The sequence below is a fragment of the Dermacentor variabilis genome, chromosome 1, assembly GCF_050947875.1.
Source record: "Dermacentor variabilis isolate Ectoservices chromosome 1, ASM5094787v1, whole genome shotgun sequence".
NCBI lineage: Eukaryota > Metazoa > Arthropoda > Arachnida > Ixodida > Ixodidae > Dermacentor > Dermacentor variabilis.
In genome coordinates, this window is record NC_134568.1 from 253814292 (window position 1) to 254102649 (window position 288358).

Below are 288358 nucleotides of genomic sequence, written 5' to 3' on the forward strand. Positions count from 1 at the left end.
CTGCGACGACGCTATCATGAAAAGCGCCAGCAGCTGGGAGCGAATGCTTCGTCTGCTTCTCGTTCCAACGGGTCATCAAAACTCGAGATTGCGCCATTCCTTCAATACTAAACGTGCTGGAAAACAGCTTACATGATGCCACGCCGTCTTGGCATGCCCGCTCTTTCCACATGCAGCAGATATACCTCTAGAGCAGGGTGCGCGGGTGCATATGCGCTCAGCCACGTGCAGTCATGGCCGAGACGCGCGCCAACTTACCCCCCCACTCCGCCCCCTCGCGCGCGCTTGATCGCGTTTCCGCGAGCTCGCTTTCCTTCCCCACTTTTTGCCATTGCTCGCGTGGGAAGGCCGCACTTACGAAGCCACCATCTTTCTTGTCTCACCCTCGCACTCTTTCACTCCCACCTAAAGCACCAGTGCGCGGGGCGCGATAGGATCTGATCGCACTTGGACTTAATTTATACGGAACATGATGCGACTCCAAGATGTTGTTCTTGTCGCGCTGCACGCAGTTTGAGAGGTGCGTTTGCAAGCAGCCGCTTGTAATTCAATCATTTGACTATCTGCGTCCGCGGAAGTTACCATTGATTGTCTTGGCACTCCTCTGCGGCAGAAGCGAAATTTCGTTATATTGAAATTGCACACAATTAAGCACACTTCTTTATATTGAGGCTCTAAATGCATGGTGTGCTATGGAGAAGAGGTTATGAAAAGTTAAATACTTCGAGAAATATCGAGAATTTCGTTATACTGAGGCTTAACTGTATAGAGATTTGAATTTATGTACCTTGTTGTTCAGCTCCTTGGGTCATGGTTTCTATGACTATGACTCATATAACTCTGTATCTGTTGCGTAGAAAATCTCTCTCGCCCCGTTTCCCTACCGTTCTCCTTTTGGAGGAGGCCCCCTCTTGATGCTATCCTTGTTCCACTCTTGGCCCACATCATTTCATAATCGAGGCATGTGAGGCCACAGTTCCTTATGCGATGCAGCTCTGACATCATGCGTACCATACAGAATTGTACATGAGCCTGAGCCCATGCATAACCATTCTTCTGATCAAATGTTAATTTTTAGACTGACGTCCTTTCCTCTTGCATGACAGTTATCTCTGCTGTATTGTTGCTGCTCTCTCATGTATGTATACCAATCAATTATCTTAGTCAATTTCTTCTTGAACATTGAGTCCAATCTTTGCCAACTTAAGTGTGTGTTGAATGTTGAATGTGTGTGTTGTATGTTGAATGTCACAATATGCCTCCACCTTATCCATTTTAGCATCCTCAATTCAGTCACTTCTCCATCCTGACTTCTAGATGACATTATTAAAATTGTTTAGGTTCCATACAGTATTGATGGTCATGTATTGTCTTATAAGTTTATTAGACAGTGAAAATCTTCAACTTGACTGGAACCTGTGTAACAAATATCATAATGCATCTTTTCAGTTTTTCCAAACTATGTCAATTCTGCTGATTCTGTGGGCTGTCCAAATTTTCCATGTTGGTGTTTTCAGTTATATCCGTCTTCTCTATGGTTTACCCTCAAGGCTTCCCTTTCATCTACTCTGAGAAATTGGCATGCGGCTACCAGATGTGGGCAGCTTGCCTCACAACATATGCACATGCTCAGCTACTTTTGCCAACCTTTGTCCTAGATGTCAATCAGCATGAGCGAAGCAGCGAGAATGGGGAATTATGAAATTAAGGCAGAGGTTCGAGCATTAAGGGAAGTCATACTTATGAGGTGAGTACATGTGAAGAAAAGTATTCAGAAATGTTGGGAATTTGCAGTTTCCTGTTTATTGGTCTATTAAACTCTCCCTAGCTATTTCAGTTATTTCATCATGTGTTGCAATATTTAGTTGCAATATGTTCTTCTTAAGTGCTGCCACACTTACTACTAGAAGTTTGAGAACTTATATTTCTTATTCACTTGGTTCATTCATACCTACAAGCAGCAGTCTTTTCACTTTACATCAGCTATTGAATGTAATGCCCAGATATGTTCTCAGCCTATACTTCAGTGGGAGTCACTAACACAGTGAATGATCATGAAGCATGTGTGTTCTTAGAAAGTGCCTTCATGTGATGCAGCTGTAAGTTAAGGTAGGGGATGCTTTGGAAAGCATGTTATGTGACTTACATGAGAATTATTTTATGCCAGAAAGCACACAAATATTTGTGTTTATTTCTGGTGTTCTTCTTCCTTAATTACTTTCTTGATTCAGCGCATATATATGAAGCAAGAGATCTTGGCTTGTTCTTTCTTTACATTAGCAAATTACATTAATCATATAATAGCACACTTTACATAATTGAGCACATTATAAGTCACTTGGCGAGCAAAACATGTACTTGTCTTTTTGAATATACCAGCTTAATGTTTTAGTGTTTGCAGTTTGGACGTGATTCTTGAGAAGCACTACATCTGCTTCAAGTATATGACGTATCATTGCTTTCGCTTAAAAATAATCCTAATCTTCCTTGATAGCTGTCCTTTTTTTACTAGACAGTATAAGCATGGTGCTTAATTCCAAGATAAATATGCCTGCTGTAACTGTATGCATCAGTGTTTGACTATTCATTACCTACTATTCCTATTAGAAAAATGTGTTTGCCAACCTCCAACTATTTGCATTGAAGCAGTGAAGAGTTTGACGGCAGCCTGTCTGGTTTGGTCAAAAGAGGCACGGTAAGTAGTTTAAAATTAGATGCTAACCATAAAAATGAAGAATAAGAACTGGTTCAACTGGAGCTTTGTTCACAATCTTTGCGAACAAGGCTTTCAAGTGGGAGCCGAAGCATCTATCTTGTATGCCCGATCTTCATTTGCTTATTATTATTATTATTATTTGAATTCATCTAGCCCTAAAGAGGTGGCAATTTATTTCGAATACTACTCTTTGCATTTTGTTTCCATTGCTGAGTTTTTTTTTTAAAGTAACTTCATGCACCACACAAGTACAACTCAAACATTTTCATTCTTTCAAGGACGTCACAACTAGTGGAAGGTGTTCTGCACTAACATAATTATTTTGAGATTTCCACTAAATACGTAGTCCTCATAAAAGGTATCTAAATAATTTTGGCCTAAGCGGTTATACATTAACCATGTAGGCTTCATCAACTTCTGACATCACTCGGTCTTGGCAAACTTGTGAGCTGACAAGTTTGAGCATGCAGTCACTTCCCTCCATATTTGTTTCGATGAAGGCTTGCCCTTTGGTGCTACTCTGGATCCACCCCTGTTTCCTGTGATTACCACTACGGGCTTCAAGGCACACACCCTCAGGAAGACTTTTCATGCACAAACCTGGTTCTTTCACACTTTTACTAAGACAGACATTGAAAGCAAGGATGGCATAGCAGGCATGTTGGTTACAGAAGTACTTTATTAAATAGCTTTGTAAGTATTCATCTTGTGGACATTTCCATATCCTCTTCTTCTGAATTAGCTGGGGGAGCATGTCTCCTTCTCATGCATACCCCAGCCCAGCCAATCAGAACTTCAGCAGCGGATGAAATGGACATTTCCACTAGGTGGACACGGAATACATCCCCTGTGCTCTGTCCTATCTTTCCACCCTTCTCCATGTATTTTACTCAGTAAACTACTGGTTCAGCATGTTGGCCACCTTAATCAATCTTCCAATAGCTCAGCACTTAAAAGGTATACAATACAAATAAGGCACTGTAAACCCAAGCAGTTAGGCTGGCGATTGCTGCTGTTATGCACCATACAGGCAGACGCAATGGCTTCACTGTAGCTTTCTAAGTGAACATTACTGAACTTTGAATTTAGAGAAGGCAGAATATAAAAACAGACTAGCATCTTATGTGCTTCACGCCTCTGCTTTTTTGTGTTACTAAAATAAGTATGTTGAACCTAAATGAAGTAAAAGGAAATTGTCACACTAATTTCATTTCACTGTCTTTTTAAAGGTATAGCAAGATTTTTTAATTGCATTACGAGTTGTTACTTGTTTCGATCTTAATGTTCATTTCTCATACTCCAATTGGACTACAACTGTTCCCTCATCCACAGCTATCAAGGCCTTATGGCAACTTTGGAAACTCTCTGAACTGAGTAAACTATGCATTGCATTATTTCTTAATACATTTTCATGGCTGCCTTTAACCTCTATAGTTCCTCATTAAAGCCAGCATCTCTCTTGTGACCACATTTAAAGAGCTTGTGGTAATGTATGCCTAACAAGAAAGATGGGTACATTGTAGTGCTAGTATGCTCTAAGTAAATTGTTTTATGCAAGAATTGCTGACATAATTGTCTGACAAATACTGCATCATGTTTGCTATTTTGCCTTCTGTTTCAATTTCACTGCATCTATACATTTTACCAGTGCATGAGTAGAGTTCAAGGCTGTTCTTCAAAATGCTCATGAGCACTTATCATGATCAGTTCCCCATATAAGTGGTTTTGCTGATGAGAATACAGGAATACGAGCAAAATTGACATGGAACCAACATATAGATAACGTCTGCATGACTGCCTATCAAAAGTTATATTTTCTGAGAAAAAAAACTGGAACATGCATCGCGTAATGTAAAACTTATTGCATGCGCCGCCTTCATTAGGATGATACTAGAATATTCAGCCGTTGTTTGGAGTCCCCATCAAGTGACGCTTAAGAGGAAGTTAGAAAGGATACAGAGTCTGGCGGCACGTTTTATTTGTTCGACATACCGAAGGAAGGAATCGGTCACGCTTATGTTACAGCGTTGCAACTTCTATCTTCTTGAGGTACGTAGGAAAAAATATAGGCTGAAGGTGCTTTATCAAATAATGCAGGATCAACTTTAGATTGATAAGCTCAAATATCTACATTCTCCAGGCAAAAGATACCTGCGAACTAACCACGACTACGTCATAAAGCCGGACTGTACCAACAGTGATACATATCGATACTCATTTTTCCTGGATGCGATAGAAATGTGGAACCAATTGCCAAACGCTATTGTTAGCCTAAAAGATGTCACCGACTTTGAAAATGCTGCTGAAGCATATTTATGGGAGTTTTCGATTTAGTTTTGAAGTGCCAAGTGATATGTGCGACTTGATATTCATTGTACGTATTTTGATAAATGTCAGAAGTGTGCTGAACAGCATTCAAGTGAACATCTTATTCACTGTGAATTGACAAGTGTTAAGCAACTTTACGTACATTGACATTGTCCATATTTGATTTATGTAATTGTATTGTCCTCGCTGTTATGACCCTCTATGAGGGTTGACAGTATTAATAAATAAATAGACAACGAGGAATGTGGGTAAGAACACTTTATTTTCAGCACACATGTTTTTTTAATGAACGGCTGTTATACTGCTAAAATCTGCACATTTAATAAAAGTACACTGCTCTGCTTCATCATTCCATGCTAAGTGCAAGTATCCTGTACCAGGAAGTCAAACCAAGACGTGGGATGTTCAGTCTGTGAAAATAAAAACGAGTTTGAAACATTAACGTGCAAAAACTAAAGCACACTCAAGAAAATAAACACAGCACAGGAACATATTCAATGAATCAGAATTACCTTTGAGAGCAAACATATAGTTTCTATGGCACAGTGAAGAAACCTTATTCCTCCGGCTTTTTTTGTGCGCGAGAAAATATGAAAGTGCATGCATTCTCCCCATATTGTGTATCTGTCACCTTTTCACACACAACAAAGATGTTGTCTCAATGTGCCCAACTGTCTTTGCATATCCATTTCTCTGCTCTCATACTATGGTACCTACAGTTAAAGGCTGTAGCAATGCTTAGCTTGAATGAACGAACACAAGCTACATGCACTGTGCTGTTGAACATGGCATTGTAAGTTAAGATTCATGCACAGCACATTCATGTGCTATAAGCATTTGATTGTTATTGTAGGCGAGATAAATAAAAAGAAGGTATGTAATTAAGAATGTTCCCTAATAAGCTGTGCAGAAGTGCTCTCCCGTTTGGACAGAAGCCGAGCACAGCTGCAGTGAACAAGAAGCCAACTTGTACAGCATTTAAAATCTAGGTTCTAAATGTGCTACAGATTTTTCTGAATTCATGGTCGAAAATCTAAGTGTTAAAGGTGACAAACATTTAAACAGGTCTCTATTCGGACTGGTAATGCTATGTGTCACCTAGTTTGATAAAATATGCCATATCACTGGTCTCCCAAGCTAAGGCTGCTGTCCAGTTGCAAGTGCAAATTACTCAATTATGTCTAGGGCACGTTTGAGCAAAAGGCAGCCAAGATTACTGTGCCATTGAGGTCTATTTCCTGACATCTGATTTCTTCTCAGAAAGCTACCTCACTAAAAAAAAAACCTTCACAACAACATAACCCAAACCTTTCTTGAGAAAAGCCATCACACTGGTCTTTGAACACTAATTACACAGTGGCTCCTTGTGATGTAATGTTATGCACGTCAGCACCTTACAAAGTACAGGAAAATTTAATAATGGCAGCGTGACAGCTACACAAAAAAGTAAAGGGATAAAACATCACACAGGCTGCCATCAGTGTTCATATCTCTATTTCAATGTGGATGTTTTTTAGCAGTGAATACATGTTCTCATTAAACTGAGTCATAATATTACAAAAGCGAAGGGCAAGGGTCTTTACATTCTAAACTGACAAATGTGCTTTATTACGAATCACCGCAATACAGGAGGTGTTTTGCAGTGAACGGTCACGTAAGGTTTTGGCTAACTACGGCGGGCGTGTCCCGCAGCGAGGCCTCTTGTGTATTGCGGTAAAGCGTATTATTGTGACAAGAGCTAACCTGGCATGTGTGGCTTTAGCCAACAAAAGTTCTCAAGACATCATGCATCCTGCCGCGAAAATCTGCTTTGTTGAGAGTAGAACATTAGGTTCGTCGCTGACAGAAACCGTACATTCCAGATTCACGTAAATATTTCCCAATATCGGCATGCTTCACCGCAACACACAAATATGTTGCGGTGATAACGGTGGTCGAACAGGCTGGTGCTAATGTTTCGACAGGGGAGCGTGCCTTCATCAGGGCAACTGCTTTCCTTGGCAGTTTTCATATACGTGAGCCCCCCCCCCCCCCACCCCCACTCCCAACAGGGGAGATTTAGCTGGACCTTTGCCAAGAAACGTACCGACAAGCGTTTGGTAGTGGCTGGTAGAGATGCAGGAGTCTAAAAAGCGTTGCGAAATTCGGTTCCGTAAGGTTAGCTTCATCGCAATACAAATATGTTAAGCAGATAGACATACATGTTTTGCGGTTAATCATAGCAAGAGTACCTCGCCTTTGATGCAAAGCAGCTTCCCAAGAGGCACGCTAATCCAGTGGCTAGTTATGCAGTTCCCCGCATGCGAGTGAGTTCCCTGCGTTCGGCGGTTTCCCAGTGACATACAATATGACATTGACAATGACAAAGCAGTTGAACAGGAAACTACGAAATTACGTAGCTATTATGGAAGAAATCAACAGTTCAGAAAAAAATGGCCGTGTAAACATTAACTGGCTTACGAGGTCGACAAGCCAACGGTTCAAAGCATCACAGCCACGTCCGAAATAGCGCTGAAGGCCGGCCAGTACACTTAGGCGCCTCGGCGCGCGTAATTTAATAGGAGACGGCAGGTCCACAAGTACATCATTAAGGAACACATATTATATATGTCGGTGAAAGCGGTCACTCTTCAGTTCTGACATGCTTCACCGCGTAACGCTAGTATACTGCGGCGAAGCTGACTTCACGACGCCGATTTCTTCAACTCATCTAGCGAGGCAGGTCCGTTTATCACACTTGGCAACGTTTGACATTTTCTGCATTAATTTCGTTTGTTCTTTTTAATTTTATTATCACAGTGACCCTGTATCACGCAGTAGCAGAGCTAGTGCCGCGTCTTAGCTGCGTTAGGAAAGGTATAAGCGTGTATGCAGCAGGCACGGCGGCATTGGCTCTTGTTTGGAAACTTCAAGAGACGCTCTTCCGCGGAGCGATGCCATTTGTATTATTAAAAGAATGCAGGTGATGATTAAATGAGCCGCAGCAACACTGTAAAAAAGCAGTAGTAATGCTGTTCTAAGATCCTCTCGCTAGAGCGAGATGGTCTTAGAAAAAAAGCGCGATGTAACGCGATCTGACGGAACAGCTCGTCATGCCAGTGCTTTCTTACGTCCTCGTTCTTACGCGCACCCTCCCCTGAATCAGACTACTGAAAGGTTCTGTGCACGCACTGACGATCCTGACGGAGGCAATACCACTCACATGAGCAGCTCCATATAAGATGCCACAGCCCATTCCACATGCCGGCTGCAATTTGATGCGGCCATGAGGCAAAATATGCGCACAAGGTACCTAATGGTAACGCATCAAACAGCTCACAGCCCCAATCCTTTATTACACGCATATAGCGTGGAAAGATGAATTACTCACGCTCTAAGTGGGCACGGAATACGGACCGCTTCGCGGCGCAGCCGGCTCCGTAGACATAGTGTTCCTGTATATGCTCCCGCAGGGAGCAGAGTTGCGCATAGGTCCGCCGTCGTGATCCAGCTCTGCAGCGAAGCCACTCCTCGTGCGCGCAGGAGCCAAATGCCGCGCGGTGTTCCGCCTTTTTCTCTAGTGGTCGCGAGCTACAAGCGCCAATTGCTCGCAGGCGCTTAGCAAAGGGCACTTATTAATACAGGCTACGCTCGAACGAGTCATTCGTGCAGTCGTAGGGGGTGGGCTTCCAACCAACCGAAACTTTGTATGTACCTATGTAAACACGCATATACAGACACACACATGAACGTACAAATAGGGGGTAGGACCGCCTTCCATTCCCCAAAATAAAATACTCCCGTGGCTCGAACAGCTCCAAAGTTCGCTCGCAAACGCGCAGTACGTTGCCACAAAACGCGGTGCAATGATTTTCAGCATGCATATGAAGTTGTCTTATCACTGTCAGAAAGCAAGAAATGTTTTAAAGAGTGTTTAAAACTTCACACACGTAAGGTGAACACTTAGCGCATTTTGGCTGCCGAAACCAGCCGATTAATGACCGTCACCAAGAGAGCTATCGTGCCTGCAGTTATGTCAGTGACCGTTAACAGAGCGTCATTTATCACTAACCATCGTTCACAACAGCTGCACGTTTTCGATACATGCGGTGCAGACACAGATTTAAGCGCATTTCAAATGTTCACATGCGCACATTTTAAGCAAAGCTTGCTTTTACGATTCATTCATACCGCAGACTAATCAGCTATATAGTAGCAGCAAATCTGCAAGTAGAAAAAGATTCAAGATGCAAGAGCTTCTAGATCAAATTTATTTCATACAAGGGAATGCATGAACAGCTGCTGGCAGCAGGCCAAGTGTGCTGGTTCTTGGAACCTTGGGGGCAGAATTCAAAGAAACTGGAAAGGCAACAAACAAGCTATTAAGAGTAGGTTATTTTTATTGCACTAATCACATCAAGATGGCAAACTTGCAGAGTAATTATTCACACAGTGCAGACTGTAATCTGACAACACATTTTTCTTGATCTCTTACCACTCGGAAAAAAGCCAGTAGTTGAAGACACTGTATTCAATCAATGAAATCGCTGAAGCAGCTTTTGGCCAAAAAGCCAGGTTACAAAGCTTTGTGACCTATCGCATCAGAGGCAAGGAAATTTTACGTCATTGAACAGTGCAATCACTCCACTCCCGCCCACAGGAAACAGCATTCACCAAAGCACAACGTAGATTTCTAGCGTGTTTAAATGAACGACAAGTTTTTGTTTCACTGGCCGATACATGATGCTCACAAGCTAGCACACATACAGTTGCGGCTTAGCTTCTATGGCAGCAATTAGTTAACAAAATAAATAAGCCTGTGCACTTCAAGACAATAAATTGACTAGAATCAATTTTACTGTTCTCAAAACTTCACACGGAGAAGGAATATATTACAATTATCACAGCTCGAGAGCTAAATATGCATATGCCAACTTAGCACCCGTTTTATCCTTGTTCCCTTGTGTGCTTTCTGCAACGATGTCCTAGCTCTTCAGAAATTGCGGTTGACGAGAGAGGTACATATTATTCATTTCAATTTTAAACTCTGAAGGGTGCATTCAAACTCAAGAAGCTCAGACTTGTTAGCAACAACACTCTCACTATAGTATCAGTGTGTCTCCAGCTAGTTTGCTTGGCTGAAGCATTTACTCCTATGGCTGACTTCCGTGCGGTTTGTGCAGTGTGGTGCGCCGCACCCCGTCATACTGGAATACAACTGCCAGTACGATGTGTTTCGTATCACTTCACCAAGGTCCTTGACTTCACATCGTCGAATACCGTACCTGAAACCCGCAGCTGCTCCTCTCAACGCACGATCGACGGTCCGCTGATTGCAATGGCGATGGCACTGACGGAAACGAGAAATTCGCATGAGTTGGCGATGCGCCCGTAAAGTTGGCTTCGCAGCGGCGCGGATCATTTGACGTCATTTTTCGCGCTCGGCCAATAGCGGTGCGAGCGGCGCCGGAAAAGGTATGCGCAACTCTGCTCCCTGCGGGAGCATATACAGGAACACTACGTAGACAGACGCCATGGAAATGAGCGGATGTGACATCATGGGTTATAGCGGACGTGACGTCATAGGTGAACGTAGACATTTCGGGCACCTTTCGTCTGCTGTGCCCCGGGCACAGCAGACACGGCCTATTAGTAAAACTTCCTTACGCAGCTTCATGTTGCAGATCAGCGGCTCTATATGACAAAATAACGTGTTACTTTAGAAAACAGTGTTGCAGGCAGCAGTTAACCTGGCTACAGTTCCATTTAGTACCGGCCACAAAGAGCGATGGGCGCACCAAACCAATTAAAGTTATCAAATTGTACTGTACCGACTTTCTGGAACAAAAACTGGGCGTACGCCAGCGTCCGCGCAACGAACTGATGTCCGCTAGCAGACGACGCACTTCATGACAGCAAAACTGAAGACGCCGTTTTGTAGAATCCATGTCTCAAATATATATACGTGGCAAAATGGTATCAATATAAATTTGCACTTGAAATAAAGCACCATTCTAAAAGCGTACATGCGCAATCGGTCTCAGCGCCCGCAGCGAAAGTACGTTGAACATTCCGCGGAGCGTGTCTCCGATGCAATTCGCTCGCGGCGCCCTCGCACAATTTTTCTTCACGCGGTGCCTCAGCGGGACACTCTATCGAACTATATCAGTGATTGAGGAAGATTTTCCTGTTGGTTTTCTCCACCGCAGATTCTGCTCCGTGTCCGAAGAATGCGAGCGATGGGCACATAATGTATTAACTATTAAAGTCTACCTGTCTTTGACAAATGGCACCATAACGTTAGTTAACATTTAAATTAGTTTAGTTTTTTTGTGGAGAGCTGGGAGGACGAACAGTAAACTGCAAGATTGTGCACTATTTTCTGTGCTTTCATTTCACATTTCACTGGGTGTACGTCTTCTCGGTGTTCGCTCGCCGCTTCTTGGTTAGCTTGGTTACTGCGGGGTGGAGCAGTTTTATTAAAATAAAGTTTCTCTCTCTCTCTCTCTCTCCCGTCCGCTCTGCGCGCTCCGCGGAACTTGGTGCCGTGTAGGTGCTTGCGAAGATGTCGGCGACCCTTGCCTTCAAAGAGAACTTTGACTCTGAGAAAGCAAAAGGTAACTGGGCGAAGCCAAGCTTTAGCTTTCTTTTGCTGACACTTTTCGCTACCTTGCACGAACTAAAGTTCTTGTCCTTCAATGCAACGCAGGTGCCCTGGAAGACATTCTAGCTGCGTTTGACCAACCTGAGAACTTTGCCAGACTTCAAGATGCAAAGGATCTTGCCGGAAATGACATGCTCAAGCACATGCAGATTGTTTTCCCACTTTTAACACAAATAGAAATGACCGTCATCGAAAGCTACGGCTTCACACGCGACGGAGAAGGTACTGTAGATATGATGGCACACGTCGCTAGGCCGTAGGTAGCTGTTTGTAGCACAAAAGCGTAAATATCGGTTGCAATGCTTTGAGCATCATTTGATCGTACCTTGAGCATGCTTCGATACAGGCATTTAACCCGGAAGCTGTTATAAAATGTAACGCAATTTGTTCTCTAATGCGAGTGGGACATAACGTCTGTTTACTTTTCTCTGTTAGGTGTGTTGCAGTTCGCCCAAATAATCAAGCAAATGGAAAGGGAGCATCCTGAAATTGCACGGCTGAATGCGGAGCTCCGAGCACATTTCATCCCTCCGATGGTACCGCCGTCGTTGCCTGACAACTGATAACTTTTTTACAAAGCAGGGACCGTATTTTCTAACGAGCCGTTTCATTATTGGCTGACGACGCCGTGCCACGGATCGCTGGCAATGGCCACTCGGTGCGACGCACGATATTGGAAAATGAAATGGAGCGTTCCAAGATACGGGCTGGTTTGCCTACAGTCGCCATTCAAGTTAGTGCAATGAAAGTTCAGTTTTATCATGTAGCCACGCCGCCAGGCAGCCTGTTTATTATCCCTTTTTTTTCTTTTTAGAGCAAACAATGTTCACCAGTCATAAATGAGACTGCCTGCATTGCGTGATCGGGTGTCTCAAAACAGACTGCCTGCTCTTACCTGAATTATTCTGCTTCTGCCGCCAGTTACCGAGACCCGTTAACAATTCTCCCTTAAAACCAACTGCCTATGTCGCGACTCGCAAGGAGCTGTGCACTACGTTGCGTCTGCTAGCGTACGGTTTGTTCAAGAAACATCGGTTCATTCACTAAACGTCGCTTCATTTTTAAAGTACTGTAAATGATACATAATCACCATGTTGTTGATTTAGCTCTTCTAGTTGGTGAAATTTTTGAAAAAAAACAATGTTTTTTAATGTATGGTGTGCCATTCAAGATGCTATAACATATTTGTTAAAATAAAGAGTGACACGTACAGTGACACAAACTGTGTGTTTGAATGGTAAACATGTTTATAAAATATAAAGACTGGTGGGCGTCGCCATGCTCAATGCTGTGCTGTGGCAAGTGCCTGCTGGTTGTGTTAAAGCAAGCTGGAAGGAGCAGCTGGCACGAGCTAGCTGCTCCTTGCAGCTTCCTTTATTACATGTGGCTTATACAGCTTACTTTAATACATCCTCTATGCAGCTATCCCAGTTCAGAGAGCATGCCTCTTCAGTGCTGTAAAACAATGAGGACAGCATTTTTGCAGACAAAACCGGCTCACTTGCATGACCATCATGGTTACATACACCAGAGCCCAGAACATCACTGGGCCTAACAGGGCCCACACATGTACATGTAGACATATACAAAAGAGCAAATTTCAGTAAATTAATTTTTAAACCTCTAATGGAAAAATTGTCTCCACTATTGCACCACTGCCTATGACCGACCAAAACCGACCGACCCGGCTTGGGTCAGCTGACTGGGTGCACTTCTAAGCTGAACTGCTGAACGCAAGACGACTTTTATAATTAAATGTACAGGGGCAGGAATGCGCATATATTTATTCATGCGTTCACCATTGTCATGAGGCCATGTGTCTGACCTGGAAAAACAATTTCAACAATGGCTTGTATAGACTATACAAGACAGTAGCTGCACAATGTACAGGTACAAGCAACTCTGTGCTATTTTATATGGCAGTGTAATGTGCATAAAGGGACCACACAGCTCCTGTCTCAGCACAACTGATTTTACCTCAGATCCCTTCTGTCCAACTAAACAAATTTAGGAGAATATTTGTTTATATTAGACATGACTCCCAAACCTTCACTGATATTCTTTGGAACTAATTGAAATAATTTTCCCTGGCCCATGTCCTCTTAAACCTTTCCTTTGCCTTACCAGTGACATTAGCTGAAGCTTTTGTCACCTTTCACCAAACGTTTGCTGCTCAACATATGCCGACAGATTTAATGTATGAACATTGAGGCAAACACTTCATGTCATGCCATAATCCCGTGAGGGGTTTTTAACAAAGTGAATAGTTTCCTACAGGAATGGCGCATGAGCTTTTCTGCTAAAAACTTTACTGTTCTACCATTCACAATACAATGCCTGAAGGACTTTAAGATCGCTGTAATCGTAACCAAAAAGATAGGTCAGTGAGGCTCCATGCTCGGTATATAACACTGTAGTCTAGGCTGTTCTCTCGATTTGTAAGACTTTATAAACGAACTAAATAAGAGTTTGTTGTATTTTATACCTCTTTCTTTGTATACAGTGGTGCCTTGCTGAGTGAACGCTCCACTCAGTGAAAATTTCTCGGAGCCCCCCCCCCCTCCCGAACCAGGCTCACTCGTTCTCAACTCGCAGAGAGAACCCAGTTTCTCTTAATAGACTAGACGCATTGTGCACAGGCATGTGTGCATGTTTTCTGGGCCTCCGTGTTCCCAGGCCACCATTTTCCCTCACCTAGCCTCACCTTCAGAAATGTGCTACAGAAAGGCAAATGTCTGAGGGTCACTTCCATCCTGGATGTTTAAAGAATGCCAGGACAGAGAAAGTTCTTCACAGCAGTGTCTTCTGCCTCATCTAGCCGACATTGGTGAAAACATTAGTGTAAATAGTTCCCTTTCGTCCACCATCTCTCTCTGGATCTCTCACATCGTCCATCTCTGATAAATACACTGTATATTTTTTTTCCCTCCAATGTGTTGCAATATTTTCTGCCTTTTTGCATGATTAGCAAAAATCCAGGAACAAACTAAATAGGCTTCCCACAGAATGAATGTCTTGCAGAACAAACCTGCTCTTGGTACGAATTAAGTACTTTCTCTGTAGCTCCACTGTACCTCCATTTCATTCTGCTTTGCTCTGTAGATCTTTTGTCCTGTAAGAATATCTTTTTTTGTTGAAATTTCAACTATGAGAATCGTTTCCAAGTCCTCTTAACTGCACTGCCGAAGGTTACTGAAGGACGTCCTTAGCAATCTTGTCTTGATAGTTATGTGCTGGATGTAGTAAAACATAATCACTTTCTTGGTTTTGTTCTTGATCAGTGCAGAGCATGAATCCAACACTTTGAAACATTAGAATGGAAAAATTTGTCCAGATTCTGAGATGTCTGGCTGAAATGTGTAAGCTTCATGGATAGCCTGGTGAAGCGCAATTTCACTTTAAAGGATCGATTTCACTGCTAGTACTTTATAGGCTAGGGCGTTGCGCTGCTAAGCATGAGGTCATGGGGCCAAATCCTGGCCACGGTGGCCGTATTTCGATGGGGGCGAAATGCAAAAATGCCCCCATGCCGTGCATTGGATGGACGTTGAAGAGCACCGGGTTGTCAAAATTAATCCAGAGTTTCCCCACTATGGTATGCCTCATAATAAGATCGTGGTTTTGGCACATAAAACCCCAGAATTAAATTTTTTTTATTACTTTATATAATGTGTCATGCTTAAGAACAGTAGTGCTTCCTCAGTTTGCCTTGATTTGCCTTGAAGTTATGAAGGCAACATCAAGCACACTATTCATTGCAAAAGTGTGAGAGCCTCCTGTGGCCATGCAGAGGGAGAGACATATCAACACTTTTTTCAAATATTTGCTTAGCATAAACACAATCTGCTCTCAGAGGAGCTGCCACTAGAAGTGGCTGTAATCTACATTCATGAGTAGTCATGTACACTCAAGCACTTCTACAACGAAACGAACTGTATAATGAAATATTAATTCTGTCCCGGTTCTATGGTGAAGTGTGCGATGCACAACATTTACAATGAAGTGACCTTATAACATATAATTTCGGGGGTCCCATGCACTTTGTTATAAAGGTGTGTGACTATACAAAGTAACTTCCATTTTCAAACTCTATGTTGACACACTACCAGCACGAATCTATTCAGAACTAAGTGTTTTGTAAACATAGAAAGACAAGAAAAAAATTCAAAGTTTCACCATTCATGGTACAGAGAGCGAGAACTCTTGAATGAAATGCAAAGATTTCTGCTGGCATTTGTATAGTTGCCTACATGCTACTCTACACGGAGCATTTTAATGGCGCACAGTTAATTGTGCAGCCAGCATCCTGGCAAGAAACGATACACATGACTCGTGCACCAAGGAGATTTCAGCACATGCTTTCGTTATTTCCAATTAGCAACACAACACACGTTTAAGCTCTGTCAAGTGACTGCATGTACCACCACAGAACTGTACGCAATTTTGGAAGCTAGCATGTTTACTACCACGAGTCAACGTCCAGAGATGGGTGGTAGGTAGGTTCATAGCTTGCATTTGAACTGTTCTGCAGCATACAAAGTGCATACAGTAAAATCATCCTTAGAATTACATTTCTGTGGGTCCTCAATCACACTGGCATATTTCGAAATAAAAGAGCAGACAAACTGGTTAAGCATGTACACAAGCATGGAGAATAATACACATTCTTGCTTTTTACTCTTGATATTAGGAACATAATACAACAATTTTTTGTGAAAAGATATGCAGCATGATTCAAAGAAGGGGCCAGAGGATCTATCCAGTGTGCCCCAGACCTTGGACTGAAATTCAGTGAATTATGAAAGATTTCATTAGCGTGGACATGTGTTTAAAATTATAAGGGACAATTTTACGTATAGCGACACTGTCATTGTTTTGCCTTTCCTTTCAGTCTCCTTGTCAGTATGTTTAGTACCCCTGACACACAGGCAAAAGTAAAGTCCTTTGCAGTAAGCCCCTTTTGTTATTCTGAAGGACCCTTTGCAGAAAGGAGTTGTGCCGATTACACACGGCACTGCACTAACTTCTTTAGGTGGATCCTCAGATGAACGCTGGGGAAAAAAAGAAAAGTTACCGCTTTTTGTTAGAGCAGCAAGAGAGAAAACATTTTTAAAAAGCTCCGTATGTACACTACATTTAGCGATTGTAGAACCGAAAAACATTTTTTTTTCCATCATCGATGACTTATAATGCACATATTCATTTATTTCCTTCACATTTTTTGCGCTTTTGCTATGCACGCTGTTTATTATGGTGCTGCCATGGTACTGCCCACGTTTCTGCTGTCCTTTCTCACGTTTGTGTTGCGATACGAGCGACGTGATGTGCACGTTTGATAGTATAGCTAAAGTAAATCTTCACTGTTCCACAAATCACATTACCACTAAATATGAAAACATTTTCGCAAGGTAAAAACAAAAATACTTATGGGGCACTGTAGTTTTGTGACAGGTTTCTTTCTGTTGACGAGTTGTGCACGCTGTGTGCAAGAGTAATGCCCTTTCCGCTCTAAAAGTAGATGCGCAATCTCCTTTCCTGAAAAAGAACTTTGCCGTAAGGGAGACACTCCTTTATCGTGTGTCACTGTACTTGAACACCTTTCCGGTAGGTGTCCCCTTACCTAAAGGACTTTATAGAGTGCCCGTGTGTCAGGGGTATTAGTGTTTGCAGATGCTTAAGTGTCCTTTTCATAACTTATGTTTTATTTTTTTCAAAGCAAATTGCACCTCACTAAGTGAAGTAGAGTAGCCAGAAGCATAGTGCTTTGGACCTGTCCTGGTGAATCCCGATTAACCCTGCCTACCTTAGTCAAAGTTTTACCATTAGGCATCTTCACAATAACCAAGTTGACACTACCATAAGCCAGCTAATATGGCCTGCAGAATGGCATTTCTGTGTGCTCTACAACAAAATAAATTCCACAGCAACCTGTTAGATGAAGGAAGATTCACAAAAGGAAAAAGGGCTAACATGAGGCTACAAACAAAGCCCACAAAGGTGCCCCAGGTAGCTTCATGCTACAGTGGATGCCAACCTTCATGACTCAACCTCCAACCTTCATGACGATGCTAACCTGTAACCACTGAATTTTCTATTCACAAGAATTCATGAGTACTGGTGAAAGTAGCACAGTTTTATTTTCTTGTTTACAAGTTTCGAAAGCAACAGCAGGTGCAACATTTTAGCTTAATTCCTTGATGTGCAATTCTTTGTGATGCAAAAAAAAAAACATCAGCCTTTTTATGGGCCAAATGCCTAACCAGTAACCTTTTATAGTGAAGGCTGTTATGGGCTCACTCTCCTAGTTGTTTTGTTATTCACCAGTGTCCATCAAAGGAATCCCAAGGCGCTTTTTGAGAAGATATGAAGGAAAATATCTGCAGTGCTCCAATAGGACTTGTACTTCAGACCCTCAGATCCATCTTCCAGAATCACAGTAGACATAAAACATGAAAAATTATATATTAGAGTACACTATGTCACTCAGGTGGCCAGGCTGTTTCAGCTAAACCACTGGATCATTCACCCGAATTTCACAGACAAGTGGCATTTGGCAGTAAGATTTGTTTGGTACTATTACTAATTATGGGAGCTACACCCTGATGTTCTGTCCAGAATAATTTGAAAATACATTTTTGCAAAAATAATTAATTGATGCATTAGTGGTACCATCTCTCACAGCCATCCAAAGCCGAGAAAAAATTTTGCTCTTGTCTACACATGTGATGCACATTTCCTACTTAAACTCAGCAGTGTACATTATACTGCCTTGTTAAAGTGCCCTCACCAGATTTGGGCATTGCATACAGACAACTACAATGCATAAATCATGTGCTCATGATTGTGTCTGTAAAATTTCAAAGCACTGCACGGCAAAAAAATTGCTGAAATTATTGACGAAAGCATGTGCTTTGCTTCCTGCTGGACAATCAAGGTCACATGCATAAACGCATCTTGATCAAACACACTTTCCGCAATGTTACCGAATATGGCACATGACCAGTATATCAATCCAATGCAGGACGTGCAAAACTGCCATTGGAGATGCACCGTGGAGCAGATTTGAACCTGATGCAGTCCCTTAGTTCCAGTATGGGAGGAAGCAGGGAAGGAATGTTGGAGACACCATAGTATTTCATACATAGCAGGCAATGCCGTGGAAGCTGTGCAAGTGGTGCAGTCATACAGGTCTCACTTTAAGCCTTTTACAGCGCAGTCCTTTTTGATCTGCAAAGTTTTCTGTGGAAGACCCATCTCATATATGTTATACCTACAATTTGTGGGCACAAGTTTACTACAAATCACAAATGCACTTATGCACATTTGTGTTTCCTGTATGGGCAATACACTATATTTTAGTTGCAAGTACAGGTGATGCACTATGGCCACTAGTCAGAGAAGTGTGTCCCCCAACTTGATTGCTGGTAAATAGATTCAGATCTGCGGTGTATTTCATGTAATAAGGCATGCTTTGCTACATAAAATTTATAAGACTTAATTTACAATATTAGCTCTGTGCCACCAGGTGGCTGTGATGTGCAGGCCGCTCATGTTTACGCCTCCGCCCGTCCATCAAAATGCCCAGCTCGCCTGCGTTTACTGGAATACCAAATGCGCTTGGCACTGTGACAGAATGCTCTCAACATAAGCTACTTGCAGGGGCGTAGCCAAGGGGGGGGGGTCGGGCTCATGGGGCTCCCCCCCCCCACCACCACCAAATTTTTGTACTGTGATGTACCGCCGACCAAACAACCCCCGGTGTCGGAAATCATTCTGGATTTTGTCTAGAATGTATTTTTCACGCTTGAAAAGACATTTCGGCGCAAAGATTGTGAACTCTGGCTGGATTTCGTGGCAACGCCCATGCATCTGGAGTCGCATAGCGCAAAGATCCCCATCAGAGCACAAAGTTTTAAGGGCGCTTTGATGGCGAGTGGGCTCGTCGTGGCATCTCGCAGAGGCTGTGGCATCTACGGACTGCATGGATTCCAATTCCAAAACTTTATGGGTATAAAGATCACCTAAATTTTTGATGTGAAAGGTGCACTGACATTTACAAAGTCGTGCTTTACATTTTCAATTCTGGACCTTTGCGAGTTAAATGTTCTTATAAACATTTGATGCCAAAGCTGCGTTGACTTTTCTAAAGTCGTACATTGGACCATACAACGAGACAAGCCAAATCAACATACTATCAGACAAGATGACAAAGCATACAGCAAGGTCTGATGAGACGAAGCGTTGTGATGGTTCATTCGTGCCATCATGTCACAGAAAAGAAATCAACATTTTTTTTCACCTGCACCAAAGCATCCATGTCAAGACACTAAAGCCAGCAAAGGTAACCATGTTCTTATTTTTTCTACTTTGACTTTCATTCGTGAGGACACATTGAGCCTCTTCAATTTTGTTCTCGCTACCCGCGGGCTGCCAGAGCCAGCCAGAGGTCATGCGTTTTTCACGTGTTGCCCTGACAACCATGTGATGCACTTTGGTGCGCGTTTTTCTCTGGCCGAGTGGATTTTGGCCTTGGAGAGTTTTGGACGCTTTCTAGCTAGCAGTTGGCAAAAAGAAGCAATGGTCGCTCGCCACCATCATTGTGGGAACTCGACAGATTACAACGCGTTCGCTTGAGGCCATCACCATCATTTCAATCTTATTGCAACGTCTACGGAAAGTCTTTTATCTCACTAGTGTAGGATAACGAGCAGCATGCATATGGTTAGTTCTCTGTGGGCCAAGCGTCTCAGGTTTTCTTCAGTATTCCTTGGGTAGCTAAACTGGTGCCCCAAGTAGGCATTCAATTGTGGCCAACATGCTTTCCTTTGCGTTTCTTCATTTCGATGCCTCCAACCCACACAGTGACGCAGCGAATTCTCGCTTGGTGAAAGTTAGATTCCTTTACTTCTTTTGCGAAAAGTAATGGGCCACAGGACTCTTCAGTTGCCAGATACTCTTATTATGTTATTGCGATAGCAATTATATGCACACTCAAGGTGCATGCCTGTAGTCGCTGTCATGTCCCGTATGAAGTCCAAGGGCGATAACATTGACAGCGCATGCCGCATGCTGTATGTGTCAGTGAAAGTGCGGGGGGGGGGGGGGGATGAGCCTACGTTGGTGGGTCGGTCTTGTGTGCGCAGCAGAGAAAAGCGGGGAGGAAGCGCGCCACCTTCTGTGATCTGTGATTGCACAACATGTTTATTTGTCTTGTTTGACGCATTATACAGGTTGTTTTAGCTAACTTTAACCAGAGTTTTGACCACCTGACGATTTTTAACGTGCACCTAAATCTAAGTATACGGGTGTTTTTGCATTTCGCCCCCATCAAAATGCGGCTGCCATGGCCAGGATTCGATCCCGCAACCTCGTGCTCAGCAGTCCAACACCAAAAGTCAAGAGGGTTGAGGTCGGGTGACCTCGCAGGCCACAGGACAGACCGTTTTTCCCTATCCATTGCCCTGAGAAGGTAACATCAAGCCATGCTCGTGCTTGACTGCAGCTGTGGGCTGGGGCCCCATCGTGCTGATACCACATTGCGTCAAGCTGGGCTGGTGGCATGTTGCAGCAGAAGTCTTCAACCAGCCCTTTGAGCAACTCACTCTTGCCGGCCAGAGTGTTGTTCAAAAACACTGGGCCAATGACTGTGCTATCGTATATTCTGCACCAAACGTTAAAAGACCACTGATATTGGTGGCGGGATATTCCTAGCCAGTGCGGACTTTGCTCACTGCAGTAGTGTGCGTTGTGGATATTTACTTGGTAATTTCGGGAAAAGTTCACTTGGTCAGTTCAGAAACCTTGGTGAAAAAGTCGGAATCCTGCTCCTCCTGAATCAAAATCCAACTCGCAAAGTCTAGTCTCTTCTGGCGATCCTCCAAAAGAGACTCCCAAAAGGCTCTCCTCCAAGAGACTCCCAACGCCTACGTCGCTGCCCTGTAGCCTTTTAAGCGGCAGTGTGCCTATGGCTGTTTGAGTGCGGAACGTTGGGGAGCAGTGCAATCACAACGCGCAAGCAGGCATGTCACTTGGTGTTTTGTATTTCGCAGGCACCATCAGTAAGCTGAAATACACTAATACTTAAAGATGTGTAGAAAGACAGAAACTGTTTATTCGGACATTTTGCAAACCGCTCTGCAATTTTCTAATTAGAATTTTTTTCCCAGCTTCGTTGCTTCAGAAGTTAATCACTCTTGACTAATTATCATATTAATCGAAGTACAGAAGTACCGTGACACACTGCATACCAAAGTGAGCAATATGCGTTTGGTCGCGTCTTAGAGTGCATCGGCATGTTTTTTAACTCTGGCTAAAGTTAGCTGAAACACCCTGTATACAGCGACTTTTGTTTAGATACGTAGATTTATTGGATACTTATACGTATATTTAAATATCTTGTTGCGAGGTTTTCTGGATACATGCAGTGAACTTTGTTTCCAGAGACAAGTTTCTTGTTTTTTATCAAGCTTTTATCTTCGCATTTGAGTATTCCATTGTACTTCGCATTTCTAATGTATATTTTGCAGAACTGCTGCTTTTTATATGTGATCTCTGTGGCGACTACAATTTTGGTGCAATTACAATACACAACCGGTGACAGCTGCTCCTGTGCAGTACATTGGAACGAAGGACAGAGTCGCTGAGATTTTTCCCTGGCCGTTGCATATGTACAAAAATGTAAACAAGGTTCGTGAATGACAAAGTTTTATTCAAATATTTGTCCTCAACTTGTTCATTTCACGGCCTTTAAATTTATCATATCAGCGGTATGCAGTGCTTTGCTGGTTTTGCACTGATATAATTCTAAAGTTCGTGTGATATTTTCTTTCTTATTAAACAGACAAAAAACATGGAAGCATTGATATCAGTTATTTCTGGCACAATTTTTGGGACATAAGAATATTCTTTTATGAAAACATGCATATTTTACTTGTCTTGACAGTGCGTAGCGTCCAAGAATTCGTTTGCAGCATCTTTGGCAATGGCAATGCAGTCAATGCAGCTAATATTCATGTATTTGATCCCTCAGCAAATTCTGTGAGGAGGTCAAGCTCCAATGTGTCGCCATGTCGCCCGATGCTGTCACTCTATGTGAAAAAAATTAAAGAAGAAACTACTCTATCCAGTTTGAATAATAAGGAGCACTGTTTATTTTATTCAAAAACAGAGTAGAAGGGAGGGGTAGTAAAATGCACAGCAAATAAAATGTCATCGAAAAAAAAAATTGCAAATCGAGTGGGACATTCTCAGATACGAATAAAAAGCAGGTGCATACAAAAGCAAATATTTTCGTATAAGATATTTCTATCAACTGATAGTAAGCTCAGTGTTACGAGTCTCGAACTTTGTCACAACTGACATGCTCTCTCAACAGCTCGTAAGTCAACCTCGACTGTCGTGCCATACTCTCAGCCTGCGTACGACACCTCACTGTTGTTTCACTGCTTTAAAGAGTTTAACTTGGTTTGGATGAGGGACACCTGCATCTCAGCATAAGCCAACAGTTTGTGTTTTGAGCTCAAGCTGCTTCAGAATGGCGGCAGCCCGCTACCTTTCCTGTTCACTCCTCAATGCGTCAGTCTGTTCTGTTCTCATCCTTCCGCCACTCGTTTGCTCCATGGACCATTTGAAGCATCTTCTTGGTCAGTTGCACAGTCAACGTCCAAATTTTCGAACTGCCTAGGGGGCACGAAAACGTCCCAAAATTCGGCCAGTTGGAAACAATGAATGAATGTCTTTTACTGCGCTTAAGGGCTCAAATAGCTTTTGTCGCGATACCAATACCGCCACTCGTTTGCTCCATGGACCATTTGAAGCATCTTCTTGGTCAGTTGCACAATCAGCGTCCAAATTTTCGAACTGCCTAGGGGGCACGAAAACGTCCCAAAATTCGGCCAGCTGGAAACAATGAATGAATGTCTTTTACTGCGCTTAAGGGCTCAAATCGCCACGGGCACATCTGAAAAAGCCTCGAAGGCCTGTCGGTACACGTATTAAGCATATCGGTGCTCGTACTATGACAGGAGATACTGGGTGCACGCGTGTATAATTAAGGAATACATACTGTGTCCCGCGGCAATAGCCTCTTCCCACGCTTATGCTTCGCCACAATACTTTTGCGTATGGTTCACCAAGTAACATTTATGTATAGAGAACCGGCATTTGCAACGCACTGTGCTTACCGAGCTTCAAAGCCAATCGCGAGGACCACAAAGACGGAGTTGGCGCCATTGCTGACAGCGGCGAATTTTTTCAATTAAAAACACGGCACCCAATGGCAAGAAGCTTAATAGAGAACGTCGAAGCAGCTATGTCTAGCGTTGCCGCAGTGGTGGCTACGGCTGCCAGCGGAGCTGTGTGCCAGAGTGCCAGTTCGAGGCGGCAAGGTCATTAATGAGAACGGCAGCGGTGGTGGCCTTGACTAATGCCGTATCAGACCTGTGGTCACGGCAAAAAGTCGGGAAAATCAGACGGCGAAGGGTTCTTGCATCCGAAATTTCAGAAGTTCTGATATTGTCTCTATGGGGTACATGGTGGTGCCACGAAGCCATCTGAATTATTGGGCATCCGGAAAGTCTGTCGTCGACTGCACACTGGCAACTCCTCCAGCCGGCGGCAGGGCATCAAAGACGATTCGTTACGATTCCTGTCTGTTACTCGAGCCAGCATTAACGAGACTTTCATTCCCTTTCAAGAAAATGACAACCAATTTCCTCTGATAGAAGCGAAAATTCCCCCAAGTTTTTCCAGACTGCTCAAAATCCCTGAGAATTCCCGGTTTGTAGACACCCTGAATTTGCACCGTCGGACACAAGACAAAAATTCATGGCAAATGTCTCATGTGCATTCCAAATGACAAATGTGCTTTGATATGCTTTGCCGCACTAGACAAAATGTGTGTTATGCCCAATAACAATGCTAGAAGCTCGACAAGAGACTATGCGTTTTGTGAACGGCGCCAAGATGAAATGCCTCCGTATGGTGCGTCGCAAGGATAGTGATGGCGGTGAAAAACAATGTTTGTACCATCCTGTACACTCGCTTTCGTTGTGAGGCAGTTTGTTTGCTTCCTGTGTGTCGTGTGGCATCTGCAAATAGATAAGAGTCGATTTGGCGTAAAACTGAAGCTTTTGTCGCGATACCTGACCGACCTTTCAAAGCACTACCGATTAGGCCTAACGGCCAAGGCAGTGTGCCATGGCGAAAACTGGCTCAAGGCCGATGTGACCGGCAAGCTTTCCACAAGCCGTCATCGAAAGCCTGCCGCTCTAGTATGTTCGTATGAGTGGATAACATGGCGATAAGCTCAGAGATCATGAATACGTGTTTTTGACAAATATCGAAGCTAACTACTGCATTCGTGCATAGAAGTTCACAGATTGACAGATGTAAAGTTATGAACTGCATGTGCAAATGCGTGAATCTGCGTGCTTGAACACGCGTATCCGATACAATCTCGTGCCTTGCAGTGGCTAATCCTATATCTTTGCAGATAGACACTCCTTTCATCGCCATTTCCTTTGTTGGCGTCAAGTATAGGAATTGTTTCGAGTGACCCTTGTACCAAGACAGACCTGCCTAATAATCAGATTGTGGTTTCGCCACGCAAGAACTCCAGAAATTTTCTTTTGTACCGAAACGATAATTAATAATAATATTTGGGGTTTTACGTGCCAAAACCACTTTCTGATTATGAGGCACGCCGTAGTGGAGGACTCCGGAAATTTTGACCACCTGGGGTTCTTTAACGTGCACCTAAATCTAAGCACACGGGTGTTTTCGCATTTTGCCTCCATCGAAATGTGGCCGCCGTGGCCGGGATTCGATCCCGCGACCTCGTGCTCAGCAGCCCAACACCATAGCCACTGAGCAACCACGGCGGGTGGTACCGAAACAAACTGAGCGCCGTGGTAAGGCAGCATGCAATGCATCAACCTCAGCTGAGTATCACACTAACTATACTAAATACTGAGTAGCTAATCAAACTGAGCGCCGTGGTAAGGCAGCATGCAATGCATCGACCTCAGCTGAGCATCACACTAACTATACTAAATACTGAGTAGCTAATCAAGCTGCGAACTGAATTATTTGAATGTTCACAAATGGATTCACATAGTTGACTACTGTGAATGTCCGATTTTTCGGACTCTCTACACTCTTAAGCAAAATTACGCCCTTTTGCAACACAACAATAATCGTCATCTGACTTGTCCGCATTTCCTTTCTTTAACGCAGCGAGCCTGGTACTTCCAAGTCGCAAACAGCATGCCCGTGATCAGCATGACAAAGCATTCTCGACAGGAAAGTAGCGAGCGCAGCGTTTTCAAGGAAGGAAACGCAAGCAAGACAGATGACGATTATTTTTATGTGGCAAATATACACCCCGAAGGGTGTACCTTTGTTTAAGAGTGTAGGGGCCACGAAAACATCTGAAAGAATGAATGCACGCCTTTTACTGGTCCCAGGGCTCAAATCGCCACAGGCACATCCAAAATAGCTCTGAGGGCCTGCCAGTACACTTATTAGGCGTATAGATGCTCGTATTGTGACAGGAGACGGAGAATGCACACATGTATAATTAAGGAATACATACTGTGTTTCGTGACAATTGCCTCTCCCAATTTTTGGTATGCTTCACTGCAATACTGCGTGTATGCTTTACCGCATACACTGCTGTATTAAGGCGAAGCTGATTTTTGGGAACTGGCATTATGCAACACGCCGTACCTTCCGAGCTTCGAAGCCATTTGTAAGGACTAGAAAGGCGGCACCATTGCTAACAGTGGCTAATTGTTTCAGTGAAAAACACGGCACCAAACTGCGAGAAGCTTGGTAATAAAGGTCGAAGGAGCTAGGCCTAGCGTTGCCACGGTGGTGGCTATGTTGCCAGCGGATCTGTGTGCAAGATAATCAAAATGGTGGAGGCGGTGGCTTCGATCAATGCCATTTTGGACCTGCGGTCATGGCAAGAAGTCTGGAAAATCGAACAGCGAAAGACAGTTGCGTCCGAAATTTCGGACATTCTTGACTCTGTGAGGTACCGGGGCAGTGCCGCGAAAGCGTCCGAAAAATCGGTCGTTGATTGGAAACATTGCATGGCCGTGATAATGCGAAAATACCGCACTTTTGCGCAGTTAGGGCAAATCGCACTTGAATGGGCGTAGCCAGGAGCAGGCAAGTCGAATTGTAGCAAAATGGCGCACTTGGACCACCACTGACTTTGTGTCAGCGCCACTAGATGGTATAGCATGCCTAGAGGGAAGCACGAGAGAAGCCCGGCAGGGCACACACACCTCGTATATGACGTGTCTCAGTGGTGACCTTACGGTGTGTCACTACATTGCTTGAATGCTAATAGCATTAACATCGACATTCACAGTGACATGAGTTCTGCTGAAATTTTCTTTATATTGGAAAACACTGTCAATTGCCAACCATGGATAGAAGTATCGTCCAATATGCATTGCAAGTCAGTCTCCATACTTTCACAGAAAACACCACCACATAAAGGCTTAATTTCACACTTAAAATGTAAAGAAAAATATTTATTCATATAATGACACTGAGATCATGTTTCCTTTTACACATGTAGCAGGATTAATGTATAATGATTTCAAACTGCTTATTACTATCACACAACACAAATGAACACACGAACAAGCTCATGAGACATATGTAATGGACATGCTTTTTGTAAAAACAGCTTTTTCAATTAGAAACACACCTTACAATACAAAAAATAACACGCTTAAATTTAAAAAAGTTTTTCAATGTGACTGAGTAGATTAATATGCTTCAATGTGTACTAGGCACATCAGTAAATGCTTTAAAAGACATGACAAGTTGACTGGAGAATACTTTACAGAGTAAAGTGTACTTTGGAGTTTTTCACATATTGCACTAAAAAAAGGGGGTGGGGGGGGGGGGGAAGAGAAAAGGATTGAAAAAATACTTTTTCAGGCTGCACCTAACAGTGCAATGCACAAAGTGCAATAATTATCACAGTTAGAAACAGTGAAAATGTGTGTGCTGTACGAGGTTACTTTTTGGCCCTCTCTTTTTCAAATTTTACCTTAACAAGGTATGTCATCTTCACCTGGTCAGTATTGTACACAATATACTCATTATACAAAAGGGCGGTATTTAACTGCTGACGTCGTATCAGCTTCCCACAGGCCAGCTTGACTCCATTTGACCTGCAAAGACAAAACAATAGCTTACACTTAATGTTCATGCTCACAGAAAAACAGGAAGGTGTATGCTAACTGCAAGCAGAGTAGAACCCCATTAATATGACACCAGTTGTCACATTTTGCCTGACTGTGAAATGTGCTACATGTTAGTGTAGTCGGAGCACAAGACCTACACATATTTCATGCAATGAACTAAAGAAGGCTAGAAGGGAAACAGAAGAACTGAAGAAATGGTCTAGAAATGGATAATTCCATTCCAGCTGTCACAACCTTGTTGCTCGGCTATCTACGATTTCTGTTGGAAAATTTTAGATCCTTCAGTAAAGCACAGTCATTTCATGAAATATATTTTGTGAAGAAAATTTAAATACATTTTGTGAAGAAAATTTATCACCAGATTGAGCACCATGAAAAGGTTCTCATGAGGCACAAGAGTGTGTCGTAAAAGGCGTTGTCAAAAGTTGCAGTTTCATCCAAATGGCAAAGCATTGATAGCAAATGGCAAAGTATTAGAAGAAGTAAGGTTTGTAGTTTTACTGACCATACAAATTGCAGTAAACATTAGTTTACGAGTTAGGTGAACAAGCATGGTGTTACACACTTGCACACACTTTATTACATGACCCGGAACACTAAGTACTCATCAAGCTACCACCTTTCTTGGCTCACCCCCACATTTTACCTCGCACCCACAGCATACAGTACACGATAGGATATCGCACGTGGACTTTATGTGAAGCTTCACACTATTGGCAGTGGCAAAAATTCACCTAGAGTTCCCATATAATTTTTATCGCAATGAAACCACATTACTTCATTATGAGAGCAAGACATTAGAGAGTTTTAGAATTGGGGGCGCAAGGCACTGGGCCCCCAAGCCGCGTTGCGTCGGTTGCTCTTGGGTTTAGATGAGCAGCAGAGTTTGAGGATTGGGTCGAACGCAGACAGCGTTGGGTTGAGCGCTCGGGGCGCCGCAGTGTGGAAAATAGACAGGTGCTTGAAAGCAAAAAAAAAAGAAAGAAGGAACCTTTTTTCTTACAAGTGAAAACGAACAGAATGCATTTTTGAGCAAAAAGAGCGAACAATGTAAGAAACGTAATCACTGTGTTAGTACCGGTTAGTATTACAAATTAAGTGTGCGATGCTCTTAGTTGGTGTTTTCTTGTGTCGCGCTGCGAAAAAACTGAGTTCACTCGCGTGAAATGGCGAAAATCAGTTGAAGTAAATAAAGTTTGCTCTGCGACCATCTGCTGCTGTACGTCATCACTGTCACCCGCGAGGGCGGCCCAAGACGGCTTGGGGGCCCACGCTAGTTTTCGATTCTTGGGTCTTGGGTTAACGCGAACGCAAGAACGCAAGACTGGCTTGGGTTCTGCGCATGCGCACTTGTGGCGCGCAATTTTCTTGGGTCCCCAAGCCGCTTGGGCCCCCAATTCTAAAACTCTCTATTTTTCTTGAACGTTAAGTGCAGCCATACACCTAAAATGGCTATTGATTATGAACTACAGTCGCACACACTTACAAAAATATTCAAGTGCGACGAAAATTCCATTGTTATAACCGATAATTGTTATAACTGGGTTGCATTAAAAAAAATCAGAATTGCGGATGGCGTAGCTGTTCTGAGAAAACTATAATAGCAAGTAGGCCAGTTATCCCCACCACTTTCCTCCAAACGGTTTCTGTGTTGACTCGTTTAACTGTTTTAACTCTGCTTACCGCACACTCCGATCACATTTTATTAGCAAACCGCGGCTGTCAGTGTTAAAAAATGGCACTGCTATAAAAACTGCAAAGAAGGGTCATGGGCGGCAAGTGGCATACAAGCTCTGCCAAGGCATTGCTCTAGTGGGCCCAAAAGGCGCCTTTTAAAAAATGCGGGAAGGTTGCCGTGGCAGCATCTCGGCTTGAGAAATCCAGAAGAAATGCTGGAGCAAGATCGCCACAAGCACCTCACCACATACTTCTCACTGGCTTGCACGACAAAACTGCATGTCCGTCAGCCTTGCTTGCTTTACGCAAAGCTTGCCGACATCTTTCTCCAAGGCATCCAGGTGCTCCACGTAGTGAAATGGAAGGTACCTCGCGAAAACAAGACCATGAGGGACTGAATCATCTACAGGACCTCCCGCAGGGACAATGTTGAGGCAGCCTGCCCTACCACGTCGTGGCTGTCACTGTCGCTATTCAATGCAAGCATCTTTGCAACCATCGATCATCAGTTAGAAGCACTTCGTTTCCACATCTATAGCGGTGCGCTTTCTTTTCACCGGCAACGACGTGCATCACGAATGACACTGGGACTTGCGCTCCTTTACGACAACGCCCCTATCATGTGTAAGGTGTGGAGCGTCGTGTAATTATGGAGCAAGTTGACGACCTGATTCAGCAGAGAGTCATCACACCTTCTTGCAGCCCTTGGTCCTCTCTTGTTGTACTGGTCAAAAAGAAAGATGGCTCTATTAGCTTTTGTGTTGACAGCTGGCGCCTCAACAAGATTACTCGCAAAGACATCTATACTTTTCCTCGAATAGACGACGCCCTCAATTGCCTTCAAGGTGCCGAATTTTTTTCTTCTCTCGACTTGTGATCGGGATATTGGCAGGTCCTTATGGCGGAGTTTTATCGTCCGAAGACGGCATTCGTTACACCGGATGGTCTATATGAATTTACAGTGATGCCTTTTGGACTTTGCAATGTGCCCGCAACATTCAAGCATATGATGGATGGCATTTTACGCGGTCTGAAATGGAAGATATGTCTTTGCTATCTCGATGACGTGACCTGGACAAACTACGTGCTGTTGCCAAGTTTCTGAAGTCTTTTACCATCAAAGAGCTTAGAAGCTTTGTCGGCTTGGCCTCCTATTTTCGTCTCTTGGTACGAAATTTCGCCTTAATCATAGCTCCGCATACGAAGCTCCTTGCCGACTTCAGCGACCTTTCTCACTGGACACCGGCCTGTGACGACGCCTTTGCAACACTGCGCCGCCTACTTACTTCGCCACCCGTGCTATGCCATTATGACCCTGCTTTGCCAACTAAATACAAACAGACGCCAGTGGTACCGGCCTTGGTGCAGTTTTTTCGCAACGCAAGCCTGGCTTCCCCTGAGTATGTCGTGGCATATGCAAGATGTGCCTTCACCAAGGCGGAAGCAAATTATTCGGTCACCGAAAAAGAGTCCCTTCGCAATTGTATGAGCACTAGGAAAATTTTGCCCCTATTGGTGCGGCAGGCCTTTCAAAGTTGTAACAGACCATCACGCACTCCGAAAAGATACATTTATTTTATTCCTCTCAAAACAAAGCACAGAATGAGAGAGGACTGAAAGGAAAAAGCTCCCAAATACAGCTTGAGGACCCCCTACGCCCCACAGAGCAGCAGTGTGGTATACACAACAGAATTCAAAATCACAATACCCGTAATCTATTGCATAAATGTAATTTAACATGTAATCTATTACATTATTGTGATTTTACACAATTAACACAATTACACAATTTCTCGTCAATTCCCACTACACAATTCTAACACCAACGTAGACAAAAATACAGATAAATAGAATTCATTCAAGTCCCTTACAATGCAAAAGAATAGAAAGTTGGGCAAGTTGGTATGGTAACATGATCTTGGATTGTAGCGCGAAGTTTAATAGAAATTTAGTTGAGAGTTAGCGCTTGTCCTGTCTGCTCCTTTCTGTATCCATGTCACTTTGCGCTACAATCCAAGATCATGTTCCCTTACAATGCATTGTCAAATAGTTACATGCTGTTATATTTATAGCGCTGTCCTGTGTCTCTGTCCTATCCCTGTCTTTTTTCAATTGCGCTAAAGGCCTTGCCATCTTGAGTTATACAGGTGAGCTATTCGGTTGAAGGCTCGAAAAGATTTATCAATTCCATGAAGGTTTGTGTTGAAAGCGACCTAAGAGAAAAACGATTATCTTCGAGAACATTTAGGTACCTCGGCAGATTGTATGATAAAGATTGTGTGCGGTATTTGGTGTGACTTAACGGTAAGGTGCATGACAGAGTGACATACATCATATGTAGGTTCATGACATACTAGCTGAAACATTGTTAGCATAAGGCTATTGTTCGTTGCTACAGCAATTTTGTAAATGCAAAGCAGTTTGAACACATACGAGGTAGTTAGTCTTAAAATATTGAACTGCCTGAAATATTGTCTGGTGCGAGCATTCCACAGTACATTAGCTATCAGTCTTATCGCACGCTTTTGTGCAATAAGAAGGTGCTGTTTATTGTGCTCTGTTGTCGTTGCCCAAACTGTGTGGCAATAAGTAATCACTGGCACTATATATGAATTATAAATAAGGAGTTTTAACCTGTGTGGGAAGGGTTAACCTATGTTTACATAACACGCCATTTAACCTGTTCATTTTAACATGAATATTTTCAATTTGTAGGTCGGTCCAAGAGAGTGTCTCAGAGAATACAACACCAAGAGATTCTATACTGGGTACAATATCAATCTTGCAATGACCTAATAATAGTTCGATATCACCACTTACTACTTTATTTTTTGTCCTATATATCACAGCCTTTGTTTTATTCGTATTAACTATTGGTTGCCACGGAGGGATAACTCAGCTAGTGTTTCCTGTGGCGAGCATTGTAATATCACCAGCGTAAGCTACGAGATGACCCGGAAAGGGGGTATGAAAAATGTTGTTTATATACACTAAAAGCAACAAAGGCCCTGAAATCCTTCCCTGAGGTACACCAGAGAAGATTGGCTCAACATCTGATGAGGTTTCATTTAAACACAAAATGTGTTTATGGTACTTTATTTAAGACTGTATTAAAGCAAGACTTATGCCCCTAATGCCATAGTGACCGAGTTTCTGAAATAATAGAAAGTGGTCAATTAGATCAAATGCTTTGGATAAGTCTATATATATCCCGAGAACAAGAAGCTTTTCTTAAAAGGCGGCAATTATAATTTATTTTTGTTAATGCCATCTCAGTGTATCTCTGTTCTCTAAATCCAAACTGGTAGTCAGAAAGAACAGAATGCTTACTTAGAAAGTTAGTCAACCTGCAACGAATAATTTTTTCTAATGCTTTAGACAGTACTGCAAGAATCGATATTGGTCTGTAATTGGAAAAGTCAGAAACAGAACCACTTTTTTGTATGGCAACAACCTTTGCAATATGCATTTGTTTTGGGAAGATGCCGGTACTTATACAAAGGTTATAAATACATACTAGTGTCGGGGCTAATAAGTCTATTACAAATTTAAATGGTTGGATTTGAAAACCATATTTATCCTTAGATTTACTTGACTGGAGGTTTGAAAACACTAATATTATTTCCGATTCAGTAGTTGGAAACATGAATAAGGTTTCGCACAGGCATAACCGAAAGGAACATCTGGTGCGACACACAGCGATTTTGTAATATTAATGAAAAACCTATTAAACCGATTGGAAAGTTCCTTTCCGCACAGAACTTCGCCTTCTTTTTCAATTGAAGGACGGCGCGACCGGAAGTTAAGCAAGCGATTTAGTTGGCCCCATTGGTCTCGGGCACTGTTTCTCGAGGCGGGGTCAAAAAGATTGCTAATGTATTCCAATTTCGCCCTCTTCAGTTCTCGGTTTAACTGATTACGGTATTTTTTTATATGAGTCTAACTTTGCAGGGTCTCAAGATTTAATGAACTGTGTAACTAACTTGTCTTAATTTAACTAATTAGTTCTACCGTTATCCATGGTTTTCTATTTTTGCATTTTCTCGCGTGCTGCAGAGGAAAAGAAGTGTTGTAAATAGCTTTCATTTATCAATACATAAATAGGTCATTTATTGATAAGACATATTTCCGGTCAGTGGCAGAAATCGTGTTCTGAAAGCTGCTCAAGGTGTTCAGATCAATGCGGTGATACTTGAAATCATGTGGTCTACAAGTGCTATCTGGTCTAACGTTAATGAAAGCGAAGGTTCAGAGGTGATCACTGATGTCACAGGCGACGGTCCCTGCATCTATGTTAGACTTATCTGCATTTGTGATGATAACGCTGATACGCGCTGGTTGGCCGCATGTTGCTGGTTGGCTTCCCTAAAAGATCCCTCTAGTCGCCTCGGTCATTGGGCTCTTCGTATACAAGAATTTGACACTCATGTTGTTTGCCGATCCAGGTGCAAGCATTCTGACGCAGATGCGCTCTCTCGATCACCCGTGAAATCCGACGAAGGCCCACCTTCAGCGGTCGACTTTTTCCTGGATGCTCTCACCATCACAGACATACCTTCAGAACAGTGCAAAGATCTGTGAATAATTGCATCCCTCTTGCAAGTTCTCGGCGCCTCTTCACCCGCTAGCCAACCACATGCCCTTTGTCGACTAGCCATGCATTTTGCAATATGCGATGCACTTTTATAGCGCCACAACTACCAGAACGACGGTTACTTTAGGCGTCTTGAGTTACCGTGCATGTCTTACCCACTCATTCAGAAATGTGCCTTAACTTGAAGCCCATGCTTGATTTGGTCGAGATAAATCCCGATGCGAAGGCGCCCAAGGGGAGACAGTGAGTGTCTTGGGCACGTTCTCACCTGTCGCTATAGTGAATGTCAAGCATGGGCTTCAAGTAAGGGTGCATATCTGATTGCGGGGTAGGTAATAAGCGGTGTGTTTGCATAGTTGTAAAGATTCTGTCCTCTTTTTCAGGTTTAGGATGCTTAAGCCAGCCAGCAAGAGAGTGGTCTTCCAAGTACGATTTGCCCTCCAGCCCTGCATAGCATCATACCCTGTGCCTTTAGGAGTGCTTACAAATTCCTCTTTTGAAGCTGGTAGTGGTCTAACTTCTAATCACGATAATAACTACAAGGCTAAACCTATCTTCAGAGTATAAAAATAACGTTCCCTTTAAAGTGGCAGCCTTAAGATGAGCACTCACTGCAACATGTTTCCTTGGTAGTACTGCTGCGGAGGCCAATGCAATTAACCACTGCTGCTATGTTAAGCGCAGTGTATGAACACTAACCAGATAACGCTACAGAGATGTAGATGTAGCAGCTCGTTTTCAGCATCAGCTGAATCAATGCTTTGGCCTTTGGTGGCACCTGATTGCATATTAAGTAGTGCTGTATGTTTTCAAAAATGTGACAAATATAAAATCCTATATAGAATATAGAAATAGTACCACTGAATGAAATTTCTCCTTGCAAGCAGTAGAGCACAGTGAAGCTTTATATAATGTGCAAAAAGACTGACTGTTCAAGAACACGTGAAAGTTCATGCCTTGTGCCTATAAATGATACAAGCACATAATACTGCATGCTATACACAGGAGCTATGTAAATGTACAGAGGTGCAACAAAGTGCACAAAAGATCACTTAGCTCTACAGACAGCCCTTACTACAAAAGACCTCCACTGGCAGACAGAACAAAAGCAATGCATGAACGGTGACTACCTCACAACATCAAGCACCACTATCGAAAACATGTGCCAGAACTACTGAAATCATTCTGCCGTTGTGCACAAAACCTGCAGAACGCAAGAAGCACAATAGAAGAAAGATCAAGACGAGTATGAGAAGCTGAACTGAAACACTGGACAAAGGGAGACAGACAAGAACATCGCTTGTCTATCACCATTCGTTTCGGGTTGCAGTTCGGCTGTTGCAAACTCGTCTTAGCCATTGGCTCCAGTTTAATACTATTCTGACAAGAAACACCGCCGACACTCCTTGAAGGGTACTGCCGAAACTGTTGTGCATTTGCATTGTTCATCAGCTCTTCAGCCCATGCTAAGCACTCATTACCAGCATAAAAGTGAAGAAAACAAAAACAAACTGCCGATACACCTTGAAAAACATGTGCCTACTGATGACCGGACACCACTGCAGACATGCCAAGAATAAGAAATGAAGTGTCACAGCATCAGCACCGCAACCTAAGAGTGGTTCGTTGTGAGAACAGAAAGGCTGGCGCTAGCTTGCTATCTTCTGCAGCCCTTCAGGGTGCACCAGAGCACGGATCAGCGCCAGCACCAAAACTCTACCGAAACACAAGCTGGCACATGCCCGTATACGCTTGCTTGATGGTTGCGCTTATCGCGACGTATGACAGGCACGCGACTGTGAGAATAATTGATAATTGTACAATAATGCTTCGTAAAATCTCTTTAAATTATGTCACTTTTCTAACGTCCTTAAACATCATTTTTCATTTAGTGCAATATTTATGGCATGCTTCGGGATCCTTGCGTTCGACACACATGGCCTCCGAGACTAAGTGTAAAGTATCGGAGGCCACACAATAACTTGCGCACGTGAGAGTTGTCGCCATTTTAAAACGTTTGGTGGTGCTCAGTAAAAGTAGAGTCCCTTCATATAATTTCTATGTGCTTCTTTTTCTGCTATATATCAGTTAATTGCTTAATGTACTGTACAGTAAAACCTTGTTAATTCGGCCCCCGTTAATTCGGAAGTTCGGCTGCGCTGTCTGGTCCCGTCAAATATGTACATAACCCTATGGCATGAAACTCCCGCTAATTCGGACATATTTCGTCGTACTTCGGTTCATTCGGACTGTTCGCGGAGCTCAGAGGCACGTGAGGCATATAGGATCGGGTGGCACTAGAGGGTGTTCAAATCACACCGCCAGCAATGGCGTCTCCAATTAGCGTGGGGCAATCTCAAAGGCCATGCTTGCATATGCTGGGAGTGCCAAGGCCACCATGTTTAATTTATTGCTACATAATAGACAAACCTACGTCTCAAAAAACATGGCGGCAATGACGTACATCTGGCTTTGCAGTCGCTTTTGGCACTTGACACTACCTCTGCATCGCTATGGTTATCAGCACAGCAGTTATTGGTCTATGCTAGCAACCCTAATCTATACATGCATGTTTTTTTTCTTTGTACACATGTATTGCTGCTGTCCGCCATTTCCGACGTTGTCTTTTAACTCTGCTCAGTGCAGTGCATACGGTGGCGCATGTGTGGAGCAACGCGCCGCCCTCAGTAATTGCGAACTGCTTCCGACACAATGGCTTTGTCCGTGATGGTGATTCTTTGGAAGCCGGGGATGCGGATGTTAACCAAAACGCAGAGGAAGATGACACTCGCTTCGACAGAATTCTGCCTCCGGACGTCCCGCTGGACAAATACATCCACATCAATAGTGACGCTGCTGCTGCCGGTTACCTCAACGACAATGAGATACTGGATGTACTAGGGACGAACAGCCAGACTCTGATAGCGAAAATGCGCCCGTCATGGATGCGTGTGAAGTGCCACGCCGCACTGCTAAAGAGGCCAATGATGCCCTTAAAGTTCTGGAGGATGTCTGTGTTGTTCCTCCCGACAGTCGGCGCAGACTGCACCACCTACAAGAACTCTGAAAAATTGTGCTTTCCATGCAAATTTCTCGCGCGCAACAAGCAACAATAACCAGTTATTTCATGAAGTAAAGTTATAATGATGTTTTAGGCATTTTTTTAGTTATTACTGACGAAACCTCGTTAATTCTACATTTGGTTAATTCGGACATTTTCTCCAGTCTTGTGAAATCCGAATGAACGAGGTTTTACGGTACCTTGTTTTCCGATTACTTTTCCAAAGTTGGAAACAAAGAAGTCTACAAAAATTCAGAATCTGCAACACAAAAGTTTTGGATGCCATGTACATTCTTCTTTCGCTTCGCCCGCTGTTTGTGCATTTTGTTCTACTGAAAAAATTACATTTCATGCGCAAACATTGATTTTATGAAGTAGAACCAATCGATCGACGTCCAGCAAAAGAATGGGACCTCATATGGACATCCATTACATGTGAACTGATGATACAGCGTAATACAATCGCATGAACTATATGCACTAACTGCATAGCATCGTCCACGTCAAAATCATAGAAGGGCGTACACAATGCGAAAGCTTTGGAGGGCCTACAATGCATGCTTAAACTACAAACTTTATGGAGGTGCAATGTAGGCCTGATGTACTGTTTTTAGAGACGTTCTATGGACATCCAACACTTCGTCCGATGTACGTCTGATGAATGAACTAAATGGATGTTCAATGGACATTCAAAACTTTGATGCCATTGTACGTCCCTTAGATTTATGTGCATTTAAAGGATGTCCATAGGACGTACCATTTTTTGCTGGGTGTTTGGAATAATCCGGCACATCTAATGTTTGTGGCTATCTGGGTGGGTGCTACATGTATTTCTTTTTCTAGGTAAAAACAAGAAAAAAAATTCCGCTTATGCTCCCGTCTTTTTTATGAGAAAACATTGCACAATGATCTCATTTATGGCCTGGAACTCCCCAATATTGAGTTTCCACAATCCACCGAATCTAGGAAGAAGCTCACACTTGCGTTCTTATCTGACCACACTGGTCACAAATGAAGCAGGTTGCTGCTTCGCGATGAAAATTGTTTCTATATTGATTCCAATCAGCAGTACAATATCAATAGTTAGTAGGATTATTTCCTCAAATTTTTGTGCATGTGCTATACGCAGCCTAGTTCAGATATTAAACCATGAATCACAGCTAAGCAATACGCTTCATCGGAACACTCGCACAACTTCACGGAACACACTGAAACATTTTAGATTGTCACTCTCGGATGTGGTGCTTGACATGATTATGAAATTCAGTGCTTTACGTTACTGCACAACGAACACAAAGTGAAATAAATTGTTTTTATTCACCTTTAAAATATTCTGCAAGACACTAGAGCAAACTCCTCTACTTCTACCTCGCACTGAAGTGATTTAATGTCCACTAGTAAAAAGTTCAGTAATAAACAAGGTGGAGCATGCATTGAGCAAAGCATTCAATCTGCACATTGCCCAATCATGTTTACGATGCCAGAGAGGTGAGAAGCTATTGCATCTAGACAAACAAGAAGTTCTTGTTTGAATTAGGCAGTAACATGCGCCACCCTACCAAGTTTGCTTCAGTTATTAGTGCTCGTACAGTGCAGGAAAAAAGAGAAAGTGCAGCATCCATCTCTGCAATATACACACATTTTCCATAAATGCTTGTGCGGCCGTTGGTAGCACTTGCATGTCAGAGAAAGGTCTATTTACATTTGCATAGACATCTTGTGGCTACTTTTTAAGTAAGCGATACCAGCTTCGGCTGGATATATTCCTCGATAAGCATACCGAAGAGCATGCAGAAGGCCCCAAGCAACTTTTTTTCGGTTCTAATATGGCAGTCAGTAAAGTTAAACCTTAATATGACAAAGCCAGTAAAATAGGCAATTTACTTCATTATACTGAAATATAATCTTTTATGCAAATAAGTACAGCTGCTGATGAATATTTCTTACATGGAAGAGGCTGCAAAATATTCGGAATTATCAGGCAACTGGAAAAAGCAAACTTGAAGGAGCAAAAAACAGTATTTTCTTGAACTTGAGTCAGTGACAAAAGATATGGTTTCATGCCGTGTCAACAATATTTTTACATCGGTGATACGAGGATATGCCAGCCACGCTTTTGCATCTACTCTGCCACCGCAGCTGATAGTGTCACCCACAGTGGGACGACACCATCATGAAAAGCGCTGGCAGTGTGGAGCGAATGTTATGTCTGCCTGTCACTTCAATGTGTATCCGAAACTCAAGACACAACTATAATCTCTAGCACTAAATGTATGGTAAAACAGCGCACAATGCCATGCTATGTCAGCTCGCCCAGCCCAGACTTCCCACACGTGGAAGACTGAGTCTAAAACAGGATGTGTGGGCTGCGTATACGCTCAGCCACACTGATAGCCATGGGTTTAGCCACAGCCAAGCTAGAAAAGGAGACGTATGCCAACTTGCCTCCCGCTCCCCGTTTGCTACTTTCACTCGCACCCTAAGCATACAGCGCACAAGGTGCAATAGCATTTCATCGCACTTGGAGTGCATACTGAACATGATGCTGCTCCACTTCGGTGGTCGCTCTCGGTTGCGCACACAATTTGAAAGGTTCGTTCACAAGCAGCCACATGCAATTCAACTATTTGACTATCTGCGTCCGTGGAAGTTTCCATTTGTTGTCTCGGTGCTCTTTCGCAGCAGCAGTGAAAAGACGCTTCAGTGCATCTTCGAAACTCGAGATTACGTAACATTCAGCATTAAGCACGCAGCAAGACATTACAGATGATACCACTGCCGTCTCAGTACGCATATTATTTACACGCATGACAGATAACCTCCAAAACGGCACGCAAGCTGCATTGTGCTCAGCTGTGCTTACAGCTATGTGTAGCCATAATCGCGCTAGAAAATAAGATGCCACACCAACCTGCTCCCCCCTTCCCCTTGAGTGTGCTTAATTGCGTTATCGCAAACTTGCTCCCCTACCCCCCTTTCCCCTTGCTCTCGCAGGAAGACAGCTCTCAAGTCACTATCATTAGTGGCTCACCCTCGCGTGCTTTCACTCACATCCGAATCACACAGCACACAAGGCACTAGAGTATCTTATCGCACTTGCAGTTTATATCAACCATGACGCTACTACACTTCGGCAGTCCCTCTCGGTTGTGCAACAAGCGATTTCAGAGGTGCGTTCGCAAGCAGCTGTTAGTAATTCACTATTTGACCATCTGCATATGTGGAAGTTTTCATTTTTGTCTCGGTATTTCTTCGTGGCAGCAGTGAAATTTTGTTACATTAAAATCTTATATAAGCACACTTCATTTTACTGAGGTTTTAAATCTATGGATAAGAAGTTATAAAAAGTTAATTGCTTCATTACCGAGAACTTTGTTACACTGAAGTCATTATATCAAGGTTTAACTGTAACACAAGCTTCCTAAAATGCAGGATAAAATCACCGCGCCCGCTGTTGCTGTGGAGAAGCGATGTCACATGATCCAACTTTCTATGTAAGAACAACTGCAACACCAGCGCTTATTGTGGCTTAGCAGCACAAATTAATATACTGAAGCACATGGAAGGCATCATTCGAAATTAGTGCTGTAAACCGCTGCAAGATCCCATATGACCGCTTGGTGTGTCACATCTACAAGTGCACATAGCATGGCAACGCTTCAGAATTGCAAGCATGGTACAAGCATGCTTAAAATGCATTGTGTACACGGTTGTCCACTCTTAGTCAGAATGCCGCTCCGTGCTGCCGGCGCTCCGCGGGGCGCCTCTGTCGGGCGCCGGAGAAACTATTGCGCAGGTGCAGTGAGAGCCGCAGGCGGGGCTTCGCGCGTCGTCTGCTACAGTGCGCCCTGTACTGCGTTGAAGTGGGCTTCAAATTTGCACTGCCTCCGCAGAACGCCGATCGGAGAAACGTTTCTGAATAAACAAAAGACTGCTGAGAAGCCTATCAGCTGCTTTTATCCCGTTGCAGCAACCGTAGCAAAGTTTCCTGCGTGCCTGGTGAAGTTGAAACACACAAATAAGCATACCGGGGAGAAAATGCGCGCCGCATAATATTCGAAGCTTTATACTACTGCTGCAGCACTACGATCCGCCAATATTTTTAATTTTTGGCGTCTTGCTGAGTAGCTGGTAATAAGTGTTAGCAGACGACTGCTGTTGTCTGCTGAAATCTCGGCGCAACGCAAATTAATCGGAGCGGAATAGTAATAGTGGAGGTGGAGCTACATTTTCAGTCTCCTATTTTACATTCCCACAGATAGAGGTAGACGGCCAGGTAGACTCATCAGCGTTTGAAAACAATCCCTAAGGTTTACTAGGCCCTCAGTATTGTCCACATTCTCCATATACCCAATTCAAGATGTCCTGCTTCAATACGCCAGCCACATACTTTGAACTTAGTGGGAACACAGTACGGCATATTTTCCTGCGGCCATCTGTGAACTGTAAAATTCGTTGGAGGCACATAGATGTTTATTAACTGCGGGAAGGCGAAAGCCGTTTGCGACTCATTCCACTGAGTTGAATTTGCCGTGCTTGAATTCATTTCCTGACAGATGAGAAGCTGGCGCAAGCGTGGCAGAGGGATCATGTGACACCACGACCCGCTGCACCGTGAAATCACGTGATATTAAGGTCACGTGACCTAAAATGTAACGGACGGACGCTAGTAGGAACAATTAAACGCTATTGCCTTAATAAATATCCTCCCAGCAACTACTTAAAGCCATGCAAAGCTGAAGACTGAGGTCCTGGTAAACCTTAGGGATTGTTTTCATACGCTGATGAGTCTACCTGGCCGTCTACCTCTATCTGTGGGAATGTAAAATAGGAGACTGAAAATGTACCTCCACCTCCACTATTACTATTCCGCTCCGATTAATTTGCGTTGCGCCGAGATTTCAGCAGACAACAGCAGTCGTCTGCTAACACTTATTACCAGCTACTCAGCAAGACGCCAAAAATTAAAAATATTGGCGGATCGTAGTGCTGCAGCAGTAGTATAAAGCTTCGAATATTATGCGGCGCGCATTTTCTCCCCGGTATGCTTATTTGTGTGTTTCAACTTCACCAGGCACGCAGGAAACTTTGCTACGGTTGCTGCAACGGGATAAAAGCAGCTGATAGGCTTCTCAGCAGTCTTTTGTTTATTCAGAAACGTTTCTCCGATCGGCGTTCTGCGGAGGCAGTGCAAATTTGAAGCCCACTTCAACGCAGTACAGGGCGCACTGTAGCAGACGACGCGCGAAGCCCCGCCTGCGGCTCTCACTGCACCTGCGCAATAGTTTCTCCGGCGCCCAACAGAGGCGCCCCGCGGAGTGCCGGCAGCACAGAGCGGCATTCTGACTAAGAGTGTACGACCGTGTACGTATTGAGGCACTCTCAAAAAGACATGTGCAGTCACATGTAAAGTGGATTCAGAAGATGCAGGAAAATAGATGTATGGGCACCTGCACTGGCAACACCATTGTTTTAAAATATGAACTTTCTTTTTAGTTGTTTCTGTCAACTTAATCCCTAGACATTGGTGCAGTATATTTGAAATGGTACACTTTGCTTCCACACCTGAAATGCAAATTTTCTCAATCAAGACATAGAGTCATACATTAGTGGACACAACAAAGCTCAGAGAAACATTTGAAATTTTTGCTCTCTTCTGCTGTCTGTTCTCAACAACTATGAGTATACAAGAAATGTGTTACAGGTTTTTCAACAGACAGAATCTAATAGCTTGAACCTAAACTGCTGTATAATGTTGCCTGACATTTACAGCAATAGTTCTTACAACTCAAACTGAGGCGCTTTGCATGCATGGCATAAATAATAGTGGCGCATTATTTCGCAAGAAAGCACACAGCAAGAACTTTTTCACCATAAGATACCTTGTAATCAGTTTCTGTGGAGTCCAGTTCAGTCAATTCACAATTGAGTGATCTGTAAAGACGGTCAATGGGGCTCACATTCCCGGTCAGAAGTTCCTTCTTTAGAAGTTCCAAGGATGTCTGGATAACCTCCAAAGCCTGAAATATGTATCCTAGCATAAGTTCAATCTTTTAATCACAGTAGATAAGTCCTCCATAAAAGCCAAGTTCAGGCACCCCCCATATGCTTCCAGCCAACACTAATTTTCAGTGAAACAACTTTACTGTAAGAATTTTAACTTTTGTTTTTCTGGGTTAAAGCAATGCTAGAACCTGCCCATAGTGAATGTACAGTGACCTGCATTTTTATTTCAAGTTAAAAAAAAAAGACTTGACACATACTTCTGCTTTGTTCCCACTCAAATTTCACAACATGATTGCTTTTTTTCATCTGCATCATTCAATAAAACACTTCCATCATTGTTTGATGATGATAACGATGATGCATGGGGTTTTTTGGCGCAAGGGGCCATCATTGTTTGTCTTGTTCATCTCGATATTTAGTACCCAACAGGCAGTGAAACCAGTTCACATATCTTCAAAAGCTTGCTTTTGTGCTGGCAAAGTGCACACAGGATGTAGGTTCCCCTTTCCCCAACACTTTGGTGAACTAGACAAGCAAAAATGAATTGCTTCATTGAACAATACAGACGAAAAATGTCATCTTGTTGCAAAATTTCAGTGAAAAAAGGAAGCAATAAACAAAATCTTTCGAGTTATTAGACTAAAAAACACAGGTCACTGTACAAACCATTACTAAAGGAATCCACATCAACAGACTCCCAGCTCCCCCCTGCCCCTTGAGGCCACAAAAAGTGCATGCGAGCAGCCGAGCAAGTGCACGAGAGCTGTGACAGAAGAGAAGGGAGAACGATGAGCGGGGAGCATGGCTTGGCATCTGGCTTGGCTAGTGAGCTGCAGCCAGGTAAAAAGCAATTGCAAGTGATACTGCCAATGCTGCTCCGTTGCCTCTATCCTGATAGTATTTCCAAAGTCGAGATAAGAGGTGAAAAACACACAGGTGGAAACCACAGCTGGAAAAAAATTTCGACTTGACCAATATTTTGAGATACTGGATTTAGAGTTGAGGGTTTACTGTTATGCAAAAAAAAAGGTAGAATTTCAATATAACGAAATTTTGATATGACAAAGTGACAATTTTACCGATTTATGCACGAGGACGCTTCACTTACACTGTGCAATAATGTGCGAGTGGTCACTGTGTAATACACCTCTGCATCTGCTCACACCTGGCTGAAGTGGTAATGAAAGAGTAGCCACTCAACAATTAGAACACTAGTAGTGCCATTGCAACTGTCCACTTTGTGAAGGTGTACTATAGCATCCGATTGGAACTGAACATTAGCCACTATTTGTCTTGTGCACCTACCTCCAGCATTATCATTTTCTCTTGTACATGTTCATTTGTACAAATCATCTCTGGCCTTTGCTTTCGCCTGGAAAAAGCAGACTCTTATTATAACATGCATTATTACAACTGTGACTTTTATCACTCCTCTGGGTTCACTTTCAACTGAAATAACCACACTTACGTAAATGAATGAGGAACACAGGTGTAGAATTCGCTACAGGCGTCCATGAGTTGACTTTTAGGGCACTTCTTGTTAATGCAATCTTCAACTTTGTGAAGTGCCTCATAGCCTGCTTGAATCTGCTCCTTCGTGAGCCTGCCTGTAACACAACACATACGAAGCAAACCAATGCACTAGAGGTTGTAAAAACACATACCTCATGTGCCTTTAGCAAACATGGACATAGGACTTACCTAGGGGCATTTTTACCACATCAAACTGCAGGTCAATAAGAGTTTGTTTCATTGTCTTCACATCGCATATGAGATACACGAGTTTCTGAAAAATTTATAACACAGTAAGCCAGCTGTACCTGCTTGTGGTTGGAATAATAAGCATCGATTAAAATGGTCACCTAACCTGCAAGCTGGGTTTGAGCTTGCTTTTTTTTAATATTCTTGGAAATATCCGCAACAAGAGTGTCAATATGGTCTCCATGGGACTCCTTAAAATGAAAGTTTTTTCAGTGTAAATCTCCGACCTTCCAGCTGCGACACAAATGTACTTACAGGATGGCTGTAGTCCATTTTGAGCATGTCGTACTTCCCCTGGCGTTTTGTGAATTTCATTTTAGTGGCCCATACTGGCCACTCGTTGCCAGTTTTCAAGTGGAATCTAAATTTAGAAAGAACATTATGTTGTCATTGCTACAAATTACAAAAATTTCACACAAAGTTCTCATCCAAACAGTGAATTAAATATGAAAAGCCACTAACTTTTCTTCAAACAGCAACTTTGCTTTCAGGATGTCATTCTCACAGCAGACCAATTTTGATGCTCCCTTTTCTCCAACACGGCCCCAGCGAAACCATACGTAGTAATAGTCGTTGTACACATCCTCTACCAGCTGCATATTATAAAATTTGTTCCGATTCGTTTGGAGGCATGACTGGTTCAGAACAGCATTATAGAAGACCCCACAGTCACCATAGATGGTTGGCGCAACCAATTGTTCCGCACAGAGTGGATCCACCGAGGGAAGTTGTTTTCGAACTGGTGCACTGGTTCCTGCGGCTGTTTCCTGGCAAGTGGTCTCTTCCTTTGCAGTTGTTTCCTTGCCTGCTCAGATATAAAATAAAATAGAGAAGAACACACGAGGAAGATTAACCAGCTGGTTTGCAGCACTGCATAAACATAGAAACGTGAAAGGTCAAAAAAGCATACATTGCAAAAAACCATAATTAACAAACTGCATTTTGTTGCAAAAACGCAAGTACACTACACCTCAGAAAAAGCAAAGGAGTGAATTATCAAAGCCAGAAAATGTGCAGAGAACACTTAGACTGATGTCACCTACATATTGCAGTGTACCAATTTGGGTCTTCGCAACAAAAAGGTTGTTTTGTTAGTCAACACCTGTGTTGCCTGACTTCAACTGCATTTTTGTGCAGTTGATATAAAGCATTGTAAAATACTCCAGCATAATGCGTTTATTGTGAAAACTTATTTATTTATACATATACCTAGTAGTTTCCAGGGTTTATAAAATTATGTGAGAAGGGTTGCACAGAACAAAAGCGTGTATACTGTACATAGCACAGAAAATACTGAATTTGAGCAAATGTACACAAATTTAGTACAAGGAAACTGAAAACAATTTCTTGAAGACAGAAGTACTGTTTTTACTTAAATGTGCACTGATACTTTTCTTTAAAAAATAATTTTTTCATGTTGGGGGTCATATAGTAGGTCCGATGCTACAGATCGGGGAAAAAGCTACACCTGCTAAATGCAGTCGTCACGCCTCCATTCGTCACACCTGCCAGCAGCCTAAATTGGCCTGTCCGTGCCGGACTGAAGGTCGGTGCAAGGCTACGACTTTGCACGCCTGTTAATAGCCCAACTTGGCACGAGCCCAAATTGGCACGACCACACCGGGGTCGAAGTCCGTGTGCGTTACTCCTGCTTTCCTTCTTGACGCTCAGGGAGGGGCGTGCATTTCTGACCGGTCGCATCAAAAGGGGCAACCAGCTCACCGACACCGGATTGGTGGAAACCAGGAACAATGACGATGCAGGCATAAAAAGCGGATCCGGATGGCTGAGAGGAGACACTCAGAAACAGTGCGACTCGGACATGCTAAGACACTACCATAGTGTGCTCCAATAGTTGGAGCCGTTTTGTATTCTCAATCATGTAACCTTTTTGAACCATATTGCTTTTTCTTAATTATCTTAAAACGTTGTTCGGAACCTTTTCTCCCGGCACCTGGCACGGCACCACCAATGGAAACTTTGTTGGCCGCACGGATCCCTGACTATGCAATAGTATGTGGCAGTCAACGGTGAGATTGACCTTACGGAACTTGGGATGTTCTGGACAATCGCAATGGTGCATAGAGCATCGCAGCTTAAAAATGAGGAGCAGCTGAAAAGCTCACAGAATTAGAAGCGCAGGAACTGGTAAAATACAAGGGAATGAAAAATGGCAGCATCCAAGAACAACAAAGAAAGAAACGCAAGCGTGACAATGTCCCAACGACCCTGAGAAGTGATTCTCAAAGTCATAATCTTGAATCCGAACCAACCGATTGTCCTGAAGTAACTAGCAAAAAAAAGCACAAGACAATGGGCGATGCCTCAAATGTCATTAACTTGTCGAGTAGCCCATTGTCCAGAGCACAACTAAATCTCCTTTCAAAAAGTCGAACCTTTTGTCCGGCATCCGGAAGGATGAAGAGAGTTTCAAGTGTTCCAAAATTTCAATGATTTCGGGAGAAATTTACACCCAAGGGAGTACTTCTATGATCGTACCACTGCAGACGGGAGTTGTGATCAGCTAGATGGACTCTCCGATAAATCATGGACACCTGGCGAGGCACACAATAAATATCTGGACATGTACATTTGCGCGGTTCAAAAAGACATTAGAAAGAGAGGCATCGTACCATCTGCAGCAACCTCTCAAAAGAGGACGAGGAAGTGCTGCGAGCCTTGCATGACAATCAAACAATTGTCATTAAGCCAGTGGACAAAGGTGGTGCAGGGGTGGTACTTGACCAGAGTGTTTACATAGCCGAAGGTTTTCGTCAACTGGACAACTCTTACCAAAAATTCACAAAATAAACAATCTCGGCCAGCCTATCATTTCCAGCAATGGAACAGTAATTGAGAAAATATCCAGCTTTATTGACATTCTCATTAAGGAAATTCCATCTTCATTCCCCTCGTACATTAAAGACACAAATCACTTCCTTCGGAAGGTATCAAACCTGGTAGTACCGGCGGGAGGCTACTTAATCACTATGGATGTCGCATCTTTGTACACCAGCATACCCCACGCTGAGGGCATAGATTTTATAGTTTCAGCCTACGCTGGTTCCAGCCAATTAGAAAAAGATACAGTTGAGACTCTTCTGAATTTAGTACTGAAATATAGTCACTTAGAGTTCAATAACAAGCATTATCTGCAAATCAGCAGAACTGCCATCGGAACGAAGATGGTGCCAAATTACGCAAATATATTTATGGCATCGTTAGAAATCCCCTTCCTCACAAATTCGGCCATAAAACCAATATTTTACAAGCAATTCCTGGATGACATTTTCCTTGTATAGGCCAACAGTGAACAATGTCTCTTGCACTTCATTTCCAATTTGAATTCTCTGCGCCAGTCAATTTGCTTTACGCACAACTTCTCCCAAGATAGTATTCACTTCCTCGATGTCACTTTGTCACTAAGTGGCAGTCACACTTCCACGTCCCTATACAAAAAGCCAACAGATCATCGGCAATATCTGCATTTCTATAGTAGCCACCCAATCACTGCAAAACACTGCAAAACAAGCATCCCCTACTCCCAAGCCCACAGATACAGGAGAATCTGTTCTGAATCTGCACAATTTGAGAGACACACAGAGGAACTGAAATCCGCTCTTGTAGGCCAAAAATATCCTCCACAAATAGTAGACAATGCCATTGAACAGCTTAGATCGAGCACATATAATGGGAGAAAGGGTGAGCAATACACTACCAGTGTTCCACAGGACAATGCCATTCTCAACCAACATTTTAACATCATGAAACAGAGCATCCGACTTGCTACTATCTTCAAGCGGCCGCCTCATGTGGTATATAGAAGAAACAAAAATTTAAGGGATTTGTTAGTCAGGGCGAGGACACAGATGCCCAATGCACCCAAGGGTTGTCTTCATGTGGGAAGCTTCGTTGCAAGGTATGTCATCACGTGACAACAACAGACACAGCTGAGGCATCGAACTCGTCCTTTGTATATAAAATTAAAAAAACCCTTGACTGTGATTCTAGTAATGTCGTGTACAAAATTCGATGCGAGGTATGTAAGCAGGAATATATTGGACAAACAGAGACCCCTTTTTGCCTGCGGTTCAACAATCACCGCGAGCATGTGAAAAGTTTCCGGAATTTACCCTTCTCCAGGCAGGTTCCGCTGCCAGATCACTCCTTTGAATGTGTGAACGTCGTGCTCTTGGAGTCTGGTTTCCAACACACCCGTGCACGCAATGTATTGGAATCGAGAGAGAATCGTTTTTCATCCATAAATTTGAACGTACGGTAAAGGAATTAATGAGTCCGGGACAGTTGACGTGCCTCCGGGATATACAGTAAGAGTGCATGGGGAGTGCGAATACATGTTGTCTACTCGAAAATTGAGACGCTGGCCATTGCTTGCTGCTCCCTCTGCGAGTGGAAAACTAATAAATCCAGTTTCCTCTGCCCTGCCACACAAAGATATTTTAAATTTTTTTTACAAAAAAAGAATCCCTTTTCATCCCATGCTCTTATTGAGCGATGAACCATTCATGCCATATGAAGATACTTTAACTATTTAAAAGCCACAAGAACCCTACAAGAACTGTAGCACATTTCATGTTCTTATATTTTTACTTGGCCATCTACACCATTTTACCACATTTGAACAAATAAGCTCATTCGAAAGGTAGTGACTACAGTGATGGGGCCCGTCACTATAACGACGTCGGTATTGGAGGCGAGCATAGAGTTTCACACAACTACGGGGGGTGAGGACTTACAGAGTCACCCTCTGTCGGAAGCGCCTCCCTTGCGTAGTCTGAGGGATAACGCGACGCACCCCGCATAGGTTTGGCTATCGGCGCTAAATAAGGATACTATGCGGGAGCCCTCCTAGACATTTTTGCAAGTACTCTCGAAATGGCAGAAGTATTTTACCTTTAAATAATCGTGGACAAACATACAGCACAGAATGGTTTACAGGCACTATCTCTTTACCTACTACGTGCAGTAAGCTGGGACACTGCGCGCGGTCGCCGCAATCGATTCCCCCAAATTGGTTTCTTACATGAAAGGTAGGCAATAGCTGAGAGAAAACTGTGAAATACGTCCTTATAGTGAGCTATCTGTGTAACCAAATGGAGCAAATCAGAATGAAGCTTCCATGCAGCGATCGCACGGGTTTGCCGTGACCGACTGCGCGTCTGCATGCATGTCGGCGCACAATGTTTCGCTTTCGCTGTGAGAGTGTTTTCGCACCGTGCCTTGAGCTTTATGCCGCAGTACATGAGCATCTGACCGTACGCAAGCAACCATTGTTACATGGGTACTATCAGAGCTGTTCAAAAATAATTTCGTTATAGCTAGGCTTCGACGTCTACGGCAACTTGTGATGTGCCGTCGCGACGATTCAGTTTATCGGTCTTCTAAGCGAGCAATTACCAGCTGCTTCTTTCTCTTAATCCAGTACAATATTCATTGTCTGGTGCTACACAAACATGAACATATGCCATGCCTTTTTTTTAATGTGCTTTTTAGTTACCTTTCCATTCTAGTGAACTTTTTTCTCTCTTTATTATTATTATCATAGGTGTTGCAGTACATACGCAAAAGACTGTTGGACCCAATAGCCGCAGGCTAGAGGATGGGTCCGGATATGTGAAATATAATAGACATTCAGTACAAGCATAGGGGGATCAATACAGGAGATGAATGCAACACATTAGCATGTTAAAAACGGAAAATAAATTTACGGCATGCATAGAAATTACCACCAGTTACATAAATTATCAAACCACAAACAACAGAACCCCAAGCAAAAATACAGGCACAAGATCAGTGGTTTATAGCTAATAAATGGCGCTTGGCCGACATTTTGTTTCTTATTATGGAGGGTATGTTGTTCCATGTCTTAACTCCAACACATTCAAGAAGTCTTGCGCCATATACATTATGTTCAGGAGGCAGGTTGAAATTTCCAGTGGCAGTACTTCTGGTAGCACGTGATGATGAAAAAAATATGGACACAGGAAAAAAAGGACGGACACAGGGAAAGGACGATTACGTTTCACAACACTGTTTACGTAGCTAGCTGTTTTATGCTCACGCATAAGATCGATGGCAATATGTTAACATGATTAAACAGTAACCTGCTGGGTGTATCGTTTTTCACGTGAGTCATGATTTTTAATGCCCGCTTTTGTACAACCAAATGGAGCATAACAGAGTGAAGCTTTAATGCAGCCGGGCCCCGTCACTGCAGTGTAGATGTTAAAGTGCCGAGCCCCGTCACTGTAGTCATTATTAATTCGAAAAACATGTGCTTGGCGCATTATAGCCTGCACGGCTGCTGCGCCATTAAAACCCCAGACCATCATCATTAATGCAATGGTGCAACTCATTTGGGGGATCAGCCATGAATCAGCAGTTCTAGCGTTCGAGAAAATAAGATTATCGGCAGGTATGATTACCAGATCTTTTTCGGCGTTCGAGGCGTCCATCGGAATGGAAAATAGGGAACTCGTCGTCGCTGTCACTGATAACGTGCACCGGTGGCAGATCGTCATCGCTGTCACTTTCTGAATCCGAGCTTATTGTAATAACCTCCTGCAACTTGCTGCATGATGGAAAAACAAGGTATTATACGACAGCTCCGTAATTATATGTTGATATTTAAATCACGAAAACTTCGTTTAGACAGAGGAAGCGACACTCAGCATTTACCGAACAGGACAAGATTAGTCAGTGGTACGGCGTATGCACTAAAAGCGTTCCAGGCAAATACCGAGCCAGCGCACATGGAAAACAGCAATCACACTAAGCAAAACTGAGAGCTTACGGTGGAGTGTGGTGTGTCGGTCCAGCCTCTGAACGACGCTTCGGCATTGTGCAACCACGACGATCGAACACGACAACCAGTTGAGCAAACTTGAACAAAGACGGTGCCGACGACACTTCACGCCTCACTATAAAAGACAAACGCCAGAAGGCAGAAAATACAAGTTGGCACACGCGAGGATGGCGATAAAGTAATTTGCTTTGCTTGCTTACACTCTAGTTACGTATTTTAGTTCGCATTCAGACACATTTGGCGTCATGTACTCACATTTTCACGCGCGATCGCCTTACGTTTTGCAAGTTTCGCGCGTTATCAGAGCCTCAGACGCTCAGACTCAGACATTCCGCGTTCGTCTGAACGGTGTGAGCTCTTTTTCTACGGAGGCAAAGCGCGCACAAGTGAGAGCGCTTCTGTAAAGAGTCCCGCGTTTTCATCCACGTTAGTTTAAGCTGGGGACCGAAAAGAAATCATAAACACTTTATTAGCAGCAGTCAAACAAAGCAAAACACACAAGTGAATGTAAAAGTTTACTTATTTTGCGGCTTTTCCCTTCCGCGTCTGGGCAAACGCGTAACCGTCGCACCGGCTGTCAAACGCTGGCGTACTACTTTGCGCGGTAACACATGTGCAGAAGCACGGTACGAGCGGCTGGGTGGCGCATAGAGTTCCTCACTATATGTAGTGAGAAACTCCATTGGGTGGCTATGGAGTGGGGTGGCGCACGGGGTGGCGCATGCTTTGCCGTAACCACGCTTCCATCGTGGCAGTGACGCGCGCGACGACGAAAAAAACTGTGGGGGCGCTGCGATCGAAGTGGATTGGACCGCATCAAGGTCGCGCCGTTGAAAACTGCTGGCGATATTTCTCGGAATAGTCACTCGTACTACTTCGCACGCTATCATATCCGTTCAGATCGCTCAAACGGCGTTTATAATTACATATGACATGCATCTATGCCTTAGGACAGATGCCTTTCTTTCTTTTCTTTATTTCAATTTATTTTTTTATGCCGCTCGGTGATTGCGCGTGCATTGCGGCCGCAGTGTCGGCTTTCATTTTACCATGCTTTGGAGAACAAATATTTTTCTTATTCCACAAGCAGCATGTATCTCTCGTGTGTATCTGAGTCTCTTCTCGAGTCTGATTTCTGAGAAAAACGTTACGCTTACTTATATTTCATAGCTAAATGTAATGCCGTTCCCAATTGTACGTCCGCTCGACTACAGCATGTAAGCGGCTGCTTTCAGTTATCCGGTGCACTATCATATAAGGACAGCAATTAAAGGAACGGCATGCAACACGTAGAGATAGAGACCCAGCTTTTAATGGGTTGCAGACATAGTGACTGTCAAAAGAATTTTTTCCTTGCCTGAATCAAGTTAGCAGATTTACAGGGTGCCCCAAAACAGGTCGTTTATATTGAATATGACAGCTGGGAACTTGCTCAGCAGAACCGATTATAAGCACTCGTGTGTTCAGGAACTGGTGCGCCTCTACGCAACAGCCACGACCCCCCAGCAACACAATCATTCGAAATAAGAGTGTTTTTATTCAACACTGCGAAACTGATGCAAACCGAATGCAAATGATTATAATGGAACGCTGTATACATACTGATGAGACACAAACCATGGTGGAACATGAGCGCACTGCACGAGTGCACTGCACATGAAATGTTCTGCTAAGGCGAGTAGTTTAGTGATCACTTGGCGAATTAAATTTTTCAGCCCGCACATTCGTACAATTATTATACAGGAAGTTGATAAAGCTGCAACCGACAATTCTGCAGCACAACACATCTGGTACATGAGCTTGTGCTGCTGGTTACCGGAGCATTCTTTGCCATTTGCGCCCAGTCAAGCTGGCGGAAATACGTATAAAAGAACCTCGATCCCCTTCTGGCACCCAGCCCCCCCCCCCCCCCTGTTGCTACGCCACTGCCTGCAGCTGAGGCCTCTTTTGTATAATGATGACAGCAAGGAGCAGAAGTTTATGATGCTGTTTCAAAGGAAGCCACAAGGGAGTAAAACAAAATCAGCAGCTCATAGGCATACATATGCAACATTTAATGAAAACTGAACTTTTAAAGTGGTCCAAAATCTGACAGGCGCTGCATTCTATTATGAGTGCAGAAAAATATCACCTTTACACATTAGCTAAATGAAACTTCCAATTTCAAGGTTAAGAAATGAAGTACTGTGTGATTCGTTTCAATGTTCCTATGTAAACTGTAAAAAGCCTATCCACAAATCATGGTGAACTTTAAATTACTTTTGCGTGTATTGTTTTGGTTGAATGTGTATAATTAATTTTTTTTTTTAAATTTGGTTAAGACAACATTACTGTCAGTTGGCCTTTATTCTGTTTATACTGAATAGTTTCTGCACTGCACTATGCCAAGTGACTGTCAACAGAGCTGCGTCGCTTGCAGTGTTGTCACAGAGTAGTGTGTAGTCAATATGGCCTGCATTTTTTTTTTTCATTTTTCTTGTCGCGAGCATTTGATTTTTTTTTTTTTGAGCACCTGTTTTCACTCAGAGGTCACATTTGAAATTTTGTGAAAGCAATCACTGTTCGTATGACATTCTACCTTTCCCACTGCAATAGGAAAAAAATTGGCTGAAGTGATTCATAGGTGTCATGGAATGTGAGCTTGAGGTACCGTATTTACACGATTGTAAGTCGACCCCTTTTTTTAAATTTGAAAGTCTGAAGTTGGGGGGTCGACTTACAATCGAAACCAAAACATGGCCCCGCCAAAAAAAAGCCATACCAACGAGAGCTACAACGTAGTTACAATTTTGTGTTTGCTCTATGGCCCTACCCGTATTTTTTCGCTATCCTGCGTGTTTGTTCGCTTTTCGGAAGGGTTTTTCAACATTTTTTAGAGTCTTACAGTGCATGCAACACTCATGGGGGGGTGTTGATAGTTGATAAAAGCGCCGCTGTTCCCATTTGCGGCGGCACCCTCAGAACGGCGGCGCTTGCGGGGAGTATCGGTAGTTCATGGAAGAGCAGACACCGCTCGCGGGTTTCTCTTTCTCTGTTTAAAGGCATTGGTATTGGCACAGAACACCTATACAAACTTGTATTGGTTTGACGCGTTCCACTTGACTGCCGGCTACGTGCTACTTCTACGTTTCCCCAGTCGTCATGAGTGCTGCAGGCCCACTAATCTTTCGGCACTCGTTCACAGCAGCGTTCAAGAGGGCTGCCATCCTTTACGCCGAAGAAACAAATCACTGCGCAGCGGGCCGCAATTTCGATGTTTCTAAACGGGTGGTGCGAGAGTGGTGACTGCAGCGAAGCGAAATTTTCACCTGTGTGACGGCAAGTGAGAAATTTCCCACGTGCCGAAGTATGGACGCTTTCCGGAGCTGTAGGCTAAGCTTGCGGCGTACGTCGCTGAAATGCATGATCGGTCCCTGCCAGTGAAGTGCGACGTGGTCATGAAATAAGCCCGGACCTCCGCCTTAATTTTAAGGTTCTGCTCCGCCGTGAGTACAACGAGTGGCTGGCGGCAGAAGACTGCGAAATTACGCCAACCGGACCTGCCAAAAGAGCCTCCCTGACGGCTGCGTGTGGTTGGGTGCATTTGGCGTGGGCTGCTGTTCTGCAAGATGTCCTGGTGCGGTCGTTTGCGAAATTTGAAATTTCGCTGGACCACGACGCGCTGTGGGACCGCAGCAACGATGACGATGGCAGCACTAGTGAAGACGAGTAGTCCAATGACCATGTCAGCTACTAATAAATTTTCGTTATCGAATGCGCCCTCGGTTTTTTTTTTTTTTTCGGTCAAGCGATATGGGGTTAATTCGAGTCGACTTACAATCGTGTAAATACGGTAATCTACGGTTATGTTGGCCGCAGAGACAAAGCAATGACAATAAATTTGAGACAAGAAACAAGGCTAAAACAAAGTACATTTTGTTTGTAGAATAGTGAGCTATCACATTTAAACTGTTTCCTTTGAATAAGTCAGTGCAGCTTAAAGGGACACTAAAGGTTACCAGAAACTCAAGTTAAAGTGGTAGAGCAATGTTCTAGAACGTCTAAGGCGTCAATATAATCGCGAACAGAGCTTTAGTAACCGAGAAATTGAGGTAAATGCATGACACGATTTGAGACCCCCCAGCGACATCCCGGTACTAGCCCGATGACGAAAGGACTCCTCATAATTTGTGTTACTAATACTCAACTACTCGTATTAAAAATATCATTTCATTCGATTATAAGACGGAAAAATGCTACTTGTCTACGTCTATTCGATTCTAAGAAAAAATAACATTTTGACGTTACCCTTCAGTAATATGAGCGTTCGAAAGGTTTCGTTTTCGCTCGACTCTGCGCGCTCGACTCTGGGCCGTGCACGCTTTGGAGTTTCAGTAGTTTCGTTATCGCGTCGTGCTGTGAGGGTTCTGCTGGCTCGCGAAACTTTCATTTGGAACAAGCAGCGAAAATGCCACGTCCATGTGATGTCGCGGGAAGCCCTCGTTGCTTTCCCGCTCCGGAGAGCCGGTGTCGAGGCCGCCGTCGTAGTACGCAACGACGCCGGCAGTGCGAGCCCTCAGCAGCAGGTCGCGCTCGTCGGTGCTCAAATCGCTGAAGTTGAGCCCACCTTCGCGAGCCAATCTGTAGGTGTCAGGGTCCATTGCGACGAGCGTCGAAGTTAGCGTCATAGAATGAAGTACCAGCTTATGGGCGTCTTGCGCTGGAGTTTGAGGTATAGTAGCGGCGCCTGGTGGCGGTGCGGGAAACGACATCTGGGTCGTGCCAGCTTGGGTCGAATTGAGCCCTGGCTGTGGCGAAGCACATTTCTAGGCCGAGTTTTGCGTCGATTCGCACATTTTTAGGCCCTGTTGCGAGTGCGAAAAGGCTCGTCGCTTCTCACAGACCACGCCGACCACACTGCGAGCTCGCCGCAGCCTATAGTTTAACGAAAACGGACTCTCCGTGGGACGTAATGTGGGACGTAATTCGTTTCTCCTTCCGCTAGCCACCATACTCCCGCTTTCGCTCTGCTGTCGGCTCTGTCTTGGCTCTGTTTCTGGCCGCGCGTTCGCGTTTTGCGCAGAAAAGCCGTAGCGCCGTCAGCGGACGCCGTTCTACTCACCGATGGCGCAACGTCACTATGAGACCATGATGTCAGTACTCCTCGATCGGAAGGCGGGCGATTTGAACTGCGCTAGAGGTACGCGGACGCTTCAGAACGCATTTTCTCTTAAAATAAGTCTCTCCTTGGCACGAAACAAGCGTTTTGAGGTTTCTGTGATGGTATTTCAACAGTTTACGTTGACTTAATAGTAACCTTTAGTGTCCCTTTAAGGTTGTTAATAGCCAATGTGCTATTATTTTGATATTTTAATTTAAGTGGTCGTTTGTGCTACCTGCATCAGCTGATCAATATTTTCTCAATTTCAGAAGCAGCTAGGAATGACCTAACTTGGGCTAATATCCTGTCACACTATCAAAACAGTGGCAGGCTGGCTGACAACACTGCTGCTTGAGCATAATCTGTGTCTCAAAGGTAAATGTGATGCATTTTATAGCCTTAATTAGATAGAATTCCTAGTGTTTTCTGGCATATAGCATCATCATCATTATCATCATCATCATGTTTTATGTCCACTGCAGGACAAAGGCCTCTCCCTGCGATCTCCAATTACCCCTGTCCTGCGTTAAGAGACAGAAAGAGAGCAGTTTGGATCAGAGAGCAAACGGGTATAGACAATATTCTAATTTACATCAAGAGAAAAAAATGGAGCTGGGCAGCTCATGGAATGCGCTGGTTAGGTAACCGTTGGACCATTAGGGTTACAGAATGGGTACTAAGAGAAGGGAAATGCAGTCGAGGATGGCAGAAGACTACGTGGAGTGATGAAATTAGGAAATTCGCGGGCACTAGTTGAAATCTGGCATATATTAAAGTGAGCTATGCTTGCATTTATTGGTGGGAAACCTCGTCCATTTTCAGTTCAGTTATAAATACAAGTCTAACTTGCCAAATTTCTGTGTTTAAATGCTATAAGCATCAGGAAAGGAAGTTTTATGGTGTGCTATTTGTCAGTAAGAAAAACGGCCTTTCCCTTTTGAAATTTACAATATCTAATTTGAATTTGACAAGAAAACAATGATCATAAGGTTGTTTGTATTGTTTGTGCTGGTGAGAGAGCACTTTGATTTTAGGAGTTAACCACAAAAATTTTGTCGCGTTTTTATGCCAAGAACAGATAGCTGTAAACTCCGTAATTATGCTATGGAGCCTCAGTTACTAGTTTAATAATACAGTTCAAAATATGTATGAAGTGTAGTGCGGCTTTCGATGTGAAACAGAAGTCTATTCATGTCACCAATACTCGATGTGGCGGTATAGTACCAGACACAACTGACGTTATGATCATGCTGCGAAGACAGAGATCATTTAACACTTGACAGGATAACAGGAGAGAGAGAGTCCTTCTACATTGCAAAAAGAAGCGTGCAATTGGAAGGGTCAATTTGATGGCTTTTAGTGACGAGGTCATAATATCGCCGTCAACTACTGCACTGAGCCAACTGTCTCAAGCTTGAGTTGTTTACGACATCGTATGAATTCCAACTATGGTTTCGGTGATGTGAATAATCTCCTGCTTCACTTATTAAATAGTGCTGCACTTCGAGTACATTTTAAACTAGCTGCATAAAACTTGATGTAATAATTCTTTGTGCTTCTCTCCATGTCATAATTGTGGGGTTGGCAGCTACCTAAAAAGCACAAAAGTGGGCACAAAATTTTTGTGTCAGTACTCCCTTAATTAATTTTTCCCCACATGCATTAATTTATTTTGAAAAAGATTAATAATTTTGATGAACAATTTGTTTTACACTGTTGATGTCTTGTTTTAATTTGTTCAGAATACTAGAAACCATTGAGCCAGCCAATCCCAGTGTAAGCAGCTGCATCTTTCCCTGAGGTGGCATGGAGAAGGAAGTCCCGTAGCTGTGATCTCATCGACCAACTTTTTGCATGGGAGTCCCAGTTGTCCATAGCAGATTGCAACAAAGTATTCCAGGGTGAAAATCAAGCCGTGTCGGTTAGCGGAAATGGTGGGCCTCCTATTCAAAACATGACTCCAGGGCCCTCAATGAGCTTTTTGGTCTAAGCCAGCTACAGTTCAGTTGTAATTCCAGTTGATAACTTTTGAAAGTACCACCAATTGGTTTTGTGTGTGCGTGTGTGATGTGGTATAATTTTTGCAGTTATGACTTAGGAAAAATAAGTCTTTTAGAACATTGGTTACTGGAAAGATATATTCAAGAGAGCATTGTGAATGCATCTTTGCTGCATTTTAAGCTTACAATTCAGTTCAAGTCATAGCCTGTTCTTTTTCTGGACTGTTTGAAGAAAGTCCACTACATTTCACGATGCTCTAAAAAAAAAGTTAATTGGTCCTTGTGCCCATTTTATAAACAGTTGAATTACCATTTTAACTCAGACACTTTTATTTTTGTTGCATTGATAATTACAATTTCTAAGTTCTTTGTAAGGAAGTGGCATCTACTAAGGACCTACTCCATTAGTCATATTCATAGCAACCACACTGAATCACATTTGTATTTATCAAATAAAGTGCGCATTTTTTGCTGCTCCCTTAAGCATTGATGAGCCATTGTGCAAGGTTGTGTCTGTATAGAGACAGGAAACAGCCTTTCTAAGTGCTGTTTTATCTTCCTTAAAATGCACTCTCCACACACTTGCACTCACTTCTGCGACCATTGGTACTGCATGCAACCATTTAGAGTGCAGTTTACCTGAGGTGATAGTGGTATTTATTGGATGTATTCTGTCATGGACATTGTATATATGTGGTTCTTGCATTTGGATCCATGCATTTTCATACCAGCGCAAGTCTGCTGGCATGTAATATGCATATGCAGTGGAACCTACTCATGGCCTGTGGAACAAGGTAAATAGAATCGTACATTTCTTGCACTATTTCAGACAGACATGCTTATTGTATGCATGGTATAGTATGCTTATACTGATCCACTAGTATCACAAAACAATAGTGCTTTCTGACTCTGAAAATGTAGAACTATTTACAGGCATGGTACTTGAACATTGAGAATGGCTCAACAAAATGAACGGACTGCAATGCATTATGTGCACTCAGTGTATGCTTAGGCTGGACTGCTAAACTTGTCTAAGTTGTATCTTAAATTCTTAAAAATAAAAGCATGATGAAAAGTCACTTTCTTCTGCTGCACATGTGCAGCGGCAGATGTCATACTTAGTATGAAGACCTCCAATAATGTTTCATTGCCAACTTTGGTACACATTAGAGCTGGTTAGCGCTAATGCCATTTGATCTCTAGAAATGCTTATATTTGCACGAGCTTAGGCGAAAACTGTTGTCTTGCAGTTCAAGGAGCAGTTTACGAGTAGCAGGAAAACAATACATAGAGCACAAATATATTTCTTTATGAACGTTGGAGTAACTATTTTGGTACTGGTGCTATTGACAAAAAAGTATTTGATTTCACTGTAGTTATTATTTTGTTAAGTGATTGTCCATTCGGTATTTTTGCAATATTACAGTGGCATGAAATTAAAGGCTTGACAACAGCTCATTTGGTTGGGAATTGACTTGGCACAAGAGAAACATTGACCACAGTTAAAGTGATAATTTTACTGTGGTTGTTGCCGTTCTTGTGCTTCTGTAGTGACATGTAAAATAAGAATTCAACCTTCCAGGATCGTAAACATTGTAAGTAGAGCTAACTATAGCACCTGTGAAGCTGGAACACGCCTGGACATTGAATGTCTACACCGCAGCTACAGCAGTGGCAGTGCTTCCCAACATGGCTGCTAGCTGTAAGTGGAGGGAGCATTGGCTGACCTACCAGCTGGCTTGTAGAGGTCTAGATCTAGAGCACAGCTTATAAAAGATGGCTACTAGCTGTGGCCTTAGCTAGATCGAGCTGGAAGGTAGACGCCTACTAGCTAGCTGCGTGCTTCCTGGTTATATAAGAAGTCGGAGTAATCAATTGTCATGGCAATGGTTGTGTCAAGGGCTGCATGAATATGAGACTGATCGACACCTCAGCTGCGAGGAGACACCGTTTACTTGCCGGCAAAGCGATCATGTTGTACTCTCGGATGGAAGCGTTTGGAAAAGGTTCACCGGGTAAGAGACAGCCGGGCCGGAAGTGTTTCCGCCCTACTTTAGCACATTCTGTTATACACAGATATGTGCTCTCTGCAAACGTCAAGTCCCCCTTGGTGGTCCAGTTTTCGGGCATTCATCTTCATCTTTTTATGCGTGCTCCTCCACACAATAGGTACGTAAATTCTACCGATGAATTACAACAGTCAGTTGAAACCGCTTCATCGACATGGTATAGTCGTGCACACAGAGCATCGTTCGCCTCAGCGGATGAAAATTGTGAGAACGATGAAATTGCGAGGAAATATTTCAAAAAGAAAAACAAAGAAATAAAAAATCACCACCCAAGCGCTCCGTACAGATGGTTAACCAGCGAAGCTGAAACGTGCGGCCTCGGTGTTTAACACTGGGTTAATCCTGACGGTTCATTAGCGACTGCTTGGTAGGCTGCCCGATCCTCGGTGCGCAGTTGCTGCTTGCGCGCGGCTGCACGAGCTTGTTCTTGTGTCTGGGCTGCATCATTGGTACGGTGTAGATGAGCTATTTCCTGGTTCTGCTCACGACATTGCTGATCGAAAGCTGCCTGCTCCTCAGGAGTAAATATGACACTTGGCCACGGAGCAAGAAACATTTAGGAGTGGAAACTCCGCTGTTTGCGGCGACCAGAAAAAGTCACAAGACCGCGGAGCCGTTATCGTGCTGGCGGCCTGGAAAGAAATTACCGCCGTTGAGAGTGCGCCGGAGCGGCCTGCCCGGGCGCTGCATTTTTTTTTTCGCTGCGGCTTCTCCGACGCGCCGCATGGCGCCGCCACTGTATATGGCCCCGTCGGCGCATACAACAATTGTGACCTTATCTGGTCGCCTGCGCTCGCTCGCGCTGACGGGAGTTTCCCCTCCTATATTTCTTACTCCGTGCACTTGGCCTACCCATTTCGGAGCCGGAGAGAAGCTGCTGCACGTGCACTTGACTGCGACGGAGAAAAATGATGTCATTACTGGCGCGGCCAATCGCGCGCCTTGTTTTTTTCGTGCAAGCGCATGGGGTTGCGCCGGAGGAGTTTTTGGCATACAGGCGACAGACAGACGAATGAACCGGCTAGCCATATACAGCTTCTCTGTAAAACGGGCAATGGATAGGGTACCTGGAGAATGAGGACACCCTCAATTTGAGCGAGAACTTGTGATAATCATCATGTACAATGTGTCGACACATATCAAGGCTGAAAAAAAAAAACGAATACGATTAAGGGCAAGAGTCTAATATTGGTGTCACATGGCGCACTTTCGATTGCGATTGAGCCAGATTAGTCAAGCTAATTGTTCAAAAGCGAAATGACACATTTACACATGGTAATGCTTGTAGAATATACAGGCTACCAGCCTGCCTGTATGACGTCACAGCTCAGTGTGCACAGGCTTTGCTCTATTTCTGTGTTGAATATGCCAATGTCTCTTCGATCATGTCTGTGCACTTTGACGATGCCATGATGCTAGGTATATGGACCGATAGCCATAAAATCAAATGAGGACATTCACAAAAAGTGAGCAGTGAACATGATTGCCTGGAAATTTAACAAGCTAAAACACAATAAATAAAGGCACATAAATGCCTGAAGCCATAAGCACAAAGATCAGACAAATCTCTGTGCTACCCATAATTTCCACAGCAGAACCTCTATAAAGTTTACAGAGGAGCTAGGTCGTATTCCACAGTAGCTGAATGATTACAACACTACATATTCTTCCAGTAATTTTAGCAGGAAACTGTGCCACAGCCTGTGTCAGTCAACTGGAAGTGCAACATTGCAAAGGCACATGTCCATATGTTGATTATTTTTCCGGAGTTGTACACTTGGTTAGCATGCTGGCACATGCGTCACAGCTTCCACTCGAGTGCCACATAATGTGCAACAATCAGGGTTTTTACCAATTGTGTCTGGAAATACTCAGAGGAAACTCAGGGAATTTGTGCTTCTATCAGGGAAAATTTGCTGTAATTTTATTGAAAGGGAAGGAAAGTCGCGCTAATGCTGGCTTGACTAACAGAGAAATCATAACGAATCGTTTTTGATGCCGTGTCATCGGCTGTAGGAGTTGCCAGTGTACAGTCAATGACTGATTTTCTGGAGGCCCGATTTTTGGGACATGCCTGATAATTTGGACGGCTTTGCGGCACCACCACGTACGTGCCTCATAGACTCAATGCATAAGAACATATAAAATTTCGGACGCAAGAACGCGGTGAAGCATACGTAAAGTATTGTGGTGAAGTTTAACAGGTGTGGGAAGGGGCAATAATCACGGGACCCAGTATGTATTCCTTAATAATACACGCGTGCGTCCCTGCATGAGCGCTGATATGCCTAATAAGTGTACTGGCAGGCTTTCAGAGCTTTTTCGGTTGTGCCTGTGGCATTTGAGCCTTTAAGGGCAGTAAAAGAAATGCATTAACTTTTTCAAACTGCCCAATTTTTTGGACGTTTTCGCTGCCCCTAGGCAGCCCAAAAAATAGGATGTTGACTGTACTACTGACCAAGAGGATGCTTGAAATGGTCCATGGGGCGAACGCACGGCGGAACGTAGACGACAGCACAAAGGACTGATGCATTGAAGATTGAACGGGAAAGGAAGTGTGCTGCCGCTTCTTTGAAGGAGCTTAAGCTCAAAAAGCGAAGTTTTGGCTGACGTTTAGATGCAGGTGTCCCTCATCCAAACTAATATAAACTCTTTAAAGCAGTGAAACGCAACACTGAGGCATTGTGCGTGCGCTGAGAGTATGTCAGGACAGTTGAGGTTGACTATCCAGCTGCCGAGAGAGAATCTCACTTGTGACAAAGTTCGGGCCTCATAACAATGAGCTTGCTATCAGTTGATAGAGATAGCTCATATTAGAGAATATTTGCTTCTGTATGCTCTGTATGCATCTCTTTTTATTCGTATTTGAAGATGTTCGGCTCAATTTGCCATGGGCTTTACAATTTTTTTTCGAAGATATTTGATTCGCTTTGCATTTTACTAACCCATCCCTTCTGTTTTCTTTTTGAATAAAATAAACACTACCTCTTACTATTCAAACTGAGTTAAGTCGTTTTTTTTAAATTTCGTTGGGCGACATTGTGTCAGTCTGTCTTGACATAAAACAAAGTTCTGTGTCACTCAGGAAATCTTGCAAAGGCACTCAGGGAAAACCTCGAAAACTCAGGGAGTTTGGAAGCGTCAACTTAGTAGACACCCTGAACAAGTCTAGAATGTGCTGGCTACTCGTGGCAATCAACTGAATCAGCTTTCACGAAAGCGAGCAAGCTTGTGGTGAAGCTGCAAAGTCGTTGCGATCGCATCATTCTAACTTGCTGCAGGAGTGCGACTATGCTGCTAAAATTCACTGGCTGGGATTCCAGCATGTAAACAGCTTATTATTGGCTAGTTACTTGCATGGGAGCATATACAACAACTATAAAACGGCCATTCTTGGCTTCTACTTCTTTAATATTTTGAGCCAGAGCTTTTAGGCTGAAGTCCATAGCAGAACACTGTCTCCAAACATGTCCCCGTCGCGATGTGCCGGGACATGACCCTAGATAAAGTATTGAAAGGAACAGAAAGAAAGCAAGAATGATAGTCTGGATGTATTTTTTAGTGCGAAAGCGCACAAAGAAGCTGGTGTCCCGTTCAGGGTAATAGTATCGGAGAAAGGCACATGGTAGAAGTCCATTGCAATCTACTTATTAGACAAGCTTAACCTATCGAAATTAAAGATCTGTTTATCATGAAAAATTCCGAGGGAGTTTTAGCCTTTGTAGAGGCCAACTGTAACGCGGGACTAAAGGCCTTCTCAGCAGATGTGAAGGACCTGAATTATTTTTTGCCGCAGAATTAATCGTTGTGTTCAATAATGCATAGATGAATTTGGGGCCGTAAGATTTAGTACGAAAGTGGGCAGAACTGTTGAATATTTTTTAGAACTTTTAGACTTGTACATGAAGTCACACACAAATTTGCACAAATAAGTAACATTCCGTGCCCTCAAAAACAAGGGGTCTATATAGAATCTTGCTTAGCACCTGTTTTAAGCAACCTATACTTAGCTAAGCTAGACGGAGACCTATATTCACGCGTCAATGAGACAAAAGTTGTTAAAATATTTAATTTGTTGATGATTTTTTAGTGTTTGTTAATGTTAAGCTAGACAACTTTGACACAGAATGTTCAACTGTTAGTAATCTTATACGCGAGTGCCTTTGTCCACTGAAAGTTACGTTCGAAGTGCCCATAGAACGAAAGATCAAGTTCCTTGACGTTAAATTTACCTTTGGTGATGACCTAATATGGTGGTGCTACAGTCCCAGGACAAATAAACCGTTGTTGTCATATCATTCAGCCCATTCTCAATTGAGAAAAAGAGGAATTGCAAAAATGTGTTCCACTAACGCACTTAATAAATCATGACATCATTGCACTGACGAAGTGTTCACTCAACAGGCCATACGCCTACATGATGCAGGTTATCCCAGTCAGGTTCTGGTATCAGTTGTAGAAGGAATACTAAGGCAAGCGCAGCAATCTGATACCTCTGAATGTGTGGAAGGAAATAGTAGCCATGAGAAAAAAATATCAACAGTTACACCCTATATCCACCGGTTGTCGCACGACCTAAAGAAAATTGCCTGCTGAGGTAACAGTGATGTTGTTTTTTCTGCACTTAACAAACTAATCAGCTTGTGCAGGAAAACAAGACCACAAAAGAAAGAAAGTGCTCTTAGTTGGCAAGTAAAACAGAGGAAAAAGTTTAGAGATTGTAAGGCTTCGATTATATATTGTATACCCTTATCGTGTGGCAAGTATTATATCGGGCAGTAGGACAGATGCATTAATGATAGGTTGTGCGAACCCAAAAACAAGGTCGACAAAGTTGCATCAGATGGGTTTCTCCCTTTTCATTGTAAGCAGCATAAGTGCTCCCCTCTCTCTGAATCAACAACCATTACTGGTATAAGTAAGTGCGAACTGATTAGACTTATAATAGAAGCTGAGCAGATAGTTGCCCTGGGAGAGTCCTGTATCAGCAAACCGTCATTGACTCTCTCTGAAAAAGAATTGAAATTTTTGCGCATGGCTTAAGATATCACTTCTAAAAATGTCATGTTTTGAACTGTTCATGTGGCTGTGACTCATGTTGGCCGAGTGCATCACTCCTTGATAAAGAACAGTGTTGGAAGTTTGTGCTGTGTACGTTTGTGTGTGTCTTTTGTCCTGTCTTTTAATTGTACTACCGTACACCTATTCAAGACGCGTTACCAGCAAGCCCATATTGCAATCCTCGTGAACCCATATTAAGAGTTATATTGGACTTACCAGTGGCAATTATATGATCTGCAGTGAAGCTGGCCACACAATTGAAAGTAGCAACAATGAACGCAAAGCTTTTATTTTAATTTTTAAAGGGACAGAGAAGAATTATTTAAACTGTTAGTAAATTACACCAAAAATGCCACTTACCGTGAGAAAAGGTTTGGTAAGCCAGAAACGATACAAGAACAAAAGACAGGTGGCACAGCAGCCTGGAAGTTTCTGCACCAGCTCACTGTGATGTCATGGATTTTGATTACACCTACTTGGGCCTAGTTAATTTTTTCTCAGAAAAGATATACTACATTGTATACTATAAGAGTCGAAGACTGAACTTGGCCAGATTGAACAAAATTTGAACTGATTGAACTAAACCACAGCAGTACAAATACAGAAATGTACCTTGAAATCAGCTATGTTGAGTGATGCTGGGACTGTAGAGTTGGGACTGGCACCGCTGCCCTTGAAGCCCTTTCACTTGAAGGTGATAGTAGGGGTGAAAGCGACCCAGCCTGAATCCTCCTCAAGGAAATTTGTCCAACCTGGTGATGTTGTGGGCACATGTGGTACAAAGTACTGGGGTGGGCATATGCGAGAATATAAAAGCATGTGTGTCGTGTTGAAGCAAATTTCTATGGGCTAGGAGAAGGGATGAGGAGTCAGGCACAAGAGGTATTGGCAGATGCATGTTTCGTTTTGTCGTGTGCTTTTTTATCTACCATGTCAACGAAAGGGTCAGAGCACTATCCTTGTACCCAGTGTAGATGAATGTTGCAACATGAATCTCTATGAAGCTCTTAGATTTTTTCACACAGTAATAGAGCTTTAATGACTGACTTCACCTGTTTAATGTGATCAACAGCAGCCAAATATGAGAGGAGTCAATGTCTTGACAAGGGCACTTGTCTTTATCAGGGCAGACAAGTCCTTTTGTCGAAATGTAGGCGCCAAGAATAGGATTATCGTGTTCAGCCACTGTTGATCAGTTCAAGTTTCCATCTTTCTGCGAAACCTTTTATTTGTTCAGCTATTTAATGACACTCAAATACTAAACACTGCATAGTATGTGTACTTGTATGGTGCTTGATAAAGAAGAGGTTGCTGCCTCAATAGCATCTAGTATGATTTGAAGCTTAAGTAAAGTTGAGTCAGATATATTTGTCATGTATTCCTCATTTTCTTGAATAGGTAAATGTGTAAGGCTGACTTATGCTATGCTTTCACCATGATTTCTAACAGCAGTGCCTGTGTACACCATGCATTTGTCCAAGAAAACATCAGTGTGCATTGGGTTTATGTTTCTTCTTGCAGGTGAGTGATTTGTTGCCTGTCATACAAGCAGATTCTAAGGAGGCAATGCAATGACCTGATGTGCTGAGAGTGATGTGTTGCAAAAGGAGACACAGTTCTGCAAAAACTGGAATATGTCTCTAATTTGCGTGCTCACTCACATAGAGCTGTCAATTACACTATAGTGTTTAGCTGAGCGTGTTCTTGAAGAATAAATAGAGGCGCAATAAGTGGGAGGGCTGTAATTTTACTCATCACATCTAAATTAAGGACTGCAAACTGTTACCACCACTTAAGTCTGAGTTGGTCAAATTGAGTGTGGTAGAGTACGGAAATTATTAAAACCGAAATGAATATTATGTGGCATAATATTCAATTGACTATTAAACTAGTACATATAAACTTAATCAGAACAATCCCACCTCACTTAGCAATCTAATTTGCAACCTTGAGTGTGCACTGTGCGATGCGTTCAACAAGTACTGTGTCTGCACTAACGACATGATATTTTAGCGTAAAAAGTGCAACAGAAATATTTTAAGTGACAGAAAAGCAAGAAAGGAGGTACAAGTAGCGCCGTCTTTCTTTTCTGTCTGTCACTTGTCATTCAGGTCATGTTGTTCAGCAAACACCAATTCGCCCAAGAAAAATGTGCTTGCACTGCCTGCCATTGCAGCATTTACCGTTTCACACAAGTGCTCTCTAATTCAGTGTAGCCTTGCACCATTACAAAAGAAATGGAAGCACGTGTTCTTCACAGGCACTGCTGAGCGAGCATAATGAAATTATTCCTTTGACTCAATTCTGTTTCATTCTTTTCACCCCCTGCTCCGAATAAGCCAATGCAGGTAAAATGTATGTAGGGGCCAATTGAGCCAATGGTGCTGTGCAGGGAAAAGAATTGGAATATAATTATTGCAATATTCCAACTCTGCCCTGTATAATTCTGCCACCACTACCAGCAATTAGAATGTTATTACACAAAACACTATAAACTATAAAATTTATTGACATCATTTATTTATTATTTACAGTGTTGGAAGTCAGCCTTCATCACATAAGCTTTCTTAGCTTCTCAAGCCTGAAAAGTAGGAAAAGGGATAAAATGTAAATGTTTAAAGCAAACTGCAGCACATGCACAAGCATAAGTACAGCATCATGTAATAGTAACCGGCATATACAGGGTTGTCCCAGCTAACTTTAGTCAGAGTTTAAAAATATGCCAATGCACTCTGAGACGATTTGACCAAAATCATGTTGCTGACTATTGTATGGAGTAAGTCGCACTATTTTTTTGTGTTCTGCTTAATTGCATTAGTCAAGATTAATTAACCAACTTCTGAAGCAACTAAGGCAAAAAATTCCAATTCGAAAGTTGTAAAGAGCTTAGCAAAACATTCGATAAAACAGTTTCTAACTTTCTATTAGGAATCAGTGCTTTCCCGCTTACTGCAGATGCCCGCGGAATACAAAAAAAGAAAGAAAACCACATGACATGTCTGCTTGCGCGGCGTGATTGCAGCCAATGCTCCGCATACAAACAAACATAGCATTCAGCTATGTTCCCATGTGATCAAGACCTCATGTAAACAAGAAAATGCGCGAGGCGTGCACGATCGAGAACAGTATATAGCTGCCCACCACGGCAGCTTCACCGCAATACTTGCCCGCCCTTCTCATGTGAAAATGCCGGCACGCACTCAGTTTCCTATTTAAGTACCGGCAAATCTTCTCCGGGGTCATCGCACGCGGCATTCACAGCTATCACCACCAATCCTATTGCGATAAGCATTTTCGCCTATCCGTTTCACAGTGCGTGGTGCTGTTGCATGCATAGCGCACCCTTTTAACAGGCGATAACCGAAATTCGCCGCCGTTCCCTTCTGCAAACTGCGATTGTATATGTTTTCCGGCCGCTAGATCCCACGTAAAACAACAACAAAAAAAGTGCGAAGCGCACGCGATTGATAACATTATATAGCTGCCCGTCACGCGTGAAAATGACGGTGCGCACAGTTTCTTATTCCGGCACCAGTAAATCTCCGCCTGGGTTGTCGCGCACTGCATCCACAACTGTCGCCATCAATCCTATTGCGATGAGCACCTTCACTGCCTTCAGCTATGTTTTACAGTGCATGGTGCATAGTGCCATTGGTAGTGTACAACATGCTTTTGGTAGGCGATAATCCACTGTTCCTTGCTGCAGGTGGGGCGGTGTGGACATCAGGTTTCGCTTCGGCGGTGTCCAGCATCCCCCACCAGCTCGATTTCGTTTCGGTTTCCCGTCTCCTTCTTAAAAAACCAGGCAATAAAAAACAACAAAGTGCGTCTAGGGTTACCAGAACACCACCAGGGGCGCAATTGGAGATCGTTGTTCGAAATGCATTTTCAGTTTGTGTTTCGAACAACGATCTCCGATCGCGCCCCAGTAGTTAACAATAGTTGAGTCTTTCAAATTTTGGTTACTTCGGATATGTTTTCCCAGTTCGTACGTTTTTCTCACTGTTTCTTCCAAAACGTATGAACAAGGTTCTACTGCATATTTGTTGAAAGGCACCGCACTCACTCCAGTGTGTTCTCAGTTTTGAAGGCATTGCAGGGCCCATTTAATGTGTAGTACACTCAGAAGCTATTAACAGTGAATGCAGAAGCATGTGCAAAAAATCGCTGCTGGCGTATCAGTTCACAGGCTTAGCACTGCATGAAAAGTGCGCAAAATAGAGAAAATGCTCATAAAAGAAAAAGAGAGAAGGCTGCAAAGCACTCGGTGTGTTTGGTTGAATTTTGAATAAGTTTCGTGAAGATGATGAAAAGGAAAATCAGCAATGAAAGGAAAGATTTGATTTTAATTCTGTTCACGACTGGAACCTCTGGAACCATTAACGGAGTACTGACATGATGTTTAGAAATTTTCGCTTTTTAACAAATGAAGGTACACAACCTCGAAACACTAGAAAAAAAAAAAAAATACTAGCAAGGGTCTCGGAGTGCCCGATATAGTTTGGTTGTCTGTTATGCTGCTACTCATTATGCAGTTTGATGTAGCACAATTGAATGAGTCATAGTGAGTGGCAAAACAGTGCAATGTTTTGCTCTTATGTGACCACCTTCTATGTCACCATGTCATGACACATACACCTCCTTACAAATGAAACCAAAACTGGTTCGTAGGAAAGGTATTATAGTAAATTATTTAGGGTGCTTTGAGGCTTGTGATTATTGGTTTTCGGGTTTCAAGGTAGAGGACTTTCATTCAAAGTAAAGAAACAGAAAGTCGAGAATGTCACGTCAATACTTCTCTAATATGCTCTCTTTTATTTTGCCAGTCATGGAATAGTGCCATTTTTTATCACATTTTCCAACTTGGGGAGCATATGTGACAATAACTGATGGAGAACCCAAGTGTTTTTGCATTCCACCCTCATGGAATGATGACACCACAGCCAGGAATCAAATCCATGACCTCATGCTCTGCAGAAAAACGTCATAGCTACTGAGCCATTGTGACAAGTAGGCCTATATATGAAGCTGAAATACTTGACAATAAATGGGAATCTTTTTAAAGATCCAATGAGCGAACTCTGCTTCACCACTGCCTCTAAAAAGGATGTCCCTCTCTTGTTTTCTGATCTGCCACAGCCACTGACACATTGAATCAGGTGCTGGCTTTGGGATTGGAGCCCAAGGTTGTGGCAGTAGTGATACCAGAGGCATTAAGCAATAAGCCAGTGTGGCCTAGTTTAGCAAGCAAACTGCAATCACTGCCAGTAGACTGAAGAAGGAGCACATTCTCTGATTTCCTACAGCGAAGCAAATATATGAATAGACTTGGTAAATTCTTCACATGTACAGAAGCTAGAAGTGAGCTTATGCGCATGGCAGTGAAAAGTGAAAAGTCTCTATGTCCTTTGTGTTATTCTGTGGTATGAAATGAGGAAGCAAATAACACATTTTCTGGGAACACAAGGTAACAACAAAAGAAAATGCAGAGTCTAGTTGTATACATCAAAGCCACAAAATTCAAAGCATGAAGATGAAAATTTTGGGGCTTTGACATACTCATGAGGACATATAAAATTGAACTTCAAAAATTTTCTCTAGCAGGTGTTTTTCAAAAGTTGTCAAACTTATCCAAAAATGTAAATCTTAAATGTCAGCAATGCAGCCTCCTTTACCCATGGTAATGGGCAGTGCAAATGAGGACAAAGAAAGAACCACAAAGGACAGTCATAATCCTGTGTGGTTCTTTCTTTGTCCTCGTTGTTCATCCTGCCCGTTACCATGAATCAACAACAACTCACCCTATTTTTCAGTTTTACCCATCAGCAATATTGTGAAATATTTGATGTGTGCACTGTTCTTGCAAGTAAGCATGTATTAAAAGCATGATAATACTCTTCAAATAGGCTTGAAGATTAATATGCAGAAGACAAAGATAATGATGAATAGTTGGGCAAGGTAACAAGTGTTCAGGATTGCCAGTCAGCCTCTAGAGTCTTTGAGGGAGTCCGTTTACCTAGGTCAATTAATCACAGGGAACCCTGATCATGAGAAGGAAATTCATAGAAGAATAAAAATAGGTTGAATTGCATATGGCAGACATTGTCAGCTCCTGACTAGAAGCTTATCATTATCACTAAAAAGAAAGATGTACAATCAGTGCATTCTACCAGTGTTAACATATGGGGCAGAAACTTGGAGACAAGGACAAGGACCGCTCAACGAGCTATGGAATGACGAATGATAGGCGTAACAATAAGAAGCAGAAATAGAGCGGTTTGGATCAGAGAGCAAACGGGTATAGCAGATATCCTAATTGACATTAAAGGGACCCTGAAGCGATTTTGACGATCTTGTACAAACGTACCGAGTCGTTAGAGTAGGTCCTTTATCATTAAGTGACGCATCTAAGTGCCCAGCGTAAAGCGTGTAATTTATTATAGGGTTTTAGAAATGTACATCGCTCGGCTGGATTTTAAGCCACCCCTACCCATTTGACGTCATTTTCCCTAAAAAAGTTAGTAGGGCAGAGTAGGTCCTTTATCATTAAGTGACGCATCTAAGTGCCCAGCGTAAAGCGTGTAATTTATTATAGGGTTTTAGAAATGTACATCGCTCGGCTGGATTTTAAGCCACCCCTACCCATTTGACGTCATTTTCCCTAAAAAAGTTAGTAGGGCGAGCTATCCGATTGGCTGCCCAGGGCGGGTCATGAATAATTTTTCCAACTTTATGGTGAACAAATGTTGTTCGTAATAGTTGGAATGTTAGTTAATTTGTTTCTATAAAAAGAAAGTAACAGAAAGAGAATGCACAACAACAATTTCTCACTACACTTAAGCACTTCCGGCACACAGCAAGCGTCGTCTGCTGGTGTTACAATGTGCTCCAGTTTGACGAGAGCTCCGCAGCCAGAGTTGGTCTCAGTCTTTTCGCGAGCACCATGATTCGACTTGTTGCATTGTGGGCTGCAAACATAGTGACTGGCCATATGTCAAGCTGCGACATTGTGTCCCTCTGCAAGGCAGCAGATGAGCGGAGTGGCTGCAGCGCATAGTACTGTCGCTATCCGAATGACGCCAGGATTTGCGCGTTTGCGGCCATGACTTTGCACCGGAAGATTACTACCACAACAGCGTTTCGTGAGTCTGGTATTTGGATAAACGCAAGAGCAAGGGGATAGGGCCTGGTCGTTTGACCGTGCCGTTTCACGGGATGAGCAGAAGCGCAAACCTGAATGGTGTGCATGGTGCAACCACCTGGTGGCAGAGAGCTCAACCAAACAAAGTACCAGTAACGAAGCATATTCTTCTTTGGTGCTGTTGCAAATTTTTTTCAGGAGTGTAATCATTAACACATTGTTTTTGTAAATGTTTAAAACGTTTTACACTTGGTTAGAGCAATGTTAGCTCTTTGTGTGGCTGATTAAGCTTTGCGCCAATGCGTGGCTGGACCGTGGAGACAGATCAGCTAGCTCATGTACGTCTACGCTAAAGTTCCTTAATCAGCTTGAGTTTATTCCTCCACCGTTCCGTCAAAACGCCCAGCTTGCCTGTGGTTACCGGAATACCAGACACGTTCAGCGCTGCAACAGAATGCTCGCAACGCACGCTGCTTCGATAGCCGTCACTTGGGGTCGACTGCCAAGCAGCTGGCAAAGAGGTTGGAGAGGCTTCACGCATTCGCTCCTAGATAACTGGAAGTTGAAGACACGACGTGCCATCATGATGCAGAGTCAGTGAAGGTGGAGGAGCTTAGCACCGATCACTCGGCGAACGAGTTGAAGAGAAAGTACGTGGTTATGGAGGAGGGTAACTTGTAATCGTCCATAGCTCTCTTAATATGAGGTGCTTCACACAAATTGTGGTGCGAATGATTAACTTTAGCTGTACCCTACGTGTCCACAAAATTTTTCCAAACCATTTCAGGGGCCCTTTAAGAGAAAGAAATGGAGCTGGGCAGGTCATGTTATGTGCAGGTTAGATAACCATTGGACCATTAGGGTTACAGAATGGGTACCAAGAGAAGGGAAGTGCAGTCGAGGATGGCAGAAGACTAGGTGGGGTGATGAAATTAAGAAATTTGCGGGCGCTAGTTGGAATCGGTTGGTGCAGGTCAGGGGTAATTGGAGATCACAGGGAGAGGCCTTCGTCCTGCAGTGGACATAGAATGGGCTGATGATGATGATGAATAAAAGAAATTACTGCATAAAAAAATTTCTTCATACTTTTGCTTGACTGAAATTTTACTTGCTATTTTACATGTGTCGTTTTGCACATTGCACTTATCTTGCACTCTGTGGTGTTCTTTTCTACTTCTTATTAGGGCCTCCTTCATGTTTAAACTAATGCAGTTGCCGACTGATAATACAGACATGCTTATTCCACCCTGAAAGTCTGCTTGGCACAACCTTATATGACCCCCATCGTGGGTGTCACGGTGGCCGTGACATGGTTCTTAAAATTAAATTGTGGGGTTTTATGTGCCAAAATTATTGGTGTGCGAATATTCGAAGATTAGAACATTCAATTTGAATCGGTTAGTATTTGATTTCATTTGAATGACACTTTTACTATTATAAGAGCCAGCAAACACTGACACCAGGGACAACATAGGGGAAATTACTTGTGCTTAATAAATGAAATAAAGAAATGATAAATTAATGGAAATTAAAGTGGATGAAAAAACAACTTGCTGCAGGCGGGAACCGAATGCACAACCTTGGCATTTCGCGTGTGATGCTCTACCAATTGATTGGTAGAGCATCACAGCTTAATTGGTAGAGCATCACACGCGAAATGCGAAGGTTGTGGGTTTGGTTCCCACCTGCGGCAAGTTGTCTTTTCATCCAGTTTAATTTCCATTAATTTATCGTTTCTTTATTTCATTTATTAAGCACAAGTAATTTCCTCTATGTTGTCTTTGGTGTCAGTGTTTGTTGGCTTCTTATGATATGACTAATAAAAATCAGGACCCTCGGTTAACCCCCTTTCTTCACTTTTACTATTAGAAACATAGGCGGAAAGTTTTAACTTTTCCAGAGGGGGCGGGGGCCCGACCAGCGTTCCGAACCCCGTGCATGTATGCATACGTGCGTGTGTGCATGTGTGTGTGAATGACCTTTAATAACAGATGCAGTTAAACTTTGTGTGCTCTTGAAGAATTGTACAAAAGTGGCGGCCTTATATGAGTATGTACAAGACCTCATAGTAACAGACAGTTCAATTTCACAGCCCGAGTCCTTTTGCTTCACCGAGAATTTGGCGTCTCTTGGTGGTATAATCTTCCTTCGTGAAATTGTTTTATACTTCACTATCACTAATACTACTTCGCCTTTCCAGAGAAAGTGCAGCATCTCTCTCTCTCTCTCTTTATTTTCTGTTAGTCTGAGTATAAGTGCTGCTGCGCATGACTGCTATTGACTGCCTCATTTTGGTTACAGAGTGAATTTTACAGTGTCCCAACTATCATGCACCAAGACTTAAAGAAAGAGCAGTTGCGTTACTTGAAGAAAACCTAGTGCATATTGTTTCCAGTACTGTGGAGTGGCTGCCAGGGATGTGTAGCAAATGAAGGAAATATATACAACATTTATTAGTTACACTGAACCATTATGAACCATGGTCAACTGTGCTCCGGCGGCGGCGTGGCCTGTATCTTGAAAACGATCTGAAAAAGCAGCAGAGTGCAGCATGTGCTGAGAGCTCCGTGAGCGCTGTGTTCTCGCCGCTTTACTGGCATTGAAGTGAGACACAGCAGACAGGTGAATTCGCTCTCTGCTGCGGGTGCTATGGTGAAAGCGATTGTCTTACGGGACAAACGGAGGGACATTTTTTTTTTCGTTTGGTAAGGATAGAAATGCTTACACATACAAAACCATCAGATTTGAGTGTGCCCTTATTATCTATGAATTCGTAAGCACCGTTGAACACCAGATGCTGGCTAGAGGACGTGTTCAAATAGGTCCCCTTCCGCAGCTACACAGTACTGTATCCGCTTTATCAGATCTTCAGTGGCTTTCTTCATGATCGACACTGGAAGTCTACGGCAGACATCCGTTATCCTTGCCTTGAGCATATCTGACATCCGTCTCGATCATGTATCACGATCTTTCACATAACCTCAAAGAAAGAAATTGAGTGGAGAGAGGTCAGTTGACTTAGCTGGCCAATTTACAGGCCCACGCCTTCCAATCTATTACGCATGAAAAGTCACAGCCAGCCAGTTTCGTGCTCAGCTGCTGCTGTGTGCGGGTGCTCCACCTTGCTAATACCACAGAAGTGGAAGACATGACAGTGGGACTTTGCTGAGAAACTCATCTGCCACTCCTCCAAGGATTTCGTTTACGTAACGCTGTCCAGTTTTTTCAGTGTGTAATCAAAAAAGATGGGACCGATTATAGCACCAGCGTAAATTCCGAACCACACATTGAGCGACCACTGGTACTGGCGCTGAGTGCGCTTTACCCACTGTGGAGTGGAGTCACTCCAACAGTGTGCATTATGGAAATTTACCTGGCTGTTTCTGCAAAAATTGGCTTCCTCTGTGCACATGATGTTGCTCAAAAAGTCCGGCTAGTCATAGGCTTTTGTGAGGACCCAATCCGAGAAATCTAGACGATTCTACAGGTCCCTATCTTCCAAGAATTGGTGCACGTTAAGGTGGTACGAGTGAAAATCCGAGTCGTTTAGAATCCTCTGAACTGATGAATTGACGACTTGGAAATTGGTACCTGGGCAGCCACGTCCCGCAGGCTAGCATGAAGGTATGAGGCCATAAATGCTAGAACATCCATGTGTAGGCTAGGACTCAAAGATGGAGTTCTTTGCTACTGTTTCTGGAAGCTGCCGGTTTGTCTCGGGTTTTAATAATTTCGGATGATAGACGATGCATTTGGTCTACCGCCACACTTCCATGACTGAGATATATTTGCGGCCTTCCTCTTGTTGCCATTTGCAGCTCCCTAGGCAAGGATCATGTTTTCCTTTTGCTCATTAGTTAAATACATGGCAACTGGGACGAAACAAAATGCACCTTTAAACCTCAGCACTGACGTCAATTCGCTTTTGTGGTAATAGGTTTTGTGGCAAAAAAAAAAAAGACATCTGTGCATTTTACCTATGCTAAGACAACAGCTGTCACAGCTTGTTTCCAACTTACACCAAACACGAACTCAGAGGGAGCTTGTTCCAGGGCACTGCTTTATGATGGGGGTGGGAGCGCAGTCACATGGTATTTTTCATATTTTGAGGGGTTTATTTATCAGTCGGATAAAATTAGTATGCAATTAGTATGTCGCTGAAACTACTACAATTAGAGATCCCTTGGCTGTGCCTACAACTGCCTCATTGACACTTTGATAATTAGGATATTATGTCTCTTGAGCTAGATAATTGATTAGAATTACTTAATTAAATTATAGTAATGCAAAAATTACTGGCAGCTACTCCGCTGTACCAGAAACAATATGCACTAGGTTTTCTTTGAGTAATGCAATTGCTCTTTTTTAAAATCTGGGTGCTTGATAGTTAATTGGGACACCCAGTATATATCTATGACTTCTGCGTGCAAGTGACGATGTTTCCATCCCTAATAAATGTTGCAAATTATTAGAAGAGTTATTTCTTTTTGTGAGTCGTTAGCATTGCTTACTGGAAAGAGAAGCAATACTGAGACACATATCATTCATGTGCATTTCACAAGCCGTTGATAAAATACTCTGCCTATGGGGTCACTGAAGTCTGCAGGTTTCTTTCAGGGTCAAAAAAGCGTGCAAAGCAATTTGAAGCAAGGTGAACATACAGCAACATATTCATTCTCTAGGAATGGGCTATGCATACCTTAAGAAATAATTTTTAATTGGCTACCTCCTACTCTTTCAAATATATAATAAACCTTGTTCTGTGTGTATATTTAAATATCTGGTGTATCTGCATGGTGTCTAGAGTGGAAATTTAAAACAATGTTTAAGTGAGAAAATCTGGATGAGGCAGCCCCCGCTAGTGCTTCTAATGCGCTTGTCCTCCTTATTTTTAGGATTTGCAGAGATAAAGCGAAAGTATGAATTAAAAGCCGGGCACATCCATGCTAACAATGATGGAGTAAGCTATTAGCGACGATAAAATTTTGAGTGAAAAGGTTGAGGCAAGTCAAAAGAAACATCAAATGATGTGGGTGCCAAAACTCTGGTAATGCGACTTTAGGTTAAAATTAAATTATGGGGTTTTACATGCCAAAACCACAATTTGATTATGAGGCACGCCATAGTGGGGGACTGTGGAAATTTGGACCACCTGGAGTTCTTTAACGCGCACCTAAATCTATGTACATGGGTGTTTTCACATTTCACGCGCATCGAAATGCGGCCGCCATGGCCGGGATTTGATCCCGTAACCTCGTGCTTAGCAGCCAAACACCATAGCCAGTAAGCAACCACAGTGGGTACTGCGACTTGAGGGCTGTTGTTTGTGGGTGGGGGGAGGGGGGGGAGGGCTCTGCCCCCTCCGGAAAACTCGGGCCTCAGAGCGCCCCCATGGTCGGCACTTATGATTAGAAATATTTGAACGTTCAAAAATTGCTGTCGTCAATCAAGATAGCTTCGCCTCCGTACAGTCTTGTTATGCAGCGAAGCATACAGACCATACAATTTTTGTGTTCTTTTTTACTCTCTGAATGAATTTTTTTCCCCGAAGCACTGGAAATGCATCAGTTATCAGAAATTCAACTAGCCCAGCTTTCTGCCATAAGACTGTATTGCGGTGAAGCATGTTTGCTGTGCAGTGGAACATATCAGAAGAAGGGAACTCTTTCATGAGGCCCCTCCAAGTGCTTATGGCTAGCCGACACTACCAACTCATGCACCCACACTGTGCTGCTTCTTCATGCATATGGACAACACTAGCCACCGGGCGGAAACCTGGCACTGCTAATGGTGTCTGCTACTAATCTGGCTATTCCCATATTTTTTTGTATTGTATTATGTCTTATGAGAGTAATCTTTAAAGAGATTCCATAGTTGTTATTTTGTATTTTATTATCTTTGTTATTACACTAATCTTGGAACAGTTTCCATTGTTGCCTTTTTGTATTATGTCTAATTTTGAAACTGCCCACCAGCTTGGACCCAAGAGTCTGCGGTATGTAATAAATAAATAAGTGCTTGACTTGAATACATGGTTTCCACACTACAAATTTGACCAAGTAGCAAACTTAGCAATGTTTCTGACCCTGATTCTAAAGTAGTTGAGTGCAATCAGGAAGCTCCAATGGCAAACTGGATTAAAAACCTGGCTTTAGAAGACGCAAGGAAAACTTAAACACCAAGAAACCCAGATATGTCCTGAACAACGAAATCTTCTAAAGACGCTCCTTCCATGTCAGCAATGTCTGAAGCATTTGATGAGCTCATCAACCAGCAGCAATTCTCATTTGCTTGTGGCAGCAATATTCACTGCCACAAGCACAGGTTGAAAGATATGTGCATAATGAAATTTGGGCCAAAAAGAAGATCCACATGAGTGGTGGTGTGGGCTCGGCTTGCAAAGAGAAACCTGCCGACACTAGATACTGGTGTGTACAATGAGCTGTTTTTTTCGGCGTCTGGGGGAATTGTGACCTGCAGGAGGGTGTTGCTGCTGCCCGAACATGTCGAGCAGCTGTCCTTTCTTCATGACAACGTAACTGCAGTTATAGAAAATTGTTTTGACCACAAACAAATAATATTCCAGTATGTTATTTCCTGTGTAATAAACTTCCTTTTTTTTCTTTGTACCTCTGGTTTGTGAAAAAAATTGCATTCGTGCAAAACCAATACTATTCATATCCCCTTCAGTCACGGAGTACATGTTTGTGGATGCAACTTATTTTTGCCATTACTGTGCCGTGCTTGCAAGGAATGGACAACGAACATTAAGAACTGAGTAGATTGAACATTTGAAGCGCGTTTTCCACGCCTGGCCGGCGGAGAGGGGAGGCTTCGTTCCGGCTGCGAAGCTCTCCACATCCCCGTAAGGAGCCGGGTGGTGGTCTCGCGCTGACGATGCCCTCTCGGTGAGCGCATAATTTCCCCCCTCATCTTTTAAGAGATTCAATACATACAAGCATTTGTCTCGCAAACCAGATTTATTTCAAGGGAATTTTCCACGTCTCAATTATTTCTCTCGTCGTATTCGAGTGCTCATTGCCGTGTTATAGTTTGTTAACGAAGCTTCCCCTCAAGTCTAAATATTGTAAGGCAGTTTGTCGTGTGCGTATCATGGCCACGCATGCTTATATCGCCTTTCCGTTTCTCTACCACGGTTGCGCCTTAAAACCACGGCGCTGCAAGTTTGCTTTCTTTTCCTTCCCTCTTCTCCGCCCTTAAACTGGCTCTCTTAACTACTACACGCAGAGGCAAGAAACAGCGCGCGCTTTAGATCCTATAGATGAGATGAATATTTACAATTATTATTAGGGTTATAATTATATTTGAGTGCTGATTGCCATGTTATAGTTTGTTAACGAAGCTTCCCCTCAAGTCTAAATACCTTGAGGAAGTTTTCCTAGTCTCTAAAGCTGCTCGAGATCACGCTGCTCCTCTGGCGGCCATTTTTCCAAGAAATTAGCAAAAATCGACTGTCGCGGACAACACCAGCCCCTTTCCACATAAGTATGAGGCTCGGAGCAGGAGCTATAGCGCTTGAAAGTAACCGCTGGCTTGACGAACCAACCGACTGAGCTACCTTTCCGGGCAACATTGAAGGATCACGAGTTCAAATCACAAGTTATGTTCCTTTTTTCCCCCTTTCTTTTCTTTTTCTTTTTTTTTAATGTCTTTTCCTTCATTTTATCACTGTACGGAAACCCTCCTAAAAGAAAAAATTATATATCCTCAATTATGTGTGGCCACACATGTGCAGGTCATAAATACCAGGTTCTCTAGCCGAGTGCCATCCATGCGGTATAACCGAGCTCAGATTGGCCCACCTTGACTGATCAAATTGGGCACCACTGTAGGTTAAATGAGGCGTACAACTCCTGCGGGACCCGCCGTGGTTGCTCAGTGGTCATGGTGTTAGACTGCTGAGCACGAGGTCGCGGGATCGGACCCCGGCCACGGCGGCCGCATTTCGATGGGGGCGAAATGCGAAAACACCCGTGTACTTAGAATTTGGTGCACGTTAAAGAACCCCAGGTGGTCGAAATTTTCGGAGTCCTCCACTAAGGCGTGCATAATCAGAAAGTGGTTTTGTCACGCAAATCCCCATTCTCCAATTTTTAATTTAACTCCTGCGGGGACGGTAGAGTATCCGTCTCCAGTGCAAAAGGACCGTGATTCAAATCCCGGTGCAGCGCAATTCTCCATCGAAAAAAAAAAAAAAAAAAAAAACGTATGTTGAGAAAATTGCACAAACAGGCCTGGAGTGTGGCCTGATCCCGGTGACCAGAACCGGTAACGCACTCCCTCACCAGAGCAGGATTGGCCACCCTGGTGCAGTACTTGGCCACAACCTCCTATGAACACAACAATCAAACCCCAGCCCTCAGTCCCCAGCAGCTGCGAAGCAACTGACCACGGCGGCGGTCAGACCTGCGACGCTGCAGAGGGTGCTAAGAATACCTGGCTCCGGACAGGCCGCCATTGGAATCTGAACCTGGCAACGTTTAACGTTAGAACGCTATCTAGCGAGGCGAGTCTAGAAGTGTTATTGGAGGAATTAGAGGGTAGTAAATGGGATATAATAGGGCTCAGTGAGGTTAGGAGGACAAAAGAAGCATATACAGTGCTAAAAAGCGGGCATGTACTGTGTTACCGGGGCTTAGCAGATAGACGAGAACTAGGAGTTGGATTCCTGATTAATAAGGAAATAGCTGGTAACATACAGGAATTCTATAGCATTAACGAGAGGGTGGCAGGTCTTGTTGTGAAGCTTAATAAGAGGTACAAATTGAAGGTGGTACAAGTCTATGCCCCTACATGCAGTCATGATGACCAGGAAGTCGAAAGCTTTTATGAAGACGTGGAATCGGCGATGGGTAAAGTCAAAACAAAATACACTATACTGATGGGCGACTTCAATGCCAGGGTAGGCAAGAAGCAGGCTGGAGACAAGTCAGTGGGGGAATATGGCATAGGCTCTAGGAATAGCAGAGGAGAATTATTAGTAGAGTTTGCAGAACAGAATAATATGCGGATAATGAACACCTTTTTCCGCAAGCGGGTTAGTCGAAAGTGGACGTGGAGGAGCCCGAATGGTGAGACTAGAAATGAAATCGACTTCATACTCTGCGCGAACCCTGGCATCATACAAGATGTAGACGTGCTCGGCAAGGTACGCTGCAGTGACCATAGAATGGTAAGAACTCGAATTAGCCTAGACTTGAGGAGGGAACGGAAGAAACTGGTACACAAGGAGCCAATCAATGAGTTAGCGGTAAGAGGGAAACTAGAGGAATTCCGGATCAAGCTACAGAACAGGTACTCGGCTTTAACTCAGGAAGAGGACCTTAGTGTTGCAGCAATGCACGACAATCTCATGGGCATCATTAAGGAGTGCGCAATAGAAGTCGGTGGTAACGCCGTTATACAGGAAACCAGTAAGCTATCGCAGGAGATGAAAGATCTGATCAAGAAACGCCAATGTATGAAAGCCTCTAACCCTACAGCTAGAATAGAACTGGCAGAACTTTCTAAGTTAATCAACAAGCGTAAGACAGCGGACATCAGAAACTATAATATGGATAGAATTGAACAGGCTCTCAGGAACGGAGGAAGCCTAAAAACAGTGAAGAAGAAACTAGGAATAGGCAAGAATCAGACGTGTGCGTTAAGAGACAAAGCCGGCAATATCGTTACCAATATGGATGAGATAGTTCAAGTGGCTGAGGAGTTCTATAGAGATTTATACAGTAGCAGTGGTACCCACGACGATAGTGGAAGAGAGAATAGCCTAGAGGAATTCGAAATCCCACAGGTAACGCCAGAAGAAGTAAAGAAAGCCTTAGGAGCTATGCAAAGGGGGAAGGCAGCTGGGGAGGATCAGGTAACAGCAGATTTGTTGAAGGATGGTGGTCAGATTGTTCTAGAGAAACTGGCCACCCTGTATACGCAATGCCTCATAACCTCGAGCGTACCGGAATCTTGGAAGAACGCTAACATAATCCTAATCCATAAGAAAGGGGACGCCAAAGACTTGAAAAATTATAGACCGATCAGCTTACTGTCCGTTGCCTACAAAGTATTTACTAAGGTAATCGCAAATAGAATCAGGAACACTTTAGACTTCTGTCAACCAAAGGACCAGGCAGGATTCTGTAAAGGCTACTCAACAATAGACCATATTCACACTGTCAATCAAGTGATAGAGAAATGTGCAGAATATAACCAACCCTTGTATATAGCTTTCATTGATTACGAGAAAGCGTTTGATTCAGTCGAAACCTCAGCAGTCATGGAGGCATTACGGAATCAGGGTGTAGATGAGCCATATGTAAAAATACTGGAAGATATCTATAGCGGCTCCACAGCCACCGTAGTCCTCCACAAAGAAAGTAACAAAAATCCCTATAAAGAAAGGCGTCAGACAGGGAGATACGATATCTCCAATGCTATTCACAGCATGTTTACAGGAGGTATTCAGAGGCCTGGAGTGGGAAGAATTGGGGATAAAAGTTGATGGAGAATACCTTAGCAACTTGCGATTCGCTGATGATATTGCCTTGCTTAGTAACTCAGGAGACCAATTGCAATGCATGCTCACTGACCTGGAGAGGCAAAGCAGAAGGGTGGGTCTGAAAATTAATTTGCAGAAAACTAAAGTATTGTTTAACAGTCTCGGAAGAGAACAGCAGTTTACGATAGGTAGCGAAGCACTGGAAGTGGTAAGGGAATACATCTACTTAGGGCAGGTAGTGACCACAGATCCGGATCATGAGACTGAAATAACCAGAAGAATAAGAATGGGCTGGGGTGCGTTTGGCAGGCATTCTCAAATCATGAACAGCAGGTTGCCACTATCCCTCAAAAGGAAAGTGTATAACAGCTGTGTGTTACCAGTACTCACATATGGGGCAGAAACCTGGAGGCTTACGAAAAGGGTTCTGCTGAAATTGAGGATGACGCAACGAGCTATGGAAAGAAGAATGATGGGTGTAACGTTAAGGGATAAGAAAAGAGCAGATTGGGTGAGGCAACAAACGCGGGTAAACGACATCTTAGTTGAAATCAAGAAAAAGAAATGGGCATGGGCAGGACATGTAATGAGGAGGGAAGATAACCGATGGTCATTAAGGGTTACGGACTGGATTCCAAGGGAAGGGAAGCGTAGCAGGGGGCGGCAGAAAGTTAGGTGGGCGGATGAAATTAAGATGTTTGCAGGGACAACATGGCCACAATTAGTCCATGACCGGGGTAGTTGGAGAAGTATGGGAGAGGCCTTTGCCCTGCAGTGGGCGTAACTAGGCTGATGATGATGATGATGAGATTGAACATTCTGCTTTCCTAAAGTACACCCACTTCACTTCTGAGAGAAATTTATCGCTTTAGATGACTGCTTTGGCGAGGGCACTACCGTGTTTGATGGGATGTTTGAAGTAGGGCGTTTCGGTAGTAATTTCGAAAGATGTTTTTCTCTTCTTGCAATGCTTGTGCCAAATAATTAACCTGTGCATGTAATTCGAGCAGGTGATTAAATATTTTTTACGAAGAAGACATAGTATTACTGACTGTACAATAAATGTAATTACCATGTAATTACGGTAGTTCTCTATAATATCCACAATCCTTCTCGTCCCGCCTTGACTTGCTTTCTGTGGAGCCTCAAGCACCTTGGCATAAAATTATGTAAATTTTACATATTTATCGACAGTCAAACATAATTCGTGACTGAAGGGGATACAGTCGAACCCCGCTACAACGAACGTCGCTTCAACGAAATTTTCGCTTCAACGAAATATTTCCAATTCCCCGTCAGCTCGCTATACAAAGTAATGGAACAAATTTCTCATCACAACGAACCATTTTTGGGGCGCGTTTCCGCTTCAACGAAATTTTTGCTATGCGAAGCTCGATTTAAAAATATATCTTACAATAAAACAAGCATATCGCCGCCCATCTATGTACTTCCATAGGCCCACGCTGCTTTGTTTCGCTAAACATTCGCTGGACCAAACTAATCCACTCACTGAAACGCACATGATCACCGCCATAGCTTGGTGTTGATGACTATCGGGCTGGCTGCCTTGCGACAAGGCGCGGGGGCAAGCTCCCGTTTTCTTCCAATCCAATTCAGAGCCGCAACCAATCCGTTGCCAAAGGACGCAGCAGCCTGGCAACAGCAGCGCGTTTGCCCTAGTTTTTTTCACTCGTGCTTGTGCTGCTAGTGCGCTGTAATGAATGCGAGCATGGCGACTTCATCTAGAAAGCGGAAGTTCCTCTCGCTTGAAGAGAAGGCACGGATTATCAGCGCGGCATCCAGTGGCAGGAAAAAGGGAGATGTTGCAGCGGACTTCGGCATCTCACAGAGCACGCTGTCAACGATCTTGAAGTCGAAAGACGCGATAGCGCAAGCTCTTTCTTCGGGGACATCCGCGAAGCGGAAAAAGCTGACGCAAGCGGCTCATGAGGACCTTGAGAAGGCTCTGTACACGTGGTTCCTCGACGTGCGCGCAAAGAAGATGCCGGTCAGCGGAAACATGTTGCAGCAAAAGGCACTTGGCTATGCCTGTATGCTGGGCATCAATGATTTCAAAGCCAGCTCAGGGTGGCTGACCCGTTTTAAGGCCAGGCATGAAATCGTCGCTAAAGTGCTGTGTGGGGAGTCGGCCTCATCAGACGCCGACGCTGCATCTGCTTGGGCATCAGCTACTGTGCCGGAATTAATGGAGAAATATGCCACATCAGACATATACAATGCCGATGAAACGGGACTTTTCTTCGAGCTCCTCCCCTCCAAGACGCTTCACATGAAGGGCCAGCCATGCAGCGGAGGGAAGCATAGCAAAAAGCGTGTGACTGTGCTCCTGTGCTGCAACATGGACGGGTCTGACAAGCGCTGCCCACTGGTGATAGGCAAAAGTGCGAAGCCGCGGTGCTTCAAAGGTGGCAAGAGCCTGCCCGTCAAATATGTTGCCAATAAGAAGTCTTGGATGACACGGGCCGTTTTCAAAGAGTGGCTAACCGCTTTCGACCGTGACATGACGGCAAAGAAACGTAAGGTTTGTTTGCTCATCGACAATTGCTCAGCGCATAACGTTGAAGACGTTCAGCTTCAAAGCGTGGAAGTAAGATTCTTCCCGCCGAATTGCACGGCTTTAATCCAGCCGCTGGATCAAGGTATCATCAATAGCGTTAAAAGCGCTTATCGACAGCGACTGATTCAGCGGCTGGTGTTAAACATCGACACCGGTCGGGCAATCGAAGTGGATTTGTACATGGCTGTACAGATGGTCTCAGCAGCGTGGACGGCAACCAGTCGCAGTATCATCTACAACTGTTTTGTGCACGCCGGCTTTCACTCCGATGCTCAACTGGCAGCGAACTCCACGTCGGACGAGGAAGGCTGCAGTACAATTGCTCCACCCTCCACAGAGGCCAATGCGGCATGGGCAGCCCTTCAGGACTCCGGAGATGTGCCGGCCGATGTTCACATCGGCGACTACATCGCTGTTGACAGTGAAGTGCTAGCTCACGAGGAGCTGAGTGACGAAGCTATAATTGAGGGCGTTCGCCACAACGACGCATCATCGGATGATGACAGCGACGCGGAGGACTTAGCGCCACCACCTGCAATAAAAGTGATGGATGCTTTTGATGTGATCCGCAGATTTTTCGGTGCTCACGATGACGACGTCGCGATGCAACTGTTCACCGAGTGCGAAAGCCGCGCCACTGCACTCGTGGCAAAAAAAAAGAAGCAGAAGAAGCTGACCGACTTCTTTGGAAATAAATGATGTTTTGGGACTATGTGGTCCAACCTGACAGTGTTTTTGGCCTGTTTTCGCCTCAACGAAATTTCGCTTTAACGAAATTTTTCGCGCGCCCCGTCAGTTTCGTTGTAGCGAGGTTCAACTGTATTTGAAAAATGAGAAAAATATTCGATTCAATTTGCGCTTGGTTTTCGTTATTCAAGGTCACTTCAAAATTTAAAATTTGATATTCGCACAACCCTAACCAAAATCATGATCTGATTATGAAGCATGCCGCAGTGGGGGGTCTCCGGATTAATTTTGATCACCTGGGGTTCTTTAACATGCACATACAAATCTAAGTACACAAATGTCTGCATCCCAATGAAATGAAGCCGCTATAACTGGGATCGAACTTGTGACCTCGAGCTTAGCACAACGCCATAGCCACTAAGCCTCTGCAGCGGGTGGCTAAGAAAAATAGAAAATTCGGATTCCACCTGCATGGACGCAAGCTAATTTGGCCACCGAGTAGAGTAGAAATAGCGATTTGATAAGTCACTGGCACGGTCGTCTGTCATGTAGCCAGTGCCTAATAGAAACCGAAACTAGCAAAGCCTAGTCGATCCAGTAGCCTCCAACTGTATGACAAATGAAACAGCAAATCAAGCTAAAACAAAGGCTTCCAAAGATCATTGCATATGGCAGCAAGTATGTCTGTTTTACAAAATAGACACACATTTGTTTACTTTTTGCTCATGTATTGGCCGCACTAAAGATATTCAAACCCAAATTCAAAAGAAAAAATGCCACCTTTACATGAGAATATCTGGTATAGTATGGGCCTGACGGGCTGCCTAGGCGGTGCTTCAGAAACGCCGGTCAACAGCGCCCTTCATACCGTGCTTATAGGTTTCGGGTAGTACAAAACAATGCTCTGCTGGTGAATGCATGGCGCCATGGTATATCTGTTCGTCTCAGCTGCCCTGGGGTAGGAATTTTGCAGAATTTTGTGCATGGGAGGCATTGTAGCATGCCTTCCGTCGCCAAGGAAGCAAAGCCCTGTGCCGAATGCGTGCACTATGCACAAGAAGTCGCAGACGCCGTTACGGTGCACGGCCGCTTTCAGTGCATGTGCTGCTCTGGTATACATGATGCCAAGCTGCAAAGGCAGACTGCTGCAGTATGTGTCTATTCGCTTAAGCACGTGCACAAACTCAGAACCGTGGTGCAACAATAAATTAGTTAACTAATGAAACTAATAATACGCTGCTGGCATTCGCACTATGACTCAGCTTGACCGGCTCTGGTATGTATGCCGCAAAAGCGCATTTCAAGACATGGCAATCAGTAAATATTGTGATTGAGTGTCTGTATCCTTAGCGCTGGCTGACGCACAGTGGCTCTTCTTTTTTCGGAGGAAGAATGATGCAGCTGCAGCAAGAGTTTCATTTGTTGTGATTAATTTGTTTACACTAAGATATAATGTGACAAAGGCGGTTTAAACACCACTTTTTATGTTCAGTTCCCTATGTTATTGCGCAAGTGACTGTGCCATGTCAGTCTATCCAATTATCTTTCGCTTGTTCTCTCAGCAACGTATTCTGAAACAATTTCAACGGTTCTAAATTAACTTTTGCTTAATTAGGTGGGCTGCTTCACCATAAGAAATTGCTCTAGGTCCTTTAAATTTCTGTGTGTGACAGTTTTCTAATACAAAGAAATCACTGCATGCACCTATAGAGACAACTGCGTTTTTCATGGTCAAGCTAAAATAAAATTAAAATTTTTCATGGCTAAGGACTCTCAACGAGATGATCCACAGGCTACTCACAGCTAACGCAAGTGCTTTTTCCGATAGCTGAACGCCAAAATAAAGCAGGAAATGAACCCTGAGCCCACACACAAATCAAGCGAGACCGACTGTATACAGCGCACTGACAGCGTAACCTAATGTGGGGAGCTGCGACTTGTATACTACCCAGCCGATTTGGTCTCTCGCGACCGTCATCGCACCGTGCGTTGAAAATTCCAGCGTGTCAGGCCCAAGACCCTCATGACGATTCACCACGCATCAATAACTGCGGTGACGATGCTTGGGCACAGTGCGCTGCTCAGCGCAGTGTGGCGTATATTCGCCGGGTCTGGCTGCCTTCAGCATAGTTTGTCGGACAAAAAGCACCCGCACTCCATGACCTGTGCTGCATTCGGTAGCACACAACACCCTATGTATGTGTTGAACACTTTTCAAGTGCGAGATATACGCACAAAACCCCAAAACAAAGCACAAAACTAGGGAGACTCGTGTTACTCTACGGGACAACATATTTTCCATACTACCCAGCCAACTATGTTGACTGCCAGCAGGTTGCGCCACGGTGCATTCAAAACTCAAGGGCGTCAGCCATATAAATGGATACTTATTAAAACTATGCAATAAAATAAACTTAATCGATGAACTAGGTACATGTTACTGAATTTCGAGGATGAGCAGGTACTATTTAATTATCAAAATCATAGGAATGTTCTATTTTGTAAGCACTGGTTGGGTAATCTTGACTCTACAGGTATGTTTTTGCAAACTACAACAAGCTACAAAGCTCAACCAAGACATTAAAAGGCAATGCAGCAAGCAGACATAACAAGAGATACCAGTGTTACTACGCAAGACAAACACAGCACGCGATGCTGCTTTGCTGTTAGCAACAATTTTTATATGCACAACAATGAAGAAAAAAGTTCATGAATGTTCAGTGTATACCTTGACATGATGTCTTTATAAGAGGGCTCTTTCTCGGATTTTGACAGTTCTTCCCCTGAAGTGTCACTGGTTTCGCTATCTTCACTGCTTTCATGTCGAGAGCTCTTTCTTGCTGTTGCATGTTTTGCATCCTTCTTGTGTTTCTTCTTCTTAAGTTTAGACTGATAAAAATAAAAAGAATAAACTTGGTATAAAATCCACAAAATTTTCAAAAGCAGAGAATAAATGAGTTTTCCAGACATACCTTGAGCTTTTTTTTGTGTTTCTTCTCACTCCTTGACTTGTGATCCTTTTTCTTGTGTTTGTGTGAGTGCTGTAACTTAGATGAACCTTGAGGGATAGCTGACAATAGAGAAGCAACAAGGATTAATCACCTGCAGAAAATGCATAAGTACATTAATTTCACAACAGCACGAAAGACAAAAATATTACATGCCATTTACACACTGCAGCTTAATTCTATATAAATTTAAACATGTTGCATCACAGTACACCTATTGCGTTACTTACTGTTCATTACAACATTCAAAGAGACATGTTATAGAAATTAGAAAAGTCCCAGGAGCTAAATTTACTTTTGCCCACATGTGAAGAAAATAAGATCATCCTCTGTGCCTGATGAAAGTGCTGCCCCAGCAGTATTTGTTCTTATGTTTTTTCATGCTGGAAGTGATGACGGAATGAACTCATTTTTATGAACCAGACCCACTGAAGGCAACAACACAAGCAGTTTTCTTTTATAGGAGTGAAAGGTGCTAATAATGTGAAAGGTCTGCAAGAAACTTCAGATATGTGCTGCTTCAAATATGACATATTGCCAAACCAGCCTTCAAAGTAGTGCTGCAAGGTGTATACCTCGCTCCGATGGTTCAATGTTGGTAAAGCAAGGCCCCCCTTGTGGTGGCTGTGGTGGTGGCATGGGGCCATACATGCTGCTGCTGGACGTTTGCTTAGAGTGTTGGGATGACGTCGTTTCACCTAAGGAAGCGCAAGCCACTGTGCTGCTTGCTGGATTAGAGGGCATGTCTTGCAGTGGTGCAGCTGGCACCCTACGATTGAGCTGCTCAAAGTCAAGGTTGGCAAAGACTCCGAGGGCAGGTCTTGGAGGTTGCTTTACTGCTTCAGTCGGGCTTGCTGTTGTGTCAGTAGCCCCTGAAACGGCCTCCTCTCCTATAGTTGTCTCTCCTAACATTGGTTTCCTATCTACATGCTCCTCATCCTCATCCTCTGATGATTCTGAGAAGATTGATTTGAAAAATTCCAGAGTTGGGCGCTCCTCTTCAGGCGTGTCGCTGGAGACCTGCACCAGAAATAGGTTAAAGTAAGAAAACATATTTGGACCCATTGCCGACAAGCACACAGAGACTAGCTCGTGCACAATGGAACATGGAACCAGGCTGCTGCATCATCACTGCAATGGTTTTTTGTTTTTGAAGCTTCAGTGTTCACATGCTCAGGTTATAGAACATAGTGGCTTTTCACCCACATGGCAAGCAGTGCGCATCAGTAAGTCATCAGGCGGAGTTGGGTAGTGCGAAACGGGATGAGAGACAAAGGCCCTGCACCACTCAGCCTCATGGAATACCAACTAGCCTCAACCATCATTCTCTTAAAAGTCATCATCTAGTATAAATTTATTTTTATATATTCTGGGGTTTTACGTGCCAAACCACAATTTGATTATGAGGCACTGCATAGTGAGGGACTCCGGATTAATTTTGACCAGCTGGGGTTCTTTAACATGCATCCAATGCACGGTAAACAAGCATTCTTGGATTTTGCCTCCACTGAAATGTGGGTGCCACGGTTGAGATTCAATCCCATGCCCTCAGGCTTAGTAGCGCAACACCACCACACCACCATGGAGAGTCAAGTCATCATCTATATAAGCATACTGTATTTACCCGAATCTAATGTGTACCTTTTCTCAGAGAAAATAGGTCTGAAAATGGCCTGCACATCACAATAAATACAAAGCAAAACTACTGTCATAGCCATGAGACGCAGCGTCATCACCATCACAAAATAGTGACAAAGCAAGTTTTTGTGAAGGTTGCTGCTGGTTGATTTTGTGCTCAACTACAATCTAGAGTGGTATTCCTGGCCAATAACTGTCAGAGATGCTATCACTTTCACGAGATTTTGCACGACTCTGCACTGGATGTGTCGCTGTAATCGACTTCCAGCGTTTCTGGCGCTATGTCAAGCTTTCTAGCTGCGTACAGTACCATGACCGTTGTCGGACACACACTTTGACAAGTTCGATGCAGTTTTGCAAAAGTGATAGCAGTGTCTCTAAAAGTGATTGCTCACGAATACAATTAAGTGCAAATGGCAATGATGATACACTGCTTTTGTACTATAAAAAAGCTCAGTGCTCTTTAAAAAAAAAAAATCTGTGAAGGTGTGTCAGTTTTTCAGATCACGAACGTGGGGTGCATACTATATTTTTCTTTTATGAATTGGCTGCCTGTTACATTCAGTTGCACATTTATTTCAAAAACTGGGTGGACGTCAGAATCAGGTAAATATGGTAATGGCTCATTTGAAGCGCTTTTATACATTAATGAACATTGATACACGCATTTAATACTTTCATTAAATAAATAAACTAATAACATTAATAATACATGAATTATTAAATTTCACTTTATGTTCGCTAATATGAATATACTGTCAGTGGTTTAGACAAGACTTAATCTTGTATGTTGGGGGAGTGAGGGAGAGTGTGCAACCCAGTGTTGATTTTAAGAGGTGTTTCTCACTTGCTTGTAACCTGTTACATGTTTTAACACAAATAATTTTTAGCCATTTTCTGACACCAAAACAACACCCTGTGTGCGCAATGGTCAACCGTGGTCACAAAAACACTTGCCTCTTCATCATCAGACTTGGATTCCACTGTACTTGTCATCACTTCTGCACCTGAGACAGCAGGTTCAGTAACCGGCACAGGTCCTAGGAGGGAAATGGGAGATATTGAAATCAGCCGCACTTTTCATGATTCTAAATTTTCAGAAAATCTGTATGGGGAGGCCACAATGTTTTTTGACGTAAGCACATTGCTATTCATCATCGTCATCGTCAGCCTAGTTACGCCCACTGCAGGGCAAAGGCCTCTCCCATACTTCTCCAACTACCCCGGTCATGTACTAATTGTGGCCATGTTGTCCCTGCAAACGTCTTAATGTCATCCGCCCACCTAACTTTCTGCCGCCCCCTGCTACGCATCCCTTCCCTTGGAATCCAGTCCGTAACCCTTAGTGACCATCGGTTATCTTCCCTCCTCATTACATGGCCGGCCCATGCCCATTTCTTTTTCTTGATTTCAACTAAGATGTCGTTTACCCGCGTTTGTTGCCTCACCCAATCTGCTCTTTTCTTATCCCTTAACGTCGCACCCATCATTCTTCTTTCCATAGCTCGTTGCGTCGTCCTCAATTTCAGCAGAACCCTTTTCGTAAGTCTCCAGGTTTCTGCCCCATATGTGAGTACTGGTAACACACAGCTGTTATACACTTTCCTTTTGAGGGATAGTGGCAACCTGCTGTTCATGATTTGAGAATGCCTGCCAAACGCACCCCAGCCCATTCCTATTCTTCTGGTTATTTCAGACATTGCTATTCAAGTGCTACCAATTAAAATACTACTATAATATGAAACAATGGCAGCAAGAATCACCATATTAAATAATAAGGTAGGGCTTTCTTCTAAAATGATTAAGTCTTGGGTGCATTTTTGCATGCTAAATAAAGTCCGAGCATAAGCACAGGCTTAATTCTGACAACAATATACAGTAAAACCTCGTTAATTCGAACTCGGTTAATTCAAAATCCTGGATAATTCGAAGGTTTTCTGCGGTCCCGTATTTCCCAATGTAAATTTGACAGGATAATTCGAACCAGCGGCCTAGGCCAACTGGGTTATTTCGAAGATTTGGGGTGCTTTACGGCAATTCCCGATTCCCATTTCACTGAAAACCGACGAAACGACGGCCATTCGGAGCCGCGAGGTGACGCCACATAGCAATCGTGATTATTTATAGACGAAGCACCTGACCCGTAGTACTGCTAGCACAAAAATCAGTCCACGGTATGTCCCGTGCACCACCAAAACGCGCGCCTGCAGAGAAGACAAGCTTCACTGCAACGCAGTGGGCATACCGGTTTTTGTCACATGCTCTCGTCCCCCTCTCTGCATGCTCCTTGTAGTCGCAGCGGTTGCAGCGTCAGCGCGTGTTCTGTGCTACTGCTGCTGGCTGCCATTCGCTCATTCTCTCTCCGCGCCTGCAGCGACGTGTGTGCGCACAACGCCGGTCTGTGCCGCTTCTTTTTGTGTGGTGGTTAGGGATGTTGCAGCTAGTATGGCGTTCTTTTTTTTCTGAACTGTGCAGAAGTGCCAGTGAGCAAAGATGCCAAATTATAAGACTTTAACGCTGCAGCAGCAGCTCTGTTTGATCCAAGAAGCAGGTAAGAACATGCATTCTAAGACCGAGTTGGCTGAAAGGCACAGCGTGCTCCTGTTGACGACGTCCACAATATTGAAGAACAAGTCGAACATACTGGAGGCCTACAGCAAGACATATGCTTCGAAGCAGTCGTTAGTATGGGCTCCCACGTACCATGATGTGGAATCAGCTTTACTTCGCTGGCTGCAGAAAGCAAACGCAACCCACCTTCTCGTCAATGGAACGATATCGCGGGAGTAGGCCAACGACTTGGCTCTACAACTTGGGCACGAAGAGTTCAAGTGTAGCAATGGATGGTTCAGCTGTTTTAAAGAGCGCAATAATCTGACCTTCCTAGCCGTCTGTGGCGAGAGCGGCAGCGCAAACGAGAGCGTCGTCGACGACTGGAAGAAACACACACGTTGGCTCCGTTGCTTAGCGAGTACGGTGCAGAGAATGTGTGCAACCTTGACGAGGCAGGCCTTCTTTACAAGATGCTGCCCACAAAAACGTTCGCAGCGAAGGACACCACGGTCAAGGGTCGAAAGCAGGGCAAGGAAAGAATTACCATTCTGTTCGGCGCGAACATGTGCGGTAAACACAAGCTGCCACTACTCGTAGTTGGAAAGAGTGGGAAGCCTCGCTGCTTTAAAAATGCACGGCTGGCGCCAAGGGATGAGCTCATCTACCGGCACAACAAGAAAGCCTGGGTCACAGGCGCTATATAAGATTACGTTCGGCAGCTTGACCGCAAGTTCGCAGTCACAGGCAGGAATGTACTCTTCGTTGTTGATAATTGCCTGGCGCATGGTGACACCACCACACCTGAAAGCTATCAGGATGGTAGTTCTTCCTCCAAACACCACGTCGATCTTGCAGCCAATGGACCAAGGCGTCATTCACCACACGAGAAAAATTTACTGCCACCACCTGTTCAAGCACATGCTCCTTTGCTACGACAACGGCAAGGAGTACTCCACTGACCTACTCGGGGCCATATGTCTTGTCTTGTTTTATATGCATGGAAGCAAGCGGAACCAACTTTGATCATGTGGTGTTTTGAACATGCTGGCTTCTCGAAGGAAAGCACTGTCAATGCTGATGCTGACTATTCATGTGCACTTGATGAAGAAGGAGCAGAGTATTGCGACCGCATAAATGCACTCTACGCAGAGGATAGCGAATCCGGTGCAGTCGGCTTCGCTGAGTATCTCAACTTTGAAAATGATCAACAAATGTGCTACTCAGACTTGGAGAGTGAAGCGACCGCTGATGCAACCATGTGCGATGACAGCGACGATGACAACATTAATGAGCCCTCCCGAGCACCCGCTCTCGGGGAAGTTATCGGATCACTGAACGTTATCCGCAGTTTTGTTGAGTGCCATGGTGGAAATGCTCAAATGCTGCACATACCTAGTTGGCCAACTAGAAAACATGATCCCTGGAGCCTCGAACTACAGTACACGGCAAACCAGCATCTCTCATTACTTTAAGTAATTCAAAGATCGCCGAATAAAGGTAGCGCATTCCTGCAGCGAAATTTTTTGCCTGGGTTGCATTTTTTTCTGTGTTCGTTAATTCGAAAGCCCACTTGATTCGAAGATTTTTTGCAGTCCCGATGATTTCGAATTAACGAGGTTTTACTATACAATCGAACCCATTTATAACAATATTCTAATGCCAAGAAAATCCCACTGTTATAACTGATAATTGTTATAACCAGGTTGTACAAAAAAAGCAGAGGACAAACATCCAAACATCTTAATTAGACAGAAATAAGTACAGTCGAACCCACTTATAGCATAACTATTTTTAAAAATGCCCAGGTGTAAAAAAGGGCAGCTGCTGGAATGTGAACTTTTGCGAGTGTCCTATGGTAATATAAACAGCTTACGAGAATGTTCCCATGCCGTATAATTGGCTATAAATTAAATCTGGCTACTGGGTGTTTGTGGCTAACAGAAAATGAACGTGAAATCTAGGAGGCAAAAAAAAAAAAGAGTGCTGCTGCACACCCTCCTTTGTGCCGCACTCCCTGCACGACAAGCCTTCATCACATCATCCTACGCATTGCCGGCCTCACATGCTCCTCTCTCGTATTCCTTACACCTCTCCATTACATGAGTCGACTGTGCCGTGCGTAAGGCAACGAGATGAGCTCGTGCTGTGCGGGATATGCGGCACAAAGGCAGGTGTCGTGGCTTACGCTTTTTTCCCCCCTCTATTTTCTTTTTTTTTGTGTTCAAGTATATTGCATCCTTTTTCCGTTAGGCACATGCATCCAGCAGCCAGATTTATATTTTTATAACTGATAATGCGGCATGGGAGCACTGTAGTAAGTGGTTTATTTCACCATAGAACATATACAAAAATTGATGGTGCATCGGCTGCTCATTGTTATATCCGATACGCTGTTAAAAGCAGTATCTAGAAGTGGTTCAACTGTAATACCCTTGCGGCAGTTGTGAGACGTTCTGGATATTTAAATGTCTGTACAAGGGTATAAAATGAGCTAAGATTTGGTATATGTGGGTTCAACGTTTGACGTGTTGATGTTGCCCACTTTCAGGTGACGCAGAGACTGGAACCATACCTGCAGGGAATGGCACTAGCATCAAACAAAATGAAGCAAGAACTTCAAGATGGGCGACTTCAGAGAATGACAACCTCGTTAGTTGTTTGTTGACGTAATTTCCAATACAGTCGAACCTGGCTATATCGAACTCGCAAAGAACGCCTATCAGTTCTATATAGAGCATAATTCGATATAATCCTGCTAAATAATTGAATGTCATAAAAGCACATACCATTTATAACATCACTTTATTGATGAAACTAGCTTAGTTTCACATGAAATAGTCCTGTATTTTCTTCTGCTTGGGCAATTTCGCTGCGTGCAACGCACGCACTTCTCCACATTGTCTAAGAAGTCTGAGCAACTGAGGCTGCAACCTTCTGCATTCGCGCAGAAGCACCGGACTAGTGTGAGTGCACCAATAACTTTGGAGGACGTGGGCAAAGGACTGTCGTTGCTTTCCTCATTGTGCCCACTTTCACTTGTGCTCGGTATGATGTCAGCAATGTAGTCTTCGTTTTCGGGCTCTCCCATGGTCGCGACACCATCATCTGCACCCACAAACTTGTTCACCGTTGATTTGTCAACAGCTTCCAGAAATTTTGACAGCTCGCTCCAAACTTCGGCAACACCAGCAACGGCTTCGTCGCGTTCATCAAAATTTACAGTCGTCATTGAGCACACGGAAGCCAGCACGGCTGAAGCAATTTCGGATGAACCACTTTCACACGGCCGTGCGTATGCATCGGGTGCCACGGGTATCGGGTCGCGAGCTTGGCCGCTTTAGCCCTAATCTCCCCCTTATTCATCAAGATTGTGCTGAGAGTGCTCGTGGGAATCTTGCACGCTGCGGGGACATCCGACTTCTCACCGCATTCGACTCGATTTATGATTTCGAGCTTCACGAAGAAACGCGAATTCTGCTGCTTCATCACGGCAACACTGCGGGAGAAGGCCCACAAGGTGCACACACAATGAACCAGAAAAGCAGCGAGACAACTCGAACTTTCACCATCTTGCATGACGAGGGCACAAGAGCCTCTGGTTGGCTGCCTGAGCAAGCACTGCGGGCGGGCCAGGATCATTTTTTTGCAGGGGGGGTGTCAACGGCTTGCCCGAGGCAGTGCGGTTACGGTAGGGAGAGCGGTTGGATAGAGCCACGCCACCGGGTTTCTCTGCCATCACGAGGGAAAGCCAACTTTTGGGGGCACTTTACTGCCACTTGACGTTCGATATATCGGGAGTTGCTGCTATTTTTATTCGATGTAAGCATACATTTTGCTATATATACTCATTGTAACTATACCGTGTGCAGAAATTGTTTGATATATAGAATAATTCGATGTAAACGGGTTCGATATAATCGGGTTTGACTGTATACTGAACAGCCACAGTGCACTGCTCTTTCTAGAAATAGAACGAAGCTTGTACATAAAACAAAATCCAGGATAACCCCTTGCTCAAAGACCACATACAAATAAACAGAACCATGGAGAACTTGATATTTCTGTGGATAGGCTTAGAGTAGACGCTTTACACATATATTTTTTACTCCTTTTGGAAGATACAGTTAAACCTCAATATAACGATATTCTCAATATCACGAAGTATTTAACTTTTCATAACCTCTTGTCCATAGAACATTTTTGTCCATCTTGTCCATTTTGAACATCTTGTCCATAGAACATAGAGTATTTAGAACCTCAATATGATGAAGTGTAGGTGTATGTGATTTCAATATAATCAAATTTCACTGCCACCGCAAAGGTATGCCGAGACAATGGAAATTTCGGACGCAGATTGTCACATGATTGAATTACAAGCTGCTGCTTGCAAATGCACCTCTCAAATCGCGTGCCTTACGACATGAGCAACCACCGAAGTGGAGCCGCATCTTGTTTCGTATAAAGTAGAAGTGCGATAAGATCCTATCGCGCTCCGCTCACTGTGTGCTTTAGTTGCAAGTGAAAGTGTACGAGGATGAGACAAGAAGGATGGTGGCTTCACGAGTGCTGCTTTCTCATGCGAACAAAGGAAAGAGGGGGAGGCGAGTGAACTTGCGGTAACGCGATCAAGTGCACGCAAAGGGGGCGGGGTGGAGTGGGGGTTAAGTTGACGCGCATCTTAATTTCTGGCACACGTCTCGGCCGTGGCTACGCACGGCTGTAAGCATGGCTGAGTGCATACACAGCCGCGCAACCTGCTTTAGAGGTAATCTGCCGCGTGTGCAAACAGTGGGTGTGCTGAGTTGGTGTAGCACTATGCAAACTGTCTTACCGTGCGTTTAGTATTGGAGGTTGTGTAATATGAAGTTTTGGTGGCCCATTGGAGCGAGAGGCAGATGAAGCATTCGCTCCCCGCTGTCGGTGGTTTGCCTGATAGTGTCATCCCAGTGCGGGCTACGCTATCAGCTGCGGGGGTGGAATACATACAAAAGCGTGGCTGACTTCGCTTAATTCTTAGCGCCGAGGAGATAGCGTTGATGTATGTGGCTTGAAACCATATCATTCATCGCCGACTCCCAAATTTATTAAAATGAATTGTTTTCTCATTCAAATTTGCTTTTTTTGATTGCCCAATAATTCAAAAATTCTGCGGCCCCTTTCCATGTAAGAAAAATTAATCGGCGACTGTAATTATTTGCACAAAAGGTTGAATTTCAATACAACGAAATTTTGATATAACAAAGCAAAGTGCTGATTCTACCGACTTCGTTATATTGAGGTTTAACTGTATAACAGAAGCCCGAAAGTCCGATATCTCGATCAAGGAGCCCAGAAATACAATGGAAATGAGTCTTTAAGAGCAGTGGTGCACACATGGCGTTGTCCAAAGTATTCAATTAAAACTTTGCTGATGCAATGGCTCACAGGCATTCAACTATGTGTGGATAAATGTGGGGAGCTCCAAATTGCATTTCATAGTAATAAATGCTATCTTCTGCATTAAAAGTGAAGTCTGCAATAACATTATCTGAGAGTACCAGTTCTCCTACAGGGCTGTATTCTGTATTCATGTCCTAAGGGCAGAATGAACACTTTGTCAGCCTGCCAATGCTCATACAAGCACTCCACAAGTGATGCTTCAGTGCAAATTTGAAGACAGTATATGATACATGAAAAGCCAAGATAGCCTGTCAAGTAAACTGGGCTAACAAGCCTTCTATTAACAGATTATGTTATTATCAAAGACTGAAGGATACAAGGAATTGAATTAAGGCTTTGTGTAAACTAAATTACATTTAGGTATGATAAAGTCCACACCTTCATGCTTTTTGGCTGTTTCATTAGGCTTTTTATCTTCATTCACAGGTGTCAAAAAGTTAAAAATGGCATGCTTGTCAACTGCAACGGTTTCCAGGCCAACTTTGCTGCAGCTGTGAAAAAAAGAAAGAGGCAAGGGCATCAGCTGTAAGTTCCAGAAGAAAGCAGCAGCTGTAGAAATTACGCTTTACATTCCTGCATCTTGAGTATAGTAAACGAAGACACATTGTGGCTAACACAGGCTTTTTAATGATACTGAGCTTAATGATACTAACATATTGTTTTGAGACAAGTAGCAAGCCATACGAGTGGTTCTTAAAGCTTATTTTTTCATCACGAAAAGTGATTAATATGTTACTTATACATCAGGTTCTTTGTCATAAAGAAAAGATGAACTTCTTTGAAAGCATGTGACATGTCATGATTTGTCTCTTGGATCTTTTTGTTTTTCATGGGCTTGTGGGACTGGTGCATATGCAGTTCTTCATTTAGGTGTGTATATCTGCATTATTAAAACCTGGCTGTGAGCAGAATGAGTGTGTGTTCTTCCTCGTCTTAGTCTGTTGGCACTCACTTCGCAAGATGTGAAGTATACAAATAGAAAGCACAAGGCAAACTACTGTGGTAGTCTTTTTGTCCCTTTTTACAATTAAAGTCATACAGTTCAAGGAGCTACAAAACATTGCTGTCACCAACCTTGCATAATTCTGAAAGCAGATAATTTAAACGTTCATGGTACTCCATAAAAGACCAATTTCTGCCAATAAGGAATGAAAGAAATTCTTGAATGCACCCTCATGCACATGAAAAGCTGGACACGCATAACTGGTTTAGTACAAGGAATATTTTTGGCATTAGTATAATATGTGCTCACAAATATGTGACCAACATCTTCGGACTCTATAAATTCATCATTCTTAAGTTCGAAGGTTTGCACACAGATGAAACAAAGAGGGCTTACTTTGGATATGGATTTGGCACATTGAAGCGTCTGCACAGGAGGTCAGTTGGGTGCCACTCAAATTCGTCATGTGTCAGCTTTCCAAACATGCCTAATTGAGCTGCCTTGGTGGCATCTGCAGTTTCTTCCTGCATGAAGAAGCGCAATATGAGTGACAAACATGTGGAAAAAGAATGCCAGGCGTCACGGCAATAGTACTATGACCACCCAAGAATGCAGCGGCAAATACACTGCTGTCCATCCATGCAAACAAAATTTGTATAAGCGCGCCAGTCAATTAAGGTTGTTCATTGCCGTGACATTGCAAGGAAAGCAAGCTACTTTTAATATCAGTGTCCCTCATGAACTACCTTATAGAGCACAGAGGGCAGGTGCAGTGCGGTATGGTGGGCAGAGCTCGTCATTCATTTTTAGTTTGTCACCAAGAATAGACTTTATTGATCTACAGCCTTACTTTACAGAAAGGTGAGAAGGTGAGACATAAAGGACAGCCCACTTACATACTGTATACAGTAGACTTTCGTTAATCTGACTCAAGCTAATTTGATTTTTCTATCAATTCAATCCAGAATGAAAGTCCCAGATGGAAGCCATGCATTTCCATGGGCCAAAACATTCAGTTTTTTTTTTAATCCTGAAATGGGCCCTCACCGGATAATTCAAACTTTTCTGGTCGGCACACATGTGCCTGATCCAAATGGTGACCCCAATGGATGCAGAATCTTGTTTTGGCAGCACTAGGGGGCAGTGGGTGCATTGAGGACATATTATCTCCTGCCAAAAAATGCTATTTTTGTCCGGCCCTAAGAAAATTTGCAAGCAAAAAATGGCAGCGCACAATTAATGATTACAATATTTACCTGATTCTAATGTATGCCTTTTCTCCCCACAAAAATTGATCCAAAAATTTGTTTGTAGCATGCAGCTCGATACAAGACCAAGACCACCTTCATCCCATCAGAGCCAGTGTCATCACCGTTGCCATCACAAGATGTTGACAGAACAAGTTCTTGTGTAGGATGGTGACGACGACACAATGCTCTCAATGTTTGATTATAAAAGTTCATAAGATACATTATTTTACAGGCTAAGCTAGTGGCAACAAAGCCGTGCCATATGTTCTTGGCATTCCGAAGGATTGAATACGTCGTAGGACAAACTAGCGAAGTGGTTAGTCTAGGCATGGGCTACCGTCCTGCTTGTGATTGTTGCAGAGTCGTTGGAGAAATCTGGAATATCAAATGTGTGTATCATATGGAGGGTGACATGTTGTGTTTCTTAGACAGTGATAGTCATTTAGCTCTGCATTAATCACTGCCCTTCAGTCTGTTCAGAACCTTGCTGCCCAATATGTGCTAATTAGTTTCGCTATGCCAGAGTTTCTTCAATGAAAGGTAAGCTTCATCAGCTGACATATAAGTCATGGAGCAAGTGCTTCTGCTTAAACCTTTCACAAAATTTATTACACTAATTTAACCCTTAAAAATGAAAAATGATCTTTTCCTCCCCACAGATTACATGTCCTCGTGGATCAACCATAAACTCGAGGTTAAAATTCCATTATGCCGCACTAACACTTGCCATGCCTCTTTTTTGCCAAAAACAAGCGGTGACTGGAACCACCGTTCCACCTCTGTCATTGCAACCGAAGACCCTGCTGCCTTCAAAGTTGTGATTAATAATTTATTGTTAGACCACTCCTCTCTGTAATGCTCTCTGGCCCTGAGAGTATGAAAGTAAACAAACAAACAAACAAATAAATAAAGTTCTGTCTGAAAATGATGATGATGCACATTAACTGTAAATAAGTTTACATTTTGAGATGGTAAACGTAATCAATTTTGTCTTTTTCTTAAGGCCAGAATTAAAGGCATGCTACATTTTTCTTGTTAAAAAAATTGAGTGAAAATTGTATTTCTACTTTGTTTAGGCGCTCTAGTAAAATTTCTGAGTCAGCTTCCTACGGTGAGCCCATAAGAAGTGGGTGCACGTTGGATTTGGAGGCGTTAGATTAGGTAAGTACTGCCAAATGAAGCAACGGTTTGTTTGGGCATTTTTGCTGCCTATTTCTTAACTTAATGCGTCAGAAAAAGAAGAAGAAGAAGAAGAAGAAGAAGAAGAAGAAGAAGAAGAAGAAGAAGAAGAACCACTTTTATCAGTACCGCCAAGGTTGAACTAATGGAAGTCGACTATGTATGATTAAGCCACTTGTGAGGTGCAGGACATGACTCCACTCGTAGATGACTTACCCAAAAAGGGAACAATACTGACCGTGAATGACTAGTATGTGAATGAGCCCCGTTACCTAGCTTTTCATCCCAGCTCATGCCTGACCAGTAATCCTGTAATCCTTCACATGGGGCGACAGCAGGGTAAGGTGCGGTCCAAAGAAAAGCAAAGCAACAAAAGTACAAGAAATATGATTTGGCAGAAAGCAATATCATGCAGCCATACTAAAGAAAACATGAGCTTCAGCATAAAAATTCAGCTCTGTTTCGGGATTTTGGATGCAGACTCAGATTCAGCTCTGGCAAGAACTGATTTGGTTAAGCAGCACACTTGAAAAAACACACTCACACAAACATGAATGATGAGGACATGCCAATTGCAATGAAAAATTGCACTAACTAAATAGGATGGAATTAAAGTGAACACTGCAATGCTGAAGCCTATATTTCTTCCCTATACCACACCCATGGGGAACCAACCAAATATCCTAGAAGTGTCTAACACAAACAGGATGTGGGCTTAGCTTAAGCTTAACTGGGGCTGTACTGAATGCAATGCAAGCAGCAACACTTATGACGAATTCTAGTGGGAGAATAGGAGCACTCAAAAGCACGCCGAAAGTGCTCTTCCAGGTGCGGCATGTTTCAGTGGTAGAACAGGAGTGGGAGCACAGTCATGCAGTGGTAGAACAAGAGCAGTTTCGCTGCGCCGAGAGCAGCCGGGAGCAGTCCGCACTGCTCTCACCTGAAAAGCGGAGTACGAAGAAAGTCAGGTGATTAAAGCCGTCATATCCTCCTCGTTTGTATTTATTTTGCTTCAGCCAGCGAGCGTGGAGGCAATGGCGGCAGCCAAGCGTAGTCGCTGTTTTGGCCCCAGTGACTTTGACGTCGTTGATATGAACAAGCTTTGCAATGATTCAGCGACAAATACTGGCATTTCTAGTCAACCTTGCTTCTCGTTGGATACGTGGAGCACAGCGGCAGCAAAGCGTCTTTGCCTTGCTGAAGTGCTTGAGATGCTCGACGGTGACAGCAGTGAAAGCTACTATCACCAGATGCGTCGGAGGATGCGTTGGCATTGCACAAATGTATGCTATACGCGGCCGCGAACCGATGAACACCCGACAACCACAACACGGTTACACGTGTTTTGCCGCTCTCCCACAGAGAATGCTGGGACATCGATTGCTTGTGTCACATGGTACATTTCTCCTCACACGTCCCCTTCCAACCTGCTCTCCGAATGTACGCCACATTCCAGCGGCGGGTCGACTGTTCCGGCTCTCACTGCACTGCCACTGGACTCCACACTGTGCCGTGCTCTACTCCTGTCCTCTCAATGGAATTCGCCATTAGTCCTAGAATGACGCTGAAAACATTGTCACGAAACTTGCAACAGTGAAATTTGAAGACTTTGCTACATGAAAGAGAAAGCTGTCAGCCACCTGAATGCAGCACAAAGCTTTAATGAAAACCTTTAGAGATTTCTAGAAAAAAGGAGATTAGATAGATAGATAGATAGATAGATAGATAGATAGATAGATAGATAGATAGATAGATAGATAGATAGATAGATAGATAGATAGATAGATAGAGAAGAAAAACAAACCTTTACCTACCTCCACTCTGAAAACTGGATATGGAGCTTAGCGGAACAGGGGAAAAAGAAAATAAGGAAAAAAGGATGACAACAAACCAACATACCACTTTATCAACAGGCACATCAATGGTGTCATCATCCTTGAGTGTTCTGGTGGAGATGAACCGAGATCCCAGGCCCTGGCTTGGCTGGCAGATCATAGCTGCCCTTTGGAACTCTTTGCGTTCTCTTTCCTTTTCCCACTCTGTCATGCTAACTGGTTGCATGGCTGAAAATACTTCTACAGGAAAATGTGCAAATATGAGTATGTCACCATTAACCTGTGCAATAGTTTTTGTGAGGCAACAGCTACGTACCGTACTTACTCGATTCCAATGTGCTTTCAATTGTAACACACACCAAATTTTTCATGACCAGAAATAAAAAATACGATGCCCTAGATTGTAATACGCACCCCAATTTTGAGACTTCAAAAAAATTAAAAAATACAATAACCTTGATTGTTCTCACACCAACTCATAATAACAGGGAAACTAGTGATTTCTTATGAATTGGAAAAAAAATCTTAATGTTATTCGAGTCACAATATCTGTTTTTTCAAGGTTGGCCACAAGGTTAATCAAGGTGCTGCCTGGGTTTGTCTGATGCAGCAAATTGTTAGACTATGCCACGGTCCCAATTACTTGGCTTTTGCAGATGGTTTAATGTTGCCAAAACTGTAACGTGCTCAGGCTAGATGGTCAGCTAAGTACTCGCAGGAATTAACTGGCCATGCCACTATAAATGCTGTCAAATTAACATATCGGACAAGTTAGGCATGGAGCATATTTAGTTTGTTCACAGTGAGAGTACTACTGCTGTGGAAAGCATTGCAGGAGGCTGCACTGACATTAAAGAAATTATGTATAATTTTGTATCTATTTATAAAAATGCTCGTTAATTATACATTACAATCTGTTTAAGGAGAATACAAAAAATGCTGGAGGCTTCTTCTGGCAGTTGATAAGAACATACAGTTGGCTACATCTGCACAGAAGGCATTGGTTGCTTTTTAAACTTGGTGCACATTAGCTGGGACATTCTGGATATACTGGCTGCCACAACTAAACATTAGCAATAATGAAATGATAGAGGGTTCGACACAAATGAAACTAACTTATTCACAAATAACATTTGTGCAAGTCATGAATATATTTTTCATTGTGCTTCAATAATTATTTAACAAACAATTTATTTTTTAATACACAGAAATAATCACCAAGGTGTGAATACAAAAGCTGTAGAGGATGCCAAGAGCAGTGGTACCATAATTTTTCGAAGCGTGTTGCTAAAGCGAGTCATAAAGATTGCTAAATTATTGGTGAATTTTGCTGCAAGGCCACTAAAATTGCTGCTAACCCTTTTGAGTAAACCTTACTTAATGTAGGCATCTTAAATAGCATGGGAACGCTATCTATAGTGGTCGAAAACGTTTGCCTATATACTATAGTATAAGCTAATGTGGTGTAATTTACTTACCAAAATGCAATAAGTTTTGTCTGGGCTCCATGTAGGTAAGCAATGAATAGTGAATTTACCAGAAGTGTGCAGTGGCCTATTACTTAATTATTTTACCTTAAACAACAATGGACGATGACAGCTGAGATTTGGCGTTTACCTTCAGATTGCGAGGTTACAAATCCAGCACGATTCAAAAGAGCAGGAGTATTAATATGATTTTCCTAGCATGCAAAGGCACTTGGTCCACATTATCCCTGAAAATCTTCTAGTTCTTCGCACTCCTAAAGGAGAGCTAAATTCTGTGACATTGACTAGCTTGAACATTAACACAGCAATGACAATTACTTAATTAAATTTTGGGGCTTTACGTGCGAAAACCATGATCTGATTATGAGGCACGCTGTAGTGCGGGACTCCAGAATAATTTAGACCACCAGGGGTTCTTTAACGTGCACCTAAACCTAAGCACACAGGTGTTTTCACATTTTGCCTCCATCGAAAATGTGGCCGCCGTGGCCGGGATTTGATCCCATGACCTCGTGCTTAGATGCCCAACACCATAGCCACTAAGCAACCACGGTGGTGATGATAATTACTTGACCTTTGTGCATGTTAATTACTACGCTTAAACCCCTTGGTCTATCCGAAAGCTCCTCGCAGTAATGATTTGTCCAAAAGCCATGACATAAGGAAGCAGTGTGTTCAGACTCGTGTGAAAAAGCCAAGTTGCTCCAATACCTAGGTCTTTCGAGAGGCCAGTTGTCTTATTGTTCCCCTGCTGCATTCTAAATTGTGACCATAAAACTGATTGCAATGTGTTCACCAACTGAACATATTTAGTGAGAGAACAAAACACGAAATGTTAAGATGTATTTAAGTTGGTTTCGTAAAGAATTAAAACACACACACGCACACACACACACACACACACAGGCAGACAGACAGACAGACAGACAGACAGACAGACAGACAGACAGACAGACAGACAGACAGACAGACAGACAGACAGACAGACAGACAGACAGAGATAGAACAAAAACATACATTTAGAGAGCACACTGCGAATCATGTGAATGCCACCATGCTATGAAACAGTGTGAAGACCATGGTGTCAGAACAAGATGTTTTTCATTCTGGTTTTAATTTCATTGCACTGAAAAAAGTTCCATTACAGTTCTGCTCCGAAAAAAAAAAAAAAAATAGAAGAACCGTAACGGTTCATAACAGTTTTGGTTCCCATGCAAAATTTTTCAAGCAATGTAACGATAATAATAATAATAATATTTGGGGTTTTACGTACCAAAACCACTTTCTGATTATGAGGCACGCCGTAGTGGAGGACTCCGGAAATTTTGACCACCTCGGGTTCTTTAACGTGCACCTAAATCTAAGCACATGGGTGTTTTCGCATTTCGCCCCCATCGAAATGCGGCCGCCGTGGCCGGGATTCGATCCCGCGACCTCGTGCTCAGCAGCCCAACACCATAGCCACTGAGCAACCACGGCGGGTCAATGTAACGATAGAAACATAATTCAGTTGAACCTTCATATAATGAAGTTGTCTTGCAGTGAAAGATTTCTTTAAATCTCCAATTTCGTTAATTTGAGCTTTTGAAATTTCAGCCTTATTAACAACTTCACAAATTCCCAGAGCATTCCTAGGACACTATCTTGTTAGTAAGCACTTATAAACAATTCGCAAGGTTGCTCCATTGTAGCATGGTTACGAGTGCCAGAGCGTGAGGGTGCAGATTGCGCTGTGAGCAATGCATTGATGGGGCTCAAGGCGTCCGAGATTTGTCTGCTTTGCATCATGTGGCGCCGTAAATCTTGGACGCCATGGCTGACCGTGCTTAGTGCCTGCAGCCGCCATTCACAAATTAAAAACGAAAGTGTAAGAAACGCTTATCCATCCTGGAAAAAAAAAAAAGACAAGAAAAGACACAAAAAGGAGACAACTACATGAAGAAAGGTTCGTAGTTTTATCGGTGTCACATGCACTCAGGTAACAGATCTCCCTCGATGACCCTGAACTTGCAGTCATAACACCAGCGAACACTTCACACCGTATCTAGGAAACTTGCGATTACGCAACCACCAACACAAGACAAGGGGGAACGCAATGTGCATCAAGGCACCAAAAGTGTCGGCTCGCACTTTGCACTTGCCATGGAGATTATCTCCAAGATACGTCGCGTGGCTCGTATCTTGGCCAGGTAGGCTCCCATGCTCCTGCCCCCCCTCTACCCCACCCTCTCCGCACGTACTTGATCACGTTATTGTGCGTTAACTCCCTTGAAGGAATCATGTCAGCTCTCGTGTTTCTCCAAGCGCTGTGAGCTGCCGTCGGCCCGCAACCACGGCAAGTTGTTTACCAACGTGACAAATGGCGCAGTGGTCTTTTCTGCCTACTGCGTCTCGGCATGCATGCTGTGATGGTGTTTTTTCTACTCAAACTTTTCGTGCAGAAGGATGCTTGAAATGACTTTTGCCTCGGCTGACATTTTTATAGTTTTTTGCTAGATTTACTAGCCACACAGACCCCAAGTACATGCTCGAAACGGCCTAAAACTTCGTTAAATCGCAACTGTGTCACAAAATTACTCCATTAAATCACGAAAAAAAAGTAGTTTTCAATGCAACTAAGATTGGGAAATAAATATAGTTTGTTACATCATGAATTTCTTTAAATCGGGGTTCGTTATACCGAGGTTTGACTATTTATTTTTCTCAATAAATGAATTATGAATTCTGAGATGATACTGAGTGCCTTGAGTCAAATCACTGGCAGGATCTCAGAAGCAGCATGTCATCGAATGTACTCGCTGAAATGCGAGGCTGCTGTTCCGATAAAATGAACTTCAATGACCATAAACAAACTGTAAAACTTCGGCAACAAAACATTGTATGTGTAAAAAACGAAATGATAAGCTCTTCAGCGCATAAGCCCTGGGTTTTGCTATGGTGCATATCTGCTAATTCACTGAGCGGCAGGCTTAGATTAGTGGAACGCTCGATCGGCTATCGCTCGCACTATCCCAGCATGAGATATGTGCTAATGCTGACATTACGTGATGTCGTCTGTTTCAGATTGCCGACTTTACCCCGGAACCAGAAACGGACCAAAAATATTTCAGTTTCACTCCAAAACAAAACAATAAACACTGTTTCAGTTACGTTTTCGTTTGGGTCAAAAACATACTTTTTTTTGTTTTAGTTTTCGTTCCATTCTGACACACTGGTGAAGCCTAGCGATGCGAAGGTAATCATTGCTTCATCATAGTCACAGAGCCTACATGTCGTACAGCCAATCTCGGTCACTGACAGGTAGCTTTTGAATAATAAAGTGCATTTTAGAAGGCCATTTTCGAAGCAACTTTTTTAATTTTAAAGTCACTAAAATGTTGTCAATTCTGTCACTTCACAAAAAAAAAAAAAAAAAAAAAAGTCGCCGGTTGCTAAATAGAAAAATTTATCACTAGACAGAGAAGAAAATCACTAAAGTGACAACACTGGTCAACAGACATCCGATGATGGCAATTAAATCAACCCAGGCACTGTGCGATTCTTTCTGCTGTCTAAAACAGGAAGACTGGGAAATGTAAAAAGTACCACACGAAAATGCATCCACATGCCAGTGATTGTAGTAGTCTCAAATTTGCACTGTGAAATCTAGTATGCTGTGAATATGGTGTATGTCTCTCACAGAGCATGCGGTACAAACCACCATGACCTTGGTGAAAGCAAAGAGGAGTTGCTGCATGGTTGTTAGTGAAAATTATAAGGGCTTATTGTGTGCACAAGTAGAAAAGATGGGCACAGAGCGAATAAGTCCTACTCGGACATGGGAAGAAAGGGTGAGAAAAGGAATTCAATGAGCTGGCAACAGAGCAGTGACATAATGCTAATAAAAGACAGAAATCAAGACGCTATCTGCCCCACGAAACTGCAGATGTGTGTCTACCAGCACAACCACAAGCTGGTCTTTCCCAAAAAGCCTTGCAATGAAAATAAGTTACACTTACCAAGTCTGTTTGAGTTCAAGAGGGTCAAATACTGCTCAAATCGCCTTTGCTTTGCCTCGTCCCGTGCAAATGGCTTCATGGGTTTTCCTGGCTCAGAGACAGGTATAGGTGAGGGTGTGTCAGAAGACGACGCTGTTTGTGAAACAGGCGGAAGTGGCTGAGCTTTGCTGGGATTGACAGTTTCTTTCACAATCTCAGTGCTGCCAGTTTTCTTGATGCCTTCAAGTCTTTCCCTGTCAGCTGGCGATATGAGGTCAAAGACAGATCCTGGAAAGGATGGTATTACTATAAAGACAGAATGCTGCATGCCTGTTGTATTATAGTTCATACAACACAAAGGGGGAGAAATATTACATGGCACCAATAATATTTCACAATACACATGCTCATAGAACTAAAGATGCAACAAAAGTAACATACAAACACATTCACCAAACTACCATCAAGAATGCCTGTAAAATATGTAGGCTAATAAGATAAAGTCACTAAAAATTCTTGTTCATAAACACAAGTTCTGTGAGACAAAGGTGAACTTACAAATAACTCAACGTAAAGCAATTTTGCTGAATGCTCCTGAGATGTTGCAGGAACAATTTGTTTCACTACCTGAATGCTCAGTTTTCTTGTCCTTGCAAAGGTTACTTTTGGGTTCTTCAAAGCGTCGTCGTTCTTTCCTAGGGGCCTTGTGGATAGGTTCAAAATCTGCGGGAATTTCTGGTGGTGGGTAAAACTTCATCACTATTGGTGGCTCTTTAGCGAGGTGAAAGCCTTCCAGTATCTTAGTCAGTTGATGTACAGGCTTGCTCCTTCTCGCTGAAAGAAACAGTCAAATATGTTGGCCAATGTGCAGTATTCACTCAACTACAGATATTCACACAAACCATAAGCAATAAAAGCGAGACACAGGGCCAACAGAATTCTTAAAGGGCCCCTCACCAGGTCTGGCCATTTTGAGTTGACAAGTGTAGAGCATACAATGCGCACTAACGATCGTGTTTGCAAAGAACTACATCGCTACGTGCCACGGAAAGGTCTGAAATTTTAATCCGAATGCCGTTTTTCTTTTCCCTCGCTGTGACCACGCTCCGTGCCAGATGGTGACATACTCGTGTGCCTGCGCCTAAGTACTCGTGTCCGCATTGTGACATCGCTCGTGGTGACATGTGACTTCGAGAATTATTGAAGGCAACATCTGTTATTTGTGTGATCTGTTGCTTGAATTGATGAACTGAAGTTTAGAGAAATAATAAAACACACGAAGGGAATGTCTGCGTGTTTTTTGCTTTACTCTGCACTGAAGCAAGAGAGATATACTTTCGCTTCAGCTGCTTGTTCCCATGGTCGTGCAGTCACGTGCATAGGTACCGAAACTATGCCATTTTCTACCGCGTTCCAACGCGTGATCACGCTCTGCGATCTGCTTGTTCTGCCTCAGTATTCATGTAGCACTGAATTATATCACTAGTCATGTGTCCTTGTGCACAGTGCGCAAAATCATGCACTGTGCGAAACCATACAATCAGAACAGCTCGTGTGCGATGCATTCAGCGAAAGTGCGCAGCGACGGGGGGAAGGGGGGAGAGACGAGGAGAAAAAGAAATGAAGGCAGGGCCTGTGACATATGCGTCACGCGATCCTCGAGGTCCTGTGTGAGAGAACGCAGGGAAGGAATTTCGCTTTCGGAGGCTAGAAGGGGCGAGTGGATAGAGTCTTGCTTGGCAGTGGAGCTCACCTTCTGAAATCATGGGTTTGCGGCAGAATGCTCCCTAGAGGACACGTAACAACTTCCAGCGTATAAGCAAAATTTGCTATGGGGCCTGGTAAGGGGCCCTTTAAAACATGAGTATAGGAATGATACACCATAGCCAAAAACACACGCACAACAACCTCTGCTAAGCTCTAAATTGTGTCACTATGTACTTGCTGAAACCAGCACAGGAACATATCAACTGAACATATGCAATGTGGTACCATGAAACTCTACTGAACTGTTGATGTATTGTGGGCTGTTTCTCTCTCACAGACAAGAGGAGTTAGGACCAGTTTACATGGGTAGAACTGGTCAGTGCAGCATCAAAAAGCAATAACTGTTGCAAACAGTGATTGTCTACAGTAACACATTGGCTGCAATGCGTTGGCCAAGTTTGCAAGGCTTACCACAGCTTATGATGCAACACTTCAGCCTTGACATTGTATAACGAGGCTTTTACATGCACAACACAATAACATAATTGAAAATACACTGCAGTCCAGTACTGCTAATAGGGTAAACCATGGTGTCTACCAAGTTGACATCTCTAAATTCTCTGAGTTTTCCTGTTTTTCCCTGGCTGCCATTGCAATATTTCCTGAGTGACACAGAACATTGTTTTATGTCAAGATGGGCTGACACCACGTCGCCCAATGCTTTCACTATCTAGTAAGGATGTTTAAAAATAAAAAATACAACTTAATTTAGTTTGAATATTAAGGAGCAGTGTTTATTTTATTCAAAAAGAAAACAGAGTGGAGGGGTTAGTAAAATGCACAGCGAATAAAATATCTTAGAAAAAATGGTAAAACCCATTGCAAATCGAGTCTAACATTCTCAAATACGAATAAAATGAATAGGCATACAGAAATCAATATTATTGAACATGAGCTATTTCTAACTAATAGCAAGCTCATTGGCATGAGGCCAAACTTTGTCACAAGTGAGATTCTTCTTCAATAGCTGGTAAGTCAACCTCAACTGTCCTGACATGTGCTGAAGCAATATAGCAAGGTGGGTGAGTTGGTTAGGATTCATCATACTCTTGGTAACATTGCAAAGAGACATGCAGAAAAGGAAGAAACACAACAACACGGGCGCCCGTGTTGTGTTTCTTCCTTTTCTCCATGTCCCTTTGCGCTGTTACCAAGAGAACGATTGATATGCCCTGACATACTATCAGCCTGCGCACAATGCCTCAGTGTTGCGTTTCACTGCTTTAAACAGTTCACTTTAGTTTGGATAGAGGGACACCTGCGTCTTGGCTTCAGCCAACACTTTGCTTTTTGAACTCAAGGTCCTTCAAAAAAGCGGCGGCACGCTTCCTTTCCTGTTCATTCCTCAATGTGTAGGTCCTTCCTGTTCGCGTCCTCCTTGCGCCGCACGTTCGCCCCACGGACCATTTGAAGCATCCACTTGGACTGCCTAGGGGCCGCGAAGACATCCGAAAAATCGGGCAGTTCGAAAAAATGAATGCACTGCCCTTAAGAGCTCAAGTCGCCACGGGCACATCCGAAACAGATCCGAAGACCTGCCAGTAGACTTATTGGGCATATCGGTGCTCGTACTGTGACAGGAGATAGCGGGATCACGCGTGTATAATTAAGGGATAATACTGTGTGCCGTGACAATTGCCCCTTCCCACGCTTATGCTTCACCGCAATACTTTTGCGTATGCTTCACCGCGTAACATTTCTGTATTGAGGCGAAGCTGACTTTCGGGAACCGGCTCACGCAACGCGTTGTGCTTTCCGAGCTTCGAAGCCAATTGCGAGGACCACAAAGGCGGAGTCGGTGCCATTGCTAACAGCGGCGAATTCTATAATGAAAAAACACGGCACAGAACGGCAAGAAGCTTAATAGCGAACGTCAAAGCTGCTAAACCTAGCGTTGCGGCGTTTGTGGCTGCGGCTGCCAGCGGATCTGCGTGCGAGAACGCCAGTTCGAGGCGGCGAGGTAATGAAGATGGCGGCGGTGGTGGCTTTGGTTAATGCCGTTTCGGACCTTCGGTCACGGCAAAAAGTTCGGAAAATCGGACGGCGAAGGGTTCTTGCGTCCGAAATTTTAGACGTTCTATACATTCACTCTATGGGGTACGTGGCAGTGCCGCGAAGCCGTCCGAATTATCGGGCGTCCGGAAAGTCGGTCGCTGACTGTACACTGGCAACTCCTCAAGCCGGCGACACGGCGTCAAAGACGATTCGTTACGATTCATCTGTGTGACTCGAGCCAGCATTACCGCCACTATCGCTCCCTTTCAACAAAATTCTTTGACTTTGGGAAAAGGAGGTCCCAAAGTCAACAACTGAGTTATTGGGATCGGTTCACTTAGATGTCAATGCATGGCACACAAGACAGCTACCCATCCAGGTTTTGGATGAGCTGAGCCAAATGCACATGCCTCGAGCCAGCATTATTGCCACTTTCGCTCCCTTTCAACAAAATTCCAGCTAATTTTCCCTGACAGAAGCACAAATTCCCTGAGTTTTCCCTGAGTATTTCCAGACTATTCAAAATCCCTGAGAATTCCCGGTTTTCCCGGTTGGTAGACACCCTGGGTAAACGCACACCAGATTGGACGAAGGTGCTGTGTAGTGGAACGTACACCTTACAAGTCCCATTCTTTCAAATGCAGTGGCTTCATTACAAATGTTTGTCAAATGTAGTTGCCTGCATCCAGTGTTCCTAATGCCATGTGTCCTAACACATGAAAGTTTCCTGATGTGCCATGTAGCAGCAGCAGCAGCAGCAGCAGCAGCCATAAAGGACCATTGAAAATTCCACAGCCAGTGAATTCAATGGACACTGACATTGACCATGTGACAGGGCTATAAGTAGCGCCTCACACAGCCATGGTCATGACAGAATATGCACACCAGCAACATCACCTATATTATATTGCACTGCCATGTCATGCCATGGCTGTTGTGGTGGACTCCACAAAAAGGCAAAATGGCTCAGGACAGCCTTTCTTAATGGCTAGTGGATATACTGAGGCATTTTCTGTGTTTTCAATTCAAATTTACTATTTCACATGATGATCACCATTCTGACAATTATGAAATGGAAAAGGAGGTCTCAAAGTCAACAACTGAGTTATTGGGACCGGTTGACTTGGATGTCAATGCATGGCACACTAGACAGCTACCCATCCAGGTTTTGGATGAGCTGAGCCAAATGCACATGCCAAAACAATTTTGCATACGTTAGGTTTAGTGACTTTTTTCCTTTCCTACAGGGGCCATATCTTGTAAACACCAATTTCATTTTTTTTAATTCTTTGTTCCTTATTATTTGTCATGCCAAGTGGCCAATCCAGAAGATAACAGTGGCATGGTGACATCTGAGCCATTAAAAGGGGTGAAAACAAGGGAATATGCAATGAATGATTATAAAATAAACCTCAGATCTTTGAACATGTGTGACAGACAGTGCAGTTTCATCACTTTATGTTGACAGCTAAAAGACGTGAGCATTACTTGCATGACAAGCCACAATGCTCACGGAGCTTAATTACTAAGTTTTATAAATTCACTTTCTAACTTTTCCCTTTAAGCACATGTTACAATTGCAGAAATGAAGCTAGATAATAAGGAAGTCCTTGAAGAAATCCTGAGACTAGCATTAAATCTGCTAAAGTATGCACTGGTGTTCCAGTTAGTATCATCCGGCAGAGTGTGAGAGAGACCTCTTTCTTCCTGTCCTTCTCTCTCCCTCCTTCTCCACACTGCTGAGTGATGCTCAGGTTCTTGCTGCACGCTACACTGTTACGGTGAAGCCAGCGGACTTCCCACTTGCCTTTCAACAAAACTTTTTCTCTTTCTTTAGGGAAACCATTAAAGAAGTACTGTCATGATATTTTCAATCTGCCATTTTTTCTTTGCATTAAATGAAATCCACAGAGATGCTATCCCAGACTAACAGTTCACGAGGTTTCTTTTAGGAGTGACGTCATCAGATATTCTTTTCTTTGTCCAATCTATAGAAGAGTGAAATGAGTCATTTGCCTGACCTTGTTAGTATCGAAAGTAATGGTGATATTTATTGTGCTTTACGTTTTTGATACTCCCTGTACATACTCCCTGCTGTGATGCCTGCAAAGGCGAAACAGGTAACTAATAAATAAATAAATAAATAAATAAATAAATAAATAAATAAATAAATAAATAAATAAATAAATAAAACTCTAGAAAAAAATACTGAAAAGCATCGCAGTGCCTTAAAGGGCCCCTCACCAGGTCTGGCCATTTTGAGATGACAAGCGCCGTGCATACAATGCACACTAATGTTCCTGTCTGCCAAGTATTACATCGCTACGTGCTGTGGAAAGAACTGAAATTTCAAACCAAACGCCATTTTCCCTTCTCCTTGAAGGTGCTGCACTCCCAGCCGAAGTGTCGACGTTTATTGCACAAGTGCGTCTACGTACATTACACTGCTGCGACGTCGCTCGTAGTGACATGTGACTTCGAGAATTATTCAAGGCAGTATCTGTTATTTGTACAATCTGTTGCTTCAATAAACTAATTGAAGGTTAGAAAAACAATAAAACACACAAACCAAATCCTTGCGTGTTCTTGTTTTACTTCACACAGCAGCAAGAGAAATGTACTTCCATTTTGTCTGCTTGTTCCTGCATCGTGTAGTCGCGTGCGCAGACAACGAAAGTATGTCATTTTCTACCGTGTTCCATCACACGATCATGCTCTGTGAACCGCTTATGTCTGCCTCAGTATTCGCGTAGCACTGACTTATACAGTAAAAGGTAGTTAATTTGACACCTGTTAATTAGGAAAATTTGGACGGCTCTATTGGTCCCGGCCAAAGTGCATGTTAGTCTATGGGACCAAACCTTCATTAATTCGTCAGAATTCGGCCCCGCACCCCTTAATTCGGACAAATGACAATGGCTGCCGCTACACGAAAGTGTGGTAAAGCAGTGCTGGCACCACTGGAATGAAACTGAAACCTGAGAGGCATCACCATCGTCATCAATTAGTGGGGGCGATCGCAGCATCACCGAACGTTGGTGTCTTCTTTCTTTGCCCCACTGCGCCTTCGGCGCCATTTTCCCGTGTGTTGCCAAGTCGGCATCATCTCTTCTTGTGGAATTTTCTTTTTTCATTGTGACCATGTTTTGCATGTCACCACCATCGTGCGCTACAGTGATGGCAACGCCGGCAAAGCGGCAGAAATACGAAGCCAAGAGGTTGGCAACTAAGGTGGAAATTTTGCAGGCTTTGAAGAACGGCGAATCGCGACAGCACGTTATGACCAAGTACAACGTGAAGCATAGCACGTTGGGAATGTACGTGAAAAATGAACAACAGATTCTTCAAGCCTTCAAAAGCGAGAAGTTTCATGCATCAAGAAAGCGGTTACGAACCGCAGCTCATCCTCAGCTCGAAGAAGCTTTGCTCCAGTGGGTTATTGACTGTCATAACGCGCACCTGCCTTTAAGCGGACCTCTCATCATGGCCCAAGGTGAGAAGTACGCTGCAATGATAAACATAGAATTGTTCAGAGCTTCAGAAGGGTGGTTCGCAAGGTTTCAAGAGAGACACGAACTCGTCTTCAGAAGTGTGTGCGGCGAAAAGGCTAGCGTTGACCAAAGCGTGACACCACAGTGGAAAAATGTGAAGCTGCTTGACTACATCGCCTCATATGAACCAAATGACGTGTTCAATGCAAACGAAACTGCTTTATTTTTCAGAGCTCTGCCAGAGAAGACGGTGACTTTCAAAGGGGACCCGTGCATTGGTGGAAAGAAGTGCAAGCAAAGGATAACTGTGCTTCTTGCCGCCAATATGACTGGCACGGAGCGCTTGGCACTTGTTGTCAACGGGAAGGCGCATAAGCCACATTGTTTTAAAACATCAAAAGCCTTCCTGTCAAGTATAGAGCGAACAGGAAGGCTTGGGTGACCTCGGACATTTTTTTAGGCTGGCTGCGGCAGTTAGACCAGCACTTCACATCTAAGGACCGCAAGATAATTATGGTTGTTGACAACTACAGTGCACATAACTGTACAGTAGAACTGAAGAGCGTCAAGGTAGTTTTTTTGCCGCCCAACACTACACGTGCCTTTTAGCCGATGGACTAGGGTATCATTCACTATGTGAAGTCGAAGTACCGAAAGCACCTGCTACAGCGAATGATCTTATGTTCAGAAGTTGGAAAGCTGTATGAAGTGGACTTACTCGGCGCAGTGCAACATCATCGCCCACGTGTGGAAAAATAAACCTCCGCAAGTCATCGCCAACTGTTTTCGGCACAGCAGTTTCGTGAGGCCCGAGCATGTGGCAGTAGCCGACGAGGTGTCCGCCGTGTCCACCGATGATGACTGCCCGACCTTTGATGCTGTCCTTCCCACAGATGTGACCCTTCAGGACTACATCGCGATTGATGATTGTGTCGCCGTGATTGGTCTCCTGACCGACGAAGAAATTATTAATGATGTCACGGGTGCCCGGGAAGACCATGATTCAGACGAAGAGTCATGCGAGGTGCAGCAGCAACCTCATCGCACCTCACGAGAAGTCACAGAGGCGCTTTTGATATTGAAGGACATTTACCTGAGCACTTCCGACAGTTTGCGGGCTGTTGGCCACTTGGAAGAGTTAAGAAAAATTGTCATGTCAGCCGGAATCTGCTCGAAAAAGCAGACGACAATAGCAAAATACTTCAGTAAATAAAGGTATGCTTCTCCAACTTGATTTTAATGATTTTTTTCCTGTTCATTTGTTAATTTGGCATTTAGATAATTCAGACATTTTTCCCAGTCCCATGAGATCTGAATTAACTAGCTTTTACTGTACCATAGTCACGTGTTCTTGTGCACAGTGCGCAATATCGCGCGCTGCATGAACCGAGACAATCGCAACAGCTCACATGCGACACCGTCAGCAGAAGTGCGCCACGCAGCAAAAAAGCGAGGAGAAAAAAATGAAGGTGGGACCCGTGACATATGCGTCACGCGATCCTCAAGCTCCAGTATGGGAGAATGCAGGGAAAGAATTTCGCATGCGGAGGCTAGATGGGGCAACTGGAGAGAGTGTCTCTCATGGCAGTGGCCCTCGCTTCCTGAAATCATGGGTTCGGGGCAATGAAATATTTTAATCTCGGCTATTAATGGACCAATTTGAAAAATGTTTCTGGCAGAACGCTCCCTACAGGACACGTAACAACTTCCAGCGTATAACAGAAATTTCCTATGTGGCCTGTTGAGGGGCCCTTTAAATAATTTACTATAACACATATCTAAGAACCAGTTTCAGTATCCTGGAGGTGGATGCATAATGATGTCATGGTACCTTGTCTCACTCTGTTCCTGCGATTGCTGCGGCTGCCATAAGCAAGTGCAGCCACAAGAGCTATGCGCTGCACTCTGGTTATTTTTAATGAGCAATGTAATCATACTTAGCCTTATTGCTACATGATGTCAGCAAATTTTGCTATGTGTCATGATGTCATGATAATGTCAATAATGCCATGTCTGGAAATTCGAGAACAAATTATGTATCAATATATATTGTGCTTCCCCAACCTTCATACATGTTAAAGTGCCGTCCTTTTACATGTGAAAAGTATGTGGTAGCATTTTCACAATTTTGAAATAATGTGTCAGCACTTCTCCAGAGCCCCAGTGCATTTTGTAACCTATTGAAAAACTGTTTAGTCTCAGGATTTCCACTAAGCATATATGACTTCACTACAGCCTGGCTTCAAAACTACTATTGTAACATGTGCTTAAGGTGAACAATTTATCAGCTATTTAGGGTAAATGTGATAATTAGCTATCTCAACACCGTAATTTGCAAAGCAAGTAATGCTCGCCTATTCATGCAAAACATCTTAAGAGGCTGAACTGTGCTATAGGAGGCTGAGGCCAATTATTGAGGGGGGGAAGAAAAGAACACCCTCTCTTTCTCTCTCTCTCACACACACAGGGTGTGTATCATCATCATCATCATCATCATCATCATCATCATCATCATCATCATCATCATCATCATCAGCAGCAGCAGCAGCAGCAGCCTGGTTACGCCCACTGCAGGGCAAAGGCCTCTCCCATACCTCTCCAACAACCCCGGTCATGTACTAACTGTGGCCATGCCATGCCTGCAAACTTCTTAATCTCATCCGCCCACCTAACTTTCTGCCGCCCCCTGCTACGCTTCCCTTCCCTTGGAATCCAGTCCGTAACCCTTAATGACCATCGGTTATCTTCCCTCCTCATTACATGTCCTGCCCATGCCCATTTCTTTTTCTTGATTTCAACTAAGATGTCATTAACTCGCGTTTGTTCCCTCACCCAATCTGCTTTTTTCTTATCCCTTAACGTTACACCTATCATTCTTCTTTCCATAGCTCGTTGCGTCGTCCTCAATTTGAGTAGAACCCTTTTTGTAAGCCTCCAGGTTTCTGCCCCGTAGGTGAGTACTGTTAAGACACAGCTATTATATACTCTTCTCTTGAGGGATAATGGCAACCTGCTGTTCATGATCTGAGAATGCCTGCCAAACACACCCCAGCCCATTCTTATTCTTCTGATTATTTCCGTCTCATGATCCGGATCCGCCGTCACTACCTGCCCTAAGTAGATGTATTCCCTTACGACTTCCAGTGCCTCGCTGCCTATTGTAAACTGCTGTTCTCTTCCGAGACTGTTAAGCATTACTTTAGTTTTCTGCAGATTAATTTTTAGACCCACTCTACTGCTTTGCCTCTCCAGGTCAGTGAGCATGCATTACGATTGGTCCCCTGAGTTACTAAGCAAGGCAATATCATCAGCGAATCGTAAGTTACTAAGCTATTCTCCATTAACTTTTATCCCCAATTCTTCCCAATCCAGGTCTCTGAATACCTCCTGTAAACACGCTGTGAATAGCATTGGAGATATCGTATCTCCATGCCTGACGCCTTTCTTTATTGGGATTTCGTTGCTTGCTTTATGGAGGACTACGGTGGCTGTGGAGCCGCTATAGATATCTTTCAGTATTTTTACATACGGCTCGTCTACACCCTGATTCCGTAATGCCTCTATGACTGCTGAGGTTTCGACAGAATCAAACACTTTCTCGTAATCAATGAAAGCTATATATAAGGGTTGGTTATATTCCGCACATTTCTCTATCACCTGATTGATAGTGTGAATATGATCTATTGTTGAGTAGCCTTTACGGAATCCTGCCTGGTCCTTTGCTTGACAGAAGTCTAAGGTGTTCCTGATTCTATTTGAGATTACCTTAGTAAATAGTTTGTAGGCAACGGACAGTAAGCTGATCGGTCTATAATTTTTCAAGTCTTTGGCGTTCCCTTTCTTATGGATTAGGATTATGTTAGCGTTCTTCCAAGATTCCGGTACGCTCGAGGTCATGTGGCATTGCGTATACAGGGTGGCCAGTTTCTCCAGAACAATCTGTCCACCATCCTTCAACAAATCTGTTGTTACCTGATCCTCCCCAGCTGCCTTCCCCCTTTGCATATCTCTCATGGCTTTCTTTACTTCTTCCGGCGTTACCTTTGGGATTTCGAATTCCTCTGGACTAATTTCTCCATTATCGTCGAGGGTGCCACTGGTACTGTATAAATCTCTATAGAAATCCTCAGCCACTTGAACTATCTCATCCATATTAGTAATGATATTGCCGGCTTTGTCTCTTAACGCATACATCTGATTCTTGCCAAGTCCTAGTTTATTCTTCACTGTTTTTAGGCTTCCTCCGTTCCTGAGAGCATGTTCAATTCTATCCATATTATACTTCCTTATGTCAGCTGTCTTACGCTTGTTGATTAACATTGAAAGTTCTGCCAGTTCTATTCCAGCTGTAGGGTTAGATGCTTTCATACATTGGCGTTTCTTGATCAGATCTTTCGTCTCGTGCGATAGTTTGCTGGTATCCTGCCTAACGGAGTTACCACCAACTTCCATTGCACACTCCTTAATGATGCCCACAAGATTGTCGTTCATTGCTTCAACACTAAGGTCCTCTTCCGGAGTTAAAGCCAAATACCTGTTCTGTAGCTTGATCTGGAATTCCTCTATTTTCCCTCTTACCGCTAACTCATTAATCGGCTTCCTATGTACCAGTTTCTTCCGTTCCCTCCTCAGGTCTAGGCTAATTCGAGTTCTTACCATCCTGTGGTCACTACAGCGCACCTTGCCGAGCACGTCCACATCTTGTATGATGCCAGGGTTAGCGCAGAGTATGAAGTCTATTTCATTTCTAGTCTTGCCGTTCGGGCTCCTCCAGGTCCACTTTCGGCTGTCCCGCTTGCGGAAGAAGGTATTCATTATCCTCATATTATTTTGTTCCGCAAACTCTACTAATAACTCTCCCCTGCTATTCCTAGTGCCTATGCCATATTCGCCCACTGCCTTGTCTCCAGCCTACTTCTTGCCTACCTTGGCATTAAAGTCGCCCATTAGTATAGTGTATTTAGTTTTCACTCTACCCATCGCCGATTCCACGTCTTCATAGAAGCTTTCGTCTTCGTGGTCATTATGACTGGATGTAGGGGCGTAGACATGTACAATCTTCATTTGTACCTCTTATTAAGTTTCACAACAAGACCTGCCACCCTCTTGTTGATGCTATAGAATTCCTGTATGTTACCAGCTATATTCTTATTAATCAGGAATCCGACTCCTAGTTCTCTTCTCTCCGCTAAGCCCCGGTAGCACAGGACGTGCCCGCTTTTTAGCACTGTATAGGCTCCTTTCGGCCTCCTAAATTCAATGAGCCCTATTATATCCCATTTACTGCCCTCTAATTCCTCCAATAGCACTGCTAGACTCGCCTCACTAGATAACGTTCTAGCGTTAAACGTTGCCAGGTTCATATTCCAATGGCGGCCTGTAAAGCAAATGCGAAAACACAGTGCTTGTACCCACTTGCTTGTTCCTGTACATAACTGCATTTAACATTCTTAAGTATGTCTTACTAACAAGTTCGAACGTCAATGCTCATATGCAAGAGGATGTGCTAGTACTTGTGACAATTCTTCTTTTCAATGGCTTTATGGGCTGACATTTAAAAAAAGAAATATGTACTGGCGTTCCAGTTAGTATTGTCACGTGGTGGTGATGCTGAAGAACACAGTAGCGATACCGTGAATGACAAAACTAACTTTTATTGGGCGAACCAGTGCCCACAAGAGAGGCTACACTTATAGCACAACGATAGCGGCGAACACGGTCGGCGATCGTCGAAAAGCTGATCAGCGGGTCAAGAGTGTCAGCTTTTATAGATCAGTCGTCGAATGTTCCAGATTAACCGCTGGGACCCGCGTGTCTTCCACAAAGTTCTACGCTATTCGCGTCGCGCATACATGCAATCAGATTACACAAGTTGCAGTGAAAGACAGCGGACGGAACCATCGATAACATTCCAGAAACTTCTTTTACATGCAGGCGCGTTCTGCGCTGCGCGATAACATTTGTTAGGCAGCGAAACGTGGTTGCCCGATAAAGATAAGTACACGTATCATTACCCCCCTCTTAAAAAGCATCGACCGAATGCTGCAAACAAACGAACGTAATAAGCAAAAGCACTCATAGCAAAGAAAACAACAAAAATAAGGAAGTTCGTCAGCGTCCGTAAAAGGGTTTAAGGCACACCACGTGGACCACTTCAGATCGTGCGCGGCGCTGCTGTGAATGATGCTGTCTGGCACGACCTCATAGTCCAGAGCGCCAATATGTCGGATGACCTTGTAGGGTCCGAAATAGCGTCGGTGTAGTTTTTCACTGAGTCCTCATCGGCGTATCGGGGTCCATACCCAAACACGGTATGTTACAGTGATGTCGTATTCTTGTAGTCTGAGGCTCCACCGTGCCAGCCGTCCTGACGGGTCCTTTAAGTTAGCTAGCCAACACAATGCGTGATGGCCGCTGACCACTTTGAAGGGCCTGCCATATAGGTAAGGGCGAAATTTCACTGTAGCCCAAACGATGGCGAGGCATTCCTTTTCCGTTGTAGAATAATTGCCTTCTGCTTTTGACAACGACCGGCTAGCGTAAGCTATCACGTGCTCATGTCCATCTTTTCTCTGGACAAGGACGGCACCAAGGCCTAGGCTACTGGCGTCAGTGTGGATTTTGGTATCGGCGTGCTCGTCGAAGTGCGCAAGTATGGGTGGCGACTGCATGCGTCGTTTGAGTTCTTGAAATGCATCGGCCTGCGGCGTATCCCACTTGAACTCGACGTCACATTTAGTTAGCTGTGTCAGCAGCTCAGCGATGTGTGAAAAGTCCTTGACATATCGCCTGTAGTAGGCACACATGCCAAGAAATCTACGCACTGCCTTCTTGTCGATGGGCTGCGGGAACATTGCGATGGCAGCTGTCTTCTGCGGGTCGGGGCGGACTCCAGACTTGCTGATGATGTGGCCTAGGAAGGGAAGCTCATCGTAAGCGAAACGACACTTTTCTGGCTTCATAGTGAGCCCTGATGACTTGATGGCCTCTAGTACTGTTGCAAGCCGCCTAAGGTGATCGTCAAAATTTCCGGCGAAGACAACGTCATCATCCAAGTAAACGAGACAGGTCTGCCACTTCAATCCTGCTAAAACCGTGTCCATCACGCGCTCGAACGTTGCAGGCGTCGAGCACAGTCCAAATGGCATAACCTTAAACTCGTAGAGGCCATCTGGGGGTGATGAAGGCGGTCTTTTCGCGATCTCTTTCGTCGACTTCTATTTGCCAATAGCCAGACTTGAGGCCCATCGACAAGAAGTATTTAGCGTTGCAGAGCCGATTCAATGCGTCGTCTATCCACGGGAGGGGGTGTACGCCCTTCTTCGTGATCTTGTTCAGATGACGATAATCGACGCAGAAACGTAGGGTTCCGTCCTTTTTCTTCACCAGGACAACAGGGGATGCCCACGGCCTTTTCGACGGCTGGATGATGTCGTCGCGCAGCATTTCGTCGACTTGTTTTCTTATAGCTTCACGTTCTCACGGCGAAACTCGGTAAGGGCTCTGGTGGAGTGGTCATGTGCACTCCTCAGTGATTATGCGATGCTTGGCGACTGGTGTTTCTCGAATCCTCGATGATGTCGAAAAGCAGCCTTTGTATCATTGGAGCAGACTTCTGAGCTGCTGTTGCTTAATCACGGGGAGAATTGGATTAATGTCGTAGTCTGGTTCGGGAACCATGGCCATCGGGGTAGATGCGGCGGAATCCGAGAGGACAAACGCATTACTGGTTTCCAGAATTTCCTCGATGTACGCGATCGTCGTGCCCTTGTTGATGTGCTTGAACTCCTGGCTGAAGTTTGTCAGCAACACTTCAGTTTTCCCTCCATGCAGTCAAGCGATCCCTCTTGCCACGCAAATTTCACGGTCTAGCAGTAGACATCGGCCGCCTTCGATGACGCCTTTTACGTCAGTGGGTGTTTTGGTGCCCACCGAAATAACAATGCTGGAGCGAGGCGGGATGCTCACTTGATCTTCGAGCACACTCAAGTTGTGGTGACTACGAGGGCTCTCTGGTGGTATTACTTTATCTTCCGACAGCGTTATTGACTTCGACTTCAGGTCGATGATTGCGCCGTGCTGGTTCAGGAAGTCCATACCGAGAATGACGTCTCGTGAACACTGTTGGAGGATAACGAAGGTGGCAGGGTAAGTCCCGTCATGAATGGTTATTCTTGCCGTGCAGATTCCAGTCGGCGTGATGAGGTGTCCTCCAGCAGTCCGAATTTGAGGACCTTCCCATGCGGTCTTAACTTTCTTCAACTGGGTGGCGATGTGTCCACTCATTACTGAGTAATCAGCCCCTGTGTCCACCAAGGCAGCAACTGCGTGGCCGTCGAGAAGCACGTCGAGGTCGGTGGTTCTTTGTCTGGCGTTGCAGTTAGGTCTTGGCATTCCGCGGATCACGGCTGCGTCAGGTTGAACTGAAGTTGGAACGTTGCGTCGTCAAGTCGCCTTTCATCGGTGTAGTCTTGGCTTCCCGACTTCGTCAGGACGGCGGCATGTCATTATTATGTCGTCGAGATGGTCTCTTCGTCATCTTCGTCGACGGCGGAGGATCTTCGTCAGTTCGACGAACAGCAACCGCACCTCCATCATTTGCTGCTTTTAATTTTCCAGATATGGGCTCGCAGAGCGGCCCCGTGCTGGGCCAGTGTATGGTTGGCGCTGCGGCGACAGGTAGTGGCCTGGTGACGGCGACTGGGACGGCCGTCGAGGGCTCCACTGAGTAGCGGCGAGGTAGTCGGCGATGTCACGAGGATGTTCACCTACCCGAGGGCGCGGTGCATCGACGGCGAACCCTCGCAATCCCAGCTTGCGGTATGGGCATCGGTGGTACACATAGCCGGCTTCCCCGCAGTGGTAGCAGAGCGGGCGGTGGTCAGGAGCGCGCCAAACGTCTGTCTTCCTCGGGTAGCTGTGCTGGGCGACGGGTGGGCGTGCTGGCGGCGGCGGTGGTTGACGGAATTGTGGTGTTACAGGGCCCTGGCGCAGTTGTGGAGGGGGACCTTGACGGTGGGCGATGGTGGCGTAGGTCATCGCTTCTGGCTGGGGCTGCGATGATTGTGGTTGTACCTCGGGAACTCTGAGTGATCGCTGGACTTCTTCTTTGACAATTTCGGTGATTGAGGCCACTTGAGGTTGCGATGAAGGGAAGATTCTTTGAAGCTCCTCTCGTACGACTGCCCGGATGGTCTCGCGCAGGTCGTCGGTGGCCATTGTTTGAACTCCGGCGTAGCTTGTTGGCTTGGTGCGTCGGTCGAATTGCCGGTTCTGCAATTCCAGTGTCTTCTCGATGCTCGTCGCCTCACGAAGAAACTCGTTGACGGTCTTCGGTGGGCTTCTTACCATTCCGGCGAAAAGTTCCTCCTTTACACCACGCATCAGTAGGCGGACTTTCTTCTCCTCGGACATTTCCGGGTCGGCGTGGAGGAACAGACGGGTCATTTCCTGAGTGAAGATCGCAATCGTCTCATTCGGCAGCTGCGCTCTGGTCTCCAGTAGAACTTGGGCTCGCTCTTTTCGCACGACGCTTGTAAATGTTTGCAGGAAGCTGCTTCAGAACAGGTCCCACGTCGTCCAAGGTGGCTTCTCGATTCTCGAACCACGTCCTGGCGGCGTCCTCCAATGCGAAATAGACATGTCGCAGCTTGTCGTCGCTTGCCCAGCTGATAAACGTAGCGACCCTCTCATACGTTTCCAGCCAGCTTTCCGGGTCCTCAAATGTGGAACCGCGGAACGTCGGTGGTTCCCTGGGCTGCTGCAGCATGATGGGGGATGCTGGGGCTGTCATTGGGGTTGCCTTGGCCACAATCTTCTTGGTCTTCTCAGGTATAAGTTTGTGCTCCGGGGGCAGCTGTTGAATACGGCGGCTTGCTCGATGGTGCGAGACTACGTTGGTGTTCTCTTTGCAGTCCGGGCTTGGATTACGGCTTGTCGGGGGCATCCGGTACATGAACAAAAAGCACCTCCACCAGATGTCACGTGGTGGTGATGTTGAAGAACACGGTAGCAATACTGTGAATGACAAAACTAACTTTTATTGGGTGAACCTGTGCCCACAAGACAGGCTACACTTATAGCACAACGATAGCGGCGAACACGATCGGTGATCGTCGAAAATATGATCAGCGGGTCAAGCGCGTCGGCTTTTATAGATCAGTTGTCGAATGTTCCAGATTAACCTCTGGGACCCGCGTGTCTTCCACAAAGTTTTACACTATTCGCGTCGCGCACACATGCAATCAGATTACACAAGTTGCGGTGAAAGACAGTGGACGGAACCATCGATAACATTCCAGAAACTTCTTTTATATGCAGGCGCGTCCTACGCTGTGCGATAACATTTGTTAGGTGGCGAAACGTGGTCGCCCGATAAAGATAAGTACATCTTTCAGTACCCTCTGCAGTGTGCTCTACAAAACACGAAGGGATCTCAATTACTTTTGTGGTCTGGGCTGAGGAATTTGAAGCTTGACTTCTCCAAATGTGACATCATTAGGTTTATAAATAAGGAACAGCCTCTGGTTACCAACTATCACATGGATTGTTTGCTCCTGTCTGTCAGAACAGAATGTAAATATTTAGTAGTAGTTCTCGCTAACACTTTGTCTTCCAATACTCATGCGGTGCAGTTAACAGTAAAAGCTAGTCAAGTACTAAACTTTCTGCAAAAAAACTTCCGAAATATACCTATAGTAATGAAGAAAACTTTACATGTCAAACGTCTATCCAATCCTAGAATATGCTTGCACTGCTTACTACCTTGCTATAAGCCAAATATAGATGAATTAGAACATGTTCAGGAACATGTACTCCATTTTGCATGCAGTGTCCATGACTCCACAAAAAAGATGCAGTGATATTATGAGAAAGCTGGGGTGGGCTTTACTACAGGAAAAATGTAAGTGCTTCAGGCTGCGACTTGTTTTTTTCGCCATCTTTCAAGGACCAACAGGGTTCAACAAAAAACAAGTCTGTGAGGGAACGCAGCTACCGTACCCTCCCCCCCCCCCCCCATATGACCATAGCCTGACAGTCTGAGCCATACAAATGCTCTTAATTGTAAATTTTTTTCTAAAGCGATACATGAGTGGAACCGCTTCCCAGAGGAGATTGTTACTGCACCGACTTTGCCATTTCCTCGGCTCTTGCAGCAGTTCTTATTCAAACACTCACAAAACAACTGTTTTCCATTGTTATTCCAGTTATTAACTGTATTTCCTCTGTGTATAACTCAGTACCATTGTTGGCATTCTCTTTCTTTCTTTTTTCCTGTTCTGAAATGTGATCTAAATGTGTGATGCATTGCTCTTGCATTCTACAGTGCTTCTAACAATGTTATTAAATGTGACACATTTGTATGATGTGGTATGGCCTGTATGAAATTATAACTTGTACTTTGCGTGATTACTCCCCCTACAATAATGCCCTGAATGGGTGCTGCAGGGTATCTGTAAACATAAATAAATAAATAAATAAATAAATAAATAAACAAATAAATAGACGGCTAAAGAAAGCTCAGCAAGAAGCTAAGGATTGTGTGATAAGCAACAGTAAGGAATGTGATTTGCAAATGGTTAAGCAATAGAAAGGTAACACCAAGAACTAGGAATCAAACATAGGTAGGTAAAGTCCCAGTTGTGATTATTAAGAAGAATAGATCGAGTTGGATAGGTCATGTAATGCGCAGCACTCATAGTCAGCAGCCTATTATAACCCACAGAATGTGTGTTAACAAAGGGTAAGAGTAATCAATGTCAGCAGAGGATTGGATGAACTGATGACATTACAAAGGAATGGGGCAGGCTTGGTTGGTGGTGGGCAATGCCAGTTAGTGGTCTCTGGAAGAGGCCTTTATCCTGCACCGATGATGAAAAAAAAAAGCACTTTCTTGGTTACTTAGATTGGCTGAGAAAAAAACACATGCCCTATGAGAACCTTAATACTCTGCTTGGAATGCTAGGTTGCAGTTTGAAAGTGGCCAGACTAGTCACTAAACACATAAGAGACATTACAATTCATTCCTATCCATGCATGCTTCAGATTTTGTTAGTATCAGCACATACACGAAATGCTATCCAAAAGAAAGCCAGTGACCTTAGATTCATACCCTCAATGGCAGGAAGCACTTTGCGAGGCTTGTCCTCAGGTTCGTCAGTTACCTCAAAACTGTACTGGGACATATCTTCACGAGCGTAAATATCGCTGTCATCCTCTTCAAAAGCCCCAACACCAAATGCCTGAAAAGCCAGCATAAAGCATTAAAGAAGCTCACTTTTTCTATTACAGTGAAGCTGTATATGTCTACCCTCCCATAAATTTTTCAATGCCCATGTGTCAAAACTCCCACGCCTTCTTTGAGGAGGCAAAGCACACCAGTAAGCTATGTGCTGACACCTGGCGTAGCAAGAGGAAAGCTAAGAAACCACCCAATATTACATAATGCTGCCCTATATCAGGAGGCGGAACAAACCAGCAAGGCATGTGCTGACATCTGGCGTAGTAAGAGGAAAGCTAGGAAATGGGTGGTGACTAGTAGCAAAAATCGTGCCCGGGAGGCTGCCCGTAAGTGACAAGCTTAACAGGAAGATGGGTGCCACAAAGCAGAGAATGCGGCGAAGTGGCACAGGTACCACGCCAGTAAATTGCACGAGCACAAGGGTGCGTATGCAAAATTTCAGAGGGACTTTCTGGACACACATTTCAGATTCAGTTGTGTGGTGTGCGACAGAATGTCATTCAAGAATGATTTGATGGTGATTGTTAATGTTTGAGATGTTGCGAAGTGCGAACGTAATGCAGCTTTGACAGCTACCCCAGGTCTTGACTTAGCCAGCTGCTAGGTTTGGCTGCACCGAGGGAGTGCTCATGGCCGTAGCATGCACTGATTATTTGGTGTGACAGGTGGTTGCTAACAAGCCATCCGCTGCATTTTCGCGCCTGTGCTAAGAACCAAACAGACAGTTAGTATGTTGCGTGCGCTAGTATGAGGAGGCCACGCATAGTGCGTACTGCTGAAGAACACACTGCTCACAAGGCCCAACTTCGGGACCGCAGATGCGAGAATGAGCGAGAGCTGCGGGTGGCGCGAACCAGCAAGGAGCGTGCCGAGGAGGCTGCCCATAAGTGACGGGCTCGAGCAGAAAGTCCCCCAGATCGCGAAGCGATTAATGCGGTGCAACGACGGAGGTACTGCCCTTAGAAGGCTGATACTTACAGCAGTGTGGGCGCACAATTCCACCGAGACTTTGTGGACAAAATGTTTGGTTCCAGTTGTCGCGTGTATGACCGATTGCGGTTTGAAAACGACCTATCAGTGATTGGAAACATTTCTTACCAAGATGTTTACAGCTCCGCTAGTCATCCACCTTCGCAGGGCGCCTTGAATTTTTATATACATCCGCCTTCCAGACAACAAAACATGATGTTCTGCAGCTTAACTTTTTCAACAAGTAACTTCTGCAGGAGTATAAATAATGCCCTGCCTTCTAGCTAGCTGGCTGGTACATACAGTCTAGCTCGTTACAATGGACTCTCATACAACATACTTTCGGACCTAATGGACCATATTTCAGCCTTAGTTTGCTCTACCTATTTTGTTAATGCAACGAAGTTCACTTTTAATGGACTGTGCTACAACAGACTATCGGCTACAGCGGATGAAATTAGAGGCAATTTTTTTCAAAATGGGGGTATAAAACATACTTTTGCTGTGTCGACACAGGCTGACAACTGCCTTGCAAGGGTCAACCGACGATCGCTGCTCAATATCGTGCACGCGAGGGAGGAAGGCGGGGCAGAAACGCGCCATCTTTAGGGCGCAATGCACAGGAGGAGGGGCATGAGGCGAGAGAGAGGGGTGTTCTAGTCTGGCGGCTGCCGCCATACATAGAAAGTGATCTGCTATGTGGACAAAGTGCACCCAGTGCTAGTAGCTTCGTATGTGCTGTGCTTTCGACGCTTAGTTCGCGTTGAAGCGAGATAGCATGAAGGTCAATTCGCTCGCTGCTGTTGATGCACTTATGTTGCTTCATTTGCTATCACAATCGATGCTTCCCCTTTCAGGCGATACTGCGACTTTTTGTTTTTTCTTTACTTTGAACAGTCGTCACTCACTTTTTGCAATATTGCAAAGTTGTTAGACATCACGACTAAAGTTTCAGAAGTGAGGCGTTTCAGATATTACGGACTTTGTATAAAACGGGCGTTTTTTGTTGGATTATCAGGGTCCGTAGTAATGAGAGTTGACTGTAATCACACGAAGACAATGGGTGACTGTCACAGGGGTCAACTATGGTGGCATGAGAGGGCACAAGCAAGCAAGGTCAGGGGCTACGCCAAGAAACAGTACTAGTCTACACACTAGAGCAAACAGCCGGGGACAAGACAAGACACAGGTCCACTCCCACCCAGGGGCCAACTGCCAGTGCCTGGTCCCTTCCTCCTTTTATAGCCCTTTTTCAGGGGTGTGGGGCCTTGGGAGGAGGGAGATGATACCCTTCTGGTGAAGGCAAACTGGTTCCTTCATGATTGGCAAGGCTTGGGTGGCTTCCCCTGTCATGTAGTCACGCAACTGCCTGTACAGAACATTTCTCAAGGGCCAATAAAATTGGCCTTCGCTAGATAATTCGAACTTGACCAGTCAGCACGTACGTGCCCAACTCCTTTTGTGACCCCGATAGTGGCCCCTTTAGTAGCGGCATCTGTATTGGAGGAACTCAGGGGACAGTGAATGCATTGAGCGCACTATCTTTCGTCGAAACTTCTATTTTTTGGCCTGCCCTAAGAAGATTTTCAAGCAATAACTATAGCTCACAGTGTTTGATTACGGTATTTACCCGTTTACTCGTTGGGCCGGTGAGGGTCGAGTTAATGGAAGCTGACTACTTATTTATTATTTAAAAACATGGATGGTGTATGCTGGGTTACAACATCAAACTGTGACTAAATGGGCTTGCAAAGTGCATGTTATTCCTGATCGATCACAGTTTCAGGTGCACATTGACAACTTGCATTAGCAAAGTGCAGATACTAGACACCTTGGTGAAGCTTCTGTTTTTGCTGCGGCATGGTACTGTGCCATCATCTAGTAAGCACTGTTATGGCTCACTGTGTGCAGCGATGAATGGAATGGATGCCAAGCACCTGAGACTTCACGTGCTTAATCGTCACGCTTGTCAATATGAAAAGACTTGTCCGTCGGGTGTGTGCGAAGGGATTATGCACTAGTGCAAATCCTACTTTCCTTTGTCCTACCAGGGTGTCTACCAAGTTGACATTTCCAAATTCCCAAAGTTTTCCAGGTTTTCCCTGAGTGCTTTTGCAAAATTCCCTGAGGGACACAGAACTCAGGGAATTTCAGGGAAAATGACTTAATCCAGGTTGAATAGCAGGGAGTAGCATTTATTTTATTCAAAAGAAATCAGAAGGGAGGGGTCAGTAAAATGCACAGCATAAAAGAAAGTATTTGAAAAAAATGTAAAACTCATTGCAAATCGAGTCGAACATTCTCAAATACGAATAAAACAGAGATGCATATAGAAACAAATGTTTCCGAATATGAGCTATTTTTATCAAGTGATAGCAAACTCATTGCTACGAGGCCCGAACTTTGTCACAAGTGAGATTCTCTCTCAACAGCTGGTGTGTCAATCTCAACTGTCCTGACATATGTCAGGACAGTTGAGACGTTGAGAACAACGCCTCAGTGTTTCGTTTCACTGCTTTAAAGAGTTTATTTTGGTTTGGATGAGGGACACCTGCATCTTGGTGTCAGCCAACACTTTGTTTTTTGAGCTTAAGCTCTTTGAAAGAAGTGACGGCATGCATCCTTTCCCGTTCATTCCTCAATGCGTAGGTCCTTTCTGTTCTTGTCCTCCTTCCACTGCGCATCCGCCCTACGGACCATTCGAAGCATCCTCTTCGTCAGTTGTACAGTCAACGAATGATTCTTCGGACTCCCTAGGGGCCGCAAAAACATCCGTAAAATCGGGCAGTTCGAAAAATGAATGCAGGTTTTTTACTGCCGTTAAGGGCTCAAATCGCCACAGGCACATCCGAAAAGGCCTACCAGTACAATTATTAGGTGCATCGGTGCTTGTACTGTGACAGGAGGCGGGTGGACGCGTGTACAGTTAAGGAATAGACACTGATTAATTCCATTTCGGGCCTGCGGTCAAAGCGAAAAGTACGGGAAATTGGACGGTGAAGGGTTCTTGCATCCAAAATTTCAGACATTCTTATACATTGACTCTATGGGGTACGTGGTGGTGCCGCGAAGCCGTCCAAATTACTGGGCGTCTGGAAAGTAGGTGGTTACTGTACACTGGCAACTTCTCCAGCCAACAACATGGCGTCCAAAAGACAATTCGTTACAATCCCACTCTATTAGGCGAGCCAGCATTACTGCGACTTTCGTTCACTTTGAATAAAATTACAGCTAATTTTCCCTCATAGAATTCCCTGAGTATTCCCTGAGTTCTCCCCGAGTATTTTCAGACTATTCAAAATCCTGGAGAATTCCCGGTTTTCCTGGTTGGTAGACACCCTGTCCTACATTCAACCCCTCTACGCGTGGGAGTGGTTTTCATCCATATTCCTCTGTGTGAGCTGACCAGTGTGTTGACAAGGCCCTCTACCAGGGAGCAAGAGAGAATGAGGTTGCCCTGATGGTGTAGGGTATAAGGAGGCCTGCGAGATGCCACATGGACATCTTATCTGCCCTTGTGTGCAGGAGTAGTATGCTGAACGTTTCTGTACTTTTTGTCTTGGAGCGCACCGCTCACCCATAATGATGTATTAAACTTCAGTTATTTGTTTTTACATCACCTCATCTTCCTTGCCAAACCCTCTACGATGGTCAACCTGGTTCAAGCTCCAAGCAGATGCTGTTGCAGGTTACAAAACATTGTTCCCATAAGAACGGGACACAGCCATTTTTGCATTTTACCCCATCGAAATGTGGCCACAGCAGCTGAGATTTGATCCTGCGACCTCATGCTTAGCAGCGCAACACTACAGCTGCTAAGCCACCATGGCGGGTAGCATGTATTTGCAGAATGGCTGCTGTCGCCTTCAAATTTTATGCCTTTGCGTGATTATACATGGCGCACAAGAGGTTTCAGACCCGATGACACAAACGACTGCAAACACCGAGTATGACTTGCAAAAAAAAAAAATAATAATAATGAGAACCATCAGGCTGTAATGAACTGGCATGAAGATCATCTCTAATTGTTCTATGCATCTGATGGAGCCCATCACGCATTAAAATGTACTACAACGAATAGAATAGAATTCACTGACAAGAGGGAGAGCGAATATGATAAGGAATGTAACATTAATAACTAAAACACAGTGTGAATGGTTATCCTCTCCTGAGGGAAGGGTAGCAAATGGAAGACTCAAAAGACAGATGCCATAGGTGCTGTATAAAAACCTTCTTACCTGTCCTGTTATAGCAAGTTTTCTTTTGCTCTTTTCCAAGTGGCATTTAGTTGTTGTAGGCTGGTCAATATCTATTGGTGCTGACAGCACAGAGTGCTTGTCCAGAGGGACGTATCCAATGCCATGTTGGTTGTCCTTGGGAACATACAGCACTTCGTCCACGTCAGCTGGTGCAAATGAGTGATCTGCTGTGAACTCATCTTCGTCAGATGATTCTGTGCCTGGTGGCAAGGCACAGCTATACACTTTGACACCTGGTTGCTCCTGTGCCTGTTTTGGCTTTTCTCGTTTTACACGTTCTCCTATGCCTTGTCCTTGGCGCCAACCCATCTTGTTTAGGAGCTTGACACCAATGCTCTGACTGCAAAAACAATAAGTTTTTTCATCAGTACCATGAACACACCGAACATGAAATTTGGAACAACTAGTATAAATTAATCATATGGACATACGAAGTTTATTAATCTGGGCTTCAAATAAACAGACCTGGGACACCAATATCTACACATTTTGCAAAGTGAATATTCACAGAACAGACTAAGGTGCTGATAAGAAAGAGTTTACATATAAAGTTGTAGAACAAAAACTTTATAAAAGATCTGCCACATATGTATTACAGTAGCACATCTTATGATGGCAGATATAAAAAACATATATCTAAGCAGACAGCAAACTAGCTTTTTTACTTACGATAAACTCTATTTGGAACACGACACAGTTTCTGTTATGTGACATGCTATATTTTTACTAAAATACACAGTGTAGTTCACCTAACAGATAAAAAAAAATAAAGAACACCGATTGCACATATCACAACTAAAGCTGCTGCTAGGTTTTGTGATTGGAATGTCTAGTGAGCTTCCTAGTTCTGCCACGCTGTAGAGGTTGAGGGCTCCTCACACTCTCCAATGTTTTGGAATAGAGAGAATGCACCCAAAGCCCTCAGAGTCAGCTCAGAGTCAGCTCCAGTCATATGCAGTTTCATCTGTATACTGCTAACAAGGAGTGTAGACTGCCTGTATCAAAAATAGAAGGGACACAGAGATGATATAACAAGTCTCACTACCTCACTCTACACCCAACTTTTTTCTCAGTGCTACCTCAGTTCCACTGCTCATAACATTCATGAGAAGTGTACAAAAAAGCTAAATGAAATTATTAGGGTTTCTGAAATAGCAAACCTACTGAATGGAATGAAATAAGAACATTCAAGAAAAATTAAAGGTATCTGAATACCAAATTGAATACAGAATATTTTCTAATTTTAAGCAAAATGAAATACTGACACGTGTACAGTGTTTATTGTATTTCAGTGACCATTTTCTCATTGGCTAGCCACTGCTACGAAGTATGATAAGTCATGTATAAACAGCCGATGGAGTTTACTCGTAGATAAGATTTCTTTCACTAACGACTGCACTAGTCACTATCGTTGTGCTTTGGGAGTTATAGTAGAACCCACGTATAACAATATATTCAAGCACCAAGAAAATTCAATTGTTAAAATCGATAACTGTAAAGTAATAATAATAAACAAAAGATGACATAGAAATTAATACATTTTAATTAGACAAGGAAGTACAATCAAACCCACTTATAACATTACCGCTTTTAACAATACTCAAATGTACCAATGAGCAGCAGTGGCACCGGGAACTTTTTTGCGTGTTCTATGGTAAACTAAATCACTTACTGTATTGCTCCCATCCTGTGTTATTGGTCATAACAATTAAATCTGGCTACTGGGTGTCTGCATCAAAAGGAAAAGGAACGCGAAAAAGCTGCCACCCTTTCTCACGTACCTTTGTCACATCGCCATTTACATATGGAACTTTACGAACTCTTGCCTCGACCAACTAGCTTGTGAGTTCATACAGCAATGCATAAAGATGTTCCTGGAACGCCGAAAACATGTTGCACAGCAAACTTCTTTCAGTTCTTTGAATTTAAGTGCTCTACTGAATTACAGCATACAGTTTCCCTTTAGGAGGTATTGTCAGAATTACTACCTAAAGGGAAATCTGGTACCAGCGCCTATGCGAGTTTATAAACTTTTTATGTGCCAGGCATTTTAGGCACTTGTGCCTGTTATGTGCTGGAGGTTTTTTCAAAGTGTAACAAATTCAATTTTGGTCTAAGTAGCACATTAGCAGGCTTTAAATTCATATGCTATTTATTGGCTGAGCATTTTACAATGTTTATTAATATGAAAATTCAAATAAAAATGAAGACATGCTAATTAATAATTTTAATTAAGATAATTAGTGTTTTACAGGCAGCACAGCATTTTTGTCACTGTCATCCCTTGAAGACACATAATAATCAACATTGAAGTCCTGTGAATCAGAGTTCATAGGAAGTCCTTGAATTTCTGCACAATACAAAACTAAAAAATAAAAAAACATGCAGGCTTTTTGCACCAGTATGCTATATCAAAAAACTAGAAATGCTAGCAACACTGACAGATAAGATAAACTTTGTCATGCCATCTGTTGTACAAAAACAAAACCTGCCAAACAATTTTAATTTAACCAGCTTCTGTGTGGATGACACAACTAGCTTACAGATGTTCCATGTTGATGAGTTATCTCAGGAAAGGCAGGGAGTGTACAGAAAATGTTACATGGCTTTCTTTACTCGGGAGTGGCTAGGGAGGTGCACCAGTGGACAGACGAGTATGCATGGGCACAGCAATCAGAATTAAAGGGTGCTGTAAGAGCATGAGAATGTAGGGATAGGATATAATGCTGAGACATGAAAGATATGATTTGTACTGAATGTGGCTCGGCCCAACACATGCTCAAGGCCGCAGACATAAAGCTTTCCTAGAATTGAATCTCAATAACAAGGGTTGGTTCTCCCGTAATACATCTTGCACTACATTTGCTCACACACAACAAGCCATCACAGAAAACAAAAACATACACACAGTGAGCACAACCCGTCTTATCTTTCTTCCAAATTTGGCAATGCAATTTTGGCACTGTTCACATTTGGTAACATTTGATATAACTCTAAAACCCAGTGTGAGTGCTTAAGCTACACTATTGAATTACTATATTATACTATATAATAAGCGATCAGCAAAACCCATATATGGCGGATAATTCAAGCATTTTTTCAGGCACGTAGGATCCTCTGGGCTGGAATTCTCTGACATAAGGTGGCCTGACAGCCTGCAGGGCTACCTGACTAAGTTAGCTTGAATGCTCGGTTGCCACAGTCATAATTTCGAATCCTTGCTTGTTTTATTTTTTTTCTGAAGGTGCGAAACTTGAATTCACCTTCCCCCAGTACACTACACCTCCAGGCTTGGAGTGGCGCCTGACACCGACAAAAATGCAGAGAGCAAGTGGGGCTGTACTAATCCAGGTACAACCAAATTAGAAAGATCCCCTAGCTTCAACAAGACACTCCCTCACAAGAACAGGAATCGGCCTCCCTAGTGCAGTATTCGGCCACTCCCTCCCAAATGACTAATTCAATCAACCAATGGCCCTCAGTCCCCAGCAGCTACGGAGCATCTGACCAAGGCGGCGGTCAGACTTGTAACGCAGCAGAGGGTGCTAAGAATCTCGGGACCCGGGCAGGCCCTGACCCTGGCAATGTTTAACACTCAAACTCTTTCCAGTGAAGCTAGCTTAGCAGGCCTCTTTAAGGTGCTATCAGGTATTGTTTGGGATATCATTGGCCTAAGTGAGGTTAGAAAGAACTGGTGAGGCTTTTACAGCGCTGACTAATGGCCACGTCCTCTGCTATAGAGGACTACCAGATAAGAAGCAGTTCGGAGTAGGATTCCTAATCCATAAGGACATAGCGGGCAACATTGACAAATTCTACAGCATTTGTGAGAGGGCAGCAGTAGTCGTAACAAAGCTGAATAGGACGTATAAAATAAAGGTAGTACAAACCTATGTTCCAACCTCCAGTCATGATGATGAAGAGATTGAACAGTTTTATGAAGATGTTGAATTAGCGATGTGAAAAGTGCAAGCTCAGTATACTGTAGTCATGGGCGACTTCAATGCAAAAGTGGGGGAAAAGCAGGCTGGTGAACAAGCAATTGGCAACTAGGGTGTGGATTCTAGGAACACTCGAGGAGAGATGTTGGTAGAATTTGCGGAAAGGAATAAGCTGCGAATAATGAACACCTTCTTCAGGAGGCGTTGGAACAAAAAGTGGACCTGGAAAAGCCCTAATGGTGAAACAAGAAATGAAATTGATTTCATACTTTCTGCCAATCCCAGCATAGTGCAGGATGTAGAAGTGTTAGGTAAGGTAAAGTGCAGTGATCATAGGTTAGTGAGGGCTAGGATTCACTTCAATTTGAAGAGAGAGAGTAAAATTGGTCAAGAGGAAACAGGCCAACCTAGACACAGTAATGGTAAAGGCAGGCCAATTCAGGTTGGCACTTGCAAACAAATATGCAGCCTTAGAACAGAGAGATGAAGTTGACATAGAAGCAATGAATGAAACCGTAACTAGGCTGGCTTCAGAATCACCAACTTAATTGGGAGGTAAGGCACCAAGGCAACCAGTAGGTAAGCTCTCCTAAGTATCAAGGGACCTAATAAAGAAACGAATTCGTGGAACTGCCAAAACTGATCAACAAGCAGAAAGTAAGTGATATTCAAAATTATAACGTGAGAAAGACTGAGGAAGCAGTAAAAAATGAACGCAGCTTGAAATCAGGGAGAAAGAAACATGGCATAGCACAAACCTGGCATAGCACAAACCAAGATGTATGCACTGAAAGATAAGCAGGGTAATATCAACAGCAATCTCGAAGATATAGTAAAAGCACAGGAAGAATTCTATACTGACCTGTACAGTACCCAAAGCAGCCACGATACCTCCATTCGAAGTAGTAATGAACAGGTTACAGAGGCTCCTTCTATAACTAGCGAGGAAGTTAGAAGGGCCTTGCAAGACATGAAATGGGGAAAAGCGGCAGGAGAAGATGGACTACCAGTCGATTTAATCAAAGATAGAGGAGGCATAATGCTTGAAAAACTAGCGGCCCTTTATGCGAACTATCTATAAACTTCAAAGGTCCCAGAGAACTGGAAGAATGCCAACATTATACTAATCCACAAAAAGGGAGACGTTAAAGAATCGAAAAATTGTAGGCCCATTAGCTTACTTCCAGTATTATCTAAAATATTCACCAAGATAATATCCAACAGAATAAGGGTTCGGCGCATTAAGTGTCACCCTTGCTAATTTCTGTTGAACGAATACGTAACCGCAAAAAGAAAAGAAAAGAAAAGAAAAAAGAGAAAGCACCAGCAGGCAGCACCCGTAAAAACGCGTGAACTGATTCCTGCTGTTGTAAATTGGTTTAGATAGTTGTTTAGGTCGTCTCGCTCCAAAACAAACGCGCAGTGGTTGTTATGTGTCAAATCTAGCTTCGTACGCGCTCTGTGCTGGAGCTTTGTATGCACTGTGCTTTTTATTGTGCATTAATGAGGTAACGTGCAGCTTGTTTCCACACCAGTATCAAGACGCGACTGCTGGAACAGGGCTCATTCATGCCAATGTTTTCTTGCGCTTAGAACAACAGAACAGATTAGCATTTCTCTTATGTACGTTAACACACATTTGTTCAGTCTTTGCTTTGTTTAGTCTCAGCTGATCGCTCTCTCTATCATGTTTCAGTGGTGGTAACTTCTCCCATTGGAGCCCGAATGACAATACCAGAATACGCTCGAGGCACTTTGTCAATGGAGAACAGAGAGCTTACCTGCCAGCTCGCCAAAACCTCTACAATTGTGAGGTGCAGAGCATGCTCCAAGTAATGAAGCTACAAATGACAGCTGAAAAACATCTAGAGCCGTATTTGCTCACTTTAGTAAAATAATATAATTGTTTGTTAGCTTACTTTGAGTTCAACGTCATAAGCATGCTTGCTTTGTTGTGACAAACACTTTGCAACCTGTGGTGGTTGCTTAGCGGCTATGGTGTTGGGCTGCTAAGCACGAGGTCGTGGGATCAAATCTTGGCCATGGCGGCCGCATTTTGATGATGACAAATTGCCAAAACACCTGTCTACTTACTTAATTAAGGTGCACGTTAAGGAACCCAGGTGGTCCAAATTATTCCAGATTCCCCCACTATGGCGTGCCTCAATCAAATCGTAGTTTTGGCACGTAAAACCCCATAATTCAACTTATTATAAGCACTACGCTGCGACATCTGTGCTGTTTACTTTTTTGACACAATATTCATGGTTATAGTCGTAAATTTGGCATCCTTTCTCAAGCATTGGTGGCCGAAAATGGGCCTCAATGTTTACGATTGCCTTAAAACCGCAATTTAGAATGTCTGACATGTTCCAAACAAGTGCCGTAAAAGCACGCCTCGGTGTTTCACGGAACTGACATGGTGGCGCTGATGGCTAAGCTGATGGCTGAGCTGATGGCTGAGCCGATCGCTGCGCCGCCTCACCATTGAAGGTAGCCTACAGGATTCATCGCATTTCATACCTCTCGACAACGAAATGCCGCTGTACTACAATCCTACAACAATGAAATTTGCCGGAATGTAACCTCGCATATTACCTACTGATGCAAGGCTAGCAGGTTCAAAACTGTGCTCAAATGCGATTGCTTTACACTAAACTTGCATAAAATACCACCACATTACACTTGTGTGGGTGCCGCCATTTTTGCTTACAAAACAACCAAGCGCTGAGAGCAATTGCGCGGGCCAGAAACATGTCATGGCCGCTATCTTTTTTGATGACTGCCCTTTTGAAGTGGCACGCATGCTGCTACCGACATGTGACGATGGTTTTTGCACACGTATTGCAGTGCTTAATGTGCACATCAGCGAGCTAAATGCAGCACAAACAAAGAAATCCATGTCTCACCGACGTGGAATTGTTTATGACGCTTGAGATGGCGGTCGCAGCATGGAGTGCCATGCATCAGGCTGTGATTCAAGAATGCTGGTTTCGGTGCCACCCGACAGGCATCGTGTGCGCATTTGGCACCGGACATAGATTTTCGCGAAGGGGCCCCGTAATCTCGATTGAGTGCCTTCAAGTATACGAGATATGATCACTTTTGTGCTCGGCACCGGATGCGTCAGCATCTACGGGTGACAGCGTGCGCTGGAGAAATGCTGCTGCTTACATGGAGTGCCCTTGCTCTGCGTCCGGTGTTGAGTTACACAAAATCTCGCGAAACTGATCATATCTCTGAAAGCAATTGACCAAGAATACCACTCCATGGCAGTGCTACCACTGCTGATTGACGCATGTGGCGTACTATGTACTGTTAGCAATGCAGTTCTATATTCTCAAGCAAAGCTTGCCAAAGCAGGCTAACAGAATTTGGACAGTAAAGTTTCCTTCTGTGACGCATTACTTATCTGTGCTATCTTATTTTGCAACAACGAAATCCTCACGAAAGCTATTTTTTTTCGCTTTCCCCGCCAATTTCGTTAGTGCGAGGTTCAACTGTATTATCCGATTGGACTTGGTCCTTGAAATGACCAGTCACTATATGTAAATTTGAATATATTTCTAACAATCTTTTTGATACTCCACACTTCTGTGTGCTGTGAAACATAAAACTGAAGGAAAAATGTAATAACTTTCATACCAGTGGCTATTCTTGACACAAAACACGAGAAGTTATGTAGTAGAGCACGCTAAGTCATTCAGAGAGCCAGATTCTCCAGCTAAACCATGATAACTTGCACTTAAATTCCGTTCAGACATGGTATATTTGGCCCCATTATGGAATCTGCACCTGCATGTTCCCTTTGAATCAAATCTGAATGTGATTTGGAGCAACATTATTTGGTATAGTAGCACCACAATCAGCTACGACCATTCCAACTAGAGAAAATGTCTCCTTTCCTTGCTCTGCCATTGCTGGAGACAATTTTGTATTGAACATATACACAGATGCTAACAGGCCCACAAGGCTGCTTTCTTAAACTTCATTGCGATAATGCATAATCACTCGAGTTCTGAAGAGTTCTAAGTATGCAAGCAAACTGCTTATTTGTTGCTAATGATCAACTGGTTCACTCTCTGTACAAAGACAGAAACTTGCTAACTCTGTGAATACTAGGATATGAACATTGTTTTGTACCATTGGTGAAGAAGACTGTTGATTATTTGAAAAGTTCAATAATTTGCTTCACTTTGCTTCCAGCACTATTTGTATCATATATGATTCGGTCCCCAACATTACTATTTGCAGACCCTTAAAAAACAGCACCTTACACACTATTGTACTATGGACTATGGCAGATGGAACAGTGGCTGCCAGATGCATTTTCAAGGTGCCCTGACTCTTTGAAAAAGGTGTCAAACCGAAGCCCTTATTTTTCGGCATTCCTACACATATACGAGAACCACAGTGCTTTCTCTTTCTTTTAGGCAATTGTAAGAAACTCTATGGTACATGACGAGGTGTTTCGCACTAAGCAGACAAGAGGGAAATCTGGTGCTACTGTCTGCGTGTGCTGCCGATATAGCATCTTATCCAGCATAGAATGGGTATTACGTGTACAGTTAACGACAGATTTTCTGGACGGCAGATTTTTCCCTCATGCCCGATAATTCGGACCGCTTCACGGCACCACCACATACCCCAAAGAGTCAATGTATAAGAACGTCTGAAATTTCGGATGCAAGAACACTTTGTCGTCCAATTTTTCAAACTTCTTTTGGTGACCGCAAGTCCAAAACGGCATTAATCAAAGCCATCACCACCGCCATTTTGATTATCTTGCCGCCTCGAACCGGCGCTTTCGAATGGCGCTCTCTGCTGGCCCCCGTAGGCGTCAACGCTAGGCCTCACTGCTTCGACGTTCGCTATTAAGCTTCTTGCCGTTCGGTGCCGTGTTTTAATTGAAAAAATTCGCCGCTGACAGCAATGGCAAAGGCTCTGCCTTTGTAATCTTCGCGATTGACTTCGAAGATCGGAAAGCACTGCACATTGCATAATGGCGGGTCCTAAAAGTGAGCTTCGCCGCAATACAGCAATGTACGTGGTGAAGCATGCGTGAAGTATTACGGTGAAGATCAACAAGCGTGGGAAGGGGCAATTGTCACGGGACACCATTATGTATTCCCTAATTATATACGCGTTCACGCGCCATCTCCTGTCACAGTACGAGCACCGATATGCATAATTAGTGTACTGGCAGGCCTTCAGACCTTTTTCGTACGTGCTTCTGTTAATTTGAGCCTTTGAAAGCAACAAAAGACAGACATTCATCTTTTTGGACTGCACGATTTTCCGGACGTTTTCGCGGCCCCTAGGGAGTCCGAAAAATCGGACGTTGACTGTATTTGTCTAGCCCTTATCCTTTTGCCTTCTAAGTGCCTTCTGGTTTTTTATTTTAACCCAATCTGTCATCCCAAGTTCACTGTATGGCTATGCATTCACTGTATGACGAAATGTATCAGTGTTCCAGTTACTTCTTTAAGAAACCACTGTTTTATGCATTGAAGCACAAAAGTAACTGGAACACCAATGCATTTCGACAGACACTTTGAAAATTAATATCTAAGAACTGGTGCTGTCCAGAAAATTCGTTCTAAGTGGATACACCATACGAACTCAGCGGCTATAACTAATATATTGAAATATGTGGCATAAAGTAATAATTTTTAAAAGTCAATCAGCATAATTATGTTAATTATTCAATTGAACATGTTGATTTCTCATAGAACTAACGGCCACCTGACCGAGTAATCTAGATCAAGGGTTAGAATTGTGCTATCTGCCATAGGCAATATTTAAATAATTTGGTGCAGCTAAGAAAAAACATCCGGTATATAGATTGGCTGCCGCTGCAGTCTGTCTCAGTGACCATGTGACTTTTTGTACCATCTTCGTCGAAGGTTTGCCTTTTAGAGCACACGACAGAACTTCCTGAAACCACTGCCCCGACTGGCAGTGGGCCAGTGCTGTCACCACATTCGCAGAGGGAGGGGCAGTATGGGAGTGCTAACATGATGAGTAGCATTGGAGCGAGCTGTGGTCACAGAGATGCGTCAGCAGTGGCATGAGTGCTTCTCTGTGACCACGTGACTTTTTACAGCAAAGCTGTTTATGTAGACCTTGTGCCATCGTTGTCGGACTTCGCTAAAAAGGGGCCACGTGACCCCTTTCCCCCTGTGAGAATGCTATCTTATACATGAAGCTTATATGGTTGTCACACGGTAAATTTTCGGCAATTGAGCCAGATTGGTATTGAGGTTATCGATTATTGATTCCACCCTGCAACGAAAGAAACAATCGTCATGCTGGTGGTTTGCAACCAACGAACAGTGCCCAGTGATTGAAACGCGACACTAGGAGCACGTGGCTACTGGCACTTCTTGTGCCAGCAAGAAATGCCGGCCGGCACATCAATCGTCAAACCAATCCAACCAATTATCAGAATGATTGCAGTGCCCGCATCTCCAGTGGTGGGCCTATCACCCAATATATGGAGCTTTGGATTAGTGATTCTGCACATTCCAGCCCAGCTACAACTATGGGAAGACCACGAGTAGCGCATACTCCTGAGGAAGAAGCGGCCCACCGCAAGCGTCAGCGAGATCGCTTGTGAAGTTTGACTTGCATGGTGTAACACTTGGTGCAACTAACACAGCTTAGCTGTTCGACCATCTTCACGGACTGGAAGGGGCAGTGAATTTTTGTACCATCTCCAGTCACGCCGCCGGAATTTCCACTTCGTGAGCCATGTAATGCATTAATATAAAACTTTCATACATAAAAATAATCACCTATGGTGAGCGTTTCTGCACAAATGCCATCTAGGTTTAGTGACACATACAGTTGAACCTCGATATAACAAACTTCAATATAAGAAAATTCTCAATATAACGAAGTATTTAACTTTTCATAACATCTTGTTTATAGAACACCATATAATTAGAACCTCAATATCACAATGTGTTCGTAGGGGATTTCAATATAACAAAATTTCGTTTCCGTAGCAAAGGAATGCCGAGACAATAAATGGAAACTTCCATGGACGCAGATGCTCAAATGCTTGAATTACAAGTGGCTGCTTGCAAACGCACCTCTGAAATCGTGTGTGGCGCGACAAGAGCGACCAACTATGGAAGTGATGCCACATCATGTTCAGTATAAAGTCCAAGTGTGATAAGATCCTATTGCGCTCCGCACACTTTGTGCTTTAGGTGCAAGTGAAAGAGTGCGAGGGTAAGAAGATGGTGGCTTCACGCACGAATGCCACCTTCCCGCGCTAGCAATTGGAAGAGATGGAGAGAGAGAGGGAAGGGTGCTCGATCGCAGTAACGTGATCTAGCATGCGCGAGGGGCGGGGGCAGGGGGGGGGGAGTAAGTTGCCATTTCGCGATTTCTGGTGCGTATCTCCACCATAGTTGCACATAGCTGTAAGCGCGGCTGTGCGCCTACACAGCCACACACACTGCTTTAGAGGTAATCTGCCACGTGTGCAAAAAAGTGGGCATGCCGAGTTGGCGTGGCGTCATGTAAGCCGTCTTCTCGCGTATTTAGTATTGAAGGTTGCATAATCTCGAGTTTCGGTGACCCGTTGGAGCGAGAGGCAGACGAAGCATTCGCTCCCCGCTGCCAGCGCTTTTCATGATAGCGTCGTCCCAATGCGGGCGACGCCATCAGCCACGGCGGCAGAGTGCACACGAAAGCGTGGCTGGCTTCACTTAATTCGTACCGCCTATGTGAAGATATCGTCGACGTGGCATGAAACTGCATCATTTGTCGCCGACTCCCAAATTCATCAAAATGAATTGTTTTCTCCTCCAAACTTGCTTTTTTCCATTGCCCGATAATTAGGAAAATTATGCGGCCCCTTCTTGTGTAAGAAGAATAGATCGGTGACTGTACTTATATGCATAAAAGGTCAGATTTTAGTACGACGAAATTTCGATATAACAAAGCAAATTGCTGATTTTACCTGCTTCGTTATATCAAGGTTTAACTACCCGTAGGTGCCGAGATTCATTTGTGCACTGGAAATTATAAACAAATGAATTAGTAGTGAATGTAAAACACTCAAATGCCCTTGGTTAACCCCCTTTCCTTCTCGTTCTTACATAATGAGGGTCTCGAATCCGGCAACACTGATGCCTTCAGGTAGCATGTGCAGGTTTATTGACCAGCTGCCTTCACCCAGAAAGATCATGTACTCATGATGCCTGCGGCAGAAATGATGTTCCACATCCGCCGCCAAGGTTTGTGAGTGGTAACGCTGGCTAACACTCCCAAGGTCAGTTCTAGTAGTAACACATAAATACCCAGGAAAGTGGAAGGGTAAATTGCGCCACGGTTGCTCAATTGCCTTGAGCATTGCACGCATAATGCGAAGATGTGGTATCGTTCCCCACCTGCAGCAAGTTGTTTTTTCATCCACATTCATTGCCATAAATTTATGGTTTCCTTAATTGGAATTAGTAAGTACAAGTAATTTCCCCTATGCTGTCCTTGGTGTCTTTGTTTGTTGGCTGCTCATGATATGATCAACTGCCCTCAAGAAATACGGTGAACCTAGAACACATGGCACAGGCAAACCACTAGGAACAAAAATGAAAGCTGCAGTTTGCTTTTTCAATGGAATGTGTAAAAAAATTCGTGAACTACCCACCATTCCCTCAGTTGTCGATTGAATGTGGAATTTTCCCTCTAGTCATCTTAGTATGAAACTCAATGGCACAGGAAAACCTATTCTATCACCATCTTGTGATGACAATGGCAATGATGTTAGGCCTGACAGTAGGCTGCTGCCAATGCAGCAAATGTAGTTTTAATTTCCAATCTAATTGTGACAAGCAGAAAATTTGTGGACCCTTTTTTTTTTTGAAAAAGAAAAGTGCACATTAGCATTGAGTAAATATGGTATATTGAGGCAAACGTGGCCCCTTCTATGTCACCTCACTGCAAGCCTCACCTGCAAGAGGTGAGGCTTATGGCGTTTTTCACTGGTCGATTCGGAGCAGGATTTCTTGCTCCGCGGCAACGAATCCATATTTCACTGGTCGATCTGGAGCGGGTTCGCGCGTTCCACTGGTCGTTTCGGATCAACTCGCTCCGCGCCGGATCGCTCCCACTTGCTCCACTGCCGAGGCGCGGATTCGGGCGGAAATAGCTCACGTCACTTCCGCCTTCAAGCGAAATCGGTACCCGATTGGTACACACCTCGGACTACAGCTATTACGAGGTGATGCAGATGCAGTACGAAGCCTTCTATGCACGTTGCCCACGCACAATTCTTGCGGGCGCGACATGGAAATGACGGACTCTGCGACTGCCGCGGTCAACTTACGCACGGAGGATGGCGAGTTTGGTTGCCGTGGAAACATACACAGCGGAAGTGGGGCATGGTTTCCGGAACCGGTTTGTGCGACGTGTACGCAGACTTCCTGGGCGATCGCTCACGGAGCGTTTTTGCGCTCCGCTGGCCGATTCGGATTTGTGAAACCCGAGCGCTCGCTCGAGGATTTCGGTGGACGCTCCAGATCGACCAGTGAAAAACGTCATTAGCCTGAAGCCACAACTTAATCCTGCGCCGCAGTGTACCTTATTTCTCCTTTTATTAAAAGCATGCAAGGAGCAGAATGCTGACATAGTAGGTACTTTCCCTTTTTTCTGTCGAAGGAAAATACGACATTTTTTGTTAACAATGACTCATTTGCTGTGTCTTCTCTTGCAAAAAAATCTGTTATTCATGTAACAAATACATTTCAGACTCTCAAAAACTAAGACACACACACATACACAAACAAAAAAGGAAACTGAAAAACAGAAAATTTAAGAAACAGCTGATTGGCAGGAGCACCAATCAACCTGCTAGGGATATTGCTGAGGTGCTTAAAATATAATAAGCGACAACGGTGCGAGTGTGGCATTTGTAAATTTTTTTATGAAGAAGCGTATTTTGCAGAAACATGCTGACTATTCTAGAGCTGATGATGCAAACGTAATAGAGTACATGAAAATGTGCCTCAGTGATTTTGGCGAAAGTGACAATGACATATTCACACTCTGGGCTATGTTTTTCAATATGTGTCACGCAGTTTGTCTTAGCTGAAGGTGGGGAATACGTCGAGGACTGGATCAGCCTGTACAAACACGTCAGCCACAACAACCGGTGGGACCCTACTATCATGCTCGCCAACATAGTCTTTTACCTTGGTGGCACACCTCGAGTTTGGTTTCAGACGTACGAAGATGAGCTCACCAGTTGGGATTCGCTTAAGCAAAAGCTCCAAGACTTATTCGGCAACCCCTATGGTCACCAACTTGCCGCGCAGAAGGCGTTATCCGGCCGTGTGCAGACGTCAACAGAGCCCTACGTCACGAACATTCAGGAAGTCTTGGCTCTGTGCCGCAAAATTGACACACACATGACTGAGTCAGACAAGGTTTCCCACATCCTCAAAGGCATTGCCGATGACGCCTTCAACTTGCTCGTTTTCAACAACGTGGCAACGGTGGATGCCGTTATAAAAGAGTGCCGCCGCCTGGAACTCGCTAAAAGCCGACGTATCGACCAGCAGTTTGCCCGTCTGCCCAACACCCCAGCGACATCTTCCTGTGCTGACGCTCCTCATCCGAACAATACTGGCGATGTTACCAGGATCGTCGGGTGTGAGAGCGAGGCCGTCTATCTGGCTGCCTTTGACTCCAGCTCCTCCAACGCACCTGTAGTCACGGTTTCTCTGATCCAGGCAGTTGTCTGCGAGGAGTTCGCAAACATGGGTCTTCACACCATCTGCTCGGCCCATCGCCCTGATACCCACCCGGCTTCTTCGATTCCGCCCCGTCCCACATCTTATTACCCACCACGTTTCCGCAACCCATCTGAATGACGCACTGCTGATGACAAGTCCATTTGTTTTCACTGCTGTCGAATCGGGCACATTTCTCGGCACTGTCGCAGTCGCTGGAGTTCCCCGGCCCGGTCTACTCATACTGCCTACTCTCGCACCCCCAGGTGGCCCTTCTCCTCCATATGGCGCACGCTTCGATAATGCCGCCACTGAATCTCCTGCGCCGAACCGCCCCTAATCTCGTTCGCCTTCGCCCCAACGACGACAATCTCGCTCTCCCCAGCCCCGTCGCTCCTATTCGCCGACTCCCTTCGGACGCCGCTCCCAGCTGGAAAACTAGACGATGCAGTGCCTCGAGGTGACGCTGCATTGCTCCCTACACCGCCAAATCCTCTACTGACATTGCCCACTCATCTGAACCTTCTTGACGTGCAAGTCAACGGTGTTTCTGTGTCTGCTCTTATAGACACTGGGGCGCATTTGTCGGTAATGAGCGCTGACCCTGGTAACCGGCTGAAGAAAATAATCATGCCCGCCACGACGCCTGTTGTCCGTGTCGCCAATGGCGGAACAGCCCCTGTAATTGGTATGTGTGCCACCCGTGTCTCCTTCGCCGATCGCTCCACTATCTTGCTATTCAAAGTCATCGCCCACTGTCCCCACGACATCATCCTCGGCTTAGACTTCCTCTACGCACATTCTGCTCTCATCGATTGTTCCGCCAGTACTCTCCGCCTTGACCTGCCTATTCTGGATCCCACTGAACCACACTCCACTCGCCTCAGTTCCGTCGACTTCATTCGCTTGCCACCTTCGGCAGTGACTTACGTTGACTTAGTGTCATCCTCACCAGTGCCCGACGGTCACTACATTGCGGCTCCTATGCAAGATGTCCCCCTTACACACAGGATCGCAGTACCTCATACTGTTTTATCTATTACAGCGAATTGCGTCTGCCTGCCAGTGGTCAATTTTGGCTTGACGACACAAGTACTGCCACGCGGGATGTCTCTGGCCCAGCTTTGCTCATTCGAGGATCACTCAGTAGCATATATTGCAGAAGACGACAATTCAGCCGATCCTCCTCTACTACTGCAGTCGGCAACTTGTACCATCGCAGACTTACAGAAAATGATTGCGCCCGACATGCCGTCCGAGCACACTCGTGAGCTCTACCGTGTTCTGTTTTCCTACCACGATATTCTTTACTTTAACGATCGTCCTTTGGCCCAAACAACAGCTGTTAAACATCGCATTAATACCGGTGATGCCCCTCCTATTCATCGCCACCCGTATCGAGTGTCACCGGCTGAGCGTCAAGTTATTCACGCCAAAGTACGCAAAATGCTTGCCAAGAACATTACTGAACCGTCATGTAGTCCATGGGCGGTCACCTGTTGTACTGGTAAAAAAAAGGACGGCTCATGGTGCTTTTGAGTGGATTATCGGCACCTTAACAGGGTTACCAAAAAGGACGTGTATCCCCTACCTCGGATTGATGACGCCCTTGACTGCCTCCATGGTGCTCGCTATTTCTCCTCTACAGTCGAACCCGGCTATATCGAACTCGCAAAAAAACGCCTATCAGTTCGATATAGAGCATAATTCGATATAAGCCTGCTAAATAATTGGATGTCATAAAAGCACATACCATTTATAAAATCACTTTATTGATGAAACTAGCTTAGTTTCGCACGAAATAGTCCTGCATTTTCTTCTGCTTGGGCAATTTCGCTGCGTGCGAGGCACGCACTTCCCCAGGTTGTTTAAGGAGTCTGAGCAGCTGAGGCCGCAACATTCCGCATTCACGCAGAAGCACCGGACTAGTGCGAGCGCAGCAATCACTTCGGAGGATGTGGGCCGAAGACGGTCGTTGCTTTCCTCGTAGTGCCCATTTTCACTTGTGCTCGGCACGATGTCGGCAATGTAGTCTTCGTTTCCGGGCTCTCCCGTGGTCGCGACACCATCATTTGCGCTCACAAACTCGTCCACCGTTGATTCGTCAACAGCTTCCGGAAATTCTGACAGCTCGCTCCAAACTTCGGCAGCAACGACAACGGCTTCGTCGCATTAATCAGAATTTACAGTCATCACCGAGCACGCGGAAGTCGGTACAGCTGAAGCTATTTTGGATGAACCACTCGCACACGGCCGTGCGTACGCGTCGGGCGCCACGGACACTACGGGCACCGGGTCGCGAGTTAGGCCGCTTTAGCCCTAATTTCCCCCTTCAAGATCGTGCCGAGAGTGCACCTCGGAATCTTGTACGTTGCGGGGACATCCTACTTGTCACCGCGTTCGACCCGGTTTATGATTTCGAGCTTCACGACGAAAGGCGAATTCTGCCGCTTCATCACGGCAACACTGCGGGAGAAGGCGCACACAATGAATCAGATAAGCAGCGAGACAACTCGCACTTACGCCATCTTGCACGACGAGGGCACAAGAGCTTCTGATTGGCTGTCTGAGCAAGCGCTGCGGGCGGGCGGGCCAGGATCATTTTTTGTAGGGGGATGTCGGCGGCTCCGAGGTAGCGCGGCCACGTAGGGAGAGCGGTTGGATGGAGCCGCGCCGCCGGGTTTTCCCGTCACCGCGAGGGAAAGCCAACTTCCGGGGGCACTTTCCGCCGCTTGACGTTCGATATATCGGGAGTCGCTACTAGTTTTGTTCGATGTATGCGTAATTTTTGCTATATATACTCATTGTAACTATACCGTGTCCAGAAATTGTTCGATATATGGCATAATTCGATGTAAACGGGTTCGATATAGTCGGGTTCGACTGTATTGACCTTCGCTCCGGATACTGGCAGATTGCCGTGGACAGTCTCGACCGCGAGGAGACTGCTTTTGTAACACCCGACGGTCTTTATCAATTCAAAGTGATGCCGTTGAGTCTATGTAACGCTCCTGCCCCTTTTGAACGCATGATGGATTCCCTTATTCATGGTTTCAAATGGTGCACATGCCTGTGCTACTTCGACGACGTTATAGTATTCTCCCCAACGTTTGCTACGCACCTTGAGCGCCTCTCAGTAGTCCTGTACGTTTTTTTCGTCGAGCCGGTCTGCAACTGAACGCGTCGAAGTGCCAATTCGGCCTTCGCCAGATTACCGTCCTTGGACATCTCGTTGATGCGAAAGGAGTACAACCGGACCCAGGCGAGATCCACGCTGTTACGCACTTCCCTGTTCCAAAGTGTGTCAAGGATGTGCGCAGCTTCATCGGCCTTTGTTCAATCTTCCGCCGTTTCATAAAAAATTTCGCGGCCATAGCACGACCACTAACCAAGCTTTTGAAAAAAGACGCCCCTTTCCAGTCGGGCGATAACGAGGCCTCTGCATTCTTGCATCTAATCCACCTTCTCACAACGCCTCCTGTTCTGGTCCATTTCGATCCTTCTGTGCCTGCCGAAGTACGTACTGATGCCAGCGGTCACGGAATTGGCGCAGTTCTGGCACAACGCTAGCGCGGCAACGACCGTGTTATCGCTTATGCCAGCGGGCTCCTCTCACCCTCGGAGCGCAACTATTTTATCACTGAGCATGAGTGTCTGGCCCTAGTTTGAGCGGTTGTGAAGTTCCACCCATACTTATATGGCCGACCCTTTTCCGTTGTCACAAAGCATCACGCGCTTTGCTGGTTATGCTCACTGAAAGATCCTACAGGAAGACTTGGTCGCTGGGGCTTACACCTCCAAGAATATTCGTATTCTGTCGCTTACAAATCTGGCTGACTACACAAGGATGCTGACTTTCTGTCTCGCTACCCGGTAGACGAGCCTGACGATGCCGACAGTAGTACCGCCAACGGCATTTTCTCTGTGTCTACCTTTGCGAACATCGCCGATGAGCAGTACTGAGACCTATCGCTGCGAGCACTCATCGAGCGTCTGCGCTCTACACCTACCGACGCATCCGTTCGCCGATATGTCCTTCAGGGCGGCATTCTGTACCGAAGGAACTTCCTCTCTGATGGATCTGATCTTTTTCTTGTCGTGCCAAAATATCTACGACAGACTGTGCTCTTTGAGATGCATGACACACCCACTGCAGGACATCTTGGGGTAACCAGCATGTACGACCGCGTCCGCCGCCGCTTTGATTGGCCTGGTCTTGCTCGCTCCGTCCGACGCTATGTTGCTGCCTGTGATCCCTGCCAGCGTCGGAAAACACCTCAGGTGCTACCTGCCGGTAATCTCCAGCCGATCACCGTCCCTGTGGAACTGTTCTTTCGTGTTGGATTAGACCTCCTCGGTCACTTTCCCACGTCACCCTCTGGGAACAAATGGGTAGCCGTCGCAACAGATTACGCCACCTGATACGCTATCAAGCGGGCTCTTCCTACCAGATGTGCCACTGACGTCGCGGACTTTCTCTTGCGTGACATTATCTTGCTTCATGGCGCCCTGTGACAGCTGCTTACTGACCGTGTTCGTAACTTCCTCTCGAAAGTTATCACTGACATTGTGCGCTCCTGCTCCATTCAACACAAGCTGACTACCTCATATCATCCTCCAACCAATGGCCTGACAGAGCGGTTAAACCGTACTCTTACCGATATGCTGTCCAAGAACGTTTCCAAGGACCGCCACGACTGGGACATTGCCCTTCCTTACATCACACTTGCGTATAATTCTTCCCGGCATGACACCGCCGGATTTTCTCTATTTTATCTACTGTACGGTCGCGAACCCACCTTGCACCTTGACACGGCACTTCCTCCTGCTGCGATCTCAACAAGCGAGTATGCGCGCGACGCCATTGCCCTCGCCGAACATGCACGCCAGCTTGCCTGTGCTTGACTGACGGCCTCGCAAACCACTCAGCAGCGTCAGTACAATGCCCGCCACCGTGACGTACAGTTTTCACCTGGTGCGCTCGTGCTCCTGTGGTCACCCTCTCATCACATCGGACTTTCAGAGAAGCTCCTTTCGCGATATACAGGGCCCTACCGCGTGCTGCGCCAGGTGACGCCTGTGATGTACGAAACTGCTCCTGTGAGTTCAACCTCATCCTTTATTCTGGCATCTAGTGATGTCGAGCACGTCAGTAGCCTCAAGGTCTACTACACTACTTCCGAGTCTGGCCTTTAGTCGCTCCGGGATGGCGCTTTTGCCTCCAGGGGTAGTGCTACGGAACAGTATTTACGATGACGAAGAGGCTCGCAGTGTGAAGACGATGACGGCATTAGAGGCTAGCGCGGGCTGTTGCCTTTCGGCCAAATGTGGCGTATTTCCTTGTAAATATACTTGTATATAGCTTTTCGTCTGCGTCGTCTTCCTACGTAACAAGATATGTATATATAAAACATGGTTGAATGCAAAGATGCATGCTGATTTAGGTTTCTGACACCAATGCTAGACACCTTGGCTTTTCCTGATTTTGATGTAAACTTGTTTTGTTTTATTGAGTGTGCTTCACTAGTTGTGTATTTATGAATGTAAATGAAGTCTCACTGGAAGCAAGCACATTGCATGTTCTTCAGGTTTCTGTTTTCTGTCTCATCTTCTCATTTGTTCTAATGTTGACTTCGTGTTACACCAACCTGCCGAAACCTACACATTACTTACTCCAGTAATATGAATGAAATGACCAGCTCCTATCTGGTCAGAACGACCGAAAGCTGAGCTAGTTGGTAAGGATTCATTATGCAAAAAAGAGGTGAGGCGTGCAGACAGGACACAAGAGTAGAGAAGTGGACAACACGAACGCTGACTATCAACTGAAGGGAGCACTGAGGCGAAAAAAGAAAGAAGACACAAGAAGAAGAGCTTGCGCAGATGAGTTTTGTGCCTTCTTTCTTTTTTCGCCTTAGTGCTCCCTTCAGTTGATAGTCGGCGTTCATGTTGTCCACTTCTCTACTCTTGTGTCCTGTCTGCACGCCACACCTCTTTTTTACCTATCTGGTCAGTTTCAACATTTCTATTATAGGCTCCAAAATGCCTCCTTCAAAGACTCAATACTACAATGGTATGGATTCCCACTACAGCAGCACAACTTTGCATAAAGGAGTGCATAGTATAACATCTCTGGAAAGTGAAATGCAAGTTATCAAAGAACCTCCTTTGAAAATTCAATTACGACAGCACTACCACTTCCCATTGAAGCAGCACAACTATACACAAATTAGAGCAGATAAATGATTTTGGAGGACCACATGCAAATTATCAGAGTTGCTAGTTGCCCATTACCATGTAACAACTACCCAATCTTTTACAAACTTCACTATGGCATGATAGCAAAGCAAAGCAAGGCAAGATAGACAATTTTTCCATCCTGCAATGTCCCCCATTTTGACCTTGAAGCACTAAACCCATAATTAAATATTGCAGGACATGTAAGCCCCCTCACCTGACAGGCTTGAAAAGGTTTTTCAATGGCGGGGAGCCAGGAATGGGACCTTGATGCATCCGTGGTGGCTCCCGAACTCGTTTCCGTTGTTCAGTAAAGTCCACAAAGTCATCTCGTACTTGAATCCTTTGAGGGGCGATTCCATATTGCCCAAGGTCCTAAGTTAAAAAAGGTCTTGTGTTCAGGCACAACAGTGACAAGTGAGCAAGCTGACAAGTGAAATTCTGACACAACACAGTTGACACAGAACAGGCATTCAGGCAGAATAAGGGCCTACATTCAACACCTGAGGTATATTTAGACTTATTCCAGCTCATTTATGTTAATAAACTACAGTGCAAACTTTGCAAGGTTTATAAAAGGACTAGAAGAGCATGCACAACCATCAGCTTCCTAGTTGCAAGCTCACACATATTTGAACAATGCAGAGTGTTATGCCCAATGGTTAAAGGCAGCTAGGTTTACAATTTTTTCATCTCAACTAATGGCCAACTGGTTCTAAAATTTTGCACAGCAGTTGCATGTATCATCAGAATTTGTATAACACTTTTGTCTTACAAAGGTAGCGGTCTTATTTGGTAGCATTCAATCAAACCAAAGTCCACTGTTCTTTGCAAGCATAACCCTAAATCTGTGGCAATAGCAAAAAAAGATTGCCTTTACAATTATCATGGACAAGTAGTAAAAAACAAACAACCATTGTGGTTTATATCTGTTGTGTTAAATTTGCTCCAATTTTCACCTCTTTCATGCACAATGGCCAAGAATTAGATAAGAAAGCGCATGTGCGCTTTGATTCCTACATGCAAAAAGATGGATTTCAGTGGGTAGCACTGAAAGAAATCTCATGCAATTTATTTCAATATTTTTTTCTTGTTTTGGTGAATGCTGCTTGTAGCATATGAAATAATTTGTGTTCACTTAGTTTACATTATGCTATCTATATTCATTGCAAATATTACGCTTGAAGGCGATTTATCAAGATGTCAAATAACTTGTTTTAACAGGCTGATGGCCCAACTGCTGCAAATGAACATTATATAAAGCTCTTATTGTTTGGTCTCAGTGCTATAACATGCTTTATCCTGCAGTGTCTCATCTCCATCAGATCAGCAGTTATTGATCCCCAAGTCCTGGGTTGGATATAGCAATTTTCAGTGTAACAAAGGATCAGGAGACAGCACTGAATCCATTAGGACTGGGATCTATTGCAATAAAAAGTGGTATTTTATTAACACAGAGTTTAATGCTTATTGCTTAATGAGTATTGAAGCTGCCCTCGTCATGGGCACAGAATATTCTGCAACAAGTGCTATGCGCCACCAAAATTAAGTTTTCCAGCTGCACAATGAAGGTGGGATATTCTGATTCACTAATACCCATTTGCTCTCTTTGCGAGCATACCGTTTTCCACTAAAATTACTAGATTAAAATCTGGTGCTGTGATTATTTATCTCCCCAGGGAATGATGGTTAACACATGGATTTGTCTAATCTTCCTGCTTGTGGCTTCAGACGTTCTTGCGACATTACTTACTACACTTTACTCACCTTAGTTTAGAAGCAACTTTATTTTTCTAAATGAAAAGGGAATAACAACATGTGTCCATGCATAATCAGGGTAAATTTTTTCCTTTATAATGCAATATTTAGTTGAATATGGATACCTTGCAAAAAAACAATGCCGTTGGAAGATAGAAGGACAAAGTTTAAGCAAATCCATGTACTAACCCTCATTCCCATGCTTGCTTAACTTCCATCATTGCAGCTCCCACATCCACTAGTGCCAGAGTTCCCTCGTGTAACTTTTGTACCACATACAGTGGTGCTACACAGCGATCACACAGAGAAATGGTATGAAAAGCGTCTTCAGACAATAATGCTACATGGCCACATTTCCTCCCATGGCTAGTCTGAGCTGTACCAATGCCTCCTGTGCTATGCACTCATATTTGCCTCTTTCATGCATGATGGCCAAAAGCTATGCGAGTAAGTGCATGTGCTGTGTACCCTAGAGCACAAACCAGCACCAGATATAAGAGCCAGACTACAAGGGGGCAGCAGGAACTTCCTTATTGTTTTGTTTGTTTACCGCTGGTTCACCAATTTTCTCATTTTTGACAATCAGATTAAGCGAATAAGTTTTTCTGTTGTGCACATTTATAACTGGTGCATCCTATCCAGGCGTCCACCTCCATCTCTGTTCATTTAAATTTGTGCATGGCACGAACTGAGTTGTGTACAAAAAAAAAAAAAAGATACATTCTTTTTCAGCAAGATTTATAGTGAAAGAAGGAATGGGCAGTGAGGTTGTGGATTAAAAAAAGCTTGTAATACTGCTCATTAGGTTTTGCAGTGCAAGTTTGACCTGTAGCGACTCCTTCCTTTACATGATCAGAAATACCGCTATGCAAGCTTTAACACACAGCAAATGATGGAGCAGGCATTTAGTGCTTATTTGTCTTCAATTAGGCATCTAATCCCAGCCTTTTATATTTTGATATGGCTCAAATGCCCACTAATGAAAGTAGCTTTGTAAATTACAGAGGCATCATGTTACATGTCTGCCACAACATGCAAAAATATGCTTTGACATCTGCATTTGCAGGACTCTTCTTTGAGAGCCACCTTGGTTTGCCTTGCACACCAAGATGGTATACAAGTCTTTCCTGCTTAACACAGGAAAAAGAGGAGGTATGGTGGCCATACTAGATACCATGCATCTCATTTCACAAAGATGGTTTCTAGGTGCCCTCTTTAATGCAAGATACTATGCCAAACTTAAGATACACTCACCTCTTCATCCATGAAGTCTTGAGGCTTGGATGCAACAACATTTTCTGATTTGTTTGTCTTTGATGACTTGTAGGTTGAAGGAGTCCAACCTTTGTGTATGCAAGTGGAGTTGTCAAGAGCAGAAGAAACACAAACTAGGTACAAGCGTACACACGACGGTACGTGCAGTGAGACATCAAAACATTAATTCAATTTGCACTGGACAATATCAAAAGAATAAAAAAAGCTTTACATGTAATGGCGCAAAATTTCGGTGAAGCTTCTGAAAACATGCATACAAACATCCCATAGAGAGTCACAAAGCAGGTTACTATTTGATGTCACATGATCTGAATGATTGACTGACTGGGTTCTATGTCCCAAAGCAAAACTGAAGGAATCTCCACTACGGCGTATCATAGCCCCGAAGCAACACATGGGCTCCGGAATAATAATGATCACATAAGGCACTTAAATGTGCACATAAAACAGGGTCGCGAGTATTTTAGCGCTCCGGGGCCCCCATGGAAATGGGGTTGCCGTAGCTGGTAATCGGAACTACAACCTTGGGCTCCGCAGCATAACGCCATATCTATAGAGCCACTGCGGCAGCGACGTTACGTCATGATTAAATACCCTACTTCACCCAATTATGTACAATCACAATCTGGAGTTGTTGGAACAGTAACTTTTGACTAAACATGCGTGTCCAGATAGTCAGCTAGATGTCCTTCTGGCACACCATCTTGTATGTGGCCTCATCATGGGCTTGAAAGGTGTAAAGCCATCTTATACATATCAGATGCCCAAATTCATAAAAATCTGTACAACATCAAGCGCTTGCAAATTTTTGACGTTAAAACACTATGTATAGGCTGCCTTTGTCGAAATGCCCTACCTTCTTTTGTGCCAACAGTGTTGAAATAGCCAGCGGAAAAACCACCAGTGAAAGCCCCGTGAAACCGGCGCCTTCCCTGCGCATCTCTGACAGTGAGATCGGGCTGGAACTTCTTCCGGGGGATGTCGTCTGCACAAAACAAGCGATTCATTGACATTCGCGTAAATGCTAACGCATGCTACATTACTTAACATCCTGCGCAGTAAACAACAGTTGACAACAGTGATTTAGAATGAAATAATTCGGCTGTTCATTCGCAGTTTTCATAGCAATCGCACCTTCGTCAAGTTCCTCTAAAGGAGTACCAAGAAATAGGTACTCTTCTGCCATATCGAAATGCCAGCCACACGATCGGCGACAATACCGCAGTTTCAACTTTAAGCTTACGCTTTCACGGCACTAAGAGAGCAATTCCAGCTGCATTTTCGTCCTACATCAGCCATACGTTTAGTGGTACACGGTACTGAGAGTCGCAATAAGATTCTCAAGCGTGCCGCCATATTGTCTATATAGAGTCATAGTGGCCAAGCTCAAAGCAGTCAACTGCCAAAATAGGCCATAAACAGCGAAGCCCCCCCATGCTCGTTCTGTCCCAAATGAAATAAAAAAATTCACGTGCAAAAAAAAAAAAACAAAATATGTTAATTAGTTATACCTCAATACAAATTGAATTTTGGTTACTTTCCTAACGCCTATTAATTAATAATGTATACACATGCTCTTAAGCAAAATTACACCCTTTTGCCACACAACGATAATCGTCATCTGTCTTGTCCGCATTTCCTTTCTTTAACGCGGCGAGGCCGGTGCTTTCCATGGAGTAACGAACGGCATGCGCGTTATCAGCATGACATAGCATTCCCGACAGGAAAGTAGCGGGCGCGGCTTTTATAGAAAGGAAACGCAAGAAAGGCAGGTGACGATTATCGTTGTGTGGCAGCGATACATCCCAAGGGGTGTATCTTTGTCTACACTCTTAGAAAAATTTACACCCTTTGGGGCGTATCTTGTCCCACAACGATAATCATCATCTGTCTTGCCCGCGTTTCTTTTCTTTAACGCTGCGAGCCCGGTACTTTCCAGTCACGAACGGCGCCGCGTTATCAGTGTGACGCAGCATTCTCGACAGGAAAGTAGCGAGCGCCGAGTTTTCAGGAAAGGAAACGCAAGCAAGGCAGACGACGCTTATTGTTGTGGGACAAATATACACCCCAAAGGGTGCAACCGTTTTAAGAGTGAGTGTAAAAGGTCTGCATCCTTTGGAGTGTATATCTGCCACACAACACTCTTACACTCTTAAGATGGTTGCACCCTTTGGGGTGTATAGTTGTCCCACAACGATAATCGTCATCTGCCTTGCTTGCGTTTCCTTTCTTGAAAACTCGGCGCTCGCTACTTTCCTGTCGAGAATGCTGCGTCACACTGATAACGCGCATGCCGTTCGTGTCTGGGAAGTACCGGGCTAGCAGCGTTAAAGAAAGGAAACGCGGGCAGCACGGATGACGATTATTGTTGTGGGACAAGATACGCCCCAAAGGGTGTACATTTTTCTAAGAGTGTAGGCAAAGTTACACCCTTTGGATTGCCCCTTCTGCCACACAACGATACACTCTTAGAAAAATGTACACCCTTTGAGGTTTATCTTGTCCCACAACGATAATCGTCATCCGTCTTGCCCGCGTTTCCTTTCTCTAACGCGGCGAGCCCAGTACGTACTTCCCAGTCACGAACGGCGCCGCGTTATCAGTGTGACGCAGCATTCTCGACAGGAAAGTAGCGAGCGCCGAGTTTTGAGGAAAGGAAACGCAACCAGGGCAGATGACGATTATTGTTGTGGGACAAATTTACACCCCAAAGGGTGCAACCGTTTTAAGAGTGTAATCGACATCTGCCTTGATGCGTTTCCTTTCTTGAAAACGCCGCGCCCGCTACTTTCCTGTCGGGAATGCTATCATGCTGATAACGCGCATGCCGTTCGTTACTGGAAAGTACCGGGCAGGCAGCGTTAAAGAAAGGAAACGCACCAAGGCAGATGACGACTATCGTTGTGTGGCAGAAGGGGCACTCCAAAGGGTGTAAACTGTTCTTAGAGTGAACGATAATCGTCATCTGCCTTGATGCGTACCCCCCTCGTGGGTACGTGCCAAAATGTGAAGGAAGAAGAAGAGGAAGAACAAGTCTCGCGCTGGTTCAAATTGTACGGCAGTGGGTTGAAAAAGAATAAATACCTAAATAGGATTTTTTTTACTGAAAATGAGATATTAAATGAATTTTAATCGTTAATAATAATTTTCATGCTATAGTTTCTTAAAATTAGAAGTTAATATTTTTCGTTTCTTGTTGTGGAAAATAAAAGATTAAAATTAGCATGGAAGTCTCCTTGTTTCCATTATAAAATTATATATGGCATCACATACGTTCCTATTACAGTGTCCTAGTGCCGAAGCCCCCAGAGACAGAATGATAGGTAGCGTAATGGCTAATCCAAGTTGGCGGAAGGGACCTTGTAGAAGTCGTTTTCTATGCACGTTGAACCTACGAAACTCCATAAAGAAATGATCCATAGTTTCGAGTTCATTGCAGTAAAAACATTTAGGGGAAGGTGCCAAACCAGACCTATGGGAATAGAAATTAAGCCGCGGTATTCGGCAACGCATACGCGTAAATGAAACTTCAAATTTTCTTGTTGCACACCATCCGCTGTGCCAAGAAAATCTAAGGTGCTGAAAATCGGCGTTACCTAATACATATGATTTCGCATGTTCTTCTTGAATGGAAAATTTTTTAAATCTTGCAGAAGTGACGTAGGCCGAAGGTTTTAGGATCCTCAGTACCGGGCCTTTAAGAGATGCCGCTGCTAGTGCGTCTGCTGACTCGTTTAAAGTGAGCCTCACGTGCCCTGGCAGCCATACCAGGTGGATGAGGCGTAAATGTTGGGGAACCAATGAATGAAATTCTCGGAGAATGATATTTGAATTGGGGCACAGATAAAGCGGAGCAAACAGACAAGGAATCGGTTAAGATTACGGCTGAAGAAATAGATGTGGGAAGTTTCCGTAGAGCTAGGATGATCGCCAATAACTCTGCTTGAAATATCGGCGTAACGTCGGGTAGTCGAAGAGAGAAAGACCAATTTAATGATGTCGAAAAAATGCCCACTCCGGCCTTCTCCTCACTGACAGAAGCATCTGTGGCTATTACTGCATTTATTTGGAGGTTTTTAAGGTGGTCATCTAATAAACCTTTTAGGTATCGAATAGGTAGGAGCTTAGCGTTATTGGGAAATATATCGCCAAATTCAACACTTACTGTCGAAGTAGGTAAATTTTGGAAAGCCACATCACGGATTGATACTTGTAATGGCTCTAATAGCTTCTGTACAAAAACTACCTCGGGACAATGCAGTCTGGACCATTGATTCTCAAAGAATGCAGTTGGTTCTCGAGTAAAAATATAGTAGGAGCGTCTCTGGGGAGAAGCATAGAAGTTTAGAAATGTTTGGACTGTCAATATACGAAATCGAGTTTGAAGAGAAGGCAGGTGAGTTTCATGATATAAAATATTATTGGCTATAAATTTTGGAAGGCCGAGACACAGACGTAGTGATTCGGGTTCTAAAAGAACCAGAGGACGTAACTTATACGTAGGACCTCCTGAAAATAACACGCATCCAAACTTTAGAATGGGGCGGACATACATACAATAAATCATCAGCAAGGTCTCCCTGCGCATTCCAAAACGACTGCTGCAGACTCTTCGTAATAAGCCAACAGCGCGTGCTCCCTTAGATGCGATGTATTCTATGTGTGTCTGCCAATTAAGCTTTTCGATGTAAATCATTCGCAGTTATATTAAAGAATGTACCTGCGGAATAGTCTCCTGGCCATATGACAGTGTTATTCGGATAGGAAAAGTTAAGGGAAAGACAATGATCGCACTTTTGTTGATATTTAGCGACATTTGTATTCCATTTAGCCAAATTTCAATCTGATTCAAATACGACTGCAAAGTTTTATATAGGCTATGTATATCATTCGATACCGTGAAAAATGCGATATCATCAGCGTATACATATACCTGTACGTCATGATGTGTCGGAATGTGATTTAGTAAAATATTGAATAATACTGGGGAAAGTACTGCACCTTGAGGAACGTCCCTTGTCTGTTTGTAACTTTTAGAAGAAACACCGTTTTGATAGCAATAAAATGTTCGTCCGCTTAGAAAATTTTGAATCCATGCAATTAGGTACTGTGGGAGATTCACACTATTGAGTCTGTTGATCAAAGTACTGTGGTCGACACTGTCATACGCCTTCGCAATGTCTAATGTCACTAGGGCCGCGTACTGGTTGTTGCAGCGAGCTAGTTGAATTCTACTCTCCAAGTCAACATGAGCACACCAAATTGAGCAGCCGGCCCTGAATCCTATTTGAGAATCACTTAATATTTGGTTCTCGCCTATCCACCTATCGATGTGACCATAAAGAAGCCTCTCGATTAACTTTAGAAGATTTGAGGTCAGAGAATTAGGTCTAATGTTGTCTATTGAATATCCATCGCCTGGCTTTTTGAGTAGTGGAATTATTTTGGCAACCTTCCAATCTGGATGAATCCATGCATTCTTAATCGAGTAATTTATAAAATTAAGCAAATCCTGGGGAGACAATTCGAATAATAATTTTATCATTGCTGTAGTTATGCCATCAGGACCTGGGGCTGAAGCTGGCAGCATTTTTACCTCTAATTATTCTTATAATGTGACCGTTATGTACTCATTAGCTGATTCAGGTGCCGGTATATGATAGGGGCGAAGTGATGTGAATCGACGCTTTAAGCCTTTTGCAATATCCTCCAGTGACTGCACTAATTCAGTGGAAGTTAAACTAACTGACTCTACATTTATTGGGGCTGAAACAATCTTTTTAGACCGTAGAAACCGAAATAGGGCTTTTTTGTTACTAGATTGAGATAGGTTACTGTAACGTTTGGTGTTATAATTTTCTTTCGCTTTGTCAACTGCCTGCCTGAATGTAGCTGCAGCAAACTTATAGTCATTCCAATTGCGTGGACACTGATTATACAGTAACTTTCTCCAGGCTGCCTTTCTTCTTCTATATTCGCGTGCACAGTCCGGATTCCACCATGGCGAATGAGTACCACCTTTAGTTGATTGAATACTGAACTTGCATTTTTTATCACTTCGCACTTGACACAAATTAACTGCCTTAACTTCATCATTTAGGCCAACCTGTTTTTCTAAAGCTGATCGCAGTGAAGCTAGAAATTTACTATAGTTAACATAGGTGCGGACATGCTTTTAAACCAAATTAATTGGGCGCGTTATTTCAAAAGTTATTGGAAGACGGTCGCTATTTGTGGCCGAGGTAATAGCAGACCAGGAGGAAATTACACAGCCCGGACTGGAAAAAGTTAGGTCTAACACCGAACGCGATTTGCCGGATACATAAGTTGGGGTTCTCGAATTTACACAATTAAGGTTATTTGACGAAACCCAGTCTAACAATTGTTTACCACAAGAGTCGGATTGATAACCCCATGATACGTGGTGAGAATTAAAATCACCAGCTATGATTATATCCTTTCTGCATGCTGCAACCGCGGCATCAAGAGAGCCTGTATTGCGGACTCCTGTAGGGAAATAAACGTTGATTATAGAAAATGGGGCGCATCCAGGAAGCATTGCATCCAATGCTAGAATCTCGCTTTCAGTAGAGAATGACTGGTGACTAATTTTAGCTCTATGGCAAATTTTTGTTGAGATGAAAAATGCTAATCCCCCTCTACGAGAAGGACTATCTAGGCGAAAACTGCGATAATTCTTTAAATGATAACTCTTTTCTGTGGATAACCAAGTTTCTTGCAGAATAATCAAATCAGGAGAAAGATCTTCACAGAGATATAAGAGATCAGCGGCTGCAGCAAAAATGGAACGACAGTTCCACTGCAGCACTTTCAAGCTTCCTATGTTGACGATATCCCGGCAGTATTAACTGCCGTCTGTAGAATGTTATCCTTTAGGAAATCGTCCTTTTATTAGCTCTTATTTTCACTGTTTTTAGCTTTTAGTTTGCGGAGGGTAGTAGCTCTCGGGGAGTATGGAGAAGCACGACGTTTACAAGTTCTAGCATCCAAATCCATGTTCTCCATGGTATCTGAACCGGATTCGTGACTGTGAAAGCCCTCATGTACTACATGAGTTGCGGGAGCTTCGGAGGCATCAGTACTGCGAGGCGAGGCCTCTACCAATACGTGCTTCTCTATGTTCTCATCGGAGACTGTGATTTCAGAGGCAACGCTTGGACGCGCAGTAACATGCAAAAGTTGCGACAACTGAGAGGTGAGAACTTGTCCAACGGTCTCTGAAAGGTCCGTAAATAAACTGTCAAGGGCTTTTGCCATAGCTTTCTCAACGGCAGCAGCTACAACATCACCAAGAGATGCATCCATTGCTTTGGAGTGACGAGCAGCAGCTTCAGCATAGCCATAGGATTTCTCTAATGAAAGTGCACGAGCTTCACGACGCGACACCGTTTCCGTTCTATAATTTGTAGAATTTCGAGCTCTTGGTCTCTCGCAGGGCATTGCGCACAGTCCGCAGGGTGGGAACCTTCACACAAACAGCATCGTTCGCTCTGAGAGTAACACGTTTTTCCATCGTGGCCTTCTCCGCAAATGCCGCACCGAAGCTTTGATCGACATCCCTTAATACTGTGGCCATATCGCCAACACTGAACGCATTGCAGTGGGCGGGGAGAAATTGCTTCCACCCTGTTTATTAATGGCCACGCCTTGATCTCCGACGGCCTATTTGTGCCTGCAAAGGTGACAATAACCGACTCTGTGGGGGTTTTTTGATTCTCACAAACGCGTGAACATCGGTAGACGGAGACGGCACCTGCCGGGGAGGTCATCTGCAGGACTTCGGAAGCACACAGACTCGCGTCTACTCCACGAACTAGCCCTTTAACGCAAGCTAGATGAGCAGGAATAAAAGGCCTCACCTGGTGATTCGCGAACATTTCGCACTTCAGAAGGTCGGAGACGCAGGTCTGGTCAGGCGAACAGCATAGAATGCCCCCTCTGCCAAATTGTCGGACATCGGTTATGCTTTGGAAATGCGGGGTTGCTTTCCGCAGCTCTTCTTGAATCACCTTGGGATTCTTCACGCGGATGAATCCCCCATTGGTCGGCACTAGGGCTACTGGAACGCTGTTAATGCCACTGCGCAAGAAAGCCTCTATAGGCATGTCATTAGTGGGAAGCGAAGCCGTCCAGAGAAAAGATCTCTGGCCGGGAGAAGAAAGAGACATTAGGAACTCACAATAAGAGGAAAGTACAAAACAAAACTAAGGAAAATTAAACCACCCGACACTTGACCAATTCCCCGCAGAGAACAGGACAGGGCCAGCATCAGCCGTTGCTAACATTACATCTATAGATGGCTTAGTTGTTATAGATTAGAGATATCTGACAGCACATTGGAAGAACAGATTCCATCGTTTGCAAACGTTCACAAGAACCCCCGATTCATGGCCAATCCCCCGTAGTGGGTTGTGCTATAACTACAGGCACCAAACCAAACCAAACCAAATCAAACTGTACGTTGCTACCACGGTACCGCTGGTACGCTCACCGGCTCACAGAGCATCCGTTGAGGAGGCCATGGTTCGGCGGGATTCAGCTGCGTTATTTCTATACCGCCACAAGCACGCATCCTGCCTCTACGCTGGATGTACTACACATAGAAAGCGGTAAGCCTCTACCTCATGGATACCACAGGGAAATCACACTATTGAGTCAAAGAACAACGCCTGTACTTTGTAGTTTCTTGCGCTGATTTCCTTATTCAATCGAGTACAATCGGGACAAATCGCGATCGAAAGTTCCCCGTGTGACGCAAACTAGCCGCTTCTCGTTCGGTTTCTCCCAAATAACGGGTGCCCAATACTAGCATTTGGTTTCTGCCAATGCTTGCTCTAGGGTGCTAGTGATTGTCGCCGCGTGGACGCACTCATGGCAGGCTGGCTACTAGAGCGTTGTGTGTAAAAATGTATTTATTTTTACGATATTGTGCTTACGAAACATGGCGCGCGCAACTGTCACTTGCTAATTAAGACATGCGCATTCTCCTTCATTCTTTCTGTATATTTCTGCGTTTTGAATCACTTAGTTCACATATGCTTCGTGATCTAGAACTTAAAGGGTCACTAAAGCGACAAAAAATCAGTTTAGACTAATAAAGAATTGTTTGAGAACCCTGCAGGCAGTCATTTCGAAATAATAGTTTGATAATTAGATGAGAAAATGAACGTCGAAGTATCAGTATTTGAATATATTTGAACGTCAGTGTGACGTCAGGGATTCCAAAGTATGTTCTTGCTTTTGGGCTGCGTTGGTTGAGTAAAGGTTCCCGAAACTTGCTATGTTTAATATTTGGTTCCTTTAGAACACAATGTAGACAATCTGTGCCGCTATATAAGTATAGTAGGCCCTAGAAGATGTCATCAAAATTCATAACGTCACGGCGACCAGGTACGGGAAGATCAAGGAGCCGTCGCCACCCGTTTTTCGTTCTTAAACTTTTTCTGGCTTACCAAGCGTCTTATTGTGGTAAGAGTAGTGTTTTTAGTGTCGTAGAAAGGTAATTTACTGATGCAGAAGAAATCATTTTTCTCTTTAGTGTCCCTTTAAATAGAATGTCATATTGAGTCATGGTACCATTGAAAGTTGACAGTCACTTTAGCAAACGTTAAAGAGCATGAAGGCGGAAGCCTGCGCGCTCACGAGACGTTTGTTATTGCTTGACGTTATCATTCGAATGCGTTGTTACTTCGTATTGTTTTCTCCCACCAAAGATAGTGGGTTCGAGTGCTGTAATTAACTATACCTTAATTCACAAGAGTCGTGGGTTCGACTCCCGCAAAAAGTGGGTTCGAGTGTCTTAATTACCTATATCTGAATTAACTCTGAACACCAAAGGTCGTGGGTTCGAGTTTCATCCATTTTGATGCTATTGAATTTTGGTGCCATAGCACCGGATGTTCAATTTTTTGACCCATGAGCGATTTAAGGCTTTCGCCTCAGTACCACGAGAAACCAGAAAAGGACCATTTTATGGTGACCATATATGGTGCACTTATCTTGAGCTGGTACAAAATGTCTCATATCACAAATATTATCAGCCGTTGCTTACATTACATCTATAGATGACTTCGTTGTTATAGATTAGAGATATCTGACAGCACATTGGAAGAACAGATTTCATCCTTTGCAAATGTTCACAATAAAGCAGCTTTTGCTGGACTCAGTATTGGGCTGATCAAAGAGCTTACAAACTTATATATACGTTTACTGTAGAGTATGGGGTGCGAAATAAAGGAACACTGTACAATGTGACAATGACGAGTGTAAACTTGGTGCTCATCTTTGTCTGTATGTACTGGGTGCTTCAGCGAACAAAATTTTTTTAGAATTGCTGTGGCAGATAGCACAATTCAGCTAGTCTATGAGCTGCTCTACTCGAAATGGCTTACGTGTACAAAAAATTGAAATGCATAATCGATTAATTAACAAGAATTCACTAATAAGGTGTTTACCGAATTACTCTATGGTACATATTGCAATTTACAAATTCTATCCGGGGAGTTCGCAAGGCAGATACACTTGGAATGAATTCTCAGGATGACACCATTTTCGAGATATTAATTTCCCAATGTGGCCGATAACTGCATTGGTGTTCCAGTTACTGTCGTACTTCAGTGCATAAAACGACGTTTTGTAAAGAAATTAGGGGGAATGACAGTTCATTTTTACTCCAAGTTAGACGGTGCATATCTCGTAAATGGTGTGAACCCCACAATTCCTTTCAAATGGATATGCCTCGCAATCTCACCCGCTAGAATTTGCCTCACCAGGTCTGGCCATTTTGAGCTGACAAGCGCAGAGGATACAATGCGCGCTAACGATCGTGTTTGCAAAGTATTACATCGCTACGCGCCGCGGAAAGGTATGAAATTTCAATCCGAACGCCGTTTTCTCTTCCCCTCGTGGCGACCGCGCTCCAAGCGGGACGGTGACGCACACGTGTTCCTGCGCTTACGTACTCGTTATACTCGTATTCACACTGTGACGTCGCTCTTGGTGAGACCTGACTTGAGAATTATTCAAGGCAACATCTGTTATTTGTGTAATATGTTCCTTGAATAGACGCATTAAAGCTTAGAGAAATAATAAAACACACAAACCGAATGTATGCGTGTTTTCGTTTTACTTCGCTTCGTAGCAAGAGACACGTATACACTTCCGTTTCGTCTGCTTGTTCCCATGTCGTGCTGTCGCGCGAGCAGACAACGAAACTATGTCATTTTCTACAGTGTTCTAGCGCGAGATCATGCTCTGTCATCCGCTTGAGTCTGCCGCACTATTCCTGTAGCACTGATTTATACCGCTAGTCAGCTGTCCTCGTGCACATCGCTCAAAATCGTGCGCTGCGCGAAAGGAGTCAGTGAGCTCGCGCGCGACGCCGTCTGCGGAAGTTCACCGCGTAGCAAAAAAGCGAGGAGAGAAAAAAAAGAAGGCTGGTCCCGTTACGTATGCGTCACACGGTCCTCGAGAACACAGGGAAGGAATTTCGCTTGCGGAGGCTACACGGGACGAATGGAGAGAGTGTCTCGCTTGGCAGTGGAGCTCGCCTGCTGAAATCATGGGTTGGCGGCATGAAATATTTCTCTCGGCTATTATTGAGCCGATTTGAAACATTTTTGCGGCAGAACGTTCGCTAGAGGACACGTAACAACTTCCAGCGTATAACCAAAATTTATTATGAGGCCTGGTGAGCGATCCTATAAGGCAATTATTTAAATACTTCATTAGTTATTTTTTAATTAGGCGGTTCTGCATTTCAATTTTTGTATGCAATGTCCGCCATGGTAGACTAGCTCATGGACTAGAATTATGCTAGCTGCCACAGGCAACTTATGTAAAAAAATTGAAAGTGTTCTTTGAAAGAACTTTGTCAGCTGCATAGCTTGCCATCTTAAGGATTGCAGGTTCTAAGCGCTAAACCTCGTTGGTTTTGTTGGAAACAAGCAACACTGAGCTAGCCTTGAATAGTCTCTGCACCCCTCTCCACACACACACACACACACACACACACACACACACACACACACACACACACACACACACACACATACACACACACACACACACACACACACACACACATATATATATATATATATATATATATATATATATATATATATATATGGGGGAGGGGTGCAGAGTCTATTCAAGGCTAGCTCGATCGCCGACCGCGCCCCAATTGTGGCGTGCTCAATACTCACTTGAAGCTTCACACAAAGCCTATATTTATTCGGCTGAAAGTACTGCAGCAGTGCAGCCTGCCTCTTATTGGCAGCCGCGTGCTTTAAAGCGGAGTCGTCAACATATATATATATATATATATATATATATATATATATATATATATATATATATATATATATATATATATATATATATATATATTGAAAGTCGAACCTCGATATATAAGATCGCGTAAACATTTCTGCAAATCGATCAATCAACCAAGGGCGCGATAGGGGATCGTTGTTCGGAGCGCGCGTTCGGTTGCGCCGCGCGCAATTCGCCTAGGCCGCGCCGACTTCGTCTGCCGCGCAAAGGCGGCGTGGCCAACGTTACTAGTTTCTCTAGTAACGTTGGGCGTGGCCTAAGCCAATCACGCGCAGTGCCACTCAACGCGCGCTCCGAACAACGATCGTCGATGCACTAAATACTCACTTGAAGCTTTACACATAACATTTATTTATTCGGCTGAAAGTACTGCAGCAGTGCAGCCGCGTGCTTTAAAACGGAGCCGTCAACATAGTCTAAATGATCCACAAGTGATAGGCTGGTGCTTTCTATTGCGCCACAGTTGGGGCTCAGAAGGGCCAAAGCACTACAGCCTCAGTTAAGTCGGGAGCGGGGCAACATCAGCGCTTGCGGGATCAACCTGCGCAGCGTCTTCGTTTGGCCGCTACTTCCGCCGCTATCTCCACGTCCGTCAATGGAAGCACTTTGAAACAAACACTGTCAATAACAATAAATGAAGTGGTGCCTGCCAAGGCGAGCCCACATATTGGCGGGCCTTTGTGGATGCAAACCGCCATTGCTCCCGATGCGCGCCAAGAGCAGAGCGCGACCCAGGTAAGTCGGGTCGCCAAAGTGCACCGTAGCCCATAGAGTTTGCCGTAGCCAAATGCAATGCGTCGTTGGCGTTGTCCATCTAGCCAAACGGCCGCGTGAGTACGCCGCTACATTCAAATGGCGCCCTGGGTGCGATCAATGTGTGCGGCTCGATGTGTGCGCAGCAGTCGGGAACGCCCATCGCGTCACCGCTATCTTCGAAGGTGTTGCGAGAAAGCTCGCCGCATGCCAAGAGGGCGCACGTGGTCTGGGGTAGCGGAGTTTGATATATCCATTTTATGTCCGATCCCGTTCGAAATAAAAAATTTAAAAAGCATGCGATTTTCCAGGTCATATAGAAAGTGTTCGATATAAGTAATAATTCGATATATCCGAGGTTTGACTGCATGTGTCATTTCCAGGGTCTTTGGTCTTTGAGAAAGCACAGATGTCGCACTAACTGCACAAAAAGTTTCTGCCACAAAACATATTTGAAGTGAGACCGCCAGTGAATATTCTTTTTGCTTTCAAGCCATAATTTAGTTATCCTTCAGCTTAAGTGCACGATAAGAAAATGGGAAATCAGACTGATAGCATCCCAGCTAACTTTAGACTCGTGTGCTGTTTGTAAAAACTGATGCAACATACGATTATGAGATCTATGGTGTTTGGTCAGTCCTCTTTTGCCACCAGAAGAACGTTTAGTACACACTTCAGCACGCTATGTCCTGTGTAATTCTTTTTCTGCACTTTACTCAGAGGTGAAGTACTAAAACTGCCGCCTGATTAACACGTCCATGCATTTCGACACCAGCAGTCCCAAAAGTTGTTCAAAAAGAAAATAACTCTACTCATTGCCTGACTCTGGAACCGCCTGGTCATTTTGCAGCGGTGATCATCTTGCGGGACACGCAGTTCATGATAAACAAAAGTCAACGCCAAAAGCTTGCTACATCCAAGCAGTTACCGAGTCAGACAATTAGGGAGTTAGTTCCATCAAACCACTTTTGGGACCACGGGTATCGAGGAGCGTATAATGATGCAGTATTTCACATCCTATGTATGAAGGCAAAGGTCAAAGAAAGTTATTATGTAGGCCATATTGCGTGCTCAAAATTACTTAATTTGATATTTCACAATGAAATGACAGATTTTTCATTAGAAGTCATGGCTTTAATTTTCATTAATGTTCTCTATTTAGCCGGCTAACTGGTGCTACACAAAATTATCCCTATAGCAGAATAGAACTTGACTGAACATCGCTAGGCATATAAGCATAAATTGCTAGTCTCTTTTTAACGACTTGGCTAATGTTAGCTGGGACACCCCGTATAAACCAGTGTCGCACGCATCCCTTGTAAAGAGATGTTAGAACAGAGCAACTCTGACTTATCACCCTTATTCACTGGGAAGCCTTGTCAGCAGTTTTCTGCATCTAAACATGGATTGACAATGTGGTCAAATATTCGCAGCTTTTCTCTGTTCATTTTGCGTGTGCGTGTTCACACGTATGTGTTCCTTAGAAAGCTTAAATTTACTCAAAACATGAAGGGCACTGTTTAGGATCAAATAAGATATCAATTTTGAGTACCTTTTCTTACACAAGACCCCTATTTGTCTTGACCATACATTGCTACACTTCTACTTTTCATGATGACCATTTGCATGTTGCTTATTCACAAGCTGCCAAATCGTTGAACCTTCCACTTTTAACTAGCATTGCATGTGTAACACTAGCTAAATCAGTTTTGCTCACCCGTTCTGCCTCAGCATTTCTATACTATTTCCTTAAAATACCAACCTGGGTTAGCACAGCACGGCGAAGCCTCACCGAAGTTCGTTTAGCCACGGAGTTGCAAGGGGTGTAATGAAATATTATGACACCTAATTATACAAGAAACATATATGTTTTGCCACCTTTGTATGCAGCATACTCAATACTAATCAAGTAGGAAAACTTTTGCTGCATGACTGTCCATATTATATCTGACAGACAATAACAATTCGAGTCACATGTGGCCACCAGTTTGCTGCACAAGCAATATCACTTGGGCTGCAGCCAACGTTTGCACGTATGCACAGACTAGTTTCTTGGACACTAGTTTCTTGGACCCCGCTGTACTCAGCTTCCTTGGGCCACTGCGTTACCCAAGTTGGACCCGTGCTCTGTTCCCATCTGGGTTCAATGCGGTACAACTTTGTTCATACAAAATTAAATAGATCTGCAGCATGTTTTGCTCAGAAGTGTGAACACACCGTAGTGAGTGCATTGCCTTTCGACGATTATATTCCCACTGGTGGAATGTTGAAAAATTAGTTTGCAACAATTTCAACAGAATCCATCTCGCAAGGAATTTCAATGGTAATGCGATTACCAATAAAGCAACGTAACGACACATAGTATTGCCACCACAAACCCACAAAGTGGCAATATGGCTGCCACCCATAATACCAAATGATACCACGTCACAGTGCAGCTTTCTGTAACCACTGCACTTCAGTTGAAACTCCGTAGCATCCCTAGTATCCTGGCTGCAACTTGCTCCACTAGCTCCACTTTGACGAAGACATTTTATGTCCAATGGACCGAAAGGTTGCAATGAAGTAATTCTGAATGTACTTTTCTTTTTTTACTGTATTAGACTGCGTACTAACCTGAATTGTTAGTGCAAGGCAATTTTGGTCTCAATATACTTCCACAGTGTGCTTGTTTTGTCCATTTATGTGCCTACACCTATTGTAAACAATGTGTGTTCTACATCTTTGACATTATTTATATGCAATAAAGAAAAAAAGTGTGATTGTGAAAGTGGCACTGGACTGCTGTGCTGGGATACTGAGATATGATCCCACCATCAGGCACGCAATTAATTTTCTTTTAAGTGCAAGCTATTCAGCAAGACAGCAGCAGAGACCGGCAGCCACGGTCAGTAAAGTTCGGGAGGGTTCCAAAGGAACATTAAAAAAATTTCTCGACATTGATGCCTCTAAAAATTCAAATTTATCACAGCCCTTACAACCCAAGTACTGCACCTGCTACTTGTAACCCACACCAGTAGCTTAGTGACGAGGTGTTCTGCTGCTGAGCATGAAGCACGGATTTGATCCCAGCCACGGTGGCCACGATTTGATGGGGCGAAATTCAACAACAGTTGTGTGCTTAGATTTAAATGCGTGTTAAAGAACCCCGGGTGGTCAAAACTAATCCAGAGTAGCCCCCCCCCCCGCCCCCTACTACGGCGTGCCTCACAATCACATTGTGGTTTGTGCACATAATTTACCAGAATTTTTTATTTATTTTTAGCCTGCTGCTCGTGATACAGACGCTTTCATTGGTTGCCACGGCAGATCTAGAAGATGCCTCGACCTAAGGCAGGCCGTGCACCTAAGGCAGGTGCAGCTAAGGCAGGTGCACGTTCGCGCCCGTCGCCACCCCTTCATGGAGCTGACACCGACACCGACCAACTCAAGTAAGACTGACTGCCAGTATCGTTTAGCGACATTTTGACCTTTGTCTAATTGTCCTGCTTTTGCTTCTGCTTCTTGTTGTGCTTCTACTTGTTCTGTTTCTGCTTCTGTCTAATTGTTCTGCTTTTATTGCCATGTGTCATCGTTTCACTTTTATTCGCTGACTGCTTTTGTTCAATAATATTTCGATGCAAGGTGTGCTTGGTTGCTATATATGACATTTATTTATTTGTATTACCCTCAGGGTTCGTAATGTCACGAGTATCATCGTGAATTCAGTGGCGAGACTGGCATTCCTAATCAGATGGCATGCGTGATGCAAGCAGTGTTGTAGAACTCGAATCTATGTGAGCGCCAATGATTCTTCTGAAATGGGGCATGCATAAGTAAATGACAGGCTTAAGCAGTTGATTTAGCTTCAACAACTGTACTCAGTGCTGCCATCATTTCAGTGTTGCTTTCCATCGTGGGCACAATTTCATCCAATGAACAGTTTGAATCCTCACGCAAATTTTCTGGCGAAATTTCTGCGTCTGCATTCTGCATTGTGAATTTAATATTTTACACTTCAAACTGATGGACAGCGAATACACAATAGATAAAATAGATGAAAACAAAACGTTTGATGGATTGATTGTCAATCAAACTCATGGCCAACCCGCTTTGCTTCCACACTATGGTGGCTCACTAGCTATGGTCCTAAGACGCCAATCGCGAGTCGGCATAGATTCTATTCTTGGCCATTGCATTCCAATCGTGGTAGAGTGAAAAAAATATTTAGTAACTTTCTTTGGGTGCATGTTAAAGAGGCACCAATAGCAAGGTAAGTTGAGCCTTATTGGTAAATTACACTTCTACAATACTCTAAAGAAGGCCACATTTATACTGAGGCGGCTTGGTAAATCGGGGAAAAATGCAAAAACTAAGGAAGGGTGGCAACACCACCTCGAAGTTTCCTGCACCAGCTTGCCATGACCTCTTGGATTTGATGTCAGCTGGGGCCATGTTATAGTAAATTTTTGCACCATTAAGGATCGACTACATTGTACAATCGAACCTCACCATAACAAAGTCGTAGTAAGCATACCTTTGTTTTATCTCATCTTCCTCATTACCGTATGCGCACTTCTTCTTGGGCTAGCTGGTAAAACATAGCTAATAGAAGAGGGGTGCAAATTAACGCACACGCAGAGCAAGTGGCAGGACAAATGCCTGTCCACTTCAGTGCATGTGTTAATTTGCACCCATCTTCTAATAATACGTACGCAATTCTTTGTTACATTCTAGTATTGGCAATAAATTATTTATATTTAATTCATTATATCTGTGTTTGTCATATCAAGACTAGACAATTACTCAAACAGACCCAAAGAGAAAATGCAAGAAAATAGTTTGAAATCCGTAACGTCACACTGAGGCAGTGGCACTGGAGCTGCGGCGAATGAAAGAAATTGAAGCGTGACCTTCAATATTTCTTCTAATAAGTAACCTCTTACTCAGAATGAACGAAGATGTCACTTTGAATGAATACCAGCTCGTTCAGTGTTTATTTTTAGTATCCCTTTAAAGAACCTGCTGCAGTGTCTGAGTGACTATGGCGTTGTACTACTAAGCACGAGGTCGTGGGATCAAATCCCAGCCGCCACGGCCGCATTTCAATGGGCGTGAAATGCGAAAACGCCTGTGGATGTTGCGTCTTTTTCAGTATTTCTGTCGTTATATTACAGTTAGAAGGTTACTATATTCCCACTCTTTGCTTGGCCATTTGCCAAGTTCTTCCTCAACTCTTGGTTATATTTGTTATTTGTTCAGCATTTAAATTCGGACTGGCCATATTGTGCTCGTTGCTCTCTTTCCCAACAACATATCCCATTTTCAAAAAATTTATGGTCCTGTGCACTTTGGCCCCTCGAGGTGGTCAAAATTAATCTGGAGTTCCCAACTATAACGAGCCTCATAATCTAATCGCGCTATTGGCACGTAACAACACAGAATTCAGTTCAGTATCCCTTTAAAGAATGCCAGATGGTTGAAATTGATGCAGAGCCCCAGCTGATCATGATATTTTTCACATACATTCAATTGTTTTTACAGTGTATCGCCCTTAAGTTAATTTTAACTTTACTCGTATTCTGCTTAAGAAAAGAAATGAGTGTTTTACCCATTATGCGAAGCAGTAATGCAATGGCTGGCAAAATATAACCCGCAGCAAGCTTTACATTGCTTCGTGCAGTGTTTACTGGGATGAACATTAACAGATGTGAGCGAACAATCTCCTTTCGAGAAGTAGAAGTGCGAGACTATTTGTTTGTGGAAGTTGTGCCTCGTGGTAGCGGTATGGAAAAACTTGGCTTCTGCTCCTTATCTTGCCTACCTGGACTTAGCTACCGGTGTTTACTAAAGCAAGCTCTTTAACTTCTTGCTGCTCGATCTGTTTGGCGGATTAGTGTCAGAATAGTGTCGAGTAGCTTTGGTGGCCACTTTAAAAATGATAGTGAAGGTCAACATTGGAGAAAGTTGCATTGTTATTGAACACTACCCTTTCGGAAGTGTTTCAGCATGTTCTTTGAAAAAAAAAAGAAAAGTTATTGTACTTAAAAGGAAATATAACGATGACCTATAGGTTGCAATTGAAGGCTATACCTTTTATTCTTGTTCGAAGTATCTGTGTAAGATAGAATCGCAGCACATCTCGCAAGCTGGTTGGTATGTCATTAGGTTTAAGATGGGACGGTGAGAGCCTGGCGGTGACAGCGCCTGGTCTGTCGTGCACTCACCATCCCGTCTTAAAGCACTGTTTGTTCTCATCCTAAGCACTACACCTGTTTTGTTATACATAAAGATTTGCCTGCATATGCAACCATCTCGGTTCCTTTCCTTTCCTTTCCTTTCCTTTCCTTTCGGATCCTTTCCTTGAATGACCTTTCTTATGTATTTATTTCCTGTTTTCATGTTACCTAGCATGTGCTTATTTTTAGTGCTCTTTGATTTTCTTGCTTTTTTGATGCTTCTGTCGTTGCCGGCATGGAACATGGAAATGTATTTGCATTTAATGACATATTCGTACCTTCTTATGTATTTTGTTTCTTATATCCAATGGATCCAGAGATAATTAAAATCATTGCATATAGATGAAATTCTCATGTGGTTTGCCGCAAAGATGACTTAAAATATAGCCCTTTTCTCCCTGCACCGACAACTTTATGAGGCTTTACATACAAATATATGCATAATAAATAAATGAAATTAGCAGCTGTCGCTGCGAAAAAAAAATGTGTCATAGCAATGCTCCTGCGCCATCTCCTCACTGTTGTTGAGTGCAGGTACCTGGAGTCAATGGTCAAAGAGCTGGAGTGCACGTTGGAGTCGACATTTGCCACAACTCAGGCCCATGCCCATCGGATCTGCCACAACGTGGACATGTGATTCGACAACATCATCGGCACCGTGCCCGAGGTAAATGCTGGGTTGCTAGTGTTTACCGCACTGTTTCCTCTTTTGGGTGTTTGCCCGTACCCTACACTCCCCCCACCAAAAAAACAAACAAACAAGGGAGCCTTTTTCACTATGCGAAGGAAGCAGTGATTGGATCCTAGTGCACCCATTAGTACACGTTGAAGGCATTTGTCTTTCCGTCAAAGAAAACAAAAGCCTCACCTCCTTATGCCACAAGGGCAGTAGTGCATTGCGGAAAGAAACATGTTGCCTCATACTGTATTTATCTCACTTACCATGGATACTTTCTGGATAACATCAACAATTTGATATATTTCTGACCCTTCCCCGTGACGACTACTTCCCTGTTGTAGCTTTATATGCAAGTATTGTCGTTTTTCTTTGTTATTAATCTGCACTTCCACACCTGCATAAATATTGAGTGCATCTTTATTTTGTAATGCCCAAACACAAGTTCACATCAAGAAAAATTAAGACAACCCATTCACCTTTATTTCTGGCCATGGAGAGTACACTTCTAAAAAAAAAGCACAATGACATCTTAGTTTCAGTTGAAACTTATTAAGCTAGTAATTACTTAGTAAACATCATGATAGCAATTGGGAATGCTTAAACAGACCTTCGCCAAGTTTCGGCATTGCAATTAGGCAAGCGCAGTGTGTATAAAATGCGCTGACAATTGTGTCTTCAGAGTGTTAAACTGCTACTTGTTGGCAAAATGGCTGAATTTCAAATAAGAGCCTTTGCGCCCCTGCTCTTCAAAAGCTCTGCTTCCTGCTGGAAAATCAAGGACGCTTGCATAAGCATATCTACGTCATATGCACCGCATGCAACTTCGCGGATTATGGCACCTGATTTCAGTAAATTGTTCAATGAAGAGCGCTCAAACTTGCACCGGTATAGTGTGTCATTCATCAAAATAAGAAGAAAAGAAAACAGGAGGTGGAGCTTCTGATCTAAACGTGGCACATTCCCTCGGCCCCAATAAAGGAGAGGGGAAGGAAGGACTGTTTTTTGCGGATGCTAGCTGAGTCAAAAGGAGAGAGTGTGTTTGGTGTCGGTGGAGCTCATCTTATGACCGTATGACGAAACGGTATTTTAATTTGTCCTATCTCCTCTAATCATGAACTAATTTGAAAAAAATTCTAGCACTCTAACACTTCCTAAATGTTGCTGCACATTTCGATTGCATATAACCAAAATTCTCAATGGTGTTTCGTAAGCGTCCCTTCAAAGGTGCGCAATATCACGGCACATTTATGCCATGGAATAAGAATTCTGTGATGTCGGCATTATACAGTTGCCACTGTATTTCATAAGTCAGTGTGTTTTCTTCTGAGTTTAAGGTTTGCAATTTGCCACGTTCCCACACTGCACGTAATTCATCGTACTCGCGGCTACAGTGGAATCGTGACTATTCACTCGTATAATGCGAATTTTAGCTAGATAAACGAAATTTTTTAGCTGTAACGTTTCCCAGTTATTTTACAGTCACTCAATTCAAACAAGCCTTTTCATTTACATTGAAGTCTTCAGCTTAAATTCTCAGGAAAGAGCAATTTCGACTAAAACAGGTGACGAGAGCACATCCATGATGGGCATGTTTCTATAGCAGAAACATATTCACATTTGACATTCAAGCCGCTGCTTATTCACTGGTTCCAACAATCCTGTAGGGCCTTTGCAGCGTTGACATGCCTTCCAATGCTCCGAAATTTTCCACAACTGCTTAAGACTAGCTGCTAGCTTAAGAATTTGGGCTCGTTCTACGATCTTACAAACGTTGCATGAAGTATAGCGGAAAAAACCTTTATACTTGTTGAAAGATGGCGCAAGGCACGATGATAAAACTGCACTCGGAAAATAAATTGTGACAGTACCTGCACCATCTTGCGGCAGCACAAGAAGCATTATGCGAGTAGAGTATTTGCTTTGAAGAAGTTTATGAAGACAAGCTTCTGAAGTAGGCCAAATTGGCATGAACAATGTCACTGAAATGGTTACCACGATCGAGAAACTATGTATTGCTTCTTATGCTATTCATGTCTGCTACTAATTGAATTATGTGTCTAAAAATATAAATCATGGTAAATCAAATGTGTATGTATTTCAGCAAATATGTGTGCTGAGGAGAAGCTTTTTAAAAATCTGGGCTATACCTCCTTTTCTTTGTCATATCCGAAGATTTATACTAATATGAATGTGTGTGTGTGTGTGTGTGTGTGTGTGTGTGTGTGTGTGTGTGTGTGTGTGTGTGCATGTGTGTGCGCGTGCTCCTGCACGCATGTTTGTGTGTGTTCTACTGAGTATTCTGTTAAACATTCGCTAATTCCAATAGTTGATAATTTAGACGAGTATATCTGTTTTCTAGATGTTCAAATTTCCCCCAGTCAACTGTACTACTGCTGCTGTGACATGTACACAATATGAATAATTGGTGTGTTGACAATTTGGTGGGCAGTCATTAGCACCTGCTTTCTGTCATAATGTTTGGCAATTGTTGATTGCATTACAAATTTCCTGCATTTTAAATATACACAGTATTCTCTTTTGTTCTTTCTGTCTGATAAATGTATATTTGCTTATAGGTGCTCAGAAAATAAAGACATGCGCAGAAGTGTTACACGTTACTTGCCCTTCATTAGCCCTTGCAAGTACTTCCAGAATGATGGAGCATGAAATAATTGTAACTAAAGCTTCTTGGTGTGTTCATACATTTATAGGCAAAAACATGCATCACTCGTGAGCTGTGGTTCAAGAAGCAATCCATTTTTCGGTGTGCGAAGTAGATATGCCAAAAGCTCTCTGGTCAATGTTAGCACTGAATGCCAGCACGGGCAGGATTTATTGCAAGTGATAGTAGGTTTGAAAGATTAGAGTTGGTTTGTTTTCTGTACCACTTCTTCTGCAGTTTCCCCACTGCCTTTCTATAGCACTATTGCAAGCTTGCTTCCATTCATGTCGAATATACAGAACGCAAAAAAAAGAAGAAGACAGGCAATTAAAAGGGCAACAGGATGGACAAGGATGCGGTAAAGGACAGGATGATTGTCCCGTTGTCTATATACTTTACGCGTATGTTTTCACTCTTTATTTACTCATCATGTCTTTCTACACTTTTGTTTGCACTCTGATTAGTGTAGCTTTCAACACACCAACCACGGTTCACACTGCCTCAATATCATGTTGTAGAGCGGTCAATAAATTAACTTTGAGATTCTGGAAGGTTTTGCTTAACATCGAAATATGAAATTGAATCAAGGGCACGCTTTTTGGCATTTGTCGGTTTACATCTAAGCATCCGAACACTAAAATAATATTTTTTCTTCTTCAGGACGTGCTCAACCGTCCTTACAAGGAAGTGTGGGATAGCATATGTAAGTGTGTAAGCAACGCTAAGCAATGTTTTGTGTTTTTGAGCATTGTTCATAAAGTTCCCGTTGTGTAGCATGTTCACTGTAGCAGGCAGAAAAGCCCCAAACCGCAGAGTATTGCACAGGTTCCACTCAATTAATTCGCTCAACTTTCCTTAAAAGCTATGATCTTTTTTGGCCTTGAACGCCACCAGTGGTGAGACCGGCACTGCTATCCCCATGACATAGAACGTGCCACCACGCGACATGCATTTGCACCTTTGCTGCAGCCAACACAGCTCATTGGCTGGACAATTGAAGCCTTCATTGTAAGATTGCAGATAATGTGTTTCATTCCTAAGGCAGCAATTTAGTTTGCCCACTCTTACGGCATGGTTTACTACTTGGTGCTGCAGTGTCAGATGTATTCGATTAAGGCCGATGTGAGCTTTTAGGCGTAATCCAAAATGAAGCGGCAGTGAGATACTTGGCTGATAAGGTAACTGAAAACGATATATGGTAATCGTAAGAGTCGAGCAAGCAATGCACTTAGGGCTTGTAGCGTGCTCGCTTGACATAGCATCTGTCAAAATACCCTGCTCATAGATGCATGTGATTTGCAAACGCACACATAGTGGAAGCACAGATTTAAGAGAAAATGCTTGAAGATACGCATAATATAATGGACCAGTGATAAATTATTGTCCCACAATAATTCTGGCCAAAGTGGCAAGCTGCTCTCCCCATGACAAATGGTGTGAGCAGGAGTGTTATTACGACATAAGTGCGTATAGCTACTTTTATGAAAGATCACGCGAACTGAATAACCAATATGAAAGCATCAGGTTTCTCTTTTCCTGAAAGTCTTTGCTACTCTACACTTAGGACTGGGATGTAAGTGCTAGGCTACTCGCGATAGACGCAACACATACAACACTTAAATCGTGCAAACACTTGGAATTAATTGTGGCTGAACCGCTGGAGAGTCTGAACACTTCGCAGTTGGGGTAACATGATATTCCTTTCTATGTCAGAGAGATTCCAGTAGATGATGCCATGGTATGTCCCTGTGGCCAATATTCAATTTAATGCAGCATTCGCTCTACAGAGCTCATCTTCGCAGATGTCTGTGTCTACTTCAGTATTGTGTAGATGATGAATCCGAAACAAGAGAAACAAATTGCATTTTTCCTTTGCTGGGGCCAACACCCGGAAATAAACAAATTAGCTTTCACTGTTGTTAATTGCAGCACTTTAAGTGTACACTTTGAATGTTTACAAGGGGCGACTTATGTGGTCAACATCCCTTTGAATGTTATACTTAGACATCCAACTTCCCAGTTTTAACTTAAATCATCTGTGCAATCGATCGATCGATCGATCGATCGATCAATCAATCAATCAATCAATCAATCAATCAATCAATCAATCAATCAATCAATCAATCAATCAATCAATCAATCAATCAATCAATCAATCCAGCAACTTTACTTCTGCCCAACAAACAGACAACTATCTATCAGGGTTGACACTGCTTGAATACTGTTAAAAATCAAATTGTGAGTTTTAATGGGGCAAAACAATTTACAGGCCATGAGAGACGCTGTAGCAAAAGTTTTGAATAATCCTGAACACATGTGGTGTTTCAATGTGCATATAAAGAATGGTAAGCGAGTGTTTTTGCCATTCCGCCCCCATCAGTATTCAGTCACTTAGCTTGTCCGTCAGGTTAAAAAGCAGTTTGTACAGAATAATACAGAGCAACATCCATGTCGTGAACAAACATAACACAAAAAAGCCTGCTTTACAAGATTATATGTGTAGAAACTGAACACAAGCGGGAAGGAAATATGTCAGCATGTCGAATTTAATTATTTTGTCACACAAGAAGAGAGCTATGTACATGCAAAGTGCAGCATAAGGACGAGATATCATAGAAATTTTCATACAAGAGTATATATAGCAGTGCTTGAAAACAGAAATCAGCACAGGAAAAAACTTGTAACGAGATTTTACAGATTATGGTGGGAGGGGGGGAGATGCATTGAGTGTGCTCCAAAGAACTGACACCTTAAAAATTGTTGGTGCATGTTCCACGTGTTTTGAAACATTCATTTATGCAACTACTGGTACCTTTTCTGTTTTCAGCTCCGAATCCACCTCCAGACATGTCCATGGCGACTGAAATGCTACCAAGCTCTGCAGGATGCTCGGTTGTTGCAAGCACCTCTGCAGATGGTGAAGCATCAACCTCCAAACAACTACAGTAAGCTCAAGTGATTAGTTCTCCTCTAATAAACAGTGTTAGCGAGACCTTCTATAGGAGACTTGCGCAGAGCTGATAACCCTGTGCTGCTGTGCGGCGACGTTGGCTTCTAGCGGCCACTATGAGGGATAGACACGGTTAAAGTCTAATTGGCTGGTTGCCTGCACCACCATGTGGTCGTATATTTTGTGCTGTTTCTCCAGCATTTTTTCACTGAAAGTAATGGGAGAGAAAGAATTCTGACTCCCTTTTTTTGTTTTATTGGATAACTGTTGACCCAAAGATTACACTTGGGAGCCTCAATGCCCCGAGAGCGCAACAAGTATTTACCGAAACCCAAAGTTTGACAGCAACCCATTTGGCCGGCGAAATACATATTGAGGAAGCATGAAAAGATACACCGACCAAAAGGACTAAAAATTTAATGACATTTCGGCTCCTTATACGGGAGCCTTGTTCACAATAAAACCCATAACAGAGACACAGCGTACTTAAGTACATTTCAGGGCGTGACGCAAGCAGCGAGTATGCACCTTTGGAAGTGTCGCGTCATTCCTATTCATTGTGTGCGCTGTGGTCCATATGCGCAAGGATTATAGATGCAGGCGTGACACAAGCTTCTTTTCCTTGGCGAGAAGACGTGCACTTGCCCAGTCAATATTGAGGCCTGCATATTCCACATGTTCAGCAAGGGCACTCGAGACCACGTCCTTTTTCCTGACGTCATACTCATGCTTTTTCACGCATTTCTTTAAGCCACCTGTCTAGCCGATATACTTGTAATCACAGTCATTGCTCTTTATGACGTCGACTGCATCGGAGAACTTTTTTTGTGGCAACTTCTCTTTTACGTTTACTAATAGGTTCCTTAGTTTGCGTGTTGGCACATGCGCAATTGTGGCATCGTACCTGCTCGTGATACGGGCGATGGTCTCACTAGTACAAGGAACATATGGAATGCGAGTTTGCTTTTTCGCAGGCGAGGTCGAACGCAGTCTTGCTGGGAGCGACACTTCTTCCGTACAGAGGACAAAAAGGACGGAGGGTAGCCACGGGCTCTTAATTCTTCACAGATGCTCTCAATAGCACTGGTATAGTCCTCCTGTCTTGTTCAAACGGTTGTTGATTGCTGTAGCTGCGCAGCAGGAGCAGACCTTTTGTGTGAATGCGGATTTACAGAGGTAAAATGCAGTTACTGGCGTGTATGTGTGGACTTCCTGTAGACGTTGAAAGACAGGCCAGAATTACTCCGCTTGACAAGAACATCAAGAAACGGTAGACAACTGTTTCCTTCTTGCTCGACAGTATAAGCGGAATCGCCTTATCCACACTGTTAAGAGGAGCATTGAAGTCGGTGAGACAATCCTTTTGAATTATGCAGAAGCAATGGTATACATATCTCAGAAACAGCTTCGGAGAAGGGGTGAGAATAGCGAGAGAGCCCAATGTTTGATGTCCTCCATGACAAAAGTTCTTCACCCAGAACTCTTGTCATGAAGGACGTCGAATAATTAATTATCCAAATAAGTAATTACATTGCCTTTTCATGTGACCAGTTAAAAACGTATGCCAAGTGCAACGCAACTTCGGACGTAAAAAAGGAGACTCTTCAAACTATAGGGACGTCTCGTGGTAGTATTATGCTACGTGACACCGCTAGAGCATACATGAACGGTATGGCCATGCCACCAAAGGCAAGTCATTTCACCACTTGATGAGACAAGAGCCAACAGAACGTGTTCCCCTGTGTTTCCTAGAGAAGCAAACATTTGGAAGGGCCAGAATGTATGGCATTCATCCACCAAACAGGGCTCACTGGCAGGCTCTTCCGTTTCTTTGAGATAGTACCATGTGGTTGTCACTTTCACTTTTGGCGATGTGGTGAGTCTCCCTTTTTTGACATCTGAAGCCTTGCTGCAGTAGACGTGCATTTTGAATTGGTAGCATTAAAATGTGCTCGAATTAATTGTTAATGGCACTCTCGAGCACTAGAGGCTTCATGCTTTAATACTAAGTCAGCAAGTATCTAACAAAGTAACCAATATGCGTCACAAACTTCCCGTTTCCGTAATTCTTGAAATGTTTCATGCCAATCGACTGCTGTGAGCGATTATGCAAGCAGTGTGTTTGTGGGGACAGTTCTGACTATATAACGTTGCTGTTATCTAATTTACGTAATTGCACAACATTAAATATTGATTGTAGTGTACCAACTTCGTCTGTGAACTTCACAGCTGCATGGACATGAAACCGTTCCCACATATTTCGCACTATTCTTAACGGAGGTGTCATTGCAGTCCAAGCATTCCAGACATTGCTGGAATGCTTGGACTGCAAAAAAGTTTGGCAATACATATGGTCACTAGAAGCTCTTTCCTTGAAAAAATGTTTTATCATCCGACCAACAACCGAGATTTCTCAGAAGAAGTGAAACTACCTATGATAAAAAAGTGTTTTCTTGTACTATAACTTGAGAGTAACACATTGCTGGTCTAGCAAGATTGTTTTTTAATACTTGCCTAAATTCTGAGTTCATTCAAACTTCTATTTTTATTCTCTTTCCTGTAATGCCAAACGGTGCCTGTTTCACAAATACATATTAAGGAAATTATCTCCATGCAGCGGCTACTTCAGTAATGTTTTTGCATCCATCACTGATGTGTAACGTCATGCGTGTATTTTCTTGCCTTGCAAAATAAATGCTTTTCCATTATAAAATTAACAGGTACATATTATACGGCGTGATTTTCGTTTAAAGTGAGAATTTTTTTCAAGTGAACTGCTGTTGCTCAGCACACGACTTGATATGAATGCTGTCCTGGTTAAGTGCACAATTAATAGGTATATGTACCAATATCTAAATTTTGAAGTTCAATGTTACTCCTAATCAAGCATGCTTAATTGTGTTTATTGTTATTCTTATTCTAATATCGCACCTAATGAAGCATGGTGGTGAGGCTCTTAGCACTCAAATAATCAATCTTCAGCAAGATGATACACCACCAGGTGTCATGTTTGTATGTGTGGTGATGGCTCGGGTTTAACTACAGTCTCTCATGCGTTTTTTGAGATTTTCACCTTCGCGGTCATTCTTTAAAATGTGAGCCTGGCACAGAGAGTTGACAGTTTAGTACGTACAGAAAGATGAAACCTTCACGTGCCCAGAACAGCTACTGGGGTTCTCAGCCTCAAAGTTGGTTTCGCTCTAATTTTTTCAAACTGTTGGTTAGCACTCACAGGGCTGTGAAATCTTTGAGGTTACAAGTTGCAATGGTGTGGCTATTTAGTCATGGCAAGATTGCCTAGCTGGCAGGTGCTTTATGGAAGGGCAAACACTGTTGCAATGGAATATTGAAAAAAAGTTCCACTCTGCTGCCACACCAACATCGTTTTTATTGTGGCACTGGTTTAAGAAGTTCCTTTTATTTTTATACTGAAATTTTTTACTCTTAATAACGTAGTGGATCTTTCTTGTTTCTGTTAATTAATCCTCTTCAACTTGGCTGAAACTTCTCTTTGAAACACAGAGACCAGTACTGCGTCTTGTTAAAATATTCGGAAATCACAGCAAGGGACCTCACGAAGAGTTCTCAAATCTTCTTTTCCGATATATATATATATATATATATATATATATATATATATATATATATATATATATATATATATGCGATAACTAGATGAATGGAGGCTTGTGGGTCGTTCCAGTGATGTGACTGCAGTATGCCTTGCACAGTGAATCTGAGCTGGAGATCTCTAGAGAGTCCATGAGCGCAATTGCGTTTGGTCAGTTCAGCTTTGTTTCAAGTATGCACAAGTTGCAACCCTCCTTTTTTCTGATGAAATGGTGGACCTACCTTCAGTTCTTTCATCATCTGGAAAAAAATATTTCCCGAAACTCGTCAAGAGGTAGCAGAAATGTCTCAAGCTGGTAACACTTGCAAGTGACACACTGTCACACTTGTACATGGCTGACTTATTCACCGTGTTAACTTGGGAAACTACAAAGTAGCTCTTCCGCGCTGTCTCTGCTTGGACATTAGTCTCACTGGCCAAAGCAAGCACAGTTCGCACCTGAAACCGTGGTTGGCCACAATTGCTGTATGGTTTCCACAAAGGCTGTTAGGATGCATTCAGAATGGCTATTGACGAAGGTCGCGTGACCTACCGTGACTGGCAACCAAAGAGCCACTCACAGCAACAAATGTACACACTGGCATACATGATCTTCCATCACCAAACAAAAAATTCCCATGATTGGTGCCATTCATGTCTGCCCGCACCACGATGGCCACGTAAGATAAGCGTCATTGTATACATATGTCCTGCTCGTGCGCCATTGATCGATTCAGCAGCTTTGCAACTGCAGTTGCACAACAGAAAAATCGAGCAGTGAATAAATGACCAAAACAGTCACTTTTCGAACAAAGCAACTATTTACGACTACTTGCGTTGGACCGCTTTGCAAACAACATGCTTTTGCGGTCTCTGTCAGTTTCTCATGCTAATGAGCCCTCATGCACAGCATTAATTTGAAGCTTAGGTGCCGCAAACATATACAAACACTATGTCACTACCACCTACCAGAACGCCGCGTGCAGGGTGTAGAGTACATGCACAAGGAGAAAACACATATGTCCTATTCAATTTGCTTTATCATTCAATATGCATTTTTCTGAATTTCATCAGTAAAATGCAGGCTGCTTGCAGAATGAGCACTTACGAGCTAACGTCACTAGCCTAAAGTCATGTAGATGACACCAGTCATGTTTGTTGATCCAAGAATCAGATGCTAGGCAACTGTCGTTGCGACTAGCTGACCTTATGATATAGCCAAATACTGTATGTGTTTGCAATGACACACTTCAGCCATGCTAAATGACCACACCTGTAGGCAAGCTATCGCAGCATGCCAAACTTGGTTTACTTCTCTCTTCTTCGTGTACTTTGCACTGATGGTACCGGGATGACTGGATATTCACTAAAGAAGTTATCGTTCTTGCAGTCAAGGCCCTGCCACCGCTCTCCCTTTGTAGTATTCAGCAACATTATTAGTGGTGCAGGTGCTGGAATATCATTAGTAATTCACCCATCTCACTGTGGGGAACCAAGCTTGCGTTTTCAGGGTCATATCTTGTGACGTACGGACTATGTGCATGTGAGAACACCGCAGTGAGCTCAGTGAGACCTGTGAGTCCGTGCAATCAATAACCTGTTTCTATGCACATCCTGCACTCACACGCTCACCTGCTCATTAGAAAGGTGGAGCGAACCTAATGTTGCCTTAAGTGTGCACAAAGTCTACATAAAGTGGCACTGTACTGCCAATTATCGTTTAACCCTCGAGGGAGGTGCCTGAGATGGTCTTGACACGTCAGGTTTAATAAATCTCACTTCTTTTTTTTGTGGTAGGCCTTATTGGTTTTATAATTTTAGGGATGACAATTCGAAAATAAGGTGTTTGAAAGCAGACATAGCCGGATGGTATGGTTGCAAAAGGCCCTGAGCCCCCTGAGCCCTGAGCCCTATACCCTGAGCGCTCACTTTGCCAAACATTTCTGAGAAGCGAAAATTTTCTCTTTCTTTAGTTTCTCAAATAAAATGAGTTGTGCCAATGTGGGGTTAATTACAGCAGCTTCCAACATGTAACTTTCTTTCCAGTTCGAGCATGCAAGCCACGGCTCCGGCCAGTACAGAGACAAAGAAGGTAAATGTAGTGCATTTCTGAAAATTCTTAGTGACCAGCAGAGGGCGCCACTTATGTGCCCCTTGTATGTGGCTATGTCCCATGTTCATTTGTAAATTGAAGCCAGCATACAGTAAAGTTATTGCCACAATAGTAATACTCTGGTAATTACGACATTGCTTGACCATGTCCGTTTGATCTAGTGTGCATACATATCTATATAATAGTCATTATTTAGCTCCTCAATACCAAACAAGTTTTAAGTGCTAGAAGACTTTCGTTAATTTGAGTTTTAATTTAATTGGATCCCAGCCAACGCCCATGTATTTCTATGGCCCGAAGCTTTGTTGAAACTTTCAGCGAAGGCCAACGCTGTGATCGAAAGTCCCCATAGGGGTCACGTGCGTGCGTGTATTTCGATCCCAATATTGGCCTTCGCTGAACAATCAAACTTGACCCGTTATCACGCAGGCACCTGACCCCTATGGGGACCCAACAGCAATACTTGCAGTGGCAGCTTCTGCCTCAGAACAGTTAGGGGACAATGAATGCGTTGAACATGTCATCTCCCATCGAAAACGGTCTGTTTTAGGCCAGCGCTAGGACGCTTTTCAAGTAATAACCATAGCTGCACAATGTATCATTACGGCATTTCCCCAATCCTGACTAGTGCCTTTTTAGAGTGCACTTCTTAGGTGCCCGTTCCTGCGTCGGCATCCCTCGGCGTAACCGAGCGAACGAGCACCGCGAAGGATGAAAGAGCGAACGCGGAGCGCAGCGGTGGATGAAAGACGGCGAGAGCGAAGAAGGCGCGAGGAGGAAAGCGGGGGAGGATGGTATGGCGAAAGCGTGAGAAGAAAAGCATCGCGCTGCGCAAGACGGGCTCTGGGGCGACGATGGCTACTAGATGGTGCCAGAGTAGGGCGCGTCGTCAGTTCAGCAATGCCGACACCGATACTATATATGAAAACGAGCGCTGCGAGAGCGGAGGTTATTCTGCGGTGGCCGCTGTGAATCGCGCGCGCGCGTCATCGACCCGCTGCCTCTCACGATTTTCTGATAAGGAAGGCAGTCGCGCCACATTCTGCACGACAATCTGAATGAGACAGATTGTCTGCGCCAGTTAATACATCACGATATGAAAATACGTATAGAGCTGCGCTCAAATTGCGCATTAGAAAGTATCGTATTCGATGGTGAATTTTTTTCAACAAATTGGGCCGAAAATTGTCTGCGTGGTGCAATCGAAGACAAAACCAAAAGTGCATTCGTGGCGTTTGTATGCTTTAGCGCGTAACACAAGCGTCCTGCGGCAAAGGCGACATTAAAAATTTGCGTGGCGAAGTTGACTCTAAAGAACTGGCTGTCGCAGCGCGACGTATATTAGACCGGAGCCTCCCCCCTCACACCCCCGCTTTCTTTTTGCTAAAAAAACGGGTGCGTGTCAGATTTCAACTTTTTTTAAGGAGACCTAATGTTTTTTCTGCGCTAGTTTTGCTTTTATAAGAAGTGGGTGCGCACTCGATTCGGGTGCGTGTTAGAATAGGGCAAATATTGCCATATGCATCAAGTGTTCATAAAAGCGCGGTAAACACGAATACGAAAGGAACACACACGAAGGGACGGGTGCATATGTGTCCTTTCGGCTTCGTGTTTAATGCGTTCTTATTAAAATTGTCAAGATGAACCAACTCATCCAAATTAAAGTATTATTGAATCAAGTGTCTTTTGGCGTTCTCTTTATTTGGGTTAATTCAATCCGCCGGATAATTCGATCAAGTTCTGGCAGGGTTGAAATAACGAGTCGACCATATGCTGGTAATTAATGCTTTGAATTTACAATTTATTGATGCCTTGGATACTAATGCTGTTTTACACAGCATTGTATTATTGATAATTACTACTGGCACTATTATCAGTAGTGTTAGTGCCTAAGTAATACTTCACAACTACTGCTAATGTTTATAGCCTACCATGGGAGGTCGTGACAGCCCTTTTATTCAATCTGTCATGATGCATAATGTAACTGCAGCTGCACATTGCACATCTCTTGATGGTGTCCCTATGACTATTCACATTTTAAAGAAATGACAGCTAATCAGTGGCAGCGTTTACATGAATACGACAGAAGCGTATCGTATCAACTTTCAAGCGTATCGCATCTCATGTAAACGAGGTAATTGGCTAGGAAGGCGTATCGTATCCAATACGCCAAACAAGGGTAGTTTGAGATGGAGAATGCGCATTTCAGCGGCGCATGTAAACAGAAGCGTATCGCATCAGGAATTATGGGAAAGCATTCGCTGCGGGATTACAACCGGCCAACCAACCAGCGGCGCGGCCGTATGGCAGCGGAAGCCTGTTTACCGGAAGTAGGGGGCTCATTTTCAAATGTTACACCAGACGGCGCTATAGCTTGCCAGCCAGTGAGATGCGCATACATGTAAACGTAGGTGCATCAGCGGAATGCGATAGGGCAAGATAATACGATACGCCTCTACCGTATTCATGTAAACGCGGTTAGTAGGGGCACATTCGTCTCCCAGCCGCTGTGACTGCATTCTGCTCGAGGTGTAATGCAAAAACCATAGGCAATCAAAATTAATCCGTGGTTCTCCAGTGTGGTGTCTCTGAAAGCCCCTACATTGTTTTGGATTCAATTGGAATGGATTGGAATCAATCAATCAATCAATCAATCAATCAATCAATCAATCAATCAATCCTTTGTCTCAGCTTGGCAGCCAAACAATCTGACATTTCTGTGACGTACATGCTCTTTTTTGTAGAGAGGAAGCCAGAATTGCGAGACCACAAGCAAGCCATCACAGGTACGGTGCAAAGGGAGCCCTTGGACTCCACTTGGACAAGTCAGCAAAGGTGGAAGGGCCCCAGTCATTACACCTAAGTTTGACATCCGGCAAGTGCATCTTTTCATTCAAATCTTCATTGAGGTGAATGCTTGGTCTAAAACATGAAAAGGGGCACTTGTTTCAGCCTTAGCAAAGAAACAAAACACATCATTCTATATATGAGATGTAGCGCAAAGGCACAATCACAAAGACATATCACCGGCACGTGTGACGTGTCTGCGTGTCATCTTTGTGATTTTGCTTTCACACTAACTTAATTGTGGGGTTTTGCGTGCCAAAACCACTTTCTGATTATGAGGCACGCCGTAGTGGAGGACTCCGGAAATTTGGCCCACCTGGGGTTCTTTAACGTGCACCTAAATCTAAGTACACGGGCGTTTTCGCATTTAGCCTCCACAGAAATGCGGCCGCCGTGGCCGGGATTCGATCCCGCTACCTCGTGCTCAGCAGCCCAACCTCATAGCCACTGAGCAACCACGGCGGGTACATTGACACTGCAATATATCGTTAAGCAAACATCAACTAGCCCAACAAATCCTCCTGCAGTATGTACAAGATGATTTGGCAGAGACATCAAGTAATTATAAAGAAGTACAGTAGAGGTAAAGCAACCTTTTTGTAGCTTGACATAACTTACCCTGGCATACATGAATAGAGTGTTCATCATGGATTTGCTGAACCACCGATTAGCTTTGCTGTTATTGTATTTCTAATGCACTCTAATGAGCTCCCAATAAGCCCAATTCTAACACGCATTTGATTTTAATGACCATAAATTCAAAATGCATTGCCATCAACTATAACATTCACCCTGGTATTCAAGATAAAAATATCTAAAAATGCGACGGCCTTGATTGTTCAGTCACCTGATTTTTATGGTTAAGAAAAAAAAGTAAAAGTCATTTCTTCCCTATTGGAAAGGTAAACTGACTGCATTTGAGCGATAGTGGAACCACGAAGGTCAGTCATTGCTCGCGAAGGCCTTGTTATCACCTACCGCAGCACAGAACACGTAGTCTTCGATGCTATTCATGGCACTTGAGATGCCACACTGCTTGACTTGCCTGAAATAATATTGTGGCTTTGACACATAAAACCCCAAAATCTAATAAAACCGCATTTTTTAACTAGTGTGCTGAAACTAAGCTTCCGACGCGTAACACTGGTTGACGGATACGCAACAGTGCCACTAGTATAGGGACTTTATCATCTCTTAGCAAGCAGCGAGACACCCAGTGGAAGATGTGCAGCAGCAAACATGGCTGTAACACATGTTTCTATTCCTATTTTTATTTTTTCATGTCATCTATGGTATACATAGCAGGCAACACTCCGAAGGCTAGAGAGAGATATTTTTCTCTAAACATGTACTCACAGTCACCACCGTTCAATGCCACATTGAAAGCAACAAAATCTTGGACCATATAAAAAGCCTAGTTTAAGATGATGCAGATATGAGGGAGCCCCAGAGCAAAATTTGATGTTTGAAATACAAGCGCGCGCACTACGAAAAGCTCGCAAAAATAGCCTATTTTGATGCAAAAAAAATCGCTGACAATTACGATACCCCGTAATGCGACATTTGGGCGCAGCTCTATACATGTTTTATTTCGCGATATATTGGTTGGCACGGAGCGAGTGCGACGCAACAGCAGCCGCCGCAAATAGACCTAGACGTCGCGTGCTACTTTGGCACTATCTCGTAGCCATCGTCGCCGCAGAGAGAGAGAGAGAGTGTGTGTGTGTGTGTGTGTAGTTGTCAAAAAGAAGAGGCGCCGCAGAGCCCGTCTTGCGCGGCACTACACTTTTCTTCTAACACCTACATCATACCCTCCTCCTCCGCTTTCCGCCTCATGTTAATGCTGCGCCCTCCTCCTCTTGCTCTCTTCGCTATCGCCATCTTTCATCTGCCGCTGCGTTCCGTGCTCGCTTTGATCCTTAGCTGCACTGGTTCGCTTGGTTATGGCAAGGTCAATGCTCGCTGCAGTAACGAGCGCCTAAGAGTTGCGTAAAACCTAATTAATTCGGATGACACAGGACCAAAACATATGTCCGAATTAAACGAATGTCGAATTATCACCGGTATCAAGAAAACAAACAAATGCTTACTACATCAACAAGATTTTACTTCCTTAATGAATCAGCAAATCCTGTATCAATTCCTCAGAAAAGCAGCACGGAAGCTACATTTCTCGTCATCGTGTGACTGATCAGCGCTCACAGCGGGGATTGCCTTGCAAAAGTTGACGGTGCAGTAGCTTTTCATTGTTACAACCGGTATACTTATAGGTGGGTTCTACTGTAGTGCTATCTGTCAAAGGAAATTTTTTTCAGATTGGAAACACGATTATATAGCAGAAATTTTAGCTTTCCGCTTTTTTTCTGATTTTGTCTGATTACGGCTTCTTCCAGTGAAATTAAAATGCGCCAGTGTCTGTACCATTTAAAAACTACATCCGGCTGAGCTGAAGTTGCGCAGCTGTGCTTTCATTCAACAGACAAGCGTAACCCGTGGTGATCATATTGTGTATGCAGAAAGAAGCCAACAACGGCACGAGAGGCGCGCCAGGGGGAGACACTGCTGTCCCTCACGGGCAGCCCCGTTTCAAGCAAGCCTCCAGAGGTTCCTGTTCATGTCCCCATCGACAAAGGCGAGGCGAGTAGAGTCAAGATGGCAGCTTGTTATATAACAGGAGAGTGCACAATACAGTAGCCCGCTGTATTTACAATCAAGTCACGATACAGCGAATATGGATATAGCGAGTTACTGGATTCGCAGAAGTCAATACAGTCGAATCTCGATAAATTGAATGCAATTATAATGAAGTGAATATAAAATCCCCCATCTTCTCGATATCAGCGTACATGCTCTGAACAAATAAAAATCTAACGAAGGTGCCTTCTTGCCGGATGTGACTTCATTATAACATGATCAGACTCTATAATAGTTGATTGACTATGCTTTCTATCAATTCGTACTCCATTGTTGTAATGAAACCAAAAATGCTAGATCCATGACAATATCGGTTGCATTGAAATGAATATTTGTTCACTCGGATTTGCGTGTGAGACCTGTCCACCACAAAAAATGCAACGCAGGACCAGATTACATCATAGCTTTTTTTCCTTTATTTGGGGGATTTGTGTCAAGGCATATGCAATAAAAAGAGAAGTGAACAAAAACACATCAAATACACCCATATGGCCCTGTGTGATGCAGGTACTGCAACAATGAGCTTGCACATTTATTGTGCATTATTAAATGTGCATATTGTCTCTTAAACACGAGGATTTTTGAGCTTTGCCTCCCTAAACACCTTGTTCTAAAAGTGACAATACTGGAACAAGTCCCAAGTACTTGGTTCCTACATCTTCGATGGACACTTATCACCTACTATTTCTGTGGTCTGGTGGGCTGAATATTAGGCCCAAAGAACTTGTTGTAGAAACAGTGTTCACCGTCAGCCTCTTTATATCCGTTGCAAGACAAACACCTCTCCCAGCAGTCTCAGATTACTGATGTCTTATGCCACCACCTAATTCTCTACTGCCCTCAAATGCGCTTACTTCATTTGGCACTCTTTCTATAACTTTAACACACCGCCAAACGGCCCTTACATCTTACATGATTTGTCCAACTACCCGAACTGAGAATTTTCCAAAATGTGTCACGAAATATTGGTGGCATTGAAAAGACCATGATTTATACTGGTGCAATCGAACATGATGTTCTCAGTTTTAATAAGAATTTAAACAGTATATTCACACAGAAAGTCCTAAAGACAGTATGACGCGACGCTCTGTATTGAAACATTGCTATACTGGCATTGCAGATCCACCACGTAACCATAGGATCCTGTTCTTAAGTCGGCTGTCATTAAGTGCACCATATGTATTCCTTAAAATCGCATTCTTTATAGTTTATAGGCGTTTGTGCTTTATTCTACGTGTCATAACATCCAAGAAAAGTTCAGGCTTGCAAGTGGCTCTGCTGCCATGGAAATGAGTGGAACAGCAGAACAATGGCTTCCCTCTTTGCCTCACAGCAATGGATAGTGTGGATCTAAGTTCTAATGACACATGCAAGCTAAAATTCTTCTCACTTCAGCTCGCTCAAGTTTTCTAGAGACAACATGCTCCTAAAATCAAAAGCATGTGCATGGCTAGAGCAGCAGGCAGAACTGCGCATCTTGTTTAAACTGTGTTTCTTGGCTCGGCTAAAAGCAAATTTACTTGCGTTTTATGCGACAAACGCAGTTGGACAAGACACCATGAAAGCACTTAGCTATTATTCGAGATATACTTCAACATTTCAGAAATGAACTGCATGAAAATAGGCTTGATAACAAGACTAGCTTTTTAAATCTAGGACCACACTTGTCTGCTTCCCACCAATGCCAGCGTACAATGGCTATCGCACTCACTTATCACTCTTTCCAGTATAGGACTTCATAAACACGATCGAGACTATGGATTTAAAAAATTGATAAAAAATGTTCCATGACGTTTTACTTGTTACCACTGCAGGCTTGGACACTCTGACCGGTAAGCTTTCCGTTGCACTAAATAATAGCTACCATAAAAATTGCTTGTCGCTCCCTATATTGTCGACTAGAACTTTAATCCAAACCCCTGCTTCGTGTTCCTTAACACTGCCCTATATTTTTTCATTGTATTATTCACTACACGGCCCTGCAATGGATTAGATTGAGACAGTAAATCAGTTTTATAGCGGTTAGCTTTCACATGATTGCCTTTTAATGATTCAAACCATTGATTGGCAATCCAATATGGTATCACATCAGCAGTGAGTAAATGAAACATACAATTGTATTACTTTGTGGATTCTCCTGGTTAGCACAGCCGCACGTTTAAATCTATTGTGATGAAGATCCAGAGTGCTGAAGCAACTTGTGAGCAGATTTTAGCATCTTGAATAAGCCCGCACAGAAGATCTGATTGGCCCAGCAAGTACCCGTCATAAAGATGTATGTAAGCAATGCCGCCGAGCAGTCGGGTGCTCACTGTAAAAAATTGCAATAGTAGTTTTCTTCTGAACAATTTTTTCGCTATGGATTTGCAAAATATGTTGGCAGCAATTACCAGTTCTTAATTCTGCGAAAGCGCTTAAAACTCATGGCATTTTATACGCTTCGTTTAATATACCTGGATATTTGAAGTAAGAATATTCAGGCTGCGAATTATTACCTGCAAATTCACTAGAACACAAACAATCGGTGTCCTCATCGAATAGCTATCAGTATAGCAGAGTACCAGTAAATGTAAAGCCCTTAAATAGAACGATTGCATTAAATCAGTTCCAGTTAAAAAAATGTTTATCAGGACAAAAATTTTCATATTTCTGTGTAAAACGGAACCTCACACGATACTGTCTTGTCGTAGTGAAGGTTAACAACCACAGCGGCACAACGCAAGTAACGAAACCAACTGTTTATAGGATGAACCTGTGTCCAGCAAAACAAGTAGCACAACGATAGCGGCGAGCTCACTCATTGATCATCAAAATCTGATCTACAGGTCAGACGTGTCGGCTAATTATACATGACTCATCGACACTCCCAGTGTATCCGCTGGCACTCACATACCTTCCAGGAAGTACAACACCATTCGCGTCGTACACTCAGTCTGATTACACAATATCCTGCATGAGCACAGACAACAGATAGAATAAACAACAATCGAGAATGCTCCGATACACGCAGACACGTCTTGCGCTGTGTTAACTTTCAACACTTGCTAGCTGGTGACAGGAAAGCGAGAAACATGGACACATGTCCATATTGCGGCACTTTAACAAACAGAATTGCCATTGAAAGCGTGAGATATTTTTTATTATTCTTAATTTTTTTCAAGAAGAACCAGTATCCGAAAAGTTCTCAAAGCCTTCCCAAACGTTAAATTTTTTACGTAAAGCAAATGTGATGTGCCGAACCACCACGTCACACCCCCCCCCCCCCCCCCCCTACTGTCTTTATAAAAAAAACCCTTAAAGCTGCTACAGTCTCTTCTTGATCTTTAACTTTTCTTAAAACAGGGTCACGAGGGTGCATTACACATAGTTCTGTGCCCCTACACATGTTCCTCAGTAAACAAAGTTCCTGTTAAATCGAACGTATTACTACAGTCTCTTGAGGTTTTGTTCAAAGCAATAGTACTGCGTAAATTACCGAGCGAGTCTACTGATTTTGTACTAAACCTCAAACATGCAAATCCAGGCTAGATATTTTTGCCAGACTGAGCAGCAAAGGGTCTCCAGTTGATTGTGATTGCGAGTTGGCTGTGCGCAGCATAGGTTGGCATAATAAGTGAATACCCGCTCGCACTCAATCATCAATACTTTTATACGCTATGCATTCACTCACACTCATGTGCATTAGCACTCATCGGTACTCATTCGGGTTCCTAACTGCGCCCACTCATAACCACCAACACTGACTCGTATCATAGTCGCTTCTACTCCCACCTCCCGGCACTCACTCACATACAGACTCACGCACACTCACACTCGCCGACAGTCGCCCATGTTCGTACACATCCAGTCAAAGTCGCCATCACTGACTTTCATTCATACCCACGTTAATTGGCACTCACTCCCATTCACAGCCACATCCACTCGCCTGAGCAATGACTGTGGAGCGATGATGAGTCACTGTAATTGTCGGTGAGTATGCCGACCTACGGTGAACTATGCACGTACATGGTAATACGAAGACTGCTGAATTACAAACACTTGCTGTGTACTTTATTAATAAGTAACAGCTTCTGTGATTCGTGCGGCCACATGAAATTGACATGTTGGCTTGCCAGTTGCGGGTGAACTAAACCAAGCCGTTGGCCAAAACATGCATACGCATCCAGAGCATGCCATTCAACGTTGCTTTCGCAGAGTAGTTGACATTATTTCTATGAGAAAACATACTTTAAAGGAACATTGAAAGGAAGTATTAAGTCGACATGGACTTTTACCATACCACTCCACAAACCTCGCAGTGCTTGTTTTGTGCCAAGAAAATACTTAAGAAAACAACGCTTCTGAACGATTTGCGCACCTTTGGTGCGATTCAAATGACGCAACCCCGAGTGGGGAGTCGTGAGTTAACGTATACGCCATCACCGCCCTTCGCTGTCGTTGGTGAGTAAAACGGCACCCAACAGCCAGCGCTATGCTTTCTTTCATAAAATGCAAATGTGCGGCCAGAAACCGGGCCAAGAAAAAGCCGACAGCGTGAAGGAGGAAAAGAAATTGCACACCCAATCATAAACATGATCTTCGACGCTCGTCGCGATGAACTTCGTTCTGTGCTACTTGGAGTTTGTGCGAATTTCATGAGTCGGCAAACTCAGTGCGGCACCACACGATAACTGAACTAAAGAAACGTGAAAGCACAGGTGACGCAAAGTCGAGTAAAAACAAAACCTTTCGATCATCTGCGTCGTTGTCAAGAGTAGCGCCGAAAAGTTGTTTTTTCTACGAATCAAATAGAAGTAAATGAGTAGCATTTCCTTTCATCTTATGATGCCGTGCAATGATATTTTCATTATTAGTGGCTGAGACTAGTGACATAAATATAATGAGTCGCTACGTCAGCAGACTAGTGCTTGAATGTCCCGGTGGAGTCTCAAATCGTGTCCTGCATTTACCTCAATTTCTCCATTTCTAAAGCTCTGTTCTCGGTAATATTCACGTTCCGTAGCACTAATCTATCAGTTGATCTTGAACTAATACCTGTGTTTTGTGTCCCTTTAAGCTGCTAAACGAACATCATTCGCTTTGCTGTAGTCGGTGCTGCCTTAAACCATGCATCTATCGTTTCATTATAATAGCAGCAGAACACTAACTGAAATAAAGCATCACCAACCAAATGTTGGATTCACTTCATTATATTTGATCATCGTTATATCCGCGTTTGTTATCCTGAAGTTTGACTTACAGAGTATGTTTTGTTGAAGAAATTTAAAGAAGAAAACCAGGGAAGAAAATGAAAATCAGCTTATTTCCTTTAACACAAGCAATGCTGTTTGGAAGTGTCTTTGATTGGGCAGCTTGATGAAAATATGAACAGAAAGTGAAAAGTCGCCACAGCCATCGGCTTTCCTGCAACAGCCGCTCAATGCAGCTGGTGGACGTTTGGACCTTATGGATGGGCCCCTTTTGCGTTGCAGACAAAATGCAAAAAATATTAGTAAATAGTAATACGAGACATAAAGCTGTAGAGTAATGTGAAAATATATTTTTCGTTTATTTCCCAAATGTTATTTTTCATGTGGAACAGAAGCACTTGATAAATGATCGAAATCGTGAATTTTTACATATCTGCAGTATAGCTATAAGCTGAAGAATCTGTGCTAAGCTTTAGACCCTATTCAGAAAATGAGAGTCTAAGCGTCATGCCTACCAGAGTACGCGCATTATACAGTTGCTACACTGACTTGAACACCTCCTCATAGTGCAGTTTTATTGGTCCTTTATAAAACAACTGGTTTTCATCAAAAATTAAAAAAATGAAAGATACATCATGGGGGCTTACGTGCCAAAACCACTTTCTGATTATAAGGCACGCCGTATTGGTGGACTCCTGAAATTTCGACAGCCTGGGGTTCTCTAACGTGACCTAAATCTAAGTACACGGGTGTTTTCTCATTTCGCCCCCATCGAAATGCGGCGGCCGTCGCCGGGATTCGATCCCGCAAACTTGTGTTTAGGAGCCCAACATCATAACCCCTAAGCAATCACGGTGGGTTTTCATTAAAAAGAAAGATGCGGAGAATCTTGTGTGATGAATCTAACACTGTTTGAACAGTGCAAATTAATGTTAAGTCAATAAGTATTTTACTCAGATGTTTGTGACAGCACTGTATGGTGCCTAAGCAAGCTTCTTCATTGTGTTACGAAATACAGACTGGTCCCTTTAACACAGCTCAACTCAAATATAGTAAGATTGCATCAGACACGAAAATACTTTTGTTATATCCAATATTATCTACATGCTGATATCGTCATAAAGTAGCTTAGATTACTTGATTATGCGGTTGAACATAAGTAGGATAACGAAGTCAATATATATGACATGTAAATACCGTCATAATAATATTTGTTGTTTATTATAATCATATATTCGTCAGGCACTCATAGTTGAGAGAAATCTTTCATTTATTTCGTTATATCTGTGTCCATTATGTCAAAGTTTCATTCATCCAATGATTCATTATATTGTCCATGTACTCTATATCTTCTTCTTTAATTGAGATGGGCTGTCGATAAGTTCGTCAGTTAGATGATTTAATACGAAAATGCAGCAAACTCCTCTGCAAGAGAGACAAGGTGGTGGGATGATGATCATAATTACAGGGTAATTAGTACCTATTTATTGAGGGTATTAAGTACCTATTTATTTAATTATTGAGTGCACATTACTCACTGATGTCGCATTCGCATGTTGCATTGAAGCAGTTGAATTACTGTGTCAAAGTATGTGCACAAGTTAATTATTGCCTGCAAGCTAGAAGGGAAAAATTTTATTGCATTGTTGCTGATGGAACGGGGCACGACCACCAATTCGTCAAACAGGCTAGTGCATTCATAATGCGAGCGTCCGTAGCAATATGCAGTACATTAAAGCGGAAAAAAATAAGACACGCTGCATATGCAGGGGGTATAGAATTTATAAACATCCGTAGTTTTTTTCTTTGCAACTGTGCACTGTGCAGAGCTGGCAAAATCAAGTCACGTACACAATGGTCTACATTATGTCCGAAGGGGATGTTGTCGTACATACACCGTTCGTCTTTAAGCGACGACAAAAGTTTGACTGCCTTATTTGCATTCCTTTCTGCGCGTAGGTGGTTAAAGTGACAGCCAGCAACACCAGTGACGAGTCTGTGAAAAACCTGTGCGAGGCGATCGAGAACCTCTGCAAGAAGCTATGACACTTTCTGCGCACACGTGTCCTGGCATCTCCAACTGCTTTTGCTGCAGAACTTTTGAGCGCCCCTCTCACGTTTCTTAATTTAACATCTAAAAAAAGCTTGCGTTTGACATTGTGGTCTTTAACCAGCACTGTGTGTCACTATGCTTCACCACAGAAAAAAAAAACAATTTTGCTGCTAAAATTACTACAGAAAGGTGGAAATTCAGCCTTGTTAGTAAGTAGTGCTCCAAGTGAAGCATAAAAAACGGGGACGGATGCATGTGGTGGTACCCTCCGTCCGCCCTGTTTTTCAGGGTTCACTTGCAGTACTACAGAGAAGTATGGTGCTGTCTAAGGGACTTCCATTAATTTGACTCCTGTCTATTCAATTTTTCGGTTAGTTTGATCCCGAATGTTGCCCGTGCATTTCTATGAGCCTAAACAATCATGATTCTGATTCTAAAATTGCCATTTGCCAGATAATTCAAACTTGACCAGTGAGCATGCACTTTACCTCTATCGTGACCACTTTAGTGGCAACGTCTGTCTCGGCGGAGCTTGGGAGACTGTGAGTTGAGCACACATAGTCTCTCGCACTTACCATATCTTAATAACGTTCTCTTAGATTTCATCATGTCATATAGATACCTTGGCGCACGCAATACAAATAACTTAAATTGGACCATTAATATAAAGTGCGTCATTAACAATGCTAACCACGCGTTCGGGTAGTTATGGCGCAACTTTTCCAAAGCGCCATCTACTTTAGAACTACAGCTTTACAAGACGCTAATTAGCTCAAATCTTGAATATGCATCTGTGATACGGGATCCCAGTAACGTTAATTTTATTACTTCAGTTGAACTAGTACAAAAAAACTCTACTCGTTTCATTCTTTCTCATTTTAACCATACCGCGAGTATAACCTCAATGAAAACTAATGCAGCACTTATTCCACTAGATAACCACCGCAAGGTCGCCCGTCTTTCGCTATTTTATAAATGTTTCTAACACACCACACTTAACGATTACTTCATAATGCGGCCTCAGTACATTTCAAACCGCGTCGATCATCGCAGTAAGGTAGGAATTGATTGATGTTACATGAATTCTTTCTTTCAATCTTTCAGCTCCCATACATCTCCGGAATGGAACAACTTTCCCTCCAGTATGGCAGCCATCACCAATAACAAACTTTCTTACAAAACATAAGCTAACATCGTATACTCAGGAGGACCATTACGTTACCAGAACTCACTGCACTTGTTTGTGTATTTGCCTTACTCTACTATATTGTAACCACTCCCCTCTTGAATGCCATATTGCCTGAGTGAACTTTAAATAAAAAAATTGAATAATGAACTGAAGAGTGACTGCCAGTATTTGAGTCAACATGAAGTATAATTTCCTCAAAATAGCATTGCCCGTTTTTGAAGGTTTTAAAAATATTTGAATTTTAGTATAACAAATTAACGTTGTGAGGGAGCATGTGATACTTGGTGGTAATGCCTATCAAGCTGATTTCGAAAGAGCGGATGACAGAGTTTGTGCATTAGCAGTAGGAGCTTGCTACAAGTCTCTCTGAGACCAGGTGGTCAAGACACGCTGAATCATGTAAGGCTATTCTGAAAAATTTCAATGCAGTCTTGTTTTCCCTTGAAACTATATCAAAGAACGAGGAAGAAAACGGTGACACTAGGAACGAAGCGCACTTTCTCATCAAGAAAATGACAAAACTAGAGACTGCATTGATGGCGATTTTCTGGAGTGAAATCTTGGAGTGCTTTGACAATACTAGCGTAGCACTTCAGAAACCAGGCCTAGACATTTCAACTGCTGTAGACCTGCTGAGCTCTCTAGAAGGCTTCGTTAATTCTTTGCGACCTCTCTTTGATACCTTCGAAGAGAGACCACGCACGATAAGTACCAATCAATGTTATCAGGATGAGGGCAAACGCATCGTTTTCAGTAAGCACCCGAACGGAAAAAGCGATAGTGCGCTACAAGGTAGAAAAAAGTTTATCGTAGAAATCTACAATGTTGTACTTGACAGTCTAGGCTCCGCTTTGCGAGTGCGAAAGGCTGCCTACACTGAACTCTGCGAAAGGTTCGGATTCCTAAAATTGCTGACAGAAGTTGGGAGCGAGGCCTCTCTGGCACAGCATGCTGAGAAGTTGTTGAAAACATACAAAAATGATTTGGAGTCAGCATATTCCGCTGAAATCGTTCAGTTTGCGTTCAGTTCAGTTCAGGACTTTCTGAACAACTCTGTGTGCCAGGACACGAGCCCCCTGGGAATAATGAAGTTGCTGCACGAAAGAAAGCTTATTGATGTGTTTCCGAACTTTTCTGTTGCTTTGGGAATGTACTTAAGCATATCCGTGGCAAACTATGAGACCGAACGATCGTTTTCCAAGTTGTCGCTGATAAAAAATCGCCTTCGTTCGAGCCTCCCTGACGACAAGGTGAACTCGCTTGCTAACATGTCCATTGAAAGTGACCTCCTCCGCGATCTATCCTTCGAACAGACTATATCTGATTTCGCCAAAGCGAAGGCGCGAACTATTTGCGCTATACATGAATAGTTGCAATAAGTTCGTTGTGTCGCCTCCCAGCCTCCACGTTGCCAATGAAACGCTGAGCAGGGTAATTCAATATATGCAAATCTTTATTGTTCGTCTCTTGTTTGTTGTTCTGATATTTAGCGAGCTTATAAAGAACTGTGTATTTGAGAGCATGCGGTTTTTGAGAGCATGCAGTATTTGAGAGCATGCGGTTTCTAAAGCAGGTATTAACTCATCATAGGTTATTTAAGGGTATTACAGTGGAAGTGCAGTTCCATTATTTCTGCAGCTACCGATTTAACATATTTTTGTTCACAACTTTCTCCCGACATTATTCTTTTGCAGGAGACTTGGCTGTCCAATGGCCAAGATTTTCGTATAAGAAATTATCGTTTACTTCGATTGGACCGTCCATCAAGAGGCGGAGGACTTGCTTTCTTGATAACAACTAAAATATGCCACAAAGTAAAGATTTCCTACAAGTATATGTCTACGGAGTGTGCGATACTAGCAATAGATGTAACCATTCCTGGTTGTTCCCCATTTTCCTTAGTTAATACATATTTTCCCTCAGGCGTTCATGATATTCGTTTCCTTGATACCCTTGTCAAATCTTGTAGGAAAGAAATTGTGATAGCCGGAGACTTTAATTCGCATCATGTGTCTTGGGGTTTCAAAACGGACTCATGTGGAACGCGATTGTCGGACTGGGCAATTAATCAAAATGTTTGTTGCTTAAACACGAATTCAGCTTCGTTTATTCAGGGTCTTTCTAAATCAGGATTGGATCTAACATTTGCCAGTTCAGCAAATTCCGTAACTTCCTGGTCTACTGTCGACTCGGCCTCAAATAGTGACCATCTACCTATCAATGTTTGATATTGTCTGCCTTGTTATTCCCCTAGAGTCTCCGACGCAGACTTTTATCAATTACCAGAAATTTAAGAGTGTCTTGAAAACGGTCTTCAACTCCCACAAAACGGCACCCCATGACATCAAAGCCATGAGGCTTTGCTCTGTATTAAATAGTTCCTTGAAAAAATCTCAATTTAATGTTAACATAAGTAAAAGTACTACCTCTCCTTGGTGGAATTCGGATTTACCGCGGGATTATAGACGACGAAAAGCCGCGTGGAAGAAATTACTTTACAATCAGTGTCCGAGTAATTGGAGTGATTATAAGTTCGCAGCTGCTGCGTTCAAGAGAACAGTATCGAATGCCAAATACGAGTATGACGAAAAACATCATGACTTCCTCTCTAAGCCCAGCAACGAAAAAGCTGTATTCAGATTCCTTCGATATAGAAAATTCATACCGACACCAGCGAATACTGAATCGATAATTCTTTCACCACGCGAGATATTTGCTTCTTTAGAATTCATAGGAAAGGGCTTAGCACAACGCTTAACATCATGTTTGCCGAATGGGCCACTAAGGCCTCCCATCGCAGATGACTTTGTGGAAGTCACAGTGTCAGATGTCTCTAATGTCCTTAAATCTCTGCCTGCCTCAGCTCCATGTCCTGACGCCATTTCCAATGCCATGCTAAAGATGTTGTTTGAACTGTCTTCTGACGACATTCTGAACACAGTGAATTATTCTCTAAAAAATGCTTGGATTCCGCCAGAATGGAGGACAGCCGAAATTATTCCGCTGCTTAAAAAACAAGGAGATGGCTACAATCTTCACATTAGGCCTATCCCTCTTACGTCATATATGGTAAAACTAATTAAAAGTTTTATATGATCGTATGATGGATCATATATATGAAAATTCGTTACTGAGCCCAAGTCAAATAGGTTTCCGGCCCGGTCTCCATTTGGTGTGCGCATGTAGATTTGGAAAGCCACATCCAACTTGCTCAGCATAGAAAATAAATTAGTGCTTTAGTGACTCTTGACACAACAAAAGCTTACGACAGCGTTGAGTACTCATTACTGCTAGACAGATTACAGTCCTACAATTTTCCGAGATATAACGGCATGAATTTTTGAATTTCTAAGAAGGAGAAAATTTCATTGTTTTCAAAAAAGCTTTTCTTCAAGAAAGTTCGATCAGACAAGAGGGGTGCCCCAGGACGCTGTTCTGTTTCCTGTACTATTTCACCTGTTGATGAGTTCAGTACCACTGCACCAGGATGTGAATCTGTAGTCTATGCAGATGACATTGCATTTTTCGCGACAGCTAGAGACATCATTTCCCTTCACCTGTTTTTGCAAACGTACCTCTGTACTCTAGAGGCGTAGCTTCACAACCTGCATCTGTCACTAAATGTAAATAAAAGTGCAGTCCTTGTTTTTCCGCTTTCCGGGCCGTTACAGTTATCATTAGTTTATGAACAGAGAACCATTCCTCAGGTAGAGTCGCTTAAGTACTTGGGTATTATATATGACGGAAAACTTGACTAGCGTTCTCACATAAAAAATATCGGAACGAGGGGGACACGAGCCGTAGGTTTACTACACAGAATCAGTAACCGGCGTCCTGGTATGCGAAGTGACACACTAATTATGATTTATCGTATGTATGTACTACCGATTCTAGAATTTGGCTTTGTTTTGTTCTCCGAAAATGCAAAATTTAAATTAAGACCACTTGTTCTTTTAGAAAGAGAAACTCTTCGACTATGTTAGGTCTCCCTAAGTTCGTTGCTAATAATGTATTGTACCAGTAAGCGCGCCAACCTACTCTTCACACGCGATTCCGCATACTTACTGTTCAAACCTACTTAAGCGCTTATGAATCTTCTCTACGACGTGGACAATATGCATTTGTTAGTGAACCAAATTCATTTTTTTGAGAACCCGTGGCCACGGTGGCATACCCCCCAGATTGTATTTGCCCAAGCACAATTAGCACCTTTTGAATGTTCGCCTTAGAGAAATAATTCCGCTTGATAGGTTTCCAGGGTCGCTCAAAATTGAATTTGGAGACATTTTTTCAAAAAAATGCCAAATTTCGGCCCACAACATACTTGAATGACCGTTTACAAGAATATTTGGCCAGTTTCAAAATAAATGTAGTAGCGACTCATGTTTCTTCGTGTGAAGAGAAGGCAGGCGCAGGGATCTACTCACCATCCCTCGATTGGTCATTTTCACTTCGCCTGCCAGATTACGCATCAGTTTTTCATGCCGAACTTCTGGCAATAGTTCTTGCCTTGCGGAAATTACCCCTTCATACTACAAAAGTTATTATCGTCACAGATTCTCTATCTGTATGCAGCACACTTACTGCGCCTACAAAGTCGACAGCATTGAACACGTTTTATACATTCGTTCCGCCTCACTTATGTTTAGTTCACATGGTATGGGTCCCAGGCCGCCGAGACATTCATATTAATGAAATAGCCGATTCCTTAGCACGAGCTTCTTTAACAGGTCCTGTGATATCTGTGCTGCCGGCAACTGCGCACATCAGTGGAGCCAGATATAGGCAATTTTCTTTGAGCGAAGACAAAAAAAGCCCTGTCAATAGCAGAATCTACAGATTTTTTGCACCTAAATTATTCTTGGAACCGGCAATGGTGTCCTAACCGGAAATTCAAAGTTTCATTTACTAGGCTTCTTTGCCGTATTCCAGCACTTAACTTTTACTTGCACAGATGTGGTCTGGCGGAATCTCCTCTATGCTACCTCTGCAATAAGCCGGAATCCATAGATCATTTTTTTTATTATCGTGTCGGCGGGCTTCGACTCATCGAAAACGATGTCTAGAAATTCAGCTGCAAAATTTAGGAATGCCTTTAAGCAGTACTGTTATACTCTCCCTTGGAGCAACAGTATTAGGATACAGCCACGGGAACGTTTGCCTAACCATTTATAATTTTCTATGTGGCACAAAAAGAATGCCTTGTTAATATTTCGTAGTTACCACAATTAATTTTTTTTCTACTTCAATTTAGAAAATTCAGAGCGTAAAAGCATGAATTCATAGTTTAAATCTTACTAGTATTATTATTCAAAATTTAACTTGCTCATGTTTAAGTATATCCTTTATTTTATGTATTTCAGTAACAATTTTATTTTTTAGTATTCCTATCAACGCAAGGCTGATTATAATATTGATCACTACTTTATCTCATGTATTCACAGTTTATTTTCCATCTTGGGTTATACATTTACTTTTTGTGTGTGTTGTTTATTTGTTAACTAATTGATTTTATTTTTCAACCATATTTCCACCCGATTCGTGGCCTATCCCCCATAGTGGGTTTGTGTATTAATTGAGGCTTCATCATCATCATCATCATCATCATCATCATCATCATCATCATCATCATCAAACCCGACGGACGCGTTTTCCAGGAGCCAGCCGCTATGCGGTTTATTAACCCCCAAGAGGACTTCTGAAGACTCGTGACATTATTTTATTATTTCTCTAAACATTAATTCGTCTATTCAACCGATAGATAACAGAAATAACAGACGTTGCCTTGAATAATTCTCGAAGTCACATGCCACTATGAGCCACGACACAGCACAAACACATGTACATAGGCGCACTGGCTCGTATACGTCACCCTTCGGCTTGGAGCGCGGCGCCAGCGAGAAAAAGAGAAAATGGCGTTCGGTTTGAAATTTCAGCTCTGACTCCATGGGGCAGCTTGTGAAGTCGGTGACGCTTACACCACAGGTTATAATTCTATAGAAAACACTCTTGGATTCCCAGCTCTCACAATCGGGTTATCGCACTCTGGCATCCAGAAATGAGGAAAGACGAGGTATTGCTACATTGATGAACAACAATATGCCCTTCATTTAACACCGGGTCCCGAAATATAAGACAGGGTTTGAGATCCAGTTCACGGAGATAATCCCTAGGAGGGCCCAGGATGCGGGTGCTTTCATCCTCAATGTATACAGTTCACCCTCAGACAAAAAAAGAATTTTCAGGCACGCACTTACTTCAGCAGTAAGGCTAGCAGGGAAAGCCCCATTCATAGTGGCAGGGGATTTTAATGCTCCGAACCAGGAATGGGGCTACGGTTATAGTAGCGTCAAAGGCACGGAGCTTGCCACATGTGCCGCAGAGCTCGGCTTGACCCTCGTCACTGACCCGAGATTCCCTACCAGAATAGAAACTCGGTTTACAGGGACACTACCCCGGATCTAACTTTCGTACAAGGAGTAGATGGGGACTGGGACAACCTTCAGGAGAGCCTGGACAGCGACCACTACATTGTAGAACTCACCCTTCGAACTATAACCAAACTCCCTAAGAACATTAGAATTTACAGACTGGGACCTCTTTAGGAAAATCAGAGGAGAGCAGACTACGGAAGGAGAGACATACCAAGAACTCTTAGACAATCTGAACGAACCGGTAAGCGAGGCCACGAAGACAATAACTACCGAAATCGAGGCCCCGGTAATGGATGCCAAAATGGCGCGCTTGCTTGAGGCTAAGCATAGCATAATCTCTAGATGGAAGACGCAAAAACATAATCGTAGGCTCAGGGCCTAAATTGCAGCTCTAAACAAGGAAGTTGACTCATACGGTGCACATTTGTCGTAGCAACAATGGGAGGAAACATGTGCGGAAATGGATAGTCGTATGAGAAGAGGCAGTAAATGGGGTATTCTCAGAAATCTTCTTAATAACAAACAATCCAAAGGGACAGCTAGACAAGGTCTAGACAGGATGATCAAAGGCCTAATCATCGTATGACGGAAAGCAATATCGCTCAAAGCATACTGTACACCTACCTTCCTTGGAAAGATAGTGAGGAATGCAGGGAGGCAGAGAAGGTCCCATACCCGGAACGCACCGGCTAAGTACCCCACTCCTTGATGAAGCCTTCTCCGTATCAGAGGTTACACACAATCTCTTTAACCTGAATAGCAAGTCTGCTCCAGGACCAGATTGCATCACAAACAAACTTCTTAAGAATTTGGATAGCAAGGCAATAGATATTTTCACAAATGAGATCAATCGAGTCTGGGAGTCGGGCCAAGTCCCTGATGAATGGAGGGTGGAAAAGGTGGTTTTCATCCCCAACCCGGGAAAGCCTACCAGTGTGGAAAACTTCCGACCCATCTCGCTAACTTCATGCCTTTGCAAAGTCATGGAGTATGTAGTTCATAATCGCCTATCAAGTCACATCGAGCGACAGTGCCTCTTTCCTCATAACTTGATTGGATTTAGACCTTCCCTCTCCACATAGGATGCGACGCTCCTATTGAAGAAATCGACGTTTGATAACCGCGCTAGAGACTTGATGGGTGTTCTGGCCCTGGACTTGGCTAAGGCCTTTGACAGGGTCAGACACCAACACATACTAGGTGGGATATACCAGTTCAATCTCGGCAGTATATTTTTTAACTTTACTAAATCTTTCCTTGGATGAACGCGTGGCGTTCATCCGAGTTGGGATGGTTACCGAAGGGCCTTTCCCTCTAGGTTGTCTCGGCACACCCCAGGGATCGATACTGTCACCCTTGCTCTTTAATAATGCTATGAATAGGCTCTCCGAGTGATTGGCTGGCATCCCAGATGTTCGGCATGTCATCTATGAGGACGACATCACCATCAGGGTCCCCGAAGTGTCTTTAGCCAGATTAGAGGAAAGCTAAGAAGCTGTTAACACCACAGAGGATTTCCTCGCTAGCACGGGGTCGACGCTCTCTCACACAAAGTCAGAGCTACTTCTGTACAGGAAAGTGAGACAAGGAGGCAAAACTAAAGGATTAGTGCCACAGGACTCGCCTCCTATTCAGATGCAAACTAACGTAGGCAGCTGCATACCCAGAGTTGATTCAATTAAAATCTTAGGGCTAACTATTATTTCCAAATGGCATAATAGGGAAGCTCTGTGTCATCTAACAGGACAGGCAAACAGTGTTCTAAAACTCATTGCTAGAGTAGCTAGTCGAAGGAAAGAATTGAAGGAGGACAATCTCACCCAGGCCTTTCAGGCGTTCTTCCTAAGTGACGTATCTTACACTGCACCTTACTTAGAATGGACACGAGCTGAAAAAGTTAAGCTTGACTCTCTCATTCGAACGGGACTCAAGACTCAAGAGGGCCATTGGACTGCCACAGTCTGCTAGCACGGTAAAGCTGTTGGCCTTGGGAATCCACAATACTATTGATGAGATTATTGAAGCACATTGCATAGCCCAAATTACTTGGCTCTCTGCCACTAAACCTGGCCTTAAAATCCTGGAGGAAGCCGGCAGTGAAACCCGATATTATCCCCGAACCCACTAAATCGTTCAGCAAGGATACCAGGCCTCACATCGTAGCAGACCCTTTATAACGTGGGCCGGAGGAACGCACGAGCAAGGGCAATCATACAAGATTTACATCAACACAAGCTAGATGCGCTTTTTGGCGACGCAGCGCAGTATCCCACAGAGGAAAGATTCTCCCTAACAGTGGTCGACGTAGAGGGAAAAATTATTAACGCAGTTTCTGTAAGGGTCAAGACGTCCCACATGGCGGAGGAGGCTGCTATCGCTTTAGCTATTCATAGTCGTGAGATTCCTACCTTTACATACTAGGACTCACGCTCGGCCATCCGCTCCTTCTCGTCTGGATTTGTAGCGGAGACAAGATCCTTCGAGATCAGGGCTTCACTATCAGGAGTGAAGAGCAGGAATATCGCCACATTTCGTGGTTCCCTGCCCACATAAGGGACACCACTGGACCGAATGTGATTAACCCGAATGAGGCTGCCCATAGGTCTGCTCGTGACCTCACGAGCCGCGCAGCCGAACCTGGGGCCTAAGAAACACCCATTTATCTAGGAAAAGACCCGCTCCATACATATCATGAGATTAACGCTCATTATAAGCTTAGCCGCAGAACCTTCCCCTTGCCACACCCCAAGCTTGACAGGGACCAGGCCTCTACGCTTAGAATGCTACAGACTAGATCTTACCCTACTCCTCGTTTAATGCATTTAATCGATCAGGAAAACTCACAGGAATGCCGCAATTTCGAATACGAATGCTCTAACTTTGAACACATGCTCTGGCTCTGCCCAGCCTTTGAGGCCTCCTCACTTCAAACTAATGTCTCCTGGGAATCCGCCCTCAAGTGTCTAGAATACATGCTACAACAACTTCAGGCTGTCCAGAAGGCCCTTGATGTTGCGGTGGGTCTCGGCCTGCCAGTCCCGTCATGGGTGAAGCCATTGGCTCATCCCGGGCCCCCCGGACGTGAGCTCTTCAGGACCTCAATAAAGTTCTTGTCATGTCATGTCATGTTTCCGTGGCGCGTAGCGATGCAATACTTAGCAGACATGAGCGTAAGCGCGCATTGTATGCACGGCGCTTGTCAGCTCAATATGGCCAGACCTGGTGAGGGGCTCTTCTAACAAGAAAAAAATAAACATTCTACAACCCTACACACAAACCATTTTCTTCCATAGACCTAAGCGTAGCAACCATTACAATTGTGCCATATCCGGGGTGGGATGGCATTAATAGCCCTTATGGAATTGATCACTTCTCCATCGTTCTAAACCTTGTAAAACAAAATGAGTGCTCTACACGTTCCGTGATGGAAAGTCGATTCAGTCGACTGGACAAGGTTTCGCGAACTAACCCACTTGCCGTGGAATGATATCCGCGTATTCAGTCTAGACGATGCAGCATACATAACAGCGTTTATTATTGATGCTGCATCAGTATGTGTTCCCCAAATAAATGGGTCGCCCTCGAAACAACGTATTCCATGATGGAATGAGTAGTGTAGGGAAGCCCGGAAAAAGCATAGAAAGGCTTGGAATCTCCTTTGTAACTCCCCAACCTCAGATAACCCAATTAATGTGGCGTCGTGTTGGTACATATTTGAAAAGGCTGCAGCACAACGAAGACTCGTCCTTGTCGTGTTGTCTCCGTCCGTGTCTTTATTGCGCTGCTGCCTTTTCAAACAACCTAATTAACTTAATGCGATTAAGTCACAACGTAGAAGAACACGCCGCCCTGCTAAACGGGAAAGTTGTGAAAATACATAAGTAGCATCAATTCTGATATGGACGAACGAAAAGCGTGGAAGAGGGTAAACAAAATAAAAGGCCGGGAAACTCATTCGTTCATCCTCTACATTTAGTAAATATACATGGAGACACTCTTGAGGACCAGGCAGATTGTCTAGGAGTACATTTCGAGCACATTTCCAGTATGATTCCCATTACACAGATACATTTCTAAAATACCAGAGCCACATTAGATGAAGTATATAATTGTTCGTTTAGCATGACGGAGTAACAGTCCTCACTGAATTGTTGTAACAAGTGCGCTCTCGGAAATGACAGAATAATGTATGAAATGAGCAAACACTTACACCTGAAACCCACAGAACACTACTGTCACTCTTTAACTCCTTGTTCTCTGCCGGCTACACTCCGTCCTACGTGGAAAAGAATCAATCGTAATACCTATTCTCAAAGAGGGCCAGGACCCTTCCTCACCTAGTGGTTATAGGACTATAGCTCTGGTAAGTTGTCTATGCAAACTCTTTGAGAAAGTAATTAACCGGCGCCTCATCCATTTTGTTGGAAGCAGCAAAACACTCGGTCTCTTACAGTGCAGTTCTAGAGAAGATCGATGCACAACAAATCACCTTGCCCGCATCGAGACAAATATCCGTAATACCTTTGTGCACAAACAGGTTTTCTTGTATGTATCTTTAGATATTGAGAAGGCATACGACGACACAACTTTGGCGCTTTGAAATCCTCCGTGATCTGTCTGAAATGGGAGTTCGAGGCATCTTACTGATTGCGATTCATAGTTATCTCTCCTATTTCATGTTCCGTGCGAGAGCTGGTAACGTCTTGTCTTGTCCATTTACGCAGGAGGCTGGTGTACCTCAAGGGGGTGTGCTGAGTTGTACTTTATAGTCAAAATGAACTCGCTCCACACCGTCATGCCACGTACTACGGTTTACTTTGTATATGTGGAAGACATCCATGTAGGCTAGAAATCATGTAATCTAAGCATCTGCGAGCGACAATTACAGTTTGGCTTAAATAAATTATCTAAGTGGGCGGATGAGAACGGTTTTAAACTAAACCTCAGAAAAGTACTCGCGTCCTGTTCTATAACAAGAGAGGCATACAGCCAGGCCCCGTAATAGATCTCAATGGAGAACGGCTATCTGTGAGCCAGGAACGTGACTTTTTAGGCCTCATTTTAGAATAAATTATTTCCATCCCACACTTGAAATATCTGAAAGCAAAATGCCTGAAGACACTCAATCGACTAAAGCTCTTGTCCCGCACATCTTGGGGAAGTGACAGAAGGTGCCTCTTGAGCTTGTACAAAAGTCTAATATGGTCACGTCTTGACTGCTGAGCCACTGTCTATAACTCTGCAACGCCTAGTGCTTTGGGGATGCTGAATTCCGTCCATCACTTGGGTACTCGTCTTGCTTCAGGGGCGTTTATGACTAGTGCTGTGGAAAGCCTGTACGTTGAATACAAAAAAAAAACCTCCCGATACCTGCAGCAACAGGCGACACTAAGTAGACAGCGGTGTGCCCTTAGCGTGCGTGATCAGTGGCTCTAGGCTATGCTCGGCAATCCTTTTTTTTCTTTTCTTTCTTTTCCTCTTTCTTTTCGTCTTCTCGTTTCGTAATTCTGAACTAGTTAGACTTTCTAGCTGCGACGGTACCAAGCGCTGAAGAATAATGTCTGTCTAGCCAGCATTAAGACTAAAAATCAAGAAATATTTCTGTTTGCGTTTGTGCGTTGTTCAGTGTGGATTTTTGCTTCAAATACCAAGCTTGTCGGAATTTCCTAGTATCTCTGAACGTCTTCACGGTCGCCTGGTCACGTGCGGTTCAAACCACGCTTTAAAAGCCATCTATAACATTGTTTAGCATTTGTTTACCCTCTCTTCTCCCGCATACCTCGGCGCGACCAGAGACGGGAGATTAGCGCTCACTTGTGAGCTAAACAAACAATACTGCCCTACATGGCGTGATCAGCAAAACCCATCAATCGTGGATAAATCAAGGGAGCTTTTAGGCATGTAAGATCCTCTGGGCTGGACTTCTCCGCGATAAGGTGGCCTTGCCGCCTTCAGGATTAACTGAATGAGCTATCTCGCTTGCTCGGTTGCCATAGTCTGAAGTGGCAAGCTTGAATACACCTCCTCCAGTACACTACATCTCCAGGCTTGGAGTGGCACCTGACACCGGCAAAAGATACCGAGAGCCAGTGGGGCTATACTAATCGAGGTACAACCAAATTATGAAGGCTCATTAAGCTTCTACAAAAGACACTCCCTCCCCCCGAACAGGAATTGGCCTCCCTCCCAAATGACTCGTTCGATCAAACAATGACCCTCAGTACCCAGCAGCTGCGGAGCACCTGACCAAGGCGGCGGTCAGACCTGTAACACAGCAGAGGGTGCTAAGAATCTCGGGACCCGGGCAGGCCGCCAACGGAAACTGACCCTGGCAATGTTTAACACTCGAACTCTTTCCAATGAAGCTAGCTTAGCAGGCCTCTTTGAGGAATTATCAGGTATTGTTTGTGATATCATTGGCCTAAGTGAGGTTAGAGGAACTAGTGAGGCTTTTACAGTCATGACTAACGGCCACGTCCTCTGCTATAGAGGACTCCCAGATAAGTAATACGGGGTAGAATTTCTAATCGATAAGGACATAGCGGGAACACTGACGAATTCTACAGCCTTAATGAGAGGGTAGCAGTAGTCGCAATAAAACAAAATAGGAGGTATACAATAAAGGTAGTACAAGCCTACGCTCCAGCCTCCAGTCATGATGATTATGAAATAGATCAGTTTTATGAAGATCTTGAGTTAGCAATGAGAAAAGTGCTAACTCAGTACACTGAAGTAATGGGCGATTCAATGCAAAGGTGGCGAAAAAGCAAGCTGGTGAACAAGCAATTGGCAACTAGGGCGTCGATTCTAGGAACGCTAGAGGAGAGATGCTGGTGGAATTCGCTCAAAGGAATAAGCTGCGAATAATGAACACCTTCATCAGGAAGCATAGAAACAAAATGGACCTGGAAAAGCCCTAATGGTGAAACAAGAAATGAAATAGATTTCATGCTTTCTGCCGATCCCAGTATAGTGCAGGATGTAGAAGTGATAGGCAGTGTAAAGTGTAGTGATCATAGGTTAGTGAGGTGTAGGAGTCACCTCAAGTTGAAAAGAGCAAGAGCAAAATTGGTCAGGAAGAAACAGGCCAACCTAGACTAGTTAAAAGTAAAAGCAGACCAATTCAGGTTGGCACGTGCATACAAGTATGCAGCCTCAGAACAAGTGGTGAAGTTGACATAGAAGCAATGAATGAAACCGTAACTAGGCTGGATTCAGAAGCAGCAATTGGGAGGTAAGGCACCAAGCCAACCAGTAGATAAGATCTCCTAAGTATCAAAGGACCTAATAAAGAAATGACAAAGAATGAATGTGTCCAATTTAAGAGATCAGGTAGAATTCGCTGAATTGTCAAAACTGATCTACAATGAGAAAGTAAGGGGTGTTCGAAATTATGACGTGAGAAAGACTGAGGAAGCAGTAAAAAATGGACGCGCTTTGAAATAGATGAGAAGGAACCTTGGCATAGGACAATTCAAGATGTATGCACTTGAAGATAAGCAGGGTAATAGCATCAGCAATCTCGAAGATATAGTAAAAGCAGCAAAAGAATTTTATACTCACCTGTACAATACCCAAAGCAGCCAGCCTATCAGCACTGAAAGTAGTAATGAACAAGTTGCAGAGGCTCCTTCTATAACTTGCGATGAAGTTAGAAGGGCCTTGAGACATGAAACGAGGAAAGGCGGCACTAGAAGATGGAATAACAGTCGATTTAATCAAGTATGGAGGAGACATAATGCTTGAAAAACTGGCGGCCCTTTATACGAAATATCCATCGACTTCAGGGGTCCCAGAGAACTGGAAGAATGCCAAGGTTAAACTAATCCACAAGAAGGGAGACGCTAAATAATACAAAAAAATTATAGGCCCATTAGCTTACTTCAAGTATTATATAAAATATTCACCAAGGTAATTTCCAAAAGAATAAGGCCAACCCTGGGCTTCATTCAACCAAGGGAACAGGCTGACTTCAGGAAGGGATACTCTGCAATGGATCAAATCCATGTCATCAATCAGGTAATCAAGAAATCTGCAAGTACAATCAGCCTCTCTATATGGCTTTTATAGATTACAAAAAGCCATTTGATTCAGTAGAGATATCAGCAGTCATAGAGACATTTGATAATCAAGGAGAGTAGGACGCTTACGTAAATATCTTGGAAAATACGTACAGAGATTCCACAGCTACTTTAATTCTCCACATGAAAAGTAGGAAGATACCTATAAATAAATGGGTCAGACAAGGAGACACAATCTCTCCAATGCTATTCACTGCGTTCTTGGAAGAACAATTCAAGCTATTGAACTGGGAAGGCTTAAGAGTAAGGATCGACGGCGAATATATCAGCTACCTTCGGTTTGCAGATGACATTGTCCTGTTCAGCAACACTGGGGACGAGTTACAACAAATGATTGAGGACCTTAACAGAGACAGCGTAAGCGTGGTGTTGAAGATTAATATGCAGAAGACAAAGATAATGGTCAATAGCCGGGCAAGGGAACAAGAGCTCCGGGTCGCCAGTCAGCCTCTGGAGTCCGTGAAGGAATACGTTTATCTCGGTCAATTACTAACAGGAGACCCTGATCAACGAGAAGGAAATTTACAGAAGAATAAAATTGGGTTGGAGTGCATACGGCAGGCATTGTCAGCTCCAGACTGGAAGCTTACCACTATCATTGAATAAGGAAGGTGTACAATCAGTGAATTTTACCGGGGCTGACATATGGGGCAGAAATTTGGAGACTGAGGCAGAAGCTTGAGAACAAGTTAGGAACCGCGCAAATAACTATGGAACGAAGAATGCTAGGCGTAACTTTAATAGACAGAAAGAAAGTGGCGCGGATCAAAGAGAAAACCGGGATAGCCAATATTCTAATTGACATTAAGAGAAAAAAATGGAGCTGGGCAGGTCATGTAATACGTAGATAACCGGTGGACCATTAGGGTCACAGAATGGGTGTCAAGAGAAGGGGAGCGCAGTCGAGGACGGCAGAAGATTAGATGGGGCGATGAAATCAGGAAATTCGCAGGCGCTAGTAGGAATCGGTTGGTGCAGGACAGGGGTAAATGGAGATCGCAGGGAGAGGCCTTCGTCCTGCAGTGGTAATACAATAGGACGATGATGATGATGATGATGATGATGATGTTGATGAATACAACGAATGGTCTCTACATCTCCACATCTCCAAAGAGAATATATAAGTTTCTCCCTACGCCCTGAAGGTCTAATCAGATGTACATCATCCATGCCATTCAGTTAACCACGACTTGTCTACGGCTAAGCTGTTCCGTAACCGCCCAGCCACCAAGCCTCCTTGGCCACTCCGACTGGAAGCACTGTCAGAAAAAACAGGAGTCCCTGTTCTAGAGAATGTCCTAATGGCTCCTACTCGACTTCCACCGCCTTGGGAGTGGCAGAACATCCAGTATGACATCTCTTTCGTAGAAATATCAAAACTGGCATCCGAGGCGCATATGCATTCTCATTTTCTTGAACTTCGGGAGACGTATTCTTGAACTGAATTTTATACGGGCGCTTCCAAATCGTTTACTGTTGTCGCCTACGCTGCTGCTATGGGACCACTTTTTTGAATGCCTTGTGCACTAAATCCACATACAATTATTTTTATAGCAAAATCATGCGCTATCCACTCGGCAGTTAAACACATAAAGCAAACACGAATATTACAAAAGCAATCGTGTTCGCAGGCTCATTGAGCGTTGTTATAGCTCGAGTGAGTCTACGAAACACAAGAATTCAGTTTATAATGAACTGCACAGCTTGCTATACTCAGTTTACAAGGACAACCAAGTCATCATAGTATGCTGTGTACCTGGCCATATAGTCATTAAAGGCAACGTAGCTGCAGCCGAAAGTGCCACGTCAGTACTTTTTGGACATACAGACACAAACAAATACAGCTATCCCTCCCACAGACCTAAAGCCTTTCTTGCGCCGTGAGTTGCAGAAATATTGACAAAGGCAGTGGGATAATGAAGTAGCAAATAACTTATGTCTGATCAAACCAAGAATTGGGAAATGGATATTTCAGAAAAGAACAAGACACAGTGTTTCTTTTCAGGTTAAGGATAGGACATACCTATGGAACACACTCCTACCTTCTTACTGGAATTGATCCTCCTACATGTGATAGGTGCGACGACGGTCTTCTGTCCTCCATGTTTTCATGTGTCCAGTGCCCTGAAATAGAAGCCCAGCGTAAAAATTACTTTTATCCCGCACGTCGTGAACAGATCTCTTTTGATTTTAGAACAGTCTAAAAGTTTTTAGCAGACATAATCACAATAAATATTATCTGGCGAGGCTACCTGTAGCACAGCCTCGCCTTGCAGGCTGCAGAGCAAAAAATTTTCACTGCACTTGCCTCTCATCCCTTGACTTCATAGACTCTCTTGAGGTACAAGTGCTATTGCATACGTTTTATTATTTCATCTCTTTGTAACGGAATATTTCTACTCATAGCCCACATCATGGGTCACTGTCATTATTTTATTACTCATATTTTACGCAATTCACAGCGACTTGTTTTATTTATTTATTTGAGTACCCTGGACCCGTTAGAGCGTTACATAGGCGGGGTGGGGTGGGGGGGTCGAAAAAGGTCAAGCGTAAGTGCAATGTGTACAATGCGAATAATATAGGAAGACATTAGTAACTATAAAAAAATGATTTACACGTCGAACAGAAAAAGAAGCAAAAAAGAAGAAAAGAAAAGAGAAACGGAGTTTATACTATATTTAGTAGCGTGGAAACCGCATAAGAACTTAAAATGCGAGGGAGACGACCAGTACCCATCATAACACGAGTTTACAGATACAATCGAATGATGATTTAGGTAAAGAACCTATAGAAATACATATAAGATGAAACGGAATGAATGTTATACAATACCAAGCACATGAAAACACTGTTTAAGTAAACATTCAAGTATATGTGGGTTCAGGCAGGTTGATACACTCTAAAGAGGTTAGCAGTACTGCATGAAATGACGATGATTCCGTAAGCGAGACAATGTTTGAAGGTAGCGAGTTCCATTCGGCCAATACATAAAACTAGAGGCGAATTTTGATAAGCGTTAGTCCTGGCAAATGTAGGTTTTACTTTATGAACATAGTCTGTGCGGGTCGAGATGTGGGGAGCGCGAAGAGTATGGGCTCCAGCGAATGCAATATTGCTATGGTAAGGACTATGGAAGAACGACAACCGTGATCGTTTCCTGCGCATGTCAAGAGAAGGGAGATTGAGTTATTTCTTTAAGGCGGACACACTTTGATATCGAGAGTATGAAGATAACATGAACCGCACAGCTTTATTTTGAACTGATTCGAGTAGATTCGTGAGATTATAGTGGTGGAGATGCCAAATTGTGGACGCATATTCTAAAGAGGGCCTGATAAGAGAACTGTATGCGCGAAGTCTGGTATGTGTTCGTGAGGTGTAAGCGCCGTTTCAGGTAACCAAGTTTTTTACATGCGTTTGTGGTGATGTTTTCAATGTGGGCATTCCAGCTTAAATTGGAGGTAAGCAGAACACCCAAGTACTTGACTGAAGATGCTGAGTCAACAGTAATACCGCATATTGTATACTGGGCAGAGGTAAGTCGAGTAATCGAAGTAAATTTTACGTGTTTAGTTTTGGCTGTGTTAATTTCCACCTGCCATGTGTCACACCAATCAGTTAGCTTTGTTAAATCAGACTGCAGCACAGAGATGTCGGCAGGGCAGGTTATATAATTATACAAGACGCAGTCATCTGCGAAGAGACGTATTTGTGAAGTAATATTTTAGTTGCGATGTCCTTGATGTGTATTAAAAATAGCAGTGGACCAAGGACGGATCCTTGAGGAACTCCCGAACTGACGTGAGTGCGGTTAGAAAAGCAGTTGTTTAAACTGATTACTTGAAATATGTTCGTAAGGAATTCCTCAATCCATCGCGTCATGTTATAGTCAAGCTATAGGTTTCTAACTTTCAGTTTTAGTCGATTACGAGGTACCCTGTCGAAAGCTTTAGAAAAATAAATGAAAATGGCATCTGTACAAATCAATTTGTGCAAAGAAATATGAATATCTGTTACATGTTCATACATCTGCATCTGATACGAGTGATTTTGGCGAAAGCCATGTTGGTTATTGAGAAGCAGGCTATTATCGTTAAGATAGGCTGCAATGTGAGAGTACAGGATGTGTTCCAGTAATTTGCAACAAGCAGAGGTCAGTGATGTAGGCCTGTAATTATTATGGTCTGCTGTGTCACCAGATTTAAACACCGGTATCACTAATGCTGATTTCCAATCTTCCGGTAGGCATCCCGTATCTAGGGATTGCTGAAATATTAGAGATGACAAAACAGAAGAGTAGTGCGAGGTTAATTTTACAAGTTTAGCATTTATACCGTCAGGACCTGGCGTGGTTTTATGAGGAAGCCTGCTAATTGCATGGGAGACCCCCCATGTTCCGATATAATAATAATAATAATAATAATAATAATAATAATAATAATAATAATAATAATAATAATAATAATAATAATAATAATAATAATAATAATAATAATAATAATAATAATAATAATAATAATAATAATAATAATAATAATATTATTATTATTATTATTATTGCCAGAAAATATGCAAAACAACGCAAGCAGGCTGGTCTAAGCCTTAGGTGGCTCGCAGGACCGTGCCAATGAATATGATAGGCAAGGCAAAAAAACATACATAAATTGATGAGACATGAAGAAAAAACAATAAAACGAATGGCAAAAATTGAAAAGAACAAGATAACATTTGGCTATCTACATATAACAAAAGTTGAAGCGGTAAATCTTGCGATGCAAAAAAATGTACAAGAGGTTAATTTTACTGTAGCTGCTTTAAGAAGTGTTTGAGCGTGCTTTTTGATGTCGCGTTAAAAATTTCTTCTGGTAATTTGTTAAATATGTCAGGCACATAAGCACAGCGTCTGGCCGCGCCATACCTTGTGGCTGAACGCGGAACTACATAACGGACATGTTTTATAAGCTCCCTTGCGGCGGCACTTCTTTGTTTGAGAGCGGAATTCCAGAAATGTTTAACGACAACTGTTTCTATAAGTAATGAATGGAAGTTCGGTAGACCAAGTTCACGGAAGATATTTGCAGATGTTACTATTGGGTAATTGTATGCAACATTTTTAAGAATGTTTTTTTTATAATCCGGTCTACCCTGGCATCTCCAACGATCATAACAAAAGCCAAAGACTGTAATACCGTACCTCAACACACTGTAACCTAGTGCATGTGCTATAATCTTTTTTACAGACAATGGTGCAATACTTTTGATATTAAACAACAGCCACGCTACTGACCTCAGTTTAGAACTAATAAGTGATAAGTAATGTTGCCACGATAAATTACTATCGAAATAGATTCAGAGATATTTCACAGAATCCACGTGTGAAATAGGCGCACATTTACAATGAACACAGTCTGACTCATTCAAGTAGAGAGGCATGTTAATAACTGTAGTCTCAAGTGGGGAGCGAAGACAAACAAGTTTTGTGTTTTGGGCATTTACAACAATTCCATTATTAGCGAACCAAAGCATTGTACATTGTACACGTCATGTTGCAACATTTCAGTGGACGTTTTATAAGAAAGGTATTTCGCTATTAATACAGTGTCGTCAGCATACTGGAATACTGAACATTTCGAAATTGCCAAAGGAAAGTCGTTAACGAAAATATTAAACAACAATGGCGACAAAATGCACCCCTGAGGAACTCCAGCTTTTACCGACAGCTTAGAACTAAATACGCCCTTATCATCGGTAGAGACCACCTGAAATCTGTTGCTCAAGTAATTTTCGAGAATTTTGTAAAAAGGCCCACGAAATCCCCAAAAATGCAGTTTACTTAACAAGATTTGATGATTATGGGTATCAAACGCTGTCGCTACATCTGAAAATACCGCACATGTGAAAAGATTCTGATCGAATGCCGAGAACAGTTCATTTGAAAATTCCTCAAGCAGTGCCACAGCACCGCGCCCTGAAATAAAGCCAAACTGTCGATTGGTCAGGATAGAAAATTTGTTAAGAAAAGAAGACAGAGTGTGGAAAAGAAATTTTTCTAAGACCTGAGCAATAATCGGCTATATAGAAATCGGCCGATAGTTTTCAATACTATCTTTTTTCCCTGACTTGTGTAGTGGTACAACAACTGCAGTTTTTAAGCATTCTGGAATTTCGTCGCCTTCCAAAAAACCATTCAGTATATGCAGGATAATATCTGACTGCGCGTTGAAATTCCTTCTGATGGTGTGTAAAGAAATGCCATCATATCCAGTGGGCTTGTTAGGACGGAAACTGAAAATAATTTCTCCCAGATCACCCCTCAATTTTTTCGGAAGAAAAACCGACGCAGATACGGAATGCCCTAACGGTGGAGTGCTTGTATATGGAGAGACGGCCCTTTGGGACGCTTTAACAAAGTGCCTGTTGAAAGCATCAGCCACTTCTGTGGGAGGTTGTTGAAAAGCACCGAAAATAAACCGGTCATTGGAACTCGCTCCTCTGAGATGATTTACCAAAGACCAAGCTTTGCTAACATTATTTGAAGATTGTTGGAATTTATAAAGAAAGTAACGGCGTTTGGCGGCACGCAGAAGAGCAACAACTCTATTTCTTGCCGACTTGTATTCTAATCGCTGTCCTTGGTTTTTGGGATTTTTTTTGCAGCGTTTCCACAAGTTGTCTCGATACGAAATGGAAGCAAAAATTTCCGTGTTCATCCAGCAGTGGCTTATCATCTTATCGGCTTAGCTATCAGCCGTGTGCAACGTAATTCAAAATTTTTCATTTGCATACAGAACCTTTCATATACTTTGCCCAAAGAATCTTCTTTGGTTAAGGATGCCCAGTCAAACGAAACGATAAGGTTATCAAGCTTGGATTGATCAACAGTAGGGACAAGGAAGGCATTTATGCTGCCCAGATCCAGTTTCCACCGATGACGTTCCAGACGCGTTTAGTAAAACAAGACGGCATGCTACAAAATAGTGGTCCGCCATCCGTTGTAGAACAGTACATGACCTAAATGAACAGCTGGGAGCTCTGACCGCTATGTGATCTAAACAATATTGCACTAGGCTATTATTAACTAATTCCGCTCTAGTAGGAGCTGCAATCGTACATTCCAGACCATAAGCGGACAACATAGATAAATTATCACAAACTCACTTTTTCAGGGCATAAAATATTGATGTTCAAGTCTCAGATCAAGCAAAATTGGTCCACTGAGCTCCACTGCCGCAGAGCTTCTTCAAGCTCAACAAGAAACCGTGAAAGGCTGCATGAGGGTGGTCGATAAATCGATGAGATATGGACAGAAAATGACCTCTCACAAACGTTGACCATCATAGATTCGGCATGTAGAAAAGATGCATCAGCAGAAAAACTTCACAGTTGTCGTTTACATAGAGAGCAATGCCTCCGCCACGATGCCCGCTTCGTGTGACAAAATGTGCGGAAAAGCCCTGCAAGGTAAACGTATCAAGGCAAGCCTGGGAAACATCGATTTCTGTAATCACAACTACGTCTACAAAGTTAGCTGCCGATTCAGCCAGAAATTTAAATTCGTCCCAGTATTTGCGTAGACTTCGAATATTAATGCTCACAATGGTAAAATTTTCATCAGAACTGCACGGAAAATCTTTTTTAAATGAACTGAAGTCCGGTAGTTCACTGAAAGAAAAGAGATGTTGGCTAAGCAATGTTTTGCAGGTCTGCTTGTTTACCAATTCGAACAAGAGACGCTGTTTCATTCTTTTTCACGAAGATCTTGCCTCCTTTCGTCCAACAAAACTGATAACCCTTCTCCTTTGCCTTCGTTCTCGCTTTCCAGAAGAGATCACGGTTAACTTTGGTCAAGTTATCATTGAAGTGGATCTTTGGAAATAATGCACTTTCACGTAGTTTGTTCAGTTTTCCCCGCGCTTCAAGCCATTTTTCCTTTCAAATTACAGATTTAAAGCGCACCAAGACCACAGGTGTACCACTTATTTTTACTTTTAAGCGGTGTGCGGCTGCAATATCGTCAGACGAAAACCCCGAGAGGCCCAGATTTTCTGCAATTTGCGTGATTGTTTGTGTCAGGCTTTCATTAATTTTCACTGGCAAACCGTGGATCTCAAGATTCTTTAGTCTGCTGTACTGCTCACTTTCATTTTGGTTTTCTTCTAGCTTTAGTATTACTACTGCCTGAGTTAACACCGTTGTTTTCAGAGCTTCCAGTTCAGCGCAATCAGACATTTGACGTTCCTGAATGACCTGTTGTTGTTTCAAAACAGAATCATAGTTCTGTGACAAAAACGACACCGATCCTTCTAGTTCCTTAACTGATTTCGATACAGCCGTGAACTCTTCCTGCAGCAATAGGAGAGAATCAACCTTCTTATGCAGAATCGGCAACGATTGCAAACTTTTTCTGATTTCCCTTAGCTCATCCAACACTGAAGACTCAGCACCACTGTTTTCCTCCAGATCAGCCTCTGTGCCGCTGTTTAGTTTCTAGTTACTTCTGCACGTTTTACAGAGTAGTGAAAGTGTTAGCTGCTATTCCATAACACGACTGTCCTAGATGATACGAATATTTGCATTGAGCACACGTCATTAATTTTCCATCACTAGGCAGAGCCTTATGACAGGAAATGCAGCTGTCATCTTTTCCCATTGTACAAGCAAACTAGTTAGATAATATAAACACATGCTAATATACAACAGCCGGGAAACTAATCTACACTACAGGCGTTAGAAGGGGAAAACTGTTCGTTGAAGGAATTCTTGTCGAAACCTACACACCTAGTATCGCTCACCAGGCGAAGCTCAGAAATCGTTAACGGCGCGCCGTAACTGTCACTGGAACTGGCAGCTTGCGTCGCCTCGCAGAGAGCAGTCCAGAGCGACTACTATGACGAGCAGGGGGGCGGGACAGGCACTTTTACGTTGAGCGGCAGCCCGCAGCAAGTAGAGACGCGCGCGCACTAGCGTTGCCCGGGGTAGCCGAGTGCTGCAGTAGTCTTGCGCAGAAAAAAAAAAAAGCGGTGCTCGTGCTTACTGGTCGACAAGGAGAGGACGTCGTCCACGTCCCGCAGCAACCGCCGTCGTAGCTGCCAGCTTGTCGCCTCGCAGAGAGCAGTCCAGAGCGACTACTATCACCATACTACTATGACCAATAATAATAATAATAATAATAATAATAATAATAATAATAATAATAATAATAATAATAATAATAATAATAATAATAATAATAATAATAATAATCCCATTTGATGTCCACTGCAGGACGAAGGCCTCTCCCTGCGATCTCTAATTACCCCTATCCTGCGCCAAGCGATTCCTAATTTGGATGATGGATGAAAAAGGGAATTGAACAGGCGGTTGTTGAAGTATGCGAGTGTCACCAAGCGGCAGTTCGTTAGTGAAAACTGCAGAGAAACATTTGCTAAATAGCTCTGGGCTATCTCTTGTGTTAAGCACTGCTCCACTTTCGGAAATTAATGCGGGAGCAGTGTGATTTGGATTAGGATTAAGTACTTGCCAAAACTTTTTCGGATCAGTTTTTATCATGTTGGGAAGGGTGCAATTAAAAAACTTGGCTTCAGCTTCGCGAATTGCAATTTCCGTATGGCGTGCTATGGTTTTGTAATTTTGCCAGCCGTCTGGAGCATTTGTTTGGGCAGCTTTTCTGACTGTGCTTTTTTTCATGTTTATGCATTTCTTCACTTCGCGGTTAAAGCATGGCTTGTTCTGCCTTGAGCTGATGGTCATTCTTGGTATACACGTAGTTTCAACTTCTTTGAGTTTATCGCGGAACAAACTCCAGTTATCATTTACCGCTTTGTTTTGAAAGTTGCTTGTAAAGTCGGCTGTAAATGAGGCTAACATACCAATCATTCTGCCAGTGTCTGTGCGTGCGTCGTTGAGAATGCATTTTTTCGCTGTATATTGCTCGGCAGGTTTCAATGAAAACGAACACTGCACCGCCTTGCGATCATTTAATGGTCTCAGGCCTGTGTACAGCCACGTTGTATGTACAGGGTGGACCTTTATGAAAGGGAACATGCGAGCGCGTGGCCCGTGCTCTGGGTGAGGCTGCTTAGAGCGCCAGCAAGTGGTGGCAAGAAGCACGTCTGCTTGTGGCGTCATCTGTTGGCGGCCAGATTAACCAGGCATGGCCGATAGGCAAGCGCCTGCTAGAATTAGCTGGAATCCCCTCCTCCCTCCTCGTATGACTGTTGGGCAAGGAGCGGGGCCTGCAGCGCTACGCTTGCTGCTAGCAAACTGCGTTGGATACGCAAGTGCACTGGAAACGTGGAAGCGTCAATGTACGCCCGGTAGTTATTAGGTACTCCTGGCGTACCTATATTAATGCGTAAGCATTCTAGGGCTTCTTCCCTCGGAACGTTGTCCGTCCGTCTGTCCGTTCAGTTATTCTGCCTGTACCGCGTGACACGATGCACTGCATGCATAGATATACGTGAGGTCCTATAGAGGTGTTTATGAGAATGCCTCATAACTACGTATGACAAATGAGATTTATGATTTTGACTACATGTAGTGAGTACTGAGAGGTATAAGTGTAAGTAAGGTTAATAAAGACTAATAAAATTAGTTACGATAAAATTATTTAAGCGTAACGGCGATTATTGGAGGGTAATTAGGAATACTGAGGCTAATTAAAATCAATTTATGCTAAATTATTAGACTAATCAAAAGTTACTAAGGTTAGCTCAACCGAGCCTAATCAAGAATTGAAGGTGCCTTGAAGTTAGTTAGACCTGATTAGGTATTCCTTATTATTAATTATAGATATAAACGTCGTCATAATTTTAACTAAGGTTACTTAAGTAAGCAAGCGTCGTCACTATAGAAATAACTAATCCTGAATAATGAATAACAAGATAATTACGCTTATGTACCTAAGCTTACGTTTCACTTGAGTGCACTTCTCTCCTAAACCTCGCCGAATCAGGTGACGTTTATTCATGCTATTGGGGAGGGGGTAGCCAGGGCTCCATACTGCAAAAAAGTACGCAGAAACTCTACTGGAGTTGTCAAAGTGTGCGTAAGCCAACCCCCAAATTCAAGTCGGCCCACCCCCAAATTTCAACTTCACCCACTACCAAATTTGAGTTGGCCCACGCTCAAATTTCAAGTTGGCCCACCTCCTAATTTCTCAAAATTTCAAGTTGGTCGACCCCCAAAATTTCAAGTTGGCCCACCTCCAAAATTTCAAGTCAGTCCACCCCCAAAATTTCAAGTCGGCCTACCACATGAATTTAAAGCTTCCCCCTCCCACAAAATTTTAAGCTGGCTCACCGAGAAGTTTATGTTGGCCCATCCCCAAATTTATGTTGACCCACCCCCAAATTTCAAGTTAGCCCATCCTCAAATTTCAACTTGGCCCACTACCAAAGTTCAAGTTGGCCCACCCCCAATGTTCAAGTTGGTCCACCCCTAAACTTAAATTGGCCCACTCCCAAATTTATGTTGGCCCACCCTCAAATTTCTACTTGGCCCACTACCAAAGTTCAAGTTGGCGTACCCCCAATGTTCAAGTTGGTCCACCCCTAAATTTAAATTGGCCCACTCCCAAATTTATGTTGGCCTACACCCAAATTTCAAGTTGGCCCACCCCTACTATAGGCTTCCCCATAGATTTTCTGTGGACCCTATGTATTTGTATGGTCATTCTCCCTAATCAATCTTTCTTCAATTGTTCCTTATCGCTGATAAAGCTACCAATCATCTACATTTACACCATTATAATGATTATATGTCGTAGCTTCGCACATTACGCATTTTTGTGCGGATACAAGGCATTACACTTTTCGCGTGGCGGACAGACCTTGCTGCGGTACTCGCCGAAGAATGCTTACGCATTAAAATAAGCCGGGAGTGCCCATTCACTAGCGGGCATATGTTGGTGCTTTCACGTTTCTAATGTGCTAGCATACCGAATGCGGTTTGCTAGCAGCAGACGCTGCGCTGCAGTCCCCGCCTGTTGCGCATCCACCTGGCGTGGGAGGCAGTCCACTGCCGCTTGCCGCCAGTAGATGGCGCTACAAGCGGACGTGCTTCCCCTTGTTGCCTGTTGCTGGCGCTCTAAGCAGCCTCTGCATTACCTCAGCAGAGCGCAGGCCACGCGCTCGCGTGTTCCCTTTCATAAAGGACCACCATTTGTAACCGATCACGATATGCCATGGCGCTCTTCGGCCATAGCTTGCCCTTGTGTCATTAAACGCTACACGTCATGAACAAACAATAACTCTGCTGAAAAACAAAGATTACCAACAACAGGTGCATCCGATTAACTGTACAATACTCCCCTCACAGTTGCAGAATTAAACTTTCTGCTGGAAAGAAAACTGCCCTTGGGTATGAAGCGCGTTCACTACACCATGCTTGCCCACTTGTCGTAAACTTCTATCAAAGCATTCCTAAATTGTTTAACAAGATTTGGGGAACTGGTGAAATTCCAAAAACACAAAGAATGCCGTAATTATACTTTTTTCTAAAAACTGGAAAACCACCAACATCCCCCAGCAGCTACCTCCCCGCCCCTTGATCTCACCTGTTGCTTGGAAAAGTCATACGAATGTGTTGTGAACACCAGGCCAAATTTTATCCTCGAAACAGAAAAGTCCTTAAACGTACATAATTGCGGTTATAAAAAGGGTTGTTCCATAACTGATCACCCGGTCCGATTAGGACATGAAATACACAACGTCTTTTTACACAAACAATACTGCCTAGCGATCTTTTTCGACTTGGAAAAGGCATATGACACCACATGGAGATTCAGCATTTTGATGGACTTGGCAGACCTAGGAATTCGGGGCAAAATGCTGAAGTGCCTTTCTGATTTTATGTCCGATCGAACATTTAAGCTGCGTCTTGGAAAGGCGGTGTGCCTCAGGGCTGTGTTTTAAGTACAAGACTCTTTGTCGTTAAAATAAACTTTGTTAACAGCGTCATACCACCTACACTTATGCATTCTTTTTACGTTGATGATCTCCACATTGCTTTCCACGCATCTAACATGACAACGTGTGAACGGCAGATTCAAGTCACTCTAAACAAATTTACACAATGGGCTAACAAAACGGCTTCCGTTTTTCCTCGGAAAAAACTATTGTCGTGATAGTTTCTCAGAAGAGGGGCCCCTTCCTGAAACTAAATGAAATATAGTACCACCAGTCAAACAAGAACACAAGTTTATAGGGGTCATATTCGATAAAAAGCTAAATTTTCTGACATATATCAATAACCTAAAGGTTAAAAAAATAAGGCACCCAATGTCCTGAAAGTCCTGTCCCGGAAGCGTTGGGGCTCTGACCGCGAATGCCTCCTACATATTTATCGTTGGTACGTAGCAAATTGGACTACGGTTGCATAACAAATGGCTCAGCAAGACAGTCGTACCTTAAGCTGTTAGATCCCGTGCATAATAAAGGGATACGCTTAGCAAGCGGTGCCTATAGGACCTAACCTATTCCCACTTTGCATTCCGAGAGTATTCTGAGAGTCTTTAGATCACAGAAGAACGCAACGCATGTTGACATACGTTCTCAGAGTTCGCTCATCGCCAGAGCATATTTGCCATAACATTATCACGCACTGCGACAAACGACTACACTATACGAACAAGCCAAATGCTATAAGATCACTCGTACTTAGATTTGAAGAAAAAAAGCTGCGACTACAATGTCCCTACTGAAACACTTTCTGTCATACAAAGGCCAACTAGATTAGCCCCTTGGAATGATTTCATGAAATTTCTCGATCTATCTGACACATCTAAAAAAAAAAAAAAGATACGCCTCATGAACATATACTGCAAGAATTTCGCACACAGCAAGACACATACAACATCTAAACGAAATTTTACACCCATGGCTCGAAGACACCAATTTATGTTGGAAGCAGCGTGGTTAGGCTACCACAGTTTGTATCAGTTTTCACTGCTGAGTGTTATGCCTTGTGGATGACAGTTCAAAAGATTAAAAGTGCCAAACACGAAAATCAGTAATTTATACAGATTCTTTAAGTGCACTTAAAGCCCTCAATATCAACCGATCATAGGTGACATCCTAAATATACCAACACATCTAAATAAAAGCCAAACCACTCGTTTCTGCTGGGTCCCAAGCCACATTGGTTTCCCCGGTAATGAAAAGGCGGATGAATATGCAGCAACGGCAAGAAATCTGAATATTTCAAAAGTTAATATGCCTGTTAGGAATTGGATTCAAACTGTTCGCAAGGCATTATACTCTTTAACTAGCAACGTGAATGGGAATTGAAAGACAAGAACAAACTTCAACTCATTAAGCCTGTCCATGGGGAGTGGAAGACATGCTATCATCACGAACGTTTCATCAAAGTAATTCTTTGCTGACTTCGGATAGGTCACACGCGCATCACACATAATTACTTATTGGCAGAGGAGAAACAACCAACATATGATAAATGCCATGAACCGTCAACAGTAATACGCATATTAATTGCGCGTCCACATCTCGAAACGCGTAGACAAAAATACTTCCGCCTATTGCAAGTCACACCCTCCACTTCACCCGGTGCTGATGTTACGACCAAATGCACTGGTACCTCTGACTAACGTGATCAGTTTTTTAGATTTTTTAGACAAAACATATTTTTGAAATAAGATTTAATTACTGCAGTGTATGCTGCATTTACTAACGAACTTTTGCCACCATGTGTCTGGCGCAGCATAGCCTTAGTCGCTTATGCGCCAATAAACCCCATTTAACAAACTAATCTACAGCGACTATATTTTAGGCCCATACGCAGCAGTGTTCTGTCTATGCTTTGCACTGTATATATTGTAATATTTAAAAGTAACGATAATTTGTATGGCGCTCCTTGGCCAGACTTGGCCCTTGCTCCACTAAACACCACACATCATCATCATCAACAGGCGTCAATGTAAGTCAGTTTCCTTTCTTTCTCATGTCGACAACGTGAGGGCCCAGGGCAAGTCGCGATCGACGATGACGCACTGGCGAAGAGGGGAGAGTAGCCGTTAATTGACATCGATCATGTTCCCCTCTACACTTCGTGCCATAAGCGCCTCACTTGAATGCGTTAACCCAGCACTTCGTGTTATCAGCCATATGCGGGCACGGCTTATAAACAGGATGCCTTGCCGCCCTTTTTACAATTAAACTCAGCACCCTGACATCTTTATTATTATCTTTTTATTTGTGCTATCTTCCATCTGATGTTACTCCAATTCATGACAAAATTCACTTAATGGATAGAATAGGTTTGCTTGTTCAGCGCACTTTAAGTTATGGTGCCTAATAGGACGATTTCTTTGAGCCTAAGAACCCAGCCTCTTAATCATCGAAAAGGTAAAGTACAGTTGGCCGTTGGCGTGAGGTTAGGTTTCCTCTGTAATTGAGAATGTAAGCGTGGTGCTGGAGTTACCTATACATTTAGTCGTGACCCGGGCGAGAGAGTTAGTGGAATCGGGAAACTGATTCTTCAAAACGTAGTTAAATCTAATGTTCAGCATCACAGTTATGCTGTAGATAGCCAAAACGTATCGCTCCATTCTCTATAGGGTCTCGTTGACTGCATGATCAAGGGCGTCAGTATTTTGTGCCGGTGAGTTGGTTGCACTCCCTTGGCGCAATGACATCAAAAGAAAACGCCACTTGCCCCTGCTAAGTTTGAGGATGCTTGAACATATAGTTAAGGTTGCCAACCATGCCGAGTTTAACGGGACCATCCCGGCTGCAGAGCAAGTGTCCAGATTTTCGACTTGACCCAATCAGGACGGCCAAATGTCCCGCTGAAAAGCTCTCAATAAACCAGACTTCCTTTTTATAATATCTGAAAGCTCGGTTACACAATATTCTGTCTTCTGTTACATTATCGTAAACGTAAATGCGGTTTCGTTTTTTGTCGTGTTTCTAGTGGTGTTCTATGCCCTAAACGTTCACAGTACATCTGCCTGTATTGCTAGTTGTGTAAGCCAGGTAACTACTGCACGTTGCTTGTAAATCTCGACATGGTAGGACGAAACAAATTTGAGCAATTTCGTTGCATCCATATGGGGTGTCCTATCCAACGATTTCAAGTCGTTCAAAGAAAAAGAAACCAGGTTTAAAGAGCACTGTACAAGATACAACTTTAAGACCGGTGATGTTCCGTCGTCAGACCTTCAATGACCGAACACCATAGATCTTTAATCGTATCTTGCGCCATGATTTTATAATCTTTTATTTCTTTGAATACTTTGACTAACGTTGGGTGAGACATACGGTGCGCAGACTGGCGGCTCCTGGCATTGACGGTGTGAGTGATAGACAGTCGATCTTTTATATACACATATTTATAGGACGTGTCTCACAGTGGTGTTCCATAGAGCGCCGTCAACGACAGAATTTTGCACGAATAAAAATTATTTAAAGATGTTTTCTTCTCAGAGTTGTGAGCCGGAAATGTGCCTTGCACACTTCGCACCACTTCTTCGTGCGAAGACGATACGTAACGCGCGCGGAACTGCATCCTCGATCGTGCATTTCTCGAAGATCTATCTTTCAGTGGAGGCTAAGTGGCCGAAGATTTGCTAAAGCAGCGGGAGCGGACGTGGCGAACGAAAACTGAGGGTGGGCGCGCTTCGCATGTTTTTTTTTTTTTTGGCTTACCTCGTTGTTGAGCTCGTCAACAGCTGTGCTGCTGTATGTACATAGAGCGAGGCGTCATGCTGAACGTTACGTTATGTCAAAGCATCGCGAAAATTGTCGCTATAGATACCGATAAATAGGCAACAGTACGTCACTCGCGCTGATGTCGCGTGGGCGTATCAACCTCTTCTGTGGCGTGAGCTCGAATGTCATCTCTTCCACCAAAATTCGCAGTAAATATCTCATTGCTTCCAACAGTACATCATACCTAACGCGGTTGTTCATGCTCCTCTAACCGCTTCGTTTGGGGCGTTTTTAATGTGGATAGACCATTTGAAAAATAGTGCGCGCCCTTTTCCGTGCGGCGGCTGAACTGCTAAATCTGGTGGGAAGCATATCCCCGCTATCGCTATCATTGTTATTTGACCGCTTCTTGGCTAGCTGAGTCGGGCTGGTCACTTGCGTTTCACATAATAGCGATAACGCGGCCTAAAGCGCGTGCTCTTCGCCACTGGTCAGTCGCTTATGCTTTCGCAAGGCAGAAAACGAGCGCCTGTGCGCTAATCTACGACGACTCACTCCGTTTCTTAGAAAATGGCCGAACGTCCAGATAGGCAATTTTGGTTAACAAAAAAAAAACATTTCTCGCGCATGCGCAGAATATTCTTGCAAATGACCCATTGCATCGGACTAACGTAGAAGTACCGCCCTTAAATCTCTCATGCAGGTCTGTCGTCGTTGTCGGCATTACCTCTCGAGACCGGCTCAAAGCAGTTGTGGAGTATACTCGTCCTCTTGATAGTCCAATCACATTCGCTATCAGTTTCGTCTTTTAGTTTGCGCACATAGACTAATCGTCTTTCAATCTCACGCCATTCGTTCACTGTCGGCGTAAAGATTTCGGAGATAATGCGGTCACACGCGTGTCGTACCCTTTCGCTTGCATGGCCATTCGAACAACGAGTTTATCCGCTAGATAATAGAAATCATACGTGCTTGACAGTCACCTCATATATGTAGACCGACACTGCAGTTGCATGGAGACCGCGCTTTGGAAAAATGTTAATATTATTGATAACACACACACACACACACACACACACACACACACACACACACACACACACACACACACACACACACACACACACACACACACACACACACACACACACACACACACAACACACACACACAACACACACACACAACACACACACGCACGCACGCACGCAAGCACGCAAGCACGCACGCACACTATGGCGAATTACGCCTGCAATAATTTTCGAAGAATGTGATCTATGCCTCGCGAATGCAGTTTTGGAATAACAGCCAGCTTGTTTATCTGTGCTAATTGTAACTATGTACGCCATAGCCCACTCTAGACACTTTTCTGAAGATGAGGTTGCTTGCTTGTTGGACCAAGTAGGGAGAAGATGAGGACGATAACTGTGTCGTAGCCTGTTGCTGATTACAACCGATTGTGATAAAAGTCCCTCCCATTGCACAGAGTTCATTGATAAGTTTCTGTTTAACTTAACCCGGTGCAGCAGACAATTAATGGAGAGCTTTCCGAGTAGAGTAATGCGGGCAAAAAAAAAAAAAATACGGGGTTTCACGCGCCGAAACCACGATCTGATTATGAGGCGTGCCGTAGTGGGGGACTCCGGAAATTTGTACCACCTGGAGTTCTTCACCGTGAACCTAAATCTAAGTACACGGGTGTTTTCGCTCCCATCGAAATGCGGCCGCCGTGGCCGGGATTCGATCCCGCGACCTCGTGCTTACCAGCCCAACACCATAAAGCGACCACGGCTAACGCGAGTTGCTTCTCCCTTTAGCGGGACTGTGGTTGCGCTCTCCGTTAGATCTCAGTGACACGTAACTCGCGCACGAAGCAACGCTTATGATTTCATCGCATTAAGTGCTTGCAAATATTTGTTGCCCCTTATACCGAGCGCGAACTTCTGCGCTTGGCCTGTGAGCCATTCCGGAGAACGCTTTCAAAACAGACATTTCGCACGCTCACGCAGACACTTCCTTTGCGCTTCGTCTTCTGTAAACAGACGAGACAATGGCACGGGGCAAAGGTGTCCGCGAAGGTGCTACAGGCGACATGAGCACCTCCACGCCAAGGCTGTGGGGGAATTTTCCTGCTTCCCTTCTGCTCGGCCGTTTTGCGTAAACGAGGGCTTGTCGCTGGGCGGGGCGAACGATTCTCCCCCCCTGTGACGCTAAATGAATCAATGATATCTACCGCTACACGAATATGTTTCAGAGTGGCCAGCCACATTGAATATCTAAACAATGTCCCCTCGCGCAGCGCCGCGGCGCCGATGCGCGTTGCTATTGCAGGGGGGACCAATGTTTATGGAACCACCGGTGGGTCACTGACGTAGCTCGGGAGCTGCCTCCTCCGCCTTCGATCTTTCTCGGCCCCGCTCCCTCTCCCGTTTCCACCGAGACCTGTTTCATCGGCTCCTTTCGCGCGACTTTCGTTCCCCGGTCTCGGACTAGAGCGAAGAGCGTTTCGGTACCTTCTGCTTTCCTGTTGCTGTTTTTGGCGAGGATTACGAAGACGGAGAACGTTTTCGCGCTTCGAAGGAGTCCCTCTCTCCTAAAGACTCCGGACTGTCCCGCGGCGTCTTCTCGCATATCTCTTACGTAGATCATTCCTTGTTTCTGTTTTTATTTTAGAGGCCAGAACTGGCAGTCTCCCAAGACATTTTCACCTCTTGAGTCTCCTTCAGTTCGCTTGAAGTAAAAGTTAGGAGTCGCGCTCGCGCCTCAATAGCCGAGTGAGAGTGTTTGGTGTGACGTATTCCAATACTTGGCGAGGTGTTTTCCGCTTAACTTGTATACACCGGTTTCGAGTGTTTACTTGAGAAGCAAGTCGCTGATCGAAGGTTCCCTTCAGCAAGGTCAGAGCTTAGCCAGATCGACTCCTCGCTGCCGGCAAGCGATAAACGCCTTGCATCCCGAGTCTCAGCAACGGCACAGAGCGCGAGCGTAACTTGGTCCACGACGTACCGAAGTTGTGACGATGAAGCCTCTGAGATGAACGTTCCTTTTTAACGCTTGAAGCTGCGATAGAAAAAGGCGGAACGTGGCCTCAGCCCGCGAGCAAGAGGCAAATCAACCTTTGCAAGGGTAGTGATCGGCTCTGCTGGAAGACGCTATGCAGGGCAGCGACTGTAGTTTCGTCTACACGTCCGCTGAGTCGGTGGGCCTGGGCATGGACTTGCAGCGGTACGAGCGTCGCACGCTTTGCAACCTCTGGGGCTGGTTCGTGCGGCTCTTCTATGTCTGTTATTTGGCTACGCGCTGCGCCCACTACTTCGGCTTCATCTCTGACCAGGGGTACGGCCGCGCCGAACTGGCCGGCATGCTGCTGCTGGACCTCAACTTCCTCCTGGCAGCAGTCATCAACTACAGACTCAGCGTCGGTGGTCACCTGATCCGCAACGGGGTGTCTATTTTCCCACATGCAACGCCCGGGAACCCGAGGTTCTTCTTCGCCACTGTGCTCACCGTCGTCACCCTTTTCGTCTGGGGTGTGGCAATATTCTCCAGTGTCTACCAGCACGAACACGTGAGGGCGGACAGTTGTGTGGAGCGTTCGTTCCTGGTGCTCTCATACTACGTGAACGGCATCTTCGTATTCGGCACGTTCTGCTTCTCGATGGCGCTGTTCAACTACGTGGTGTACTGCATATGCTACGCGCTGCAGGACTACCGCGTGAAGGTGTCCACGCTGTTCGCTCGCCCTGCCAAGCCGACCGTCATGAACCTGGTGCTGCGCGACTTTTGCGCGCTCGGTGGCCTCATCCGCGACATGTCGGTCGCATTCCGCGTCGTCGCGCTTCTGTGGTTTGTGGCTGGCGCCGTGTATGCCGTTGAGGTGGCCGTGCGCTGGGCCTTTGCCGACGGCGCTTCGTCGTCCCTGGTTCCATCTGCGCTGCGTGTCGGCGTCGTCACCGCGCTCCTGTTCCTCAGCAGCGACGTGGCGGCCAGGCTACACCGGCAGTCGATCGCCATCCGCGCCACGCTGGACGCGGCGCTCGACTCGCTGGGAGCCGAAGGCGACCGGGATTCGTATGCCGTGGTAGACCGCTTCGCCAGCGACTGCTTCCCGGAGGATGCGCCTGCCGTCAGGCTGCTGCGGCGCTGGTGCCTCGGCCGGGCCACTTTCATCACCTGGCTTGTCGCCGCCGTTGCGGTCAGCGGGAGCGCAGCCGCGGCCTGCTATTACGCCGCCAACTGACGCGATGGACGCGCATACTGATATCCGCACCGATAACAGGAAGAGGCTGCGCATGTATTCCGGGGGACGTGAGCATATTTTTGTGAGCGACGCGCAGCTGGATACAACAGTGGAACATTGAAATGGCCCAAGTACACCTTTAAGACGATGAGCAAAACGAGAACAAGGTGAACAAGCAGAAAACTTCTCGTTTTTCTCATCGTCTTGAATTTCCATCTCCCGCCTTGCCCCTGTTTTCCCAAGTACCCTTTTGTCACACATATACGCGTACATCCACATTTGTCGCTCAGCCGTTTCTTGACACGCTTGTAGCGTTTCTCAACTTTGGATGGCCGGGGCAACTGTTGGCCTCACTCTCCAGAGTCTGAAGCGGTGAAGTGCGGTGAAACTCACCCAACGGTGCCTGCATGGAGTCAAATGCGCTATAGCTTTGACAAAGGCTTCGAGTTTAATGGAGGTAGTTCGCCGCCAAACGCACACTTTTATTATTTTATATTTTTAATAGGCGTTTCTGTTTTCCATCATGTACATTGTGCGAGTGTTGTCCGAAAAGTACGACCCGATGTTGTGCTTTTCTTGACTGGCTGGGTACTTCACAGGTAATTCAGCCAGCAAGCATATATGAGACTTAGTGCGCAGTGTTGTTCCGCTAATCCGTTGTGTTGCTTGCACAACGCTTTTGTATAAATTCGAAACGTCGTGTCTGTGTGCTGCACGGAAGTAAAGCAAGCAAAATCTTTTTGTGCACCGAAACTGCCAGCTGAGCCTACCAAGTTGAACTCTCACCAAGTCCTTAGTCTTGGTGAGAGCTCAACATGGGCTAAGGATTTCAGCGACAACAGTATTCAGTTGCATAGGCACTAAGACCTTGTCTTTGCTAGAGCTATGTGATCTGTGCGCCCCTAAGCGTACTTCAGCTTATTCCCCAGCCACATCTGCAGCATGGCGTTTCTGCACGCGCGCAGGATTGGCCCACCTATGGCTGCAGTTATTGTACGTCTAGAACACTGGCAAAAGAAGGCAGCTCGCTTTTTCTTGCTCTACTGGGTATTTCATTCTCAGCTTATGAAAGTAGCAGAGTGCGCGTAATTAGCAAGGGAGACTGAGAAGACGTTCGTTACATAGCTTGATAGAACTTCCGACGGTGTGTACCCGCTGCTACTTAAATACGATGCGTCTCTATATGAGTTTTATTGTGGACAAGGCTGCTGTATTGGGAGACGAAACTTCATTAAATTTGCAGTTCTTTTGGTGGGTGTATCTTTTCGCGTTTCTTCAATATGTATTTCCCAGGCCAGACGGGTGGCCGTCAAACTTTGTATGTAGCTTGATACGTTCGAGACAACCACACAAAGGGGCAAACTTCGCAGATTGGTTTTGATTTAAAAGCTCGAGTTGCTGGAACGGTTTTTCTTTTACGAGAGAAATTATTAGCGCTTCAACCCATTGCTGATTGCTTAAAGTATTTATGTTCAAAAGTCTGGTGAGTCAATTAGCATTTTGCGCTTCCGACTCGTTGAGAGGAAACTGGCGGCTAACAGTCATTCAAGTCAATCAAGGGGGGGGGGGAGGTGAGATGGGTACAGCAGTGGTTCAGGGGTGGGTGAGAACTGCGGGTGAGGGGAGGGCGATACGTCCCCAGTCCGCTGAATGACTGTCTCTTAAGAACAATACGTCACTTTTGCGCACCCCTCAGTCCCCCATGCACTTTTGGCTCACCTTCAACTCGTCTCTCAAGAGCATTCGATTTGTTTTCGCCTATGAATGACAGATAGATAGATAGATAGATAGATAGATAGATAGATAGATAGATAGATAGATAGATAGATAGATAGATAGATAGATAGATAGATAGATAGATAGATAGATAGATAGATAGATAGATAGATAGATAGATAGATAGATAGATAGATAGATAGATACTTTAATCATATCTGAACGGGACAGCAGCACGGACGGAAATGAGTAATGATAAAAATGGGTAACTTAGATAAGAATGAGTATAAAATGAACTAAAAATAGGGGTGCTGTTTCCTTTAACGTTAACAATTGCCCTTCGGAATGTTAATTTAGCCTTTGGAACACTTTATTACGCGAGATTGCGAAGACTGCCGAATGATGTTCGAAAAGGGAGTGGTAATGTGGTCCGTGAATTCAGTGGAGTAAGACTAGTGGCCAGTTGGGATGTGGGCCCATCACGGCGCAGCTACAGGACGTCGACGATGCCATTTGCACCGCGTGGCATGTCTGAAGGCGGGGCAGGGCTGCCTCCCGTACTGGCGCATTGCAGAGCGGACAACTCGATGAGGTGTCAATACATGTCCACTGTTCGCGGATGGATGGTGTGACAGCCGCACTCCCGCCAACTCTTAGGAGCGATGCCTCTTTTCGGCGGGTCAGGCCAACCGGGAGATAGGAACCACGCGGAAGTACGAGAGCTCGCGCGGTGTGCCTAAGTTGTGCATAAGTGTTTCTTCACGAATGTCCCTGTTTCAGTAGCATGGCGGAATCTGCACGTCGTTTCACGCGGTGCACGCATCGTGCAGGGCGAGTTTGCAGCAATCTACACTGAAACAAAAAAAAGGGGGAACACGAAAGGAATTTCTTATAACTGTAGCTCAACGTTAATTCCTAGATAAACATGCACGATATACTCGTATGTAGAGGGAGATGACATTGGAGAAGGCATTATGGCGCCGTATGTTGACGAATATCAGCAGATGAGCATCTCCGATGTTTCAAAGAACACGTAGAAAAACGTTTCAGGCATATTTCGCAATGTCCGGACTGAAAGGAGTCACGCCCGCAATGCATGGCGCAGGCGCGTGAATGCACCAATTGCGTGTGAGCGTGATGCTCGGTTTTCGGGACCGACTGTTACGCCTCTTCGTCTTTCAATATTTGTTGACAAGGAAGCACCGCGGGGCGACGAAGGCGTGCTTGCGCGTCGTTAAGTCGCGGAAGGGTATTCGAGATATCACGCCGCCTGCTTTCTCGTTAACGCATCGCTAGGCACAAGGACAGCCTTGGTGCGGTTCATTGTTCCGCCACCAAAGAAAAAAAGGGAAAAAGAAAAGGTCTGCCGACGTAATTGCAAGCTTCCTGAAAGCTCTGTGTTCGTCCCCGCGCGCGGGCAACCGTACAGAAGGGGCTGAAGCTGTGCCGAACGTGTGTACGGGGCCAGAGCGAGCAGCTTATACTCTTTACAGCCGCAAATGTGACGCAACAATTACTTCAACGAGAGGTGGATAGAATAGAGGACAGAGTAAAAAATAAATAAAAATGAAACACCTTATTTGTGCATGCATTTCGGAGGAGCCCCCAGTAGGCATTGCGTTCACACCGTACAGCTCGTGGTCGCAGCGCGCCACTGATCGCGGCAGTAATTTTCAGGGTTTGCCTCTGACCAGTCGGCTGCCTTGGATGTAGCTGAACGTGTTGTCGTATTGTTGCTGCCACAGCCGTTATCGAGTGACGCACACAGTTGGGGGACGCTGTACGGGATCGCAGAAATTTCGCACAAGGTCAGGCGCGCTGGTAGTCAGGTAAACGAGCTGAGAGCCTGAGAAATCGCTGAAATCTGCCGATTCATTTTCTCGTATTAGCATTTCTGGGCAACTGCGGACTCGCACGCGATGAAGCCGCCTATACTGTTATAGGCGATGGCAGCGCTTACCGGACCGGCAACTTCCTTCATTCCTCACATTATCCTCCTCGCGGTGGCCCGGTTCCGTCGACGTCAACAGATTCTCGGCTTGCACGGTATAGCTGAAGTTTTCTTTACTCAGGCGATAACCGGTATCGAACTATTCATAGAAGGGCTCTGAGAGACTGCGTTATACACTTGGGGTGAAATCTCTTTATCATCCGATGAAAGCGCGTTTTTTTTTTTTCGAAAGGAAAAAAAAAATGTCGAGGGCTATTTGCATGGTTTCAGTGTAAAGTAGCTAATTGCAGAGGCTGTACGTAGTCGACCACTATTTTGAGGATATCTCAACTGTCGTAATTCATGTGAACCTAAAAGAGCAGAGCCATTTAGCAAACGATGACGGCAGCTCTGCCACAGATTTTGAAGTGAAGTTTGTCGGATAGTTGGAGAATAGGAGCAAAATAAAGTGATTATGCATAGAAAAATTTACCCAGCACGAGGTCGAAAACACAGAAAGGGGCAACACGAGTCATGAGATGAAGGTTGGGAGAGGAAGAAGTAGAAAGGGCGAACCGTCGGAAGAAATCTCCCAGAGTGGGTATATGCCACTAACGTCTAGGCTCTGCATTTACATCTACATCTACGCCCTGTAACTGCAGGGTTTCAACAGCATAGAACTTGATACGTGGCTCAGGAACTGCGCTTGATGCACCGTTCCTCTTCGAAGACTTCTACATCGATTCCTATGGATGCCAGAGATGAAGTAAGTTCAGTGAATATGTAGGAGCATAACCTGGAATCCGGACGAAAAAAAAGAGGACTGGACGAGTGCTCGTCCCGTCCGCTTTCTTCGTCCGTGTTCCAGGCTGCGCGCATATATACGGGTGTTTTCCTTTCTATAGGGCCAAATTTTTTTTTTAAATTCCCTGTGACAGATAGCACAATTCTAACCCTTGATATAAATTACTTGGTGTGGCGCTCATTACTTCTACGAGAAATCGAAATGCCTAATTAAACAAATAACCTAATTACCCTAACTAACTTTTTGTTTAATGATTATGCGGAACATATTTAAATCTACGAATCATAGCCGGGCTTCAGGACGCTAATAAAGTTTTGTGAATAAATGAATCATAGCCGGTTTGTTCGCAAGGCGTATCCGCTTGGAACGAATTCTCTGGACTGCACCAATTTCGAGATATTAATTTTCAAAGTGTCCGACGAAATGCAGTGGTGTTCCAGTTAATTTTGTGCTTCAACGCATAAAACAGCGTTTTATTAAAAGATGTAATTGGAACGCCGCTGCATTTGATCGGACACTTTTTAAATTAATATCTCGGTATTGGTGCAGTCCTGAGAATTCGTTCCAAGTGGATAAGTGAACTCATCGGCTATAACTCGTAGATGTAAATACATGCCGTAAAATCGTTAAATAAAAAAGTTAGTTCGCGCAATTAAGTTAATTATTTAATTAAGTATTTGTATTTCTCATCGGCCACCTCATCGAGTAATTTAGATAAAGGATTAGAATCGTGCTATACGTCACAGGGAATTTTTACATATTCTAAACCTTCTAAAAAAACAAAAAAAATATTTCTCGTATATATACTGAACAAGTACTGACAAGCCCAGCTACAACTACTGCTATGAAGTAAGTTCTTTCACAAATATTGACCCGAAGTTGATAAGTTACCCGGGTGAAACAAACAAACAAACAAACAAACAACCAAGCAAGCTGCATTAAGGACACAGCCGCAAACGCACCAAGGGCGGTTTCCTCGGACGATCAGTTTCGGCGGTACTAACACTTTCGCGCGACGTAGTACACGGTGCGTTGGATCATTCGAGCAGTTTTACTCAACCAGTTAATCAGCGCGCACTGAAAGTGATATCTCGGAAAGTGATTGTCCGAGAGCATGTTCACGGAGCCATTATTTAAAAAAAAAAGTACTTGCGCTAGAACCGTTTGTGAGAGCAGATGTCAGCCAATTGTGATGACGAATATATTATTAGCGAACACAGCCGGCCAATGGGGAGCAGCTCTTACAAAGAAAAAGCTTTGTGTATTCGGCCACTGGGGCCGAATTCGCTCCTCCTTCTCCTGCAGAGAACCCCAATTCGTTTGCGGGCCTTGAAGCCGCAAATGGGATTTCGCCGCTTTCGTCAAACGCGCAAATCTGTGCGCTATAACGTAAAGCTAATACAAACTTTTCTATTCCAATTCTGCAATCAGCCCTCCACGACTGGTCAAAACATCTTCGGACAACCCCCACTTGGCCTGTCTGTCACGCGACGTCGCGAAAACCACGATAGCTCCCCATCTGATATGACGTGTCCGCAGTGATTATGCATGAATAGACCAAACAAAAGAAAAACAGTTGTTTCTGATTCGGCGCCTTATCGTCATTAACCCTCCGCTATCGGTCAAAGGTTTCGGGCTGCACCCACTTCACCTGCCTGTCACGCGACGTCACAAAACAGCGAAAACTCAACGTGTCAAAGTGACGTGCATGGGTTGAAGATGCATTAATATGCCGAACAAAATTGATTTTTTTTCTTTTGAATAGCAGGAGAATGCCCCGTTCCGAAAGGAATAGAATATGGCTGCCAACCGATCGCTCAGGCGCTGGCTATTTGCAGCTGCCGGAGAGCACAGATTTATTTGCGTGTGATAAAACATCTTGCGCGGCTGTATAACGTTATCGGTACGCATACGACACCACCATGCCAACTCTTCTTTGCTGAGGATCCGTTTTAAAGGCATTCTTAACCTTCCGTTGTATGCCCGTGCGATTCTCGATCAACCACCACAAGCTAAGGGAAGCGGACCGATCGCAGACGCCAGCACCACCCTCTTCATCCGGTTATCTATTTTCACTGAGCTAGCTCGGCTCCACCGAAGTCCTTTCCACTTGAGCGTGCTGCTCGCCTCTTGCCAGCCAATTAGATATGATAAAACCGCTCAATATAGCCAATTTTCTTCGTTTTGAAAGCAAACAAGACTTATCTCCTATGAACAAGGAGAGCGTCACCCGCCGTGGTTGCTCAGTGGCTATGGTGTTGGGCTGCTGAGCACGAGGTCGCGGGATCGAATGCCGGCCACGGCGGCCGCATTTCGATGGGGGCGAAATGCGAAAACACCCGTGTGCTAAGATTTAGGCGCACGTTAAAGAACCCCAGGTGGTCGAAATTTCTGGAGTCCTCCACTACGACGTGCCTCATAATCAGAAAGAGGTTTTGGCACGTAAAACCCCATAATTTAATTTAAGGAGAGCGTTTGATTGCATTGTTCATACACTCTTAAAACGGTTGCACCCTTTGGGGTGTATATTTGTCCCACAACGATAATCGTCGTCTGCCTTGCTTGCGTTTCCTTTCTTGAAAGCTCGGCGCTCCCTACTTTCCTGTCGAGAATGCTGTGTCACAATAATAACGCGCTAGCTGTTCGTGACTCGGAAGTACCGGGCTCGCAGCGTTAAAGAAAGGAAACGTGGGCAAGACAGATGACGATCATTCATGTGGGACAAGATAAGCCCCAAAAGGTGTAATTTTTTAAACTGTGCACTCCTAAGCAAACTTACATCCTTTGGGTAGTATCTTGCCACATAACGATAATCGTCATCTGTCTTATCCGCATTTCTTTTCTTTAACGCTGCGAGCTTGGTACTTCCAAGTCACGAACGGCATGCGCGTTATCAGCATGACAGAGCATTCTCGACAGGAAAGTGGCGGGCGCAGCGTTTTCAAGAAAGGAAACGCAAGAGGCCGATGACGATTATCATTGTGTGGCACATATACACCCTAAAGGGTGTACACTTGCTTAAGAGTCTACAACACTGCGGGTCACCGCCCGATGCTGGCGTCAGCAGTTACGTAAACTTGACGTCAAAAGATTGGAATAAAAACATGTTGGAATAGCTTGACATTATAAGACCCCTGTGTTACTTATCTTGATTTGATGCACGACGTATTCGCACGTCAATGAATACATAGAGCTCATTGATGCTAGACAGCGTCAAGCCTCTGCTTCGTGGCCCGCTTGCTGCTGTTTCGCCATTTTTTATAGTTTAACACATTCAGACGACTACCAACAGAAAGGGTAGAATGCTCATCTTCTCCTTATCTTGTGGGATTGATAAAGTGAAAAAAGAAGAGGCCAGAATTCTTTAATCAAATGAAGAGAGGAGGCAGCAACAGCTTTTTCAGATAAAAAGAGAGAGAGACCGAGAGCATAGGACAATGTTCGATGCGAGGCAACTTCAACACAGTATGGAGCGTTCTATGCACTACGTGTTGTCTACATACAAAGTCGATTGAGCGTGGTATAAAACTTGCAGGCCCAAATGAATACACCTAGTCGTGGCACGAACACTAAGCAACTCGATACAGCAGCATGAAAATATACCAGCTTTTTTTTTTTTTTTTTTTTTGCTGGAAGACAAACATTATGCTCCCAGGCCGATCGTCGATCGAGCATTGGGTATACGCCGAACGCTGCTTCAATGCCCTTGCAAAGCCTCCGCTCGATTCCAACAACACTAGGGGCCGAATTCACAGCGCTTTTGCTTCGTAAGAACTGCTTGCCACTGGCTGGCCGCTGTGGTTAATAACATTTGCTTTCACGCTTGACAAGCGCTTGTTAGTATGAAACTGCTAGGCGAGCGAGCTCTATACGAACTGCTTTGTCAATACGGCCTATAGGTATGTATGCTGCATCCTCCATCTATCACTTTCGGTGGTATTTTCCAGTTTTCCTGACGTCAAATCCAGCACGTGGTTCAGTGGAGTGAAGAATATTGCTCGACGTCACAGCGTTTGCGCTGCTCATAACGTCACTGAATTTGCCAACGGCAATGATAGACTAACTTAGAGCGCAGGACCTCCCTCAAGTTTCCTTCGTCACGTTGACTTTCTCTCACGGAGCCAATCGGGGCTTTCTATTTTAATGTACCCAAATGGACTAAAATAGGCCTTGGTATCCATGTGCCCAATCGATTGCGGACATTCGTTCACGTTTACTGAACATGTCAAATATCGAGCGTGCACACTGGGATAATTTGTTTTTTTGTGTGTGTGTGGTAGATAGCCTTGCATGTCCCGTCCAAAGAGTCGAGCCATATTGTACCTGTGTGCTATACCTCAAAAAGCGGGTCGCCGTGCCACTCGGGAAAAAAGACACATTGCCTGTCAGACGACGTAGATATTTATCCATACACGATCCAATACGAATACTTGGGCCATATATCTTTCCAGTCATTACTGATGTCTTGCTAATGGATCGTCCTTAGAAATGTCGATATTTTCAATGAGCAACGACAAAGGCACCGTATATCACTTTGGAATGGACAACCTATTATGCTAATAATTTAAGAGCTCGCGAGATGCCTACGAGGAAGGTTTTTGTAGGGCCCCATAGGCTTTTCATTTACCGGCAATTTGTGACGCTACTCCTTTTGCATACTAGGGCTCCTGACCGTGAAATTTGCTCCAAAGAAAGGGCATGATCCCGGACTTCGCAAATACTGCATACCTATAGCCTGTGGTTCAGCTGCTTAACGGTAAATTTTAAACAAAGGGGCACTAAACGAGAAAATGGAGTCACGACAGACAGACAGACAGACAGACAGACAGACAGACAGACAGACAGACAGACAGACAGACAGATGGACGGACGGACGGACGGACGGACGGACGGACGGACGGACGGACGGACGGACGGACGGACGAACGGACGGACGGATATTTTAATAAAACCTGAAGGGGACGGCAGCGCGGACGGAAATGAGTAATGATGAAAATGGGTAAGTCTGATGGAAATGACTAAAAATGAAGTTAAACACGTGCTAAACTACGCTGTTTTCTTCAACGTTAACTTCCCTTTCGGAATGGTAATTTACGCTTCGGAGCCCTTTGTTAGGCAGGATTGCGAAAACCTGTCTCCCACATAAAGTCCGAAAAAGGAGTGGTAATGCGGCCCGTGAATTCAGTGGAGTAAGCCCAGTGGCCGGTCGCTAATATAGCGATTCGCTTTATTGTAGTATATTTGTTCTAGTGTCGATAGGTTGGTGTTCGCTGTTTCGTTGTCTCATTGCATCATTCCGTAGTGAATGGAACCGTTAACCAGTACATCTGTAGCTGCGCCGGAGCCCTCTCCAGCAGCCACCACAAGGGAAGAGGGAGGCGGAAGAAGAGGAGGGCAATAATTTCCGAGCGCTCCACCACAGAATCTAAACCTTCAGGAAACCCACAGTTACCTCCTTACAGCGCGTGCCGACAGGTCTGGCTTTTCGCTTACACGCACAAGGACGTTGCGAATGCATATGTTCAACGGATCTACCTTCGAAATGTCGCCCCATATTGCCTATTTTCACATCTCCTGAATAGCCCTGGACGTTTAATGAAATCTAACGAAATATTTCTTTTACCGTTGCACATGCCCTATCTAGAACTCATACACGTTTGTCAGAGCTACCTTCCGCGGCGAAGCTTTTGAATGCGAAGCATTCTTTGCCTCATTCTTGGCACTTCGCAGTTGGCAGCTAGGCAGGTATGTTCCTGTCTTGCCTCGCTTTAATAAAAAGAGAATAACGTGTGACCCATGGTGGAATCGAACCTCTGCCGTGGAATACAGCAACCCAGTTCTCTAACCACTAGGCCGCTATGGCACTTTTTCCTCCTTTATTACAGGGAAGCAAAACCATAGCACTCACCCTAAACACACGAGCCAATAATCAGGCAAATTTAAACGCAAACCAAAGAGGCGAAACCAGCGAAGACATTCACTAGAACGCTCGTATATCACGCGTATTTGAATTATTTTTTCCTGGAAGATGATCTTCATTGCTCGGAATTGGTTCAGCATGTCTATCTAAATAATTCTTGCACTCCAGAGACTATGCAATCCAATAGGGAAAATGAGGTCGTATGGCAAGGTTCTGTTTTTTGTCACATCAAGGTATCGGGTTGCGATAGGATTTACTTCTAATTCTTTCTTGAATGCTCGCTGTAGACCATCGTCAAAAAATATTGCATCACAACAATCGATGTAGCAATTATCAATCGTTTGCGACTTTTACAGCGAAGCTGCATATGGCTAGCCGATTCGTCCATCCGTCTGTCGCCTGTACGCCGAAAACTCCTCCGGCGCAACCCCATGCGCATGCGCGAAAAGAGAGAGAGAGAAAGAGGCAGACGATTTGCTGCGCCAGTTGTGACGTCGTTGCTCTCCGTCGCCGCCGAGCGCGCACGCAGCAGTTTCTCTCCAGCTCCGCGATGCGTAGGCCACGCGTCATGCGTACTCCTGACGAGCAGGCAGCTTTCGATCTGCAACGCCGCTAGCAGAACCGGAAATGAACTCCTTTACTCCGTGCCGACGCTGCAGCCCGGGCACAAGAACAGGTTCGTGCAGTCGAGCGAAAGTAGCAACTGCGTACTGTTATGATCGACCTGTCGGGTGTGAGAGACATTCAGGCGTACGTTCCATGACAAGATGATTTGTCTCGTCCCAGAAAAGGATGTTACGGTAAGCCTGAACATCAACCTGTCAAGTGTGAGAAGCATTCAAGCGGGCGTCTCCATGTCAACATTATTGCCCTCTTCTCCGAAACAGCGTCACCCCTTTTATTCCCTGAGCTGACACAAAAGGATGGACGAATAGAAGACAAACGGAAGGGCGGGAGGCCGTCGACGACAGAGCCTGACGAAAGCACTAATGCGTCCGCAGGCTGCCCGGAAAGACGTCGACAACCACAAGGCCGCAAGGGGTAATTAAGGCCGTCTTGGCCCCCGTATGATCGACCTGTCAAGTGTGAGATGCGTTCAAGCGGGCGACCCCATGTTGACATAATTGCGCTCTTCTCCAAAACAGCGTCACTCCTTTTATTCCCTGAGCTGACACAATGGGAAGGACGAAGGGAAGAAAATGTGAAGGTCAGGAGCTCGATAGCAGAACCTGGCGAAAACACTAATACTTCCACAGGCTCCCCACGAAGACGTCGACGACCACATGACCACAAGGGGTTAAGGCCGTCATGGCCCCCGTGTTAATCAGAACCGCTTGAGTCTCGGATGAGAGTCACAACCATGTACCAATGAAGTGAATACAATCTTTTCTACTTTTTTTTCTCCATCACAATGCCCGGCTTCGTCGTCGCTTCCTCATTCATGCGGTGAAAACCCACCTCACCCGGTCGAAGATCGTATCAGTACTGAGGATCCGGTAGCCTACCAAGCCGCCGTTTAATGAACCGCCGGGATTAACCCAGTGATAAACACCGGGGCCGCATATTTCAGCTTTGCTGGTTAACCATCTGTACGGAGTGCGTTGTCGGTGATTTTTTTTACACACTCTGCAATTTGTGTCTCAGCTGAACAACGAATTCCTTAGTCTTATGCCACGTCTTCACAGGAAGCGTCGAAATATGAAGTTTCAAAAAGAAAGTATTTACTCCTGGAGAGGCACGCATTTTCTTAAAGCGATTCAACGCATCAGACATGAAAATTTCTCTCTCTATGGTTTCCGAAAGGAAATAGTTGATGCTGTTTTATTTCCTCAGACTAGATTTTCAACAGCTTATTTATTTAGCCCAAGTCGCAAGATGTTGGCTAGGGATGCTATTGGCGCGTGCTTTCCCATGCCAGTATACCGTTCTACATTACGTAGGCGACGATCGTACGCATATTTATCTCCGTCTAAATGCGGCCAGCTTTCTGAAACACTCGGCGTGTCCGCCACGTGCCCCTTCCTCGTCTTCTTTCCTTGTGAGAGTTCGCGCTTTGAGGCACCGTATTAGAATGCACTATGGCCACACCCGTCACTGGCTCGAAAAGCGATTCGTGCACTAGTGCAGTACTTGAAGTGCACCGGCTTAAGAGACCGTTTATAGTGTCCTTGTGTATGGTGTCCCTCCCACACGTACTCAGTGCTTACTGTATCCCTTTCTTCCTCTTTCTATTCCCCTTTCCCCCACCCCCAGTGTAGGGTAGCAAACCGGATGCTGTTCTGGTTGACCTCCCTGCTTCTCCTATCCTTGTTTTCTCTCTCTCTCTCTCTCTCTCCGGAACCAGCCCACTCTTCCCAGAACTTTTTTTTCGTTGCAGCGTTGCGCTACGTAGAAACTGCGACGTTGTACCAACTTCGTGATCGCCCAAATTAATCCTGTTTTAACATTTCTTCGCCGGAGTACAAATGCCAACGTCGTTTTAACATACACCACATGAAATAGCCATAGGTACGTAGGATTGTAAAACACATAGTTGCTGAGGACGTCGCAATCCCTGTTTCTCTAGCTTACGCTCGGCCACTACCCATGTAGAACCCAACAATCGTCATGTCGTAAGATCGCGTCGAACGGCCGGCGTATACATGCCTTTGCTGCCCCACGATCGTCTTCGACGTGGTCGACGTCGTGGTGCTGTGGTCCCGCACACGTACGCTCGCCAACCCACAGTCACCATTACTCAATTTACACAAACACGTTGGTTCATCTGGTAACGGTTTCCAGAACCCCAAACAATGCTGGGTAACCAGGTACCTGCAACATGCTTCGAATAACACGGATTCCCCCAGAGCTTGGGATGTGCACAATTTTTTATCTAGTATATTTACCGTTGGCGGCGAATGGCATCGCCCAACTTGGTTGCGCGAGAACACGCGCCATTTGCATTGGCGGTGTAAGTCAGATTGCCAACCACCAACCCCGAAAACTGGTGAAAGAGCTATTTGCTGGTTCCCTAATCACCGCAGTGCTTACAGGCTGCCTCTAGAATGACACCATAGTCGATAGACGTCTTTGAGAGCAGCCGATTGCGGCCTAAGAGTGGCAGGTGGATGCAGGGCATGCTGAGCACCCGCCTCGCTTTCTGAAGGTGATGTCCTCGTAGTCGAAAAACTTAGACGCATAGCTCTCGAGTGGGCTTGTGCGGTCGTGGAAGAAACGCTTGCGCGGTAGTGACGCTTCGGATTTGAGCAAAATACGACTGCGTGAGCTGCACGGTTTGCAGCGTGGTAGACATGTTGGTCGGCCGGTTTTGCTGCGTGCGCGGCTGTATGGGGTACCGAGCGACGCGCCAGGCGCTGCCAATGGCCTCCTTTAGGGACAATCTGATTATATGAATTGGCGATATTACTTCCCCAATTTACTCCGGTGTAAATTTTCCCTTGTGGATATTCTGAGGTAAATGATTTCAGCATATTGACCCAGGTTTTCCTTTAGAATTGATGTACTGAATTTGCGGTGATACTAGGTAGATAGCCACATGCCGCCACTTGGACTCCATGACTTGAAAAGTCGTTTTTATTTATTTTTCTTTGCGGTAGATGTAATGCCGTAATCATACACTTCTAAAAAAATCTTTAATTTTTGGGTGATTCACATTCGAGCACATTGCGGTTGCAGGATTCAAGCCGGATGAACAAAATATTTTTTGGATCTTAATAATAATGAATATATTGGTAATGACAATAAAAAGAGCGATGTACAGAAAGCAGCGAATAAGCAGTCGTCGAACAAGACTTACATATAGACCTTCAAGTTGGTGCATAGCACTGCGGTTACTCTAATGTGCAAACCACGTGTAAACGTTGGGACATTACAGAGTATTTTTGTTTTGTAAACTGTTTATTTTCCACTGCTGTTTGACAGAAGTCAACATAAAGCCAGTGGTATCGGGCGTTAGGTTTTAGAAGAGAAGACAAAAAACCGGGAGCTGCATCATCAAGAAGACTATGAAGACTGATTTCTCTGAAATGCGATAAACGAAGCAGTTGCTGAGACGCTGCTGAAGACGATCTTAACGCCAAGGAACTGAGAAAGGAGTGTGTAAACTGTAAGGAGAAGTTGCAGAAGATCATAACAAACGGCGATCGTGCATGGGATATACAGATGACCGAAGAAGAAAGGAAGTTTTACGACCAGACGGTGTTGACAAAAACAACAACGTGACCGTGCCTTAATCGTTCATGGTCTATTTCATGCTGCAGATGTGTGCGGGGAATTAAACGGCCCTCTGAAGCATTATTTAAACACTCTATAACGATAGCAATTTTATGGACATTCCAGGCGCATTTCTCCCGTCGCCGTCGCGCCATGAGGTTCCGTTATAAAGTCCAAGGGCGATAAAATCGTCACCGCTGTACGTGCGAGTGAAAGCATGCCAGGGTGAAACGGCGAACGCGGCTTAATCTCGCGTGTACGAGCGAGAAAGGCTGGATTTAGGGAAGGTGGGCCGGAAGCGCGCCTTCTCCTGTCACGCGCGAGGCACGGGGGGTGAGACGATGGAGGGGAGGCGTTTTTCTGCGGCGGCTGCTGCTAACGGCGGCGCCGCCGTGCGGACGCCGTATCTTGAAAGCGATCTGCGACGTGGCCAAAGCGAGCGCCCGCGCGGGCCTCTTCAAAGCGATCTGCAATGTTTGCAGAGTGCGCGCAGAGCCGGTAGCTTCGTATGCGCTGTGCTTTCGACGCTTCGTTCGCGTCGAAGCGAGAGATGCACGAAGGTCAATTCGATCGCTGCTGCTGCTGCGATTCCTCACTCCAGCATATTGACCGCGAGTTTCCGTGCTCATCGAGCGAGATGTGTTCATGTTTACCTGTGCGCGCGTGACACCGTGCTTGTTAAATCGAGTTAGAAAACGTTGGCGGGCTAGTTGGTTTGAATCCATGATGGAATGTGTATGTGCGACTGAACGAGGACGTAGGAAGAAACAGACACATAGAGACAGCGCTGTCTCTGTGTGCCTTTTTCTTTCTACGTCCTCGTTCAGTCCTGTTTACCCATTATATCAGTGTTAATTAAGTTACTGAGCGAATGTTTACAAGTTTATACGGCAGATAGAACTACTATCCTTACTTCATATAGCTATCTACTAATTTTTTATTGCAATCGGTGCTGCGCCTCTCGGGCGAAACTGCGATTTCTGTTTTTAATGTCCACCTACCTATAGCGTTTCGTCTTCGGAATCAGAATCATGTTTTATTGAGTTACTAAGGGTAATACACAAATGAATATACAGAAGGAGGTCCCAGAGTAGATGGCTGTAAAGGGCTTCTTTTAGTCGTTTTCATTTAAAATCGAGTGTGCCGTTGTTTGCCATCCCAAAGGAAGGCCTTTAGAAGCACTGTCTTTGCGATCCTCCACTCGTATATAAATTCTTGGCCGCTCGAGTTCTACGAGTATACTAGTTGCGACAAGCTCCTACGGCGCTCTGATAGTAATTTTCCGGCACTTGTGAGGTAGTACTTTGTTATAACAAGAAAAAAATTTTTGATCCTTATCTACGTCTATGAGAAGTAGATGATTCTTGCGTCTTACGCCCGAAAACGGCTGGCGCGACTGTACACACTAGTTATAACCCTTCCAAAGACTCATCACATCTGTGCCAGCGGTCTTCGCCTCGATCCTAGCACGCATCTTCGCCTCCTGTTCGAGGGTGAAGTGTCCCCTCCAGTCGCCCACCTGACCCTTGCGTATAAATTGCATCGTCGGACCCCTGCCGTCTCGGGGCACGAACATTCTCCGCACCGGTCCCAGGGCGGCGCCGCTCGCGGTGTTCAACAGCTTCTGCAAGTCCCTGTCGGACAGTTCGATGTGCTCCTTCATGTACTGCAGGCTGCTCTTGTCCAGCACCTGCTGGAGGAGGTCCGGGTCCTTCTCGAGGGCCTCCACGTACTCCTCTCCGAGGAAGCGGGCTAGCCGAAGAACGCCGCCCCTGGTGTCCTCCTTGAGGTCCTCGTAGGTGAGGAAGAACACGTTAGGGTCGTCCTTGTGCTCGTACCACGACAGCAGGTTATCGAAGTAGTCGCCGAAGTCCGTCTCGCCCCTGATGAAGACTTCGAAGAAGTCGTCGAACGACCCGTCCGCGAACTCGTAGCCGGGTATGCCCCGCGCGTGGTGGTAGAAGGAGACGCAGCAGTCTCTGGGGTTGCGCACCATGTACACGTACTTGGCGTCCTTGTGGTACGGTTGCCGGTCGAAGGCCAAGTGCGTCTTGAGAAGCCGTGGCGGCGGCATGGCGTCCAAGCCGCTGTTGCCTGTAAATTCCAGGAAGGGCGTCTTCATTTGGAACTCGAGGTAGTTGCTGGCCGACACGCCCCGGTTGAGTATGAGCTGCGAGATCTGCTGGATCCAGTGGGTTCCGCATTTGGGGTACGTCACCAGAAAGATGTCTCCGGGCACCGGCTCGAAGCTCAGAGCTTCTCGTACGCGGTCAGGATCGAAGCCCCCTGGTACCCGGATCCCGTCTACGTCTATGTAACTTGGCTTCTTCGGGGCAGGCATCGTGACCTGTAAATAAATAAATAAATAAATAAATAAATAAATAAATAAATAAATAACGCTGCTGACAGTGCAGCTTTTATTCCGAGTACATCAGTATTAATTAATACCGGTAACAATGCGACATTCGCTGGTTCTTTTGGAGCGCTCTGTGCTTGCGAGATCCTCTGCAATCAAAGAGCTTTCAGATGCTATACGTTAGTAGCATTGCGTAACGCGTGCCCCACTCTTCACAGCAAATTATACAAACGGTACTGTTTTGGGTGTTTTCCTTACGGAAGCATCGTTAATCGGCAGCAAGCCGCAAAGGCGGCGGAAAGGGCGTATAGTGGATAATCATTAGGACGTCTACGAGAGCGAATAAATCTACCCACGGAAGCGAGACAGCTGTATGAGCAGGGATACGTCTTCCACATAAAATGAAAATGTAATAATATTAGTAAGCCAAAACAGATGCAAAAACTCAAAATGTGAAACGGCATGAACAGTGCGAAATGTTGAAAACAGAAACAAAAGCACAGACACTTACAAGCGCCAGCGTAACTCTATATCATGTGATGGCTTCTGTTCATGCCGTTTCGGAACACCGAAAAGCTATAGTTGTCTGTCTCCGAGACAATTGCTAGTACACTATAGCGAAAAATACGGGAAAAAAGAAAGTGTTGAATGTAGAAAGCAGATAACGCGCAGTGCATCGCTTTGCGACACGTTGATTGCGGCTTTCTGTAACACTGAAATCTCACAGACCTAAATAACACGAGCATGTACCAACGGAGAGGTAGACGGGCGTCAGAATGCACCTCTCTTTCACCTACGTCTTCATTCACGCACAGAAAGCAGAGACGAATTTAACCCTGGTGGAGTGGGAGCTACACTACCTTCTCCAAAACGCTATAAGCACAATGAAGAAGTGCTTGTAAACTGTCACCAGGCCTACTGATAGCGAGAATTTATGATGGCAATTTATGTTCGCAATCGATAATTTAATGCTCATAAAATTGTCACTTGTGGAGCCTTCTCTTAAGCCATAAACGTGCGTCCTTCCGTCGGCACGAAAGCGACTCTCGATGAACCAGCTAGGTGCAATCCCCTCATATAACAACTTTAGCTTTCACACTGTCTTAATGGGTATTACGCTTAGGGACATTTTGCTTACAGACATAGTGCAGGCATGGAGATAGATAGATAGAGAGAGAGAGAGTTCTTTAATAAAATAAAGAGAATTCTGCGGGCGCGTATGTAAGCGCTACATGTTACTCTGTATAGGATAGGGAATTGGGGACCGAAGGTTCCAGGGAGAGGAGGGTGGGATAAGAAAAAAAATCTGGAAAATGTTTATCATGGTATGCACAGGTGGGATAACGGTGATGTTATTAACGTAAAATGGTTAGAGCTTGACGATTAAGCCAATGTCTTTGTCGACTACAAAAAAAAAAGTTGGCAGAGACACTCAAGACTGTTTACGTTTTGGAATCCGAAAGCATTGTAGTCGCTTTGGTAAAATGTTTTTTTTTTCTACGCGTTCCTTGTCCGCGCAAGCTCTTGCCAGCGTTTTATGGGCGCCTCGACAAGGCGAAATGAAAACGAGCCAAGCGTCTAAACGCGCTCGCTTGCCCACGAGGAACTGATAGCTCGAAGGATCGCTCAGCGGCATTCAATTGGACATTAATGCTTTTTACGCACTAATTTCACACGCTCATGACGTGGCGCCACCTCCAATGGCTGCGCCGTCCCACACCCAACGACGGCCTCACGTTTAGTCAGCCAGAACCGTGGAGCCACCGTGGCGTCGGAAGAGCGCGTTCGTCTCGCACCCCGGAGGCCCGGGCGCGATTCCCACGCAGACCGAAATTTGTGTTTTATGTTCAAAGGCATTTAATTTACTTTGCTTACGGAAACCTTCCTGAGAAATCTGACGTCAGTTCGAGTATTATTTTTTTCATGTGCTTTTACTCTTTGCCGCCGGCCATTTTCGTTGCCATCATTTGCTCGAGCCGCTGACTGCAACGCCGGATTTTCGCGCAATGGGGCAATTAAAATTTTTCATGCTTTCGCATTAAAAATTTAACGCTTGACGTTGCTTTGAAGAAAATATATTGGACATAGTATGCTTCCTATAAAGAGAAGTTTGGGAAGCAGACACCATTTTACTGAGATAACATGTCCCTTCGTCTCTGTAGCTTGGACATTCCAACAAAATATGTTCCATGGTTTCTAGCGCATCACACTAAGGGTTGGTGGACACTTGAAAACGGCACCGGTAAATGCGGCATTCAGTCTAAGCCGTTGATACATTGTCTCAAGGTGACGGGGAAGCTGATGTGTGGAATTTTTTAAGACGGAATCAACTGACTGGAGAAAGTGATATTGATGAAGCGACATACTCCACAGGTGATTCCTTTCCTCGTGGCGTATTTCTTTGCCATTGATGATGCCTCGGCATTTGTAAAGTATATCCGTCTGAAATTTCTTAAATATAGGCCTCTGCGGGCAGATAGATAAACTTTTTTTTTTCATTTCAACATATGTAGTAGCGTCCGGCAGGTCATTGGAATATTGCAGTGCGACCAGCGACAGTTTCCATGTGATGAATGTAATCAATGTCTCGGATTACTGGATGTTGGTTACTAGCTCTGTTGATGTTACATATGCTTTGTAAGGCGACTTTTGAGGCTGTGAAGATGACCCATCGTTTTGGTGGTTGCCGAAGGATCTGAAGAACGGCTTCCTTGTGGTGCCGCATTGTGGTGTCGTCTCCCTTCTGTCCTTGTTCGCTGGCGCTAAATATGCTTTCAATGCCAGTTTACCAACACGCCCAACAAATGGCAAGGCTTCTGTTATGACCGTAAAGTTCATCTGCCGTGCATGATGTTAACCGTTCAAGAAGGTCATAAAAGGGCTGACCAGAAGACGATGTGTCGAAACGAGACGACGAACTGTCTTGAGAGCAAGACCCATCAATGAGGACATGGGTCGAACCCGAGTACTCCTTGGCGATATATGAATCAGGGCGATTTGCAGAGTTCCAGCTTGAGGCATGTTCTTTTTTTCCCCGTACTGATACCGGGAATGGTGTAATGCAACTCGCATGAAAGAAAGTGTCCAATGCGGTAAATTCAAAGGCATGAACTTCTGCACCCGTGCAGGAATTAGGGCAGAGATTAAACGGACGGCTTGCCCAAAGCTGGCATTAGCTCAATTTTTAGTTATGCGCCCAAGAAAATGTTTCCTAATTTGAGTGACATGTCGAAGATGAATGTGTAATATTTCTTGTGTGCTTTAGAAGGAGATATGAAGATTCGTATAGAAAGAAAAGTGAAGCGTTCAGTTTTCTAATCGTTACTGTAACCATACGAATAGCCTGCACTGGATAACTCTTTGTTTATGCTTTAATATCCAAAATGCACTGCAGAATGATGGAACAAATGGGACAAGGCCGACAAAATTCAACATTCGAGCCGCAGTCGAACACATCGTGAGGAATCCGCGGTGGCCGCGTTCCGATGGGTGGGGATTGTAAAAATGCTCGTCTGCCGAACTTTGGGGGCCCGTTAAAGAACCGCAGCTTGAAAAATTTATGCTGGAGCCCTCCATTAAGGTGTCTTCAATGGACCCCGCGTTGTGCTGGGACGTTAAACACCAGTCAATTAATCATATCTTGAGACTTAAGTCGTTGCCAGCGAGGAATGAATTCTCTGTTAACTGCTGCGCGCGGTTAAGCAAAGCAAATTTGATGCAACAAATAGAAGGAATGCAAGACTGATAAGCTTTTTCTTTACGAAAGTTAGTTAATTTAGTCCTAATTATCTTTCGTTTCGTTGAAACTACTCTAATAAAAAAATATCCAAAGAAAAAGTTGACCAAAATTAATTGCTTAATCGATTTACAAGAGGGGGGAACTTTGGGCCAGTTGGTTCGACATGTTAAAGAGGAAAAGAACCGCGGCTTCAGACGCGACGTGACGAAGACGGGACGTGACGTGATACCGCTTGTCCTGTCCATTTTTTCGACACGTCTGAAGTCGCGGTTCTTTTCCTCTTTAAATCGATTTACATTGTGCTGAAATTTTTCCTCAGCATGCAACATTCCAATCTCTGCAGGAGGATGTTTCAGAAATAACCAATTAGAATATGAGGAAATCGCTAGGCAAATACGCGTACGCATGGTTAAGTATGCCAGTACACCACGTCAAGTAGGACGTGATGTCCTTGCACTTAACCACATTATACTCGAGTCCCACCTTCGATCGTACGCAGTACGTGACGCCGCGGCGCAATGAGCAAAGTCTTCAAAAGAGAACATCTTGTAGTTCGAGGCATGCATCTCGACGGAAGTTTAATGAACTGCGTCGGTCTTTTTTTAACGTTACGATACACGTGCACGTATAGATTATGCGTGCCAACTTTGGGTGAACACTGCATATGTGGCACATGAGAGTAATGCACTGGCTGAATTTGAAATAAGAAGTGATTAGTGAAAGTGCCATTACGCCGAATACGACGCATGCCCCCGCGATCCCATCGGTCGAGGCAACGGGGCATGGCGAAAGTCGTAGTTCGAATCAGTATTGCGTAGGGGCCCATGCCGCAGTTCTGCATCACTCCACAGGGAACGCTCCGAGTTCCACGCAACTAGTGTTGCAGGTTATGGCTCCGAGCCGCTACAGCTGCACTACATTTACACTCGACAGCAGACACAAGAGAAGCAGCTTGGGCATGCAGCCGCTTGATAGGCGACAAAGCACTCAACTTCCCCGGCCTAGTGCAAGCCCCCTCCTTCTACCCTCTTCCCCCCCCCCCCAAAAAAAAGAATTCCTGGCTACGCCACTGGTTTTCAGGTATGTAGCGATTTGTTGTTGCAGGTGAGGTGGGGGGGGGGGGAGGGGTGATATTACTGACCATCATTTCCAATTCCATTCAGATGACTTCAATCAATCAGTGGACTTTTCTTCCGTGGCCTATGGGGCGCGCACGTTCTCGAAGGATAATTTTGAAGGCGCATGCTTGATGGGGTGGACGGGGAAGTAGTTGTCCGGGGCACACTTGACATCGTAAGCCCCGCACGCGCGCCACGGAAGGAAGTTAACCTACACGGACAAACACTTGTCCCCTGTCCGTTTCTGCTCTCACGTGGCGTTTGTGTGTGTGTGTTTAAGTGTAACTAGCTTACTAAGTCAAGTATGAATCAATTAGCCCTTGTCTTTTCATATGTTCAAAGAGAAAGCGTCAATCAAGTATTCGCGGCAATTGTACGAGGCCTAGGTTCAACAAGAAAGCGATGACCCTTTGTCATTCTTGTTTTTCTTTCCTTTATTTTGTTGGTAAACTAAAATATGAAAGGATACTTAATCACCCCATAGTAAGGTGATGGCTAATCTTTATCGCTTAGTGACACAAATAATATGACTCGAGGCTTAAAACAACAACAACAACAACGACGACGACGCAGAAATAAATATGAAAATGAGCATGTATGAATATGAAATGAGCATGAAAACAGGCAGTCGTTCGGAGGCTCTCCGCAATTAAGCGCGCTCAATAGAATGCACCGGACTGTGTCGGCTCACCACGGGGCGTCGCAAAGCCTTCATCGGCAAAGCGATGACTTCGCCACAGCAATGATCGTTTCTCGCTCACTGCCGCTTTCATATATCAGAGAAGAGCCCGCGCTGAAACCCCTTAAAAAAACGGAAACTCACAGGAGGCTGCTTTCTGTACATACACTGCTGTTACGGATATTTGACCCCTAGGCGCCCCCAAATTAACGTACAGACACGAAATACGACGACTCAGAATTTTTCGTCGCGTGATTTGCTAGGCGGCGCGAAATTAAAAAAAAAAGAAAAAAATAATGGCGTGCATTCCATATGAAAACTGTACGACGAGGTCTTTCCTTCGGAGGTTCGAATTACCTTGAAAGTTAAGCTCAAAACGAGCGACTTGTGGCGCGGACAAGTACACGTGAAGGCATACATTAAAAATACGCACGCACCTCTTCGCGTTCGTGTTCCTTGTCCGTGCTGTAACTCGCACATTTCATGATAAACAACCAACATTTCCACATCAAGATGAACAACCAACAATTCCAAATCACCCCTTTCGTTCAAAGTTAGACTCATATAGACTAAATAAAAGAGAGGGAAGAAAACGATTATCCATAATATTCGTTTTTTATTACTGGCTGCCAGAAATGACAGGTCACTGACCGAATTGCAATAGCCCATACAGAGTGAGGCTGGCAACTGAACGTTGGTAAGTTTACACTTGAACGGAACAAAGAGGCGAGAGGGATGGGAAGGCGAAGAGCAAAAATTGGCAGCGCCTGAGGAGGAAAATGTCAAGACGCACTGCCCAGCGTGGCTGATATACAGCTCGGGAAGAGCAACCGCACAACCAAGCCGCGAGGCCGCCATCGTGCGTAAGGCGCGGAAAACACAGTCCTTAGAAAAGGCGAGCGTCTCGGACAGTGCGAGAGCACAGGTCGCACGTTGCGAGGGGGCCGAGCCGTGCTTTGGGTAATTATGTCGGTAATTATGTGCCACTTAGTATGTATACCACTCTTCCAATTGCAAAAAAAAAAAAATTCTTTAAAATTTTTTCGGTGCTGGGCGGTATCGAACTCGCGTCACATTTAATCAGATAAACTTGTTTGAATGTTATATTCGCACAAGCGTGACGCACGAACTTCGCCGCCGAGTGACACAGCGTGTCTAGAGGGAAGCGCCAGAGTACTAGAAGCCCGGCTGCCTACTCGCCCCATACAAGATTCGTCTCTGCAGCGACAATGCGATGTGTCGCTCTACACTGCTGCATTGTTGATCGCATTAACGTCGACATTCATCGTGAGATGGGTTCTGCCGCAATTTATTTATTTATTTTTCTCTGAGTGCATATGGGGCGCGTCGTTGGCTGGTATCTGACCAACGTCGGCACCGAGACCCTTGGCGCGGTGCTTGACTTCAGTGAGCCGCAGAGGCATCAGCAAGCAATTAAAGTGGGGTAGTCTTGCATGTGAGTGAGCTCCGCCACCTTGATGCTGGTGCACCACGTTTTCTTTCGCGGCCGTACACTGAAAGCTACGATCATTCCCTCTGAGGGAATGAACTACGCGGCTGCAGGCGAGCGTAAAGCGAAAACTAACCATCCCAACTACGCCGGTGATTATCCACATCGTCCGGTTAGCAAGAACTTCATTTGGCTGCGTTCGACGTAGACACTGCAGGAAACAAACACGTGTCCCCGTGTTTTTCCAACGAACACACAGTTCTTCATATCCTCCCTCGCAAAGCTGGCATTTAGCAGGCGCTCTACGTGCACGTAATACGTACCTACGTATTTAACTAATGCATGGCACTCTCGACTTACTACAGGACAAAGTTAAGGTGAAATAAAGAAAAAAAATATAAGCTGACGTCAAGCTTGAAGTCAAGGGTCTCCTTGTTATTTACACGCGTACAACGCCGGCCTATCTGCAGTCTTATGTGCAGTGCAGCTATTCGGCAAGAAAGAAAGAAAAAGAAAGAAGGAAACGAGGTAGCGCAGATGACTCATTGCGTCCTTCAAATGGAAGAAAGGCATCTCGCCGCTTTTGGTTGCGCAACCTGTTGAGCGAGTACAAGTGACAGGTGACGCCGCTTACAATATTTGCAAACTTTTCCATTACATCTGTTTTCTTGTACTTCAAGAACAAGTTGTTGGGAACTAGTCATTTTCGAAAGGATTATGCTATTTGAACACGAAACTTGCAAGTACGCAATGCATGCGCATTTGAGGCATAAACAGTAAACATTATTGAGGCCATGGTCCATGCATCGGCAACATGCACAGGTGGTGGTGGTAACAACTTTATTGGCACTCTGCTCAGTTATGACCTGGCAGGCCCGAGTCCTAGAATGGCCCCTCACGAGGAGCGACCCTTTCGGCCCAGGCAACGAGGGCTTTTTGTATTTTTTCTTCCGGCGTTCTGAGCAGCTCTTCCCACGTCTGTTGTGAGGGAGCTGGCAGGAGCGACCTGGGAGGGGGTAAGCCCTCGCACCCCCAAAGAATGTGATTTTGGGTAGCCAATGTTTGATTTGTGCAATTTTGACATATTGGGTTCCATTGCCCGTTGGTAATTATGGATAGCCCATGTGGGTTGGGGAACGATTTAGTTTGGATTCGACGCAGGATCGAGGCTTGCGCTCGCGTGAGGCTTGCGTTTGGAGGCGGGTAAATTCGCCTTTTTTGCTTGTAATAGTTTGTTATTTCCTGGTATGTCGTCGGTGCCTCATCCATGGGATCCGAGTCTGAGGGGCACATCTCCCGGTTGATTAGACCTCGGGCTACCCAGTGCGCCTCCTCATTCCCTTGATTCCCCGAATGGGCAGGGACCCATACGAGTTCAACAGTGTTTTCATTATTAAAGTCCCGTAGGACTCGCGCTGCACATACGCCTATGCTGCCTCTCGAAAAGTTGACTATTGCCCTTTTGGAGTCGCTTATGATTGTTTGCACGGAGGGATTCATGATGGCCAAAGCAATGGCAGTCTCTTCCGCTTCCACGGTCGACGCTGTTTTTATGGTCGCGGCGTTGAGGATACTTCCCTCTCCGGTCACGACGCTCACTACGTAAGTTTGGTGATTTTGCTTTGCTGCATCGACATAAGCGGTGTGCTGGTTGTTTTGGTACCTTTCCTGAAGGGCCTTGGCTCTGGCAGACCGCCTCTTGTCGTGTCTCCCAGAGAGCATGTTCTTGGGTAATGGTTTTATAACCAAACGGCTTTTGACCGCACCGAGTAATGTTGTTCTTCCTGCTGAATTCATAACGGGATTCAGCCCGAGTTTACTTAGAATAACTCTGCCAGTTGCGGTGCGGGAGAGTCGTTCACGTTGGGCTGTTTTATGGGCCTCCACGAGTTCGTCTAGGGTATTGTATATACCTAGCTCAAGTAATCGTTCAGTGTTCGCATACCTCGGGAGACCAAGGGCAGCTTTATGAGCTGTGCGAATGACGCTGTTAACCTTTTCCTTGTCAGAAAGGCGTAGGTGGTAGTAAGGGAAGGAATACACGACGCGACTGATCAGGAAAGCCTGCGTCAAATGGCAGAGATCAGCCTCCTTCATACCGCGGTGTCGTGTGGCTACTCGTCTGATTAGGCCACATATTTGGCGGGCTGTCGTCCGTAATCGGACAATCGCCTCAGAATTATGGGTGTTATGTTGAATTAACATGCCCAGGACTCTTATAGTCAGTACGGGCGGAACTGGGCCGTCTTCCATACTGACTCGTATAGGGAAGGTGGCGTCCCTTTCGGTGGCGTGTTTGGTTGATTTATCACGGATGACGAGAAGCTCCGATTTTGTCGGCGAGCACGCTAGACCATTCTGTCGCACAAAATTTTGTACGGTATCCGCGGCCGCTTGTAATGCTTCCGTGATTTCTCCATCGGAACCGCTATTGGTCCAGATGGTGATATCATCGGCATAGATGGAGTGTTTGATATGCGGGATGCTTTCCAGTAATGGAGGCAGGTTTCGCATGGTCACATTGAAAAGGAAGGGGGAGAGGACCGCACCCTGAGGGGTGCCCCTTGTACCTAATTGAAATTGTCCGCTTTTAATGTCCCCAAAATGTATTTCTGCAGTGCGATCCTTGAGAAAGCTTGTAATATAGCTATAAGTGCGCTTCCCGACATTCATTTGGGCTAGATTTGTGAGTATTGAAGCATGTGACACATTGTCGAACGCTTTACTCACGTCCAGCCCTAGAATTGTACGGGTGGCTCTTATAGGGTTTCTGCTCGCAACAGATCTTTACTTCGTCTTTTCTTTCAATCGGTACCTTCAGTGTCATCTATTGAGCTATGGCGACTGTTCAGCGAACGCTCGTAATTATTCTCGTATAAAAAGTGCATAGCTTCGTTATAGTGCATGTCGGGCGCGTTAGATTTATCGCAGTTTTTTTTTACAACGTACACCTGTAATGAGACGAAATGGTGGAAGGCAAGGAACTAATTTAGACTAGCTCGCTTCAGACTTCACAGTGATTCTTTTCTTTCTCAATTATTTTTGCCACTCGTCATTGACCTTAACGCTCCGACGACGCCATTATAGCCACGAACGGCCAATTCATCGCGACAGTTGCACAAGACCTAAATAGAACCGAAGGAGAAGAATGATGACAAAATACTGTCCATGGCGCACTTTCAGATGCACCTCAGTCACAGTACGCGGACGTCTTTTTTTCATTATTATTATTCCGTACCTATGAAAATGCAGCCTATGTGCTGCCTGCGAATTGAACCGACGACATCGTGCACAGAAACGTGTCAACCGTCCGCGGTATAAGTTAGTGGATATGGCGTTAGACCTCTGAGCTCGAGGTCGCGGGCTCGATCCCGGCCGCTGCTGCAGCCGGCATTTCGATGGGGAGGAAATGCGAAGAACGCCCGCGTGCTAAGATTTTGGTGCACGTTAAAGAACCCCAGGTGGTCAAAATCAATCCGGAGTGCCTCGCTATACGGCGTGTCTCATATCGTGGTTTCGGCGTGCAAAACCCCAGAATCTAACTTTAAGAACGACGTCACTGCCATATATGGCCCCCGCAATGGAGATAAAGTCTAAGGACGCCAAAAATTACTGTTCATTGAGGCAGTCGCTGATCATGACGAACGTGTTGCTCGACAAAGAGAGAAAAAGCTGTGTCGAATCGACAAAGTTTTCCGTTCGTAACAACTTTTTTACAATGGCCGACCGCCTTCGATAATGATATGTCCAACATCACGACTGATTGGTACCTCCTCTTATGAACAGTTTTATTATACGGACTACTGAGAATGCGAATTCAAGGCGCCGTTCGTACGCAAGAACAGGTTCGTAACATGCTTCAGACTATCGTTATAGCCAATGGAATGACAGCGAAGGCGCTGTTTAATGACGAACAGTTCTTGCAAACGAAAAGCTGACCGAATACGCGCCAGTATTCACAAATACCTTTTACGCTAGAATTATTCGCAAGAGTAAGTTCTAGTTGATCTTGATGCTGGACACATTATTAGCGAAAGCGGACAACCAATGGTAAAGAGCACTTACGAACGAAGAGCTTTGTGAATATGGCCCCATGGTCCATGGACGACAAAAACAAAGGCAGTAATGCGATGTGGGCGAAATGCGAAAACACCCGTGTGCTTAGATTTAGGTGCACGTTAAAGAACCCCAGGTGGTCAAAATTAATTCGGAGTCCCCCACTACGGCGTGCCTCGTAATCAGATCATGGTTTTGGCACGTAAAACCCCATAATTTAACTTTTTTTAAGCCAGTAATGTTTTCCACATGTTTTCATCTCTCCTGTGCTTCACTTACTTCGGTCATGACAAGAAATTTATAGCCTTCGCGATAAGAGCGTCACCCCCTCCCAACCTTGCACACACAAAAATCAAATTTTATTTTCGATCCATTTAGGAACGGATAGAGTAGCTGCGAAAAAAAAAAAAGCTCTCGGATAGCTTGACGTAGCCACAGCCTCATTTTTTCTTTCAGCAGCAGGAACAGCGGATACGCCCAAGGCACTTTTTTTAACAAAAATTCGCGTGAGACAAAAACTGTAATAGAACAAAGAGAAAAACTATATAGGTACGCACAAACGTCGCAACAAACGGAACAATGAAAACAAAGTGATAATGGACAGGCGTTCAATTAATTGTCATAATTTCCGTAAGAGTGCAATGCGGCGCGCCTCGCTGAGAGATGGCAAACCGCCCTCTTCAGCGAGGCACCCGATGACCAGGAGTGGGCCGTCCAGTGGGCCGGGGTCATTGCCGAGGATCTCGAAAGATTTTCCTCGGGCTATATGGACCCCTGGCAGTCTAGCCCCGGGCCCCAACAGCAATAACCGTTGGACAAATAAAGTTTATTCCTATCCTATCCTACCGTACAACATATTAATTACCTCCACACCCATGCTGAATACTTCTCGCAAATTTCGCCGTATGTATTGGTAAACAGGTCAAAGTGAGCCATTTGATGCATATTCAGAAGCGACGAAAGCATGTAGTTAAACGTTGTTTACCTGTGTTTAAACACGGGGTGGATACTTCCGAAGGTTCACCGCATCTAGTTGAATAATAATTTTCTTTTTTCCGTAATTGGGCTGGATAACGTATGTTATCTACATTCTTTTTCGTTGGTAGCTGAAACATAATGCTTAGGCGATAATTGTATAATTTATGAACGTTAATATGATCCCACCTTCACTAATGTTGACAGCAGCGAATGACTCTGCAATAATTGAAGTGCACCGTTCACTTACGGTGCGGACCCTGCTACAGCGGGACAGTGAACTTCAGCTGACCGTCTGACGCCGGCTTGGAAGCCCTGAGCGGCCACCGCCCGGCTCTGCAGCGACAGTATCCAAGCAGCGCTTGGCCGGTAAAAACCCGGCATAAATAGACTCTGGGCGCCGCTCTCAAGGTCAGCCTGAAAGTGGACGCTGACTGCTATCGGCTTTCGTTCCGCCTCGCCACTACGTGCGTCAACAACCGTATACTAGTTCTTGATGGTGCCTGTCGGCCACTTTCATTCGGCTCTTCGTATGCGCCGGTCATTACGTATGCGCACAGCTCACTCCGAGCGCCGAATGCGCTGTGTGCGCGGGTGGCCGATGCGGAAAAAGAAACACTCCGCGCCGACGAAATCATTTCGTGCCACATTGCTTTAATTCAGGGACTCCCGAAGCGCCGACTCACAAAGAACCGGCGTTTTCCATTTGTCATTGCCAGGTAAAAAAATGCTCGCCGTGGAACCCCCTTGCTGCCGACATTGCAGGATTCTTCGTTCCGCGCACGCAACCCGCTGTGTTATATCGCTGTCGCCATCGAACACTCCCCCCCCACTATCGCTATTCATTATCCCGCTATTTCAAACACAAGATTGATAGGAAAGCTGGTTTAGTTGAGACCAAATCCGGACCCGGTGACCGCATTCCGATGGGGGCGAAATGCTAAAATACTGGTGTACTTAGATTTAGATGCGCGTTAAGGAACCCCAGGTGGTCCAAATTATTCCGGAGGACCTCATCACGGTGTGCCTCAGTATCAGCTCGTGGTTTTGGCACGTAAAGCCCCATAATTTAAACTTTTGAACTTGACTTCTGTTTGCTTTCTGTGACTCCAATCTTTGTGCCTCTTTTTTTTTTTACCTTTCGTAGCAGAGGGGTTGTCGGCGCCTATAACAGGCGCCAGTAGCTCCTTACACACCCGTGGGATAACCCATGCCTCACGAGATATCTGCGGCTTTTCGAATAAGAAAAAGTGAACACTCGTGTGCTAGCCACATCTCTATTTCATTGTGTGATAGGGAAGTGACTTTTTTGGAAGGCAGGTGAATTAGCCCTGGCTAATAGTTTAACAGTTTCTGTTACGTTCTCACCTTCCTTCCCTTTCTCACTTGCATCACACGACCAACTACGCGCAAAGGCGCGAGTTTAAATAATCGGCGTGTTGGAACATATCAGCTGCGAAGGCTTGATAATGAAGTTAAGTTTGCAGTTAACCCGTGTATTGCGGCTCTTCTTTTATGTCTTTCTTATGAGTGGTTTTGCCTTACAGTAGGTACTTATAACCACATTTAGTAAAAAGTAAATGAAATCACGTTGGCTTTCCTTTTTTTTTTTGCCCAAGAAGCGGGAAGACGCTGGGCTACCTTGTTACGCACTGACCCACCCCAGCAATGGCTCATGACCGATTTATTTTATTTCACACGTGCACTGTCTGCATGAAATGAGTCTGCATTATCTTATTTCCCACTTAATTATACAGTATATGGCATGCAGCAACAAATGTGAAAAATAGAAAGAAAGATATGCACATCCAATGCCCATTTTGAAGTCTATGTGAAGCGGTTAATGAAATGCCACAAGTTTGCCCCCCCCTCCCCATTTCATGCCTGCGTCCATATATGGCGTAAATGAAACTGACGCCCACGCATGTGCTATCGCGCACCCGTGCTATGCACCGTTTTGCAGGCTACCGTGTGCAATCTGTTCTTCGTCAGCCAACTGTGGGTGTATGAATAAATAAATAAATAAATAAATAAATAAATAAATAAATAAATAAATACATAAATAAATAAATAAATAAATAAATGTTTATTTCCACAAAACATGTACAATACAGTGTTGTGGTGGGAAAGTGGAGAAAAAAAGCTGCTCATGGCAGCTTGACTGCTCCCAAGAACCCAGTAACATCCGAGCAGCAAGGTGGAGCAACATATTTTGTAATGACTGTAATAATTTTTTTTAATATTTGGGGTTTTACGTGCCAAAACCACTTTCTGATTATGAGGCACGCCGTAGTGGAGGACTCCGGAAATTTTGACCACCCGGGGTTCTTTAACGTGCGCCTAAATCTAAGCACACGGGTGTTTTCCCATTTCGCCCCCATCGAAATGCGGCCGCCGTGGCCGGGATTCGATCCCGCGACCTCGTGTTCAGCAGCCCAACACCATAATGACTGTAAAAAAATTGCGAGTATATAAATACAGAAAACATTGATCATCTAGTCAATAAAGAAAGACATATTTGAACTATAATTGAATCAGACATAGTTTAGACATGAAGAAAGACGTAATTGAATTATTTAGAGGCGTGAAAAAAGTTAAAAAGATCAACTGGAGAACACGACAGTACATCAATTTCATTACTCATCAGTTCATTGAGCAGCCTAGGCAGTCTAGAAAATATCATTTGCATGCCGTAATGGGTACGTGAGTGAGGTGTGTACCAGTATTCCGGAAATCGGATTGAGTAAAGAGAGAGAGAGAGAGAGAGAGAGAGAGAGAGAGAGAGAGACTCTTTCGAAGAAATACAGAGAATTTTACAGGCGCGTATACAACCGCTGGCATGCTACTCTGTATAGGGATGGAGAATTCAATTAAAATATTTCAGAAGAGAGTGGAAGAAAAAGAGAATGAAAATAAATATGAAATGTGCAAGTGGACTTGATACTGATAGTTGCAGTTGACATGGCGGGTAAATTTAGGCTTTTGTATATGATAAGTAGAATTTTTAAAGCTTTCCTATTAGACCAATTTCTGACAGGTATTTGAACAATAAATCCAAAAGCCGCCGCTGTATTGAGGGGCCGGGCTTTGGACCTAGGATGCTGGGTAATGTTAAAGGATCGTGGCAAATCATGTCCATTTGTTGATAAAAAAATTGCCTCTCGTCGCGGTACGCGGGGCATTCTAGTAATATGTGCTCCATTGTCTCTAAGTTGCCGCAGTTATCACAGTAGGGGTTAGTGGGAAGCCCTATGCGTTACAGATAATTGTTCGTGTACGCCACGTTCAGTCGAAGACAATGGTACAATGTCTCAGTGTCGAGGAAGGGGTCGTGGAATTTTCGGCCTCATTTCTAGGTCAATGTACCGCAGGAAGTTATCTTGGTGAAGCGGCAGATTCCAGATGCGGTCTTTTTCTTGACAGGCATATATTTTGCAGGCATTCTCAGATCATGAACAGCAGGTTGCCATTATCCCTAAAGAGAAAAGTGTATAACAGCTGTGTCTTACCAGTACTCACGTACGGGGCAGAAACCTGGAGGCTTACGAAAAGGTTTCTACTTAACTTGAGGACGACGCAACGAGCTATGGAAAGAAGAATGATGGGTGTAACGTTAAGGAATAAGAAAAGAGCAGATTAGGTGAGAGAACAAACGCGAGTTAATGACATCGCAGTTGAAATCAAGAAAAAGAAATGGGGCATGGGCTGGACATGTAAAGAGGAGGGAAGATAACTGATGGTCATTAAAGGGAAGCTGACACACTTTTCGAAAAAAATGAGTTCACTGCGGCATTCTACAGTTTTGAGTCCACTGAACACGAATATCTCGTTTAAACAGGGCGGAAACAAACGCAAGCGGCTGCTTTTTGCATGAAAACGCGCACCAGCGCCTCAGGGCATCGCACGAACGCCGCTGTTGCCCGTGATTGGTCGGGACCGCTTTGACGTCATTCACGGGGATCGCCGGTCGGCGGCGCGTGTTTCAGAGCGTAGCACGCTATTCTGTTCTGGCTTCACAGCTGAGTTGTAAGCATTATGGAACGTTCTCGCTGTCTCGGAGAGCTTGTATTTTCACCGTACATGTTCGAACCGACAGCCAATACAGAAAACGATTGCGGCAACGGGAGTGTGCCAACAGCGAGAGCGATGTGTGCACCTTCTCGCGCGTTGGAAATCTTAGCTGGTACATATGTCTTTTCATGTAGCTGCACGTTCCAATGACGGGAGAAAAAAAAACGCGCTAAAGTGTCACTGGGAGCTTGCTGCTGGAAGAATGCCGAAGCACTAACATCTGATTAGATTGTAAACACGGGTGTAAGTCCGCGATGTCATGCACCTTGCCGCTGCTTGTCCAAAGTTCCGTGGTTTTTTGCGTGTTGATACACGATCGCGAACATAAGTGCTGCATTTGGCTACTTCAAACTCTTCGATTGGTGACGGTAGTGGAACAGGTTCATCAGGGGCTCGTTTCTCAAGGTGCTCTGCTAGAACCTGAAAGAGTGCAAGGCATGGATATCATGAATTTTAGCATATCATGCATATCAGCAAGCATGACAACAGTTGGATTACTTACAGTAATTGAAATACTTTTTCAGTAACTTATGCGATGCATTAGTTGCCTGGTGATTTAGTAATGTGAATTATTTGGTGTCTGTAATTTCATGGCTAAAGTAATTTATTAATTGCGTTAAATATGTACCAGTAAGCTGTGTACGGCGCCAGAACGTTGGTAGTATCGTGAGGTGTCGTGGAGGCACATGGGGGGGGGGGGGGAGGGCATGAAATGTTGGCAAGTGTGTGTTACCTTGAAGAAAGGTTGGCGTCCCTTTATAATTTGCTTTTTGCTTCTTGTGTGCATCGTAATCGTAAGCAGTCGTAATATAATACCATTACTTTTTTGAAAGCGGTAATTGGTAATGTAATTAAATCAATGAGCGTAGTAAGAAAGTAATGAGCAATGTATTATATTTACTTTCAAATAATAATTTTGCCATGCGTGATGCATAGATAGTTAAAGGCAAGAAAACATTTTTTGTCCAGCAGCGATGCCTGTATTGGGCTAGACCACGTCGAACGCTGACAAGTTCAATACCTCACAACGTTACTTCATTATTTGAGCCCGTTCGCCTTTCCACGGGCGCGGCTGTGCCGACGCTCGTTTTTGCGGCAGTTCGCTGCTGGTAGCAAGCTGTGAGTGCGAAATCTACGGAACGAAGTTTTTACACGACGAGTTCAACTACTCTAACGCGAGCATGAAAATATTACCGTAACGCCTTATGTCGTGCGATTTGAACACGAATGCTGAACAGCTAAACCTGCGGGCACCGCGTAGTCGGACGAATAGCAAATATCACTGAATGCGCAAGCGTACCCCCGGCCAGTTATTTCACCGTAACAAAACAGCGCCGAACAAACAGCCGTAGTACAGTGTTCCGTGACAAAGTGGAGTGGCATCGTTGGATGAAAACGGCAAATCACGATGAAAACTGCAAGCATTTTGCACGCATGTGCATATTCCCGGCTGCGCCTCCACCTCGCTTCGTCATAGGCCGCTGTAAGGCCGTTTGTTCGACACTCAGGTGATCACCCGTTTAAAAAGTTGCCCGTGTGCACATTAAAACCCTTACCTCAGCCTTTCTCCTCTTGGTGAAGGCCGCTCTTGGAAGTGGCGAGGTGTTTCTCTTGTGGGAGAATATAGACGGAACAACGCCAGCCTTCAGTCACGCCGATTTAATTAGAATACCGATTGCCCGCATCGTTGTCAAGCTCCGATGATAATCACTGTCGCGGAAATGGTCCGAACACAGCCCAGTTGATTTCGGCGGCAAGAAATTAGCTCTCCTCACCGCACGGACCCACTGCGCTGCAAGTTTCTTGTCCTTCGGGAACATGTGAAACACCACATCGTCTCGCCCGCCTGTGTTCGCACAGCCGAATGCTGCACAGAACGAGGGCATGTTGGGCGCCCTTGGCTGTAGGCACTCACGCAGGACAGAAAGGAAGCACAGTTCACGAAAATCGCAAAAGAAAACAAACGTGAGCGGCGGCAGATCTCTCATAGCGTCGTTTAGTAAAGCGCAGGACGGAAAGAAACATGCCAGCACGCCGGTCCGGCAGTACGGTCCCCGGTAATGACGTCACTCTCGCCGGTTCTCTCCTCCGGCTGCCTCCTCACCCGGCGCTCCGGGAAGCGACGGGGGCGTGTCCGCGGGGGGGATTTAGAAAGCGATTTCTGCCCCTTATATTGACAATACAAAGAAAAAATTTTAGAACCGTAAATTAATAGGTCTATTCTTCCCAGCCCCAGCAATTCATGGAAATTTCAGCTTTTTCCGTTCAGAAGTCCGTTTCAGCTTCCCTTTAAGGGTTACGGACTGGATCCCAAGGGAAGGGAAGCGTAGCAGAGCGCGGCAGAAAGTTAGGTGGGTGGATGAGATTAAGAAGTTTGCAGGGACATGGCCACAATTAGTACATGACCGGGGTAGCTGGAGAAGTATGGGAGAGGCCTTTGCCCTGCAATGGGCCCAACCAGGATGATGATGATGATGATGATGATGATGATGATGATGATGGTGGTGATGATGATATTTTTTCGCCATGTTTGAAGCGTCGGCTTTTGTAAAAAAATGTTCTTTTTAAAATTGCGGTATTGGAGTCCATCTCGGGCAGCTTCATCCGCTTTTTCATTTCCCGAAATACCGGCATGGGGCCAGCTATCCACTGGAACTTGATGCAATGCCCAGCAATCTTAGCCTTGTGGTGAAGAAAGCAATGCCAAATGCTGCAGGTTGATTATTACAACGCTTGTGCCTTCTCCACATACTTTGTAGGGCTGTTTTTGAATCCGGGAAAATCACCCATGTCTTTGGCGGCTGCTGTCGAAGTACCTACGTAAGGGCCTCCTTAATACCATGTAGCTCTGCTGAAGTAGGTGATGTCGCTCGCTCAAGACGAAACGAGAATCGTTGCCTTGTAGAGGGAACAAAAAGTCCGCACGCTGAGCGATGTGGAGTTGTAGAGCCATCTGTGAAAATGTGCATTACGGCTGCGTATTTTTGTGCATATATTCCAAAGCTGTCTGATAAGTCGCTGCATGAGGCATTTTCTTTTTCGCACTGATTGCAGGGATATATGGCACGATTTCCAGTGGGGACAGTGTCCATGGTGAAATGTTTCGTGGAATAATTTGTGACGCCTGAGCCGGAATCGAAATAGACATGCTTCCGACGGCCTGTCTAAAGCTAGATGTAGCACGGGTTCCGGAAATATCCTTTAAAAAGTAGGTCTTCGTATGAATTACGTGTCGGAGGTGAATTCGAAGTGTCTCCTGCGAAGATAGCGCTTCAAGAGGCAGGCATCCAGCTTCTGCTATAGTTCCTGAGCGGGACGACCCCTTCGGAAGGCCTAGACATACGCGAAGGTAGTTGTTCCGTACTGCCTCAAGTTTTCTCTTGCTTGTAGGAGACATTTTGTGCAGGATCTGGAGGTAATACCGTAGTGTTCCGTCGACGTAAGCCGTATGAAGGAGCACCATTGATGAAAACCATGGAAATATACCCCCTAGTGTTGGTGGGTATATTTCCATACACCTCCGCGTGAAAGGCATAGCAACGCTTTTGTCGGGGAACCAATTTCAGATTCCAATTCTAAGTCAGGAAGGGTCGATCGAGGTGGACTAGGCTGGTGACTTACAATTTGCCGAGAAGGTTGTACGTGCCCCGCGGGAAAGGAGCCTACAGTACTGCTCTGTCACCTCTTTCAGGGATGCGCGCTCATGTAATGAGAGGCCGATAAAAGGATAAAGCTGTTGCGGCTCTTTGCGAATGCCTCTGACGACTCGCCAGATTTTGCTCAGCGGTTGCCGTATGTCCAGTGTCCCACAAAAGTCCCTACACCTTTTTCGGTTCAGTTTGGTGAGGTAACGTCGTATATGTCTTTGTGTCCGTCGACAAGCTCTGAGGTCTTCGATATTCTTAGTACGTATAGGGCCTTCCTTTCGGCACGCCTTCGAATGGCACATAACCTTTCGAATTCCTCGTCGTTAGTAGGCAGATTACAATGCTTACTGGCAGAGCGAGTACTTTGTTTGAGGCAATGAGCTATCGTCGGTATTAATTCTGCATTCGTAGTCCAGGCTGTGATCCCTTGGTCTACGGCTGCTGTGTAAGCTTCCCAGTCTACCGACTTCAGTCGCACTTTTCTGGGCGACGTCCGAAAATGAAGCAGAGATTAGGATCGGGTAGGGATCACTACCTCGAGTCTCGCAATCTGTATACCATCCGAACATAGGGACAACTTGACTTGATGCGAATGTGATGTCAATGCAGCTAACAGTTTTCAGATTTTTCAAGTACGTTATGTTGCCATGGTTCAAGGGCTCTATATTGTATTTTGCAAGAAGCTTCGCCATCTTGGCACCCCGAGCACATGTATGTGAACTGCCCCAAATCTCGTTATGTGCGTTAAAATCGCCACAAACAATATGTGGAGATTGAGAGCTTGTCAACAAGTTTTCCAATCTTGACACATCGAAAGGTGATCCTCGTTCCAAGTAGAAGCCGATCAGGGTAAACACTTTAGTTGCAATCACTGTGGTTGCGCAAATATATTCATTCTTGTCATGTGGTGCTACGTCAATCACAGAGGCAGGCACCTCGTTGCAAAATCCAACGAGCAGTCGGCTAATTCCGTTTTGTCGCCTTGAGTGATGAAAATAATAACCCTTTATGCTAAACTGCTCGTCGATGCGAGACTCGGAAATGACCGTAAAAGGGAATCGGTACACTCGCGCAAGATACTTGAAGTCGGCTAACTTCGAGCGCAAGCCGCGAACGTTCCACTGAAATATAGTACACGTGCACTAGTGTTTGTTGGTGGACACCACTTGTGAGGCGATTGTTGGCGAAGCCATCGTTGTTACTGCGAAGAATCACGGCGTTGAGCCGTGAAAGAAAACGACACCAGCAGTTCCAAAGCCAGGATGGCCTCTACCTCAGGGATGCTTTTAAACGATGGACTGGCACGGAGAATAGCCTTGATTGCTGCGAACATCATGGGAACCAGCATACTTGATATCTCATTTACAGCGCTACCATCTAACAGCTTTTCTCGGTTCTTCATGTTCTTCTGCTGCGACCTTAGTGATACTTGTTGTGGGCTGGCGGCTATATCACTGTAAAGAGATTTACGCTTGTTCAGTTGGCCTATTGACTGTATAAGGCTTATACTGCTTTAGTGCTCCTTTTTATAAGCTATTGTCAGACGGTATTCCATAAGATTTGTAATTTTCAAAACTTTAAGCTCTTGAAATAAGGAGGCAGATGGGAAATCGTACGGCTTGTTACATATAGCACAAACTGCTTTCTTTTGCAGTACGTACAACTTCTTAATGTTTGTTGCAGAAGTCGTATCCCACACAAGACAACAGTAGTTTGAGTGGCTCATGAAACAGGAATTATATATGAACTGTTTAATGAAATCGGGGAGAAAGTTCAATGAGTAGATCAAACCAGCAATTTGGGACAGTTTGCCTGCAACGATATCTGTATGATTATTCTAGGTCATGTGTTGGTCAAAGTGTACACCTAGAGATTTTACAGATTCAGCGCTTCAGTCGTAAGGAAATTAATCCTGAGGTCTTCTCGTAAAGTGGCCTGCATATTTTTAGCCCGAAATAAAACTCCTTTAGTTTTTTAGGGGTTAATACTTAGGCCATTTTCGACTGACCTCGTATATAATTTTTCCAATACGATATTAGCCTTTGAGACTAAATCAATTAGGTTTTTATATGAAAGAAATAACGTGGTATCATCAGCATAGATTATAAAATGTGAGTCTCGATCAATGTTCACAAACTAGTTAACATAAATAATAAAATGAAGTGGCTCTAAAATGCTGCTCTGTGGAACACAAATATTAATTGAACAAGTTTGAGATGCCTTATTGTTTATTTGTACAAACTGTTTTCTGTGATTTAGGTAGGATTTAATGAGGTGAAGGGCACTGCCACGAACGCCGTATGTCATTTTAGAAAACAAGAGCTCATGGTTAATAGAATCAAAAGCTTTCGAGAAATCGATAAGGACCCCCAGTGTATGAAGACCTTTTTTAATATTGTCTAAGATAAATTCTTTTTGTTCTAGTAGAGCGAGCTGAGTGGATCTATACTTGCGAAAAGCATACTGCTGGTTCGGTAACAGATTATGTTTGTCCAAAAAAGTTTATTAGCCTCCAAAATATAATCTTTTCTCGACCTTTAAAAATACTGGGAGAAGCAACACTGGCGTGGTAATTTGACAACTTGATTCTATCACCCTTTTCAAATATTGCGGTTACTTTCGCCGTCGGCATTTCGCGTGGGAATACTCCTGACGAGAGGCAGATATTATAAATACGGACTAATGCTGGCGCAATTATGTCCAGGACAAACTTAACAGGTTTGAGTTTAATATTATCAGCGTCACAGGCATGACTGTTACTAAGCTCAGAAATAAGTGAAATGACTTCTGATTCAGTTGCAGAGTTAATGAAGATCGAGTCTGGGCAAGTGGTAGTAATAAAGGGGCAGGTGTTGGCACTTACGGGTTGATGGGACAAGCAGACAAAATTATTGAAACAATCAGGCAACAAGTCGCCGCTCAGTTCAGCCCCGTCATGCAGGATTCGTAACGCAGTGGTCGGAGTGGGTACTCGATTCATCAGTAAATTGAGCTGCTGCCATAGCTTTCGACTATTGTTGTTGCATAGCGCGAATGATTTGTAAGAGAAAGCAAGTTTAGCAGTACGTAAGCCTTTGTTCAGGCAATTACGGAAACAGTGAAATGCTTTAAGATCGGCTAAATCTCGTGACTTAAGGAATTCATTAAATAATCTTCCCTTCTTTTTAATTTCTTCAAATAAATCCTTCGTAACCCAAGGCTTGCGTATTTTTGAAGGCCCTGCGAGGTGTGAACGAGAAGGGAAATGTTTCAAATAGGCGGCGATAAATATTTGCAAAAATGTGTTGCAAGCCACTTCAGCTCAAAATGCGGTGTATACAGTACTCCAGCCAACCTGACTTAATTCATTACGAAAGCGGACTAGCTTATAATGCGTGATGTTTTGGGACGGAATGTCATTTACAGGTGTTATTTTAGCTTTCCTTTTCAAACGGAAAAATAGGCGTGTGATCGCTAAGGCTATATGATAGAACACCACAATTAATCTTGTTCAAGCCATAATTAGTGATAAATAGATCAAGGCATGTAGACGTGTCAGGTGCAATTCTAGTGGAAAAATTAATGACATTTATACAGCCATTCGACTAAAATAATAGTTCAAAGTTACGAGTCATGCTTGAACGGTCTAACATGTTGATGTTAAAATCTCCACCGAGTACAATTTTGTATTGCGATTCAGCAACGTAGTTAAAAAAAAACATTCGAGGAATGCAAAAAAAGAATTGCATATTACCATGATGGGAGCGATATACAACAAAGTACACGGTGCGATCATGCAAAAACAGACAGGATTTCATATTCATCGGTCACACAAGAAAAATGAGGGTTACATTCTACATTGAAATTTTCGCGCGCAAGCGTATTCACTCCGCTACCTCGACTTCCCATTCTAGAACGTGTGAAACATTGATAATTCTGCAAACACCAGGGTATGGTATGACGATCATACCAGGTTTCAGACAACATAATCACGTGAAATTCAAAGTTCATTTTGCTGAAAAGTACATGAAGTTCACCCTTTTTCTTTTTTGCAGATTGACAGTTTAAATGAATACAGGTGATGGATCCACCGCGATGGGAGCGAATGAAATCCTGAATGGTCACTGGAAGCTGGTCTTGGTGAATAAGTGATGCTGTCGTCATAAGGAAAGAGCTATCAACTCGGGTTGCGCAAGAAGCTTCGCAAGGTCCGCGGTACACGTAATCAGGCATGCATTCTCTGCCTCTTTCTGTCGCACGAAGACTTTCCCGTTTTGGTCCCAAGCAAAACTGAACTTATTTGCACGTGACCATTTTTTGTCTGGCTTTCAAGAGTATTCTGTTCTGCGCAGTAAGGCTCTCTGTTATGAAAAGGCCAGGATGGGCAGTAGACAGACACTTTCTTTTAGCAAGCCAACAAGCTCGAGTTTCCCGACTCGAAAAACGGATAACACCTGGCGTCCTGTCATTCTTGGACAAAAGCCTGTGAACCGAAGTGACAGTATGTTCAGTCAGAGAAGCTAATTATAACTTTAATGCGAGAGCGTTGATTCTATCCCTTAGATTTTCATTCTTTTCTTGTTTAATGACATGAATTTCCAGATTTAGTTTACGATTGTGATATTCAAGGCCATTGACTGCAGAAGACACAGCAAGCAACTCTTTTTTCATGTCTAGCTTTTCAAGTTTGGTCACTCTGCCCCCGAGAGCTTGATGTCACTGTCATGCCTGGTAATGGCCTGAAGAATAATGTCATACTTGCTAGGTAGCAGCTGTACCGATTCCCCTATGTCACAGACAGTTTGCTTCAAGGGCACAAGCTCATCAACTGTCCTGTTAATTTCGATGAGCATGGAAGCTATCGTTTCATTATTTTCCCTCGGTGCCGAAGTGCTTGCTTTGTTTTTTTCGACATGAAGGGCATCGCCATGACTTCTTATTCTCATCACGCTTCTACTTGAACGTGTTCTCAGAGACGCCCGAGCAGGCGCCACCAAGATGATAGCAGATTGTGCAGTGCAGTGCATACCAAACAGGGTTCATCTTCATCTAGAACATCATTGCATTTGCTGCAGGCGCGATTAACCCTTAGGATTCATGATGCTCGCTTTCGTTCACAAAACTGAAATGATAATTACACACAATATGAGCGAAAATAGGCACCGGGCAAAAGCAAAGGCAGCAGCAGCAGGAGAAGCAAGAGAGCGAGAATATAAGCAGCTATGTTTGGAAATGTTTCACCAACCTGCAAAAGTGTTGCAGAAACGGCGTCAGTCGGATGTGTGCACTCTGATGCTGCTGCTGCCGAATGAGCAGAAGACTGCACAGCACTCCGTATTTATAGCATCAGAGGGCGCCTCAGCGACGTTGCTTGGAAAGCCAGGCCCGAGGGCGGTATGGCGATCTGCAGTAAGCCAGGAAAGCCAAACGGGGGGGGGGGGGCAGTTTATCACTTGTAGGCTGTAGCGGTGAAATTTACTGTGACCCGTCCAGCGTATCTTCAGCGCAATTCAGTGGGCATGCGCCAAGCCAAGGCATCGCAGAAGAATTTGCAAAAGTATTGTAGACACGGCGTCAGTCGGATGCATGCACTCCGCCGGTGCTGCGGCCGAATGAAGGTTTTGAAGGTACGCTATAGGTTTTGAACTATGAACAAATCCACAGAAACTGCACGGTGTGTTTGCAATTTTTATACGGGGAATCTATGCGGGAAACCGAGATGGCGGTCTCGGCTGGTCACATTTGTTTCTTAGACAAACTGTAAGCAGTTTCATGTTTCTACGAGATACAACAGATCCGTATCTTACGTAATTATTCGGGTAGCTATTGCTATTGATCTGTCTTTCTTATTTCCTTGTCACCTCTCCTCGCATGAGTGGGGCTGTCTATGGTTATTTAAAAGAAGTAAAAACAATAAATTATGGGGTTTTACGTGACAAAACCACAATCTGATTATCAGGCACGCCTCAGTGGGGGACTCTGGAAATATGGATCATCGGGGTTCTTTGACGTGCACCTAAATCTAAGCACACCGGTGTTTTCGCATTTCGCCCCCATCCAAATGCGGCCGCCGTGGCCGGGATTTGATCCCGCGACCTCGTGCTCAACAGCCCAGCACCATAGCCAATAAGTAACCGCGGCGGGTTTTTAAAAGAAGTAGTGGGTGCCTCTACTTTCTTGCTGGTACCTTTTTCGTGGGAATATTCAGCACAAGTCAGACGGAAGTTATATGAAGACCTTGCTGACCTTCTTCTACCGGTTCCACTCTACAAAAGCTTAAAGCACGTTAAATCTCATCAAAATGCATTGGCAAGAGTCAAACGAATGGCTGTACAATCTGTCTCCAAATAATTTTTTCTTCAAGCTTCACACAGGTACACTTGAGGTGAAAACATGGATGCAAGAAAGGGTACTATTCGTGCCGGGGGAGCGCACTGCTTCATATGTTGAAAACCTGAAACCATAGAGCACGTCTTCCTGGATTGCTGGGAAGGCATGTTCTTGTGGGACATTCTTCAAATACCTCTGAAAAAATTTCTGCCTCAAGGTGTCTACGGGATCAGGTATTTACCGGTACATAAAGGCCAAGACGACATTAGACAGGAACGCCGGAGGGCGGAGGCGTTTTTTTTTTTAATTGAGAGTGAAGAGGAATCTACTCTGCGAGAAGCCGACCAGCGACCGGCCGAGACTTGGAAATTATGGGAAGGTAGGCAAAGAAAGCTTCGCTATAATGAGGTCCAATAAAAGCTGAGGAATTAACGCAGAAAGTTGGGCTAGTTGGTGTTGATGCAGTTGATGTGACATTGCTACTAGCGCGAACAAGACAAATGGATGAAACGGTGGGACAAGACATAGCGCTAGACTTCAACTTACCAGCTTTATTCAGAAAAAAAAAACACGCATGGAGGCCACTGTATGCTGAAAAAAAATGCACAGACAGACGCATAAACGAATATATGCCACGTTGGAAACAACCAAATGCGCAACGAAGCCTATAAATGACCCCAACAAGCTATTACGTATAACATTCATAAGGCTTTTCTCAAGGTACAACACTTCTTTTTACGGCCTCTCCGTCATTCGGAAAAGTATGTCATACCCCGCATCTTCACCACTTATGGCAAAAGAACCCGCACCTACTATGTTCCTCATTACTTCAATAAAATACGAACCCTCCCGAACATTACCGGATTAAAAGACCTTAAGAAGTTCCTTCGACCTTGGTTGAACAATAATATAAAATGAGGCAATTTACTCTTTGTTATGTTCTTAATGTTTTCATTTCGTGTACGAAAGTGTGCACGGAGGAAAATTTGCTATCATTTGTTCTGTTGGTTCTTGTTTGTTTGCTTCTCCTTACGTCGCACAAGCAGTTGCTGCGTATTTGGTTGATTTTATTTTCTCTTCTTTTCTACTATGATTTACTCGCTGTTGTTTCATATGCTTAACCTGGCTGCCCAGCTCAGCACACAAGCGGCAACGCTTATGCAGACTGGAACACGTTGTACGAATTGAAGTGAATAAAATATATTATTATTATTATTATTATTATTATTATTATTATTATTATTATTATTATTATTATTATTATTATTATTATTAGTGAGTGCCAGTGATAGAACGCTTACACATCCCTCAGAAGCTTTTTAAATTCAATGCGCCTAAAATATTTCCCTATCCTACGGCCTGGCAAACCGTCTGAGCTGCGCACAACACGCAAGTGCTCAGACGGTTCGCCAGGCAGTTGATAGGGAAATATTTGAGTCGCATTGCATGTGAAGATCTACTGATGAATGTGTAAGCGCTCTATCACTGGGACTCACTGATAAAGAAGTGTTGTACCTTGAGAAGACCCTGGTGAATGCTACGTATGGCTTATTGTGGGCGCTTATCGACCTCGTTGAGCATTTGTTTGTCTCCAAAGTGGCAGATTCGATTACGCGTCTGTCTGCGCATTTGTTTGAGTATACGGTGGCTGGCCTCTTTGCATTTTTTTCGGAATAAAGCTTGTCAGTTGAAGTCTAGCGCTTTGTCCTGTGCCACTCTTTTTTTCCGTTTGTCTTGTTCGCGCTGGTAACTACGTCCGAGCAAAAGTTGAGGAAAGCACGTGTAATCGACGTGGTGTGAACTTGAAAGGAAATGGGAAAAGGTGCTGGAAAATCAGTGTTAGCTGTAGTATTTCATAAAAGGGAAAGGTGACGCCCACCTGCAAGCTGTACGCGGACATACAGCAGGCTCGTTGACTTCCTCGTTACGTTGACTGCTTCTTGCGGCAGATATACGTTGAGTTTCTCAGAAGCGAAAGCTTGGTGCTCCAGCGAGGTTTCTACAAACTGCAGTCGAACAGGACCCAAAGTTGGCTGAACCCGATTCTTCTCAAGTGAAAAAGGTGAACCGGCTTCGGAAGATGTCCAAAATTGTTCAAAATAGTGTGCGTACTCGCTCCATTTTTTAACCTGTCAAATTTGTAAAAGGGATCAAGGTGAAGCAGTATTTTCTGGGCCCATATTCACTAGAAATGTTGCCATTCGTGTAAGAGCAGGCGCCAGCTAATTCTGATGCTGCACGGATTATTAGCGAAGGCGGCTGGTCAGTGGCAAACACCTTACTTTGTTTACTGCATGGAAATATTTGGCAGAAAGTTTTCAAGGTTGTCCCTAGGTATCGATCTCACTTTTCACAAAACGCGTGCGATCACAGCTCTCCATTCAGTAACGACCGCACCCTAATTTTCGCAGTACACGCATGGGGACGGTCCTCTATTTTCCTTACACTGAAGCTGACGGCAGCGCCGCTGCCTGTTTGTGAGGTCACGTTCTCCAGCTTGCGTGGGGCAAAGTAGAAGGAGATAATCAAAAACACTGACTCCACGCAGGATTCGCGTTACAAATGTTATAGAACAAGAACAACTGCAGCGGGAAGAATCGCCGCACCTTTCGATCTGACGGCAGAATGCTTGGCTAGGTTTAAATGTTGAATTTATAACTGGCGCGGACCATGAACCGACGCGGACTGTGCGCAGGACGTTTGTTTCCAAAAGGGGTCATCCTATAGCCTGGCGGAGCGCAGCGTATAATTCTCATCACCCCGCCCTGAGTATACGACCAAGAAAAGCGCTAGTGATTATTTCGTGCTGTAGCACACTTTTTATCTGCGTATACCTCTTTATTCTTGCGTATTAGTAAAGCGCCTCGGACAATAAGCACGTTTGGTTTTCTTGTCCTCATTTTTTTTTAGTCTATTGGCACGTTCTACGCTTGCAAAGCGTGCACTATAGGTGCGGGCAATATAAAAGTTTGTTTTGTTTTTAGACGAAATAGACCCTCTATCAGCCGCAGTAGCTTAGTGTCAATAGCGTTGCGCTGTTAGCCACGAGGTCAAGGGTTCGGCCAAGGTCGATTCAAATAGGTCGCGAAGCTTCGGGCGAAAAGCGGTTCAGTATAGATTGTCACAGACATCAGCACGGGGGGTTATGGGAGCAGCGATTGAAGCGCGACTATGTTTGGAGGGAACAAACATTGGGAAAGAAAAACGCGTTTTTTAATTCAAACGAGACACAGTTAGATTCCTTCAACGAAAATAAAATTCCTAGTCGATTTTATATATTCGTGATGAGTTAAGAAAATACGTTTAATTTTATTGTTATTAATAAATGCATTTCTTTTCAGCGCCCATCGCTAGAGGGGGCGTTGACGCCACTATCACTCGCAGTGCAATGCACGTCTTGAAATGGGCAGAAAGGCGCACTCGTACCACCTGTTGAAATACGCCCCCCTCACAATTTGTGCTTTCTTGCTTGTTGATGTTTGTCTGAATTTGGTGACGCGGGTAGCTTCATTGCTTCTTAATCTTTTCAGTCAAAAGTAGTGAGTTACGACCGCCAGATAATTGTGTAGTTGTTTTCGTGCGACTGCGCTGGCCGACGGGCTTGGCATCCGACAATAGGATCAGCACTCTACACCTAAAGCCTGTTTCACATGATGCGATTTTCGTCGCACCGGAAGTGCGATTTCCGTCGTTTGCGATGAAAATCGCAGTCGCAGTGCCGACCCCCCGATTTTCGGCTGCGACCAACCGGTTGGTCGCACAGTCGCACCGTCGCACCGATCGCTGCGATTTTCCGTCGAAATTGCGCGGAGAGCTGTCAACGGAGCTATTCCGCCGGTTTGTTTTGGAAAATGGCGTCCCGCACGACAAGTGCAATGCGCGGAGAGGTGGATCGTCGAATTCGGTACGTACGCGAAGGGAGAATAAAAAACTTGTACCGCAGATTGCATTCTCCGATTGCTATGCGTTTGTTGACACGCTACACAGCAAATGAAGTGCATTTTCACGTTTGCTTCGTACGCCTTTGCGAGTTCTCAGTGCTAGGAGGTGTTCGAACCCCAGCAGACGACGAGGTCGTCACAATTTTCTTTTGCTGAGTAGCATGCAGAAATCGCGCTTACAAAGCAGCTTGAATTACTTCAAACTTGGCAAGGGCAAATGACAAGACAGTAAAGTACCCGAAGTTTCAACGTTGCGCTGAACGCGGTACCGTTCAGTTGCATTTTCTTGTCGGTTTTCAAGCGTGAATTTCCCGATGCATCTTGAAAGCTTATCTTGCCTCTTATTAAATTTGACAGGCGAAAGTGTAGGCTATCGTAATGAATTTGCTACGATAGCATTAAATCCGTGGCTTGAATAAAACATTACATGCACGTTAAGTTGCACCTCTTCTCTGGATATTTTTTTTTCTTGCACAGAAACCAATAAACATTGACTATGTTGCGGACTTTGTATCCTTACTGCATCTGTATGAACACATCCTCTGCAAGGTACTTAACTGTACAGCTAGTAGATTAAGTAAATTGCTTGCTATAATGGCACAGTGACAACGTACCCTCCTGCACAATTATGTAGAACTCGTGCAACAATGCGAAAAGCAGGCAAATGGCCTGTTCTTGTGGGGATAAAACAGTATAAAACGACACGCTGAAGAAAAGTAAATCAAAACTGTGCAGTGAAGTCAGCCAGTACAAGCAGTTCTTGCACGTTCACGGCTGATCAAGTGTGCAGAAACATTCATGCCTTACATGTTTCTAGTAAGTTTCTAATAAGTTTCTGATCACATATATTAGTGTGTAAAACCATATAACGATATCCGCTGCGATTACTATCTTTATAAATAATGAAATACCATGCTACTTGCAAGAACATATATCACCCGAGGATTTTAGAACAAATTTCTGCATTTCAACTATACACAATATGTGGTTTATTCAATAAAATAACACAAACTGGGCTTTTTTGCAATGACAAACTTATTCCAAACTTTACTTACATACAGGCAAGAAAAAAAATTATAGACAGAAATATTGTTCTTCAATTTGTTCACCTGCCACTGTGGCTATAGCATTCTGCTGCTAACACAAGGCGAGGGGTTGTTTTGCCAGCCATGGAAGTCGCATTTCAATGGGAGTCATAGGTGAAAAAAAAAGCTCTTGCACTTAGATTTAGTTCATCACCTTTTATTGAACCCTTACACTTCAATATACTATTGCATAGGGGGGCATGCTTATGCAAAATCTAACACCAATAGAAAGCAAAGGGCAGAATTGTAAAACAACCATGTTTCGTGATAATTCGAGTGTGTAAATATTCATTGCATCAATATGTATTGTTCAACAGCACTGCACAAATAAGCATGATCAGGTATAGCAAGTACTCTGTCAGGAAGCTGGTTCTACAGATGTATAATATCAAGGCATGAATGCTCATACTACATATACGTCGCACACATAGCACAAAGAAAACCTTTTTCAAGAGTTGTCCCTTCTGGCAGATATGAGTGGGCCATAAGCAGCAGGAACTTTATTGCAGGACATTGTGTAATACCGCTTATGAAAGAATGAAGAGAGTTAAGAGGCTTTTAACAGGAGTACCTCATGCTGCTCTAATAAGAGGAAC

At 44.1% G+C, this 288358-nt stretch overlaps 3 protein-coding genes, 2 long non-coding RNA genes and 1 pseudogene across 9 annotated transcripts in view; 2 read left to right on the forward strand and 4 right to left on the reverse strand.

Annotated features, from left to right (window-relative positions):
- LOC142561374 (protein C10) overlaps nt 1–12909 on the forward strand; it is a 24954-nt gene extending 12045 nt beyond the window's left edge. The window contains exons 1-4 of one of the 4 annotated variants that reach the window (XM_075673446.1): nt 11188–11322; nt 11577–11640; nt 11733–11909; nt 12123–12909. In XM_075673446.1, the coding sequence (XP_075529561.1) occupies nt 11589–11640; nt 11733–11909; nt 12123–12250 (357 nt within the window). In that variant the 5' untranslated portion in view covers nt 11188–11322; nt 11577–11588 and the 3' untranslated portion in view covers nt 12251–12909. Of the gene's footprint in view, nt 1–11187; nt 11469–11576; nt 11641–11732; nt 11910–12122 lie in introns of those variants that run through there. The other 3 variants (XM_075673445.1, XM_075673444.1, XM_075673443.1) reach the window with 3 other exon arrangements.
- LOC142561363 (uncharacterized) lies at nt 5288–8470 on the reverse strand. Its single transcript, XR_012823789.1, has 2 exons — nt 8415–8470; nt 5288–5454 (listed from the first exon to the last, which is right to left on the reverse strand). It is a non-coding gene; the product is annotated as an uncharacterized LOC142561363 (long non-coding RNA).
- Nucleotides 12910–27217: 14308 nt separating the features above from the next.
- LOC142561420 (poly [ADP-ribose] polymerase 2-like) lies at nt 27218–52579 on the reverse strand (annotated as a pseudogene).
- A 4207-nt stretch (nt 52580–56786) lies between these two features.
- LOC142561453 (uncharacterized) lies at nt 56787–98834 on the forward strand. Its single transcript, XR_012823799.1, has 4 exons — nt 56787–57020; nt 57251–57356; nt 58724–59775; nt 96775–98834. It is a non-coding gene; the product is annotated as an uncharacterized LOC142561453 (long non-coding RNA).
- On the reverse strand, nt 68598–160376 carry LOC142561436 (G patch domain-containing protein 1). The gene is made up of 16 exons (XM_075673447.1): nt 160149–160376; nt 159871–159999; nt 158994–159082; nt 156199–156356; nt 135038–135398; nt 129702–129831; nt 110964–111170; nt 110358–110624; nt 104937–105112; nt 101005–101132; nt 100044–100156; nt 92631–92713; nt 90611–91055; nt 90000–90097; nt 89756–89916; nt 68598–68692 (listed from the first exon to the last, which is right to left on the reverse strand). Exons 1-16 carry the CDS (start codon nt 160198–160200, stop codon nt 68665–68667), a joined length of 2625 nt encoding a protein of 874 aa, XP_075529562.1. The 5' UTR covers nt 160201–160376; the 3' UTR covers nt 68598–68664.
- A 93722-nt stretch (nt 160377–254098) lies between these two features.
- On the reverse strand, nt 254099–269157 carry LOC142573296 (sulfotransferase ssu-1-like). 2 transcript variants are annotated; one of them, XM_075682937.1, is made up of 2 exons: nt 268960–269157; nt 254099–256683 (listed from the first exon to the last, which is right to left on the reverse strand). In XM_075682937.1, exon 2 carries the CDS (start codon nt 256675–256677, stop codon nt 255742–255744), a length of 936 nt encoding a protein of 311 aa, XP_075539052.1. In that variant the 5' UTR covers nt 256678–256683; nt 268960–269157; the 3' UTR covers nt 254099–255741. The 2 variants fall into 2 exon arrangements, with proteins under 2 accessions (XP_075539052.1, XP_075539063.1); XM_075682948.1 differs by having other exon boundaries at nt 268899–268969.
- Nucleotides 269158–288358: the final 19201 nt, after the last annotated feature.

What these genes read in the sequence shown, in the direction of transcription:
- LOC142561436 (XM_075673447.1), bottom strand. Translation starts at nt 160,200, where the DNA reads ATGGCAGAAGAGTACCTATTTCTTGGTACTCCTTTAGAGGAACTTGAC. An exon ending in AACTTGCTATAACAGGACAG is followed by an intron (nt 129,832 to 135,037) that starts GTAAGAAGGTTT and finishes CTGGCTTTTCAG; the next exon opens with GCATTTGGTGTTGGGGCTTT. An exon ending in AACAGCCAAAAAGCATGAAG is followed by an intron (nt 92,714 to 100,043) that starts GTGTGGACTTTA and finishes TTTCCCTCCTAG; the next exon opens with GACCTGTGCCGGTTACTGAA.
- LOC142573296 (XM_075682937.1), bottom strand. Translation starts at nt 256,677, where the DNA reads ATGCCTGCCCCGAAGAAGCCAAGTTACATAGACGTAGACGGGATCCGG.